The sequence below is a fragment of the Struthio camelus genome, chromosome 8, assembly GCF_040807025.1.
Source record: "Struthio camelus isolate bStrCam1 chromosome 8, bStrCam1.hap1, whole genome shotgun sequence".
Taxonomy (NCBI): Eukaryota; Metazoa; Chordata; class Aves; order Struthioniformes; family Struthionidae; genus Struthio; species Struthio camelus.
The window spans coordinates 15,064,203-15,352,560 of NC_090949.1; the positions used below are offsets into that span (position 1 = coordinate 15,064,203).

Below are 288,358 nucleotides of genomic sequence, written 5' to 3' on the forward strand. Positions count from 1 at the left end.
ATGATGCCTTGGAGACAAAGTAGTTCAGAAAAATCAACCCTGATAGAGACGAACAAAGTGACAGACCCACAGGCAACTCCCAAGTCAGCAGCTCTGCTCCTTGTGAAGTCTGCCAAGAAGCATAACTTGCCTAGGTATTTCCAGCTGCCTGTTCATTATTTCATTATTCTCATTCCTGTCAAAATGCATCTTTCTTGCAACATTGTCATTCACGAAACATCGACTTTAGGCTCCAAAGGCAAACAGGCCAAATTTAGAGCTTTATTAATCTGAAATAAGTCCACTGAAGTCATCAGTCATAACCATTTATATTCCTGGAGAAATTTGGCTCAATATTTAAAAATGCAGGAAACTCTGATCCAATTGGAGACTTTTCAGCTTGGTGCAATTTGCCCTGGGTTTGTGGGAGCTTAGGGGATGGTTTCCAAAAATTAAGATGGCTAGACTGGGGTTCATTTCAGATATTACCTGAGATTTTTATACTAGGTTTTAGCATCAATATTACACACAACACATACACATTACATAGTGTCTGTAACGTGCTCTTAAGTACAGAGGTCATTCCATCTGGCAGGAAGGGGTTCTGTGCAATGCCGAATGGAGCTCCTGAGAGGACAATAGTATTGATTCATGTGACTCAGATACTTTGTCTCTGATCTTGTTGGTCTCCCCTATAGCAAAACACTCCCTGCAATATTAGAGCAGCATAAAGGCATGCCGCAGAAGCTACTGCTCCCTTTCAAAAGCTGTATGTGGAAAGCCTCTCCAACTTGAGGAGGAGGAGGTTCCTGCCATAGTTCCTTTCAGCCATATATTCTGCTGCTTCCTAGTCATCTAATTACTCTTGATGTCAATATGCAGTCTCTCTTCTTGGGCATCAGCAGCACAGGCATTACTGAGTGGTGGAGGGTGGGAACAATCACCAAATAAAAAGGGATATTCAGTGATGCAAGTGAAGCTTTCTCACTCCTTTTTTCCTGTGTTTCTCCACAGGTTTTCTTTAACACCATAATCATTTAGGGTCAAACAGAAGAGTACCTATTTTTTTTTTTGGTCAGTACAACTCTCCTCCAACCCAAAATAATAGTAACATCTTTCAGTTTTAGCTGCATCTTAGGGGCCATATAGACGTCCAGCAAATAAATATTGATTCTACTTTCCATACATAAACAAACGCATACATACAATGATTTAAAAGACGTCAAGGTACATTGCAGTAGTTGGATCTACTTCTGGAGACAAAAAGATATATATATATACACACACACATATATATATATATATATATACACACATACTTCAACTGGGTACATGTAAATACTTATATACTTAAAAACTAAGCACCTGCCCAAAAACTAGAAGGCTCAGAGCCATAGCTGCCTTGCAGTTGCGGGAAGGACAGAAACAGTATTTATATGGTGAAGATAGGTTGGATGTTCTTACCTAGGAGAAAGTAAAAGACAAGATTGCTATATATCACCTGGAATAAATTTTGAGCTTTTCACAGACCTAAAAATAAAAACAGGTGCACAAAATTCTATTGGCATAACAGAGACCAATTTTGAAAAGACTATTGTCTGCAAATGCAATGATCCTTAAAGCTTACCTTGAGGAGGACTTAAGGATTCTTAGCAAAGTAGGAAGGATAGCAAGGTAGATAAATAATCAATTCTTGGAGTGAAATACACACTTTTCTTTCCATTTCTCAATCTCTCTCTCACATCTGATTGTAATAGTAGAGAATTAGAAGACTAAACTATATAATAAATTTTGGAAAATAACTGCTGTCATTATCTGGAATCAATCTGGATATAACAGATTAATCTTTAACATAAGATTGCCTGTAGATGTTATATGCGTACGTAAAGCTTGATTTCTCCAGACATTGAGAATCTATGTAGAATCTATAGTTTTAATCCGGGTAGTACAACCTACCTCTAGGTTTCGGTGCTACCACCTTCAAAGCATTACAGATAATTACAACAAGAGTGGGAGTTTTTTTTATAAGACTTGTAAAATATAATACCTCTATATTAAAGAAAAACAGGCTGTGAATAGTTAGACTACACCCCTGAATTCTGGACTCACTACTACCTAGTGCAGATTCTTATCTCATATAAACTTTACTTATTACTATGATAACTTCTGAATCAGTTGCCTAGTATTTTAGTCTTAAATGTCAGGAACATATAACTCATTAAACAATATAGCAGTGGAAAGATCAATGTAATGGAACTTGAATTTTTTTAATGAGAAGCCAAATGTGGGCTTTCATATTTCCTATTTTACAGTATTTCATGAAATTGATACAAAAAAATTAAGCTGGATTTTAACTCACAGTTTAGCATTTTGTTTCTAAGAATCTCTTATTTCTTTATTCAGTTTACTGTTTTCATCTTCCTTGCCTAGCCCACTCAAGTAGACCTCAACACTTTTTGTTTCAGTCCAGACTGCCTACAAATGAATCTAATTATTTTATAGTTTGGGCAATCTGTCTACCAGATAGCAGCAACTGGACACCAATCGTTGCTTTGAAACTCATAATCATTGCTTTGAAATTCATTAACTTCAATTTTTTCTAATAAAGATGGCAATTTTCATGGTATTGAAATAAAAATAAAAAATAATCCCTTTCTGGAAAAAAGTCAAAATACGGGGCAGTTAAGGTATAAGTTGAGAGCAGTGCGGATGACAGCAGAATTACTGAAGCGCTGTGAGCATTTCTATGATATGCTTTAAAGTGCTAAGATGAGTTTCAACAGAAATTATTTGAATAGCAATCAACATATTGATTATTTGATATAATGAATATTATGCAGACAAAAGCTGAAGCACAATTTCACAGTATCAAGTGGGACAAGGCATATGCAAAAATGTTCTGCTGCTCCTTCATTTACATATTATTTTGGGATTCTGATTCAGTCGCTATTTTCTCCTCAGTTTGTCCTAACTTCAGAAATTAATATTCACATTATATTACAGTAAACAATGTAAGAAAGGGATGTCTTTTACAAAGCACCCATTTATTGTGGATTCAACTGATATTTTCAAGACACTTGCCTTTTCAGCATACATACATACGCACACACAGACAAAATTTAAATACTCTGCCTTTGAGAGAAATTATCAAGTTTCTGGGCCCTGCAGAAACCCATGCCCATGGACAGGAAGCCCAGTTTCAATGCAATCCTTGTTTCATTATTCCCTGTCACATGAAGTACTCAATGCCTTCTGGGAACTGCTGTTAACACGCACAGCCCACCAGTCTCCTGGGACTGGTCCCAAAGACTTTGATAGGGCTTATGTACTGAAGGTTGCCTCACATTTCAAACGGGCATAATCAGCCCTAAACAGGTTTGAAATCTTAAACAACTAAAAGGCACCAAATCAAATGAAAAGGTTTGCCATGTCATAATTTTAAAGCTATTACACATAACTAACTCAACCAATTTCATCAATAAGTTTTCCTTATTTTGTAGGAAATACAGAATTGTCTTTTATGAAGAATAATTACACTGCATAATTATGCATGCCATTCAGTTTTCATCAACTAGTACTATTCTAATATAGGTTTAAAACTATTCTGTGAACAGAGGTGGATGATGGGAAATATTCAAAGAAGTCTGCTACCACTCTCATATTTCAAGGCAGTTAGCATTCAACAATCCAGTGAGTCCTTTGACAGGACATGTTATTGGAAGGAATATTAGTTTAATATAGTTAATATGAGTTTAATATATTACATATTTATAGAAGATAAAGTTCTGATTTTTTGTTTACTAATTTTTCCTTTTTTTATGTGCACATCATGTTTCTGCTGCTGCTCTTCTGGGATGTTGGCAAGTGAGGAGGCAGGCACAAGACTGGGAGCAATATGAGGCAGGAAGTCTACTGGAAATATTACCTTTGTTTTCTTAGGTGCATAACTTAGTGCTCTTTCTTATAGAACAGGATAAACTCTTCTTCTACTCCAAAGTAATTTAACATGTGATTCAGTTGAGAGATATCTGTGCACAGGGAGAAGAAATACAGGGCTGCTAAGACCAGGCATAAATTCATTTGCTGTTAGCTATTTACCTTCTTGGTTGTCTCCCTGTTTTAATTTCCCCCAGTGCAAAGGGTGGTACTGTGAGGGTGTAGCATTAGTGTTGCCTGAAACTAATAAACATGCTACCAGTGTGACACACGCAGACCATTAGTCTGTGCCTGCACTGCCTCCTTGTGTATTACCTAGGCCACCAGTGCTCCTCTCCCACAAGACAATGCCCCAGAACAATGCAGAACAGGGCCTATAAGAGGCCTTTTATACTTAAACACCTGCGTTCTTAATTTGCCACAGGTCACACTTAAAAATGGACTGTGGTAGGTACATGCTGGCCCATTGTTTCAATAATAGAATAATTAAAGCAGAACTGATCACTAAAACACTGCTAATAAGATAAACAGTTGGCGATGAGGGTAATTAAGCCAGTCCAAACTGTCTGTTGTTAGTTCTCCCAGCTCTGTTCCAACTGTTCTGCAGCAAAGGAACGCTCAGGTAAACTGTAAAAAACAATCAATGAAGGCACCAACTAGATAAAAGCAATTGAGAACAAATATTAAAAAGGTGTTGTGTTGCAAAACCACTATAGACTTATACTAATGGTAAGTTTTAATGGACTGTTGAATAGATTCAAAAAAGGCACCAGAAAATAGATTTTTGACAGTTCTGGCACGTAATGGCAAGAACTATAAATAAATAAATAAACAAAAATACAGAAACTGAGAAATTAATCCCTACATCAAATCTGGATGTCTCATTTGTAGTGTCTTTAATGAGGAAAATTCTAGCATCTTTAACAGGTCTTCATTTTTAGATGTTACACTCATAGACAATATAATCTGTTTATTTTTGAATCAAGTATAATTACAGTTACCAAAGGTTATGAGCTGCCTAGATCCCCAGCAGAAATTTATGCAAATGAAAAAGGACTGGTGGCTGGTGTATCCATTACACTGCATTGTGCTATAAAGTAATAGTAAGTGAACCTTAAAAGGGTTCAGAGTTTTGACTCAATTTTGACTAAGAACACACAACCTACAGAAAAAACGAAAAAAATGCATTAGCCCCTGACAACACCAGCTTCTTTCCTCTCCCTTTGAGACACAGAGAATTCACCATGGGGTGGCTTCTTCAGGACTTCTTTTTCTCAACCCCAGCCATAATTGTAAATGTAACCTTAACTGTAATACATGACCACTAACCACAGCAGATATGAAAGTAAGAGACTGACCCATATCTCTATCTCTGTGGCTCACACAAAATCAAATGATAACTCAGGCTCTCCAAACTTCGTCTTCTCAAGCCCCACTGTAATACCTACCTAGGTAATCAGTGCTTACAGAAAACAGAAGATGAAGCACCCTCACAGCACCAGCAAGCCACACAAAGTCTAGGGACAGCAAGACACTTGAATTTTTATTTTCTTAAGCATTAAACATAACCCCAGACCTAAACCTGACTTTCATTGCAGCAAGGCGATGGATTTATACAGACACTTCAAGCCTTTATTTCCAGAGCTGTAACCTTGTCTGTATGGCAACATTTACAATACTTCTGAACTAAGGCAATGGCCTATGAAAACATCAGAGCTGTTCTTATCTCAATGGGTTGTGCAGAATCCAACAATTAGTCAGTATCTTCAAGGCTTCATCTCCCAAACCATAACATCTAACCCCATCCCTAACCTCCAATTATATATGCATATGCATAGTTATCAATAAGAAAATAAGGTCATGAATATACCATCCAACTTCTACTCCTGCAAACAGTGCAGAAACTAGTGATAAGTATGGCCTCCAAAATATCCTTTTTCTACCCTAATCTTACAGCCAACCTTACCCCTAACCTTCGCTACACTAAGGTAACCAAATATAACTACAGTCCTGAAAAAAAGGCATTGTCTAGTGAGAGCAACAAGTTGCCTCTTACTCCCTCATCAATAACCCAGTCTCTTGGAGTCATCTTTTGCACACTGTACCCTTAATGATAAAATATACAACTTAGCAGATGGAAAAGAAAAATAAGAGAAAAATAAGAAAAAAAGAAAATAAGAGATTTGCACTTGATGATAGCAGCCCACTTTCTATTTCTGCATCCCGAAATATGCAGTAATAAACCCAATTCCCTGTGAATTATGTTGTTGAGTCTTAACCTAAACCTAGTCCCTCTTCTCCTTTTGACAGCAACCTTCCTAACTCTTCAGATCTGTTAAAAATCAATGCTGAGGTGGGAGCCTGACATTTTCCTAATCTTAATCTGAAAGATAGGCAGTCGTCACTGAAAGAGAACAAACACCAACAGTTCTGGTCGCATCACTGGTTGCTTTTCTGCCCCTAAGAGAGTGCAATAAATTGGCTTCTAGACAGTAAAGCTAATCTCAACCTTATCCAAGAGACCAGCTGATCCCAGGACCTGAGTCCCTGGCCCATTTTATTTACTAGTATATATTTAGTCTAAAGATTCCCAAACCTCAATCCTGACTCCAGTTCCTGTAGCTGCAACCCTAACTTCTGCCTTATTAATAACTAGAGGATCAATTACCAGAGGAAAAGTCACTGGCTTCTATTCTTATCAGCTGAGTCTTATTAATTTTTATTTCTGGGAACATTGTAGATTGTGCCTCAAGATATGCTCTTGATACTCAGGCTTCCAAAACCCCAGCCTTAACCTGTTTTAAACAGTAACACCACTCTTATTCTTACCCAGGGCAACAAATCCTACAGAGACTGACATAGGAAAAGACAGTACAAGACTTCTAGCAGTATCTGCCCAATTCTCACCTCTGCAGTCTTTGCTGAATTCAATGCTAATGTATAATTTATTCACAGGACCCACACGTGGAACACAAGAAAATATGAATGTCTGGCTTTCCACGGTATTGTTTCTATGCTTATCTGCAGGGGACCCTGTAGAATAGCACATTACTCTGGGATGCAGACATATTACCTTAAAAATCCTAACCCTAGCCTCAAGTATAACAAAAGCTTTGTTGAGATCTAGAGAATGAATTCCACCTGTAACACAGAATATGAATCCTTAGCTTATTTCTACATCTGGTGTAGAAATATCATTTTCTATGGAGGAAGAAAATGACTAAAGGCTTTAACTGCTAACTACTGTAGCACAAAGCTTGCTGTCAAGATCACTGCATTTAAGATAAATGAATTTTCCTCTTGATGCTTTATTTTCCTAAGCCCTAACCCTATGCCTAAAACTAGGCTTATTCTTAGCCTACAGGAAAACATAATGCAAGGCATTGGTTTCTATTAATGCTTGCCTCTTCCTCATCTCCCTGTTCACAGGTTCCCAATGTAACCAAATTGTTCCAAATTGTGACAGGTTACAACACAAATCTGAGCCTTAAATCCACCTCTAATAGTAGTTTTATTTTTAGGAAGGACACCAATTTCTACAGGAAATTGCAACATAGTACATCAGATTATATTAATACCTCCCTGCTATTCATCTCTGGTAGTCTTGCAGAGTCCAGCATTCCTCAGGGTTTAGGAGAATTACAATTCTCAAACCCTAACTGACTTGAACCCTAAACAAACCTTCAGGTGAAGGAGTAACCCCCACTACTGAAGACAATATTAGCCAAGGATTCCTACCAACACTGGCCCTATTATTACCTTTGAGGGGACTTGTAGAAAGGTATCATATTGACAGGTCTTTGCCAAAACCCTCAGCTTAACCCTAACCATCATAATACCTACCTCCTAGACAGTCTACTAGCCCCAATCGCACTGATAAAACTCAAGGCATAGGTTTCTATCAATATTAACACGTTTAATAACTCCAAGGGTTGGTGGGGTCCAGCAACAAAATGGTTTCTTAAGACTTCAGAATCCTCAGGCCTAACCCTAAGCCAAATTTTTGCCCTTTACTTACTGTTAGGAGTGATATAAATGCCTACGAGGAGAGAAATCACCAGGTATCAGTTTCTATCAACCACAGCCATCTCTGGACACTCTGCAAAATCTATCACTGAACTGAATTCAACAACAACAACAACAACAGAAAAGTTCCCAAACCTTGACCAAACCTCATACATAAATTACATATAAATTATGTAGAGGTAGGGGCTAATCACTATAGTATAAAACTATAGTGAGTAATGGCTTTTTTGACCAAGGCCTCTTTCAGTTTCTGGAGGGAATGCCAAGTCCACATCAGAATTCTTGACGCTTTCATTTCCAAACCCTATCCTGTTTTAACCTGATTTATTACTAGGGGATCAATCTTGGCAATAAAATACAATTTAAAGTTTTGGATCTAATCGAACCTGGTTTTCTTCTTACCTCTAAGCTTTTGCAGAATCCACTGCCAATCAGGGATGATGACACTTTAGATTTCATAATCCTAACCCTAAACTCCTCTCATAGCGGGGAGGGCAAAGGGGGTCACGGTGGGGACAAAAGGGGTCCTGCTGGGATTTGTGTCTTTTCTAACCTTATTAATAGCTAAAAAACAATCCTTACAGGAAAAAAGTAACATAAGACTTTAGGTTCAATCACCACCTGCCATAGTTTTCTCTCTCGAATTCTGCAGAATCCTACAGTAAAGATGGATCTTGACACTGTATTCCAAAACCCTGACTTAACCCTATCCTAACCCTAATTTTATATAAATCTCATAGGTGAGTCCTAAAGCTGAAGTCAAACCTTGTACACCTTTACCTGCCCTCCCAGACAGTTCTGTCATTTGAGCCTTTAAATTCCTAATCCCAACCTTAACACTAACTTTATTTATTACCCAGGCCTAAAATTTTTAATCTCTTCTGTTGGTGTTTCTGGTAACTACTCCAATTAATGCACCTTCAGTTTAAAAATGTAGAAATCCAGTCCTCGATATACATATGGCAACTAATATGAATTCAACTTGCAGTCACATCATGGCCCTGCCTTTGGAGTTATAAAATCCAGTAAGAGTGTGTCAACAACGCATAGTGCAGCTCTGTCTAAGCACTTCAGCTTTGCCAGTGTCAACTGAAGATGCTTCTTTACATTCTCAACAGGAAAAATTAGTAATGCTAATGTTGCTATACTGCTTTGGTGCCTGAGGAAACGAGTACTGAACTATGCTGCTTTGTATCAAGTTTCTTTCACCATCACTTGTTCTGCTTAATTCTTAGGCATCTGCAAGAATCAATGGACACTGTGACACTCCCTAGCCCAAAAAGTTTGCTGAGGAACAGAGAAAGCCCTGGCAACACTGTCCAAAACCTTAGACAACAGAACTGGTGGAGCTCGGTGGAGTAGTAAGCTATTACTGTTAACAGCAAATGGTACAATATTAGACTTCCTGAGCACAGAATCACAGAAACAAATATGGTTGTTTACTTTGTCCGTATGCATCCATTTATATATTTCTGTCCTGTAAAAACTACAAAAAAAGTTTAACATTTCACCTAACAGAGGTCATTCCACTAATCTCCATTTGTAAGAGATCTTTTTTTCACAAAGGTTCACTTCAATGAAGCAGTATAACTTACTTTATTTTTTTCCATCAGTATCATACAACAGAATACTCTTTGAAAACATAGATCTGCACCAAAAATGAGATAAGGATGAGATATTCACCCGCCAAATAAAAAGAATTAAAGTCATGGAGAAGACAGTGAGTGATGACCTTTAAGAAAGGCACATACCAAATTTTGCAATGCTCAGTTTTGTGCAGTGAACAGAGCTGGAGTTCACGTTTGAGAAGGCATACAAAGTATTTTAAGACAAGTCTATGTTCCTGAGATACATAGAAAACAACAATAGCACAGAATATGGGCCTCTTAGGAGGTTTAAAAGTATCCTTTTCTTGACAATGCATTACTTGTTCCCAGTGAAATAACCCCTTCACATACAGAGAGAAGTCTCTGCTTTTGGTGACATCAGGGAACCTGCTAGGAGAAACGCAGTATGACTGCAAGATAGTGAAGGAACAACACACTTACAGTTACATTTTTTTAAAGTGCCTATAGGCTGAGGAATGTGAAAGTGCTGCTGTGAGTTTCTTGTAAGCTACATTGGGACAAGAAAACATACTCTTCTCTATAGTTCCTAACCCCTCCCCCTCTCTGCCCCAAAATACAACAATGACCCATCTGTGCACATACAAGAAAGCAATTCCTAATATTTAAACATGGGCTAATCTGCCAACATTGATGTATCAGGGACAGAACATAATGAATGTCACAATGCTTAGTCTTTCTTTTCACTAAAGCTGTCTTGAAGAATAACGAGGAACAAGAAAGCCAATAGAAAGGACAAACCACTGTGAACCACGGTTGATTTTAAAAATAAGAACATAATTCATCTCTCATCAGTTTTTCTCCGAAAACTTTTTCATGTTTCAATCCTCTCTCAGATTTAGAAGTAATATCTTTATCCTGAAATTATACTCAAGTGGTGAAATTTTCTACTAAAAATCCTTAAGAATTATTTTATGACTCTCATAAAGTTTACTTGTCCTCTAAAACATTTCTATTCTTTGAAGTATTTTTATACTAGACCTAGACCGCGATTATTGCATTCTGCGACATGAGCATGGCAATTAAGATGATTACAAATAACTATAACAATCAGTTAAATGAAAATCAATAATCCTGAAACACCAAATTTAAGGTAGATGTTTAATAAAGTTGCTAGTGATGTTCTGCAAGATGTGGATCACCACTTCAGGCATCTAAATTGCATGTAACTTTTGGCTTATAAGAAACTCGGAATCTCATAGTAATTTACTATGTATCTACGTGGCTGAAGGTAGCAGCATCCAGAAATAACTGAGCTAGCTCCAAAAATTGTGGAGCTGGTACTAGAATTAATATAGTTGTACAAACATGGAACTTCACCCGAACTAACATATTCTCCTTTTCATGCCTTACAGTGATCTAAAATTGTAGTCTGGGAGGCCAAATACTCAGCATTTTGCCTTATCTTGTTCTGCTTGGATCTGATGCAAGGCCACAAAAAGCAGAGGGTACCTTTCCACTGACACTTTGGGGCTGAACCACACCCCCTAACATTTAAATAACTATAAAGGCACCGTATTAAATTACTGTTCTCTACGCTGTGACATTAACTACCCGTTCTTTCTCAGCATCTCTCCAAAATGCTTCCTCTTCCTCTCTTGGCAAGACATAGCCCCCTTTTTTTTTCTAAACTATGTTCTCTTTTAGCTATTTTCATTAAGGCTCAAAAAAAAAAAAAGTCAGAGGCAAGCTGTGCGATGAGAGACTGGATGTAGCAAGAATGCTTGTGACAGAAAGATGTGTAATCCATAAACACCAACAGGTAACTTGAAACTTTACACTATGAGAGATTTTCCATCAATAAAGTGTTAAAATAAAAACAACAAACTGTCTTTGGACTGCCTCCTGACATTGAAGGAGAAGGAGGATGAAACACCAAAGGAACTACACTAACTTGTTCCCAGAAGCATCTGGTAAACCTCTGAGGACAACGCAGAGAGGAAGGTAAGCAGCAATAGCACTAGCAATTAATTCCTGGCTCTTAGGTAGCGGTATGTGTTGAGGGTTTAAGGCAGACAACCCTAAGACTAGCTCTGAAGGAATAACCTTGGATCCCCAACAGTGGTATAGACACAGTATTTCGGTGCTCCACAGCCGTGTTGTGGCTAAACTACCTGAACTACCACAATAAGCTGTATGTTTATTAACAACTGCTACCAGTTATTTTCGTAGTAGAAAGACATCAACGAAGCCAAAATTTAAAAATCTAGTACGTACCTAGGCTAAAAAGCGAGCGTAGGTTTCTCTCTCTCGTTTGAGGGAGAAACCGTGGCGCTGAGGACCCGACCCCTCCCGAGGGGCTGCCCCGGCGGCCCGGCTCCGCCGCAGCTCCCCCCCGCAGCACCGGGGCCCCCGGCCCGGGCCCCCCGCCGCCAGCTGCTGCGGAGCGAGGGGGACAGCAGGGCCCGCAGGGAGCCGGGCCAGGTCTTTCGAGGAGGAACTTTGCAACCCTGCTCCCTGACTTCCAGGATGAGGGGAGGAAGGGGGGCGGCGGGTGGGCGAAGCGCCCTGCGGCCCCCCGAGGGTGTGTGAAACCCTCGCGAGTGGGCGCGGAGCGCCGGGGCGGGCAGCGCCTGTCGGGTGCCCCGGCTCCACCTCAGCGCCCCGCGCACGAGGAGCCCCCTCCCCCACCCCCCCCGCGCGCGCTCCGCGCGGCTCCTCTCTCACCACAGGCTTCTCCCCTCCCCCAACACGGCCCCGCTCCCGCTCTCGCGCCCCGCGCCATCCTCCCCGCCCGGCCCCGTTTCGCGCCGCCCGGGCTGAGGGGCGCCGCGGCTGGCACTGCGCATGCTCCGAGCGCCGTGGCGGCCCGGGGGTCGGGGCGCCCCGGCGGCGGCCCCCGCGCTCCTCCAGCGCCGCTGGGGCTCCGTCCCACCCGGCCATCCCGCCCGCTCCCCCCCGCGGCTCCGGGAGGGCTGGTGTCCCCTGCCCGCCGCGGGGGGCTGGCGGCGCGGCCGGTGTGCGGCGGCCGAGGCGGAGGGCGGTGCTGTGGGCGGCCGGCGGCGCCGCGCGATTGGCTTCGGCCCGGCGGCTGGCTTGTCAGTTGGGCTCCCGGGGGTGGCCGCTGGGAGCCTCTCGCCCAGCCCTCTGACGGGATGAAGCCTTTAGGGGGATGCGGAGCTCCTCGCATTTGGATTAAAGCCCCTCATCTGCCTTCAGTCTGAAGGCAGGGCACCCGGGAGGACGGACCGGAGGGGCCTGCGCAAGGCCGGGCAAAGAGGGAGAGGGAGAGACCCCCCTCTCCCCCCCCCCCCAACAATCCCCTTCGGTATTCCACGTATGGCTCTATAGGAGAAATCCTCTCTGGGAATATTGTGGAAGGGACGGAGCTGGTATAAATTGAAGGCGTCCGGGTTTAAATCTCACTTGTGGGCGCCCAGCATGGAGATGCAGAGGTGGTCCACAAGGTGGAAAACGAAAAGGTGGCTCTGGGACTCCGCCGTAACCCTGCTCATCGCTTTCACCCTCCTTGCCCCGGCTGCGGAGGTCAGAGGAGGTAAGAAAGAAAAAGGAGCCGGGCGAGGGCAGTGTCCCGGGAGAAGCCTGTCAGAGCCCCCCTGGGCGAGGGGAGGCCGGAGGGGGAGAAGCGGCGCGGGGCCGGCCCGGGCGCGGGGCGGGGGCGCGAGGTGCCCCGCGGGGGGCGCCTCGTCCGCCGGCTTCGGCTGTGGTTTCAGCGCGGTGGAGGGGAGGCGCGGGCGGGCTGGGGCGGTGGGACAAACACTTGTTGAGCGGCGTGACTGCCCCTCTTCCAGCCCTAAATCCAGCTCTGAAGTCGTAGCGTGCGCCTGCGATTTTTCAGCTCTGCTGAACGTAGTCGTGGAGCTGACCGAGTTCCCCGAGTCTTGGCTCCAACGGAGCGACAGCCCCCTGCCCTCTCCGCGGAGGGGCGAGGGAGGGGAAGGTCGGGGGATGCAGGCTTTCCGCCCCGATTCCCTTCAGTCGGCGGTTATTTCTTTTTTCCCTTTGCGGAGGCTTTCAGTGGGCAAACCATCTTCCAGGGCCAGAGGGCAGGAGAAAGCGCGCGTTGGGGGCCCCGCTGGCAGAGGGCGAGGGGAGCCGCTCCGCCCCGGCGCGCCCCGCAGGTGCTCCGCGAGGGCTCCGGCTGCGCGCACGGCTAGCCGGGCTCCGCGCCGCCGCCGGGGCGGCGCCGCAGCGGGGGGTCCTGCTCGCCCGCCGCTCCCGGGCGCCGCCGCGACTGCCCGCGCGTGTGCGGAGCCGCAGCGCGGGGGAAAGGCTGCCTCCTGCCCGCTCCCGCCGGAGCGCTGGGAGGCCGCTCTGGCTGCAGTTGGGGTTTTTACTTTCCCGTGCTCCTGACATCCGCGAAGGGCGCTTAATTCTCCCAGAAGAAAGGTTTAGTTCTTATGTATTTATTCTTCTTTTCACGAGGTATTTCCGCTGGATTTCCGCTGTCTGAATCACTAGTGGGAGCGCAGTGAAGGGACCAGACTTGCCACACAGCCCTGTGTACCTGGGCACAACTTGGACGGTGTCAGCTCCATCAGGGATTCTGCCCCCTGCTGGCACCATTTTCTGACAGGGGGTCAAATTTCATCCCTGTTGCAATTCCACGGGCTCCAGTGGAGTTGCATCCCGGGTGAATTCACCTCACGGAGCTTCCAGGGCTTGGCTGCCCATTGTTGTGTTGGAACTAAATTTATTTAGGAAGGAATACTGTAGGCAAAGCCATGACAGATTTTTATGCTGCTTTTCGTGTGACCCATCACAGCAGAACTGACTCTATTAACCAGGATTTATGTACAATGTAGATTATCTTTGTGTGGTGAGTTGGATGCAAATGAAAAATTAAGTGAAAATCTAAGCCCAGGCAACCCAGAAGAAATTCAACAGAAGTTAGCTGGTATTTGCCAAAATATTTCAGAAATATTAGGCACACTAATTTGTTTTTAAGTGTTTGAGAACTACATTGAAAATGAAAAAGCTAATATGAAAATCTTTTCCTCTGGTCCTCTGCATAAAGGACTCTTCAGAAGTATAAATCTTCAGGTTTCCCATGTTTGTTGAAGCATTCTGAACACAACTCAGTACTTCAACTTTTCTGAAATACAGTATGCCATTTGCTTAGAACCTACAGGGAACTGTGTGTTTAGGGCTTGATCTGTTATTGAAGTCAATAAGAGTCTTTCCATTGACTACAGAGGGAGTAGAATTTGACCTATTTTCCCTAATGCAGTACAAGGGAGATATTTCTGAGTAGTCTTTTATGCATTCTAGTCTTATTTAAAGTGGTTCAAAGATAAAATAGGACATACTGACTCACATTTGAAAGTAGAAGAGGGAAAATACTGAGAAATAAAATAGCATACTAAAGGGGGTAAAAAAATAAATGAAAATGGTGCAACTTTTGTTTAGGGTAAAATATGAATCGTTGCCCTTATAAGCTCTGTTAAATCCCATGTTCTTTAATTGGGTTTTCATAAATTGCACCTGCATAAAGAAGATTGCGCAATGTATTCATATAAAGTGCTAATTGTATAGTAATCACTTCTTTTTAAGACAATAGAATCTGTTCCATTTAAAGAAACCTCAAAAAATTCCTAAAATTCTTGACTTGTTTTCAAGTTTCTTTTTTTAACATTTAAAAAAAAAGAAAGAAAAGTATGAGGTGTCTTTCCTAGTACCAAGAAAGGGGGTGTGGAGGTTTTCTGATTGGGCTCCTGAGTTGTTTCTTCTTTAGACAGAAAAAGTTATAGAAATTAGAAGCTGAATGGGAAAATTAGTGACTCATATTTGGTCGGCTCAGTGCCCACCAGTTCTTTAGCAGTTCTTCTTAGCGAATATTTTTGCTTTATGACTTGGCAAAAGTAGACAAACTTCAGTATTTTAGAAGACATCCTTTGATTTTTCTTTCCCCTTCCTCACCTTTAATACTAAATCTGTTAGTAGTGTGTTTGGAATGAATAAACTCATTTAGTCAAAATGGCATGGCTTCAACACTATAAATTTTTGCTAATGGCCTGGCATCAATGCACTATTGTGATGCTGATTTAAATTTCATGGGCAAGAAATGAAGAATCAACCTTTTTATTATGTATAAGCTTTTTCAAGCAGATGGAAATCCAGCTCTTACTCTGGGTGCAAAATGATGCTAAGAATCCTGACTAAGAAAGAGGCTATGAAGCTATATATAGAAAATACATTTTGGACCTTCTGTGTAAATGAATCTATGTCTGGACGAGCAGATTTATTTCTAATTTAGCGTGCATACTTTTTACGGTCATCTTAGGAAATACAAAGGTTCCTTGTGCTTCCCCTAAACATACTTGGAAACTAGTGGGAGTTCTAGGTGCAAAAGGAATGCAGATCTGGGCGCAAAATGAGAGTTTTCTTAGTGGCCACACGCTTAACACTGTTACTTGACAGTAATTTTTTATTGAGTTACCCTGGAAAGATGTAGGTCTGTTTCTCAAACTAAAGCTGTTTAATATATCTGACCACTCAACGTTTATAAAAAGGTATTTTAAAATAGAAATGTATATATCTCTTCTCAAAACTGACTCTTAGTGGTGTAAAACTCTTAACTTGTACAGGTGCAGTTTTAAGGTTGTAACAACGTAAAACATTTTCATCATTCCTTTATTTTACAGTAAAATATTTTTGTGCGATAGTTTTAGTTTGACAAAATGCCATTAACCTTCAGATATAGAAGGAATACAAGGGATTCTGAGATAAATATTGACAAAGCGAGCAAAAATGATCAAATCAAGGGGAGTTTTGATTACATTTTGAGTAACTGTTAGTGGTCCCAGCTGAAAAGCTTGTTTGAGTCCCAGGGATCAGCAGGTGAAATGGTCCTGTCTTCTCAGTACAGTGCAAAGGAGAACTGTGTGCATATATCTGCTATATAATTTAGATTCTTTTTTTTTTTTTTTTTAAGGTGTTTCAACCTCAACAGACATCTGGCAAAGAAAAATGACTGATATGTGTTGTAGATTCTCTAGAGCATCATTCTTGATATTTAATTTATAAGGAGATTTGATAAGGATTCTAGAAAGGACTGTTCAGGCTGAATGAAGCTGTTTCTTTTCACTAGCTCTGCAGAAAAGGAGATGAATACTTCCTGACTTTAATTTTAGTATATATCTTAACAAGTGGAACTTGCACAAAAATGTGAAGTGATTTTTTTGGGCTTGAAATCTCTTCTGTCTAGCACCTCTTATTTGAATGTTTTAGGAAAAGAATTTTCTTTGATATAAAACCTGTTCTGGTGCTACAGTGTCTTCTGATTGCTGAAAAATATTGAAAATAGTTGCTGTTACAATTAGTGCCTATGGCAGTTGTAAAATGTAGCGAAAGAGTGGCCATATTCAGTATGGCAATTGTCTCGCCTAAAACTTATTTTGGTCTCCTCCAAATAGGACCCTTAATTCCTACTGGGCTGCAGCATAATAAAAGAGGCATGACATTACTGCTGAAGTGAAGTTATACCTAAAACACATTGGAGCAATTATGTCTCTCCTAGATTTGTTTTGTACAGTGGTGAACAGTAGGGTTTCCATCTGCCAGCAAGATTAAGAAGTTGCTTTTCTTTTCAGAAGAGAAGCAGAGAGCTTTACTGAGAAGAAATCCTCCCAGCATTGGTAAATTTATTGTTGTTCTGACTGTTTGTTGATAATAGGGGAGAATAAATTAAGCAGAGCTTGGGAGCGTTCTAGGAATGTGAAGTCTCATGCAGTGATAAAGATTTGCCTTCTGAATGGACACAGTAGAGGACAGTGGCTTTAAAGGAATTAAGTGAACGCACATGCATATTGTGAGGGCTTATAACTGTACTACCCAGGATTAAATACCAAGTTTACAGACTGTAAATGTAAGGATTAATTGTTGATCTTGTTATTACAATAGTAGCAGAAGCTGGCAGAGCTTAACTTCTTTTCAGCACATTATCACACATAAGGCGTTGTAAAAACCTTTGTAAATTCTAGGCTGGGACTTCAGTGCATGTTAAAGTGTTAATGCGTACAGTGTGTGAAACAGAAGTTGTTTGGCAGAGCTGATATTATGGGAGTAAAGGGTTTGCTATGAAGCTGAATTGAAAGAGGTATTATCAAATATGCTAAAAAACTGAAGACCCCGATCCTGCCATGAATGCTGTCACTGGCAGCTAAACTCTGCATATATAACAAGGATAACTGTATGTTATGAGTCAAATCATGGTCATTTTGTTAACATGTTACTGCAGTCTAAATTTTACTCACTTTACTATATCTACTCACCTGATATATCTAATCAAATATCATAGTGATCTGGCAGATTATCAAGCATTCACAGGGAGAGGAAAAAAACCAAGGTTTTCCAGGCTTGCTATCTGCTAGAGTAGAACTCCTATTCAATCCTATTCAATAGGATACAGAAGAAGGGTTGATTTGCTTGTCTTGCCATCAAAAAGGGCAAGAGGTGCCATACCTTTAACATCAGTGCCGGTATGGTGGAACTTTCACGTTCCATGATTTTAAAAAATCATTTAGGTCTATCCCTATCAAATTAAATAGGGTTACTTTGAATGGCACTATTTGTAAATGTTCTCCTTAGCTGTATTTTGCTTTTCTAAACATAATTCTATGCATATAGCTGAAAAATGTATGAATGTTCCACATCTTAAAAACTCTTTGAAACCTATAAGGCTACATCTGAATAAATACTTTTTAGTTTATCTATAAACCTTTGATTTAAGTGGCCTCAATCTCTTTCATATTTAACTGCTTAGGGCACACCTTGTTTCTTACTGTAGCCATGACCATTTTTAGATTGTGTCTCTTTTTGCTATGGTAATAGAAACATGATACTCCAAGAATTTAATACTTGTTTTGCTGATTTTTCACAGTTGGAAATACTGCCTCCACTGTCTGTCCAAAAAGAACTTTTTTGATGTTTAGCAGAGGCCTCAACATAGTTAGACACTTGTACTGCAGATCTGGTATAATCTGCTTTGATGCAAAATAGGAATAACTCCACAGAAGTTTTGAGACAAAGCTTAAAATACTGTAAGCTGATGGACCAATACAGCTCTACACCAGATGATTAACTGGCCCGATATTTTATAGGTAACAAGTGAAACATTTTATGGAATCAGGATCAGATCTTAAATGCTCGGTTGTAATCAGTGTTGCTGAACAAGTAATAAAAGTATAGAGTAACTAAACTATCTGGTCTGAAAGAAGGCTTTCCTGTATGTAATGAAAAAGTCACTTTTTCTGGCAAAATGTATAAACTGCAATTAAACATCAGACTCAAAATCTAAGCCTGCAAGCTAACCTCATTAAAGATCTGAGCCTGCAGTTGTATATAGGTGAGTTTTCCACTGATCTCAACATGGCATTTAAGTGTATTTTTGGGTTTTTGTTGTTTTTTTTAACTGCCTGTTATAGATGGGTATTAGAGAAAAGATATAATTAGTTGTTGGTGTGTATAAAAATGAGTCCTATGTTCATTGTCTGTCTCTGTTGTCCTTGAAGTACCATTTAGGTATTTAGTAGTTTTGCAGCACTGAAAGTCAATGAAAAATTTCCCAATAAATTGGGAAACAATTTGTGGAAACAAATTGCTGATTCTGAGCATTTTTGCACGAGCTATCTATTAGTGAAATAGGCCATTTAAAGCATTCCTGCATGCATCTGGATAATCTCTAGTTCTCACAGCTATCAAATATGAAGCACTATAATGACACCTTCCTCTCAAAATGTCACCAGCCAAGAGCCCAATTAAACAATCTATCTTAAAGATAACCTTAGGAAAACTTCTTTAACAGCTAAAACAACCTTTCATTTAAAAGTATATCTCTAACTGAACATATATTGCCAAATACATGCTTCTAATCTCATAAATTCGTATTTGCGCACCTAGGAAAAAACAGCTTTTTTTTTTTTTTTTTTTCCAGGAGCACCATGTAATTACTTTGGACAGTTTAATCAAATTCATTTTTATATCTTGAAAATGCTCTGTGCCTCCTGTTTGCAATCCACAAAACAGAGTTCATATTATCCAGTGCTGTAAAGTACTTTGGTTAACATCAATTAAAAGTATTGGCAGCTTCACGATGAGCACTGCAGAACCAGTGCTGAGATGCCTGGTCCCAGAGCGCCATATCCTGTTAAGTGCCCGGGAAACTGTCAGTACAGAGCAGGGAGAGGGGTGGTTCTGAGATTGCCCATCCCAAAAGCCACTGACAAAGTGCTGATCTGCCCAGAGCTGACCAGTAGGAAGCGTTAAGGACAGGGAGCGTTTGAACTTTCTTTGGGCTTAGAGACCTATGGCAGGATTGCAAGGTATCACTGCGTGGGACATAGAGACTAGAACCTGCAGTGAGATGGTAACAAGGTCCGTTCCTTCTAAGAACTGGGAAGCTGAGTTAAGCCTTTTGAACGTAACATTCTCTTCAATTCTTGCTCTTGGGACTTTACTGCTGTAGTAATGCTTAACAGATGAAAATGCCGTATATTAATAAGTATTGATAAGAGTGATACTTATACTTTTTTCCATTTCCAAAAGATAGCCATAGTAACTGCCATTCAATAAATAAAAATGTAAATGGATAAAACCAAGAAAAATATTCCTACCACATTAGAAATGGCACAAATTTCTAGTAATAGATTTATCTATTACTGATATCGGCAATGTATCCTAAATGTCAGAAAACTAGCAGTCTGTAACAAATCCAAATTCTGACACTACTAGTAAATGTTTCCCTATTGATCATTTGTCACAGTTTATTGCTCCTTATGTTCTTGCAAGCTTAGGTTTAGCTAGTAAGCTAAACTGCTTGCTAATTGTTGATAGAGTTAGAAACTAGGCTAGTAATCTCGAAGAAGGAATGCAAGGAGGGGAAGAGTTACCAGGTTTCACAGTAGGAAAACTGCTGAAACAGCTTGACAAATGGTAGCTAGAGTAAACCTATGGAGAAGAACTTAACAAAAACTCTATTTAAGACTGATTTGAAAAGAAAAACTTTCCCCTCTTTTTCTGGACTAACAGCACTGTTCTAAGAGGTCAGCAGCAGAAACTGAAGCTTAGCCACCACCTCATGAGAATTTTTCTTGTTCAGGAAAAATATTTTCAACTCTTATCTCCATTAAGTCTTTGGCCTCCTAATAAGTATTATTTAGAAACCATCATCATAGTAGTTTTTAATTCTGGCCACCTATAGAGTGCATGCAGAGCCCTTTGAATGAGCACTTACAGTTATGAAGATTCAAAATTTTAAGGAAAGTCACTAACTGTAGGCTATTATGCCTTTAATAGGTACCATGGTTTCTAAAAACTGTGGAACAGCCCGTACTTTCTATATAAGTTTCTAAATATATACCTAGCAATCTAACCATAGGTGTCCTTTTTGGAAAATCTTGTATAGAAATATGAAAAGTCCCTTCATCAGTAGCCACGAAATATGCATATTTTAGCCTACCAGGCTAAAAAAGCTTCTACTTTTTAAATGATCTGACACAGTAAAATAGAACTGGCCTAAGCTTTAAAAATACTCTATTTAGAATTAAAGAGGAATGTTTCAACACTCTTAAGTTTTAGTTTTGCAGTATTTCCAATAAAACAGATTTTACTGGCAGAATGGAACATATTTCCGTGGAAAAATATAAAGTAAAATAATAATTATTTAGAAACATTAGTCTTATTCCTAAAAGTCTCAGATAATTCTCTTATATTGGGGCGAATTAAGCTGTTTTCTATTCCAGGGTTGTCCCTCACCAATTGTGGGTTAATGACCCTAACTGTTACTGACCCTAACTGTTACAGAGTATTTCTGTGGTTATCTCTGATGAATTTGCACTTTCACATTAATCAAAAGGGCATTGCTGATGAATAATGGTAACTCAGGAAGAAAATCAATAATGTTTATTGTATTTGAAAAGGGAAAAGTCACAGTTACTAAAGGTATTACAAATAGAGCAAACAGTTGCACATTGAGTTTTCTAAGACATATCAATGTAAAGTAAATGAATACTGGTTCATTTTTTTTCCCTGAGTTTTGTTATTGTTTGTATTTAAAAAATGTCTGCTGGCATGCTGTCTGGGAGCATCTTATAAATAACGTAGCTGAATATAACCCATAAATAGGGAAGGATCATTGTGCCAGAGCTCTCTTACAAAACTTAAGAGATTAAAACCAAGGCATTACCTGACCAAAATCTAAATATCAATAGGATTTCAACTTCTATGCTTTATGCATCTGAACAAAGAGAAAAATATATTTTTTTAGTCTAAATGAGTCATCCTCTGAACAATTTCTGATGGGAAAGAGTTCTGGAGCTAGAAGTTGCCACAACAGTCACCTTACTATCAGTCCTGGAAGATTTCACTTCAAGGCAACAGCTAAGTTCTTTTTTCTAAAAGTACAGGAGCTGATTATTTTCTTAAGTATACAAAAAGGGTATACAAATCTGCAGTAAAAGTATGTCTTGAACAGTTCAGTCCTTAGTCAACCAGCACCTTTAACTGCAGCTAAAATTATTTGATGTACAGCTTGTAGAAAGAAAACAGATGCCAAATTTGGGGTAGCCTACAAAAAGGTTCAGGGCTATCTTAGGTTCTAGATAAAGCTTCTGTGTGGCTTGCAACAAATTCCACATAGAAGAGAAGAAAACTCGAGGTGATGGGACTTCCTAGATAAGAAGGACAATTGTCCATTCTGATCTTCTTGGATATCTCTTGAAAGAATAACCAAATTCACTAAACAGAACTCTCATTTGAATGACTAATATCTTTTCAAGCCACATGTATTGAAGGTCACTGAGGACAACAGTGATAGAATCACTTTAGGTGTTTGACCTCTTAAGATCTGACTAGGTTAGACATGAAATACTAAGTGACATCCACAGTGGAGGGGGATTGCAGCTGCTCTTGGAGTGGACCTGTAAACTGCTTTTCAGTAGAGCTTTACATAGGAAAGGATGCTTAGAAACTTTTTGATAACTGATTGGCCTGTATAGACCAAAAGAGGAATTTTAGAGGAAGCACTGCAAAAGTATACTAAAAATTTATTCTTCAGAAAATAAAATATTTCTAGCAGTGAAGTGTCTAGGTCATCTTCCAGCTATCAATGGAAAAAATGTGGCACTGAATTTTTCAATTGATTTGCGACAGAAACAGACTAAAATTACTGGCAAGATACTGTGAATGGAGACTGATATGTATGCTAAAACAGGAGCTCAAGTGTTTGATATGCTTAAGTGTGAATTGATTGACATACGCACATTAGCTGCCTAGAATGACTGGGGACAGAACTTTTTACTTAATTGTATCAGTGGAGCTCTATTTGTATTGCATTTAATGACCATACCTAACATCTACATTGATGTCATTAACAAAGACTGATTGGAATAAACCTTACCTAGTCGCTATTTTGACTTTGTTTCAATTTGATTCTCTCTCTCTCTCTCTCTCTCTCTCTCTCTCTCTCTCAATAGTACACTGGTACATAAGACTAAGCCTGTCAGGGTTGTTCTTGTGTTTTTAAAGAAAAATTCATTTCAGGTTAAAACCCATAGAGGCTTCCAGCCCAAACACTTGTTTTAAAAACTAATATAAAAATAACCTTGGCTCTTTCAAAATTGCTTCAAAAATAGAATTATTCAAGAAGCTTAATTGTTTAAGGTTATAGGCTAATTTCAGAAACTGATTGTTTAGAAAGAGGTCACTTTGCTGATTTCCATTTTTGTTTTTTTATTTCTGGCTTTACAGTCAGAAAACTGCATATAGTAGTTGGCAGAGTGGCAGAGGTAGATAATATCTGGTAGACCTTGGATAGCTTCAAATATTTTGATTTTACATTGTACCACTTTTGCTATGTTCAGCAAAGTGTGCAAAGGAGTGCTTTCCATATATGGAAAACCTTTTTTTTTTTTTTTTTTTGAATTGTCAGTGCAATTGGTCAGTAGTTAGAAGACTGTAAATCTTGAAAGCTACTATTGTAAATCAAAACCTTTTCATAACTGCGAAGTCATTAAAATAAAGGTAATTAACTTTACCAGGTGATTCTAGCTAAAAAGATAGATACACACACATGCATGCACACACACACACATATATATATGTATATATATATATATATACACACGTATGTATGTATGTTTTATCCTTTTACGTAAAGTAGCTGCTGCTGGTATAGACCAAAAGACATCTCTGCTAACAATAGATTTAAGTACAATTTTGAGCCATCTTTTGTGTTCCATACAGTTAACCTTTGGAGGGTAAATGGGTTTTATTGCAATGCAGAAGTTTAATTTTAACTGTGGCTGCTGAAGCACAAATAAGAAACTTTGTCTGTTATTATCTGTTAAGTTTGCAGTGATCTCTGTTACAGACAGCATACAGATAAACTAAAAAAATATTATTAAACACAGTTTGAATGTAATTATCATCTCCTCTTGCATTTAAATTCTGATGCCATGAACCAGGCCTGGCCATACCAAGACAAATTCTCTTGCTTCTAATACACCTTGTCCCTATTACTTTATCTAGGGTCATCTGGTCACCTACAGGAAGCATTCCCATAGAGAGATGTGGAATGATAAGCATTTATTCTAAAAAGAAACTGGGATTCTTCCCCTGGACAAGGTTGTCTTGATATCCCATGGTGAATAAGTCATCAGCACAGATTGTATATCTAAAGGAGCTCAGTTTCTGCATTGTTCTACAGCTTCTCAGTCCCTCATTCCCTTGATACTGCAGCCTGTGTTGCTATTACCCTGGAACTTCCTCCACAGGCAGTTTCTGCCAAGAGAAAGGGAGAGCCACGTTAGATAACAGAATACAGCTCAGATATATCAGGAAATCAAAGTGCAGGAAGAGATTTCTCTCATCATGTATGATAAGTGATGCTAATTTATGGCATTTTAGCATATCAAAAATTAAGAATCTGCTATTTTGCCACCTGCTACTTAACGCAGAAATAATCACATATGACAATTCACTGCTTGTTAAGTATTATGCAATATAAAGGCAAGATAATTTGATCCGTATGTGTAGTGTCAGTATTAGTATTAATAGTAATGATATATGTCAGATTTTTATTACCACTTACAGGTTATGGAAAGAAGTGAAAACTCAGATATTTTTGGCTGTGAATTTACAATCGAAATGTAGTACAGATATTTACAGAGTTTCTTTTCAATCTATACTTGCATTATGTCATTTAAAAGATATTGTGGGTATTAACCAGCTAAATATAATATGCTACTGTAGCCTTTAAAATAAATATATCATCATATCTATGGGAAGCCTAGGCTTGGAAATGCTAATGAAAATTGTAGATCAATTTCTATATGCATTTTCTTCCTCTTCAAAGAAACAAAAAACACATGAGGTTTCCCTGATGCAATTCACTCCTGATATTCTGTGCTGACCTGAGAATATAAAAGTGTGATTTAGCATTCAGTTCACAGTTACTTAAGTCCACTGACTTGTACATGCTCCTAATTTATTCAGCCAGACCTAGATCAGAATCATATTATTGAGCTCATAATATTTGATATTTTCCTTTAAATTTCCAGCAGAGAGATGCAAGCAGAGGTGTACATTTTAGATGGGGGGGGGCTTCTTACTTAAGATACTTGTGCACAATTTTGATACCATTTAAAGTAGCTAAGAAGATTTTATATATCTCTCACTCTGGTTCTTTTTTTTCCCCCAAGGTTTCTACTTAGTCCATGTGGAAGAAAGCCAAAAACCAAAGGGAAAAAAGGGAAGAAGGTTAAATATGGCTTAAGTGTTACATTTAATAGAAAATACTCTGAACCTGATGTTTTCATTCATACCAGTGTAAATGTGAAAAGTTCACTGAGTGAATGGATTTACTTCAGTCATACCATGCAGACCAGAATTCTGCAGACCAGAATTTGGCTCTATAAGTTTAAATATTAAAAGTTATTTCTGCTCTTGGGCTGTTATACCATTACATTTATCTTGTGCTTTCACTTCTTTATTTTTGAAAATCAGGCACTTACGCCATAGCTAATGAACTAATACTTTGGCATGTTGAAAGTTACTGGGAGACTCATGATCTTACCTTATACAATTCTATTTTTTTAAAAAGTGATATTTAAAGAATAACTTTCCTTAATCTTTCCAGAAATCCCGGTGCTTTTAAATTCTCCTCTTACGGACTATACAGCAGTATCCAGTAGTTCAGTGAAAGTTGTACATGTCTCTTTGAACTCTATTTTTTGAATCAAGGACATACTCTGCTGAGCTATGCGCTAGGATATTTTGGGAGGAGAAATGGTCCCTTGCAGTTAGTTCTCTATTAATGGACAAATGGCACAGTGGAAACTTGCTGTTTAAATGTGGTCTGATACTCAGGAGAAATTCATCTAAAAGTGAAGGATTTGTCCTGACAAACAGGCTTCTTTCAGAAGGTTATCAAATCTTAGCACCAAATCAGAAAGGTGCAAAACTATTACATCATATATCATTAATTTGGAGTCATCTTTGTTTCCCCTAGAAAATTATTCAGGGAATTAGATCAGAGTGTAAAGTCAATTAAGGCAAGCTAAATAATATGCACTGTAAGGAAGCTCTTGTGAGAGGCTCTAGATCTGTCAGTATCTAGGTTGCGTTAACACTGCTCCATATAAATACGAGCTGTAATCCTAACCTGTGGCTGCAGCACTCGTGTTACTTCTGTCTGTTTCTTACCATTCCCAGAAATCCTCTGGGGAAAGAATGTTAGAGAAGAGACAGTCTTAGGAAGAGAGTTGGAAAGAGCTGGATCTCCCAGGGAATGGTGACCATGAGCACTGCAGAGCCTTCAGAAACTAGCAGAGAGGAGCCACAGGCTCAGTTGATGGCTTCCAGCCAAGGCTAGTATTGGGCTAGGTGAGCTCTCTTTCTCCCTCTCCACCATGATCTTCTTAGCAGGCTGGTTTTTTTACTCTGTGAGGGCTTCTCTTCCTCCTTTGTAATTCAAAGTCAAGCAGGATACCTCTAACCAGTTACGATTTAAGCTCTGCTATTTTTCAAGACCTGTCTTGTTTTTTACTGGATTCCTTAGACTAAAGTATGTGTGTGTGCGCTGTGTAGCATATTGACAGCAACTGTATGTAGTGCTTTCTGTAGAAGTATTGTGCGGATTATCTGAATGTGCACAGTGGGGTCGTCAAGGATTTGAGACTAATATCAGCCTGGTCAGAGCTACTGAACTAGGCTGGGGAACTACATAGTTCCATAAAACATGTAAAATCCTCAAATTCATCCAGACAAAATTTCCAGCAGAGAAAAGAGGGTGTGTCTGCAGAAACCCAAATATATGGTAGCCGTATGCATGACTTCCTACAGGAAGACAGTAGGGCAGAAGTGCTTTAGGTAGGAGTAGGGTGGGAGTAACTATGACTCTCTTAATTACTAACTGGGCTTGACTCGGCTGTGTCACTTCCTCATGGTCCCGCCAAATACCCCTACCGGGGGAACCAAGTGCACAGTTGTCCCAGCAGTGGCTGTGGCGACTTTTAGTTGCGCTTGCCCTGTCGAAGTCTCCTTTCGAGCTTCACTAGTAAAGGGGGGGGGGCAATTGGCTGTGAAACCCGCATCTCAGCCCCTCCTTAATGCCATTGCCTAGTGGCGATTATAATAAATCAGGTGTGGTGGCAGTCTGATCGACCGTCTCCGATGTGGCTCTGGTCTGCCTGGGGAACAGGCCATCCACTCGCTTACCGGACGTGACACGGCCCGCTGGCCGCAGGAGCGGGGTCCGGCTTTGCTTGTTTTACCCTGTCGGCTACGTGAGCACTTGACAGCCAGGGGAGACCTATCCAGTGGTTCCCTCCTGAGCCAGCGTCTGCGCTTTCCCGGGCGTTGTTTTAGGGCATGGGCCCTGTGAGGTCCTCTGGCCTCACGTGAGGTAGCAGGACCAAGTGGTGGCAACCTACTGCCTGACCTAGCTCTGTAGATCAGGCTTGCCGATATAAACCTTTAGTTCACTAAAGCAGAGTAAAGTTCTTCACATAGATGGTGAGTCTGCTCAGTCTTCCGGAACCGCTGGACCTCTGTCTATGCTTTACCCTCTTTGTGAGCTGGAGGGATGTTGGGACAATTGGCACGTCTGTGGGGCATGAGATCGGGCAGCTCAAATACCATCGGTTGTATCAAGCCCCTAATTCTGGCACTTCCATCTAGATGCAGATGCTGCCTTTGTTCTCCAAATGACGATCACTGGCTTTGACGTGGGTGGACGGGCCGCCTCCCAAATTTAACTCGGAAAAGGTACCCCATCGTGGGGTTCAAAAAAAAAGGGTCAGGTGTTGTTTTCAGCTGGGAGGTGACAATAACAGCTGTGAGGAGAGTTCCATGCCTGCCACCTCCCAGCTGAAATACATCATTGGTTATATCCTAATCTAGACACTTTGAGACTCAAGACTGGGATAAATAATGGCAAACCCAAGAATGTTGCAAAAACGTATTTGAAAATGAGGCACAAATTCAGTCAGCCAGTTAATTTCACAGGCATGTCTGAATGATACATAGATTTCTATCAAAAGCAAATTTTTGATAAAGAGGCATATTAAAGTTTATACATTCCTGCATGGATTGTCTAAAGAACTTCTTTAGGATGACATCACTTCTTAACTATCAGATAATGTGGTTATCTGAAATATATTACATTAGGGAAGCAATTTCTTTTACTCATTGCCTGTAAGTATTTATTGAATCAGTCTCCTTATTATTAGACATAAACCAACTGCCTCTTTTGCTTAAGTTAGTTCATATACCTTGTCTTTTCTATCTAGAAATCATTGTAAAGTCACTCTAGTATCTTTGCTATTAAGTTCCTTGACTTGCAGTTTGCAGAAACAAGTGTCACTTCCGGACTACTATTATGATTATTTGATAGTTGTGATTTGAAAATTGCTCCACTTTGTTATTGTTCTGTTGACTTGAAGTTTTCTAGCAGCAGAACTAGTGGGGAGCAGTGAATAATCTTGTTCATAGGTGAATACTCTTCCAGTCAGCCAGGCGAGGAGTAGCCATTATTCTAAAAATGAATGAAGAGTAAGAATCTGCTACAAATTATAGAAAAGAGCAAAGGAAAAAGGAATGTAGGAGTGGCTGACTTATACAGCTACTTGGAGTTTGTACTGATATTTCCAGTGACTGTTTCTATATTACTTTACCACTTCGGATTATTGTAGATACTGCAAAAATATCCATCAATTAAGAGAAAACAGTATGGAAAACTCTTCAGGATGGTAGTATTAGTAGAAGCATGTGGAGTAACTATAGTATGAGACATTATATTGCTTACAATACTGCGTTATATCCATTAAAATTATTTAGCCAGTACTTAACAGAAAGGTAGGACTAATGTTTCAGCAATGTGCAAATTTTGAAACTTTACTTTCAAGAGTGTTTAAACAAAATTACTTGAGTCTGTAGGATATGCAGTTTTTGTTTAAGTCATGGAGTTAACTTGGGTTTATATTGTAGCATTCATTCAAAATGTGTTAACTTTTAACAAACCTTGGCCGTTGGGTCTACGTTTGATAACATTTTCTGACTGAAAATGGAAACAAGAAGTTGAATGATGTAAAACCATTTTAAAGAAGGTCAGTTAAGCATTTTTATGAGTATATTTTAAGATTTAAAAAAGGGTAGAACTGTACAAATAGTAAGAAAAAGTAAGATGTTTCAGTCAGTTATTCTAATAAGCTTATCACTTTGCTTATGTTTTCACACTCTTTATTTGCTGTTGGTAAGTATTAAAATAGTTGAATATTCATAAACAATGGATTTTGAGCTTGAGGTCTACGTCTGCTGACTCACATAATGAATAATAACAGAAAATAAATTAGCTATAGTTAATGCCACAGTGCAGTTCAAAAGCGTGAAAAAGGGACACATCTGTCAAACAAATTTCTCAGCTTTAGCAGTGGAAGTCATTTAAAACTTTGTATTTGCAGCTAAAGTGGTTATAAGGTTGCCAACATAAAGACTGCAGCGTAGTCCCAGTGGGGAAATGGTCAGTTAAAATTCTATTTCCATTTAGAAAAATAAATTAGTAGAGCCAAGATTTATAAAGAGTATGAGAATGAACACCCTATTTTTTCCCAGGAAAAAATATGCAGTAGGCAAGCTACATCATGTCACTGTGTCTGTTGAAGTATTTGTCCATTTATACTTCACCCTTTTGCTATGGTGATGATTTATCTATTAAGAGTCTATTTTTACATTTTAAAATAATTTCATATTGATCTCAGAGAAGTGGCAGTTCTGGATTTCTTTGGATCAACAATTGTATGTTGTTAGTTACAGAAACACTACCTTTGAATTTTAACTTGGAATTTTAACTCCGTATCTTCAACAAGAACAAATAAAAAGTCCTGCTTCTGAGATGCAATAACCCCTTACAGTAGTACAGCCTAAAGACTGTTTGGGTAGCAGCTCTTCTGAAAAGGACCTAGGGCTTCTGATGGGCAGCAAGCTAAACATGAATCAGTTGTGTGCCCACACTGGGCTGTATCAAAAGAAGTGTAGCTAGCAGACTAAGGCACATCTCCTTTACTAAGCAGTCATCAGACCTCTCCTGCAATCCCCAATACAAGAAAGTTATTGATAAACTGGAGCAAGTCAAGTGGATGGCTGCCAAGATGGTTGGGGACTGGAGTGGGTGCTCTGTGAGGAGAGGTGGCAGGAAATGGACCTGTATAGCCTAGAGAAGGGAAAGTTGAGGGGGCACCTAAAGGCAGCTTTCCAATGGCTAAGAGGATATCATCAAGAAAACAGAGCAGTGCTCCTCAGAGTTGCACAGTGGGAGGATGCAAGATGACAAGCATCACCTAAAATGGGAGGTTTCAACTGGATACAAGTAAATATTTTGTAGCATTAGGACATCCAAGCATTGGAACAGGTTGCCAGAGAACCTCTGGAATCTCCGTGCTTGGAGGTTTTCAAGAGCAGACTAGACAAAGCCCTATAAACAAACTACATACTATAAACAAAGAATATCACATCTCTTTAAAGACCAAGTGGACTGTCTTTCATTTGCTACAGTCCCAAGTAAAGACCTGAAGAAAGGCTTGATCCAGACAAATACTAAAAGAAAATAGCCATCCCACTATCTCACTTTCTTTAGTTTTCTGTTTGAAGATCATCCCCCTGCAAATCTTGTCAAATCAACCCTCGTCCATCTAACTACATCCCTTTTCTGATGTTAGTGAAGGTGGAAGGGAAGTAATTCCCCAGAGCTGGACCAGTCATTTCACTCCTTGCAGGCAAAACAGGTAAATTTTTCTTTGTCGAACATGATGGGGAAGGGATTAGCCTCTTCTCAGTCACAAAAGAGATAAGGAAGGCAGTCATATGTAATCAGAATATATTTCAATGTTAGTGGACTGATGAGACTGTGGCAGCAGATTATTAGTAGCTGAATGCTTCTGAAGCGTTTGTGTAAGCTTTTTAAATCAGTTCCACTCCTTATAAAAAGAAAGTGTGTTGCAAGTGGCACTAACCAAGATTCCCTGCATTTGGGAAACAGTGATTTTTCAGTTTGTGGTCAAGCTGTTCAAAAATCTGATTGCAACTGTTACACTGGATGGGATGAAATCTTACATATTTGAAAAATGAATAATCCTGTTAATACAATATTCTGGTGTAGGAGTTATCTGCAATAAATCAAAACAGGATGCAGCTACTGTTATGATTACACATATGCTTTTGCAATGAAATTCATTTCCTTTTTAAAGGCAGCATATTGTAGAAATGCAAGATGAGTAATTTTTTGTTGTTGTTATTTTTGTTGCTTTTTCAGCTGAACCAGTTGATGTGCTAAAAGCATTAGAATTTCACAATTCACCAGAAGGAGTATCAAGAACAGCAGGATTTTGCACAAATAGAAGGGATTCAAAAGGATCAGATGTTGCCTACAGAGTTTCAAAAACTGCACAGCTCAGTGCCCCAACAAAGCAGCTGTTCCCAGGTGAGATTATCAGAAAGCTATTACTCTGATAAATTTTCTTATTGCCTATGTTTTCACACTATCTAAAGCACAACATGTAGCCCATCATCAGAACTACAAAGCACTTCTGTTACCCTCAGTTAGGGTTGTTCCTGCATAAGAACATTCTCTCTACTGACTAAATGCAGCAAATTTTAGTACCTTCATTTATGAAGCTCTTCACCAGATTCTGTATCATTGGCAGAACTAGCCTGTAAGTCATTTTACCTGTTTTTTTTCATCACTATCTGAAGGGGAGCTTATTTGGTGACTTTGGTAAGTTTCTTCCTTCAGTTTCAGGAGTAGTCCACTTAAAAGTATTTCTTTTTGGAGCAATGTGCAGTAGTAGAAATTGTGATTGGTCATTGCAAAATCATTCCTATAAAAAAAAAAAATATATATATATATATATGTATTTTGCATGTTCTCTTAACTAATCTACTCACTTTTTTATTTGTGATAGAAAATTGAAGAGAAATTCACTACGGAAATTTATTTATATTAATTTTGTTCAGTTCTTCACTTTTGAACGTATCATCTCAAGTAAGCTGCATATAAATTAAGAGTTGTTCAGCTGAAAATATCATTCACTAAGTGGCATATGACAATCTGCATTGCCATTAGTATGACTATATGTATAATAAATTACTACTTCACCTAAGTAAGGTTAGCAGTATATGGACTGCTCTTTCCTTAAAAAATGCAAAAATGATCCAGTATATTCAAAAACTGCACAATGTAAAAAAAAAAAAAAAAAAAAAATTGGCACCATTACATTGAGTTTTGCAATGTGTTTCATTGCAGCTGAGTGGTATAGCAAATCTTTTAATGAGCATTCAAACACAACTGGACAAAGACTGAGCTGATTTTGAATCACTAACATTTAAAAAGTTTAGAACAGAACAAGCACTTTCTGCTAAACCAAAGCCTGAGAATCTAGACATTCCCTGGGAGGAGCTTGGGTTAACTTGCACTTATTCTTGAATGAAATTTTAGCATCAAGAGAAGCTCTATCAGCTACAGCAAAAATTGCTCATTTGATTCTTGAATGCCAGAACAAATAAGTGCCTGATGTTGTTTGCTGACATCTAAATTTCTATAGCCTTTGACAACCTTAACTTCGGTACACTTCTTTTTATTGCTTTCAGTTTCTGCGTTACAACTGGATTGAGTTTGCTGGATTTCAGCCATCTGTTGCAACTCTCCTGTATGTGGGAGGAACTGAAAAGCATTGCTCACAAACAGTGTAAAAAGAATCCATCACAAAACCTTGATATAGGAAAATGTCATACTACTGTCTACTTCAATAAAAAACCTAGAAACATTTTTTTAGGAGTTGATTATGGTAATTACTTCTTGAATTTTGTGGAAGAGGAATCCTCTCCACACCACAAGAAAAAGAAACTTTTTTCAGAGAATATTCTTAAAGGTATTTCCGTGACTATGTAGTTTTTTCTTAATGCTCTGTAATATTGGAAAGACTACAGAAGGTGTCCAAGACAAGACTGAGTTGTGAGACATCATTTTAGCTAAACAAAACAACAAATTGTAGTGCATCCTATGCTTACTTTAATCCAACTTCCATAACTAATCAGGAAGTATCTTTCAATTACTTAATCTGGTAATTACAGCTGAGTAATCTTTTACTTCCTGTAGCTCAAAGGAAGCTAACAGTAACAGAAGTTTGATGCCTCAACATATCCATCTGTAAAAATAGGTCTAGTAATATTTACTGACTTCCCAAAATATAATGAGCCTTGATTTCATTGGCTGAAAGATGTTATTTAGTTGTAAAGAATCATTCAGATAGGTGCTTAGATTTTTTGTTGTACTATTTGTTTATGCTTTCTCAGTTATGTATTCCAAAAGCATCTGGGAATGACAGGAATGGCAACTCATGCATATAGAAAGATTTTTTTTTTTCTAGTGATTTTATCCCTCTGGTATTGTTCAAATGTAACCATACCATGTCTATTACATTAAGATATAATTGTTTCAGACAAGAAATTTAAAAGTAGTTGAGAAGGCTTTGATAACTATTTCAGACAACTATTCAAGAATTGTACATAGCCATGCATAAAGTATTTTTTAATGTATTTTCTATAAAGATGCTATTCAATTTCTGACTTTTTTAATTAAAATTATGCTTGGAGGAAATGTACATACATTGTATGATTATAAGTACAAGGTAAAACATTTAGGAATATTATGTCAGATACAACACAATATGACTGAACTGAGGTACATTATTCAGTCACCTTTCTTAAAAAGCTCCCTTAGTTGTTGTTTTTGTTTTGTTTTCAGAGGATGTTATCTGATGGAAGAGCACATGCTCAGACTAGATGAATTAGTGTCATCTGATTTAAGCATTTTCAACATATCTTTCAAACTAGCAGTTCAGACAAGGCAAGCATTCAGTGCTTTTCAAAATCATTTGTTTGGCCTTCCTTTTTCACAGTTATCTTATCTCTATCTTTCTTTTTCTCCTTCTGCTGTCATCTATTTACTCTGATATTAGAAGCTATATTGTAGTTTAATTTAATAAATTAAGCCAGCAGTTTTGCTTTATCATTAAAAATCTTGAGCAAAAGTGCATCAGAGTCAATTAAATGCTTTCTATTTATTGTAGTGACCTTTGATCTCTTCAAAATAATATCTCACAAGGCCTAAATTGGTCTACATTACTACGATGTTTCAACTTTATATAACTACAAAGTTATAAAGATGGTAGAAAGCGCTTAAAACAGCGTCATAGCAGGCAATATATTAAATGTAAGACTAAGGACTTTCTATTTTAGAATAGGATAGTATGTCCTTTGAAAAAATGCATTTTGTTTTAATGTATTTCGGTTTCATATTATAATTAACAAGTTAATGCTATCAATAGCTGGTCTTCAGGAGAAACTTCACAGAATCCTTGAAGAGTTTTCCCACAATACCTGTCTTAGAAACAGTCCTAGATTTTCTCCAATGGAAAAAAAAAATTCATAAATCAGATTTAAAACTTGAATTCTTTCATGTGTTTATTCATTTAAAAAAATTATAATATTTTATTAAAACTTACTCTGTTATTTTATTAAAACATTTAAGAACATTTTACCCATGCTCTCGTGCATACAAAATTGCGGTTATACACATTTTAAAAGAATGTATATGCCAACACTACAGTTAGATTCTAATCCCTCTATTTCTAGCATATCAAAGCCCTGCTGAGGCTATGCTTATCCTGTGTATATTCTGTCTTTTAGAATCTCAGTCTTACACTCGTTGTTATTAAGCCTAATCAACTTTCAGTTCAAGTCAAAAGAAAATTTACAATTAGATACAACAGGAGAAGTACTGAGTACTGACATCAGTCTTTTATTTATTGACAAGCTGTATGCATTTTTAATTTTGTTTATTTTTAGTTGTAAAAGTTGAAACAATGATTGATAGTCTTTACTTCAAAGAAAAAGCATCAGGGAACAAGTGAAAATAAAATGCTTTGTTTCTGCCTGGAATTCCCATTAAATAAGGCTATGCATTTTTTTTTTTCCCAATAAGTTTCCAGGATCACTTTGTGAAAAACTTTGAAATATTTTATATATACACATATATAATATATGCGTATATATTGCAAGAGAGAAACTAAAACAAGTGGCCATCAAGGGAGGTCAAGTGACTGAGAACACGTCTACTGTAATAGCAATACTTATTTTGTTGACTGAAATTGTAGAGCACGCTTACTCTACATGCTAAAAAGAAGAATAGAAAAAATAAAGAATTTGAAACTTATGTTTTTTGCATATATTGTATTTCCATGTAAATTCACAATAGTTTTACAAATCCAGTTTTTAACACCTCTTCAGATATATCTTTGGGAAAGTAAAGTGAGACCAGAAAGAAAAAAGGACAGCAAAAATTACCCTATTGTAATTTGTTATGTATTTATTCTGCAGAAGAAAAAAAAAAAGCTGTTTGGATGCAGATCCTCTATAGTTCTAGCAGAATGTAAATGTTTATAGCATTTTTTCGACTTTTCCAAATTTCTAACAGTAAATATCGCTTTTTTTTACAGGTGGAGACTTTCCAGAAGATTTTTCAATATTAATGACAGTAAAACCTAAAAAGGGTATCCAATCCTTCCTTCTTTCTGTCTACAATGAACAAGGAATTCAGCAAGTAGGTGTTGAAGTTGGTAGATCCCCTGTCTTCCTATTTGAAGACCAAAATGGAAAACCTGCCCCAGAAGACTATCCTCTTTTCAGAACAGTCAACATTGCTGATGGCAAGTAAGTGTAAAATAACCAGAGTTTAATATTTAAAAAAAATAATAAAAAATAAAACCACACACACACAAACCACTGTGTATGTGATTATGGTCATTACAAACAGACAACCTAAATGTTAAAATCGATCAGTTACAGAATTTCCAGTCAGGATTGCTGTGCTACAAATCAAGGGATCTTTGCAGCACAATGTAGTTCCATCTTCAACTGGCATATATAGCTGCAAATAAAGCCAGCCAATGTTTCTTATTTGCCATTTCCATAAATCAGAAAAGAGGAAATATTCACAGAAGTTAAAACTACATCAAAACTAAGCATATGAAGATTCTTCCTGAGTGGTATAGGAAGATATTAGAGGAAGATATTAGAGGACTGGAGCACCTCTCCTATGAAGAAAGACTGCAAGAGCTGGGCCTGTTCAATCTGGAGAAGAGAAGATTGAGAGGCAACCTCATCAATGTGTACAAGTATCTGAAGGGGGAGTGTCAAGAGGATGAGGCCAGCCTCTTCTCCGTGGTGCCCAGCAACAGGACAAGAGGCAACGGGCAGAAACTGAACCACAGGAAGTTCCACCTGAACCTGAGAAAAAACTTCTTCACTGGGAGGGTGACAGAGCACTGGCACAGGTTGCCCAGAGAGGTGGTGGAGTCTCCTTCGCTGGAGATATTCAAAAGCCGTCTGGATGTGATCCTGGGCAATATGCTCTAGGTGACCCTTCTTGAGGAGGGAGGTTGGACTAGATGATCTCCAGAGGTCCCTTCCAACCTAAACCATTCTGTGATTCTGTGATATTCTTGTTTTTAAAAGACTCAAGGGATAGCTTTGCTACAATGGTTGCCTTCTCTGTTAGAAGGTGATAAGCAGAGTGAAGGCAAATTAATAGGATAGTGTAGAATCGTTCTTATCTTGAACCAGTCCAGTGAATAAACATGACAGTTCAAGATGTCTATGTAGAAGCAGGTTAGGGGAGAATAAACTGGACATTACTTTGAAGAGCTGCAAGGACATCATATTCTGCCCTCGGTTAAGGGGAATAGTCCCAAACACATACTGTATTTAAATACAGATGTTAGTGCATAAAAAAAATTAACTTCCCTTTATGGACATGCACTCATTCTCAGGGAATGCCATTCTAGTGCTTTTTACATCCATTATTGTTGCTTCTAAGGGAACATTCATCCTTTCAAAGGCTTTTATTTATTGTACTGCAATCCAGGAAGAGCAACCGCAGCCTTCAGAGCTACACAGAATGAAATTTTATTAAAGCAAAAGAGAGTAGCTTGGTAGGAAAGGGCAAATAAATTCAACTATAATGAAATAAAGACTTACATTTATAAATCAATAAAGGATAAAAAAGAAAAATGAATTTGCTTTTTAGCCTATGTGTTACTACAAAATTTAAATTATACCATGAAAGCCGATAAATTGATGCATTTCCCTAGCAGAAGATGTAATAGAACAAAACAACAGACTCTCTTTCACTGGCTTCCTCTAAGTAACAAAGCTTTGACACAGACTTCAGAATTTAACCCAAAATGTTGAGAATCTGATAAAAGTTAAGAAATCAAAATAACTTGGTTAAGTGCAGTTTCCCACAATGAGACTATACCACTTACAAAACAAGGGTAGTCGATCCAGTCCACAGAGTGCGCTATGTTTTCTTGCTTTCAGCCTCTGCATACTTGGCAAAGGTTGACCAGTGATTTTCATCTGACTCAGCTATTCTGTGAAGGATGTAGGTCAGCAGTCTTCATCTCAAAATGAGATACATTTAAAAGAAGTGTAAACCACATAATATGCCTGAGGATGTATGGACAGTTTGCTTTTATAATGATAAAGTTTAACGTGTTCCAGAGAAAACACAGAATTAGTGTTCTGGCTCACTGATACTGTTTAGCAGTCAGATTGCATTAGCTTTGAGGTGTTCTTTTTGATATACAGAAGCTCTTTAACAATGATTCTAGCTGTCTATCTGATTTAACTGCTGTTATTGCCAACAAATGCCATGTAAAATCGTTTAATTCCAGCCTTCCTCTTGTCTGTCACCAATATGATACACTTTCTCTGACACTTCTTGCCCTCAGCTATCAGAGATGTTATGACTTGTTTACTCCATGTTAGATTATAAAGCGTCTTATTCTTGCTTTTCGGTATTTCAGTTGTCATTGCAGATAGCCTCACTAAATTAATGTGATCTATCGTGTAATAAAATGCCATGAAGCACATATTACAGTTTGGCAAATTGTACAAAATTTTATTCCCAAATGTCTTTAAAATCTTGTGTCAGTATTCCCAATCACTCATTCAGCTTTTTGTTGAATTATGTAGACAGAGCTCTTGTTGCAGGAGTATTGGCAAGTATTTCTAAGTGTATGTATTTGCAAAAGCATTGATATTGGAACTGTTGTCTATCTTTGAAAAACCTCTACAGCATGGAAGTTACTCAAATAGGCAAGCAAAAGAATTTGGTAAAAATTTGGTGATTAATCACAGAGCATAAATATTTCACCCAGCTACTCTGGGTGAAATATTTTTGCACAAGTATTTCTTTAAGTAGTTTGGAAAAACAAACACATTCATAAAAATAAAATCTGTTGTCAGATCATTCAGTCTAGTCTAATAAAATGTAACAGTGCATTCACTTCTAATTTGAGTTTAGTAACAATCTGTGAGTAAAGCTCCCAGAGAAGGCCAGCTTGGATCTCCATTTACTATAGGATTCTTGCAATGAGCTTTGAATCAGATTTCTTTGCGCTATGGAACAGAACTTAAATAGTGAATAGCCAAAACATCATTGGTACATATGTGAAAGATGGAAATAAATGTAAACATTTAAATTTTATAATTTCAATATCAGACATTTGACTATTTCCAAACCTGTAATAATCTGCCATATTGTAAGCATGTGACCTGTTTTTGAAATGGAGATTACAGCAGAATTATGTCTCTTTTGATAGGTGGCATCGAGTAGCTATTAGTGTGGAGAAGAAAAGCGTTACCATGATTGTTGACTGTAACAAAAAAACCACAAAACCACTTGAAAGAAGTGACAAAACAATTGTGGACACCAATGGCATCACTGTATTTGGAACCAGGATTCTGGATGAAGAAGTTTTTGAGGTAAAAATCAACATTTAAATGAAGTGCTTAATGCAGATTTTTGGATTCAGGATTGGCTGAAATGAAACAGAAGTACAACAGAGAATTCTCTATTATTGGAAGATGTGCTATATTATTCTGTTCATTAGATTATGTTGTATCTGAAGAGGGTTAGCTTTTATTGTCTTTCTGCCTGATATTGAGATACCTGAGAGAGTTGATCTGGGGGAAGTTGAGTAGTACGATATTGAATCATTTTAGCTCTACCTCTCTTAAGCAGTTATAGCTATTTCTGCATAATAACAATATTTGGGAGAGGGAGAGAAGGACCTGGGAAGTTTTTTTTTTGGGGGGGGGGGAGGGGGTTGTAATGTGAATCTTTTATATTGTTTATCCCGCTTACTAATCTTTCCAGTAACTGAAGCATACTTTGGCAAGAAGGATATATATATGTTTCCATCATTTACTGGCCAAGAAGTAAATATAGGAAGGGTGAATTGCCTCTAAGGAAGCATGTGACTGCCAATCATGAGGCCTTTCTAGGTAGAATCCTTATGCCAACAATTACTTTTACAGACTAATAGTGAAGCTTCTCTAAATCTACGCTCTTAAGGTTCTTTTATCACGTTATTATACAACAGTCAGAACTGTCAAAATTTAAATTAAAAATTGAACAATGAAAGTACAGATCAGTAGTTAACTTATTTCACATACAGAACATCTGGGTTCCATAAATGCCTAGATACTTAATCCTAGCTTTAAGCAGCACATATGTTTGAGAAGTTGCATAGGTATCAAGAGAGGAAATATGAATTCTGAGTGTAGCACTGTGGCATTGATTCCTTGAATTTTCATGGACTTGACAAAACATGAGCCTTCTAAATGGGGAAATGTCTGGCATGGTTTAACAGGTCATCAGTGTGACACACATTTTTGATATTCACAGCGAAGTTTGCCTGTAGTCCCTCAAACAGTTTGCACATCAGAAAGAAACTATTTTCTATCTGAAGATGAATTCCTCCAAAACATGGCTCAGTTGGAGTGGGGCAAGCAGTTTGGGTCTGCACTTGGGATAACCCCTTGCTAATTACATTTGAATTTCTTTTTTGGGTCAGAAACCAAGTCCCACAGTTCTTATAAATGGTAATAAATTTTTTAAGTAAGTACAATACTCATATACATAATTAAAAATAATTCAGCAAAAATGTAATAAAAATAGATAAACTGATATTTTGTTAAGTGTTTTACAGGATTAGATTCTAATGGAAACTAAGGTAACAGGCTCTGACTTGTTCTTACATGGTTTTAGACCATTTTAAAACTTGTTAAGAAGAGAAGTACACAATAGCTAAACTGTGATCTTTGGTTTTCTTTTACTCTGTACAGTTGCTAAATAGTGATAGCTGTCTGAAACTTCACAAGTGTTGAAATGACTGTATATAGTTGTTTGAAAATAAGTACAGTGGTTGATGCCACATACACGAAGGGAAATATCTAGTTTAATCATTTGCATTTACTACTGTGCTTGAGCAGAGTAGAAGCATGCTAGGGACCTCTCATCTCTGAAGCTGTTGGTGATTTTGATATTATATCTGTCCTCTGTATTTTAAACTGTTTTAAATGTTCAGTGAAGTTCAGTGAACTTTTCACTGAAGTCTCCTGTGCTGAGTTGGCAAATTGGTGCTTCAATTCCAGCTCAAACCCACTAAGAAGAAAGATGGCTATGGACTCACGAAAGAAATAGTGCAGCTATCTGTAATGCCAGTTTACAGACTGAATGTAAAACATTCAGCACTGAGAACAGCAACATTTCTGCCATTTGCAGCATCACTGTAGATTTCCACATTCCTTCAGTGATTACATTTTCTTAGCTACCTGATTGTGCCCCTTTTCTCTTGCTTCATTCAGGGGAATCGGTTACATTCTTATAAGGCTTTTCTTGTGATAGCTGGGGCATTAGATTTAGTCTGAAGTCTCTTGCTTAAATTAGAAGCTTACAGTCCCTTCTTTTGGGGTTGGTTTCCACTTTGTCTTTTACTGCAAAGCCACCATGCTTATATTTATACATATGTTCTCAATTATTTGAATCTGTAACTAGAAATGTGTGTGTTGAAAATATGCAATTAGAATGACCTTTAAAATTTAAACAAAGTGCTGTTATCATATATGTTTTTAATAACATGTGTCCTCTGAAGTCTGGCCAAGCGAAGTAAAACATGTTTTTTTTTTTTTTTTGAGTTCATCTTATTTTTACTATTTTTTAAAAAATAGATGGAATTCCTTGTGGTTCATTCACAAGGCTGTACCAATCCTTTAGCTTCTGCTGCCAAAGTTTCTGAAGTTTGGGGCTTTCCTCTGGAAAAGGAAATACATTTTAAAAAATACATTTTAATCAGTTTGACATGACTATTTTGATGTGACTTTGCTGTGCTGATTATCAATAATCTTTGAGTCTGTTTTAACAGAGTCAAGTACCTGAAAATATAGATTTACAGAATCTGGGATCAATCCTGGAATGTTTATTTCCATGAACAGCTCTTTGGATGAAAAAATTTGCTAATTTATTCGCTGTCGTTTTTGTTACCTCAAAATTAGGATTACTGTGAGCAAAACATTTGCAGAACTCAGTTCAACCTCTTGTATCTGGTTGCAGTCTTGCCCAGCACTGCTTCAGTAGTCATATTTTCTTTGTTATACAAGAGGTCAGACTGAGGATCCAACCTTCAAAGCCAAACTTGCTAACAGATCCAAAAATAATGCCCACATTGGATTTATTAAGCAAGGGTGTATCAAAAGTGCATTAAAAACTAAGTCACATATCTGATGTCAGGTTACAATGGTCTTTATATATGTGCAATGTAAAATTATGCTGCATGTACATTCATGATGTCATTTGCTTAAAACTGCAAACATGTCGAGTATCCAGAAGTCAGGTAGCTCACCTCAGTGAAAGGAGGAGAAGGGCTGAATATTGTCCCAATAAAAGAGAACAATAAATGATTACTCAAACTGCTAACTTGGAATATTCAGTAAACATTCTTTGGTAGCTTAGCCTACTGGTGATAAAGTTAAGAGGCATTTTTAAGAGTGATTTAAGACATGCCCCTCTGTTTTAGCTTTAAAAGCAAGAGCAAAAATAATCTTAAGTATATGCCCAAATTTTGTGTTTGTTTTGTATGAAGAAATTGTTATTAGGAGTTGCTTTGCTGCTCATTCCCCAATGAAAGTGCTAACTGATATTTTATATTATCATGATCAATTAATATGGAAATCCATGTGATGTCACAATCAGGATATTGATCTCAAGCCAGGGTTAAGCATCACATGCATGCAAATACTTGAGAAACAAATAGTAAACTGTGCATGCATAATAAAATTATGTTGTCTAGAAATGATATTGACAGAATCACTGAATGGTTCAGGTTGGAAGGGACCTCTGGAGATCTTCTAGGCCAACCCCTGCTCAAGCAGGGTCACCTAGAACATGTTGCACAGGACCTTGTCCAGATGGCTTTTGAATATCTCCAAGGATGGAGACTCTACAACCTCTCTGGGTGGTTTGTTCCAGTGTTCTGTTACCCTCATAGTAAAGAATTTTTTTTTTTAAAGTTCAGATGGAACATAAGGAACTGCTATTGACCAAATTTTGGGGCCCTCATTTACACTGCTAAGCACTTGCTCACTGAAGTGGCTCTGTTGGCATCAATGGGACTAATTTGTAAATGCTTATTTTTCTAAGACTAACACAATATAACTTAAGCTTTCAGATGGATCATTTGAAGTTAATCTCACATATGCTTTCAAATACAATGTGCGCTAAGAGCTGGTTTGTAAGTGCCTGATAGAGAGAAGAGAATTTATACTATAGCATGTAAATATTCAAAAAAAATTAATCAGATGCTGGTACATGGCACCTAGTACAAAAATTTTGAAGTATGTCCATTGAAATATGTCTGTAGTTTAAATATTTGATAAATAGCAGGGATCTTTTTATTCTTTGCCAGCTTTAAGGATTTGTCATTCCTCATTTAGTGCTGTTGGTATGAACAATACAACAGGTATTTTATAACAAGTTATTAACTAACACAGTCTTTATGCAGAGATTTCCATATAGAGACTTTTTCCTTCAAAACTGTTCAGGTTTTAGATTGGTACAATGCTCTTTTAAGCACTGTGCTGTAAATGAGTATAACAAGCTGGATCCTGATGTATGTAAAATTCTTACTTAAAGCCAATGAAAGTTTTAACTGCATACAGTTTACAAGATAAATCCTTGGAGTAATTGTTGTTAATAAAGGGTGGAGATTTTGATACTCGACATTAACCTGATTTCATTAAAAAGCATTTGAACACTTATATGCTCCCTAAGGTTCCTCCAAAAAACCTGAGTGAGCATTTGAAGATGTAGTGAGAACACATTGATATGATAAGAATATGATTTAACCTGCATAATTTAACCATAATCATCCCTGGCATGTTTGTAAGCATGGTAGTTCCAAGTGCTCAAGTGCCAAAAAACCATTCATCTCTGCACATACCCCATGAAGAAGATAGCAGTAGCAGAATGGATAGAGCTTTTACTGTCTGACCAAAATTGCTAAACAACTAAGGTTAGAATAGGGAAGCTAGCCCAAAGTAAAATTTCTGCCCGCATATAGCATGAATGATGAGTCATCAGCACCTTCTGTTTCATACCATCCTATTGAGCTACACATTACTTGCTAATGTAACCATAGCCAATGTGGTTTCCCTGTTACGCATCACCTTTAGTGACCCACCAAAAAAGTGATCTTCAACACAAACAGAATCTAAACCAAAAAATGCAATAGGTTCTAGGCAAAAACAGCAATTAGCAACCTTCTAGCTATTGATTGCCAGAAGTGACCAACTTTTAGCTTAGGAGAAAAAAAAAAAACCAAAACAAAGCAAACCATTTTTCCATTTCAGAGGCAGCTAATAAAAAGCAGCATTTTTTGCAAAAGCTTACTATTTGGCTTGTTTTGTTTTTCTTTCTTTTGATTTTTATCTGAAAGAATGATCATTTGGTCATTGCTATTTTTTTTATAGTATTTCCAAACTTATGCACAATGAACAAAGGTAAACAATTCTATTTTTCTTTTTTCACTTCATTATTTTTTAGAAGAGGGGAGAAAGGAAGATAAGTCAAAGCTCTGATAATTGCCTGGAGTTCCAGTTCATTTTCAAGGAATATTCTCAAGAAGCCAAGTAATGGTCATTCAACTAAACTGTAATTAGATTTGTAGTTAACAATCTGGTTCAAGTAGTGCTGCCTGTTACATCAACTCCATTAAGTTTTACAGATGGGATTTATTATCTCCTCATTTAATATTATGTGTAGCGCACATTTAAGTTTTAAAGAAGGAAGGAGAATAAACAAGATTCAAAAATAAATGAGAATTTAAAGCACTTGCATGTGTTGCATCAAGAAAATAGGTGCTCTTGTCAGGCACAGTTTTATCACTTTTCTGTCAAGGCACTATTTCTGCACAGCATTAAGCAATGTTCACATATTGTGTGTGTGTGTTACATTCGCGTGCTGTGTATATAGGTATTGTAATAATGTCTAACCTCTCACAGCCAGGATCCGCAGCAGACTTTGGTCTTTGTCAGATCTAAGAGCAGCCATGTTTAGAAAGTTAAAAATTATTGTTGGACATACTAACCTATTTCTTAACGAGGCTGGATGTATGCTAGTGTAACTGCTAGTTTTCAAAGAATCAAGAAGACATTGATTTTGATGGAAATTTTGACCTATACCAAATTCTGCTTTCAGAATTTATTACTTTTCCAGTGCTTCAGTCTGGCATGCTCTTAGTATCTTTCTCTTGCTATATTATGCAATAGGCCTGGGTTATGGAATATTATATTAAAGACCTCTGGAACTCTTCATCCCTCAAATCTTTGCAGGAAGATTAAATGAATTCTGCAGCAGGTTTTTCTAAATTCTATAGTAATAATATCCAGGCTGTCTAGACTTCTCTTCTTTGGAGTCTATAGTTTTACTGTCACATAACTAATTAGAGAAAGTTGGCACATAGATACAGTTTTGGGTTTCTGTTGATTTATTGAAGATTCCACCCTGGAATCCTTAGGTTTTAGCCATCAAATGAAAATGGAAGTTACTTATGTTCTTCTCACAAGTTCATATAGTGCCTGGCACTGGTTTTGTTATGCTCTTATCACTGTTTAGGCAGTCATATCAAAAAGCAAATTATCATTAGAAGCACAGAAGCATTTTGGATGTCCAAAATATGAGTTGGAAGAAAAGAGTTTTGCGAAGAGTTTTGCTTCTCTAGCTCTGAGTGTCGTGTAGAACTAGGGAACTAGACTAGAAAAAGCTAGATACTAGAAAAAACAATAGTTTAATCTCCAGTTCCTTCATATAGTGTAATTGCTCTTATAGCCTTGAAAGAATTCGTGCTTTTTCTTTTTTAACACTACTCCAGGTAATATTAGAGAAGATGTCCTTTATCAATGATAGAGACCTTTAGATGAAAAATAGAATATAAATGAACTGTTTAATGGTTGTACTTCTATAATATACCATATTTAGAGAGCATTTGTAAGATTACATAGTTAAAGGGAAAAAGATAATTTGTTTCATTGTTTCAAGAAGAGAGATGATAGCTAAGTCTTTTTATGAAATCACAACTAAGGTAATAAGGAGTCATTTACATTTATTGCATATAATGATAAAATAATTCATTCCTTACATATGACGTCCCCTAATGTACATAACTGAGAAGGTCAGACACCATAGCTGTTGGAGAATTGCCTTATCTCTGATTTCTGCTATAGAATTTAACAAAGGCTCTGAAAAGATGGAGTTAACACCAAATACAGTGATTACTACCATGAGGCTAGTATCAAGAGAAATTTGCTCTGTAAAACTGTAAGAACTTGTCAGTTTACTGTTTTCTTGCAAATTGTGTCTTCATTTCATTTTTCATTATAGACAGTTCAGTATTTTTCTCAGTGTTGCAAAGTGTTTAAGTTCAACAGGTTGTTTTCAGTGCAGATAGCCCACCCTTTTGCATTACTAGTTAGTGAGGTGTGTTTTTTAACAAAAGCTGGAAATACACAGACACACATGTACCCTTTCTGATTCTAGAATGTCACTTTTTTGCCTGTGAGATGTTCACAGAGGAATTTTCAAAGAATGAATTCACCACACACTTCTAAATCTTAGCTGGACCATTTCTTGTTGCAGAACAGTTAATTTGAGAGAATGTCTGTGCAGCTGTTCCAACAGGCAGGAATTCAACAGATTTGAGCATATTCTCCCATCCTGGTAGCTCTGTAGCCTCTTTCTTCATACTTGCTGTGGCATGCCACAAAGATACTCTAAAGAATGTTTCCTCAGATCTAATTAACTCCTTGTAATAGCTTTGAAGGATTTTGCAAAGAGCCTTTCGTTACGTTTTAGAAAAATGCCATAGAAGTAATCGTTCCGTATCTCGTTTGCATCTTAGAATTAATTGATGGGCAGGTTATTTTATAATTCTCAAGCAGCTCATTTCTTATAACCATGAGGCTGATTCAAAGGCTATGATTTTAATTATCATCAGATTCCCAGAATATGTAGGAATTAAAACATCCATAGATTTTAACTATTTCTATTCTGTACTGAGATGGATTATTCAGCTAGGCATCATTTGAACATAGTGAGTTATGTGTTGGCTCTGACATCAACTCTGTTTCAATAAAGTAACTGTTTCAATAAAGTATTTACAATCCAAACTAAGCGTTAAGACTTCAAATTAACCCATTTTAGTCACAAGAGGTGTTTATGCCTAATGTTAGGTATGCTCAAATACCTTGCTAAGTGTTCACCTTCACCTGCATGTGACTAAGGCAGACACCTAGCTCTCAGCTTGCTTATCTTTAATGTTCAAGTAACGTTAAATGTCTGCTAAACACTGTTTAAAATACATTGTATTAAGTGTAATCCGGGACAAAAAATTCTTATAGGGCAGCACATCCTTTCTCTTAATGGCTAAATAGGCTGTCAGCACTTTTCAGAGACAGAAATTAAACATACACATTGTTACAAATATTAAAATGAGAAGCTCCTGGGGGCCATATGAAATGAAATGACATTGCAGGCTCTGTCTGGTACCTCAACACAAGTTGTCTGCTTTCTACTGTCATTACACTTATCTCTGACGTCAAATCCTGGTGGAAGGCTGGCTCAGCAGAGATATCACACATTTGACTTGTAAAATGCACTATATATCACCTGTATGTCTTTTCATGGTATTTGTAGATAACAAACTCTAATCTAGAATTAGACATGGTGTTGAGAACATGCTGATCTCCTGACTCTTGTCCTCGTTCTATTCCAGTCTCTCTTTTTCTTGTAAGTCATGTATACTTTACAGCATTGTATTTCAGTCTCCGAGTTAAGCGGTTACAATGAAAGAATGCATTTGTAAAGACTGAAGTCATTTTGTGAAAAATTCTCAGAGTGTAGATTTGTCCAGTAAACACCCGTGACTATAGGATAACTAAGGCACAATTATGAAATCCACAATAATGTATGTGGAAATTTGTGTGCTGGGATAGTGACCTGATCTGAAATGAAAGCTCTTCGGTGACCAGTGAAACAGCGTTGTCAGTAGATCACATACTCAAGCCATTTAACAAGCAAAGGTAGAAAATTAAAAACAATGATAGTATTGGAAAAAGAAAAACAATAATATTGGGAATATTTTTATAGCAGATGTTGAAGGAGAAAAGAGGAAAATCAATATGTGAGATGCCAAATATTAAATCAATCAGTTTCTCGGTAAACTCCCGCATCAATAGCTAGTAGCTTTGGGTACAACAGGTATACCCTGCAAGACTGAGGGCCTCCCTCTATGTGGACCCATGACAGGCAAACAGGCAGGGCTGGGAAGTATAGTCAATGGATCAGGAGCAGCTTTAAGCAATTTGCAGACGTCTAAGCCAAGTGGTAACAGCACGCTGAGTGCTTCTTGTGAACACGCAGTCCAGCAAAAGCCGGTGCCAAAATTCCATGGCATTAAAAACCAGCACAAAGCAAACTCCAAAATCCTGGCTGTCTTCCCCTGACTGGGTTCTCTTAGCATATCAAACTAAACAGACAGCAGTTTTAGGAGCAGTTCCTGCATTACTCTCCGCAAATGGCACAGTGTGTTCTTGCGGATCTGTGTGGGCATCTCAGGGAGCCGTGTATGTTCATGAACACACAGCAAGGTGTATGAGCTGAAATCCATCATATCCCTTAAGGCAGAACAAAGTGACCTGAGCTCCACAGGTGAGGACAGGGGCTCTTTTGTCTTTCAGTTGCTAATTCTTTCTTACTCCTCTGCTTAGTTGCAACATGGCTGGTGAAAGAGGAAAGACAGACCATTTTGGAAATACTTTGTGCTGGAGGAGGCAGGATGCATAGACAAATGCTGACTGTGAAATCTCTCACAACACTGTGCTGCAGTCTTGAGGGAGTCACATAAGGAATCAAAAGGGGAATTTCTCTGTACCTATAGCACATGTCCAAATAAGGAAGCATTAGTGAGCAGAGGAAAATAAAAGGGACATGGGCAGGGGAACAAACTGCTGCATTAGTAGCACTTCTAGAAGTTTAAAAAATGCATTCTAATCCTAATTTAGTCTGAGACACACATGAGTCTGTGAAGGAAAATGAGTTGAGATCTCAACAGCAAACAGATTTGTAATGTGTAGTCACTGTGCGCTAAAAAACTAAGTATTTTGAATTTTATGTTAAATAAGTTAGTAAATAATTTTTATAGACCTAGAGAAATTGCAGAGGGTTGTTCAATTTTTTAGTTTGAATCTTTCTTGCTTGGTTCTGGGATATTTCTTTTTGAAATGAAAGAACGTTCCAAACTGTTGGTAACTATTTTAAAATATTCCCCAATTTTGTTAGTTTGTTAAAAGCTACTATTCTGACAGGTTCAAAGAAACTTTCGAAATACTAAGGTAATAGTGAATTTTCCTGGTTCTACATTTCCACATCAGTTACGATATTTTCTCTTTAAAGACAAAACTTGGACGGGTATACTAGCAAAGTGATTCCTTTGCCCTCTTCCCTCCCCCCTCTCCTCCCTTTTTTCTTAAAAACAAAATAAAATTACATTAGTAGTATATAAAGGCTTGAAAATTTTAAGTAATAGAAGTGGACCCATCTTTTGGGGGAAGTACAGTCAGAGACTGAACTTAATGGGCTTTGACCTAGAACATGTGCCAACTTTCAGCAACCTTATTTTTATGATAGCGTAAGAAGCTCCTGTATAAATAAAATTAATAGTGGAAATGTTGGCAGGAATTTACCTAAAGCAGCCTAAATGGTACCTCTATGGCACCTCTATGTTAAGAAATACACTAGAAAGCAGACAGCTCTCTGTAGAAAATGTTAAACATACAAGGTTTCTGTAGGGTATCTCAGCAAAGCCATTTTTATTATCCAGAATAGTGGGTATTTTCAGTTTGATGTTGTTTTTACATGTGATATATGGAAATAGAGGTGAAAATAACATTTGTTAACTGTTATAACTTTTATTTCAACATATTATATGTTGTATATTTACATATTGCTCACTTAATTATGTTTGATTCCAGTAACTGTATCTCTGGTACAGGCTTTTTTATTTTTTCTCCCTCTTCTATGGGAGTACAGATGTGATGCAAATTGTCAGAATTATAGCTGATCACTTGCATGCTGAGCTGCATGCTGGTAGTAGGAAGTGCCCTGCATTAAATCTTAGGAATTTAGACTGGTTCCCAGTGAACAAGTAAACAAAGAGTATGAAAATGACAGAGCGGGAGTTATACCTTCCCACCTTCTCCTTTCCAAACCAGACAGCACGTTCAGCCAGAATGTTGCAGCTAGTCCAATTGGTGTTAGTTGGTATTGTGCCATGTGAACAATGGTTAGGGTGTTATTGAGAACACTAACACTATCACTTTCTCTGAACATTCTAGGGAATAGGTGTTGTCCATAACAATACTTAGAAGTTAAATCGCTTTAAAGTTCATTAGCTGCATTTCTCATTTGGGTGCAAGCTGATGAACATGCTTTTGATTCTTGGTCCTCTATAATACATTCTGTTCATCTCAATATATATTTTATAGACATTTTGGGGATGGAGACATGAACATATTCCTGTGGTAATGCAGATGATGTGAAACTTATTAATACCTAGAATTAGTGATTTATAGCTAGACTGAGACAATTCCTCATCAATCTCAGGAATTTCGCTATGACTTATGATACAAAAAACAAGTGTTAATGTGCTTTCTTTGAAAATGACACCTTCATAAAATTTTGACCTCACACTTTCATTTTCTACTCACTTATAGCTGAAGTCTTAACAAACAATGTTCCCGTGCATTTATTTGGCTGTTCAAAAGCCTGTAGCACATTTTCTAAGAAAGCAGTAACAGTTGGCTTTAGCTGTCTTTTCGCTACTGTCATGCTTTCTTCAGATGCTCTAAGTTAGATATCTCTTCTCAGAAATGTACCTGACCAATATGAGAGAGATAGCCATTGGCTATATAAAAATATAGCCAATATGAGAGAGAATGGAACACGGGCATATTAACCAGTCTCAATATGTAGTTGTCATGGGGAGAGGGGAGGGAACACCAGGCAGTGTGACACTGCTAAATTCAATTTATTAAGCGGACCAAGCAAAGGTTAGGAAAGTTCTTACACACCCACACACCCACACCCACACCCACACAGAGCTGCAGTTAACTGAAACCCACTCCAGTTACTGCTCCAGGGGTATTTCTGTGACAGTGGTCCATGCAGAGGACCACAAAGGGACTCACTCCTTGGCCTCGGCACATATAGCAGCCTGTTTCCAGCTCTAGTCATGTATTGCATCGAATCAGGGACAAGACGAAGGTGCTGTGCTGAGTTCAGGGGGAATCTTTTTGAGCACAGGGCCATGTAGGGTGGTGCATGTTTCTCCAGCAGATCACAGTAAGTGTGATTTCACCTAGTAGTTGCATCTACTGCCAAATGAACAGAGCTAATGCTACATAGTGGGCTCAAAGAAAAATCAACCTTGGAATTGGCAATTAATATTCATTTCCAGAGATTCATACGTATCAGCGGTACTGCACAATTTGTAGTAGTGTATTATTGTGTCAAGTACTGGTCATGCTGTCTCAGGCAAGATACCTATATAAAGTATCAAAAAAGACAGAAAAAGTCATCAAAGCCCTGGAAAAAAACCCTTAAATGAAGAAAGATTTAAATGATTATAATTTTTGCCTTAGGATCGAGCATAAATAAGGGAACAAAGTCTATAAAATAATGAATGATCTAGAGAAAATAAAACAGAGGGTGTCTGCTGTGGACTTTCTGGAATTTTCAACCTCTTTATTGGAAGTCATTACTCATAGTATAAATGATAAATATCATGGGAAGATAATGAAACCAAAAGCTTTGATTCAAGATGTATTGTAACTCCCATTTACAGACCTTCTCGTTTTGCTCTCAGCACTTTCTTAGTCCTTGTTGTTTATTTTTGAATGGTACATAATAAGTTACAAGAGATTTTAATTCATTTTTAATTGTTCAGAACAGAGCTTTGCAAAGTTTACCTGAACCAAAACTCATAGAAAAGTTTCATGGGTAAAAAATTAGTTTAATATTTTCAGAAATTTCCATATGAATTCTAGAAATCCCAGAATTTTTACCCTTTTATTTGCCTACTCCTTACTCAGGCAATCTCTAGGTAAAAACTTCAAGATCTGGCCTTTTATAGTGAAATTGTTCTGCATCCTTATAAAAGCATCATTTTCATGCGATGTGACTGCTGAAAATCATTTTGAAGTCAATCTGCATTGAAAATGCCATCTATAAATTAAGTAGATATGTTATTATAAAACCATAAATATTAATGTAATGTCTAATACATGTATTGTGTGCCTATTTTTTTTCTACGTGAAAACTCTGTCCTTCTGATGAACTGCAATAGACAATCTTTGTTTTTGTTGTTTAATGTGCATATGCTTTCTTGCAGGGTGAAATCCAGCAGCTGTTGATTGTAGCTGACCCCAGAGCTGCATATGACTATTGCGAGCATTATAGCCCAGACTGTGATTCCCCAGTGCCCAATGCTGCTCAGGCTCAAGATCCTCAAGTTGATGAGGTGAGTAATCAGCCATGTATTACTAGATTTATTGCACATTAGTGGTTTTGCTCGATACAGGTTACTGAGGGAGCACTTAATTACAGCTAAATGGCATACATTATTCTAGAAATGAAGGAAGAAGTGCAGAAGTGAACTTGCAGAAGTGCATTCCTTTTTGGTACCCACTCATTTGTGACAAGCACTTGAAGGAGCCTGTCACTATTGTATTTAAATTCCAATTATGCTCAACAAAAGTTAAACTATAATTCCTTAAAAAAATTGTAGCAATCTGAGTTCTCTCAGTTGTGCCTATTTGCTGCTTCTTTGTATATTTGTGGTTTTGCTGATGCTGAATACCCGGAAAGATTTGAAAGATACGGGAGGTATGAGTATTTTGCACTTGTAAAGTTCTGCTGCTAGAAATGTCATGTATGCTATAAGTTATATCCAGTGCACAAATGCATGTACGTAATAAATCCTTTCAGCTAGTTCTGCTAGCAGGTAAATGTCAACAGGGACAAGACAGAGTTGGAATTTTTCCCAGAAATACAAAAATGTTAGTATTCACAGAAACAGTTTGTCACTGTAGACAGTTCTCAGAGCCATAAACTGAGTAATTTGCTAAAGGCAACTGAAGAACCTCAGATTAGTCCCCTGCGAGTCAGACTTTGTTAAGTATTGTGCATGTTCCAAATACGTCTATCAAAATTGTCTCATATTTCTGACATTGTAAAGTGGAAAAGCTTTTGCAAAATGTAACTAGTCTTAATTGAACTTGGCTCTGGACAGTCAATATGCACTTGACGGTGTGTGATCTGACTGGCTGTTGTTACTCAAATGCAGAAGAGATCAGCATTAATAACTTGCAGAATCTAAAACGCCTGCTCTGAGGCAATTTTGAGACAGAAAATTTCCTAAATACATGATAATTTTATTTGTTGTTACTATTCTATCTGAATGAAATCTATGTCATCATATGACAAACGTCCACAGGGCCCCAAACTTAATTCAAGCAGACTCCCACATCCATTGTATCAGAAGCTCAGTTCAAGATGTATCCAGTCACGTGCACATAGGCAGAGGCCTTTAGGTAGCATTACAGTGCCTGAAGCCTGGTCTCTTTGTGAGCATCATGTAGACTCTTGTGTCCATGGATCTCCATGCACTGTGTTCCAAAACAGATCAGGGTGAAAGCACATGGTTGATATTCTATGGGAAGAAAATAAAAGACAGCAAAATATTTTTTTTCCCCTTATTAAATTTGAAATTTTGCTGGGGAGCTTTCCTGGACTTTGCTGCTATGTGTTTGACCATTCTAATTTTTTTTTTTTTTTTAATATTTCCTATGTGAAGACTAGGAAAGTTTGAATGGGCTAGAGCTTTTCTATTTTGAAATGAGACCACAGAGGAGTCAATCTAATGAATTGATCTTTATGGGAAAATGTTGATAATCATCTCTTGGTCTCTTTCTTGAACAAGACTATATCTAAAAACTTAAAATATATTAACTAAGTGGATAGTACTGTTACCTCCAAAGTAACATCAACTCCTAAGCAGGCGTTAACATGGCTTAGAGAGTTTGCAAATATTTGCTTGCTCTGGTCACCATTGATAGCAGTGATGGCTCCTGTCCTTCAGTGCTATAAATGTGGACAAGACTTGGAGTCAGTCTGGACAGAAATCAGCTGGAATCAGATTGTAGATTGAAGGCCTACCTCTTGATTAATTCGGAATGAGCATTTGTGCTTTATTAAGAGCAATGACTACTGCTGAATTATAAGACTAATTCAGTGTTTCTAAAGGAAGGAAATGGATAAAATAGGTTCAGGGATTACATTTGCTTCATAATGAATGACTAGCTGAATCTCCCTCTGTCAAATTTTATGTTTATACTATGTCAAAGCTGTTTGATGCTAGCAGCAGTTGAGAGCTAGTACTCTTTTGCAGATGAAAAGAATAAGCCCCTTATAAAACCTGTGTGTGTGCACATGTATAATTATATGTTCATAGTATAGAGTATCCAACTATATATTGCACACACATTGAAAACAGTTGGTCAGCAGCAAACATTATCCTGTCAATTCAGAAAGGGTACTATAAAATCAAACAGTTGTGCACTATTCTCCTTGGATGTCCTGAGTAGAGGTCATTTACAGCATAATGTGATAGCCACTAAAGTCATTAGATATTTTACCTTTAAATTCCTCAGTCATTGTAAAAGTCAGTGCTTTTTAATATGCTTTTCTAAGGCCCTCATTTTACACTTTGATAATCTGAAGATACAGACAGTTTGTAGGAGCACCAACAAAGAGCGGTAGAATAAAAGATCCTAATTTGTAATATAACATTTTAAAGTGAATTTGAAAGGATAAAATAATAATAATACTAAAATGGAAAACTCTCGTTTCTGTTTGTATCCATTATTGGTCTGAGTGGTCGTTGAATCTCTTTGATTTCTGAACTAAAGACACAATTTCCTGGTTGCTATCCATGAGCGTGCATACATAGGTTTATATGAATATTCCCAGTGAAGTCAACGGATCTCTTTCTTTAACGTGTTGCAACATAGTTATCTGAAATAATCACATCAGTAATACTACCGGTGCAATGAATAAGGAGGATGAATATGACATGGATTAACTGACTCACTGAGTTGTCCGGAATGATAGAATCGTCTGCTATAAAGTAAAAAGGCATACTGCCCTTGAAAGCAGGCTACTTCATTATCTTCTGAGATGCAGCCTAACAAATCACACTGATAATCATTTTCAAAGAAATAAGTGAAACAAATCTTAGGTATGGATTGGAAGAAGTTACAGAAGATACCATTGCTGATTTTTTTAGAACTATGTTTTATGATAGATGATTGCAAAATTAATTTAATAAGGTATTACAAGATGAAAATATAATTGCAGCTAGTCTACATGGAAATCAATGTTTCCATACAAGCCTAATTGCATGCTTTGAAGAGATTACAAATTTGATAGTGATAACAGATAGAATTTGTGTACTTAGACTTTTGTGAAGCTTCTGATCTGTCAACATATGATATTTGAATTTAAAAAAAAACATTATATGATAAGAATAAAGTACCTGATAAAAGGATTCAAATCTAGGTGCCTTATTTCAGAAATTACTAATAACAGAGTGCCATCACTGAATGAACTTTTTATTGGAGCTTCTAAAGGGTTGGTGCTACCAATCTAGAAGTAAGCGTAAAATAGATGCTATTCCATTTTGTCTGTGTCACAATATTGTAGACTGGTGAATAATGATAACAGAATATTCCAGATCTGTATGTTAATACAACTAAAACAAGTTACTTATATCCAACAAAAAGAAAGAAATGCAGGCCAGACCTAGGGTGCGGGTTGGGAACATACATGCAATACAGTGTCTCTCGGTAGTAAGTTTGATGAATACTCCAAGCTTGGATGCATGTGCTGACCAAAGCACCTGTTGCATGCTGCTGATTGTGCCCATCCCTGGGCTTCATCTGTTGCTATGCCATCGCAAGCAATTTGAGAGGTACCTAAATGACGAAACTGGGATACTGATCCAGCTTAAAGCTAACATGAAAAGATAACTATTTACCCAGATTGGTTTCCTGATTTGATCTCTCAGGTTTTCCCACAAACTCTTGTGATAAAAAAGGGAAGAGGCAGCGCTGGGCTAAGGGTTAGGCAGGATTGTGGCTTTCATTGTCAGTTTTGGCTTAAGACAGCATCAGCTTAAAAAGTTTTTTGGACAATCACCTCAGAAGACTCTGGATCTCAAAGTGGGGAAATAATTTGTATATGTGAACTCGAAGCAAAGGTGTGGCCAAAAGGGCAGTGCATATCTTGGTAAAGAAAGAAATGTAAAGAAAGAAATAAGAATGCAGATGAGATTTTACTTCCCTGTATGCTGCTGATTAAAACATATCCTGAAACATCACATACAGTCTTGGTGTTTAGTCACTAAAACAATCACAGAAACATAAAGGATTCAGGTAAGAGCTACAGAATTGCTGTGACTTAGGGACTTCTTTGAGTAGTGCGCAGTAAGAAAAAAAGCTTGAAAGCTAGCCCCATTAGCTTATGTCAAGTACCTTCACAAGAAGAAATATTGGCCGCATACAAATGGAGGGCAAAAAGTGCAAAGAAGGAAACTCAAGTAATTTCACATAGGAAAGAAACTACTGAACTTTTTATTAATGAAGGAACAAACTACTAAAGTAGAGTATCTCTAAACAGATATTTTCAAACCCAGATCAATTCCTTTCCAAAGGATGTGTTTTGGCAAATGGCATTTATACTTTAGCTGAGTGCATGTTATTGGACTCAATACAAGCGTAACTGAAAGAAAATTTGGAGTCTGAAAATATATAAGAGTTAGTCAAGGTGATCTGATAGTCTCTCCTGGCTTTACCTCTCTGAGCCTCTGAATTATTGTAGACCAGAACAAGAAACTGATACTGGACTTGGAGGAAAGAGGCAAATTATGTGATTGCAGAGCCTTCTAATGTGTGTTACTAGCACTGACTACAAAACCCAGAGGAAGTGGTTCTTATCCATGAAACAAAGAAGGCATATAGTAAATTAAGTTTGTGAAGTTGCACCTAGGAAGCTAGAGAGGATTTCTGCTGACAACATAAACTTCTGTCATCTCTTGGCGTATTCATAGCCTGGGAATGGAGTTATTCTGAAAAGTTGGATGATTTTTAGACCACTAAAAACATCTGGAAAGAGAAAGTTTTGGCTAAGATGATGAAGGTTTAAAAGCAAGATCCACAAAAGTACTTTATCTGTTTAACTGAATGTAATCCACATCGATCTAGGCAGTGTTTTGCTTCTTCAAAGGGGCAAACTTAATCAAATGTAGAAGAAAATTTAAAATGCACAAGGTTGTAGTTTTGTCAGCATTTCTTTCAACAGCAATTGAACAAGTCCTTTCCTTCTCTGTACTAATCTCCACTTCCAGTTCAACTGTTAGGATTTTTTGTGCATCTGTAGGGGGTAAGGGTTAGTAGTTCATCTGGACTAAATATAACTTATCAACAAAAACATTAGAAAAATGATGGAATGTTTTTGTAGTGATCTCCCATTAAATCAGAGCAGGGAAAGACCTACTCAGTCATGTACTCCATCTTTCTTGATGTTGGACTGTACCCTATAGTATATTTTCTAGAGTGTCGTCAGGTCTAGTTTTCAATGGCCTCAGCTATCAGGCTTTCAGATCTTCTCTTGAAAGGTTCTTCTGCAACCTAATAAATTACACTGTCTGACTCCTGCCAGAGAAATTGCTCCCTAAAGGATCTCTGCCTCATTTATTTTGGACCTTTCCCAAACAAGGGGAATACTTGAAGAAATGAAATATGTGCTTTTAATGAAATGGACTTGGAAGCAAAGATGCAAATGGCACCTATATGTGTTGGCTGGGAAGTTTTCAGGCATCCTTTCAGTTAATTAAGTGTCATTTCTTTCAGTTGTTTCACTATTCAGAAGGTCTACTTTCCTGAAGAATACAGGAAATGAATAGTTTTCATGTTCAGTTTCAATCACAATGAGTACTGCAGTTAGCTAGCTTCGCGGGCTTTACAAATAGCAAGCTTTCTAGCTCTCTTTGTACATATAGAAAGAGCATTTTTCTTTAGGCAATTAACTTAATAAAGACCTTAAAGTGTCTTGTTCTTATTTTCACCTAGGCTGTCTTTGGAAGTTGAAGATTTTGCTTCCATCTCCTTTTATCTCCTTCCTTTCATTACTTTCATGAGCAATACAAAAACTATGTGGTGGACAAGACTGTCTTTTAAGTCTTCGAACTTCTTCTTCTGCCCTAAGAGTGGCATATGCTACCATTTATTTATATTACTTTATCTGATTTTTTAAAAGTTTCATTTTGTTTGGCATCCTTTATTTTATTACATTTTGTAAAGTATTACTGGACCTAGAATGGCTCAAGGTAATCTTTGCTCCTTAGCTAGCTAGATGAATTAGCATAATATTTAGGCAATAAAAAATTGAGATTATAACAGTTTGTTGGCTTAGGATATAGACTGCTATGTGTCATTTTCTCCTGGTTCCTCCTAATTTGGGAAGGTAAAGTAAAGATTTCTAAAATCTACATCTCAGGATGGGGGGAATAGGTTTCTAAGTAATTTCTATATGGATAACAGAAGAATTCATTTTCAGAGTAAGGCTGTCTTCAGAATATTTAAGTCACTCCACAGTTGAAATATGCCTTGCATGCTGCTGATCTCTTGCTTCTGAAATTCATCTGATGAAGAAAACAGTTCATCTCTCTAATTGGAATTGCATGATGATCTGGTAGTGTAATATAATTGCTCTGCTAAAGAGAGCATGAGATCATAGTGGAAAGATTTTGTCCCATCAAGAAACAGCAGGTTTTATTCTTCCTTTCATTTGTAAGAAAACAGTCGTATGCAATATTCATTACAAGGATGGCTATGCTGTAACTATTGGTGGTCTTACAACAGAAGAAAGAAAAAGAACAGAAAATTGCATTATGTTTGAAGTATGCGTTACCTGATGCCAGTTAGCAGAAATGCTTCACTAAATTCTAGCTGTTGTCCAATATGAGGTCCTAACTGAACTGTAAATGTCAGGCATGCCTTCTTTTTCTTATTAATATAAAATTATTGGGAAAGTTAAAAGTTGTATGTGTTTTGCCATTACTATGAACACTTGGGGAATTTCATCTCTGTCATCTCAGAGCTATCTATAGCCATCTCCTTATCTAGCAGAATTAGGGCCTGTGTAAACTATGATAGAGAAAACTCAACTTGAGCAGAATTGAAATAATGCTGCACAGCTGTGGAAGATATATTTTACGTTTGGCAAAGTCCGTAGCCATAGGAGGATCATCAGAATGGTCCACAATCTGAATGCCTCTTTAAATACTATTCCAGCTTCTTGATTCTCTGACTGCATTACTAGCCAATTATATCTTCCTTTGTTATATAGCTAACAAAGAAAATAATTTTCTCTTCACTTACACTCCTCATCTCTGTCATACCTATTTTTATTCCCTGTATATAAACTGGATGTAATAGCCTTGACTAAATAGAGAAAGAAGCAGAAGATACTTTTCTGCATACAGACTCTTTCTCTACTAATTAATTATGAAATTCTAAGTGCTTTTCCCTACATTTTCAAAAGAATCTACTATTTCTCCATCCCTTTATTAGCAGTGCAGCCATGACAGGTTTCTGCGAGTGCCCCATACCTCTCCAGCTAATGATAGAACTAATACTAAGGCCTGAGGTATCATGGATTTTGTAATCAGAAATGATAACATCCGAAATTTGAAGGTGCTCTTGTCAGGATTTGTTGAGGCCCCAAATTGAGTGGCTCATACCTCTGCCTCAGGTCATCTAATAAAGGTGACCTTGTAGCTGTGTAGCTCCAGAAGGAGAAGGGTTTCGTGCCACATATTCACTCTTCGCTGTTAATAGCAGGGTTATGTGTGAGTTGCCAGTGTCACAGCAGGTGACTAAAACCCCACTATTTAACCCGTTAGACCTGCTCCTGGTGTTTGTAAATTTAGTCCTCATTTAACTGAGCAGTCCTTCACCAGTCTTTTAGTCTCATCTTAAAGAAGAGGAGTAGCTTTTATCAAGTTGAGCTGATAAAATCCTACTGTGGAGTAAATCATATCTCTGAAATACATCTTTGCACTAGTCTGGGATGTAGAGATGCATTCCTTATTCTGGAAAGATTGTGCCTTGGGAAATACACTTGTAAGGTATTGCAACCGATTTCTCTCTAGTTGCAACAGAACCTGTGCAGTAGAGAAAACAAATTCCGTCCACTTGCTGGATGGTGTGAAAGACCAGTGTTGATGATCTTTCAGAAGGAAAGGTCTGGAAAGAAGGGCTGCTAAGAATTAGAAAGCTCTGGAAAGACAAGGTTGCTAAGAACAAGATGAGTCTCTGCAGCAAGCTTAAGGCTAGTGCATATCCTCAATTCTCCCCCTTATAGCAGGAGACTACAAACTACTGCAAATCACTACGTGAATATGGTTTCAGCGTGATGGCCACATCTCCTAGCTTGTAGGTTCCAGAATTTCCATAATGCCCTTCTGATACAGTGTTCTGAAAATGGGAAAAAAAACCCAAAAAGGCCGTGGAGAGGATCTTGACTTGCTTGGCAGTGATCTTATTCCAGCATGGAAACTGGTATTCCCCACTTATCGTCCATTCCTGTTCTTTTTGTCCATGTGCCTGCATGTCATTGTAACCCAAATGTACCGCTGTATTTGTGACAATATTTTGCATATATGAAGTTTCATTTTCTTTAATAGAAACAAATAAAGCACAATCCCCAAAAGAGATTTTCCACGTGTTTATGCATGATGAAATAGATCCCTCCACATATTTATGCTGTTTTCTAGTTTCCGTTCATAAATATCTGGCTTTCTAAACTATGCCTCTGGCAGATCTAAGCATAAATATGAATTTATTTATCACTTTCTTTTTTAATACTAACATACCTGCCACAGATGCTTTTCTTTTCCCCCCTTTTTTTTTTCAGTCAACACTTCTGCTTAGCTTGTGGCCTCTGAAGAACTATTTTTAGCCCACTGTTGTAAATTTCTTAGCCACATAGTTGGCACTGTTGAGCACAGCCATTCACCTTTCCTTGAGAGATGCAATAGTACTGAGACTGGAAAATACGTTATAATACTGAGCAACACATAGTTATATTTTAATTATTAATTATCCAAGATGAATGTTGGAATGAATGCCTCCAGTTTCAGAGTAGTTCTGCAGTGCTTGTTAGAAAGGAATCTGTTTGACTGGAAGTTACTAAAAACAAACCCCTAACAGTATATTTAAACTTAAATCCTGCTATTGAAACAGTAATTCTCCCCCAAGTCATCCTCCACCTATCCCTTAAGGTATTGGACAATATTTAATACAGGTAGTGTCTGTTATTTTGGTACCAGTAAAAATTATGTTGTAGAGCGTTTGATTCATTTTGTTTGGCTGAGGAAACATTTAAAAGTGTGTAATTGATTGTCACTGGAAGGCCAGAATGACAGAATATGAAGAGTTATATTCCACTGAAAGCAGATTTTTTTCTTGTATATCAATGTAGACTTGTTGACAGAAGATAAACAAATCAGGTTTTATGCATTTGCACACATTTTTATCATTCCTAAACATATATGACTGTTTCAGTGCTATTCCATTACTATTTAAAGGGCTATTTTTACCCATATGGTTATTTCTTTTCTTTACTTCTTTTACATTGCTGCTTATGGTCTCCTAGAAACTTGCCACAGTTTTCTTTTCTGGTTGTCAGTGGCATACTTCATTAGAAACAAGTTGTATAGATCTGCATCTCCACGAGTGCAGAAGCCGGAAAACATTTTTTTTTACGTGTACGCATCTGTGAAAATATATCGTCACTTCTCATGAGGCCTTTGGACAATACCACTTACAAGAAGTTTCATTGACTTCACTGGGAGGAGGATTGGGTCTTAATTTACCCAACAGGGAGGGAATAATCATGTGTTCTTTGTCAGACTTAAACCTAAAACCCTGATGCTTTTGAACAGCATAAGTAGAATCAACTTGTTTCCGCAAGTCATGCCAGTGGACTGATGGAATCAAAGCACAGTTTAAATTATATAATAGCCAGATGCAAAGGACTGATATAATTCAGAGAGGGGACACTTTCCACTTTAAATGGTAACGTTCTATTATTTAACTTCAGTTTTCTGTTATAAATATGCAATGGAGATGGGATAATTAACAAAAGAGTGTCACTTTCTTTCTACATGTTTAAAGAATGGCTAACCAAGTTGTGTGTGTGCAGAAATAATCAAGAAGGCAATTAAATAAAAGACTTCTGACTTATTAAGAAAAACGGTATCTTCTTTTTAAGGAAAGCTGACTATCAATACAAGAAGTGCATGTAATAAAAAAGCAAGATAACTGGTGATCATGGTAGAAAATGATACATTTTGTTTAAAAAGTTATAATTAGCTAGAGATGTCAGAGGAGTGAAGTAACAGAAACCCATGTTTAGGGATTTGCAAGCGCTTAAGGCCTTTCAGTATCAGTCCCACACTTCCTGAGGAAATTAACTTCTCAGGAATATTTTCAGCACAATAAAATATATTCAAGCATAAGTACAATAATTGTATCGAAAGCCATTGCCAGGTAAAACAGTTAAACTAGTATCATTGGCGATACGGTGGAATGTATTTTTGAATATGGAGATTTATTTTGATCCTATATACAATTTCTATTAAAATGTCAATCTGTTTTTAATGCTAATGATATTTATGATATCTAAGAATCCTCAGAGTTATTTGAAAGTGTAATACACTAATCATCTCAACCATCTCATTAAACAAATAGATATTGCCTTCATTTTATAGACAGTGATGTTAGTTTATACCAGGAAAAAGGATATTTCAGAAGCTGCTATCTCTCATGAGGCACATTAGAACATTTCTTCCTAAATGAGGGAAAGCATCAGATCCTGGACACAACCGTACCTTCATTTAACTCCATGCAGATGTAAAGATAATTGGTAGCAGCCATGAGACTGCTTTAATTTACAGGACCAACAAGTTCTTACAGCTACAAGCAAGAGGGGGGTAGAAAAATAGTTTAAAGCTGCCTTTTCTTTTCAGCTGTGATGAGAAGCACCTGGTGCACCTAATAACTAGACCAGTGTCTTCATGGCAGAGCCAAGATTATAGCTCAGGAGCTCCCGGCTCCCTAGTTCACATGCACAACCTTACACAAGCTAATTCTAAACCTATTTTCTCTTTTAAAAGTTCTGTGGGCCAAATCTTCATCTGATGTTAGTTATAGATACAGAGCTATGGAGCAATTTACAGCAGCTGAGGATCTGACCTTTAAGTGAAATATGCCAATAAAGCTTGGAATTTGCTCAGAACATGTGTACCATGGAACTGCCCTGATGTTGGGAACTCTCCAGCAAACGAGGATAGCCATGGAAATTTCTGAGTTGTGGCCTCTTACCTGAATTATAAGTTATTTACCGTATTTGTGTTAGACATTGGTATCTCTCCAGCTCTTCTAGTCAGCAGAAGACCCACAGGTAAAACGGTATAGGTAGAGAGATGTATTACTTGGACTTAGAGATCAAATAAGTATATGATTTCACAGAGGTCAGTTGGATCACTCAGTAGCCCAAATTATAGCTGACTCTTCTGTGCAGTTCAATAAAAGTGTTTTTTTTTCCTGGCACTAGTACTTGCTTTTTTATTACTTTTGTATTGGGCCATTAAAAAAAAGAAAAAGAAATTGTATTAGGGTTTTTTTTTTTTTGCCAAATGAATAACTATATTGAATTGTCTATGCTACGTTAATTTCCTTAAGCTTTACTATTAAGTAAAGGTTAAGATGCTTTCCACTTTTGCTAATATAGTTTGCTACCACTAATATGGGAATGCCTGATATTTTTCCATTTGCAATGTAGTATACACCAGAAGATTTTATCGAATATGACTATGAGTATGGGGATGCAGATTATAAAGAAACTGACTCTGTAACAGAGGGACCCCCACTATTCGAGGAGACAGTAGCACAAACAGAGGTAACAGTTTGGTCTGTTTGTTGTGTGGTGTCCAGCTGTCCTCTACCATGTGGTTTGTCATTTTGTGCCTTCTGCATGCAAACTTAATGATTTCCTTTCACTCATTTCTTTACTCTATAGCTGTATCATTTACTTTCACTTAGAGATGGAAGGCCTCACAGCTGACAGCATTCATCTCACATTTACTTACCCTCCTTTCATTCATGCTTTATTTCTACGTTTTCTTTTCATTTTATTTATGTTTTCCCATTCCATCTTTCACGACGTTTGCAGAAAAAGAAAGCCAAGGCCAAAAAGAAGAAGAGGACAGTGGCCGCTAGCTCAAAGGACAAACCCCAAAAGGCCACAACAAAAAAATCTGAAAAATTTGCATCCAGGAAGAAGAAAAGTTATCAAGCAGCAACAAAAGGCAAACTAGGGGTAAAGGTAGCAAAGAAATAATCAAGATCTTTCCCAGACAAAGACTGGAAGATCTCTGATCATGAGAAAAAAAATAGACCTAACCCCACTAGATGAATACATGTCTGGCTAATACCATAACTTAATAAAGTGATACCTCCTGAATTTTTCCTACAGTTTTTTTTAATAATAATGTACTTTTTTCTTTAATACTAGGCAAACGTTGTCGATGAATTCCAAGAATATAGCATAGCTGAAACTGACTACGGTTTGCAGACAGAGGCACCCTCCAGAACAACTGAAGCAAATGAGGTAATAATGACTCTGAGGAAAACTATAGGCAAAAATACTTATTGATCAAAATCAGGTGTCAATAATTAACAAAGCACAAACACATTATTAAAGGAAGAATGTCTGTGAAAGTATGCATATTTATAGCAGTGATTGATGTGATTTTGTGCTTTCTCAGTCATTATCAGAACCTAGTATTTTCTCAGGCAGAACTGCTACTGATTCTGTAGAGATCTACTGAATCTTTAGACTGCACAATTCATAATTCTGGAAGTCCTTCAATAATATATGCTATGGGAACGCAGGGTTATTGCATCCAGTGTTGATGTGAATGGAACTATGCCTAGTATAAACTAGATTAAATACTAGACATAGTCTTCCTTCTTTAAGAGGAAGAGAGATCTCTGCAGTACTTCCTGTCGCTCTCAAGACACAGCATAAAAATGAGCCTCACTAAAGGCAAAGAATGGCTGCTACCTACTTCAGTGTGAATTTCTGACAGCTGCTCTTTTGTCTGAAACCAGGCAGAAGGAATTAGGTATCATTCTCCTGCAGGAATAGCTCCACCCCCAACTCAATCATTTTTCCCAAATATGTATTCAACTTAGGTGTATTGAACTCTATTTGAAATATACTGTCCTAAATCGTTGAAAAGTTCTCTCTTTCAAATGCAGTAGTGAATCTGAGCTAAAAGAAAAAGTAACTACCTAGTAACTTAAAAGTGTTAGTTGTTTACAACAGCTAATTCTGGTATTTAGCCAGCTGAATTTTTTGAATTTAGATTTTTTGCTTCATGCAAAATAGCAGCATACTGAAATTGAGTTGGAAGCCATTCTTTCCTTTTAACAGTTCTTCAGCCAACAAAACCAAATTATTTGCTTCTTGCTGAGATTCTATTCAAATGAAACATTGTATTTTGAACTGTTTGAAAAGGATATTATAAATTATGTTAAAAGGCATGTTTTTAGAAATCCACAATGACAAGCCTAAACATTATTTTTAGTAACATTACTACACTTAAAGCCAGTGTTGATTAATATATCTACATATTAATTAATACTAGTTTTAGAAAGATGGTGGCTGATTGTAGGAAATACGTATTTTTCATTTTCCTTTTACATATTCTTTTCAAAATGAAGATATATTGCTTAACAGATGTACAAATCTCGATCTCACCCCTCTAAATATGAAAAGAATCCTGAAATTATGAGATCTTTTAGACTATGTTTTGAATTAGAAAATAATTGTTCAGCACTTCATTTGACTTAAAAAGCATAATGAAAGAGAGGAAAAGAATCCCAATTGTTATATGGTTTTCCTCCTATGCATCTTGGAAGATAAAGGTAAATTAAGAGATATTTTAATTGTTCTAGTGTAAGCTGTTCTTGCGTTAAATCTCATGTTAACCTCTCACAAGCTGATGGGGAGTTACATTTAAATCATTCTGCTTTGCCAATTATAGGTTAATTGTGCAATAGTGTATTTGTTATGAGACAGATCCAAACTGCTAAATTCTCTCCTTAGTGAGAGCAGTACTGCATAAAGACAAAATTTGGCTTAGAATTGGCTCAAATCTGTATTTACTCTAGCTGTAAGGCAAAAGTCATAGTCCTGTAGCTAGTAGAATTAGGCAAATGTTAAACTATTAATTTTAATTGCGATATATTTCAGTATCACGATTAGACCCTTCTATTATTAATGACCCTGGATGTTGATTAGCTTCTCACTACATTTTTTTTAACATTGTACTCGATCACCTTATGTGATCACCTAGTATATCCATCTCATATTGGTAATATCTGAGCTTTGATTTTTTTTCAGAACCATCCTTCCAAGAAAGCTAAGTAACAGCATAATGGAAAACTCTTTTTTTTCTACAGATGGTTTTGTACATCTCAGATACAGCATTCTTTAAAACAGCCTTGGTGCTTGTAAATTGATTGCTTGGTTTAACACTTTGCATAATTGAGGATGAGAGCTGCAAGCAATGCTTAGCTTTCAGAAATGTTCAGATTCATCTTTTATGTGTTTTGCAGGTGGAATTTTGACTCAACCAAAAAATACATAAATTGCTGTGAAAGAAATGAACCCTAACTTTTTGAGTGATATATGAGCTGGAAAATCATTACAAGGGGAAAAGAAGTTGAAACATTTAGCTTGGCATTGTTATTTATTGACACAAGATAGTGAAGATGGCTGGCCCAAATTAAAATGATGCTTGCATATTGTTATTGTAAACAGATCTGAATTCATTCTCTGCTTATTTGGGTGCATGTGCTGATTCATGAATACTCGATGTTAAAAGTGTGAAACCAAGCAGCAAAACTTAGCTATATTTGGCACTGAAGTAATACTAAGCAAGCAACACATATAGAGTGCTAGATATTCAATGTTTTCAGAAAGATAAAGAAGTGTATGAAAGCATTACTTCTTTGTACTACTTGTTTACATACAATGATCTTTTAATTGCTCTGAAAGGCTGGACTGCCATTCCTTCAGACCGTAATTAAAAGATAATATGCTGTAGTTCTGCTGTTCTCTCTTCTTTTTGACAAGTCATCGTGGTTGATCAGCAAATGCTTACAGTGCTTTACTAACAGTAACCCACATGTTCCTCCTATTCCCAAATCTTTGCTACTGATATGAATAGCAAAATCCTGTTGAAGAAGTATTTGCTGAAGAATACATAACTGGAGAGGATTATGATAAAAAAACTGAGGAAACTGAATATGGAAGCAGAGGAGTAAACCTCAGTGAATCTGATCTTCTGGTAGATGGCGATTTAGGCGAATATGATTTTTATGAATATAAAGAATATGAAGAGAAACCAACTGATTCCACTAATGAGGAGTTTGGTCCAGGTGTTCCTGCAGAGACTGATATCACAGAAACAAGCGTAAGTTGGTTGCAGGCATAATGCAGTAGTATTAAATTAATTTTATTTAGCAGTTCTTCTAGGTACAGAGCCTGATCCAGAGCTCGTTGTACATGTTAGAACTATTCTCTCTACTTTTGATAGCCTTTGGATCAAGCCCGTCATCTCGTATTAGAATCCTAAGCTTTCTCATTTTATTAATAGAAATTCTTTATCTGTTCTGTTGAATGGAGTAGGGGAGGGTTGCAGATGGGAGGGAGAAAAGGAGAAAGGAAATTCCAAGAATAAATGATAAGATGAGCACAGTTTTTTAAATATTTCTAAACTAGAGCTAAAGCTGGAAAGAGTATAAATTATAATTATTGGATGCAGATGCAAGAACTGTAAATAATTGTAATATTTTTGTATGATTACCCTAAAAAAATTGAAATGTGTATCTAGAAAGTTATGGCCTCTGCTACCTTCCAGAGGGAAACTCATAAGTGGGAAGGTGAAGGTCTGAACTCGTTCATGAAAATAAGCTTAGACAACGGTGACAGGTTTATGACCTTGCAGGAGTGATGTAACAGCTCTGCATATATAAAGGAAGATAGGATGACATGGTGATTCCTGTGAATCGTGCTCTTTTTCTGTGTTTTATAGCTCTCTCTCTTCTCCCTCTGACTTAATCCTAGGCTGAACAGCAAGGCTTTAGTTTTCCCTTAGTTGTGCCAAGAGCCTCATTTACTAGTTTACCAGACTGTGGAAGCTGCAGAGAAAACTAATACTACTAAGAGTTAATTCCCATTTGGATTTCTAATTGGGAAGGCTCTGAATGTAGTAAGAAAGGAGAATTTTGTCTGCAATATCTGCTCACTCTTATTTTTAACTCACAAACTCAAAATTTCAGTTAGCAGAGGATCAACAGAAGAAACAACAGCAAATGCTGTGAAGTCAGTTCTCTCTGTCAACCTTGAAACTCATACTTCTGTATTGCATTTATAAAATCCTTTCTAAACCCTATCAGGCTGATAGTATTTTTTAATGATCCTTATCTATGCAATGTGATACAGGCATACTTTTCTCCTAGCACAGATGGGGACACTGTGGCACAGTGACACAGAAAAGGTCAGATTATCTGCAAAGCAAAGAGCGCATAAGGCACCATTTGTGCCTGCATTAAACAAATTACTGTGTAGACTGTATTCCCAGGTGTAAATTTCACCTTAAAATGCCTGTCTACTAAACTGAAGGAGTCAGGAAGCTTGAACCAGGCTCTCGGCACAAATCTGTGCCTGCTTTCTTATTACAACTCTCATATGCTGAACCAGTGACATCCTGTCATTTTCCTTTAATATATGCAGGTATTTAGAACAAATGGAGTCCTATCTTTGATAAAAAAGGCGGGCTGAAAGGTACTCAGCGTTATCCTTGTTGTGATTGAACAGAATCTGGCCTTTTTAGACTCCGTAAGGTAATTGTGCAAACGAATGACACAAATATTAGTTTTCATTCCCCTGATAAAAAGCCTGACTACAAAATTTTTAGCAGCAATGGAAATCATGAGATTTCAAGATTTCAGTCAAATAATAATTCAAAAAAGAACTGCTTGGGAGTAGACCTCCATTAAGTTATCTTAATATGGAACAAGATATTGCTCATCAAAAAGGATCAGTATCTGACACCAAACATATATTGATCTTAATGTTATTGAATATAGTGTTTGTTGTTAAAAGCTTTTTTAGTCAATGATGCCAAATCATTGGCTAATAATTAAATTCTGCATTTTAAGGACCTGTTGCTTTTTTCTTACGCCTAAAAAAATCAGGTATATTAATACCTTCATGAGCAGCAGGAGAAACATTTTCCTTAATGCCATATTTTAGACTTATGAGCAGCAAGATTCGTGGAAGGGCATCCTTTCTTAAATGTTGGGCAAAAAAGTGGCTTTGAATCATAAATTAAAACTGCTAAATCACCTGTCTAAACAGGTGTTATTGATGTCTAGCCAAATGGCTATTTATGCTCTGCAATCCTACTGAAGAGGGAAAGAAGCATATAAATATAGGAATGGAGTCTTCATTTTCAGCATTAAAAGATTCTTTCCAAAGGAGTCAGGCTCGTATTTGTTATGTTATTAGTGCTCAGAAATTATTGTTATTCTGTGCTTTGTGCTACTTAAAAAATTTTGATCCAGAGCCTAATTAAAATTTTAACACATTATCAAAAATTTTGAGAATCGTAAAGTCTGACTTTGAGCTCATTCTTACCATACACACTGGAAAGCCCATTGCTGAATGTGGGAAAAACACATGAGCTAGTGCTATTTAATATGGTTAAACTGGCCAGACTCAAAGAATTTCTAACCTTCTAATTCATATTTATGTTTAGAATACAACATTAAAGAAAAGGGAAGAAAAAAATAAAGCTTTATATGCTTGCAAAACATTGCATTCGGGATGTGATATTTTTATATTTGTTTTCTACTTGCCATTTTCCTAATCGTTTAAGCATGATGGAAGATAACATCTGGACCAGAAAAGAATTTGCAGGATATTCCAGTTTCTAAAATTGAAATGTAAGACCCTGAATGGTTACTTCTATGTATATAATTTTTTAGACCATGAAAACAGCCTAGGAAAGTGTTTTACATGGGCATAAATGTGCATGTGCAAAAACAGTATATGTTAATAAAGCGTAAATATACATACACTAGGTACTATTAGACAAACAGAACATACCATTCGTCTGTGATTGCATTTCCATGGCATTGCTTATGTTCATAGGAAATGCTAATATTACTCAGCATGTATGCAGCAATGAGTGTTAAAGTATTAATGATGCTGCAAGTTTAAACATATGACACTGATTACACCCTGCTTTTCAAAATCTGGGCAAGCGCATTTACCATCTTTCTCCACTACTAGCAATTTTAGGACATGAGAATACATTCGATGCTTTTAGGTGAACCTGTGTAAAAATAGTTACTCAGTTCATGCCAGTTCTTGTTGTTATAAAGTAAATACATTATTTTAGAGATTCATTTTAAAAGCAGTGTATTTTTTAAGAGTTCTGTATTACAAGGGATACCAAACATAGGAAAGCTAAACCTAACAAAGCCATATATATTTATACATTAGCTCAAACTACTTCTCTAATGCCTTGCAGTTTATTTAGGTTATATCTTAAGTTACTTAGGTTATAAGGTAATTTAGGCATCCCTTTCTTGTCAAGGGTAATTATGAGTAAAATGCCTAATTCTTACCCAATTATATTACAATACATTGAAGTTTTGATGTCTTGGTAATACTCGTAGGCTTTCAGGAAAGGGGTAATGTTTCCCAAGATGGAGAGTTGATTTCCTCTTTTTACAACCAATTTTTATGAATATAATAAAACATAATTAGCTGTAACTCTTGCTACTTGACTTACATGAATTATCACAGTCATGCTTCTAAGTGACTGCAAAATGCACATGCCATGAGTCTTAACCTTTGTTTTTCCTTTCGAAAGTATTTCATATTGAAATAGTGTAGCATTATCCTCCGAGTCACTTGACCTATTCAAATCACCAGTAGCTTTAGTGTAATTGTGGAATCAGTCTACTGAAGTTAAAAAAATCGTTTCAAATTCTCATCTGATGAGAGCTGAATTTGATTCCTAGTTTGTAGTGGATATGTTACCAATCAAGAGAGCTACTTTTGGAGAGAAAAAAACATCGTTGTTTGAACAGAAATCAATTTCTTTCTTCTTTGTTTGTGATTTAAATCTGTCCATATTCTACCATTAGCATGTATTATTGACCTATTGGTTTAGGCACTTCTGTTGTCTTGATCCTGAGTCCAGAATTTCCCACAGAGCTGATCCTAGAAGAATTTTACAGGTGATGCTAATTCATATAGTTAGGAGGCAAAACTTGACTGTCCATGCAATATTATTTACTGCTTACATTGCCACTTAACTCCTTTCCCATTTAAGGCATGAAGTCATAGACTCTTAGACTGCCTCTTACATGTTGTGGATGTCTAATGAATGAAACTGGAAGCATGAAGAATATTGTCCATATGGAGCCGAAGGATCTTTCTTTCCAGGTTGCTTTAGACTTGTTTATCTCAGGAAGCCATGAAGAATCATTGTTTATTGTTATGTCATAAGCCAAGAATATATTTATTTGAATAAGAAAAAAGAACTTTGTAATTTGCAAACAGAAATTTTAGATTCTAAGTCCAAAGTGCTAATGCAAACCATATGGTAGGCCTTAATGCAAACTATTGCATCTCACTGGAAAACACATTTTATTTCTGCAAGTAGTACAAAATGCAGTGATTTGAAAACTATTCCTGCATTTCTGCATTTTCCATTCCTTATATATTACATATTTTTCATCAATATGGTTTGTGCCTATGATATATTTTTCATAGTACAGATCTATTCCAGCTTTAGCTTTCAGTTACAGGTTGTTGCAGTTCTTTAACATATCAGATCCTTAGGCTTTCTACTTATTTTATTTTTGGGGTTCTTTTTTTCCTGGCCAGGTAACTGGACATGGAGCTTATGGAGAGAAAGGACAAAAGGGAGAACCAGCTGTGATTGAACCTGTAAGTACTGATGTGGGTGATTTTTTCTTAAGTGCTATACAACATGCACAAACAATTGATAGATCATTATCCAACCATGTCATTCATGGTAAGAATATAATACCATATATATGATCATATATATGATGCAAACAATCAAAGGGTAAAAGTGGTAACAGTATTCTATTAAGATTTTTCTTTCTGCTATGCAAAGAACTAACTGTGTGTCCTTTAAAATAAGGAGAATGTTGTTATGCAGAGGGAAACAGCATAGAGCTGCTCTTCATGCAATTTTGCAACTACAGCTTGGACAGACCTACAGAGAGCACTTCAAACTCCGTCACAGGCCATACTAACTACAGGTTTCGGTGTGGGCAGGAAGGTCCCCCTGAGAGGCTAAATAAATGTTTATGTGCTTATATGGCATGATCAAACTGCTGGAAGCAGGATTAAATGCTGGCTTCAGAAGTTAAAACTTGGTGATAAACATAGTAAAGGACCAGTAGCCTACAGAATTTTTCTCATCTTTAATTAGCAGTGTTGTCACTAAGTGGCTTTTACAGTTGGATGAAGTTATATTGTAACATTGTGGATGACTTATAGATTAAAATGTACCTGAATTACAACAAACGTAGATTAAACAAGAATTTGCTGTTTTATAATATCTTGGAGATCTTGAATGTTGATGTGCTTTACTACAGTGGGACTACAATAATGAAAAAGTTGCAAGTTAAGACTGTGACTTCTCAGCCGTGACCTGTGAAGAAGCTCAGGGTGTGTTAGCTCATCAAATGCATGGCTGTTTTAAACTGTTGCGAGATACATTTAGTTTACATCCATACTACAGAAGAGTTATCCACTGCCACTGTCCAACATTGTTGGAGTTCTCTGCAGCTAACTTCCAGCTTTCTTGGCCAGTCTTTCTTCCTATGGAAAGCCAGATGCAAGTGAGGATTATAATCTGGAATTAGTACCTGGAGGACTAGCATCATCACTCAGGCAAAAGAACTAGAATGTGTTATAAGACTGACAGCATAAAAATAGCCAGTTATTCACATCCAGTTCTTTAGCAGTATTAAAAAAAATTGTCACTGTGAATCAAGTACTATGAGAAACTTCCAGCCTACAAGCCTGCCACACTTTTAAAGCCACAGAACAATTCAGATTCCAGTTGTAGTAAATGACCTAGGAAGCTTCCAACAAAATTTCTCATAAAAGGATCCAAAATAGGTTTAAAACAGCATATATGAGCTGAATTTTAAGTGTCTTTATTTTACTAATGATTTTTTTCTTGAAACTGATAGCACGTTCCACAGAATAATTGAACAAAATTCTGTACTATTAGACTATGTGGACAGAGGATCCTCAGAAATGCTAACTTTAATTATTCAGTTAAAAGATATATAGATAAATAAATTCTCTTTTTTTTTGTCTCATTAAGCTTTCTCCAAGAGATAACCACTTTACCACCTTTTTTATCCCCCTCCAGGGAATGCTCATTGAAGGACCACCGGGACCAAGAGGACCTGCTGTAAGTAGATTAATTATACCTACACTTTATTTTCATATGATTTATCCACTGTGCTTTGTATTTATGAGTTAACACAATTAAAATTAGTCTCCTCATAGTCCCCAAAGGTATGTTGTACTTAGTGTTTTAGGATTGGGGTAAAAAGGGTCAGCTCCAGCATTTTCAGTGACAGCATGCTAGAAGCTGAGTGCCCATGAAAGTCAAAGACTTTTGAAGATTGACTATAAATCTTTATAAGAAAAAATATGCCTTATAATAAATGATTTTCTCCAAATATATCTTTAACGTAACTTTCTGGAGAAAAAATAGTTCAAAAACATGCTGCCAGCAGTTGTTCAACATAATAATTTATTATTCATTTTCCATAGGGTCTTACAGGTCCCCCAGGTTTACAAGGTCCTGTTGGCCCTCCAGGTGACCCTGGTGAAAGGGTAAGTCAATATACATATTATCCTAGGTGTTCATGGTAGGTCTTACACTAACTGCTGCTACAAGAGTAAGATCCTGATCTGAAATATATACGCTTAGCTGAAGAGACTTCAGTTGAACTGAGGTTGATCTACTCAGCTGAGAATCTGCACAAATACTTTATTAGAAGTAGGAGCATGTACTGTAAATACAGGAAAAAAGTTAAATTCCTATTTGTCTATATTTTTCTGAACGTTTTGACGTGAATGATTTTAAAATGTAATGAAGTAGTAATAACCATCCATTCTTTCATATTCGTTTGTTGTAGTTTAACTAAACAACTATTTTGAAATTTAAACTGATAAAAAGGGAATTCTAACACATTGTAATGGAATAACTACTGATAATACTCCTTTTTGTTAAACTAACTGCTCATTAAAATTCATCAGAAATTCATCTTTGTCTAAACACATAAAGTTCCTGCCATGGAACAAACTTCATTTTTATACAAAAAAGAACACATTACACAAAGAAATAGTTGTAGAAATTAGTTACCAAACTCATGGGGAAAATAGGGATTTTTGCAGCCAGAGTCTGTTATCAGATTCTATCCTAAAGGAAAACATTGCTCACTTTGAAATGTAGCATATATGGACAGTTGGTTTATTTGTTTGTTTTTTACTTAAACTAACAATTAGTGTATACCAATATAGACTATAGCTCTTGTTGTAATTATTCTGGCTATAGTTTTCAGTTCAGTTAAAAAATTTAGAAAAGTAACGGTCTGAGAAAATTAACACTAAAGAAAAGAACATTGCTTAATTAAAAAATAGAATAAATGAGCATACTGTGTAAGCACAGAACTACAGAATAATTTATTGTAAAATATGCCACCTTTCATAGTTGCCTATGGTGCTTCAGCTTTTGTACTAAATTATTATATCATATTAATCCTAATCATACCTGTAAAACAATTTAGAAATGGATGAAAGTGCTCTTCTGGAGAGGACAGACATAGGCAAAAGTCCTGCTTATACTGTCTGCAGGGATGAATTTCCCTCATAAAATAGTGTCAAGAGAGAAGAAAGCGAAAAACTTATCTAATCTTCAGTTTCACTTGGGAACACAAAGACTCACAGCCGCAGAGTTTATTGATGTAGAATTTCTTGTTAATTGATAATTATGAGGACCACATATATTCATTAGTACATTTCTTCAGCCCTAGCTTACACCAAAAATTTAGCTATTTTTAAACTGTCAGAGAAAAACAGATTTAATAAAAATAGATTTCAAATCATAACTACAGGAGTTATGTAACCTTTGAAAACTAAGCTTGCTCAAAGAGTTTAAAGAGGATCAGCAATATGAGTTTTCTATAACAAATGAAGCAAGCACAGAATAACAGCACAAAACTCAGCTAAGCCTAATTTATTCAGTCATGACTAGAGGCTCCATCATCAGATACTCCTTACTCCATATATATATAATTTATAAGTAAGACAACTGGAGAGAGTAACTCTTTCCCTATTCCTGAAGGTGATCCCAAAACCCACTTCTTTATCTCACTGGTTATGACTAATATTCCCAAAACATTTAAAAGACTATTAAATCTCCAAGTGCATCGTATGGATACTAGTACAAGTGTGCATGGGTGACTCTGTAGATTTATCTTATATAGCCATCTCTCTGTTCTCATCCCTTTTTTTCCCTCATCCCTTTGTTCTCATAGGGTCCACCTGGTCGCCCTGGTCTCCCTGGTGCTGACGGTTTAGCAGGTCCGCCAGGTACCATGTTAATGTTGCCGGTAAGTAGGATTAGGATTATAGGGTAGTCGGTCTCCAAAAAGAGGAAGTATATTTCAAGAAATGTGCAGGTGTATCTCTTTCATCTGATTTTGTCTTTGGAATGAAAAGTGAAACAGAGGTTCTTGTATTGTGTAATCATGTGAAGATCATATGATCCTTTTTCCTCAGATAAAAGATAGGCTTTAGCTTCTGCTTGCTTGCCACATCGGAACGTGTACGTAGTACCTATTACAATCGTAAGTGATTGTAATACAGGTGCTGAAATTCCCCTTATATTTTCAAACTTACAATACATCTTAAACAAGCAGATTAGTGTTGCACAAAGAGCCCCTATTCTTCTTGACATGGAGAATTTTAAGCATGGAATTTTAAAAATTGGACTCCAGTGACTCTTTTGACGGATCAGTGCATCCTTTGGATGGAAATATATGCACATAGTCAGCTCTTCTCCCACTGGAGTCAAAGCAAAACACCATCTGTTTTAGCAGGAGGAGGAACAACCCAAAGCTGTTAAAGCGCCTTGCAACTTTCTCCAGTCCGAGAAGTACTATGTGCATGGAATTCATTATTCCTAAGTGTATGTGAAAGATGTGATGAATACTGCCATCCCAGAGAATTGATACACCAGTCAAAAATGACAGTGCAGTGTTTTTGGTAAGAAACACTCAGTTAAAAGGCTTACAGCTGTTCTGATGGATGTTTAAGGAGCCCTATCTCCCATCAATATCAATGAGAAAAGGAAGATTTTGTAAAGTTTATTTTCTATTTATGAAACATTCAATGAAAGATTATTAAAATAAGCTATGTTTTTGACCTCGTGTTTGCACTAAGGCTCATTTCTATTATCACAGCTGGCTGTATAAGAGAAATATTTATTCACTAATAATTAGTTGATGGAAAAAATGCCACTACTCCTTAGGGGAATTATTCCTAAATCTTCCAACAGTAATCGTTGGGCCAGCAGACAACGGATTTATCTTTTATTGGTTTGCTGCTTTAAGGGTAGCAACTGTTGGCTAATACTTAACCTATCAGTCAATTTGGAAAATCCTACTATCCATATTTTTGGATGTTAATAAGCTAGACTACAAGTGATTTGCTAAGTCAAAACATAAATTTCTGGGGAAGCAGGAAATTGGCTTCAGGTCTCCCGCAGTCCAGGCTAGTAGCTTAACCACCGTCCAGACTTTTTCTCCACATTCAGCATATTAATATCAAAAATTTTCATGAAATCATACTGTTCTTGAGTCAGTGACTCAGGATGATCTTTGCTAACTATATGAGTGATATTGTTCTTCCACTGTCTTTTCTAATCTGCTCTAAATGTATAATGAGAAATTTGGTATCCCCTTGGTCTACTTCCAGCTGAAATGTGGTCATTGCAGTTATCCTAAAAAACATGAGCTGTATAAATATCTCACAGTAGTCAATAAGGATAGATGTTTGGGTATTTAAACTGCCACTTTTATTTTTAGAAGGATTCTAAGCCTTTGGTAATACCTTGGAGATGCCTTTTGAAGGACATGTGGCTCTTCATCACATGTGGGACTTGAATTCATTAGAATGGGTTCATCTTTTCAGTGGATGCATGATAACGTAGGCACCTTTGCTTGGAAAAATATTTTGTAAACGTGGTTGATTCTGTATTAGGCTAATTCTTACAAACCCTGGTCTCCTTTCATATGGTAGCAGGCTTGATAATTCTCTTACTTTCTAATTTACAAAAATTTCATTTGTGGGGGCTTAAAACAATAAGTTTTCCAAAACTTTCTAAAAGCCTCTTCCATTGTAATAATAGTATGGCTGCAGTAGAGAGACATCAATTACCTTGCCAACTCTAGATGCAGGCAAACTGGACAAACTGCTGCAGGCTGTAAAAGATTCATGGCCCTGATATCCAGTGTGCCTATGGCATACCCTTGGAAAGCCATGCTTCTTCTTGCAAGACAATGTCCCTGCAACATTGCAGAGCTTCTCCTAGCAGTTCCATGAGCAACACCAGACCAGGAATACAGGAATGAGTGTTTAAATTTTATGCTTTAATTTATTTTGAAATTGTCAGAAGTGACACAAAACTGTTTCATTTTAGATACCAAATATTTTCAAATAGAAGGCTGCCCTAAGTTGAATTGCATTTTTCTATGGGTAGTTAGAGATGTACTGACAATTTAATTAATGGCACAAATTTATTTTGATATATGTTTTTAGTGGGGTTGTGCAGATAATTAGAGTCCATTTGGATTAAAAGTCACCAAAAAAAAAACCCAAACAAAACAACAAAAATCTGGTGAAATCAACAAAATGTTTGCTGATAAAGGATTAGATTTGTGCTCCAGTTCTAATCTGTTATTCATAACTGAATATTTGTGTTGAATCCAGTGGCCCCAGTGCAGCAGTCTTTTGGTGTTATGGAATGGTGGCATAGTGGAATAAACTAAAGAATGAGACCCAGTATCTTCACGATGGTTTATACAGTTGCAGTGAATAACAAGTATGGTTTTAACTTATTAAATTCTGAATTCCTTTTCTTGTTTTGATACTTGCAGTTCCGCTTTGGTGGAGATGGTGAAAAGGGTCCAACAGTCTCAGCTCAGGAAGCTCAAGCACAAGCTATTCTTCAGCAAGCTAGGGTAAGCACAAGCAGCCTGCAAAAACTGCCAGAAGGCTACAGCTCCAAATGCAGTTCCATTTTATAGCATGCACGATGTGTTGTAAAGAGCTGTAAGCATCATCTTATGGCAGTAGATACCCTCATTAACAACCGAGATACTGGTGACAGTTGTTTGCTAATGGGTTATGAAATTGTATTATTATAGAATTTGCATGCTAGATTGACAGTTTGCTCTTGATTATCTGCTGCTTTACTCTTTTTTTCCCCTCAGATTGCTATGAGAGGGCCACCTGGTCCCATGGGACTCACTGGAAGACCAGGTCCTGTGGTATGTAAACAAATCTACCTTACCTGCAGCTGTGCATTTGTGCTCCTCTTATTTGGAATGACACTGATGTAATGAAGAGTACATAGTTTGTATTCCTATTCAAGAGTACATAGTTTGTATTCTTATTCAAGATCTACAATGTGACCTGAATGCTAGAGCAATTTTAATGTGGATTTTTGCGTATTTGTACAGAGCACACTGGTGGACTTACAAAACTAGTGAATAGCCTCGTATAATTACATATGCCTCTGCAGTCAGTTATTTGTGTCATAATATTCACAAAGTTTCTTGTGATAAATGCAAAACTCTACAGAAGGTGATGTTAAAGCAAGAGTGTGCGGAATGATCTTGCCCCACTATTTAAGCTGCATCTGGAAGGTTTTTAAGATGTGTTGAAATAACCAATTGAAAACCATATAGACTTCTAAAAGAATTATACTTTTTTTACTTCAGACCCGAATTTGACCCATGCTGCTAATACTTAGTGATCTGGAAAATGCAGCTGTCCCTGTACATGCTCAGAAGGTTTATATTTGGTATTGGTCTATACATGGAACACAAACAAAAGTTTTTCTAATAGTATGCAGAATAACTTTTTGATCACAGAAGTTTGCAACTGTATTCTCTAAAAAACACTTTAAAAGGACAATGCCACAGGGAAAGTAGAAAAGTAGATAGGTAGCTCAGCAAGCAAAAAGCACCTTATCAATCTTGTTACTGCAATTTCCTCTTTTAGGAAATGGATAGTTTGCAGACTCAATAATCCACTAACGCTGTAATTTAGTACTTACCATCTTTCAAAAAGTCATTATAAAGCATCCCTACCACAATATAAAATAACAAATGCTGCAGCCAAGATCACAGACTTTATAGAAAACTAATATTTTCTATATTTCTACCAGCTTATTATATTTATCCTTTGATGTAGGCAGTGAAATTCTTTTCTAGAGTTAGTACAGCATCTATATTTGAAATTATGTGACTTTCACTTATTTTGGAAACCAGTATTTAGTCTACTTTGGAGGCACAGCTAGCTTGGCAAATATTTGGCCTCCCTTTAATTTTGATCTGTGTCTGCCATAATTTTTATATACGTCATCATTACAGTGAGGAGCACCTGGAGCACAAAGGTTGGAACAATGTTAGCACTTTTTGTGACATCAGACAAGCATCTAGTTTTAAAACACAAGCAAAAATACAATTGTGCTATTGCAGAATGAAAACCAATTATGGCTGTACAGTGAAGAGAAAAGGACGAAGGCATTTCCTGCATGGTTTATTGTGTGAAGTAAAAGTAACTGGAGCACTGTGTCAGCCACAACAGTAGAATCATACACACAAGACAGCAATATGTGTGGAGGGCATCTGTTTTTCTCCTTGCCTTCACGGTTGTTTTCTTTCACTTATCCCTGTTGTGGAGGTTTGGTTACAGTTTTAAAGTAGTGGAACTGTGGAATGAGAAATACAGTTGCTTTCTCTTCTTTTGCACCTCCTTCCTTCTTTAATGTGATGCTTCATCAACAGCCGCTGTTGAACAGTAACAACAAAGTCTTTCTCTTCCCATCTCCTTTTTAATGTATATCCTTCTTAATGTACAGTACTGTACAGTACATCTGACTTTAACTGTTAGTTTGCAAGTAGGAGAGGCAGATGGACAAACTTGAATGTAGCATCCTATCCATTGTCATGTGCAGAAAATACTGACCAGCTTATTGCCCATCACACTGTACATCATTATAGCAGCACAACACAACTGACAAGTTGCCTTAGCAGCTTGCTTTCTGTTCCCTCCAATGACTACTTTTATTAGCAGGGAAATCCCAGGGAGATATAATATAGTTACATACTGTAGAAGGAATATTTTAGGGAGAATAAGGAATACTCCAGTTCTTATTCTTAGCTGAGCTCTAGCAGCTCAACATGTCTTTCAGGCAGCTTTGGGAGCTACAAAATAGTAAAACTGTAAGTTGCATTCTGGGTTGGCTTGGCAAAGTTTGGCCTCATCTTTATAAGACATCAAAGAACCTTTTCCAGGTGATGCTATGCTCCAAATGGCCAATCTCATGAACTTATCCTTGTTTATCTAGGTGAAACTTACTGGTTTCAGGTAAATTTTAGCTAACCAACCGATCACAAACTCCCTCTCTCCGCAGAAATTGAAATCACTGGGGTTTAGTTGTATTTTTAAACTGGCCTATGCAAGATCGCATCTTTTCTAGAGTAATTCTTCCAACATGAATATTTGCTACCAAGCAGAGAATTTGGCCCATAAACTCCTGATTGATCGTGATTAGGTACATGATACTTATAGAAAATCAGACAACACATTGAGTTTATTTAACAAACTAATGCATTATTTCCAGCAGAATATTTAAATCAAGAGACCTGCAGGGTGACATTCAGTTTATACGGACAAAATAATTACAGAACTTCTGTAAGCAAGGAATCCATTTGTAAAGACTGGTTTAATGCTGGCAGTGAATAGTTTCTTTAACTGAAGTATAACCTGGCCTCATACCCACACTAGTGTATATTTTAGAAGCCTTCATGAATTTCTGTATGCAAAGTTCAACAGATGAATAATATTAATAGTTGTTTTGCTACTATGCCACCAGGAGGCTCTAGAAATCCAGCTCTTTGATCTGGCAGTGTTTTTGACCTGGAGTTACAGAAGCAACTGCTGATTCTTGGTGTGTCAGTTGCTTGTGTGCCCAACTCATTTCAAGAATGGAATACCTGGAGTTTTTAACCTTACTGTGAACTGTATTTTGTTAAATTAGTTTAGTAGCCAGTAAGATACATTAAGAAACATATCAAGTATTAATAACAAAAATCTTGACACAACAGTGTCATACCCCAGTCTAGCTTCCACTGAGTCTGGAGATCTCATGCTTAATTAATATAAAATACCAGAGAAAGATCTGTGTACAGATATTAAATATAATGAGCACATGTATTAAAAGCAGAGTGTATGCTAGAAAAACCCATTCAGACTGTCACTACCTACCAGATCCATTGTTTTCTCCATTGCCAGCACCAGCTCAGGATCTGGTTCTCAGTTTATTTAGGACTTGGTTCAATAACAGCAAAATCAGGGGGAATCTTTCCGCTCCAAGATGCTAGACTGGGTGCTAAAACAAGCCTTGAGACCACTCTTTCCTTTGAATGAAGTCACTGTGGTGAAATAGGAGGAGAATCAAGCCTCCAAGGTCTGCAAGATTTGTTTTGTATTAAATACATGCATTTGGTGATCACCTGTTTCAGAGGTCAGAAATGTAGAAATTCTTTTGTCCATAATAGTAAACTTCAGTATGCTTCTTCCCTGAGACCTGTATTCTTTGTCAGTGTGTTTGAATTTTTTTTGTTTTGTTTTTTCTTTTTTGTGAGAGCACTATTAAGAAAACAAAACTGACTTTGACTAATTCTGCCTCAGATTCCATGTACATTATCTTACCCTGGCTGATAATCTATTTGAGAACTGCTTATGGTTAAAACTTACTCTGAAAGTCTGTATAATTATTTAATGATGGTAAAGAAAATCCGTTACATAGATTTTTCGACTTGTTCAGGGCTAGATCCACAAAGAGCTTGTACACCACACTAGTTGATGGCAAGATTAGATAGGGGATTTTTCATTGATTATAGTGATTTTTGGATCGAGCTCTGCAACTATGGTGTTTTCAGTACAACACAGAAATCAATAAAGGTGAAAAGAGACAAGTTTAATTTCTGTTGACTTCTCTGCAGCAGGTGGACTTCTGTTTGCACCACTTAGGCTCTTCCTGTGCTGATATTTAGCTATCCAATATTAATATAGAACAAAGGGTTATATTTGATCCAGTTGAAATCTATGGGAGTTTTACTTTGGTAATAGAAAGACTTTTTTGGCTCAGGCCTAGTTTCTAGACAATGATACATCAGGATATATCTGCATACTCAAATGATGATTTCAAAACACCAAACAAATATGGGATTGGTTTTTTTTTTTCCTCCCTGCAATTACTGTATAGAAATAGCATATAACTTATAAATTGAAGTTGTGTTGTATTTTTAAACTAACAGAATATTTCTGTTTTTTCATCAAGGGTGGACCTGGAGCAGCAGGTGCTAAAGGTGAAAGTGGTGAGCCAGGTCCCCAGGTACAATAATATTGTATGTTATCTTTGACTTTGTTTACCTTTATGTGCTTTTCAGTATAAGAAAATGCATTCATATCACTTGGTAGAAAACAGTGAATGATGTGCTTTCCGCATGCGATTGAAGAAAAATAGTTTTTACGCATACAGTCCTATTTAAATGAAATAGCTAGACTGTTCATTTTGAAATACAAAAGTAACAATCTGCCTTTACATAACAAAGAGCCGTTGTCACATGTGGAGTGTCATCACTTGAAAACCTGTTTTAATATTGTCACTCAGGTTCTTTTCTCTGTTCAAAATCATACATGCGTGTAACTGCCATGAGAGTCTGCAATCATATGACCTTGGGCTCTGATCTTATCAGATCTCTTAAGGTGAGAAAGATTGAATTTAGTTAGTAATTAAACAGGAAATTTTTAAAAAAGACTTGACTTGCCAGGAAGTAGTCTTTAGGAATCAGTAAATGCATTTCCTCTTGGCTTACAATTATATCAGCTCTTGTGCAGTGATCTCAAAGAGCACTGAAAAACATTGATATATTTCAGCTTAAATCTAGAAGTAGTATGGGTTTCCTAAAGGATACGTGGTGGGAGTCTCTGGAACAATGATTTTGCCAGATCTCAAGTGATATCATGGATTTAATACATTATTAAGTGCCTACCCTAAAAGTCCACAGGGGCATTAGCATAGAATTAGAGGAACACAAATTAAAAAGCACTGTGAATAGCTGTCAATCTTCCAGTTTGCTTACGTACATTCTTAGTATTGTTTCTGTTCCCACCTTGTTAATGTTGAATGCTAGTCCACTGCTACACCCACCTGAAGAAGATGCATTTGAATGGGCGATGAGAATGCTTCCATGGAAACATACTTCCAGCCCATCTTCAGTGACAGTAACATGTCTGAAAAGTGGAATTATGTTTGCAGTGTGCAGTTTGGTCTCCCTCTGGTTAAAACTGCTGAGTAAAGCTTAGACACCATGTGAGCTATTTACTAGCACAAGTCATGTTTGTGTATCAGTTAGGGATCTAAAATAAGTACTCTTCAATTTTCATAAAATAATTATTCTGTGGCTAAATTAATTTTGGCATGACTGGAACAAGGGTTTTCAAACCACAGGGCTGAGATCTTCAAAACCATCAAAAGAACGTGACAAGCTTTTATGTAAAAAAGACCAATTATGCCATATGTAGTGTCATCTCATGAAAGCTAGTGTTAAAAATGGCAGTTAATGCCAATTTGAGTGCTCAAGTTCTATTAAAACTAATGGGATTAGGAATCCAAAATCCTTTTCTTGGAAAAATATTGCGGCTTTACGTAAAAATGTAAAATAAAAATAAAAAAATTTAAAAATTAAATGATGTCCTTGAAGTGAGATGTTTAACTAGCTTTTTGCTAACCTGAATATGTTTAAATTCAGGGTCCTCGTGGTATTCAAGGTGCCCCTGGTCCAAGTGGGAAAGCTGGCAAAAGGGTAGGTAGCAAATAGATCAAGCTTGCACTGGGTAAATAATTGCTATTTAAATATATTTGAATATTAACTCATTCCACTGCATTTTCAAATGCTTGCCCGTTTGGGTTTTTGCAGGGACGCCCTGGTGCTGATGGTTCCAGAGGAATGCCGGGAGAACCCGGTGCAAAGGTAAATAATAATGAGGCCTGAGGTTTAATTTCAGTCTTGGAATGGACTAGACAGATTTTAAATAGGCACCACAGCTCCTGCCAAGCCAACCCAAAGTTCTACTCTCAAGTGGAAATACTGAGGTTTCAGATAGCTGGGTCAGAGGCAAGAGCTGAGAATGAATCATCCATTTAAAATATGCTAATTAATGGTAATGGCTAGTAGTCTGACCTTGAAGTAACTTGATTCTTTGAGCATGATTCCTAGCCCTCTGAGACAGCCTCTAGTTACAGAGTAGTAGCAGCAGTGAAGTCAGTTTTGCAACTGCAAAGTGTGGGTAGAACCAAGCTTTTCATCTAAATGTAGTTTTCCTCTTACAAATAGCAAAATTACGGTGCAAGGGTAAAGGCTGATGTGTCGCATCTTCTCTTGCTCTGATACACAGAAGTAAATTTTCTAAGTTTGATCCATGTGTTTGATCTCCATGTGTTTCATTCAGTAAGAAAAGTGTACATATAAGCACAGGTAGAAATTAGCTTCTAGAGAGAAGGCACAATTTAGTCAGAGTAATACAAAATATAATAGTCATTTACTAAAGTTGTGATTTTTCTTTCCTAGGGTGACAGAGGATTTGATGGTCTTCCTGGCCTCCCTGGTGACAAAGGTAACAGGGTAAGATAAATATGCGTGTTTTTATTCAACAACGTTCTGATACTGTCATGTAAATAGTATACTAGTCATTAAAAATAGCACTAAGGACCATGGAGAAAGTTTAGAGAAAACGTCAGCATTTCACACTACAGAATAATATCTATACTGTCAGGTAATGTAGGCTTCATAAGACATTTTAGTAATATCAATCAATGGACAACAATTCACAGTATCAATTATATTATTGATTTAAATGCATATGCAGAATTCATGTCATGTCTTCTACTTGGCATTGCTCTAATTTTTAATAGTTAAGGAATTTGCCTGTTGGATTTAAACTCATCATTAAAGGAAACAGTAATACAGTAAATTAGCATAAAGTTTCTATAACAGGAGCTTGTCAAATTTTAACTCTACTCATAAGCCTGCTCAAAGAATGCATTTAAGTATTTGAATTGTAATCTGAATTGTTTAATGTGGCTCATTCCGATGACTTTTCATTAAAGACAGATCAGAGTCAGATCAGACAAGTTAAGAAAACTTGGAATAATACTTAAAACAACTTGCATTTGCATCATAACAATCTATAAAATCAGGCTGCATCTTTCCCTGCAAGAAATAAGCACAGGAGGGGCTTTCTGCTTTGAATTATACACTGAATGTAAGTGCTAGTAACAACATGCTCTACTGAATGTAACTCCTTAACTGTTGTCCTGGTAAGTGCAATGTGACCCTACAAGGACAAGTGAATGGAAATGTCAGCAGAACCATTCCCTTCTGCGCTAGAGCCTGATGACCATGGAAGGATTATAGCTTTCACCCTTCAACGGGTTAGCATAAGTTGCTGTGCTTCCCAAGAACTCTCACCAATTTTGGCTACTGGCCAGTAATGTAGTTCTTTGTAATAACATCTGAAGCTACTCTTTTGAGTTCTGTTTGCAGTGGAAAAAAAACTTTTAGTGCCATTTGCAAAATTCTTGATCCTCTTTTATCCTTCCCTTTTCCTCGAAGAGTGTAAAGCAGTCAGCTTTTCACAGAATTGAAATCTGGCTTCATCAGTGGCTGACCAGTAGAGGGTGCTAGACATGAAGCTCTTGTCACTGCTTATCTCGTTCTTCGAAGGCTGAGCAGAAATTGGTTCAGAGCCGGGAGATATATGTCTGCTTTCTAACCTTGAATAGCTGAATTGTCAGTCCATGGGACCTTCCATGACATAATTAAATGAATTTTTTTTATTATTTTTTCCTGCAACTGTTTCACTGGCTTCATATTTCCTGAACAAATAAAAAAAAAAACCCTAAAACAGAAGAATAAATTTTGATTGAAATTTGCAAAATAGTAGTAAAAAATAATGCCGCCTTTTCATCAGCTTTCCCATTCCAGTATTTAAAAATCACTGCACTCTTGTGTTCCAATGGGAGTCTTTTACAAACATACAGTTTATGATCTATAAGGAAACAGCTCAATCAAAGCCAGATCAGATAGCTGGGGCTCTTCAGATTCATCATATACCAGCAGCATATAATGCAAATATTTAGTTCTCTAGTGGCTTGCAGTTAAGAGCACAGGAAGGAAGACAAAAGGAGCATTATTTTCTGTTGTAGTTACATTTCACCTCTAAGAGAATTGATGTTGAAAACCCCTAATCTTAGAGTAGGTGTTTTAGGACTTCTTTTAGGATTGGTCATATCTTAATTGTGAATTTCAAATTGGATACCTCTCTGAAAACAGGCTTTTGTCAAACATGAGTTGTTAGACACCAGTAACTAAATAAGATTCTCTGGCCTCCAGTGTAGGGGAGATCAGACTACAAGGTTTAAAAGTCCTTTAAGCCTTAAAATTTATAACTATGAACTTTTCTTGTGCAGATTTAGTAGAAATGTATACCTTCTCAAGCATAAAATAACCAGGCACTACTAGAAGAAAGAGGTGTAAGAAAAAAAGAAAATCAGACCTTAACAGAACATTTGAAAGAAAGAGTGAGAGAACTGAAAAACTGAGGACACTGATAATAATAAGTAGTTATATGCTAACTGTGTGACAATACCAAGACACTGAACTCAAGCTCCTAATCTGGCTCTACATGTCATATGCTTGCAAGAAAAGAAAGGTAGCCACTTAGGGGATGAATTGTTTCAATATTTGAAGGTTTAAGCCAGTACTGTAATTTTCATATGGGTATTGAGTGGAAGCCAGAACTCAGATTGTATGTGCCATGTCTTATTTTTCAGTAATATCATTTAGAAAGCTACATGCTGTATCAGTAGATCATGTTGTATAGTTTCAAAGCTTAGCAGAATATAGAGGCTGCTGCAGTAATTAATATTAGGGCTATAAAAGTGCAATTCATAGAAATTCATTCTCTCTCATGAAGACCCCAGCTTGTAGAGGACAGAAAGGCAGTGGAATAACATCCTGACATCCCTAATATAAGAGAGCTCTGGCATAACTGAACAGTTACCTAAAATCCCCTAGGAGAGTTTGAAAGAGTGGAACCACTCAAGAGTGACTCCATACATCTCTGCTGGGATCCACAGCAGTGTCAAGCTTCTTGGAGGTGCTGATAAAATTAAGGAAAACAGCATGAATACTTGGTTGTTGTCCAGTGCCAGAAGGAAGTCACAGCCTAAAAGCCCGCTGCCCAGAAAGAGGTCAGTCAGTGGTGTTTGAGCAGCACACTAGTTCTCTTTAAAAATGGAGAAAGAAAAATAAATGCTAAAAATACATCTACTATGGCTCTCCATATATAGACTTTAAAAGCCTCAGCCTCAGAGGGGAAGTGTGGAAGTCTGGCTCCCTTTCAAACCCTCAAAAAATCAGTCCCAAGTCTGTCTGTGGACTGGGGCCACAGCAGGTCATTCTGAAAGGTGGTCATTCCACCCAGCAATTAGTTTATTAACCTCTGACCCATGTTCACATTCCTTATTTTACCGGCAGTAATAGTTTGTGTTGAAGGGGAAGGGACTGCTGATGAGATACAGTAAAATGTGGGTACACATTAACACTGCCTCTTGTAGCGGTAGGTTCTGGGACCAAAAATAGTTAAAGAGTCAAATCTTACAGACACAAATATTTCATTGTTTTGGAAATGTTAATTTGTTTTTATAGTAACGTAATAAAAGATTTTGCTGAGTCCTAGATTTGTATTGTTATGTCAAGACATGTTTTGACACATCAGACTGCAGCTAACACATTTGCTTTCATTTCACTTTCCCATCCCTTATTGTTTCCAGCCACAGTCGTATTACTTTAATGGCTTCCCTTATCCTACAGGGAGACCGTGGCCCGCAGGGACCTCCTGGCTTACCTGGTGAAGACGGATTAAGAGTAAGTTGCTATTTATTTCACATGCACAGTAAAATCTACAGAAAGTCCTCACATAATCAGAATATGGTCACGGCACATGCTCTTTTTCCTAAAACTCCCATTCCTTTTCTACAAAAACAGGGAGAAGATGGAGAAGTTGGACCAAGAGGTCTCCCAGGTGAAGCTGTAAGCAGTGCTTTCTTACTCTTCTGTATCTAGCTAGTGTCCTGTTTTAAACAAAAATCACTTTGAGATTTGTTTTTCTTTCTGTTGAGCTGTTCTGGATTCCAGGTATAAAAATTAGCGTGTGCATGGAGAGTATTGATTATGGCTGAAAAGCAAACAAATGAACAATTTTAAGGGTGAAACACTACTAACAAGATAAGAATTAAGGCAGGGATATATCCAGTCAACACAATTTCCAGAATCATAAAGGATATTTCTTTTCCTATCGACCTGGTGTAAAATCAGGTCATGTAGTTGATTCAGCTTGGTACATGAGAATATTACTAAACCCTTGTTGCTTTGAAAACATTTTACAAGCATCTATTTGTTAGAAAACAAGACCTGTTTTTTCCTCTTTTTTCCCTGCTAGTGTGCTTCATTACATGTTTTTATACTTGTTCCACATACAGAATTTCCACTTCTGTCAGTTGGAATTCTGCAGGTGCTGCCACTGCAGAGCAGAGTTCTGCATTGCAGGCAAGAAATCATGTCCGAGAAAGAGGAATTTTACCCAAAATGTTTGATATACGGCTAGCTACTTTCAAAATAGGAAGAAGATGCTACAGAGTCAGAGCATTAGTGATTTGTATCTATATCATACCTGAGGAGATTGGAGTCCTGCCTCCTTTAGCAAGTGTGTTATGGGTGAGGACACAAATGATGAAAACTAATATTCACTTACATAGTGTAAAGTCAAAGATTAGGTTATAGGGCAAATCTTGCTCATCTTATTCAGGAGCATAGCCCTAGTTCTTCGGTGCAGTTTTTGTAGCAGTAAGAGGAGCAAATCTGATTTTGGCTTGCAGAATACTTTGTATTTATTATAATAAAATTATTAGTAAATTTTAAATATTTATTGTTTCTTTACTCCATAGAAAAGCGTTGTTTCACATGTAGTATAGTCATACAGAGCGTGACAGCACATCTTGCTTTCAATAAAGACCGGCATATACACGTGTGCTGCTATTCAGGTCAGACCTTCAGGCCAAGATGCAGCTGAAGTTTCAGTGGAAGATGCTGTGCCAGTGTTCTGTACAAGCAAACAGAAACAGTTATCACCTTCTACCCTTCTCTAAAGTGACCACATGGCTGACTAAAGCAAAGCTTGCCCTTCCACTAACATCCTGTTTAGACATATGGCAGGCTTCGGGAGAATCTGTTATCAGTGAATCTTTTCCTTTGTCTCTCCGTCTGTCTCTTGCCCTCCCCCCCCCACTGCCTTCCCCTCCTCCCTCCTCTTCCTGTGACATTCCTTGGCCCAGTCCTTGCCCTGGGCCTCTCTTTGTTCCAAAAAATTGTTACAGGTGTTAATAAGTGTTTCTTCTCCACAGGGTCCACGGGGATTACTAGGCCCCAGAGGTACACCTGGTCCCCCTGGACAACCTGTACGTATGTATGAAACATGAGACATTTTATATTTGCAATTTCTAGAAGAAAAAAGTCCACTGAATGTTGCTTGTGTTTATGTTCTTTGTCATAGGGCATTGCAGGTGTTGATGGCCCCTCAGGCCCAAAAGGAAACATGGTGAGTAAGCTGGAAATTAAAAAAGAGAGTGGATTCTAAGAATCCTTTCCAAATTCTTTTATCCTTGCCACTATGCCATCCCTTCCATTTCATTAAAAGTGTTCTATCAAAAAATTCAGATGCCTAATGATCTTATCTTGAAAAGAGAAGTCTTCTATTACTTAGTTTTCAGCCCAAAGGGCTAAACATACTTTCCTTCAAGCTCCTTCAGCCCCATGGACTCCAGCGCTCAGGGCCTACGTGTGGGCTAAATTCATTACTCTCTATTAATGAAAAGGCTATGATATTCATTAGCATGAAAAAAATCACACGAGAGAGAAAGCTGATTTTAGGCTTTAAAGAGGAGGGAACAAAGATGAGTTTGTTCTCTTTTTAGTTCTGACAATGAAGATTTGTAACATAGAAATGCACACCTAATGCCTTGGTGTTTTTTGCATGTAGGGTCCTCAAGGGGAACCAGGACCTCCTGGTCAACAAGGAATCCCGGGCCCACAAGTAAGTGTAAAATAACTCTCAAAAAATATGATCTAACACGCAGGAAATATTTAATGACTGGAAATTAGTACAAAGTTAGCTTTTCACATGCAGAACTGATAAAGCTTGAAGGATTTTATAAATAATGCTACAAAAGTGCCTCATGCGGTGGGAGCAGTTTTCAAGTAAGCTTTCAGAGGGATTTTTCATTCAGGAGAAAAATGACTCATTCAGTGTTCTTGGAATGCAGAAGGAACGGCCACACCTGGAGGAGGGTTCTGAATAGGATCTTGTTACAGACCTACTGCCAGAATAGTGGCTTGTGCAAAAGGTTCACACAAAACTCCTGATCTAACTGGTAATGGGGAAAAAAAGCCACTTATATTTGCAAGTGTGTTTAAACAGATTAATGAGGGACCTTTACTAGGGTGAATGTATGTATATTGTTCTCCCTGATTTCTCACACTGGTTTCTTTTTAATAGGGGCTTCCTGGTCCACAAGGTCCTATTGGACCTCCTGGTGAAAAAGTAGGTTACAGCTTTATTCCGGTATTTCACAGTCAGTTCTGTACAATAACCTTGCTTATGTGCTTGAGGGCTTTGCTATGTTTGAGAAAATAGTACCCTAAGATCTTAAAATTAGCAGACCTTCTTGAAACCATCAGTTAAAGGAATGATCAATGGAGGCTTGCCTTTCCTCTCTTTTACACTTTTTCATAAGCATAATTTCCTCCCTTTTATCTGGATTAATTTTTCTGTTATTAGCTTCAGAATCCAATCCACAGTATTAAACAGTGTGTACTTGTACATAAATTAATTTCACAGCAAGTTGTGAAAATTATTTTATTACATCTCTTTTATAAGTTTTCTATTATCTGTTATCTTTAATTTTTTTAAAAGTCTGATTCCACTTTCATTTGCAAGGATTATATTTTGATACAACTCTGCTGTATAATTGGCCTAACTATAGTTTCAGTTAGGTTTTTGTTCTGATCTGTTTGTACATGTTCTTGTGCTTGGAAACATATTCTATAAATTCCAAAAATGTCGCTGTTGATTTTTAAACTAATTTTACTCTTTCATCGCCTTTTTGCTCGATTCCCTCATTGATTCTTCTTTGATTTCTTTCCCCTTCATTGTTTAATATATGTTTTAGGAGAAACCGAAGGGATTTTAGGAAAGAACGTACGTGCTTTCTACCTGTCTCTGTGCCTAAGCAGTATTATTCTAACAAGATGGGCTACAGCCACAAGATAATGCATTCCATAGTCTTTCACAACGCATACCTTGCCTTTCTGAGAGCTATAGTTCTGTAAGCTGCGCTCTTTGCCTCTTAATCTTTGATTGTATCTTTCATATGGTGTGGCCATTTTTTTTATTCCTGTAATGCTAAATAGTAGTTAAATTTTGTACAGGAGGAGAGTTCTTCCCCACCCTGTATTGTGTACGTGCATGTTCATCAAGTAATTCCTGAAGCCTCTTCTTAGCGTCTTATGGAAAAATATGGGTCCTTTGTATTGGCTAAAGATTGTAAGAGCTGGCCTTGTGCTTATTTATTGTACTGTAGTATCTTTCTGGCTTTAGTTTTGTTATATTCTTGCTTTATCCCTGCTGTCTATATCGAAGGATTTATGTATATTCTATATGCTTAGCTCTCAGAGTGTTGGATATAGGAGGGTTCCTTTTTCTTTCCTTTTTTTTCCCCTCTTTTTTTTATAGCTACTCTACGGCTGGGGTGGTCTCACTAGCTGATTTGAATGAGATTGGAATACTAAAAAAGTTTCAGTTAGTTTGCTGATTTCCTACCTACCTAATTAGCTATGACATTGTTTTGTGGTTGTTCTCACTTTAGCACTCTTTCTTGCTTTTCTATTTAATATTAACATGGATTAAAATATTTTCTTAACAAGCCTATGGTAGGTTACTATGTATGGTGTTCTGTGAGGTTAAAAAGACCGCTAAGAAACGCACCAAAACACAAAAGTTGTGTTTGTAAACACAAACAATAAGTATTCCATGCAAAATTTAGAGACTCTCTTAAATAAACATATGATAGAAGTGAGTTTTACATTTTATAGTATTATAAAAAGAAAGGCAACTTCTGAGCTACAAACCTATCTTCACTAGGTTTATCTCCTAAAGACAAAAACCTCACATCCAACCAAACCCTTACTATTCTCAGCTAACTTTTAGTATGACCCATTTCTGTGGGCTAGAGAGCATCTGACATATCTGTAGATGTAGATTTTTTAGAGTAGCTGAGTTAGTTCAAAATGTGTCAGGTTTCACATATAGAGAATGAATTAAAAATTCTCTAACAGTAAAACCATGCCCTGTGTCTGTAACGGGGGCTGTGCTGGATCACCTCACAGTCCCCAAGTACGACACTTCCCCAAGCATGGAGCAACCCCTCCATCCCACTGAGCACTAGACAGAGTACTACCAAATAGGGTGATTGTGAGGGGAACACTACCAGCTGTTTCGACAGATTTAATACTTTCATCTAAAGCATTATATGGCTTCAGGGCAAAATGGCCTAGGCAGCCTAATCTTCCTATGATGAAGGGACTTGTTCTCCATCCTAGGTGCTAGAGGCATCCCTGTGGGAAAGTAAGTCTGAGATCTCTCATTTCTCCTGCTGGTTAATGCACACTACAAAAACTGAGAAGCATCCTGTGTTACATATACGCTTAGAAATTCCATAATCATTTCTGAGTTTCTCAGAATGCTGTCTCTGATGGGACCTGCTGAGAGGGCTCTGAGATTTAAAAGGCTGGGTCTGTAGTAGGAGAGGAATAGGCCTAAGGAACAAGTGAAAATATTGGCTATTTGGCAGGTTCTGCTGGCCTAGAAACTTCAGCCTGCTAGTTTGCTTGCATGGAGGCTTTGTAGTGTGTGAAGCAGCAATATCCAAATGTTAAAAGAAAGTTTTCTACCTAAACCAGTGTAGAGAGGGATTTCTCTTTTCAGTTTAGTTTTTCCTTGTTGAATTCAGCAACAGTCAAAATTTCTGTCTATTACAGGCTGCTTATATTTACTGTTTACCTCTAAATGTTTAAAGGCAGTTATTGTGGTACACATAAGCAACTCCAATGGAAATTGAGTAACAATATTTAAAATATAAAATACAAATATTTTTCTCCTGCTATTGTAAGCCCCTTTCTTCTCTTTCCTTAATCCAGTATATACTGCAAAATCTATTCACATCAAAGATTTTCTGCATTTAAGCCCGTTTTTATAGAAAAATTTTTAAAATGATGATAATTAAAAAAACATCAAAATTTCAGCTGCTACAACTCAAGATGACACATCATGCTGCTAGCAGATTCTCTTTTAAGGACAACATTATGTGCAATATTCTTCATGATAGCTTACTACACCAAGATTGCTCAGACTTCGCAGCCCACTCATAAAAGCTCTGCACATACAAGTAGGCCAAGGGAGATCAGTGAGTATATTCAGGAAAGAAAACACATGTCTCTGAGATGTAAATGTCCCCAGGCATGTAAAACAATAACAGCCGTAATATCTTTGATATACTTGAGTCAGACTATGCTTGGGTGGCTAACTGGAAAGTGATATTTAAGGCTCAGCTGTGATATGGTACATTCTTATATCTAACTAATGAAGGCTGAAAATGGTAATATCTATAAATTAGACAAAACGGGATCAAACTATTTATGATTTTGTTGCTATTGCAGCTACTGAATGCTATGATAGGATAACGATGACACTAAGGAAGTAGTTAATATATCATTATTCAGCTAATGTTAATTACCATAAGCAATAGCTTGCACATTTTTCTTTCTCGTTTATTGATTTTTTTTTTTAATTGTCAAACTGTTTCTGTAATATACTTCCTGTGGTCAAGATGTGTAATATACACCTCTGGTCAAAGTATCCAGTTTTGCCTGATGTTCATAGTCCTCACAACTCTCTAAAATCAATGCTGCCAGTTTCTTTTGCTGCTTCCATGATTTACACCTACATACAGCTGTTTGGAGTCTAAAGTTCAAAGCACTTTTGTTTTTAATAGCATTTCTAGGTATATAATTTTGATTTGATCTTTAAATTACACAGACACTAAAATATCTTCTTTAACACTTCACTGGGTATGAGCATATTTCTTAACTATAAGGGTGAGCTTTCAAGGTAACTTATCTGAAATTAATGAAACTGTTATATGTCAAAGCTGATAAACTGAGAATGGAATCTAAGATGGAATCTAAACTTAGGAAACATACCACTTCCCCTCCTTCCACTCCCCTATATCACTGTATTACTGTTTTCTTTTCTTTTTATTCCTAGTTAGTGCTGTTTACAGACAAGCTTCATTGAAGTCTTTGTCTGAGATCATTCTTAAAACGTGTCTCTGTTATTGTACTTAGGGACCTCAAGGAAAGCCTGGCCTTCCTGGCCTTCCTGGTTCTGATGGACCTCCTGTAAGTAACCAAATACTTTGTCCATTGAATGTCTAAATACTCTTACCAAATAATGGATACAATGTTGCAAAGAGAAAATGGAGCGTAAAAATATCAGTAGTCCTAGTTGAGAACTGCATTATAAAATTCATGTAAACCCTTTGTATCGTTTAAGCTACTAAAACTTTGAAAGTTACAGTTTTGAAGTAGCTGCTAAGAATGACTTTGCGCTTTAAAAGATGTGGTTCAAGATAATAAAATGCATATGAAACATCTGCAGTGATGAGCAAATAACTGACTGACATACAAAGGCGAGATACTGTTTCACTGTAGTCCTACTATATCACAGTGGAAGAGCAAATCATCTGTTAAAAAAAAAAAAAAAGTCTGCAGTCACCACTTGTTTTCTCAGGAAACAGGATAGGCTAGTTCTTTCTCTGCTTCCTGATCTAAGTTTCATATCACCTGTTTAGGTCTTTTCACTGCCTGTGCTGGGACAGACCTAAGCCAAACCTTATAATTCTGCGATTGCTAAGCAGTTCGGCTTCTGAGGGATACACTCACTCATGTGAACAGAGGATGTAACCATCTGAGTACCATTGCATACAGTTCAGGCGTTAAGCTTACAAGTGGAATTACGGTGCTTTTAATGACATGCGTGCACATGAGTTTTCTTGCATCAAAAACATCGTGTTTTTGTACTACCGTGAACCATCAGACAGACAGTGTCTTCTCAAACTTCTTCCCGTGCCATTTTCTCTTACAATTTTTCTTCTACAGATTATATCTGTGTTTCTTAAATCAATGGAAGCACTCAAGGCTTTCAGCAGGAGTTTTGCTAGGATAGGAACTACAGAACTGACTGCAGGGAGTTTGTTGCATAGATGAATATATTACAAATACAGAATTTTACCCAGGGCTGTCACAATCTCTCTTTTTAGAAATGCACGGGATAGTCCTGCTGAAAACATTTGGTAGCCTATATTAAGCCTATATATGGTAGCCTTGAATCTTTGTCTAAACGTTTGAGCTTTCGCCTTATCCTTCTCTGCATGCTGAGAACAATTTTAATTTCCAAACAAACATCTGCATTCTTTAAAAATCTACATATGTTAAACCTTAAGGGGGAAAAATGCTGTAAGAGATAATCAGGTGTTAGCACAGGTATGAATTCATACTTGATATGCATCCCTTCCCCATATTATCTCCCTAATGCACAAGTAGGTTTGTTCAGAGAAAGGGAAGGGAGGCAAGTTCAGCTAACCTATTTATAACCATAGAATTACAGTGGTAATTGAAGGCAAAGAGCAGTACCATGATATCCATATTAAGAGCATGTAAAAGCTAATGGACTTTTTTTTTCAGCAGATCAGGAAAATTCCTGCTATACTATTTCATTTCACTGCTATATGAGGAAATGTCATTCCTTTTGGAAGGAGAGACATTGTTAAAAATGGAATTAATTTAGCTCTGTGGGACACAGATGTGCTCTTTAATTGCTGCACTTTTTGAGTCATTTAATATAGAGATCTCTAATACTGGGTGGGGATTTAAAATTTTGTGCACAAAAAAGCATGTTCTAGAAGATTAGAATTAAAACACTGACATATGTGCCCTTTAAAAGAAACAACAACAAATATGTTGTAATGTTAGTAAAACAAACTCTTTAAAGCAAAATGAACAATTAGGTATCAAATAATTTTTATTTTAACCATTCTTTTTTTAGCATTACTTAATAAACCATATATTTTAATCTGTTTTCCAAGCTAGCAAATTAAATATAAGCACCAGAGGTTTGTCATATAAGATTAGCAGGCAGTTCAAAATCATATCACGTCTGACAGACTGAAAACATTTTGGTATGTCAGTGACACCAAAACATGAATATTTTTAGTAATAGCCAATGTTATGTTATATGGGACTGTATGTGAGGCAAAACTAGAGGTTTAATATTTTCCTGTAGTAAGACTGATCAACACATACACAATAATCTTCTATTCACCTTTACTTTCATTAAATTGCCTTTAAATTTCACAGCACTTTAGTATAAATTTTATAATAAAGAAAAATAATTGGTTGGTAAATAATCATGTTTTGACTACTGCAGTATTTTTAACCTCAATGATATGGAACAAAAACTAAAACATAAACATATTTTATTTTAAAAGCAAGTAGCACTTTAAAGTAAAGATATGGAAGTAGTGCAGAATGTTAAATAAAACTAGGTCAGTTCCTTTATTGGTTCGTGCAATAAATACCATAGTCTGTTTAAAAATCAAGTTTGAGAGTGTCTTATATTTAAATCCTCTATCTGCTGAAACCTTAACTAAAAAGAAGAGGTGATCAGGGTATTCCTGAAAATATTCACATTAACATAATCCTTGTCTGGCTTTTCCTGTGTTACCTAAAGTAACTCAGTATTGAAAGGAAAATCTTTCCTTGAAATTTTTTTTTTTTACAGTTATTATACAGAAAAAGGGATGTTTAGTGTCATGAAATTCAAGTGTTAAAATAACTGTATTTTTATAATGAAATGTCATTTCCCAAAGTGAGTGTTTTTCAAATCAAATGCACTTCTTTTGAATCAGGGTCATCCTGGTAAAGAAGGTCAGTCTGGAGAGAAAGGTGCATTGGTGAGTTTCAAAACCTTTTCATATATTTACATAGCTTTCAAGAAAACTTTTGCAAGTTTTTCACTTCTGTGATGCATTTGTTCCTCCAAGGACTATTTAGGAAGATAACAGAAAACTCATTACACATTCAAAGGATCTGTGTGCTGACAAGCATATTTATTATATTCTAAGGGGAGGGTAAAAATATAAAATTACCTATTATTCTTTTAAAGTAAAACTAATTGTGGAGTTGTCAGAGTGGAAATCTGTAAATGTAGCGTACATGTCATATAAATAACCTTGCAAATGGTTTGATTTTACAATTCCATGGTATAGGGTACCTGCTAGGACTCTTCAGAACTTCAGTTTTAGAAGAGTTACCAAAGTATGCATATACATTGGACTTTTTTTAGGTCACCCTCAAGTCAGTGACAGGAAAAAGTTTTTTTTGTTGTTGTAATGAAGCACTGACGTTTTTTTAGGTTCTTTAAAGCTTTCTCTAACCTAAATCTAAATACTGACTCTTATTTATCCAGAATAGCACCTTTAATACTGCAACTGAAATCGTTTGGACATTTTGGAAAGTACAGTTCCACAGACATCAGCATATTAATATCTGTCCACAGTGATATCATCTGTAGACACTAGGAAAATTTTATCCTGATTTCCTAAGAAAATAAAGCTTACAAAGAGCACGCGTTTTGAAAGTATATGTAAATGAGCACCTGTATGTCAGTTGTTCCTCATGCGTTTTGAATTCTGTGATCAGTTCAAGCCAAATTCAATAGAACATTTAATTTCTCGGCGATATTAAATGCCTAAAGGTTTGTGAAAAGAGGCAGTTGGAAATGGGAAAAAGACCTTATTCATGCCCCCATTAGGGAAAGATTGTGGCACGTATTCACCTCAGACATCAGAGAATCAACCAAGCAACTCGGTGTCAGACACAAATCTGCACATTGCCGGGCTTACTTGCTGCCACTGCTCACAGAGCACATAGTTTGTTTTTTTTTTTTAAAACAGGCCAGGGAGTGCATAGTATAGAAATTAAACATCTGTAAAATCCTCAGCAAATGGTAAATAACAGCATCCAGATACCAGTCTGTATTGATTAAGCACCATGAGTCTTTTAACTTTTGGAATGTCCTTTTTAAAAGACCGTGATTTTTATTATTAACATTATTCTGGTCTATACTTTTGACTTCTGCCGTCATTGTAATGAACATACAAATTTTCTCCACTAAAGTCACCACTGAAATGGGTACCGACTTGTTCATTTTACATTTCCAAATGACCATTGTTTTAGGTTATTTATATTGTGAGTAGATGTTTCCCAGAAAATCAAATAGAACCAAGTTTGTAATCCTATAAATAGTTCATAGTGAGGCTGAAGGATGTTTTGTGACACTGCAACTTTTCTTAGTGGTAGAAAGCCTGAAAAGTCTATCAACCTAGTGTTATTTTGAAGTCTCACACAAGACTGCTGCATTACAGTGAAAGAACAAGGATTTGACTCAGAAGAGAACTGCTTGTTAAACAACTACTATACAAACAAAGGTTCTTTTCTCCAATGTATTTTAGGGGCCTCCAGGTCCTCAGGGTCCAATTGGCTATCCAGGTCCTCGTGGGGTAAAGGTAAGATTTAATCACTGGATTCTTCCCTCTAGCCCCCTCCTTCTGATTATATACAGTGGGTAATTCTTTTTATTCTTTTCTTTAGGGAGCTGATGGTGTCCGTGGTCTCAAAGGCTCCAAAGGTGAAAAGGTAAATCTATGATTGCATTTACTTTCTTTCTGCTTTTCTGTGTTCCTTTTTTCAGTGCCACCTCTTCTGTCTCCTTCATTGCAGTGTGTTTTCTCCCATAACGGGGGGGGTTGCCTTAACTTAAGGACATACCAAGCCCAATTCATAGATCAATTACCTCCATGGTTGTTAGCACGGATACAAAGTGAATGTAGAATATTCAGTTATCAGAATGCTTTTGGATTCTTTTGGCAGCAGTGTAAATAACTTCTCCCTAAGGTGCTCTGAACAGGAGAATTAAACATCCCCTTTCTTGTTAATAGATACTGCAGTGGGTGCTGAGGAGCTTGTTGCATCATAGAGATTTGTGGTGACAAGTGTTATTTTTATTGTTTTAATAGTGCTATAGGCTAGATTTTGCATTTCTTATGTACCCAAAACTTCCAATAACTTTTTAAGTTCCAGGTATTTGTGACCCAGATCTCTGGCTTTGCCCAAGTGATGCACAGCCCCAATCAAATGCGTATATATAAACACAAATAAAGGTTTTGTTTTTCCCTCATACCATTTCCTCTCTACATAGAGCAAGTCCTCCTAGCAGAGCAAACACCAACTGCTACAATCTCTACTGGCTTCTAATGGTCTGCAATGGCTGAAACTGCAGCCAGTGTTGGCTTGAACTTCTACTTTCCTCAGCACTCAGAATGAGACAGATTACAGACACTCTCACTCGCACCACCTGATCACACAGGAAAATTTGGCCTTATGGCTCTAATGGCTGGTGTGTGTGTATGTGTATATCTATATTTCTAAGGCAGAATGCTCATTCTTGCCAAAAAGCCTTGGTTTCGGCACTAGAGACCTGTCTTTTAGGCTCAGATACAAGAGCTGCTGTACCTTTTCAGGCTTTCCTAAGTCACAGTTTGTCTAGCCCATGTACTCCTTTTAGGGTTATTCATTAAATCTAAGCTAAACACTAAGATTATATTAAAAAACCTGCAGAGATGGGACAGTTCAAAAAAAGCAGCCTTCCCTTGTACCGTACTGAGCAATTAAAATTTAGCTGGGACAAAATACAAGGTTCGCATGCAAATAAGATATATGTATAGATATATATGTAGATATATATCAATAAATGCTGATTGGCATAATCTTCACAGCATTTTTGTGGTCCTACGAGTTGATCTCACAGCTATAGTAAGACACTGAACGCTCGTGAACACCTCAAAATGTCACACCAAGGTATTTCATAGATTGTTCTTCCAGAGCTTTAAAGGTCTGTTTTGCAGAGGTCTTTTTTATCGAAATCATTCTGATACTATTATGCTGGGGAAAGCACTGTAAGAAGACAGGAATAAACAAACTGATCAGTCAAGAAAACTTCTGTAGATCTGAAATGGTTCCAGGGATGTCAGAGGAGATCTGTCTCTGTACTGACCTGTAGATATGAATATAACTCTTCAGCTATTTTATTTTTTGTTCAGAGCAGAAGAGGAAATAGAGCATTCAACTTTTTCTTCCTACATGGAATAAAATCAACCTTTTGTACATCTCAATAGCTGTAACCTCACTGGGAAAGGTGAAAAGAGTTTCATTTCATTTGGCAACCATTTGGTCAGTGGTTGGCACATGGTCAGTCATTGCTGATGTTCTGTAAGGTGCTCTCATATAATTATTACTATTCACAGACATAACTGAGCAGCTTTCACAAATAAAGCTTTTTCATATGTTCTGCACTCTACCTTTTTCACCTCTCTTTAAACTTTAAGAAATGCCATCCTGGAATTTTAATTTATGCAATGTAAAATGCCCTTATAAACCTTATTTCTACCATCTGCAAAACATAGGAAGCCTACTTGTAAAGGATTTCTTTTAGTATATTTTTAAATGAATCATGATGGGCTACCTCATCTTTTTTTTTTTTTTTTTTTAAATGAACAAATACTATTGAAAAAGTAGATTTACTTATGTTTGGATTTTTTTTAATACCAATATCTCATCAGCTACTTTGAGCTGTCTGCCACTGGGAAACGATTCTGCCACCCTTTCTAGGGTTATTAATTGCATGCAGCATGACTACTTCTAAATATTGAACAGAGGAAAAGCAGCTTTAGCCTTGCGAGCGTTCTCGATTGTCTGTCGCTGATCAGGGAGAAGAGAAAGCTTTTGTGGGTCCAGATGCAAACACCACTTTCAAAGTGAGGATGAAATACAAAGCCTTTCTTGTTTTTTTCCAGTAATATCTAGAGCATGCTGTCACTCTTGATCAGCTGGTTGACTGACAGTCAAGTATAACTTAGGTTCCAAATCACCAATATTACTTCAGTGTACAAAAAACTAACAAATAGCATCACAGTGAAACATTTTACTACATGCTCATTCATGACAAGGAGAGCTTTGCTCCCAATATATAGCTAATCATTAAATAAAAATATACCATCCGTAGTCTTTTGTGGTATGGACATCGGCGCCCTAGTTGTATGATAAGTTGGACTGAGAAAAAGTGAACTGAAAGCTGGTATCAGTTATGCTAGAGCAAGTCTTGAACAACTGTACTGCCTCTGGAGATTTCTGTTTGTATCAGTGAACTGACTCATTTAGGGGTAAATAAAACTTAACCAAGTACTGTCTGCTCATACTTCAATATGGAGACCTATTAAAAGGTGCAGACTAAATTAGCTGCCAGTACTTTTTAGAGAGTAAATTTAAAGTAGTTCTCACTAAGAATCACAGTAATGTGCACCTGTTTTGCTGCTCTGCAGCCAATGAGAGTGGTCAGGAGAAGGCAGGACTAAGTGTTGCCAGACATCCAACCACTATATAAACACTAATTTTTCTTTTAGTAGTTACGAACATTAATATTTGTCTTATTTTTCTTTTGTTAAGAGAATACTGCCATTACCAGCCAATTCTTTGGTTCCTTTCAGGATAATATTAAGGCACTAGTCTAAAAGAAAAATTAAGTAAAAGGAAAGTTCTACCACTGAAAATAAAAACACTGAATTATTTGCCCCCAATTTTTTTAATTAATTGGATTGAAGGCCTTATTGAAATGGGGAATAATCAAAAAAAACCCAGGACTTTAAAAGGGGATTCATAATAAAACTTAAGAATTATTTTGTCTCTATCTTTAAACAGCTTTTAAAAAGCTTTAAACAGCTATTATTAGGAACTTTCCAGCTAAGCAATCATTTTATATGGTGCACTGATATACTCTTTGTAAAATAGCCATATTAAAATATCCTGATGTATCAAGTTCTCACTGTAGCTGTGCAAATTATTTTGATCTGTAGTGAATGAATTATTGTTATTGGTAGCACTAAGGTTATCTAGTATTTTTTATTCTATCTGCAGAAGAAAATCTCTCCTATACTAAAAGTCTTGATCTATCCATTTCTGTTTTCTTTAGGGTGAAGATGGTTTTCCAGGATTTAAAGGTGACATGGGCCTTAAAGGTGACCGGGTAAGCGTTTATTGATTGCCCATATATTCTTAAAAAGAATAGCTGTCATTATCTTGAAAGGATCAGTTAAGTGAATGAATACATTTAAACTAAGAATAAAATAAAAGCTAGTACCTATAATTATTTTTGTTCCCAAGCATGCACAGATTTCAGCTAGAGAGCTGATTCTTGCGAATCAGCAATCCCTAGCTGTAAAAAGAAAGAGAATGCCAGTCTCTGATTTCCTTTTCAGTAAGCTTCTTTCTAGAGAACCTCCTTTTCAAGATTCCTAGATGTCCGGTATTTGCCTGAGAAAAATTAGTTTAACCAGAATAAAGATGATTCCATTCCGACCTTAGCATTTTGCAAGTCTCTGCCAAAACGCCCTTTATTTAGACCAAAGAGGGCTGACTTCTTTCCTGAAGAGTGTTGTGCAGGTTCTAGGTAGCTTCTCGCAAGAGGCTGCTGGCCTACGTCTGTCACTTGTATACATGTGTAAATGTGATGATGAGATCCACACAAATACTGAGAAACACACATTTTTCTTATACAGACCCTCAGAATGCCTTCACAAGGGAAAAATAAGAATAGACAGCTTTCAAACCCAGCTCTCTTCAGGAAAGGAAACTGGGCTCTAGAACCTGTAAAAATAGCATTCCGTGGCTAACTTATCTGCATTTGCATTGATTAAGCAGTGGTATTTTCCTAATCTCCATTTATTTCTCCTGAAAACTTAATTTTCAACTAATTGTAGATAGACTCACTGTTAGATGCACACAGTCAATTGTTGCATGATGTATTTTAGGGAGAAGTTGGCCAGCCAGGTCCACGGGGAGAAGATGGCCCAGAAGGTCCAAAAGGTCGAGCAGGTCCGTCTGGGGACCCAGGTGCTGCTGGTCCAGCAGGAGAAAAGGTCAGTAGCCAGACACCAACATAAACACACCACGGCCTCATAATGTAGATGGAGCCCATAATCTTCACTAAAAATAATAAGCCTACAGATCTTGAAGATGCCCCTCTAGCTACCTAACAGTTGTTTTTATGAGACACTACTAAGGCAAACCACTAGAGTTCATATTTAAATAAGAATTGGTAATCATACTTTTATATACTTTTTAAGCATACAAAAAGTCATCATAGCACTGTACGGCAGCGAAGTCCCTATCCTAAACTGCATACCGTGCACACCAGCTAAGAAAAATATGATGCAAAGTAAATAATTGGTCACTAAGAAGGATGAAGATACTGCTGGAGGGTGCATTAATATTCAAAATCATATTCTGGCAAATTGAGAAATAAAGATTGTTTAAAACAGAAAACATATGCTGAATAAAAATCCAAAATGGGATTGGCAAAAGTGAAAGGGACAGTTAAAAGGGAGGACTGATTAAAGTAAGGGGACATGAAATACAGGCGAGAGCAAGCACAAAGATAGGAGAAATACAAATCTCTGTAGAATCCTCATTTCAACAAAAAACACTTGAGATGACTTGAGTTAATATAGAGGGGGAAAGGAGGCTGAGGAATAGTTGTGCAGGCAGCATACTTCACTGGGTCATAGCATCAGAAAAGAAAGTTGATTTCAGCTGTGGCATTTTGGTTAGCTGCGTAGGAATGATAAAATAAGACAAAAAGTAAGATTCAGAAATATCTATGTAATATTTCAAAAAAGTGAGAAGATGCTGTTGAAAATATTTCCATCTAAATTTTTTTGATTAGCTATGGTTTTAATGCTGGCTGTGTCTTGAAAATAATAGGACAGAAAAAGCATTTTACAGTTCTTTCTCAGTTTCTCTATCTGTAAGATAGGAATAATTAGTACTTGCCAAGCAACATCCCATCTAACATCAGGATTAATTATTCAATTTTATCTATATACAGTATTTAAAAGTATACATTGAAGTCTTAACTATGTGTATGGTACTATTAAAAAGAGGTAACAAGGTTCAGAGCCAAGAGTTTTGCCACTGAGAACAAAATGTAATCAGCAAACTTGGGAACAAACTCTCTTTTGTCAGAAGTTACTGCCTTTTGGAAGTATATCATTGCTGGAAGTTCAGAAAGTGGTTAGAGTTACAATTAGAGTCCAGTGTCATTCATAAGCTGTTATGAGAGAACATATCCAAAAGCTCAGTTCATTCATTCCAAAAAAGACTTTTTTTCAGCTGTACTTAACTATTAGGAATTATTTATGAATTAATGTTCCCTGCAATTTTGAAAGCTGTTGAGCTGTTAACAAGGCCATGATTCACATAACCTATAACAAAAAGAAACCTAGGACTATTCTCCTACATCAGTGCAAGTTGAGATTACATCAGAATGCCAGTGAACTCGATTTTAACTAGATCAACAAAACAATCTTTATAACAAGGGATGTATTATTCTCACGTACAACATGTGTGCATTCTTCAGAGAGGATTGTATGTATCATGGTAAAGGTTATTTTCAGTATAGCTGACCTGACAAAAATGTAAGAATATTAGGACTCTTACAAAACAATTTTATTGCTGTCATGATAATTAACTGATCAAGGACATCTGCAAAATAGTCCCTCCTTCTCAAGTCCTCAGAACCTGCATAAAAATCAAAGAAAAAAACTCTAAACATGAACTTGATTTTATAGTCGTTTGCATTTAAATATGAATTTGAGTTATTTTTACTTCTCCTTGTTCAAGTTACACAATGTGAATACAGGTTCATGTTTTCAAACTTTTCTTCTCAATTATGAAATATATGGAAATCTCTGTCTCACAAGTCCAGAATTTGAAGCCTTAAATATTGGAAGATATGTGGAAAAAATTACTGCAGCTGGCAACACTGGTTTGGAATTTTTGATCCAGAGTTTTCCCATTTATTTACTGCTTTTATTGCCCATTAAAAGTCAAACATCTTCTGTGGATATTCGTCCGTGATGCAGTGGGTCAGAGAACAAATCTATGCGGTGGTTCTTGTGATATTTACTTTAGCGCAAAGGCTAACAATCTTCGTTAATTCTTACATCTCTCCACAAGGAAGTGCCTTTTAAGAGCAGATATCAATGTCCCATCCCCTTTGTTATTTACTTTGGCTTTATTTTATGCAGTCATAGTCTTCTGTGCTCGTCAGTACTACTCTTCTGTCAACTGAAAATAAACAGTAGTCTCTTGTTCTCTACATTTGACTGATCCTGTGATAGCAGAACTCTCTTCCCCAAGCAGGGTAGAACTAGATTCAATTAATAATGAAAAGTATGCAAAGTATGATGCAGAAAGAATGAGGAACATATAAGAAAGGAGCTTATCAAAAAACATTTATACCCACACACAAAACCTAGGCAGCTGGGCCTTTCTCAATTAAAAAATCAATGACAAAACTCTCACTGAATTTAGCAGAGTTTGATGCACTGTCATGCTGCGCAGCTTTTAAGTCACTCTAAAGCATGCCACTTGTGTCAGTATGGCACATAACTGGCAACATTATAATTGTTTTTATAAATGTAGTTCTTCTTTAATAAGGTCTCAGCCGGAGACATGTGCTTACGTGAATATGATAATGCACAACCCCTTTATTCATGTGCTATATTTTTTCAATAAACATGTTTATTTTGCCAAATTCTCTTTCCCATACGGGAGGTCTCTCCTCCTTCTTTTCCATCATCTAAGTTTACTGCTAAATACCATGTTATATTTTGCAATCATATCTTCTCCATGGAGATCTTCCCCAAAATGTGATAGCCTGGAACATGGATTGTGTTTAGAATAGTCAGAGTTCCCATCTCTCAAAGACTGAAACTGCTTTCCCCTGCTGTTGAAAGTGACGAGCAATCACTCGTCATCTAAAGGTCTGAAGAGACCAACTCCATGGGGCATATTATTTCATTTCTAGGAATGAGCAATGTCAGTGTTGATCAAACTGTTCATCCTGTTGTCTTTTCTGAACATAGCAAGGCATATTTGTTGATAATCAATTCATATCAAATAGTCAGTGGAGTATGATTTACCGTATTCTCAAACAGTTTAGAAATCTACAAGAAAAAGCTGCTTCTTCGTATGCTTATTCATGAAAGATCTATGGAAGGCAAAGTAGCCATCGTACAGTAAAAGAACTGATTCTCACTAGAACCTGGTAACATCCTGGTTAATTAGAGGATATTAACAGTTTAGTGGCCTTTGCCCCAAAGCAATGCACTGCAGTTTATGGAAAGAAAAAGACACTAAGATATTGGCTTTGCTGAACTCATTCATTGGAATGGGATTTTTTTAGATTTTGAGAACTAAAGTAGTTAACCATTTCTCTGGGGTTTAATAGTTAAAAGGAGAAATAGATTTCATTAAATATTATATTGCATAAAATATCACTCTAAGTTGTGGAAAAAATAGTTTTCTACAGAAGTTTGCTAAACAGCTAAAATGTATGATAAAATATAACTTAATACTGTCATTTTTTTGCAGGGTAAGCTTGGTGTACCAGGATTGCCAGGATATCCAGGAAGACAAGGTCCAAAGGTAAACAATCTTTTGTTCGTGATGCTAGGGAAAGTTAGTCACAATGGCAATTATTCTTTTATTCGTATGTCTGGAGGATCAGGTTATGGGTATCAAAGCACAGGCCATTCTTCACGTTTTCTTTCTTTACAATCATATTCTGAAGTAAAATCTTTAAAAATGTTACGTCCCTAAGGGATGGTTTTTTAAGGAGCACTGTCTTCCCTCTGCTTAGATACACTGCCTTCGAACCTTTGCCAACCTTACATGAATTGTGTTTCTGTGCCAGCATCAGGCAGGCATATGTTACATGATGTTGAAAAAGAAGGATCTGCTGATATATTTGAAAGAGAATGAGCATTAAATTGACCACCAAATGGATGCTGATGAGGATGGGAATTTTCCATATAGTATAATGATTCCATTTGTCTCATTACTGCTTCTTCTAGAAGCAGTATAGAAAGCATAGAAAGAGTAGCCATAATTTTTTGAAACATATTTTCATTTACAGTTTTTGTCATGTATTCCCTTTCTGTTAAGACAAACTTGTGACCCAACTTTTAGTTGATTTATGTGCCTACATCTGTTCTTCTACTATCCTTTATGTTTTGTTTGCAATAGAAAATATGTAACTGTTTCTTGGTCTAAGTGCAGGCTTAAACATTTCTGTTTTTAGAATGGAAAAACACATATTTAAAAGTATCACCCTAATACAGCTTTAGGAAATGGGCATGCTAAATTCATATTAAAAGAAAAAAAAACCTTACTTCAAAGAACTCTCTAAGATTAATAAGAAAGAAAAAATAATAAAAATTCACCATACTACAGACATTTCCCAGTGTAGAGGAGGCCATCAGGGAGACTTTGGATCTTTAGACTGTCTCAAAGGTGAGTCATCTAGAGAAACATTGCAATTAAAAGAATCTCCTACCCTTCTATACAATTGAAAAATCACAGGGCAGTGAAATCCTCAACTTTGCTCTAATTTGGGATTTATTTTTATTTTCAAACTTGAAATTATAATTTTTGGCAAAAATACAACTTCCTAGCTGGTTAAGCAAAGTGTTTTTCTGACTCTAGCCTATATTTTCAGTCAACTGAATGAGCAATCTGAACAATATTTATTCACTGAACTTTCTGTGTATCAAAACCATCTAAGGAAAATATTCATGAAGAATATTCACCTTGAAAACCATCTTTTGCTTCTACCTTTTAACCCAAATGCCTGAGATTCCAGTGTCTCTTTGTCTCCTTTACATCAGAGCTGTCTTTTGAAAAGTCTAAGATCAAAGAGGTTTCACATTATTCAGTTCTAAGAACAAAAGCGATGTAACATTTCAAATAAAAATTGAATGATTCTTCAGCAAACAATTGATCAAGAATTTCATTACATTAAATTTTCATCACATTAAAATTGAAAATAGTTCTCGAGCTGAATTCCTTGTTTGCTCTTCCAATTTATCATTCTAACTTCCAAGAAAGAGTAATGACAACTACAGTACATAAAGTCACTTAAAGGCTTGTTTTGAAATGTGTTCACAGTCCAGTTCAGATTAACACAAGGGAGTGAGAAAAGGAAAACAGCAGAAAAATGTACTTGCTGTGTAAAGGAAATAAGAAGTCTTCTCCTAGAACGGTTGAGAAGGTTCACACTGCTCTTTTCACTGTCAGTTATTTGCTTTTTTTTAACTTTCTTCTAAGAGTTGTTCTTAGAGTACTAACATTCTCTGATGATTTTCACTGTATTTTTTTCTCCAGTCCGATCTGTCTTCATTAACACAGTTGCAAGAAGTGCTCTATAAAGATACTTACAGCCAAATCACACCCATTGATGTCTGATCATTTGAGTCTGTTTTCTTTCCCACTAAAGAACGTGCTTGGGCTTCACAGAATAGAATTTATGCAGATTTTATTCATGTTTTAAGTTATAAATGGTGAAGAATTTCAAAAAGAGAAAAAAATCCCATTCTTTTCCTGCCACCAGTGAATATCAGGCAAGTTTTCATTAGAATTACTGTCAATTGAGTTGTACTGTCCCCAAGCCCGTCCAGTTAATGGATAATTGGAGTGATTTGTGCTGAGTAAGATTTATTAAAAGGCAAACATAAGTTTAAAAAAATAGGAGGAGAAAAAAGAAAAATATATTCATTGAAATTTCAATGAAGACAACAAGAAATTCTCTTAAGTTTTTGGTATTAACATTTTAGAAATTGGTTGTTAAGCCACTAAGATACTAATAGCAAGATGTTCAGATACAGATGCATTATCACAGCAGGTAGTCTATGCAGAGTCTGGCCAGTTGTTTTACTAGCTGGTCAAATCAAACATTTTGATTTTCATCTCCAGTAATTTAAAAGCGTATTTTATCAAGTCTATCACCTCTTTGACCCCAAGTCCCTTGTAACAAATTAACACATTGGCAGCTGACAAGTCTGCTTTCCCTTTGGAGCTGTACACCAGAAGTAAAAAAGAAAACAGTACTATTCAGATTAGAGTGAGCATTAAGCAGAAGGAGGGGGGAGAAAAGGAATAGTACCTGGAAACAGTTGCTATATATAGAATCAAGGTAGATAATCTCCCCATAAATTCTGCTCACTAGACAAGCATGTAGGCACATGTACAAATTGCATTTATCAGTTAAATGAAACTGGCTACTTGTCACCTTAAAGTGAGTAAAGCACACGAAGTTATTTACAACTCAGTAAAGCGATGAATAGAGGACCACTGTTCTAATATGGCAGTTACTTTACAGTTACTTTGCATGGAGTTATTTTATAAAAGAATTATTATCCTATGAGCTAGACAGTAAAGCCTTGTTTTTCTTGTTAGATACAGTTAGAGTTATTTCTAGTGGGCTGTTAATGATCTCTTTCCTCTTGCTAAAAAATACTGCAAATTTAGTGAATACTTTATTATCTAAGAAAATGATAAATAATGTCCATTCTATATGTTGATGTTTTTTGCATTGCATTCAGGACTTGAGGCATTGTGGTAAGTTAATTTATAGCTATTCATCAGAGCTGTCATGCTTGCAAATTAGATGTGATGTACAGTACACATCACTTTGGAGGTGTGCTTCACATGTAAATTAAATGTTGACTATAGTACAGCTTTGTTACTGATATTTTCTGATATTTGTATTGGTTTCTTATGTAGGGGTCAACTGGTTTCCCAGGATTTCCAGGTGCCAATGGAGAGAAAGGTGCAAGGGTATGAGAACTCATGTCTGCCTGATGCTTAATTAACTTTGTGGAACACAGTGCTACAAGGAAGTCACTGAAACCAAAGGATACAAGCTGTTATCAAAAGAACATAAAAAATAGGGCTTTTCCCACTTAAGATGAGCTTCTACAGTTATGTAAAATACTGAGACAGAGGTTTTCATTCTTTAAGGCGTTAACCCAAGTATACAGGAACTCAGGCACTTTCTCACTGGGTATGCTATTCTGTAATTATACATTTGAAAAGAGAAAAGAATTCACCTTTACTGAAGGATCAGATTTGACTGTGTAGCTGAATGAACTGGCAAGGACTATTTTCCTGTATCCCATGAATTATCATGCTACTGTGCAAATTACCCTCAAGGAAACTCAGCTTGTATTTCCTAAGTATTCTGATTACCACAAGCTTTTTTATAGCCTGGGCTTTGAAAATGCAAAATATACCATACAAGAACACATACTATTATAAAATTAATGCAAAATGACAGCTTTTTCTGCTTTATTAACTTGAGGTAGGTGAGGGAAAATCTGTTATGCATATTATTCAAACTGTAAACATGAGATACAGCATGGAAAGAAGGTCACTGTACTGTTGTCTCTAAAGCTCACTTAAATATAGCTGATTATGTTGTTAGAAAGCTGATGAAATTATCAAAACTGAAAGGATAAATCAGAATTTGTAGATGATAGCAGCTCAGTGTAGCATTAAGTCAAACGGAAGTAATGTATATCGTTATTGCACTTAATCCATTTTACTTTGCAACATGAAAACAGAAGCAGAAATTCATATTTTTTAAGATGTAACATATGAAAGCTAATTGCATTTGCAATTTAGATTGTTCTTGTATTATTTTAGCTAAGATAAAGATATGCTATGAGGGACAGCAGCAAGGAATGAAGCACAATGTTCAGGGGAAAATGAGACGTAACTGCTAATCAGGGTATCAAATTAAAAAACAAACGAGGATAACTCATCAAGGAACAGACTTAAAATTATGAAAATATAAAAGCATTGATCCATTATCAGGCCTTCAAATAACTTTCAATTCAGCTAGGGTACTAACTATATAATTAGTACTGTCAAACCGCATGTGCGTTAGGTATTATGCTGAACATCAATAAAACGAGATTAACTGCCTTTTTTTTTTTTTTAATCTGAAACAGTTGTTATTATTAATATTGCCTGAAGGCATATCATTGTGCGTTATGCTTCCACATGCGGTGGTACTGGGAAAGACAGTCATTGTTCATGAACAGTTCACAGGCTGAGTAGCATTTTAAGAATAATATATCATTTTTATTTGGTAAATGAGATAAGATCGATATAAAAACAAAACAAAAACCCTCAAGAAACAACAGGCCTGTGCATTTGAAAGGTTTTCAAATAAACCTTTATACAAAAACACCTCTGCTGATTTTTTGTTGCTGTTGCATTTACCATAGAAATTAGCAAGAACCAGCCAGTAAGTTTCTTGTTCTATCTGAAGAATACACTCCTGAATTTTAAGCTTTCTTGCATTAGAATGCATGGCTATACTAGCCTAAAGCCAAGCCTAAAGAAAACAATCTATAGCATGTGGTTAGGAGATATTTTGGAACAAAAAATTAAAGGCTAGCATTCTGTCAGCTTCTGTATCTCTGTGCAAGTGTGCAGCATCCTTGTAGGTTTTACAGTCCCTATTTCTTTTATGAAAAAGAAAATATTGCCCTTTCTTTTCTCTGTTAACCTCTGGAGCTGTCCAGGAATCTGGACAGGGGAATCTGGAAGCAGTGTCTTCAAGGCTATTACCCTGGAAATGCTGCTAGGTCCTTTAGACTAGTGCAGAGGGATTCTGCTTGTTGTATGGCATCTTCACTGCTATTTTAAGGTAGTTTAAAATGTCCTACTCCCTATGACAGAATCTGACTCTGAGGCAAATATAGTCCGTTTAGCTACAAGTCTCAGAGAACTCAGATAATCAGTTTTATCAAGGACCATGTTTCTGTAAATTAAAATGCAAAGCAGATACTTAAAGATAAAATAGCATTTAAATATAACGGAGTTGCACTCTGCCCTCACTTGAATAGAAAAATTTTATCTCACAAAGCTGTTACCTGCTAAGATGATTTGTATGAACTTTTCTTTACAGGGTTTACATGGCAAACCAGGCCCAAGAGGACAGCGAGGACCAACAGTATGTAATTTGCTTTGCAATTTAGAAGCATTTCTATATTAATTGCCTCCACTATACTATGGAGAATGATGATGACTTGGATTTGTTGTAGCACCCATCAACCGCATCTGTTTGTTAAATTGACAGGGTCCGAGAGGCTCAAGAGGTCCCAGAGGTCCCACTGGGAAACCAGGTCTGAAGGTAATTGTTAGGTAGACTGTATAGTCTGACTGCAGGCTGTTTCTTTTAAAGAAAGTAGAGGTTTCATCTTTGAACATATTACCTTTCCTTTCTAGGGTACTGCAGGCAATGATGGTCCTCCTGGCCCACCAGGTGAAAGGGTATGCCTAAGAGCTATTTGTCTACATGTTGTTATTCTCCACCGTTCAGGATCGTGGTTGGGGGGTTAGAGGGTTGGTTTATTATTTCTCCCACTCATATCTTTGCCCTTCTTTGACTAGAGTAACCAGAACTGACAAAACCTAAATTCCGGTGGTATTGCTTTTCATAAAGTTAGGTAAGGGTGATCTGAAGTATGCTAAAAGCTTCTTCTTCCGTCTGTAGGTAAGATTTTATACAAATGGGGCACAGAGATTACACACACTTTGTATTATATATCCGTGCAAATTAAGGCTAGACTTATCAGCCTGTGCTCTTACGAATGCCCCGTTTACTACAGCTTACTGCTTGTTTATGGGAGGTACAAATAACTCAGCCATCTCTAGGAGCTTCTTTGTTGAAGCAGTTGATTTTTTTTGTTCTGATCAGCTAAGAATTCCCTTCAACCTATTTTCTGCCTGAGAAATCCTATTGCGCTTACTGAAATAAAATTTTCTGCTTGCTATTATGTTATCAATCAGTGCACAAAACCAATATACACTCAGCCCATTACACAGCAGTATATGGAAAAATTAATAGATCAGATTTGTAATAGCAGTACATGAAATCCAGTTCAGATAGTTAAGTGGACATGCCCTCTGCCTAGGTATCTTTGCAAAGCTTTAGATCAAACTTTTCTTTCATAGCCTGTTTTCATGTAAACTGCTACATTTTTTTCATGAAGAGATTATATAAATTCTTTCCCAACACCCACCCCAAGTCCCAGTGATCTCCAGAAGTCTTTCTTCTCAACAGCAAGTACCTTATGCATCTTTCCATATTCAATGATGTCACATTATTACACTATTTCCCTACTGACTGCATGCACAGTTGCTTTTATAATATTGGCAAAACAACAGCAAACTGATTTTGCTGAAATGACTACTACTAAGCAAATTTGAAAAAAGGAGAAAGACCATAAGATTAGACCACGTGTTTTGTTTGAGTTGATTACTGGAGATAAAGATATATATAAAACTAAGAAAAAGGATATAGTATGAGTGTGTTCTAGAAATCTCAAATTTTCACAGTTTTTGTCTCCACAGAAACTGGTTAAGGTTAATTTTGTTTGTTTTATCCCTACCAGTTGCAAACAAAGTATTAATAAGCATCCTTCTGCTATACACACATAAAGGAGTGCACGTGCCTGCTTATCTAAAAGGAAGGGTAAATGCCACATTTTCTGCATACTAAAAGGATGCCTATCCTTTTGGTTGAAAGCCCTTAAAGCTTATGCAAAAAATAATTAATACCAAGTGCACTGAAAACAAAAGCTGTCTAAAGACCTTTCATATTCATCTTTTTAACTCTTTCATTCCTGATGCAGAATATTACTTAAGTGTCCATCAGAATGGTTAGTGGAGCAGGGCAGTGGTTCTTGCAGTAAGAAGGAGGGGTAGAATGGAGCAGAGGGTAAATTGAGGGTGAGCGGACTAGATGGTAGCCAGTACATATGGAAGACAGCACCCTCAGGGGAGGCTGCAGCAAGAGTTAGAGAGTACTTGTATGTGAAAGAAAAGACAATGTACCAAGTGGAAAACAGACAGCAGGAATAAGTGGAAAGTTTGGGTGAAACAGGAATGATGTGGCTGTATGAGAGAGACAGGGGCAGGAAGCTAGGAGTCAAGGGAAGAATGAGTGAACTAAGATGCTGGGTGTAAGAACTAGGCATAGCAAGTATCAGTCCAAGAAAGGAAGTGTAGTTTGCTTTGCACTGAGGAAGAAAACCAGAGGCAAACTTCCAGGAACTGAAAAGCAGAGCTTCATGAAGGAGGATTTTGCTGGCAGCGTCAAGAGGTTATGAAAATGAGAAGCTGTGGGGGGACTGTAAACAATTTGTAACTCAATCCAAGATGAAGGCATCCCTGGAGAGAAATGTATTAGAGCAGAGATGAAGTGTCAAAGAGCACCACATCTCATGTTACATGTGCAATGTTAGTGTAAAGTGTCCATTTGCTTTCCAATAGGGATGAACATCAGCCAAAAAAAAAAAAAAACCTGTCATTTCTATTCAGTTTAGACTATTTCAGGTACCAGACATGCAAATATTAAGTAATCTTTCTTCTATGACTGCTGTTAAAATGAAATTTAATAACAAAACAGAAAATGTAAATTTAGTAACATGCTGTTAGTATTCTAGAGCTTTTTCTCACATAATCCATCAACCCAGTGCTTGAAATCTGTAAGCTATATTGTGATTAAAAAAAAATGCAAATCATCTTTCATTAAAAACCTTAAGATGTGAAGATCAAAGTACAACAGGGATTTATGAGAAAGAAAGTGCCTCTAACAGAAAAACTCTGGGTTCTGCTCTTATAACCCAGCTCCTGAGAAGAACCAATTTCTTTCATATATTTTGTGAAATCACTTTTAATAGTTCTCCTCTATAAAACTCCTCCAACTTTTTGTTGAAGGTTTATGCTTTGTAGTATATCCAGAAACAAATGAGGAAAGGTCATTGGCTCACAGAAACAGCAGAATCGAGAAAAGTAGTATATGGAGTGTATTTGAGTGTTGTGGTGGTTTCAGAAATAACCTAGAAATAGCAAATGCTTTAAACCTTTTTGGGGAGAGAAAATAAATATGATAGTTTAGAAAGATCACAGAAAGACTTGCCCCTTTGCTTAGCACTTCTTAGTTGACTCAGTTTTAATAATACAGTATAATCAAGGCATACCCTGGAATCAGATTCTTGGAAGGACAAATTATCCCAGGCTGGAAACAAAGAATCCTCTCCCTCAGCTCTGGGCACACACTGCGTGGCCTGCTGCAAGAGGCAGCCGCACTCTGGCAGTGAGCCAGGGCTCTAGTAAATGAGGCTTTTGGACCTAAGACAGTCGGTGCTTTCTCAGAGGAGCAAAACGGTGGCATAACTTGGGAGATGTGGCCTCCCACTTCAGGTCTTTGCATTAAACTTCAAACCACCATTTCTGACATATTTTGACAGCTGATGTCTTAGTAAAACCACACATCATATACCAACTACAGCAGGATAAGTCTTGTACTGTATGACTAGGGTACGTGGCTCTGTTGTGGGGCCATGTAGAATAAAGTAAGGTTTCTCAGGTTGCCACTCTTTGGCTTAACACACTAAAAACTAAACAGGAAAAATTCTTTTAATAACTTGACACTGAGTTCTGTTCATCGCATCAGCAACAAATTTTGACAGTTGGCCTTCCATTTTTTTTAATGAGAACCTCAGAAAAGAGTATGTGAAGCTTGTACTTTGTGTAAATATATATGTACACGTATAAATATATAGGTACACGTGTGTGTGTGTGTATATATATATATATACACACACACACACACATGTACATATACATACACAATATACTAACTCACATGATCATCTCTAAATAGTTTTCTAAAAACGTGCTGCCTGAAAATTTTATCTCTCTGCATGTATGTACACACATATGTGTAACAATATAAATAACATTTTCATGCATCAAAATTTTTTTTCAGGTATCCAAACTATTTTTCACAAAAGCAAGAATATGGTTCTTAGTTCCTGTTAACTCTGGAAAGCTTTTTGTATTTGGAAGTAGTCTGTACTGTTGTCAAAATGGCTTGAAATATTATCAAAGTGTAAGAACTGCCAAAGATGAGTGTTGGATTCAAAGTTAACAAAGACCAACAGGCTATGAACGAATTCGCAACCTTTATGCAATGTTCAAAAAAATTTTCTTATTCACAGCTTACTCCTACTTTATTGTGCACAGTTTCAGGGTTTAAACACAGAAATACTCAATACAAGTAGTTTTTCTTTTTTCTTACTACATTCCTATACAGGCAATACTATCTTCAGGAAAATCACCCAACCTCTCTGTATTTGAATTGTTGCTGCTGATATTTATGGCAATGTAAAGTAGGCTTTATATGTATAACCAGATATTTATCTACAGAGTTCATGTATTTTACTACTGAAGCAAACTTTTCAGTCCAATAACATAGTGGCTAGAATAAAACTTTACCTTTTTGGTTGCCTTTAATACTAGGGACCACAAGGGCCTCAGGGACCTGTTGGATTCCCTGGACCAAAAGGACCTCCAGTAAGTATCTTTCTAAATAAATATGTGCAATACAAGAATGTTATTTTTCATACAGTCTTTCTGAAGTTAGTATTTGAAGGTTTATTTAAGGGTTGTTTTGTGTATATATTACAAATAGGCAAACTTCCTCCAAGACTATGACAAGAACTCGCTCAGATATTCAAAATAGTGGCTGAGCCCATCCAACTGGTGCAGCTCATATGACATTCAACATCATATACTGAACTGGAAATGCTCTAGTACATTGGTGCCAAAGATCAGGTGACAGACCGAGTTTAAGCAAGATACTATACCCTCTGTCTAGTGTACATTTCCTTTAAACAGTTGATTCTTTAAAAAAGATGCAGAAGGAGATATTCATTAGTAATAGAACTGCATAGTAGAAGTAGCACATTTGAGGTTTCCATAGAAAAGTATACTGCCTTTTATGTTAAATACATTTATATTGGGACAGATGATGAAATATACAATATTTATTTATCCTTTGAATTAAAAAAAAATTGTAAATGTGGATATGTATCATGTACATTCTCCCATGCCATACATATGTAATTGAAAAATGAAGGTTCAAAATTTTTTTTTTTAAAGAGAACTGTGCTTATTTGGAGACTATTGCAACTTGCTGTCAGTTGTTGCCAAATCCTTCTTAGTTCATAAATGTATTTATATAAAAAGAACTTTGGCTGGGTAGGTCTGTTGTACTAATTAATTCAAGACTTTCGCAGTTCTAGATCCACCTTTGAGCTTTATTTGAAGAAAGGCAGAAAACAGTCCTCCCAAAATTCATGATTTTGTACAAGAAAACCAGACACCACACTAATACAAATTGAAGAAAAGTTATTTATATTGTATTCCATAACTAGATCTTCAAAACTCCTTCTGAGCACATATATTGAGGATGCTAATTCTGTTATTTTCTGTTCTTCAATTTGGAGTAAGTTGTACAGAGCAGACAAGCAAAATCTCTAGAAGAATTATGACATCAAAAGAAATTGATGTTTTGTGATGACCCTGCTAGAAAGAATCCTATTGGAATTACTGAGCTAGGAGTCCTAAGGTCATTTTTATCTACTTCCAGTGAAAGTCTAGTGCAAATTCAGAGTTCACATCTTTCAGCAGCTTAAAAATACAATATAATATATGCACAATGGTTAGTGGAAGGGGCACCAGGAGGGAAATAAGATATAAGTAGTAGTAAGATGTAGAAAAAGAAATTAGAACAAAACTTCTATATTAATGACCTTACATGGAGCTTCACTTTAGTAGGAAACAGAAACATGCTCTGTACTATTGTTATTGGTTTGACATTTTACCTTACCAAACCTCTTTTTTAGTGAACTGCCTCAGAGCATGTACAATACTCAGTGTGCATATAATTCCCATGAGCTTCAATGTGCTATGTTTATTGAGACTGTGATTTTTTCACCCAGGTATTTGGTTTTTTATTTCCAGCACCAAAAACTGCACCTTCACAAATACTCCCCTAATGCTTAATTTTGCATTAACTGACTCATCAAGCAAGGAAAAATGAAGGGGAAATGGAGGATAGGAAATTTACAGAAATTACAGAAATCCATTTTGGATGTGCATGCATACTGCAACCCAACAGTCACTCTCCAGACCATTGTTAATGCACGTCAGTGAGGAAACAAAGAAAACAAAATGTTAAAATCATATGTAGCTGGTATCAGAGCAGTTAAGCTGTACTGAAGACTGACCTGAAAAAATGAAGAGATTAGAGATTCTTATCACTAATAGCACACTTTTTTTCAGAATCAAAGATGGCTGAGAAATACATTGATTTATGTATTTTCTGATTTCAGGGGCCACCTGGAAAAGATGGGTTGCCTGGGCACCCAGGACAGCGGGGTGAAACTGTAAGTAAATGAACTCTACTGTGCTAGTGTTGTAAACCTGCTAAGGTCATGAACATGTGACCAAAGCTAAAGAAATAGAGACAACTTAATTGGAAAAGGGGAGAGGCTGGGACTGCGAGATAATATGACTGTAGCTTTCGTACGGCTTAGTTAGTCATGGGAAGGCTTTATTTTGTTTCAGTGCTATAAGCGTGAGATTATTCTTGACTATGCCCTGTTAGTAAAGCCACGGTGAGCTTAAGTAGGCAATAGAAGTAAGAAAACTCAATACTCAGGTTTCAGCTTTAGTAAAGATTTTTCAGGCAATTACTATATGGTTCTTTTCTCACTGAATGCCATGTAACATGGCTTAATAAAAAGTGCTAGTAATGCTAAGCTGATAGGAAACTTAAAACCAACACCTCGAGAAAGTATGATCAGGAGTAATTCCATCAGCTAAAACAAAGTTAAATTTTGAGACTGTATAATCCTCCTAAAATCACAATGAATAAACTCTAGCAGCATAATGAAAAAAGGTTAACATGTAACATTTTTAGTGCAATTATTTTTTTAAAAAACTACTTGTGTAGTGCCAAACCTTATTAATATTTCATTGAAATCAAATAAAATTCTTGCTTAGTTCTTCAGAACTAGAGAAAGCCACAGATGAATTTAGAGAGAAATGTTGTCAGCATGTAGACTATGTTTTGCGTTCCAACTTGACTAGAAATCTATCTGTAAGATACTGCTGAGGTAACGGATATGCTGGAAAATTGTGCAAGGCTCCTTTCAGATTCATTAAGGAAAGAGTTGAGATGCAGCTGAGGTAGACCTCCTTCTGCTGATTGCTTGGAAGCAGGAGCACAGAGCTTGGAGTGACCCGTCATTCTGAAAAACTACTATCCTCTGCTAGCATTGTAGCATAGTAATGCCATTGTTTTGCTTTTGTGTGTGTGAGAGAAACATTATTGTTTACTACTTTATTCTTTCTCAAAGACTTCAAACCCACAAATTGGCATGCAATTTTTCTTATAGGCAAGTCATTTGATTGAACCAGAATTAACATTAGGTTGGATTGTAGTTACATAAAATAGTCCAAATTGTGTTTTGCTTACCAAAATGAATTTAAAAACTGAAAATGCTTACAGATTTGTTGATAAAATATTCTTTTGGTTGAGGACATTTTATTTGCAAATAGCAAGTAAAAAAATATACTATATTTATCAAAATGAAAAGATTTTGAAGAAAAAATGAGATATTCTATAGCAGGGGTGTAACTGCAATGGCTAACTGATTTAATTGCATGAATAACAGAATAAACATACTCTTTTTATTAGAAGATATTTGTCTGTTGGAAATTAAAGTTATAGTCAGCGTCTGCTGATGAATAATGAATTTTATTTTCAGATAGCCATTTTGGGGATTATTAGCAGTGATGCAAAGTCTAGTCTTATGCACCATGAGAACCAATCTAAACCATTGTTTAGGGTGCAGAAAGCTACAACTGTTTTGTAGTTTGATAGGAAGAATCACGGTTACTATTTTCTCTTTATTCTTATTTGTGTCTTGATTTCATTCATGACTAGAAATGAGAGATGCAAAATACAATAAAACAGTGGACTATTCCACTGTGTTTGGAGCAGGTTCCTCTGGGTTTAATCACTGTTATGGTACTATAATTTTAGATCTTCTTTGGGTTTAGTAGGGTTGCATGATATAAAACTTGAATAACTCAGAAGTAAATACAGCTCTTCATTAGCATTGTTTTGTGCCCTAGGTACCTGGGCTAGACTTACTTTAAAAGTATTTCCCCGCACACACACAGTTGTTCATATATGCATTTTTGTAGAAAAACAGACTTTTTAAAAAGAAAAGTAGATTTTTTCACTTTTTCCATGAACTTTTCTATTCCATATTAAAAAAAGTATAAATCAAAAGACTTTCCATGAGCTCATTGATAAATCAGAGTCTTAGATTTCTGCTTCTTGTTTAGATGTTTAGGTATATTTCCCATTAAAGTTCAATGGTGCATGTGGACATAATAGCGACTAGAGTATTAGACTGAGATATGTTCAGTCTTAACAAGTTAGAGAGCCAGATTCTCGGATTGCACTCCACAGTTTGTCTAAGGAACAATAGCATGTGTTGAGAGCTGCTGAGGTAAATTTTAGAGGAGAAAAAGGTACAGCATTTTCCTCCAGGAAGCCATATTCAACTTTGAAGAACTGCCAATGTTTGCTAAAATTCTAGAAATAGGAACAATAGTATCATGATAAATAATTTGGAATATAAGTGCAGGAATAAAGTAGATACTGAAAACCAGAATACAACTATTATTTCCCCTTAGAAATGATTATCACTTTCAGTGATGTCATCCATAGATTGGCAGGAGGCATCAACTGAGGAGACAGCTAGATTATCTGATATTATGCAAGAATTACAAAACAGAAATATAATAGCTATTCCATACATTAGAATTAATCAAGGACCTTGTTATTTCTTACTGCAATAAACTCAGTTTTAATACATAATTTTTCACAGGAAATATTGAAAAAATGGAGAGTATTAGGTCCTTACATACACATGCGTGATAGACTAGGGTAAATTTTTTAATACTACGTATTTTAGAAGAACTCACAGGATGTCCAGGTCATCTTGAATATTAGCTGATGCAATATCCTTTGTTTATTACTTCTTTTATAAACCTGAATCTGTAGGAATAGATAAGCTAGTGCCAAAAAAAAAAAATGCAGAGTAGTAAAGCCACCATTAACATCAAGAGTTATTGAATATACTGGAAAACATCAATGTGTTCTGCAAGCCTGGGAATAGTAGGTCTTCTCAAGATGCTTTCAGGAAATGAGTTATATTGACCATTTTGTTTTCTTTCCTTACAGTAGACTTCAGAAGTAGTTTTGGCTGAATAAGGGAATGGATACATGAATGATTCTACTTGTAGCAGTTCTAATTTTTAGCCTGGAGAGCAAAGGGGTTCTTTTGTCTTGTTCTTAATGTGGATCATTTCAGAGATCTGAGAGAGAGTGACTAAACAGTTATGGGCAAAACTGACCCGTTATAACATCTGGCTGGCTTCAAGACGGGAATCAGATTGAGGAAGGTAAAGAAGCTTAAACCAGATCTGATGGAACAGGGTTAATTTCAGTGAGATTGTGTCCTGAGGAATACTGAATAGGGCCCAGCATCTGTAACAAATATGGGCCAGATGAAACCTTTGTCTTTACACAGGTAAGCAGAGGAGGAGGCCAGTATGGACTGTTAAGCATGAGGTAGTTTGTGGGACCCTGGATGTGATATAGCAGTGAATGCACTCTCCTAACTTTATGCAGCAACACACTTCTAATGTGTTTGAAAGACAATTTATCATGTTTCGAAGATAAAACCAGTGCTACTATAACGTGAGGCTGTCATTCAGCTTATTAACGAGTTCTGGGCAGAAGTCTGGGGACCCAGATTAGAATATGCAAAATCTATAAAATTTGTCAGTGCTCTGGAAAACCATCCCAAAAACATTTCTGTCTAGTCTCTGCTTCTCATTTTTTGTTATCATCTCAATTTCTTATTAGCATCTTAATTCTCTTTTTTTGGTACTCATGCTTCCCTTTTTACCATCTCTGTATAATATTCATATTTTCGGAATCTCTGTTTCCTTCCATCTTCTTTCTTTCTAATCTCTTCTTAATATTTAGTGCCTCTCCAACTTAATCTGCCATCTGTGTGTTTCTTTAAAAAAATTGTCTGTTTGGCTTTATGATTCATAATATATATATGTAAAATGTATTTTCAGCTGTCTTTTAGCTACATCACTTATACATTCAAACTCACCTAATCAAGTTCACCTAGAGAGATCTGTAAAACCGCCTGGAATTTTTACTGTGGTACCATCTCAGACTGACTGGAACTGATAGAGCTAAGAAAGATTAATCAGTGTTTCACTTTTAAGCATATACAAGAAAAAAGTATATTGCAATTCCTGGAGAGAAGGAACCTGTAACATGGAATTTCCCTTTCTCCGTTTCAGCACAGATACCGGTTTTGCACTTCTGTATCTTGTCCTGGGTAACGTAGTATATTATGGTTGTTTCTCAGGGCTTCCAAGGAAAAACGGGTCCTCCTGGTCCTGGTGGTGTTGTTGGCCCTCAGGTACATTATTCAGTTTCCTACCTAACTTTATAGTACTAATGTTTAATGTTTATGTTATCACTACTGTATAAGGCAGTTGTTTTACACTGCATTAGAAAGATGATATTGATGGATATATTAACTTTGGTAGCATCAATATATGTATAATAGTTTTAGAAAGACGTACTTAGATTCCACAAAATATGCAGACATTGGGGTTACCGTTCCACTTTTTTGTCATCTCTTCTTCATGTGATCATAAAGTTGATAGTTTGCAGAAGTCAAGATTGCAGAATGAGATCTCTAATATGAAATAGTTTAGAAAGAACAGTATATCTGGGGCTTTTTTGTCAGAGGCTAAACTTTGGTCATTTTTAGGTTGTGGAGAGATTCACTATCAAAATTTAATTTGATCTGGTCTTACTTATTTGCAGTAAAATCAATGGATTAGGTATTTGAATTCTGTAGGCTTTTTTAGGTGATTCCAACAGTGAAAATGTTCTGCCAGTGAATCTAAAGAGCTATCTTTCAGCTCTCCTACCTTCCAATTCATATTATTCAGAAAAACAACAGTGTTTCAAGACAGACACAGGCTTGTCCAGTGTCCTTTTTGTAACGGCTTCTCATATGTGCATAAGCATTGTTTTTTAAACCTTCCTTGCTTAAGGAGCAAGGTCAGGATTTCACTCTGTGGAAGCTGTACAGACGTGTCTGCAGGCAGAATGCAATGCAAGATTTATTTTATGGGACAAAGATATTTTGTAAGTCAGCTTTGCCTTGAGGGGAAGGTGAAGAATGTATGCTAACGAATGAACATATTGTTCTGTAACAGACACTCAGAACAGCTGGATATTAAGATTCCTCCTTCTTCCCCCTTCCCCCCGCAAAAGACGTTAAATACCTCAAGATGATGGAGGCCTTTACTTTTGTGCTTAGGGTCCTACTGGTGAAACTGGCCCAATTGGGGAAAGAGGTCATCCAGGTCCTCCTGGTCCACCGGGGGAACAAGGCCTCCCAGGTGCTGCAGGAAAAGAAGGTGCTAAGGTATGATGTGGCTTCAGGGAAGAAATTGGAAGGGGCAGATAATATGAGGACATTTCTAGTAATCCTAGAACATATAGAATAAAATCAGAATATATCAAATAAAATTGTGATTGACACATTTCACCCAGTAAAATTTCAAAGCCTGGAAGATTCCTATTTCAGAGCTGCTTCTGCTCTCTTTGAAACAATAAGAATTCTCTTGAACAAATAATTAGCATTTTTGTAATTAAAAAAAAAAAGCAGTATACATATATCACACTTTTACTGTGGGAATAGATGTGAATATGTCATTACTATGTAAGAGGAAAATTGTACACGGGAATTTAAAAAACATATGTATTACTGGCTACACGGTACAATTTCGCTGATGAAATTTATGTCCTGGCCTACTTTTTGGCCACTGTTGGGACAAAAGAAGAAAAAAAATTGTTTATGTAATTACTGTGTAATTTTATTCAATCATTCATTTTAAATGGACATTCTAATCTTCTTTATGAATGTATCATTCAAAAAATGTTATGGTTTGCTGTTTTTCACTATTTCATGCTATATCTAATACCGTATTTTGTCAAAGCTTATTATAAATTTAAACATATTGATAAACTAGAGTAGTGAACGTCATAAAAGAACTAGTGAGCTCTTTTATGAGAACTAGGCAGGGGCATAATCTTTTTCTGTCATTAATAAAACAGGGTCTGCTATTTCATTTTCACCACTTATTTAATGGCTAACATTAGCATTTCTTAAATTTTGTTTAATCAACTTGTAATATGTTTCAAAGGGTGACCCGGGCCCTCAAGGTATTCCTGGGAAAGATGGACCAGCTGGTCTTCGAGGTTTCCCTGGAGAAAGAGGCCTTCCAGGAGCTCAGGTATGATATAAGCACTGGAGCAGCTGATACAATGTTTATAAAGAGTACAGGAGAATTATTTCATGAAACCTTCTACTGCACTTAAAAATGAATACAATAAGAGAATACAAATCAAGTACCAACAGTATTAAATATCATTGGCTATAGAGCCAAGAAGGAATTTATTCAGTTGCATGTCCTAGGATTTTTACGTTCTTCCTGTTACATACGTTGCAAAAATAACCCTTGAATTTTCCAGTCTAAGAAATAGGCTTTTTTTTTCTGTTTTTTCAGGGTCCAGCTGGTCTGAAAGGAGGGGAAGGCCCACAAGGCCCGCCTGGCCCAGTTGTGAGTAAACATCCTAATTTTATGGTCATATAAATAGTATTACATAGTAACCATTTTTATTCTTTACATGCTGTAATATGTTGATCAAGGTCTGTAAAACAGCAGGAAAATGTATGTCATTCAAAGTGATCAATAATTTTTTCCACTAATTGCCCATATTAATGAGCCTATCATGTAGAGAATGTGAAGGTTATGCATATCTGAAGCTTGCTGCTATCAGTACATATAAAATTGACTTGTTGCTCAATTCTTGCCACTTACGGAAGTTACTGTTGAAACAAAAGAGATTTTTGGTAGTGGAAAATCAACAGACAGTGGATATTGGACTCATGCTATGTTCCCTTTGTACAACTGCAGTTCACTCATATGGCTGACCCAACTAATGGCAAATTTATTGCTGGTGTTCTGCATAGCCTAAGCTAGCTTTTAAAAATGTTATGTGATTACTTTTTAAACTTTTTTCTTGCATCTAATCTTTTAAACCGTGTATCTGGGTAGATGTAAATTTTGATTCATTTTAACTTATTATGAAGCAGATTCTTTTTGCTTAAATTGTGATACCAGAAGGTTTTACGTATAAAGAAAAAAAAAAATGCAAATATTCCGTGCATCTTCTATAATTTCCATATAGTTGGAAAATGTCACACAGTCTATTCCACTCCACAGCTATTATAAATTTTTTTATTTATTTACAATCTGCCACAAAAAATGCTGGAAAACAGTCCTCACAGAATCTATTGTGATTTTTCACCCCAAGTCTGGAGAACTCAACAGACTTAAAGAGAGGAACACATCCTAATCCTACTTTAATGTGCTTTAAAACTGGTATAGTGAATGATGTAGCAGCAGGCATACAATACGATTATTTTTGCCATATTAGCTTCACTATAAAACTGTTTTTCAATGAAAATTTATATATATAGGAAAGGGGAAAAATTGTACAGCAACCTTAAGGACTTTAAGAAAGTAGAATGAGCATCATAAAAAAAGACTCTTATTTCAGAAGAAAATAATATGCAGTTCCAGATTTCTCATTGAAACCCATGAGACTATAGATCATGGAAGAACAGCAGAGTGGCCCATAAACAATACCATGTTATGAATGTGTAAAGAGATGATGCGTTATACAATTACTCAAGAATTGTGAAAAATATCATTACTGAAAACCACCCATTGCTTTGAAGGCTTTATCTTCACTGTACTTCTTGTACGTGCTTAAAAACAGGCCCAATGAAACTGTTATGAATGGGGTTTGCCTGGCTAATTACAACTGTGTAAGATCAATTTGCAAAGCTATGTCTGGGTATGTACTCCAAAAAAACTATTTGTCATGCAGTAATGTTTTTACCCAAGATTTTAGTGTTAAAATATGCTTAAAAGTATGCTTGCCAAGTTTTTGTGTTGTTTTTCCTTTACAATTAAGATAGAGAAAAAAAGCAATGACATGTACTTATTCTTCAAAAAGAATAAGTTATTCTCTCTTGACTAATGTGGGTGGATTTTTTCTAGATGATGCTAGGGTCAACAGTTATTTATATTTAGATTTTGTTTCATGTTTGGACTTTTTGCTATTTATACCTCTCCTGCCTCTTTCACTTTAGCCTCTGGTAATTATCAGTTGAAAGATATTTTAAATAGGATATCAGCTTAAAGTAGCCTACTCTTTGTTACAATTTTTATGCAAAGGAAGTTCTACAAGGATGCACTAAGATTCAGAACATGGTATGCTTATTTCCAAATGTGAAGTGTGCAGATTTTGACAACCATCTAGTCAACTCAGTTCTCTCTTTCATTCAGTGCTATTGAAGTGAGGGAAAAAAGCAGCACAGCTATTTCTGTTAAGAAATAGCAGAAAAGTAATAGAGAAGCTGAAATTCTATATATTTCAACAATAAAGCTCTCCTATAACCCTACAATTCATATTGAGATTAGAATGCATTGAACAAGGGGAAGAAAAATAATACAAAAGTTTTTGCTTTTGGATTATTTCTATATGATTGGAAAAGATCTGCTGTAGCATATTTTTAAGCTTTAATTCTTGATTTCTTAATACTTCGTACTTAAATTCTTAAAATTAATTCTTGAATTCATGATACTTTTAAGCTTTCCTTCTTTAAATCAAAACTTGCATTTTAGATATACAGTTCTTCTTAACACAATACAGTACATGCACATTCTCAAAAGGCACTGAAACAAAGTAAAGTTCCTGAGCTTTCTGGCTCTTTTACCTTATTCCTATTCTCTACACTGACAGCTGTAATTCATAACCACTAATACATTCCACTTAAAAATACCATCAAAATTACTAAAAGAAAAATAAATCAAATCCAATATAAAATTCAAAACACAAATAGATAGCAAAAAACTTGTAACCTGAATATTTCCACACAATTACTACTCATGAACTGGTATTTCCCTTGCTTATTAATTACTTGCAATATAAAATGTCTATTTCTGATCTGCGAGGACCACAATTAAACCACAGCAGCTCACTCTTTTCAAAGTTGTTCACAGCAGACTGTGAGCATCAAGTGGTCCTAAAATATCTTCCAGTCTATTTTTAGCTAATGGAGGGTACATGTAGTAATGAGAAGTGTAATTATAGTGTTTTCATTTGGCATTTATAATAAGAATAGTATTAATGCCACTGGATGATTTTCCTCCAATTCTCTGCCAATACCAATTGCTCCTAACTAGCACATATACTCAATCATAAGCTTTATTTGGCTAGTGCCTACATCTGCAAGCACACCAAGCAAATGACTATTCCAATAGCGTACATGCCAATTACTGTGCTTAGAGGGATTTCAACAAAAGAAAGAGATGCATGAATATGCTCCAGACCAAGGTCTTTTTCATTTTTTTAACAGTTGTCTTTTATCTGCTATCTTCTGTTTGTGTTGTTCCCTTCTCATTCTACATACTACTGCATAGAATGCTGAATGCTGATGAGAGAAAGCTCTTTGGAATGTCAGGCAGTCCTTTTTCGTTAGCTCATTTATGGATAGGATACCCAAATAGGACTCTGAATAAGCCAGCTATAGGCTGCCCAATTAGCAGCTTTGCCAGAATTAGAGCTATCTTCCTCTATGTGATAACATTATTCAGTCATGGTGATGTTCACTTGTTGAGCATTTTGTTAACCATCAGTAAAAAGTGTTGTTACTATTACATAATGCATACAAGGCCTGTAAATTACATATCTCTTCACAGAAAGTGAGATGAAAACAAGGTCGCTAATGAGCTTATAATCTGTGTTAGAGAAATACAAGACAAAAACATCAATTCTCTAGAAAAGTTTAAAAAAGACTCACTCACAAAAAGAAGATTCGAGGATGTGAGTACCACAGAGAGATCACAGGTTGGGAGAGAGTTTAGTAACATAAGGGGATTGTTTCATAGTGAAGCAGCAAAGTGATAAAAAAGATAATAAGGACAGAGAGAGTAAAAGAGAACTTTAGGAAGAGAACGTAGAACTACGGTTCATACTTCTGAAGATCAGAAGAGACTATTATTATCTCATCTGTTCTGCATAGCTTTTCTATTTTTATTAGTCAAGGTATTGAAAAAATCGGTATAAGAAAATGAATCTCTTTAGTTACAACTTTCTCAGATTTCCTACAAAAATAGCAAAAGCTGAGACACAAGCAAGAATTTAGAAATTCAGCACATATATATCCTGGCAGCAGTTCTACTTCTGCTGCACTGATCCCTGCATCACATGATCTTTCACAGCATTTTTGTAGCTAGTTTTAAAAATTAGGCAAGTATTTGAAAGTTTTCACAAAGAAGAACAGACTTAAGGACCTGCCGAAAATGCTTTTCTGAGGTGTGATTATAATTTAATGTGTTCTTCTTTGACCTGAGTCTACACAGACTTTCTCACAGAGAAATAAGAGGATCCTTGATAACAGAATGTGTACTTCCTGTTTATGACTCATGTGAAATGTAAGTGTGACGATGAAAATGCATGCAAAAATACACATGAAAGGTTGGCTGAGTAAAAAGAGCCAGCAGAAATCGCCGCCACTGTTAGTGTCTGCTCTCAGATGTAAGATCTATGAGTTACTTGGATTTTTTTCCCTTCTCTTCTTGCATCCTACTGAAGAGTTGACCTAAAATTGTTTAGCTTATGAGATCTGACAGGATCAGAGACCATGGTGATATGGCTGTAGGCAAGTGATTTTTTCTTGTTGAGTACACTGAGGTTTTAGGAAGTTTAAAAAAAAAAAAAAAACAGGAATAGGACTCAAACTAGGCATCCACACAGACTTTCAAAAAAAACCACCTGGAACGATAAAATCATCTATAATTCCTGCACAAATACCATTTGAACAGTCTTGTAGAATTAGATCTTACTGAAATAATTTGCAAAAAGGTTTGGAGCATTCTGCACTTGCAGCAACCATTCAGCACTCTGTTCTGCAACAGTTATCTAGAGGGAAAAGCACATTATTATGGAAGTAGTACCAGTTACACCAGTGGGGTCAGTCCAAGAAAAGTATGCCATGAATAAGAGTAAGAAACTGTGCCCTCATAGGCTAAAGCACCTTTAAATTCCAATAGTCCAAGAGGTAGCTGACCTAAATCTTGCTTAAACATTTCCCGCAGGTAGCCAAACTCAATCTTGCTTAAATATGGGGTGCAAGTGCCTATTCAAAGCCTACGGCTACAATATCTATTACTTATCCATTCCATGATGTACCACACCAGTTCCAGTATATCAGTTGGAAAACTGAGATTACCAATAACTTTAAAGTGTTATAAACTACCTTATAGCTGTCAAGCTGAAAAGGTAGGGAAAGATATTATTACAACAAACAAGTCTTTAACAGTTCTCAATTGATGTGAAAGATCTAAATGATTTAGAAGGAGAGGACAGCTCTTTCTGCTTTTCAGTTTTCAGTAAGTCTATTCTCAAATCAATTTCTCATTTATAAATTCAGCCTGAATCTTATTTATCTTGCTTTAGGAGTGTTTTTAGTGAGGCATAGAATTAGCAAAACAGATGAGATTTTTATAAGGATCCTATTTTAATACTGGCAGCAAAAAGATTCAGAATGAGAAAGAGGTCATGAAAGTTACTTTTGTTATTTAAGTTATTTAAGGTCATGAAAGTTACCTTTTTCACTGTTCATCGTATTATTAGAGACAGCAGTGCAGTAATAGCAATTTAAATTTAAGAAGTGGAATTAACAATTTAATATTACTACTATATCCAAGCACTCTGCATCTCCCATTCAGCTCCAGAAAAGCAAATAGGTCCTCAGAAATTTGTAAGATAAGGGCCAGTGATTTAGATCCCAAAAGAAGGGTTAAGATGTCTAGCTTTAGGCTCTTCATGTTAAAAAGAAATTGTACCTCCATACGCTGAAAGCATATATTTTCACTGAGAGAACACAAAAAATGAAACATTCTCCTTGCATGCCGAGATTGGAAGGAAATCTACTGTACTCCATGTAGAATTACAAACCATTACAGAGCAGCCTTCTGACCATCACGGCCTTTACCAGTTAGAGTAGCATCCAAGGCCCTCTTGGAGAATAGCAGGGCCATTGTCTCCATGTGGATACCTGCTCTAAAGGCAGCTTCCCCCACTGCTCCTGGAGGAATGGACATGTTGTGCCTCCTTAGGTCAATTTTCCTGTGGAAGAGTAATCTTCCATCAGCTCTGTTACTTAGTAATCAGCAAGGGTGGCTCTGAGAAACTAGAATGAATTACTCGCAAACATACTATTTAGACCAGTTACAGGAATGACAGCTGAAGGCTGTGTCATTTAATTAACCTTGACAGTAGTCATAAAGGACGGCCACTAAAAGAGAGTTGGATCGTTGGGTCTCTTGTAAGGTGTTTTTGGTAATTAAATAGCAGGTTAGAACTAGCTGTTCTTCGTGCAGTGTCAAAAAAGATTGGATAGATGAAAGAAGGAGAGACTGGATTTTTTTTGCTAATTTTATCAGTTAAAAGAAAGAAATTAGAGCATGATGGTTGCTCAGCAGCATCACTACTGAAGGTTCACAGTGCGTCAGTGTGAGACAGATGTTCCTCTTTCCTATTGATATTGAGAAGATTTAGAGAGGATAATTCTGGTGAAGGATGATGTGCTTTTCTGGAAGGAAAACAGAAGTGGAGAGAAGACCTGAAGCACTTGGGAGCAGCAGACACAAAGTGAGATTTGCTCAGTTTGACTGTGACCTTATATGCAGCTCAGCCTAGCCCATTTTGTGAGGGTTTCAATATCTTTTAAACATTTATAAGAGGCCATATGACCACTCCTTTTAAAACATATTTCTTCCAGTTATTGTCTGTATTTCATATTTTAAAATCTTATATTATACTGTCATCTTATTTAAAAAAAAAGGAAAACTGAAACAGTTGCCTTCCACTAAGCAACATGGTGAGTACATAGCATGATATTACAGATGTTTTCCTGACATGATTTATTAGTGACACAAATAGGTGAAGAGAATAGACATTTTAAAAATTAAACTATTCAGTTATTTTTCATAGGACTATTTATGCTTCAGATTAAGTCCACTAAATTAAATTTTTTCTTCTTATTTCTAATGGAAGCATCAGAAAAGATCTATTAACCAATTAACCCAGTCATTGCTTCATATTAATTATGCCAATTTCTTAAAAGTTCTGAATTGTACCTAGATTTAATGAAAGCATAAATAATAAAGTTTTCAACAAAGAATAGACTCTTTTCAATAGACCTGTTCTATATTAAGCTATATCAAAGTCTATATAATACAGAGCCTTCAAGTTTTGAATCATTTAAATTTTCCATGATTTAACTTGGAAGATTATTTCCTTCCAGTAAAAGAGAACATATATTTAAAAATGGAAAATAGTAGTAATTAACTTCTGCAGCTGAGCAGATGTTTAAATCCTGTGGTTATAGATTACAATAAAGGTAATTTTAGCTTTGATAAAAAAAGATTTTAAACCAACAAAATACACAGTCTCTACCATTTTTGGTCCACACAAGCTATTCTCTCTATTTCAGACTTAAGTGCAATTCTGTTAGGGAAATAGTCCTTCGCATTAGACGTGTAAGAATAAGACTAGCGCATTGCTGGAATACAATGGAACAGAATACTCAGTTGCCTTTGTTCCCATGCTGCCCTATTTACTCTGAGAAGTGCCACGAGGAAATAACAAAGATGTACGTCTTGAATCCTCAGGAGGAATCAGGACTTGCAAAGCTGAAATTCCTGTTGGAGTTCTCAGCCCCTGCTGGTGCAAAAAAACCACAAAGAAGCTCCCTCATTTGCCAGTCCCTGCCTCTAGCCAAGGCAGCACATGCATCTGCCTCCCTGCACTTGCTGATTCTTGTGAAGAGATGGGAAGCAGCAGGTTAAACTGCAGTTAACCTCTTTATCAAGATATAGGAGGTTTTTCTCCTGTGCTTCTGCTACCATCACGAACCCATTGAACAAATGTTGGAAGAATGCTTGGCCAGAATCTGCCCACATGATCAAGGAGATATGAGGAATCTGAGTCTAAATGTTAAGGCAAACTCTTTTGCTCCCTGTCATTTTGTTGCTACGGTGCACCACCAACCAGGTGTCCATTTTTAGCTAAAGTTATAGAGAACTTTGGCTATAGATAACTCTTTGGAATTTAAAGCTTGCAGAAAGGTTTTAAAATCACTACTGCACGTTTTGGCTTTTGACTAAAGAATAAACAAATATGGATTGGCCCAAAGTTAACGTTTTGATTCTGAAATTCCATTTATTTGAGTAGAAGTTCTAATCTATACTGTGATGTATGCCCTAGTATGTTTTTAGAAAGGTTTGTCATTATCAGAACACCTCGTTTCCTTGTCTTTTCCTCCTCCATTGTCAATTAAATGTATATGCCGTCTGTGCTCATAGAAAGAGCAGCAAATAAGACAGGAAAAAATCAATCCAACCTAAGTACTCTATGTTTTTAGAGCAATGTAGATTTTTACATACATAGTCATTCTCCATTTAGCTCAATTCAGCACAAATCATACAGGCAGAGCTCAAACTGTGAAAGGCTGCGGTGCTTGGTTCTGTGCCACATATGCATATTTAAAAGAAACATTGGTTTCTTATGGAAGGGCCATAAATCCTGCACAACACCAACAGTGCATCCAGAGAAAGAACCAATAGGGAAGGCAGAAACTTCTAAGTTTTCACTTATGCATGCTTTGGTAGCCTCAGATACAAAAAAAATTCTTTAGACAGCTAAAGGAATACAATAATAAGAACCCTATGATTCATTCAGAAGGGAATGCATCTCAGTATTAGAGTAAAAATGATTCCTCTCTGCAACTGTTTGCTATAAAAATATGTTTTGGAAGCACCATTCCAGTGTTTTTTTCCCATATACAGCACCTGCCTTTCCTCTATCATTTCCAATATTAGATTTCTGATTCTTTCTGTCATTATCTAAAAATATGGGCACCCAAGGCTCCCCTTTATCACACATCAAACTGATCATTATACTTTAATAGAGTTTTACATGGGTGGATTGAAATGCAGAAAAATACTGATCAATGCAGCAATGTGCAGCATAATACCTCACCAAAAATTTCAGTTGTGGTGTGGGTTAGTTCTGTGTTTCTATATAGGGAGTATTTTTTCATCAAGATAGTATGTTACTGTATTATGGAAACACAAAGGAAAAAAATGTCTTGAAAACAGGCTCCTGTTATGAGGAACCCTTCTAAAGCATGAGTGAAAATACAGGAAAGGGTATTTGTGAAAAGAGTAAGTTCAAACTAGTATTGAATAAGTAACTGTTGAGTGTGAACTTCAGGTAACTTCTTTCAGCCTTTGTCTTCACTTGTGCAAATGCTGAACCTACCAAATGGAATCTCACTGAATAAGAACAGGCATCTTTTTTATTGTTAAAAGATACTTATAAAAGTTACATGTAGTTTGCTTCAGTATCTTCAGAAGTTGAGGCTTTAAAATAGGATAGTAAATTATTGGTATGATCCATTTTCTAACCTTTAAAAGTATTGCAAAGTTATAAAATCAATCCTTCACTTAAAGAAAAGTTTCAGAATAATACATGATTTTGAGGAGGGAATCAAAAAGACTTTGAACTGAATCTGTATTTTGTTAAATACAAGAGCAGTCAGGACTTTGACTTTTTCCTTTAAATTTAATGCATTTGCATTAGCAAAGACTAAGGAAGGATTTGCTCTTCACAGTTTGAATAATAGTTGTGAAACCAGTTTAATAGATGCCACTGTTATTAGACGTATTTAGAATTTCATTTAAAAAAAGAAAAAAAAGTAAAAAAAGAATCTTGCATCATAATGGAATGAAGTTGTACCTAAAGAGATCTTTTTGAATCATAAGTGGCTATCAAAAGAGCAAATTATTAGGAAAAAAGAAAAGTATAAATGTTTTGATTCTGAAGTAGGATTTTAGAGCGGGAAGTTCTAATGATGATCTTGACAGACAGCCATTTTACTGACATAGCTTGGCTTCAGTCAGTTGTTGATACAATTTTTTAAATGTCTCCTGTGTTAGTCACATTCTTCAGGACAGTAAAACAGTTCTTAGCATTTGTTTTTAATGTTGCTCCTGCCATTAGCAGTACAATTATCACTGGCACACTGGATACCATTTTTACTTTGATTTCTAACCTGGCCATCGCTGGTCTTGTTGCTAATACTGCACTCAGTACCACGTTCTCCAACTGTTAATCCCATTTTAGGAACATACCATGCCTTGGTCCAGTGTTGTCTTCAGAGTAATGTATCCCTGGAAATATTAATGCCAGGATATTTTCTGGAAGCTTTTCTCCATCAACTTTTATGATGCTACAGCCAACAATGCAAATATAGCAATACCTTGAGGAAAAATCACCTCTGACATCAGTTTTCTTAACTATTTTATAAGTCTTTCTTAAAGGTATGAAATCCCACGATCCTTGATTGGTAGTAGGTTAAATGAACCAACAGGGTATTTTCTACTGTTTAAACAGCCACAGCACGCTATAGAATGACTTCAAATGTTCTTGTCAATACACTGAAACCTTAAAGTGCACAGGAAAACTGTTTTGTGCTAACTGAACACCACTAAGAACTGTCATACAATTGCTTGCTTGTCTAAAATATTTTAAACTACAAATAAAGTTTAATCTGAAACAATGGAACAACACTAACAGAGGAAATTCAGCTTTGAGGGTATCCCTCCATATAGAAGGATGAATGAAAAATGAAGTGTTGACCTGTGTCATGAAAAACACCAACAGTTATCAGGGCTACGTCAGAATTCTCTTATAATTCTTCATTTTCTTCCAGGGTTCACCAGGGGAACGTGGAGCAGCAGGCACTGCTGGCCCAATTGGTCTACCTGGTCGTCCCGGACCGCAGGGTCCTCCAGGCCCTGCAGGGGAGAAGGGTGCTCCTGTAAGTAGTCACAGAGTCATAAAAGACTGTGAAAGTACAGAAGTTTCTATTTATTCCAGAATAGTACTTCTTCCCACTCCAGTATTTGTCTATTGAACTTGTCCTCAGAATACATGCACTGCTTCTTTTATATTTACAGTTAATTAAATAGTAAGTCATTTTCATATTCTCTAGTACCTAAGAAGGATTAAATGCATTATCATCACAGCAGTGAGTAAATATAATCAAAAATATTTTGTCAAAGCAGTCTTTCATTAAAGCTTTATACCCAGCCACTCTGCATTAGAGTACAAGCATGCTTGTCATCACATTCCATTATTAATATAATTTTCTGTGTGCATTCTCTTGTCTTAATGGTTTCCTTTCTGGAGAGATTTCTTTAATTTCTCTTTTTGTCTTTTTTTTAAGCTTTTGATGTATCATAATGCATCCTAATAATCGCATCCTGCTTATTTTCGTTTTGGAATCTGCTCATCAGATTTTCTTTTTCTAATGTTGTTTCTTTGGTATTAGCTGCATATATACTTTAATTTCCTTTTTCTCTTTCTTGAATATGTGGAGAGCATTTTTGACAATATGAAACAACAGATCACATTCGTACTTACAATGTAAAGATTCAGCTCTATATTTATATACAAAGGAGTTTTATAGAGCTTAAAGAAGAATTTCACATAATTTGAATGAAAGGCATGTTCAGTTTTGCAGACATTTGGGTAACATCATTCTTTTCAGTTTTCTTGAATCCAGCTTCTGGTGCCTCAAATTACGTTTTTCTAAAATCAAATCATGATATTGGACTCTACCCTTTAGACAACCAGGAAATCGTAAAGTCGTCATCAGCCAATTCAGGGTGAAAAACGAAAAAAAAGAAAACATTTGCCAGTAATTGTTAATAGCAAAGATATTTGTCACTTGAATTCCCCACAAAAACAGCATCATGTTGAGATCAGGTTTCAGCAAGTTTATGTCTGTATCCCCAGTGGTAATTTGCATCCACTCAGTGCTCCAAGTAAAGGACAAGATGCCTTTGATTTTTAAGATGGAATTAATTTAGCCATATCACCCAGTTGTCACAGAGGCGTGCCTCAGCTTTTATTTTGTTTTTACAGACTTGTATTACAGAGTGTGACCTCTATATTTGTTATGTTTTCTGATGATTCTAAATATTAGCAAAGCAATTGTCTGGAAGTTGTGTGAGATGGAAGTGTAGTAAGGAGCTTAGGAATCAAATTCACTGCTGCATCTAGCTTCTACTTGAATAGAGACCATGGAGCTGTCAGACAGCCAGATGAAGTGTGCTGATATTCTGCTCAGGCTCAGGTACAAGCTAGAACAGATTCAAAACCAACCAGATATCAAGGAGCCATCCACCAGCAAAAGTCCAATATAATGCACAACTCCATTCTTGCCTCTAGCATATCCATTTCTACACCCACTAAGTTATTTCCTTTGGGGACTGCAGCCAAGATAGTTAATGAACTATCCAATGAAATATACATCCATGGGAGATTCTATCACACCAGAAAGAATCTTTTTTTTTTTTCCCCTCTTCTGTGCCCATAAAGTATATAATAAAAATATTTTGAAGGAAGCAAAATGATTAACTGTTCTAGTACAGACATGAAAGACAATTACCGTTCATTGAAATGGATTCTGTGAGAAATAAATAATTGAAGATAGTGTCCAAATTCATCTCTCATATTAACTCTTTTAGAGTCACCGGGGCATGAAGTTCACTTATAATGACAACAAAATGTCAGAGCTTTTTGTTAGGGGAATGCAGTTCATCTTTCTTAGCCTATAGTTTCAGTATAGGCTGAAATGTCTTTCTTTTCCTATGATGAAATTTATCAGATGTTTGTGAACATTTTTGGGTGGTGTGGGATTACATCTATGTATTGATAATGTGAATCCCTGTGCTATAATCTTCATTAGAGTCCTATGTTAACACTGATCACTTTCTTTTCTTCAAAATCAGGGTGAAAAAGGTCCTCAAGGTCCAGCTGGACGTGATGGAGTACAGGGTCCTGTAGGACTTCCTGGTCCTGCTGGTCCAAGTGGTTCTCCTGGAGAAGATGGTGACAAGGTGAATCCTTATAATTGGCATTAGTGCATCTCTGAGGTCTGTGAGTACAGTTCTCTGGCTGTAGCTTTCTTCACAGTAAACATGGCAACTAATCAACTCCTGCCAAAAAAGAACCTTCCTCCCCCCAAAAAACCAATAATATGTCACAAGAAGTCAGAATTTGTGTTCAAGAACCAGTAGACGAACATTACTATTGGCAAAGAAACAAGGATGAAAGTGTCGCAAAATAAATCAACACACGTGATGTCAAAATTGATTTTTGCCAATTTTAGAAACTTGGCTTGCTGAATGAGTAAGATGAGACATTCTCAATACATGTAACATTTTGGAACCGCTGTTGCTAGGCTGAGGGTGTCAGAATAAAACATTCACAGCAGAGACATCCTCTCGACTTCTGACAGAATTTAGGACACAGCACCTTTCAGGATCATGTTGCATGTTCATTTGATTCAGCACTGTTCTGTTAGTTAACATAGTGTAAAGATAAAGACTTTGAGGCTTTTGTTTATAATGAATTACTGTAGTTATGTGACCAACAGAAAGTATTTTCTGTGGTCTAACATAATTTTCTTTTATTACTGTATAAAGAAAACAATTTTTTCCAACATGATTTCTTGGCAATTTGAATCATTTTGAAGCTTTGAAGTATTGTACGTAACAGTGAGAAGCAGTTGTCCAGTCATGTACAGTTAGGTTAGTCTGTAAATCAGAGTACTTTCATTATTAGTTCATATTGAAGGTGACATGAGGAACACAATTTCCTTTACTTAGAGCTCAGTTGCGCTATACTTCAAAGCCAGTTCTTATTGCCCTTTTCAATATAGCAGTCAATATCTGGATTAATATGTCATGTATTGATTGATGCAGAATTGTCTCCTTCAGGCCTTCACACCTGAAGCCACAGTATAAAACAGGCACAACAATCATGTAAAAGGGAACACTTAAAGATAATGTGATATTGACTTCAGCTAAGTGTGAAGCAGACCATTCTAAATGAGAATTTTAACTTTTAACCTTCAATTACAGGGTGAAATTGGTGAACCAGGTCAGAAAGGTAGTAAAGGCGACAAGGGAGAAAACGTGAGTAGCAACATCCTTTGTCCAAGACATGTTTCATAAGTAAAAAGTGTTTGTGCATGAAGTATGCAAGTCGCCTTGCATACATCAATGAACAGGAACAGACACCTGTCAAAAATGTTCTGTTGTTTACTTACTCTATAAGAAATTTCTTCAAAATAATGTTAACAGTTTTAACACAGTATTATAGGTCTGTATTTATAGAGCCATGCATATATTTAGTATTTCTCATATTTCTTGAGCTTAAGGAATCATTACAAAATAGATTGATGAAGCACATTCCTAAACACCCTTTATGTATAATTTCAGTTCATCCATTTTACATTGGAACGGGAAGAGAACACGAGTAGAAATATGTTCTCTTACTGTGTCTAAGGTAACTTGACTGACTGGATTGTGTGATACCCAGCTTTAGCTTATTTTCCATAATGTTAAGATATATGAAGAATCAGTAGAGAAATCTACTGTCATATAGTTTAAAATTTTTAAAGAATATCTAATTATTGGAGAGCAAGCTTAACTAGTTTCAACATTTCAAACTTCAACATTTCAGAACAGCTAAGACCTCAGATTAAAAGGCTTATACGAGTTTTCAACTATTATCACTATGCCCATCAGTGAACTTGCAATTAATTAGACTTCTACTAATTTAGTTTGAGCTGTTTTGAGTCTTCAAATTTTTTTTCTGAAGATCAAGCACTTCCTCTTTTGATTGAGCCCAGAAATATAAGAATAATCTTTTCCCACTGCAAAACCTTAAAGTTAGAAAGGATCAAAATTTTTTTTCTTGTTTGACTGACTTTTTTCCCCAAAAATTCAGAGAAGGTTCATTTTCATTTCTGTTCAAATTCAGGATAGATTTCTGACATTTTATCTGAAGAATTTTCCTTAAGAAATAGGATAAGTGATTACAGGAAGATTTTTCTATATTATCTTTCACCAATATTCACAGTTAGCAAAGCTCAGAATTCAGCATTGGGGCATTCAATCATTGAACATATTTACTCTCCTTGTCTTGAAAACACTGTGCTTATTATGATTAATTATGTATGGAGCATCATAAAAGTAGACTCCTTCCAAGAATTGTCCCAAATTTATGGCTTCCCTATAATCAGATGTGGAGATAAAATGTGCAGAAAATTACAAGGGTTTTTTGTTTATTTTAAAAATATGTAATTTTAAAAGGACACACTTATGTGAAAGACTTACTTTTGCAGTTTCCAGTGCAGAAAAGACATACTTTTCACAATTCTATTTTATTAGATCAAATCATAAGTGCTCTAATAATCTACTTGTTATACTCTGTTAACACAAGGAATGTAATGTTATAGATATGGATGAGAGAGCACTTCTATTATAATCCCCCAATTTTCCAGAAAAAAAAAGTGTAACTAAGTTGCTAAGCAAATTCTGCCTCAGACTGAAAGTGCTTGTGCGTAATCTGAGCTAAATGTTTTGGTTAACTTGGTAAAATGAATTTATCGAATGAAATTATTTTTAAAAGTTAGTTTTAAAAATAAGTATGTCTTCCCAGTTAACTGAAAATAAGTCTTACTCTGTTTGCTTTTGTAGTTGTAAACCTGCTGTGGTATATACATGGATATATTCTTCTCCTCTTTGTCTACCTAAAGAGATCTATTATAGTTCAGGCCCATGTACACAGAAAAATATGGGGTTTAGAGGTGGGTGCAGAGGAAGAATGTGAGGCAGGTCATGGTCCAGTTCCACTTTGGGCTCTGCGTGCACATGCATATCCTTCTGTCCTCTACTTCAACATGCCTCTTTATCAGGGACACTTTTGCATCACAGACATTCAGGAAAATATATATATTTTTTCAGATCATTTTAACATAGCCAGTTATACTGAGCGTTATACTATAACCACAGTTCCTATAGTACTAATACATTTGAAATGTTCCCACAGAAGCGCTTTACAAATAATGTGACTGCAGCGTAATCATTTGAGACTGTATCCTGTACATCCCCAGTCTCAAGGGGTAAGACATTCATGAATGTATCTAGAATGTGTTTCCCTTGAAATACAGGATCCAGTATTCAGGTCTGCTCATTGGAAGGTTTGAGTATTACTGCATTTGAAGTCACATGTGTTGAATCCTGTTTGCCCTCAGCCGCACTCATTCAACCCTGACAGTTTCAGAATGTGTTTATTTGAAAGCTATTTTCCTTTCTGCAAGCTGATATATATTTTGGGGCAGGGAAGAAAGGCCTTGTTGGCCTTCTGAAGAGGAAGCAAGTATGTAGTTCTGAAATCACTGGGATTAAAAGTACTTAGCACCTGGGCACCAACAAAAGCCTTGTTGGGCAATTAGAACCCATTCACAGCAAGGACCTGGAACAAAGAAGAGTTGTTCCCTCTTTAGTCTTTCAGAAGAGCTGGAAACATCTTCCATTCCCATCTGAAACTAACAAGGATTTATGCTTGAGGATTTAGCTATACTGTACTTAAAAAATTCCCAGCCAGAAATACCAGGTTTATCACTCATGTACCACCTATCTGCAGCTTCAGAAACCTCAACTGCTACCACAGCTGCCCTTACTAATGGAAGATTCTCCCCTTTTGACAATTACAGTTGGTTTGTCTCCTTTTGCTCTCTAGAGCAATGGAAAAAGGAGTTTGACCACATGTCTGAACGACTGCTTGCTAATCAATTGCAAAGAACCTTCAAGCAATACTTTAAATGTGTGTTTAAGCAAGACGCCTAGATCTTGTTTTGGGCCCTATAAAATGAACTAGTAAGTAGAAGCATGCTGTAGTGTAGGAGCAGTGGATTCAGATCGGATTTATGTTTCATGCATGCTAATTCCATTTTTCATGGTAGTTCTCCCTGCCTCTAGGAGAGACAGGATTCTTCCTATGAATTCTTTAGTTTAGAGATACATCACCCTAGGAGCTAAAAACTTCTCATCTCTCATTGCCATTATATAAACCATATTTCCACAGAGTGAAAGAATAAAAGGAGATCATTACAAAAGAGAAGATATACTTATCTTGAGATTTCAGACTCTCTGGAAAATAAGGTGTCCTAAAATACACATAGCACTCAAAGAAACAAACAGTCTGCAAGAATTAAGGAATCCCTGTTCCTGATCTCCTCACAAAGGACAGAATAACCTAGCAAGCTCTTTGAATTCAAGCATACTTCTGTACTAAATTAGGATTCCCAGCTTAGAAACTACAGAAAATGTCTTTCTTATTTGAAATCCTAGACTAAAATGCAACTCTTTCAGGTGTAAGGCTTTATACTTTCTTAGTTCCACCCCTTATCAGTCTACTCCTTCCAGCTGGTGCAAAATGCAGTTTTAACCTAGTGCGCCATTTTAACCCCTTCATAAAGCAGTACCCTGCATTCCCATAGTCCCAATATTAGACATTCCATTACATCACATCTACATATCAGACTGCTAAAGTATAAACAGTATAACTTACAAAGTTATAATTCTGTAAGGGGCCTAGAAAAATTAAGTTCCCACTTGAATACATTTATTTTTCACCGTTCTATGTAGAAGAGATTTAGTATCAAGGATACTTCCAGTGCTCAACAATAACTCAGCGTTCAGATGTTACACCTTCTCATGATTTATGGAAGTCAAAATAACAAGCTTGGTATTATCCCAAAAACCTTTTAAAATTCCATGAAAACTGATTCAGATAATAAGCATTCCATCTAAAGATAAATTGTTAGATTGCGCTTTAAAGGTTGGCTCTTTTTCTGCACAAATCTCATTAAAAAGTCTGATATTTTTAATTTGGAAAAAAACTGTTTTCATCTTGATTCATGTTTGCATGGGAATCTATTTTAAATATCCTGAAACATTACAAATGTAAGTGCTTTCAATGAATGTCAGTTTAAAATTTATTATAGACATGCAAATCTGTGTCTTTCAGAGCTAAATAAATAATGCTTGGCTGTATTGAATGTAAAAGACTTGCAAATAATACTACATTTTCTCCAGAGAAGTGTAGAAATGTTTAATAGACCTCAATCATGCAAATATTGTTCGCTCTGTATTTGCTGTTCATCTCATTCCAGATGCCATAATCACTGACTGTTCTTCTTGGATGTTTGTTTGTTGCAGGGTCCTCCAGGTCCACCAGGTCTTCAGGGTCCTGTTGGTGCCCCCGGTATAGCTGTAAGTAGTCCAGTGCTTATTCAGAGTAAACTTCAGTCTTGCCATAACCGCTCTGATATTTAGAAGTTCTTAGAACTGCGTGGTAGTTTCTGCTGCTTACTAAGGAATAGGTTTCATATCACTGTTAGCAGATGTATCATTGTGCCCTTATATTATTCAATTGTTACTGTAAACAAGCCTGCATAGCTGCTATTATATTGCAGATTTACAGCACGGCAGTAATTTGAAGGAATCATTGAAACTGAAATAGTGCAGGTAGTGAATGGGGCCAATCCTTTCAGCCAACCTGTTTGATTGTATGTATGACAGTCAGTAGAAGAATCAACTTGGTACCAGAAGTGTTTAAGAGAGAGTACCTATTTTTAAATCTATCTGCTATCAAGTTGATATTGTTTTAGAAAGCTTTGAATTCTTCTATCATAAAGACAGATAGAACTGTGTACTTCTTGTATTTTACTGATATTTAGGTATTCAACAGCTAGAATATGCAAGCAGATGTGAAAGTTTAGAGCTATTCAGGGAAAATTCTTGAGACATGCAGTATTGTTTGACCTACCTTAAACCAGGGCATGTGTCTGTATTCTATTTTTATAACAGATTTCATTGAATGGAGCTGGTGTGATGCATTTGAAAATACATTAGGGCTAATTCTAAGCCTTCTTGCAGTTGTTTTCCAGTGATTTCAGTGGAACTTTTTCCAATTTGATGAGGCCTGTGATATTTCTGCTCTTTCCAAATAGGGCGGTGATGGGGAACCAGGCCCAAGGGGTCAGCAAGGGATGTTTGGGCAGAAAGGTGATGAAGGTCCTCGAGGTTTCCCTGGTCCTCCAGGCCCTATTGGTTTACAGGTAAGTTCCTTTATTGTTTTACTCTCGCCCTATAAGAAATCTTATTTCTGCATCAGAAACTGAAAAACAGAGTGTTGCCTCCTGTTACATACATCATAACATCAATTAGAAGATTCCATGTTCATAGCTGTCATGCACGAATAACAGATTAATGCTGAAGGAGGTTGGTAGGATGCTCTGAACCTGAATTCCTGTCTACCATAGGCAGGAATTATTGAACTTCACTCAGTAATTCATTTATTCAGTCAGAACGTTTGTACTTGAGCAAAAGCACATCCTTTTGCTAGAGATACACATTTTAAAGAGAAGATTCAATCTGGAGGACTATTTAACATGGTCACTTGTCATATTTTTGCAATAGTTTTTGGAAACATATTGTGTTTCTCAGTGATACCATCACAGACACCACCTGTGTTCTGAAAGATTAGCAGAACACTGTGATATGTATACATGGCTGCCCTCATTAGCAAGTTCCTATGGTTTCATCTTTCTTCCTGTTCAAAACATTATTTTATGAGTCCCAAAAAAAAAAGAAATATAGATTAAAATGTAGGCTTTTCACTGTTTCATCCAGAGAATTATAATCAAAAAATCTTGCTTTTTAAAAATTAGCTTAAGTATAGCAAAAGAAAGAACAAGATGCTTAGGACCTTTGGTTCTTTTTTATGTAGTTAACATTAGCACACAAAGCACTTTGAAACTATTTCTAATCCATACATCATGATCCATACAGTATGAATCATATTTAGTTCCTTTCCTAAATTTAGAAAACTATAGCAAGAGTGAGTGAATATACTAAATAGCATGTGTCCTTTCTGTCTACCACGTGTCAAATAAGTCAGCTGTTTCACTAAGCCGCACCTTAATCTGAATTTATCTTTTTTAAAATTCTACCACATATTGCAGTTCACAAAACTTATAGTGAAGTTTATAAAATACTGCAAAATAGCATGGAAGATAAATGGTTCATTACTGCAGCTATACAAGCCTCTCTCTTATATAGATTCACATAAAATATTTTATTGTGCTTGAAAGAGAAAAGTGATGTATTTTCAGCAAGAATAAATCAGGAAAAAAGTGATTCCCAAATTTTATTATGATTTATTATATTTTTCAGTATTTTAAAGAGAGTTAAATAAAATTATCCTTTCTATTTTTCACAGATTTAGAGTGCTATTTTAATTTAAAATATTTTTTTAAGATTAATATATTCCACCTTCAAATTTTAAGTTTAATAGACAATAATCTACCCAAATATAAAGATCAATTAGATTGAGACTTACACAAATGAATTATTTCAAATGAGGAATTATATTTCTATGATTCCGGTTTTCATTTGAGTATGTTGGTCCATGGACTAAGATCCTGTATATGCTACTGGTATTGAAGTACCAGTGAGAAATCAAGAGCTTCTTTTATTCACTAATGCTATTCTCATGGTAATAATGATCTGTTTGAGACTAACAACTTTATTTTTCTTGCTTCTAATATTCCATGGTAACTATATCCCCCTTGTTTTAACTAAATGCTACTGATGGTACTTGGGCATTAAGTAAAAACTATTTGTATTCATAAAAATGGAAATAGGTAATTCTGAATATTTATTAACTTAATTGTGAAATTCCTTAATATTTGGAATATAATTTCAATAGTATTTTTAAAAAATGCAGAAGTTGCTTACAAAAGAAAGACAAAGTCAAGACAATTTTTAAAACTATAACTTATCTAAGTTATCTCATATGCAATTTATGGCAATTTTACTTAAACTTTGAAGTTTAAAATAAAAAACACCTCAATTACCACTTATTGTCAAGAGGAACTGAAAGGACACACAAATTAGGATATCCAATAATGCATGAAATCCTGATTCAGTGAAATCAATGGGCGATATCTGTGTTAGAGTTGGAGTTCACTGGGAGGCTTTGGAGACCCTTTCAAAGACAGAAATATCAAGTTAAATTCCCAAGTCCAAGTTTAGGATTCTGTTGTACTCACTGTTTGGTACAATTATCTACAAAATTGTAATTTAAAATTCCTCACAGTGAAAGAAAATGTTAAAGTCAAATCAAATGTTATTCATTGAAATATTACAAGGTTACACAAAGCATGGAAAAAGTAAGAAAATGTGAATGAATACACATGAATACTAATCAGCACCTAGCACTGCTTTTAGATTCTTCAAGACTATATTAGAGGCAAATCAAAGTTTCTCCATAAATAAATAAATCTCTGGGAAAGCATGTGTGGAAAACTGCCATCAGCTTTAACATAACCTCATTGTTTAGAACTAAACGTTACCCACTTTCTAAATGGGAGAGTTTTCAAAAGCTGAGCATATTGGTTATAGAATACCACAAGTAACATCAAATTTCCTTTCTGAAACAATCTCTCTGAAATTGCAGAAATTGCAATTCCAGAAGAAAAGTATTAGTAAAAGAATAAAATCAGTTTACATTTCCTTATACGTCAAATATTACTTTTAAGACATATTTCATTAGTTGTATTTTTCACAATGAAAAACAATCTTTTCAGACCTTGATAAATGTGTTATAATGACACTGAATATGATATTGTTCAGGATCGGTAAACTGTCTGCTGTGCAATTTTAGAATTACCTGAATCATTGTGTATTTATTTTTTAAAGTTAAGGTTTAGTTTAGCCAGAATAAAGTAATGTTAGACAGTAATAATGAGACATAGTTTAATTAAAATATTTTGAGAGGCACAATAGAAAATCAATTCTAATTAACACATAACATTGCTAAAACAGACCCTTTGGATCATTATACTGGAACTAAATATCTCATAATAGAGACTAGCATTTTCTTCAGGATTATCAAGTCTTCAGTTCATTTTCACTCTTTGAATAGTTTATAGAACGTTTCAGAGCAGTTAAATATGAGTCTAGGTTGAAATAAATCTAAAGTGTCTGAAAGTAATAAAAACACCTGCTGCTACAAATTGTATCATAAGCCCATACGGAAAGAAATATTCACTGACCTCACTGCTCTGCATGTACTCTAATCAATATATGCAGTTTAGTGAAGATGTTACTGTCAGTTATGGCTTCCATTTTAATAGCATACAGTCTATTAACTTTTAACATAAACAAAGACTAAAATTCAAAAACCACTGTATCATCAGATGAACGAAAGGTAGCTCTTTCATGCTGATTGAAACAACTGCAATGCACTGGAAGGTCAGTAAAGTTTTCACAGCAGTAGACAGCAAGGACAAACATTATTTTTAGAAAAGATATGCCAATGCAATGGCACTCTGCAGCATTCATTACTTCCCTTGAACTCCTTGCTAAAGTACTTATACGGCTTCCAATACCGAGGTACCTTTGTGTGCCACTTCACTGCGCTACATTAATCACGTTTTGTGTACATACATCTGTATCATGGCATCAATTAAATTATCCAAACTTCCACTGGAACCATGACAGTGTTTTTCAAGTCAGCCACCTCAGCCTATCTGTGTATCAGCTTTTTCAAACTTTTCTGCCTCAGCTGAAGGCATCCCAGGACTACATATGTATTTGCTGTAATAAAAAAACTCCTTCTACATGTTTTTTCTTTTAATGCAAATATGTTTTGTTTTTATGTTTCCCACCAAGCTTCACACATAGATGTGATTTATATTGTTTCACACTGGTGTATATCTCATCACTCCAGATACTCTCCTAATACAGTTTTCTTTTATCTTCCACATTTTTTAGGGTCTACCTGGCCCACCAGGTGAAAAGGGTGAAAATGGCGATGTGGGCCCAATGGTAAGAGTTCTTCCTCATCAGCCACTCTAGGGACCATAAATATCATCCATATATTATTATCTTTTTTCTGTAGCTTACAATGTGATAAGGCACTCCTGAATTTGGTGCCTGATTATGAAGCTTTTTGTATATTATCAGCTCTTTCTGGGATTTACTTTGCATCCATCTCCTCATCTCTAAAATGAAGATTTACATATTCTAAGGAGGTACTCTGAAGAGTAGGTAGGAAAGCAGATGCTATGTCTATCTGAGATAGGACAACAGTAAGCATGTTCATGAAAGAAAAAGGAGAGACCCCTGCACCAGAGAGAGTTGAGAGCTGCATCCCTGAAAGAGGAGCTTCAGGGCATTGTGCCATAGCATCAGGGAGCAATAGCACTGGTTCTGTGGAACTGTATTTGCAGGCCATCAATAAGACAAAGACAAAAGATGCTAAATAAGCACTACTTGGCTATGTTTCCTCTATTTCTATGGGTAATATTCTCCAACTGGTTATACTATTTATCTGTCACAAAATGTCTTCCGGGTCCTGGATGAAGTGCAAGCTATCTACAGTATATCAGTAAATACACAACATCTCCAGCACCCTATGCCAAGCCTGGATTCTTTATTATTGCCCATCTGTAGACACAATGTGCCGCTCTGTCACCTGGTTGTAACAGTGACATGGCTTATCACAGACAGATGAGGTAATGCCAGGGTCTTTGGACGGTGGAAGGGGTATGTAGGTAGCCTGCAGGATAAATACAATGCAGGAAGCCTGTCCTTGAGAGTCCTAAGAATCAGATCATTCCCAGTTCAGTTACTGTATAACATAGCCTGGATCCCCACTCACCCTGTGATCTCATGCCTTGGGCAACAATCTGGCCCTACAGTTTGTGTAGCACAGTGAGGATTAAACGTTCTCTACAGTTTGAGTATATTATTTCTCATTGGCCAAAAAGCCCCATAAGACTGATTTTTATGATTGTAAATATACTATATTTTCTCTCTGATACAGGGTCCACCTGGCCCTCCAGGTCCAAGAGGTCCCCAGGGTCCTAATGGAGCTGATGTAAGAATTAAACTATGTTTCACTTATCACATTCCTTTTAAAATTCAGTAATAAGTGTTATATTTGCGATAACTAACACCTTTCATCGTTGTAGGGTCCTCAAGGCCCCCCAGGCTCAATTGGTTCTGTTGGAGGTGTTGGTGAAAAGGTGAGAATGCTGATAATATCCTCCTTAAAACAGAAACTGTTGGAATAGGAATGTGAATATCAATTTTGATTCTTTTTCTGGGCTATAGAGATACATTAGAGTTCCCAAATATCCCTTCATTGACTTAATAATTGTTAACAGCCATCTAGCTATACTAGAGCTAATACTACAGCTAATAGCTGTTTTACAATGGTTGGCCTTTTTATTTCACTTTTTACATCACAAAAACATTTAACAATCAGAGTAAAGAGCCATGGAGGAAAAGAGGAAGTTTTCAGGTGAAGTGGGTAAAGTATGACGATTTCTGTAATTCGTAGTTTGATATCTAGAATAACATCATTGGCTTCAACAGTATTTTTCATTTTATAATGGTGTGCCTTAGCATACCATTTAGCCTTCTATCTGGAATATTAGAAAATATGAGCTATTATCTAATGTATCTGTGGTAAACATATCTTTGAGGGGAATTAGACCTGAAGCATCAGTATGTATCCATTCCTCATACAGGTAGGCATAGCTCCAAATAAATTCAAAAGTTTGAGGATGATTTGTGGTAGCTGAAAACCTGATCCAGAGTGATGCTATATGACATCCGTTCTTTGAACGGATTCCCTTTAAACTCCCAAGCATGTGGCATTGTTCCCCCAGGAACAATCTTAAAGGGGAGTTTGACCTCATAAAGAGCTACGGGATATGGTTTTCTCTCTGGGAAAAGTACCAAAAACACATTTGAATGTATGACCTGGTAAAGATGGCAAAAAATCTTTGTAAAAAGAGAGTCTGTCTGTAAGTGGAAAACAGAAAAAAATGGGCACTGTAGGAAAAAAAAAATTTCCTTTGACCACTAGGGAAAGGAGAAAAAATATTTATATTGAGAACGCTACATCCAGGGTTGCACCATTACAGCTTTCAAAAAATGCTGAGATAAAACTGTGCCCCATTGAAGTCTGTAGGAATTTTGTCTTTGGTTTCCATCAACTCTTTCATTTTTATTGTTTCATGATCAAATTCTATTCTAGTCATTTTGTAAAAACATTGACTTCTATTGCACTCCCTGCTCTTCAGTTTCTCCCTGTGACTCTTCTGTGTGATTTAGAGTCCCCAATTGTGATAGTCAGCCCACCAAATTTAATTCAAGAACATGAAATTCAGACTGTGCATCACTGGTTGTCATTTTTATTTCCTCTTGCTTATTTCCCATATTCTCTGTGTTCACATAGAGATGCTTCCAATCATATTACTTTACAGGCTTTTATTTCGTCTCATTACTTTCCTCCTCCTTCTCAAGTTTTTATACATGCCAAGGTTTTTCCTAGTTAGGACACCTTCCTCCTTAATTTCCGTTCCATTTAATGAGTTCTACAAGCTTAGAAATAAAAAAGAGCTGTTTTGTCAAGAGCAGTTTGGTTTTGTGAGTCATTTTCATTCACATTGTGCTCCTGAAATGGGAGGACAGTTCACACTTTTAAACAAAACATGCCTTTTCCCTTTTCTCTTCTTCCCACATATTTCCCCCCAATGTTTTTGGGGGAAAAAAGACACATCATGCTCTAGATTATACAATGCAATGTTGATTGTAGAGTGTGGAAAAACGTTTTGACATCTTCCCTTTCTCTTTTGTGGAGTGCAATACATTGTTCACTTTCATATTTGCATGGTTGAACTACAAGGAGATATTTTGTCATTAATACTAGGGTTTCAAGGCCCCCTTTTCTTTTGGCAAACCATAAACAATTTTTGTCACATTTAGTGCCATGTATTTTTAACTAACTTGTTGTTTCCTCTGCTGTACCCATAAAGGCCTAGATGATCAAAGACATCTGCAGTACAAATATGCATGTAGCCTTGCGTTATGAATGCCTGTAGCCTCTATGGAATGGTTCAGAAGTCTGGAGACTTACACTCAACCAGAACCATTTTAAACCAGCTTCCGCTCAGAGACTATTCTCTTTGTTCTGCTTAAAATTGAGAAAAAGGGCAAGACCAAAATGTACCAATACATATTAATCTCTAATTGGATGTCAAAGACCTAATATGCAGATATTTAGATAGTCTAAATACACAGTAAATGCTCATAGCTTCTGGAAACTGGGCCTTAGATGTTTACCTCTATTGAATGTAAAATTACTATTCAGAAAAAATGTATACATGTATTGATTGCTTTTTCTGTTTGATTTCACCGTAAAGTTGTAGAATATGAATTTACAACATGGAAAGAAAACAAAGCAAGTAACTGAAACCTCAAACTTGTCTTCCATAAAGCCTGCTAAATAGAAACTCAGTTTTCTAATTTAGGCTAATCTGTGATAAGTGCAATGAGTGATGCAAAATGAATGTGTATAGAAGCTAAGCACTCTTTTTATAGCTTCTCAGAGTTGAAATCTGTTTTACTATAAGAAAAAGTTTGATATTAGAAAACCGCTACACTAATCTAGGTTTATAGTCCTTCCTATTATATTATTCTAAAATAACTGACATAATAGTACACTAGTAAAGAGTCCAACACAGCAAACAAGTGAAATCACATTATGTGCCTGATCACTCATTGATTTGTACTGCAGATGGAAATGAGAGGACTCAAAATCAATTCAATATGCTGGCCCTATGTTTAAGAACACGGCTGATAAGTTTGCACAGATATTTCTGTGTGTACCTATCATTTGTTTACACACCTATTATGATGTAAACATTTAATGAGTGCAGACTCGTCCATAAGGACAACACAGTGCAGGAGATCAGTGGCTATTTTGTATCTCTTTGGTAGTTTTGGGCCTCTAGATCTTTAATTAAAGTTTACGATTGCTAAGATGTTTAGTCAATATGTGGCTGTGGCAATTTTTGCTAGCTAAATATTAGACCTTCTAATGAATTACTTAAAATTTTCATATGACTCACTGTCTCTATCTTTTTTCTTCCTTCTTCACCTCCCCAACATGCTGGTAAACATAATCCCTCCCACGAAATATAACACTCCCTTAGAATTTCTCTTGGGATTAAATTTACCTCTCCACTGAGCCATCATATAGACCTGTGTATAAGACAGTCACATATACGTGTCTATGTGACAAGGGTTTCTCTTCTAGGGTCACAATTTTCTTTTTTTTTGTGAGGATGGCAAAAAGGAGGAAAAAGTGTAACTGAATTCTCTTCACCAGCCTGAGTCAATAGCAAGGCTGTCTCTAATTCTTACAAAATAAATCACTGTGTTCCAGAATAAAACCAAAAGGTGGCAGCCTTCTATCCACTACCTCTTTGTCACTGTACTTTGTATGGACAGTTTTCTAGTACTGGTCTTAAAAAGGAAAGATCTGGCCTGATGACAGAGGAGAAAAAAATTCCAGAGGTTCAATATATCTAATAGATCATAAAATCTATTTCTGCAAAAGAATATATTTCCCATGGAGAAGGTGCATCTGATTCTGAATTAATACCATCCTTACCAAAAAAGGCAAAGAAGGAAGACAAGGACAAACAATAACGTATAAATTGCACAGTTATTTAATGGATACAGATATGCACTCTCTAAATGCATACAATCTTCCTTATGAAAATATTTCTAACTCCCTTAACAGCTGTCTGAAACAAGTATAACCTGTCATAGCATTTAATGTTTGGAATATGAAAATCACTATCAGAAAAAGATAGGATTACATATGAGGAAAAGTCACAGCTTTTTTATAGAGCAATGTATGATTTAGGAGTATTAATGTGAGACCAAACCATAACTAGACTAATCTTCCACAGATGCCATTTAAGGAGAACATCCTGACGTTTTCTAGCCCATCCCCTTCATGGAGTTGCTATGCACAGAGCCCATATGGGCATCTGCCAGTTTAGACGTGTGCTGTAGCGGGGGTCCATAAATCCCAGGAGCACAGAGCTCTCCCGGTGACCCCAAGTACACTTCAAAAGCTCAGAGAAAGCCCATCATTTCCCTTCTTTGCCTGAGATCATAAAATGAAGATGAGACTGCCAATGGGAAGGGGAAAGAGTGGTTTTCAAATCAAATATGAATCATCATAAATTACAATATTCTTTGCCAAAAAGGTAGAAAAAGAACTTAGTCCCTGGGAAGCTTAAGATGGGATTACAGTGGCACAGGTGCTTGTCAGGCAGAACTTTGCACAATCTGCACTCTCTATCACTCATTTAATTACTCCTGCAATAGAATATGTACAGGGCGATTCTCACATTCTTCGGGGAACCTTGTTGAAGGGCTATATTTAATTTTGGTCTATATTCTGGACTCTGTTAGATAGAATGTATATTTATCGATATTCCACCAACTTGAATAACATCAATTTGTTTGCTAATTCCAGACCTCATTCTCTGTAGCTAAATAAATCTAACCTGTCTGATAGCTGTCACGGACAAAAAAAACAATAGTAATGATGCTCCAGATTCAATAAACCCTGTGTAGAGGGAAAGAAAAATAAAGATTATGAATTTTCATGGAAAGTACACTTAAAACATGCTTATTGACCTGAATTATCCAAAAGCCTTTTTTTTTAATAATGAATGCTGCATCACAGAAGCAAATGAATATTAAGTACTAAAAGGGATAGCTACTTTTTAAGATCTCTGCAAATTTAAGTAAGTCTAATAAAACAAACTGCAGTTTCTAAAGGCAAGTTCACCCTTCAGAAGTGCCCTTTCCAAAGGACATTTTAATATTGCTCCCAAAATTCTGTTAATCTGTTAATCACCCGATTCCGGAATTCAGTTGAGTAGTCATATCCTCTCCATTCATCTAAAGTAATATCTATTTTGGGCTAAATTCTGGTTTCAGTAAGATCATCATGCTGCCATTAGCATCTGTGAATAAAAATTCAGTATCTATAGCATAAGAGTTTGTTTAAACTTCATATTTAATGATTTACCCTTTTACTCTCTCTGCATGGAAATGAGAGAGATGCATGTTGTATTAATTGAATTGTCATAGGATGAAGAGGGGCAGGCAGGTTGTACAGGATATGATGGATACACAAGCTTAATTCCAAATCTGTGTTTGAGTTCAGTGAAGAAGATTGGATGAAATTAATTTTCAGCACAGAAGTACTCCTATATTTAGGCATAACAAAATTACTGGCAAGGTTTAGTTGGTTTCAAAAAGGTATATATATTTACCTCGAGTTTTAACTTTGCTCCAGGAGAAAGATCTCACCATTAATAGTTAAATTGAGAAATCCTATGGAATAAAAATATATAATTCTCAACTCAGCACTCCATGACAATCACAAGGCAGGTTCTGTTATCCCTTCATAGATTAGTGTATCTGTGTGTAATAGCAAAACATTTTAGTAGCAGAGTAATTTTCTATAAAGGTTTATTTATCAGTCTACTGAGCTAGAAAATAATCAGTCATAACTAAACTTTAAAATGAACAATTACAAAGACAATCTTTGACATGTACAGTACTGTGTATTGGCACAAAAAAAAGACTAAATTAACTTATATGTTCACTTAATATTGTATAATCTTTGACTTGCACAGATTGTCTCCATATGGTGTTCTCCTCAAAGCCATCTGGTTTACTAAACAATTTCCATCCCCAGTAATACACAGTGTATGCCTCTGTGGCCTGTGGTGGAAGTTTTATTAACTCTTATGCTATTATTTTATCCTTACACTTTTATTTATATAACTATTTATTATAACAGTAGCTATAGAAATAATGTCTTCATTCCATTGAAACTCATTTCCAGTTCATATTCCCTTATTTGTAGGGATTTGCTTCCAGGCAAAAATGTCTGTTCTGGAGAAAAAACATACACAGTCAATATGATTCTTGGTTTTTTTGTGACTAGAAACAAAGATGACAAACAGGAAATTTGCAGTACATGGTATGATAAAGAGGAAGGTTGGTTTTCCAAAGCCCAAAGGGAACATGGGTCTCCCTTTCTCACTGAAAGCTTAGTCTGATAGTTTCTCTCTAAAAGCTCAGATTGCATTTCAGCAAAAATATATGTGAGTAACTCAACCCCATTTAGTAGACTCAATGAAAGATAGTTCCTATAAGCCGATCACATGAATAAGCGTAAGCAGTCTGTCATAACAGAAGTAAATTCATAGCAATAGTCTATTTAATAACTCATCAATTTATCGGCAAACATTTACAGGGTGAACCTGGAGAAGCTGGTAACCCTGGACCTCCTGGAGAATCTGGGACATCTGTGAGTATTTTGTTTTCATCCTACTGTTAATATGGTTAACTAAGGTATCTGGCAGTGCTTATTTCAGAAAACATGTACTCAGATTACTTGTGCACTTGTGTACGTTTTCTTTTAATTTTCATTGAAGGTCATCTACCTTTGAACTGTAATTTGATTTTTTATAATTATAGTCACATCTTCTACTGTAATAATTAGAGGACAAAGCTGAAGACTTCATAACTGTGTATTCACTACTTCTTCCAAGAGTATAATCTGTCATGCATGTTTTTCTTTCTGAAGACAGTCCATTGACGCAAAATAGGTTCAGACTCATACCTGTGTGCAGAAGTTGGCGCTCAGATCTGAGATTCTCAGATATTCCAATCTGGGACTGAGGGCCTAATTTCCCATCCACAACCCAACATTTATTGAGAAGGAATAACATTGCCCAGATCTGAGAAACAGTTTTATCATTGTAATTTTTTTTTTAGCCATCCAATTTCCAGACAACTTTTTTCTGCTTATGTTTTCTACAGGGTCCAAAAGGTGAAAGAGGAGAAAAAGGCGAGGCTGGTCCACCTGGAGCAGCTGGACCACCAGGTGCTAAAGGACCTCCAGGCGATGATGGGCCTAAGGGTAATCCAGTAAGTGAGTTTACTAATTTTAACACATAGCACTATGAAGTGCTGCTGAGTCACTCAAAGCTTTGGTACATATGAAACAGTAGACTAATTTCTACATGTGAGCTAAATTCATTGTATTCTTTGTAAAATAGTTTGTGATGATTGTTACCTTCTTCTCAGTAGATGACGCTTTCCTTGCTTTCTTCACAATTTATCTAGGGCCCGGTTGGTTTTCCTGGAGATCCTGGTCCCCCTGGTGAACCTGGTCCTGCTGTAAGTATACATAAAAAACAGTTTTAGCTCCTAATCTTGGTTTGCACTAAATTCCAGTTACCTCTGCCTCTCCCTTGTCTAGGGATGAGGTCTTGCTTGTAAGAATAGCTTTGGCTATTCATATATTTCTTAAATCTTAAAACAGGTTTAGAAATCTTTAAAAATTTTTGGAAAATTGTGTCCTTAGGAAAATTCGCTGTAGAAAAACAGTGCCCTTCTATTTGCATATGAAATTAAGTTACTTAATTTAGCTTAATCTGATTATTTGCTCATTTTCCTCTGATTTCTGAAGGGTCAAGACGGTGTTGGTGGAGAGAAGGGTGAAGATGGTGATCCTGGTCAACCTGTAAGTTGTTTCCATCATTTTATGTCAGCTGCGTGTTCACTCCTATGCTGAATCAGTGGTTTCTGTAATTTCCTATTCTTAAAAATTGTTTCTAAATAGATTATTTTTTCTATTTTTTTGAAAATATCTATTTATTTTCTCCCAGAGAAAGAAGTGCCCAAACTATAGTCATAATCAGAAGCAAGAGCTCAATTTCTTTCAAAAGTAGAAACAAATGATGTGTTAAGGATTTGTGCCTGAACTGCTGAGAAAGCACTAAAAATAGAGCAGCTCTGAGCATAACAGAGAATGCTCCAGCTATATTTGCTTGATGCAATGAAGCAAAATCTTGGTATTTCTATGGTATTTCATGTCACATTTAAGATTTTTCTAAGCAATAATCATATTAAGCATCAAAGTCCTTATATTTCTGAAGATTACCATATTAAAACTTCGTAAATTTAATTTTGGATTGCAAAAAAACTAGGATCACCTATTTGGAAAGCCCCATTTCCAGCACTGAATGTTCTGATTGTCAGGGAAGTCATTATCATTATCCTGTACAGTACAATTTGAAAAGAAAAAACACTAGTACGTTGGAAGACATGTGTCTCGAAGTTATAAACTGGGATTTATATGCACACTTCAGGAAATTATTATCTGTATGTCTTACTTAGAAGTAAGTACTTTTAGAATGTTAAGTGTTCATGAAGAACAGCCTATCAAACTGTTCAGCAATCCTGCAATATTTACACGAAGAGTATCACAGCCACCCACATGAGACTGTCAGTGCACACAAGATTTTCAAAAGAAATGCCACGTACGTGGCAACTATCTCATAGATGCTAATGAAAATCTATAGCACCAGTAACAATCTGAGCACCTCACATTTGAAAATTTGCAAAGACCATACACAGGAGGAGAAAACTGAGAAAGTTAGAAACTCTTTTTAATAGGGTTAGGCAGTAGGCTAAGACCCTCTGTTATTTCAGTGCAACCACCTTTCTGTCTGAAATGTTTTGTTGCAAACAGGAAGAGAAAAAAGAATGGCTGCATTTTGTACAATAGCACAAGGTGTTAAACCTTTCAATAGATCCCCCAGAATGCCCCAATGAAGGATTTGCTGATTAAGCAGGTATCACTTCTGTGTGTGTATTTATGGTACTTACTTCCTGTCCATTGAAAGGGGACAATGTATTGCTGAAGTTTCTTGCATTTAAGAAAGATGATGACATTATTCCTTGTTGCCACTGAGTTCATCATTTTCCATTGCAGGGTCCACCAGGTCCTTCAGGTGAAGCTGGCCCACCTGGTCCACCTGGAAAGAGAGTAAGTCATTTCTCCTTGTCTCTTGTACATTTCTCTTTTTGAAACGTTATGTTTTAGAGAATTTCAGCTACTTGTTTTCCACGTTGTGACACACATATTATGATGTTTGCAATCTCTATTAAATAATGAGAAATGAAATGAAAAAATACAAACAGCAGAGAAAAGCCATTAACATGGGTGCTGTAAAGCACTTTAATCTGCCTTGATTTTAGCTATTAGAATCTGGCACTTTGAGGAAGAAGGAGATATGTCAAGATATACAGCATCTCCTGGAACACAAAGCAGGAAGGAAAAGAACTCTTAACATATAGATTGCATAATGGTCTTTCTATAGCTTGAAATCAAAAATGGCCGTTGTAGAGCTTGGAGATTACAGTCAAAAGTATATTCAGTGGCATGCTGGTAAAGGACAGATCTTCCATTCAGTAGTTTAGGGGCAGCAACTGCAAGCAGGCTGAGCACAGAGAACAGTGGAAAGGAAGATTCCACGCTCTCACCCCAATCAACAAGTTAGCCCATCTGGCCATTTTGGTTTGCAATGTCAGTAGAATTAAAGATAGCACTTTTGTAGCAACTCCTTGGTGAGAGTTAAGAAGAATTTCTGTATTCAGCACAATGCATGCTATTCTGTTTTCAGTTTGCAATGTTCTTTTCAGCTACTTTGCTTTGAAAGCTGGCACAAAGTATTGCACTGGTGAGAACAGAGTTTACTTCTGGAAGACATGATCACCTACGTGCTCCTAAAGGAAAGAACAAATAGGAATCTGAAAGATCTCATGCTACCTCTGAGACTGCTCTATACACACGTTTATAAAATCAACACAAATGTTATACCTTTCCTGGCTACCATTACTTTCATAAAATTCACCTATTTTGTGACATTGAAGTAAAGTTGGGGTAGTCGGGAAGCATTAGCAGTAGCATAAGTCAGAACTGCACTTAGCTGATGAGCAATCAGGAGAGCTATACATCCATCAGCATGAAGGCTCCTGTTTGCCAACACCAGGAAGAATAAGAAGACATAGGGAAGAATGTGGCCTATAAGTGTGCCTTTTCTCTTCATCCAAGTGAATTCAATGTCTGCTAGGGTAAGAAGCTAGCTACCATTTTTGCTAGTTTGCTAACAGAAGCAGAATTTTTTTCTCTCTCTACTGGTTGAAAGAATGAGAACAGTTCAGCTGAATCAGTTCTGCAAACTAATTTCAGCTCAGGCTTCTTGTTGTTATGTCAAAAAGAGGTAGCATCCTTCCTGATAGTCCTGAAAGCTCTGTCCTTTGTACAGTAACATTTACATTGTATTTTACCTAGCCAGCTAAAAAGTTATTTATCTGTATGGCCATACTGGAATCCACATTCATATACCCAATTAGGTAAAATCTGCCAGGAGACAAAAGTAGGGCCATCTATTTCAAATGAGATATTATGCACCTGGTATTGTCAGTCATGCTGACATGCGAAGAACTGCGAGTAAACGAAAGCACTGCAGACATCAAAAATGCATAAAGGCTGATGTTATAAGATAATACAAGACATCATGCATCGGTGTAGGCTTGCTGGTAGGGTGCAGGAAGAATATGTCTGCTTTGGTGTCTTTAACCTCTGAAATAAAATAATTTCAATCTAGTTTCTGTGAAAACTCACGCCATCCACTCCACAAACAAAATTAGGAAGCAGACATTTCTGTAACTGACGAAGCCATTCCATTATTCCTGAAGTCTTTGAAGCTTCACAGGCTTTACAAATACAGCTCATCAAAATCAGTAAATAATGTTTTACTTCTAGAACTGCATGATGCATCAACCTTTAAGTCTGCTTCAGAGAGCAATTAGATGCAGTTTTTACACTTAAAAAAAGAAAAGCTGAGAGCTATTTAACAAAATGTGTTAAATTGGTCTATTTAATAGGCTTGAGTGAACTGACATGCTTAATTAGATTTATCTATTTTACACAATAATCTATTTGCTACACCAACTTGCAACACATTTATAATACTGCAAAGGTTTATGGTAGTATTAGCAATCTTATCACTAGAACTGGAATACAGCTTGACTGAATATTAGCAATTAATATGTTTGTTCTGCATCAGATTGCAGCTTCCTGCTTTATTACATGGAAAGGCAGTAACTTATTCCTAGCAGATGAGACATAGTGTACCTGATCATACTTAGATGAAAAAACACTGTGGAAATACAAATATCATCCATAGTGTGTGGTTCAGCACGTTTCCAATTTAATGATAGTGAAAGGAAAAAAAGAAAAAGCTGTGTATAAATATTGCCAAGTGATCCCATTCCTGAATTTTGGAGAAAACGCTTTGTAGCATCAGATTCTACATCACATGAGTATGCGAAAGCTTCAAGATTGTAGAGAGTAAGTGTTGTATTGATGTTATATTTGAAAGAAACAGTGAAGGATTGAATACTTCATATCTTTGCTGGCATAATGAAGAAAATATATGTTCTTCATTAATTTTAGTCAATTTTGTGGTAGAATCATTTTCAACAAGAAGCCCTGGCAAGTGTCCTCTCAGTTGGATTAGAAGGACATGCGTTTTCAATACTAATGCTGTTGTCTATAGATGTGCAGAGCTCTGACAAAACTACTAAATAGCAACGTTCCACCTCATTTTTTGCATTTCTGTCTCTAAAATGACAAGCTGAAAGAGCTCAGGATTCATACTGTTAATTCTAGTCCCTTGAACTCCTATTCCACACACTGTCCTTCATTAATTTTCATTCTCCCTTTCCCCTGTATTTATTCAATCAATGCCTCTTCCACCAATCAATGCTTTACTACTTTCTTACTACTTTCTCATTCAAAGTTTGTTTCATTCACATTGTTCTATGGTCTTTCCTTTTTCTTTTTTGTATTTCAGTCACTACAGTAGCTGAGCATTTTGCTCTTCTCATTTTCTAGACCAGTTCTGTTCCCTAAGCCCCTTCTAGCCTTCTCCCTTTATTTGAAACACATTCTTATGCACTTAAACTGCATCTTTGTGTTACTGCTTCCCTATCCCTGTAATTACTTCTTGCCAGTGCTATCAGTCCCTCCGTATCAATGCCTGCGTTGGTCCCCCTTCCCTCGGAATCAATTACTGTCAATCGTTATCTGGACAATTTAATGGTATTAAACTGTTTAATCCAAAAGAACTGGCATTTCTTGCTAGAAAATGAAACCTTATGAAAGTTTTGCTTATCCATAAACCCTTGGTAACTTGGAATTGAATTGAACTCAGTTTCACTGCCCAGTTGTATGAAATTATGTTTGTTACCAGGTTTCTGAGTTATGAGAAATATGTGTCTAATATTGCTGGTTCCAGAGAGGTTCCCCAGGGTTCCCTGGGAAGCAGCCTCTAACGGACGACATGGACATGAATAAAGTTTTCCCATTTAATCTGAGATATTTCAGCTACAGATGCATAATTACAGTAAAATTCAAGTATCAAGGGAAGGCCAAGAATAAGCTGTTTTCCCTGGTCAGTGATGGGTAATACCACTAACAGGATTACTATTAGTTGGTGAGATAAGCAGATATCAAAACTGTTTTACTGTGGTGCTCTAAAGGTTTTGACAATAAGTACTAGAGCTTTGAACTAGCGCTGGGACCTAGAAGGGGTCTTATAGACAAGCAGTATGGTGAATTTCTTTTAAGAAATACCACTTGGGAAGTACATGGCAGAATGATGAGCTTGCTCCACATTCCTGCTTTGAAGAGGTAAAACTCCCTAGCTTGCAAATGACCAGTTAGCTCGAGTCCAGATCAAAAGAAAAGGTTAAAGTCTGTGGTTGACACAAGAGTAGATCATTAGCGCACCCAAAAATGTGTGCCCTAATTAATATATTATTTTCAGACCTAACAATTGCTCTTCCAAAAAATATTTCCACAGATGCCTTTCAGAAAAAGCTATTGCAGTAGATGCATTTGCTTTTATAAGGCAGAAATCAGCCCATCTTCCAAACTGAGTCCTACATCCAGATGAATGACTAGGTTAAATATATATATTTCTGTGCCAAAAATATAATCTAGGAAGGGCACACACTGTGTTATAACCATTTATAAAGTCTGTAAAAGTGATTACATATGTTCTTGAAATAAATTAATTGTAATTCAATCATAATTAATATTTTACAGATTCTGACTTTTGAAATGATCTTTGCATGTACCAAATCAGATAAATGAATGCTCAGAAGGCTTTGTAAATCTAAATGGTTATGGTGTAAGTAATCATAGTAATTGTGCATGCAAATCTAGCATGGATTTGTGCACATATTGTTTAGAAAATTAGAGCTATCAAATTCAGCACAGGAAACATTTAGCTGAACTGATTTTGTCATTAACAAATGGAGATCCAGATTCTCTAGCTCACCACAAGAGAAGATCAGTGCCCTAAAGTAACAACTGATTTTAAATTATGTATTCATTGGATAAGACTTCCTAGAACTAATTTAGTATTGACTAAACTCTGCTTTTGAAATCAGTGATAAAATTCCTATTATCTCTAATGACAGTGGAATTCAAAAATAGTAATCTTTTATGAAAAGCATCTTGCCAATAAAGTAGAAAGGCTTTGCTCAATATTTCATATATTCAATGACATGTATGTATATCTTGCTTTACTTGGATAATCAAGAAAATAATTTTTCTTCTAGATGAATTATAACTTGGTTTGTAACTTTTAATAAAAGATGAAAATAACAGTAAAAATGCAGGAATAACTGTTAAAAGTATTTGGGAAATACCTATCTCCCTTGGTGTAAACAAGAAAAAAAATCTTACACTTGATAGCCCCCAAAAAAGGATGTAGTTCTAAAATTAAAGGAATGTACTCTGAAGCATTTACTTCTCTTTCTTAGGCAGAAATAGTCTGTTAATGGAATATTGATTGCAGAATGTGAATAAGAGTAGCGCAGAAGTAAAAACATGCCATAATTATTATTGAAGTCAGAGAGAAAATGTTATCAATTACCTTATACATATATATATAATATGTATATATGTGTGTATATATGTGTGTGTCTGTGTATATATATTCTTTCATAACTTTGTAATAGGTTGAAGTTAATTTCTTCAATAGGTTGAAGCACAGAGTAGATGGGACAACTTGAGTCATTAAACTGCATTTTAGCGCTAAGGTTAGCATTCTAACTATCAATGCTAATAGTTTTGTATCATCTTTTTGAAAGATACTCAGCAGCAGTTAAATACAATGTTTCCAAACATTATATTTTCTAGTAAGTGATAAAAACCTAATGCTGCAAATGAAAGAATTTTTAAAGTAAACATATTATTTAAACCAATCTGTTATGGCTACTTGCAAAAATTTTTCAACTTTCTTACTATTCCTGATTCAACATAGCTTATAAGCTTACTAGGAAACATAAGCGTTTGTTTAAATTGGCAGATTTCAGTGCCCAGTGCCTGATCAAGACCTCAGAGGCTGTACACAATGGCTACGAGTTAATGAGCTGTCATATTTACTTTACATATATTAAAAAAAAAAAATCCAGCACAATCAAACTTTTAGTAGAGGTAGCTCAGAACACATCACTGACTTGACTTCTCAGCTATCCAGGACACAACTCCACCCTTACCAGTGCTGTTTGATTTGAGAATGGCCACTTTTTCTCAGGACATCTTCCTCTCGGTATAGATTTTCCACTATCCTTTGACAAGGTCTCCACTGATTAAATCAGCCTAGATCATCTGGAAGACTTGAGGCATTACATGTATGTATATGATATACCAAGCTGAACAGATGGACAGTATACTACTTAATGGCTTATACACAGCATTGGGAATAAGACCCCCTTTTTAATCCTTTTACTAATATATGTTTTTAAACACTCCTAATGTTGCTGTCTGAATTTTTCTGTCTGCAAAAGCTGAATAATGAAACTTGCCTACTTCACAGAAAGATGTACTTCTGAAGCGTTCTTAAATGTTCTAAAAAAACTGCCTCATAAGGTTAAGTTTATTTTTGAAGCAGTCTTAGAAAACCAAGGAGTTTACAAACTGCTATGGGCTTGTCAGTGAGAGTTCTGAGCTGTACAGTTTTCCTGTTGCTTAGTATGGGTCAACAGCATACTGTATGATCATAGACTGCATTTCTAAATAGGTAAAAAGTTTTTCAGTTTCTCCTTACAATGTAGGAGATAAGTGAATAGTTAATGAAACTGAGCTACATTGCTCTGAAAGCTGAAAGCAGATAAATTGCTGGCACACTGAAAAGTGGAACACCTAAAAAGGCTTCAACAGGTCAATGTTTCCTGATCCAAAGCCTGCTTGTCTAGAAATGTAGATACAAAGACTGAACCACTCTACTGTTAACACGTTATTCTTTTTCTGAAACTTATTCTTTGCACTTAGCCTTTGCACTTCTTCTTTTTTACCATAAAGTACTGTATAACCTCTTGCATAGTTTGAATTCATTGATTTTTATTTGACAAATATTAAAAACATAAGGAGGAAAAGACATCATCAAACATTCCCTTTTTTAAAATTCTTAAAACAAGTAACATATACAATCAATACAAATCAACACAAATAATCCTTTTTGCTTATCATCTTCTTAGCCTTTCAGCTTGGTAGGCCCTTCAGCTGTGTCTTTTGCTGTTTGGCATGTTTTCTTATTAGTGTCAATTAGATGTCTAGATCCCATTCACCTTACACTGTGTATATCGCTCTAAAACTGTAAGAATTTAAAGAAAGTGCAAATTTAAAGAAAGAAGTGCAAGACTTTTAGCTATATTCTTGTTCTAAACTGGAGTGCATACTGCCTGCTTGCAATAAAAGAATAGATGTCAATACTGCACCCTCCTAAATCTGAAACTCAGAAGTTTGGTTAGTTCCCTTCAGTTACAATGCTAAATAATTAGGAAAAACATGAAACATTTTTTGAAGGAGATATTTCATTTTGGCTACAACATCGTGCTGCCTCAGCAGGGTGCTCACAGCACTTGTAAATTGCACTGATTTCCTGTCTTTCCTTGATTAAAAATACACAAAACATCTAATAAGATGGCAAACTATGGCCCTATCCTAACAAACTGATGAAATGTGGTAATGATTTTCTTTGTCGAAAATCATGTTTTAAGTCAGATGACAGACAGCTGTAAACAACACTTTAAATTATTTTAAGGAAATCCTTCAATACAGAAGAACAGACAAAAATGTCTGAAATCTGTTCATGTAACAAAAATTGAAGACAAATTTACTTCTGCAGGGTTTTGGGGTTTTTTTTGTTTTGGTTTGGGTTTTTTTGTCTTCTCAGTTCTGTGTAAAATCTAACAGGCAATACATCCAAACAGAAGTGAAACAATTGTAAAAATCACCATGGTAGGTGGGAGGAAAACCCAGTATCAATTTCAAGGTATTGTTATTGAGATCTTTTATGTCAGTTAAAATTTGCTAGACACTCCAACAACTCAAGTGTAGGAAGGTAAGATAAATAACAATTAGCAGTCTTTCTCTGTAGAAGTACCATCTGTGCCATGCCAGCAATCAGAGCCTGTTAGAAAAAGCTGTTCATTAAGCTGCTTTGCGCTGGGTGCAGCGTTGGCACTGTTTGGTAATGAACGCACCCCTTTTGTTTAGCAATCATGACTCATTGTATTTGTAATTTAGCGATCACAGTGTTTTTAGCTCTGCTAATTCATGTTGCAGCTGCATTTCTTGATTATGCAGAGACCATATTTCTCAAATACAAACTACCACACTGAACCCTTTCCAGTTTCTTAGGTAGGGCAGCATACAACCTATGTGGGAACTTGAGTAAAAGGAATTTTCAAGCAGTAAAGACAATGGGTATGTAGATTAATACATGTTAGAAAAAAGTACTGTTTCTAAAATGTTCCTGAGTGTATTTATACACCTGCTAATCATTTTTCTTCTTATCACTGCAAACAGTAATCCATTCAACCAGTTACAAGCTTAACAAAGGGAATATATGCATCAGAGCTTGCTGTTGAGAACAGCAGTGATGCAAACTGTTCTTGTTTTAAAGAGTTATTAATTGGCCCATGCTGCCCAGGACTTTTTAGCTTCTCTGCATTTTTAGTGTGTAAAGCTAAGCATCTTACCACTTACAGCTCTTAAAAATCCCAAAGAGAACAATGTGCTGATACGCACAACAAATGGCCAGAGTCCACTGTGGGTAATTCAGTTCGGTTTGCATTATCTTTAATGGAAAAGCTTTACTACCTCTGTTGGCCAAAAGGTTCGTACAATACTGCAGATGTTCAGTTCCACCCTGGAGAAAGCTTAATTTCAGAAGCAAATGAATGATCTTAATATACTTTTATCTAAATACTTACACCATGAATGTAAATCTCCAGGAATTCAATTAAAATCAGTGGAGTTGCTCCAGGTATGTGCCAATAGTAGTGGACAGCCAAATATATCAGGCTGTAAAAAGTCTAGGCTACATTCGGCTGTAGTATAAAAAGTTGCTATTAGGTCAAATTGAGAGCTAAAGCCCTGAGCTCACAAAGCATACAGGTGGATGCTGGACTGGAAGAATAGTTCACATCTGTAAAATTAAGAATGTGGTTTAGTGCTTTAGTTTTAGGGGCCTGCATTTTTTTGTCTGTTGGTATGAAGAGAAGGGCAGCAAGTAAATGTAAGTCGTTAAATTTTTCTTGCTGTTGGTCCTTAGAATATTTTTTGTCATTTCTGCATTACAAACTGCATGTTGTATTAATGAACAGATGAGTCTTACAGATGAGTCTTAGAGAGCAAGTTTTATAGATTCAAAAAAATCCCCTTGTATTTGATCATGGTCATTTTTCTTTGCTTTTGCTTTAAACTGCTCATTGGTTAGGAAGAAATAGCTGTTTCTAATAAAGACATTTCCTAGGCTAAAAATCAACCTTGTATGAAAACAGTTGGTCCTTTATCCTGAGTGTGTCTTTTCCAAACTAAATATATCTACGGGGTACCATTTTCAGAACACTAAATTCTAGATACTACTTCTGTTCATAATTGAAGCTATGAGCATAAATTCCCTGAACTGAAAATCAACCCTTTATATTGTGGAGGAGAAAAATGTCTTTTTTTTTCCATTGAAACCTTAAGAAAATAAAAAAAGGGTGACAGTACCGATAGGTAGTCACAGAGCTGCTGGATTACTGCAACTTCTATTTGTGAACTTCGAACCTTATCCCATCTCAGCATCCTCCTGCAGTACTGTGTCATGTCTTCTTAGACAGAGTTTGTAGAGCAGTAGCAGGAAACTAGCTACCAGGAGCTAGATGCAGTTAGTGTCTTTATTTCATTCCTTATAACCTTTAGTCATGTGATTTTTTTGTTTCCTTTCATACTTACTAGATAACAGTAAGGCATGTATCAACTTTTGGCTGTCCAAATGTAATTGAAAGGTTTACTAAGTCCATCCCTGACTTAGAGAATAAATATGTACATTCCATTCTGTGCAAGCTATAATGGCAGAGCCTTTTGGAATCAGTGGATAAACTTGAGTGAACAGAGACAGGCCACTGCAGGGAAGTTTAAAACTAGGTATTAGATGTTGCATATTTTTTCAGATATTCTACAAGCCCAAGAAATTTTATAAAGGGAAAAAGAGTTGATATGACTGAATGGAATTTTTATCCTCTTAATAAACTGTCAAGAAATAAAAGTAATTTTCTTTTGTTAGCATTTACTACTTATTAATGCAGTGGAAATTTTTAAGAGATTTCAGATTTCTTTCATTTTTGTGATTTTTTAGTAAACTGAGATTATGAGCTGGCTCTCCATCTTTTACAGGGACCTCCTGGAGCCACTGGTGCTGAAGGCAGACAAGGTGAAAAAGGTGCAAAGGTAATTCATTCAGGACCTTCTTTTAGGAGCATGGAAATGTAAACTATATACAAATAAATAAATTGTTCATCATGCACTGAGAGTGTGAAACTCATCAAAGTAATCACAGATAAACTGTAAAATCCAAATTAATAGTCAGAATTAGTACAGAAGTCATGAAATTCATTTTCTTAGTATTATGACACAGTAAGCCTGATTCATTTCTGTAGACAAGGGAGTAAGCAGTATAAAGAGATCTTGCATCAGGGCTGTTAATGGCAGTACATGATAGAGTGAATGGTGGACTCTCACCAGCGGAAACACAACTTATCTCACCACTGCAGAAAAGCAGGATGAGCATGGTTTGCTGGCACCACATAATTTTGGTCAGAAGATAGTCCTGTGGAGAACCCTGTTTTGGACTAGCTTTTGAAAAACAGAGTGAGGAAACTCTTTTGCTCTCTGCAGCTTGTACCTACAGTGCCCAACTGAATCAACTCCCTCCTTTCTGACCTGTTGTTTACATTCTTTCTAGGGTGAACCTGGTGCAGAAGGCGCTCCTGGAAAAACAGGTCCAGTTGGTCCTCAGGGACCTGCAGGAAAGCCTGGCCCAGAGGGTCTCCGAGGCATTCCTGGCCCTGTGGTGAGTAAACTGAGTATAAAATAATAATGTAAATGTTGTATTTCTTGTATATCCTCTATATCCTCAAACTTAATCATATGTTTTCTCTAGGGAGAACAAGGTCTACCTGGAGCACCAGGTCAGGATGGCCCTCCTGGACCTCTGGTAAGCACCCTTCCTTCCAGTGCCAAAGGACAAAAAACATATTTTAAAATATACCATCAACATGTCTGTGCATATGATAGGGAAAAATATGTACAAGTCAGTTATTAGCACAGTCACTGTTCTTCTGTCCTGTTAGAATGTGATATCCTTCATTCCACTACTTTACTTCCATAGGCAGCTGTGCTGAATGCTGCTGAATTACAGCAGGTTAAAAAGTGGAATAAGGCAGTGGAAAACCAAGTCCTTGAAATCCCCCGAGCAGAACTAAAAATCAAATAAATAAAACTGACTATCAAAAATCTACTTCTGATCCCCACATCAGCAAAGTTTAATACATTAAATCATTTTGTTTCCATAGCAGTGGTAAATTTGGTACATCCACTGATGTTAATGACTGCCATGTAGGAGAGCCCTATTCCTATGGTAAAAGTTCAGACTGTATCTATTTCTTAGAGAAAAGAAAAAAATCAGATCAGAAGTAGGCCTAGAAAAGAAATCACACCTAAGAAGAAAACATGCTAGTTTTGTAAAAATGAAGGGCAGCATCATTATCTGTTGTTCATTTTGTCAGTCCCAGGAAATATAATCCATGTTCAAAGTGTTTAAAAGGGCCTGAATGAGCAAAGCTTCCAGTTCCTAAGGCATCAGCAAGAGCAGATACCACAGTTCTGTGGGAGTTTTAGAATCTCAGTCCTAACTGATGTCTGAAAAAGACAACAGGCCATAATACCAGCTTCAGTTACCAATGCAAGCTGAACAGCACTACATGTGTCATTGTCCATTCTCTTTTTCTTTTTGCTCGTAAGCTGTTATATTAACATTCTTTACATTAACATCCCTCTATAATGTAGCAAAAGTCACTGGGTGCTGTGACTATGGGACTGATAAAATATTTGTCACTGCTAATAGAGAATCGAGTAGGAGGATATCAAGTAAAATAATTACCATCTGCATTAACTGCTGCTATATTAAAAAAAAAATTAATGCAGGTCCAATTTTAAGTGCATTGTTGGGTAAAATCTATGCACTTTTGCCATCTGCAGTCATCTTGTATGAGAAATTGTTCTGCCATTTCAGCCAGAATTGAGTTTATACAGTTTCTGTTTTATTAGTTGAGAGCAAACTGCTAGTCCTCAAAAATGCATTGAGATTCTGGTAGTGATCTGGTTATCCTGTAAGGCAAGTTATTAGTATCTTTGTAAATTAACTTTACACACTAGCCTAATTGCTGTAAAATTGGAAAAAAATATATGTTTGTTAGGTTGCTGCCTTGAACATTATATGACTAACTAGCCAAGTAAATTTTGCTATGCATTAATACTAAGATCAAAGCAAGCCAAGCTCAGAGATGACATAACATATTAGCAAATGCTATAACTGCTTCTATTTACACTTGCTATTTTTAGCGCATTTTTCTAACAAGCTGAAAAAACAGCATTGTGAGCACTAACTACACAATGCTGATGTTTTTACTCAGCATTATATGCAGAAATTTAAATCTGCACTATATAGCCAGTAGGGTAATTATTCACTTCTCAAGCAAAGGTGATCCGGTATAGTGAGGAGATCTCACTATCTAGTGAAGAGATCTCTTGCTCTCCAAACTCACTCAGTAGAATTCACCTCTGACAGCTGAGTGACGCATTGGTAGTAAAAATCTTTGAAATAACATATGGACTGTTATAGTATGATGACAAAAAAAAAACCCAAGTGTTACACTTTCAAGGTATCTTACAGTTTGCAAACAACATTATCACATGCCAAGTAAAAATTGTTATTATTTTGTCTGGAAGATTAACTATTCCCAAATGAACAATCAGGTTACCTTAGGAAACTAGGGCAATAAGGGACTATCCTGTACTTCAGAAATGATGTGATTCTTAATACGTAAAAGGAAGGTTGTGAGTGTCAAGCGTGAAAGGAATCCTCTCTTCCCTTTCCTGTACGGACTTAAGAGGATAGAGAATAAGGTCCTTAGGTAGCCTTAACACTCAAGTAGTTTTTGCACTTCAGCTATACACCTGAATCCCAAAACCTCTCCAAAGAGGATTGCTACCATTCCAGTAAAAAGCCAGAGTCTGAACATCAGCTATAAGATTTCCAGATTAGGCTTTTCCAGAACATAAAAATAAAAGTGGAGAAAATGGGGAATTTCTATGACCCACACAACTGAAAATATTTTGCCAGTGAACACTGTGATCTGGCACACAATATCTAACATCCACTCCTGTGTATATAAAGGTGGTATTACAATAATATCTACACAAAATCTCCTTGTTCTCTGGTCTTTAAGTAACAATAATGAGCAGATAATGTGCTGAGGAACCATTATACTATAGCTCTTAGTTGCCCTTCATTTTAATATTCTAATTTTGTCTAAGTCTCATGGGCAACAGGTTGTTTGTAAGGGAGAGGCTGGGAAACATTGAATGATAAAGTGCAAGGAATAGGAATAGTGTTAAGCCCATTATAAAAAACTCTTCTCTCCAAAGAGTTTATGATTTCAGTAAACAAGGCAAAAGGTGGCGCTACCACTGCAACGGTTTAAGTAATGTGCCCAGACTGACTAATAAAATGCATGGTGGGCCAACTGGGGACCTGCTGAAACCTAATCTCCTGGGTTACAATACCAAGCTGACATCTAAAAGCCAATAAAAATTATTCAGCAATAATAATCACCCCTTTCCTACATAGCAGTTACTATAAACCTCAAAAGATCATCAAAAGATCTCTTCCAACATTTAAGAAATTAAATATTTAATACAAACCTAAAGCTAAGTATATTAATGAATTTTACACTCCCAAGTGCAGAGGCTGCCTGTTGACTAGTCAGCTCACCTGGAACATTTTTAGATGTATTACAGCAACTTAAACTTTATTTTTAAGTAAGCAAAATTTTATGTAAAAGGGGCTGAGGTTAGACTTCCCTCCTTCCCTTTCTTCCCTCCCCGGTAGACTGCTATCAGAAGAATAAGAAAGCAGATTTGCAGTGGAGCACAACACACTGCAGGTGAAAATGCCTGATTCTATATTCCTGAAGCTTCTGTATTCCAGTAAAATTTTCACTTTTTATTCATGAATTATGTATTTGCCTAGGCTTTGGATCTAATGATATCCCAAAGTAGAGATGGAAAGGATATGCACTGAATAATATTTTGAACATGAAGTGTTATGGCACTTTTGAATCTGTGCCAGGTTGAAAAGCTCACTTATTACTGGTATCCATATCATAACTTCACAGATGTCCACTGCCAGCAGGAGACTAATACTGATGAGATACTGACTTAGTCTAGCAGCTCTGCTCCTAATGCCTACACATTCAGTGTGAGATTAATGGCCTCTGAGAGTTGAATGCCTTTTCTGTTTTTGCATATGCACTGATAACCTGAATTTTTCCCCTCATTCTGCACAAATTACAGAAAACCAGCATTGCCATTTTTACGAACCTCAGAAGGTTCTTAGATCCCCAAAATGTTCTTCCAAAATTATATATCAGGATTACAATTTAAAAAAAAAAGCTGGAGAGAAAAAAAAGCCTAAATTTTTAAAAGCGTCATAAAAATTCCTCTTTTTTCTGTGCCATTTCTCCAGCTATACTTTTGACTATTGGAAGAATAGTATCCTTAATGGATTGACCTTATGACTGCAATAAAGATAATAAAAGCACTGTTAAGGAAGATAAGATTGTTTCAAGTTCTTCCATTTTATAAGAACAAGATTATTCAGTGGTTGTTGAAAGCTGGTATTTGCAAGGGATTTGTGGAAAGTGAAACTTATCTATGTGAATGTTCTTACTCCTTGCAGGGGTTTCCCAGGTAGCAAGATTGCAATCGAGTTTCCCATAGGTTCTCTAAGTATCAATTTACATTGGAACCTCCTGAAAAATAAGTGCTTTGGTTTGTTCCCCTGCCCTCAACCCCAAAAGTGTGTAAGGGCTTGTGGAATGGTTCTGCTGACCCTACGCTGGCTGTTTGCAGCTCCCTCTCCTACCCTGGCAAATTTTTGTTTCCCACTTCCTTCAGCTACAGAAGTCTAGCTGCACAGAGCATCAGCCAGTGGCTCAGGCACCAGGCCATCTTGGCCTTTGGCAGCCACTGTTTTACATAATTTGCATCTTTGGCGTCCAGGCCCAGAATGCCAGAATAATGACACTGCAGAACAGCATAAGGCAGCTTCTGTTTCATTTGGTCACATCCAACCAATCTTTGCACTGTCAAGCTCAATTCAATGCCTTGATAGTTAGAAAAAAAGTACTTTTTCCACTGTACAGTCTTCAGACTAATGAACAGTCAGGTTTGACCTATCTAAACTGAAAATTACAGAGGGTATCTGATATGCAGAACAGAAGATAGGATGCTAAGAGTTTTTCAGGCAGTGAGAAAGGTCATTTTAGGACCATCTATCTTATCTTGGGAGGGCATCTTATCTTGGGAGGGCATCCAGACAGCACTAATTCAAATAATAATGAATTTAACTACCTACTAATGAGACTATGGACATTAAAACCTCTTTAGTCTTATGTCATCACTGTTATGGGCTGTGTTTAAATAACCCTATTCTAGGTAGTTTCCAACTCCCACGGGTTTGACTTATTTTTTGAAACAGGAGTAATAGTTGAAGCAAAGCAGGACATACAGTTTTTTCTTACAATCATTCCACCATAGAGAGAGGTCTCAGAATATTAAATGATATTAGATTTTGCAATGTCATGGAAGAAAGCAGCAAATATGGTCCTGGATTGAACTGCTATTAGAGACAGGAAAATATTAAGGCCCTTTAGGCAAGTCAAGGCTAAGACTTCTAAAGTACTAATTACAACTCTGAACATCATATTCAAAAAGATGAATTCAAACTACATGTCAGACAGAAATTCTAAACATTGGAAAGCCCTGCCAAAGTATATTGTTCTGTGAACATTTTGCTCACTTCCATCCTCATAGCATACTCCTGCAAGTGCACTCCATAGATCTGAATCTACTTGCATGATTGTGGAAATACCTGAACCCTGCTTTGGCATATTTGTGGAAGAGCTTACAGTCTATAAAATGTTAGCAGTTTATTAAGAATTTAATTGCACATTTTTAGTTTAATTGCACATTTACCTTCTCAGTGCCACTTAAAGCCTCTAACTGCGTAAATCTGATGTGAATAAAACCATTGATGTCTACTGGATTACAGACATGCATAATGACTATTTGCAGAACTAAATGCCACAGAGCAGGTCCTACATTTTCCCGTGGTTTCTTGCAGATTGTGAATTACAGCTGAATAACATTGCACTTCATATTTGTATTCTGCCTTTCTTGTTTGCCGTTAATCAGCCTGTCAAGAGCTGATGGAAGCAGCATTAGTATTGTTTAGGCACCAACTATGGACAAAACTTACAATAAAGAGCATGTCTTACCCTATTTTATAAAGTAACATATGTATTTACTGTGCTGCACAAAAGATGGCTTGTAATCACGAATTAAAAATTGTAAACTACTCATATGATGTAGACCATGTAAGTGCCTAAAAAAATTATCAGCTTAACAACACCTCTGTAAGGCAGGGATATCATGCCTATTTAACAGTTGAGGAGTGAAGATCCAGAGAGACAAAGTTACAGTTCCTAAAAGAATTTAGGATTGCCCAGATAAGCATAGCACAACCTAAGTATAATCTGTCTAATAACTAAGCTCATTTTTAAAAGTGATGTAGGCTCATAGGCTTGTATGTGTCACTGGACCTAACACACTTAGATCACATTAAGTAACCTTGCAATTCTGAGTGGAAAAGATCTGAATATTTTAGAAAATATGTATTTAAATGCATTATTAATCATCATACAAGTATTTCAGGTGGCAAGCAAGGAAACCATAATCCCAAGATAGTGCCTTAAGTAGTGAACCAAAATATGAAGTAGTTCTCCAACAAAAAACAATATTGAGAAGCAGTTTTGATAAGCAACTCATTTACATTCTGCAAAAATCTTACTGAGCTTTAGTAAACTGGAAGAAAATAAATTAAGAGAACATTTTCCACCATTTGATGAAAGAATGGGCTAAAATAAGCAATTGAAGAATATGCATGCTGCTGTCTTATAACTGGATAGGTACAATAATTACAGTGGAAGTAATATTTGAAAGCACACAATGTAACCACAAGCAAAGTTAAGCTAATCAACAAAAATTAATTTGTTTGTTTATATATCCCATGCTTCACTGGATGCTTTCAGTGCTGTTAAAGAATTTTAATTGACCCTTCTTCATAGATTTCTAATCATAAAGCCCTTTATAGTTTTCTAATTGTAAAGTAAATTAAATTACTTTAATAATTTTTTAAATAATTTTTTAAACACACGCCAGTGTTATCTTGGGCCCTACCTCACATGCCATCAGTCAGAACTATCAACCACTGAATAACTGTACTTTAACTTGCACTGTCTTTAATATTTCAGGAAAACCTCATCTCTGCAATACATTAAAACTTGTTTTAACATTGTTTCCCTTTAATTATTTAGGGTCCACCTGGCTTGCCTGGTTTGAAAGGAGATCCAGGTTCCAAAGGAGAGAAGGTATGTGAGAATATCTCCCTTTTTAATTGTTGTTTGTGCCTTTATAATTTTCACTCAGTCTAAAAGTCTGTATAAAATCACCAGTAAGAAACACTGGGGTTTTCATATCAGAAAGCAACGCAACTTATGGTACCTATCAATGAGCTCCCCAGAGGCTTAATATTAACTGTGAGGTTTTAAGCTATATCTGATATCCTAGAGGCATGCAGAAAGAAAAGGATTATTGTCTGTGTAGTAATCTATGGACCATGAAAGTGATTTTTCTTGCAATGAAAACCCCAAAGACATTGATGTAAAGAGAGCCTTTTGTTTTATAAAAACAAAATAAGTGAAAATAAAAAGTATTAAAGATTTTTACTTTTAAACAGCAAAACAGCTGTAATACTTTCTTTTGTAGTAATAATTGAAAGATCTGAGATGGGATTTTCTAATGGAGCCCCAAAATTTATTGATTGTTTGGGTAACAGAGAAGAACTGTAAAGAGAGAGGGATATGAAAATGATTATATCTTGTGAATTACAGTCTTTGTTTATATGCTTGGATCAGCTGTTTAACAGCTATGCTAAGCTGTTAAGCTATAGAAGCAAATGTGCAACTCTATAATATACTTACAGTATATCCGTTTGAAAGTTGGTATGAAATCTGTACCCACATGTATTGTTATTTCTCTATTGGTTTCAGTAAGAACTATGTTGCCCTTAAATCTCTTTCACTGAATAAACAGTCACGAGATTGCAAGCAATCTCTGTGTCCAAAAACTACCTAACAACAAATGAGTATCTTTACAGAATAATGTGCTTTCAGGTTAATTGGTGGACTAGCAATAGCAATGACTTTTGAAAGCCCTAATTTGTGTGTTTGCATAGCACATCTATTTTACATATATTGAGCTTTAAGTATATTTTCTTCTATCTTGTTTAGGGACATCCTGGTTTGATTGGGCTGATTGGACCTCCAGGAGAACAGGGTGAAAAGGGCGACAGGGGTCTTCCTGGCCCACAGGGATCTCCTGGAGCCAAGGGTGATGCAGTGAGTAAAACATACATCTGTTCATAATTCAAGTTCTTCGCAAGCGAAGAGTGTGTATTCCAGTCTTTCTTGTGAAAGATGTATAAAGTCACTAGAAACAATAACAGTCAGCCTCCTGCTAGAGGTCAAAACTTTCCTAGGCATTGTACAAACAGTGTCAAAGTTAAACAGCTTAAAACCAGATCACAGAGTGTTTCAGAAGATGAAGGAAAGCATAGTAAGAGACAAGGTAAAACTACTAACACCAATCGCTTCACGTGTGTTAACGGTACTAACCCAGGTAGCTTCTTTTCTCCTACTTATTAAGCGATGTTTTTAGACTCTGTGTAAAAAGTGAGGCTTCTGAATAGATCTGAAGGGGCACAGGGTCATGAGGTCATGACTATAAATGCTGGAAAGTGAGAACAACTACATGCAACTCAAACTGTCAGATAATATTTTAAATTTAAAGACTATTTACAGCCTTCCCCAATGAAGGACCTAAGTCAAAACTTATCAGAGTTGGACACTTAGTAGGACTACCTTTGCATTATACATTTTTTTATCCAGGCCTAGTCATGCAGTATGCAGAATACTTTAGTTCTGTGCTTATTCTTTCTTAGGGAATTTCCGGTCCTGCTGGTCCACTCGGACCCCCTGGTCCTCCTGGTTTACCTGTAAGTAATTTCATCCCATCATCCTGTTCAAAACACTCCAATCTTGTGTGCGGTATACACCAACTACATGTATGTGTTCTTGCCCTTAGGGTCCCCAAGGTCCCAAAGGTTCCAAAGGATCCAGTGTGAGTAATTGTCCTCCATATTTTTGTTATTTTACTTAACTTCTGTGGATGTTATTTTTTTAGCATTGTGTTATGTGCATTTTACATGGTCAACACAGCATTTCTTTCATTGCTTTATAGGGCCCTGCTGGTCAAAAGGGTGACAGTGGTTTACCTGGTCCACCTGGTCCTCCAGTAAGTAATAACTTTAACTTGACAAAACATGAACACTGCACTGACAGGATGATCCTGTCTTCACAGGGGTAGCAAAGAGCATTTGTGAACTTGCATATATGAAAAAAAGTTGTGATTGTTTGACATTTCATTTGTCAGGAAACATGGACCCACCAGACATAGAAATACATTGTCTGCTCTGAAAAAAATACATTAGAAATAAAAAGCAAAATAAAAATTTGCAATAATGTTTAATGTGTCACATTGAAGCAATGCAAATGGAATGATTTTGTTTTCTGACTGTGAATACCCTTCTGCTTCTACTATTTCTTTTTCATATCATAACAATCTAAAATGAAAACAGTCAAAATATGAATGAAGCGTTTCAATTTCTTGAAATGAATTATTGCTTTATAGACCCTAAGTGGAGTTTTAAAGTTTTATCATAGGAAACATCCATAGTTTTTATTTGTTATAGGGTACACCTCTGCTTCAGAGAACTGCCAGGGATAAAAAGGCAATCACAATTTGGTACTGCACACTTAGGTGAGGGCAGCATACTCTTCCCCAAACGGCAACGTAGTGGGAAGAGCTTAGAGCAGAGCATTAGTTCAGCCTCCTACAATTCGTTCTGCAACTAAATCAAAGCAAGTCCACATAAATTAGAAGAAAGTAAGTGAAATAAAGAAGTAAAGAGTTTGAAGAAAGCCTATTCAAAGTACCTCCGAGCCATGTTCTCTGTTCTTCCTCTGTGCATTTATGCAGCTGGAAAACAAACAGAAAAGGTAACAGATATGTTGTTTTCCACTCAGGGACCTCCAGGTGAGGTAATCCAACCACTGCCAATCCAGTCACCCAAAAAGACAAGAAGATCTCCTGATTACATGTTATCCGATGCTGGTGATAATATTCTGGATTATTCTGATGGCATGGAGGAGATCTTTGGTTCACTGAACTCACTGAAGCAAGACATTGAACATATGAAGTATCCAATGGGCACACAGAACAACCCAGCCCGAACTTGCAAAGATCTGCAACTCTGCCACCCAGACTTCCCAGACGGTACGTTAATGTTGCATGACAAAGGCAAACAAGCCTGAGGTCATGATCTGCTAAGATACTTTGGCAAAGTCAACAATTATTGGTAGATGTTTAATACAGTTGCTCAATAAATAGTCTCATTAAATCTAGTCTTACAGGTATAAAAACGTGCTATTTATAAAATGTGTATATAGAGCTTCTCTGTTGGTAAAAGCTAAATTCTTTAAATATGTAATGTGATATGGTTTTAGATTTAAAACTTTTAAAAGTGCTAAGAAAAAATCAGCGGTTGTTTAGAAACGTGAGCCTTGCCTTTCCAGAACTGTCCAAACAGGAAAAGGATGAAAGACTGATGCTATTTAGATCAAAGGAAGTATAATGACAAATGTCAACATGATGGGATAGCTTATAGCTACTTTAAATCTAAAGAAAAATGATATTTTAGTATTTGTATATTTTGGCTTAGTATAAAAAAATAGCATTGGTATTATATATAAGACTTCCTATTGAATATGACTAACAAAAAATTCACTATTATTTTACACTTAGAAACTATAATTTGGTCTAGCAAATGACCACTGTTTGGTAAATTTTAGCAAATAGACATGCAAGTTTGTCTGATCCTGTTTAATGCTCGTAAGTACTAGCTTAATAAAATGCAAAGCAGTATGAACTAGACACAGTATTCTGAAGAAATATCTTCATTTAATTATTCTTTATTTTTTTTTCTTTTTTCTAACTGAGTTTACTCCTCTGGAAAACTAAATGAAAGCCACCCTTCACAGAGTTCTCATGTTCCATATTTTCTTCAATTGCAGTGAATATTTTCCCTAGTTCAAAGCAATATTTTTCTGTTTTTAAATGGGAGGAAAAATAGATGTTGACAGTTTAGTAATACTTTACTGCTTTCACTCGAGACAGATAAAAACAGATGGTTGCCTTGAGGAGCAGTTAAATAGTGTATGTGCTATATGAAAAGTACCTATTTTACAATTCGGTACCTCTATAATAAGGAATGCTTCTTATAGAACATTTGACTTCTTCATTTACCAGTATTTGCTTATTTTTTGGAGCTTTCTTCATATCGCAGCGAACTTAATTTTGTTAAAATAAAAATAATTGCATTCATTAAAATACAAAATTCTCAAAGGGAAAGACTTATAGGTAGAAGGTCTGTTTTCAATAAATACAGCCTAGATCAATAGAATTTTATAATACCATAAACGCTTTGTCTAAGCCTTTTATTCAGAGGACAGAACTGGTGGAAGGTTTTATAATGCCTCTTCAAAACTCACACCATTTACTTGAAACTGAATTAGAACAGTAGTGTCAGAAAATCATTTGGTGTCCGACTGTGAAACTAGCAGGAGTTAAGGACCCGCATCACAGAAATCATCATTATAATTAGAATAGTGGATTCCAAAACTCATTGATTTTGATGGCCCTTAGATTGACGGCAGCTCTCTTTCATCCCGAGCCTTAATTCACCCTAGCATTTTAGAGCCTGAATTCTCAAACACATCAATCCCATCTCTGGTAGGACTGGTGAAACTATGGGAAGCATATGGAAGTTTAACTGTCTTTCCCACTGTGTCACCTAACTGAGAATTACCTAAGGTGTTTTTATCATCTAAAATAGCCTGGAGTTTCTCCAGTGTTGCAGCTTCACAACCCAATGGTAAAAAACAGCTGTGCTTGAGGTATATGTCTCTCAAGGGAAGCTTTAGGTGCTTGTGACAGCTATGTTCTCACCACACGCTGTGCCACAGTCTTTCCATGTAGGTAGGCATGAAAATGACTCCAGGTTTATCTCTCTGCTCTAGGCCATGGCTTGCTTCTGCCTCTGCTCAGTTTCTGAATGCCATCACCATAGTTAGAAATTATCCTTCTAGCTAAAATATTGAAATGGCTGAATAGTTGAGACCTGCAATGTATGCTTCACACATTTCCTTCCTCCTCTAAGCTGAGGTCTCTGCAGCATAATTCAATCCCTGTGATTCTACCCTGCAGTTCCTCCAAAGTCTTAGCAATATTCTGCAACATAGTCATGGTTTGAAATAAAATCAGACAAAAATAAATATCATGAATTAAAAATAAGAGTTTGATCCTGGTCTTATATTTTATCAACAACAACAACAAAAAACACAAGACAGAAAAAATGTTTTTTCCTCGTCATTAAAATAACTCTTTGCTTCAAACTCTGGAGGATCAATATGTAGCAGTAAAACCTGGATCTTCCAAATGCCATTTCCATCATCTAAGGCAAATCTTTTCTCATTTTTTTAGGGGAATATTGGATTGATCCTAACCAGGGCTGTTCTGGAGACTCCTTCAAAGTGTACTGCAATTTCACAGCCGGTGGGGAAACTTGCATCTATCCAGATAAGAAATCTGAAGGAGTAAGTACCAATCTGTGTATTCCATTGGCTGTTGCCTATACTGTTGCAATGTTGAACTAAACAGGATAGTTAAACTGTCACATTTTCATTTATCTGTCTTTCTTACAAGCTAATTATTACATTTAAATTTGCATAAATCTGAATGAAGCAGTAAAACGATACACACAGTCAACAAATAGCATTTTTACTCATTTGCTTAGATCAGGTTTTTATGCACCTGCTTACTAACCTTTCAGTGCATTTCAGGATGCAACACAGCTGTGCAGTCAGGCTTTAGACTGCAAAATCAGGTGACTGACATTGAAAAGATAAACTCTTAAAATGTTTTTCTTATCAGTTCACTTGCACCTATTCAGTTGTACCTATGCATAGTACAGGTAAAACACTACATATTAGCAGTGTCCTCACTCATTGCTATAAATTACCTTTAAGGGGCACATGGTGAAGAGGAAGGCTTTCTAAAAGCTTGTCTAAGCAAGAGAGATCTATCAGCGTCAACATCAGTGAAAACTCTAATTTAGACACTCTTCACAGGAACCATTTATACCAGCGATTTGCCTGAACGTTAAGAGATGACAACAGCATCTCCCTTAAATAGAATTATCTCTCTTTATACACTATCATCTCGTATTATATTTAAAGTCACTAATCTGAAGGCATTCTATCCAAGAAAAACATCCTATTTTAGAGCTTTAGAGAGGCTGAAATCTCAGAAAGAATGACTGTTTGCCATCTGATGTGAAGTTTGTCCCAGGTAGTTTAAAACTTTCATCGCTGTTATATGCTTTAAATATTTACAGACTCTGGTGTTTTACCACACAGGTTAGAATTTCATCATGGCCAAAGGAGAATCCAGGATCTTGGTTTAGTGAATTTAAGAGAGGCAAACTGGTAAGCACAACATGCAGTAATTCACAAATCAAATTCATGTTATCAGTGATCAACAGATCCCAAGGAATTTTAATCAGATGATAAAAAAAAAAAAAGACTCTTCAGCCCCAGCCCTTTTGTCCTAAATATGAGAGCAGCCACATGGCCTTTTGCCCACTGGACAGCAGGAGCTGCTCTGTATTGTGCCATTATACTGCAAATGCACAACGATGCCTATGGTCATCTGCACAACTGATGGCTAGGATCTGGCTTCTGGTGGAGTATGCAACACCGCTGAACCTTAGTAAAGCAACTGGAGTACAGATCCCCTGCCCCATTGTGGGTAACGAGATACAGTGAGTATGCAAAACTGAGACTGCAGGCTGGCATAACATTATAATTAACCAAAACCAAGTTCTCAAAGATGTTGCTGTTTTACACTATATGGTAGGGTTAATTCTCTGTCTCTCCCATTAGAATGAAGCTAAAAGATATAGTTCTTCATCTTAAATATATTGCTACAACATGAAAATCTGTTTACTGAGTCATAGCTTTACTGAACTTAAAAATCCAATAAAATGGTATGTGTTGGTTGATTTTATGTTAAGGCCTGTTATGTGGTTCTTTTGTCACCAATAATTTGTAGTTTTGCATTTTAGAAAAGGAAATAGCTAAATGTTCATATGACTTTTTATATTTTCCAGCTTTCTTATTTGGATGTTGAAGGCAATTCCATTAATATGGTCCAAATGACATTCCTGAAACTACTGAGTGCCTCTGCCAGACAAAATTTCACTTACAATTGTCATCAGTCAGTAGCTTGGCATGATGCATCATCTGACAGCTATGACAAAGCACTGAGATTCTTAGGATCAAATGATGAAGAGATGTCCTATGACAACAATCCTTACATTAAAGCTCTTCACGATGGCTGTGCAGTAAGTAGAGATTCAGAATATTCTTTACTAAACTAACCTCTCAATTAAAAGTACAAATCAAACTAATTCATTCTTTTCCCAGCTTTCTTCTGAGAAAAGCTTTTTAAAGACTTCATTTTTAATACGCTGCCTTTTAGTAGATTTTAACTACAGTAGATAGTCCCTCACTTAATTTTCATATATGTACCTAAAATATTTACCATAAGCCAAGTAACAGAAATGGAACTAACCTGGCATTGATACAGGCTGTGAGCACCAATGTGCTGAAACTACACTTTTTCCTAGTATGCACAGAGTATAAGAGAAGAACAGAAGCAAACAAACATCATCAGAAGAGGCAGCCCATCAGCAGAATATATTTATACTCAAAATCAAGGCATACACAGACAGATTACTTAGTGAATTCAGTAAAAACATGTATTAACTGAGGCACATGTATATACCAAATGTGGTGAATTGACTGCATAGTTTTATATGTGACACTGTATTTCCTTTTCTCAGTTTTAGTAACCAAAGCTAGCTGAAGTCCATGGATTGTACCTTTCATACTTCTCTCTCAACCCTGCTAACGTCACTGTGCAAACATGTAACAGCTCTCTGACCGCCTCTCTAATAGGATCTTTGCAGGCATAGCAAATCTTATCTCTCTTCAGAAGCAGAATGGTCTGCACTGAACACTGAAACAAAAATATCAAAGGAACAAGTGACAGCTAAAGCCCCATTAGGTGTTCTGGTATTTTCTGGTTCTTGAGCATTTTGAAGCCAGTTCCTGAGAAATCAGTGACGGAGAATTAGAGACCTGAAGCCAGCTCTGAGACAGAGAGACAGCTAGGCTAGATGCAGAGACTTCTCACCTCAGTAATGGGATTCTAATACATGCCTGCTTCATGTCAGTCCTTCTGTATGTCCTGTATCTTTATTTAGCTTTCATTACCCACAGTAGGTGAGTATAGACCTCCAAAGAGATGGTAGAAGTGATTTCGGGTGTAGTACCATCACTAAGCTGAGAACGCTCAGATCGACAACTTCCATGCTCATCTAAACTCCAAGACCCTAGCATAGCTGAGAGGGATCTCAGCAAGACATAGCACACCATCTGAACCAAATGCATTCCTAATAATTAACATGACTTGGCTGGGTGACATCCAAAAGAGATGGACACCCTCTATTAGGAAGAAAGGGTGTGGCTAATATTTTATAATCTTCAAACTCGGTTTTTAAGTGCAACAGTTAGCAGTCCTTTCAGACTATTTCCTTTTATTTCCAAGCAGCTGCTGTTATATCTTGTGAGAAGGTTACAGTTTTTCTTCTTATAAGCAGATCTTGCTTCTATCTCTCAGAATTAATTAGTGATTTCTTCACAAAGAAGTCTGCTATGACGGTATTATAATTTTTCATTAAACAACACATATCTAAACTCAGAATTCCCTAGGGAACATTAAATGTCTTAGATAATTCTGTGGGCTTACTTTAGCAAATCAAAAAGCTATGGGCTGAGCTCCTTCTAAAATCCAAAATGTCCAGTAAAATAAAATAAAATCCTAATAAAATATAAATGTCAATATGTGACACCTACTTTCATGCTTTACAGCTTGTAATGTCTGGCACATGAAGGGCAATCATTTATAAATTCTACATTCAGAGGTATCCTATGAAGATATGTAGCACATGCTTACTGCTCTGATATAATTGTGATTTGTTTTTCTTCTTTTTTAACAGTCAAGAAAGGGCTATGCAAAGACGGTGATTGAAATCAACACACCTAAAATAGACCAAGTGCCTATTGTTGATGTGATGATCAATGACTTTGGTGATCAGAACCAGAAGTTTGGATTTGAGGTCGGTCCTGTCTGTTTCCTTGGTTAAGCTTAGGACAAAGATCAGATCAACAAAAACATTGCACACTGGTGCTACCAACCCACTTCATGCCACATGCAAGTTTTGAATAAGGATGGCATAGAAAATATGTCTTGCTGTGTATGTATGTCTTATCTAGAAAGTAATTGTTGCCCTTGTAGGGCCAGAATCACATGACTTAAACGTATTTGGCAAAGATGCTGTGGCAGAGACAGACAACATAGAGCTTACTTTATGAACATCCCCCCCTTTGAATTCCTTTGGTGCTGTAAAAAAAATGAACGATATGGTGCTCCTTCCATTACAACAAAAAGGTGTTAAGAAAGTGTGTTTAATAAACTGTAATTATTCTATGTACAGTACTATACTGTTATTTCTCTGTCCATTTCCAAAACTTGCATGTGTCTCTGAATTGCATCTGGCTCTTATTTTATAATTACAAAACTACATTGTCAATACTGTGTATGTATTCTGAAAAATAAAGCTGTAATTGCCAGTGAATCCAATTACACTTTCTGATTAATAATAAAATCCCTTTGTATATATTGATGTTGAAGAGCTGTGTTATTTGAAGCCACCAACAAAATTTCAGGTGGCAAAACTGGAAGATATTGAGCAGCACACGCAAAACAATCCTTTTCTGCTGATATTACTCAGTGATGATGAATTGCAAGAATGAAAGCACCCCCAGAGGTGCGGTGTTCCATGGTGCTATACCTCAGACTTCTTATTTTCTTCTCAGATTCCAGGATTACGTAAGATACCTGTATATACCTAAAATAAGTAAGTTTATATTTTTGGGGTGGTGAAAATATGCAAAAAAAAAACCAAACACAACTTCTGTGTAAGAGATCTGTTAAAATCTATGTGAATTAAGTGGTTAGCCACTGGTTAGCCATAGCTTTCCTTTTTTTTTTTTGTATCTCATCTGAATTTGTTTCCATTGTGCTTCTTTCATCTGCATAAATATTAAAACTGGATTCTAAACAATTATTTATGGATTTTTGCAGTGTTTAAATTTTATGTGGGCAATGATGGATACTTGCTTCCTGAACGGGATACTAAAGTTCCACAGAATGGTCCTATACAATATTTGCCCATCCCATTAATATGAATTTTTTTTCTTGTTATTTCAACTGAAGGCCAGGGATGCAATATGTCTAGGTCATGTGATTCTACCTAGTTGCTAAGCAACATATGAGGGGACTGCTTCTTACAGAGCTATTTTTGACCCAAAGTGTTAAAATTTGCTATTCAAATCTCACAAAAAGGATGGTTTGGCCTTCCCTCTGAACATTTCATTCAGGTAGCTGGAAGTAGAGATTACATTTTAACTTTACAACAGAAATCCTTTTGTAATTATTTTTCATAATATATGTAAGATTTGAAAATAAATGTTTGTTTCTATGTCTTATAAATTGTTAAATTAAATAGAACTAGCTTCTGCTGGCTCATTTCCAACTGGTATTTTCTCATGCACGATTATACATGTAAAAGTGAGATTTCAAAAGTCAACTTCTTGCTGTTCATAATTTCTTTTATTTTTGAACCAAAGTTTGTAACTGTCACCTCAAAGAGGAAAAATACAAATTTTATTAATAAAATCAAGTCTTGTCTACCTGGATTGGTCATTCTGTTTTTCTGAAGTCCAAAACTCTCACCCACTGTCAGTAGTGTAACATCATTCTGCTTCCAGACCATCCTAACACAAAAAAAACCCCACTCTTACTACATGTTCTGGGAAACACTGGGCAACAGCACTGGGATGAGAAATGTTAATAGCAAAGGTGATGATCCTGTCATTGACAGTATGCAGCAGGGGCTGACCTATATAATTTCTTTTTTAGTTTATAAAGATTTGTAACTGCACATAGTGCAATGAAACACAAGGTAAGAACTTGAACTGGTTTATGCGGCCATCTTACAAACTACAATGTTGGAGTGCTTCATAATCTATGATGTGCTTATCCTCACAGGATCCCATAAGGTAGGCAAGCAACCTTATTTATTCATGGGAAACTGAAGACAAGAACTAAGAGCAAGACCTAGAAAGTATTGAACGCAAAATCTGCAGAACCTTTGGGTGCTTTAGGCCAATCTGAGGTAAAAAAATAAAGGTAGTTATGATTCAGCTGAGTCAGGATTAGGTTGCAGCACTCTGGCATTTCTAAGATTGCAATGGTGAATGTAAGAAAAAAAAGCAATGCAGATCCTTTCTGAAATTGGTCCTAGGTGTCTTGTCAAGGTTCATGTTGAGAGCATCCCAAAGGAAGAATGGAACCTGAGTCTTCCACACCTGTCAGGCAGGTACCTTAGTATTTATTCTTTTCATAAAAGCAACTCACGACTGCTAATTATTCTAACTCCTTTTTATCCATTCACTATTTTCAATGTGCTGTTCTTGTTTTTTCAAAATTTCTGATTAAAGTGGAAAAATTGCTGTTATATATTTTTAGACTCTAACCACAAATTATGCTACTTATTTTGCCCCTACAGAAGTCTCTCATATTTGCATTGCTTAACGAGAAAAAAGCACTCTTCACAACAGAAAGAAATTTCATATCAAAACAGACATTTAATACATTTTAAAACATTTTAATAGACATTAGTCTATTAAATGAACTTCAGTCTTTATAATTAATAAAGGCTGCTAGACATAAAAACATAAAACCTAGGATTCATCATACACTATTAAAAAAAAAAAAACTTCTAGGACTGTGTAAGCTAAATTCCTTACTTAACCAAGTCTATAATAAAACATGGATAAATGTATGTTCCACTACAAATTAAAACTCTGTGTAATCACAAGGAGATTGAAATTGCTGTGTGACTTCTCAATTTTACATCTGTAAGCTGGTAAAACTGAACTTGGATGTTCTTTGATCCTGAGATTTCATACTACCTCGAAGCACAATGGGCAGTTTTTCTTTAAAGCTTGTTTCGATCCTCTCTCTAAACAGAGAGAAGCTGTAGTGGAGATGGTATGAGGTTTCTTTAGTGCAAACAGGTATGTTGCTGTACTGATTGCATGGAAATGAGGTAAGAACACACTCAGCAACCTCAAGCCCAGAGAGAATGCTACAGATTGAGGCAGTGTAGTGTCAAGGTTAACGTGGTCACATGACAGAGACTTATATGACAAGCCACAACTATGGCGGTATAAACTGCCTTGTGTATTGATACATGGCTTGCTCTCCTCTCGCTCTCACTCTCCTTTTCTCTTTCTAATCCTGGGGACTGGGGAATATCAACTCCTTTGACTTGTTTAGGACTAGCTGCTTTGCCCATTTCCCAGCACAGGACCAGGCTACCTATTGTCGCAGGTTACCTGCTCACCATATTGCAGGATCCACCAGCCACCCGCCTTATTTTAAAATTGAGGGGTATCCAGAAATGAGTGTTTTCCAGACCCATCCACTTCTAAGTAACACCACTTTCTAAGCTGACAGCGCTTCCTATCTTTTTCCGTATCATATTGTAAATGTTGTAGATGGCATTAATATAAAATTAGGGCCCTGAAAAGTGCTCTTTACCATAACATTGTAACTTCTTTGAAATATGAAATGCAGATGTAAAAAAGAAAGAGATGGTCAAATCTGGAAGATGTCATTAATAAAAGTGAATTTCATCCCACCTTATTAACACTCAGGAAGCCACATAACTAATCAAAGACATTTCTGGCATGAAATATCCTCTGTAATATCATCTTCAGTCAATTCTATTCACAATGGAAGCAAAATACTAAAAGCTCTGGAAAAGTTTAAATTTCCTTGCCATGGTGTTTCCTTTCAACATATGTTAAAGACAAAATTTCAGGCTCTTTTAAATACACAACGGAACTACATCCTCATCATTGGCACATCTCTTGGAAAACTTCATAAAATGTAAACAAGGGGTTTTTTTGTTTTAAGTGGGCATTCATTATTGCTAACATAACAGCCACCTTGCGATATCAAAAACTAAAATCTCCTTCAAAAATAAGCACATTTATTTGCTTAAGTTTATTTGCCTTGGTAATAGCTTTATTAATTATATAATGGTGTTCCATGTGCACATGACTGGTACAAGATGTCATAAAAACAACTAGTTTTCTATTACAAGCACACTCATTTTTCTGTGAATTAGCATCTTCTGTTGTACCCAAGGCACCAAAAGTAACTTGAAAATGATAAAGACAGGATATTGAATGTCATGTCCAGTGTATTTATATAGCAAGGTGTCTTATGTTCCTTTTCTATGTATATAGATTATTAAAGAGGCTCATTGTTGATTCAGTAAAAAGCACTGCCAAAATTACTGCAAAGGCACAGACTGTTCTGAAGCTTTTTCTTCATTTTGTTTTCAGTAAGGACATTGAAGATTACTGAATATGGCTGCAAACACAGAAATGCAGTTGGGCTCCTCTAGCTGAAACAGGGCTAGCTTTGTTCTCATCCATGCGAATGCAGGCTCTGTTCTCATGACAGAGAATGGAGCCGAAGCCCATGATGCTACTGTAGATATGGCCATATTTTATCCTGGTTCTCTCAAGACCTTTGCAAGAGGTTGACTTGGTCTCAGCTTCTCAAGGATGGAGACGTGATCTCCAAAAAAACACAGCTAACTTCAGTAAGACAGGTGAGAGTTTTTAAGAATTCAACACCAGAACTGGGATCTAAGCATCTTCTCTGTTTCCTGATACAGTCTAAGAAAATTAGCATCAAAAAGACATTGTAGATAAATCGTGCTGGAGCATAACAAAACCTAACTAGCACAGTGATTAAAATGTACATGGAAATTAAAATTCAGTTCATCATGAATGCCATTCATGATGCCATTACATCATACACTGCTAAATCATAACATATATAAATAGAAAATGTCCCAGCACTCAAGGGCCAGTCAGTGGGTTACCATAAAATCCACAAATAAGAAGTAAATGTATCTGGTTTTTTTCTTCCCTCTTTTGATAGCTCCATGTCATCCTTCATTTATTCATGCCCAGTTGCTTTTCTGTTCAATCCATAATGTGCTGTCCAGGAAAAACATTTATGCTGTTACCAGATTTCCTTTCATCATCCTCTGGTGATTTGCATTTCAGTGGAAAATGCTGACCATTTGTGTGCCTTTCAATGTCTAGTACATATTTCATGAGCTATTACAATCTAAAATATTTACTAACCAGAGATAGTTTTCAGCTTTCTGATTATCAGCCATTATATTGCCACGTAACTAACATTATTGCTTTTCTCATACTCAGCTGGTATTTTCAGAGCAACACAAGAAGCAAGAATAATCACTCAACCTCCTTCATGATTTTAAACAAAAAACATCTGTCACAAACAGTGCCAATAAGCCCTCAACAGATAATAAGAAAATGGGAAATTAATCACTTCCCAAACTATACTGTAAACAGAATAGTTGATGGAGCATCTATCATCATTTATCCCTCTACATACATTAAAGAAGACTGGATATACGTGCTTGTCAGAATTCTTCTTTAACAGCTTGTGAAGCAAACTGTTTTCTGATTCTGTGTTCTGACCTCCATGTTACGCCTTAAATGGAGGTAAGTAAAATTCTTAGCAAGAAGAAAGACAAATTCACTCTTCTCTAGCTGAAAAAGCTCTTTAATCTGTATCTTTTGCTATGCTTTCACTGTAGTAAGGAAGAAATGGGTAATTAAAAGAATTTTTCTGTGTCTGCAGGGCTTGGACAACAAGGCTGCCAAGAGCCCCCAAGATCATCTTAAGAGCCAAGAATGAACACAGAAGCCTCTTGGTCAGTCCTCACCTCCCTCTGAAATACATCACAGACAGAGATCTTGAAAATGAACACAATACACAACGTGCTACAATAATGATAGGCCATAGCGTTGTGTGGCCCCCAGAGGCTCAGCCTGCAAGATCTAGTAGTTCCCAGGTATAAGTAAAATATGTAAACACAGCTACAGCAGAGCCATACAACTGAGTTTTTAAATGGAAAATTATGAGGTAAATGTTGAGATTTTCAACAGAACTCAGGTTCAGAGACAACATTCCAATACAATTATTATTTCTGAAACTGAGATAGAAATTTGTTCTTTGTTAGCGTACTTAGGAGTCTTGCATAGAAAGGCTGTTCTAAAGCCCAGTGAAGTCAACTGGAGTATTATCACTGACTCCAATGACTTTTGGATCAGCCACTAAAAGTATCACCTAGAGTCTTTTGAGGATGAGCATTAATATAGGTGAAGTATTTTATGTAAATGAGAAGTGGAAAGATTTAGAATGAAGAAGTTACTTTTATTGACACAAAAGCTTCTTTTTTGTCAAATACTAACAATAAAATGAGGCAAGGTTTTATAGTCTATCCGTACAGTCTCTTGAGCCTATGCCTTTTTTTGCATTAGAATGTCATCTCAATGGCAGTTCAGGTAAGAGAGTAGCTCTGCTTTGTGGTCCCGTTGCCCAAGTTGGCTCAGAAGATAACACAGTAAGATGTGAAGGCGCAGTTTCTGAAGAATGCATAAATTTATAATCTTTATAACATGCAGTATTCCGTAACTTTCTAATTTTGATGTATCGTGATCACTTATCCCTTTGTTATCCCTCAGAAGGATTCTAGAAATACCCACTTTGCTCCAGGCATGCAGACTTGCTCAATGCACAGATATTAAGATCAAAGCAACTGTTATGGTCACAGATGGTCAAAAATGGAATTTTAGTTTGTGAAAAATTTCTACTACATTCCCATTGCTGAACAGGGCAAATCATGTTTCACCCTCTGTAGGTTTTTTGTTTGTTTCTTTCTTTTTAAATTGTGATGTTTCCATTTGAAAATTGCAGCCTTTTTTTCCAGTTTTGCTCTGGAAGGAGAAAGTCTACCAGTAGCCACACTGAGTTTGTTTCTCCATGCCTTGGGGGACAGGAGACGAACAGAACACTGACAGTTGAATAAGGGCATCCGTATGAAAAGCATAATGAAACAAATTAAAAATAGTTCTCAGTGTGCAACAGAAAAGAGAAGAGTGTACGGAAAAAAGAAGTAAGAAACTAGTGGGGAAATATGTGGGGAAAAGGTGATGGGAGCAGGACTTGGCTCCCTCCTCTCCCCAGACCAGGACAGCAGGGTGAGAAATCTTCATGGCCCTCTCTGGAAGCATCGTATGTGTTTTTTGGTATAAAGCAGAGCTCAAGGTTTGGTCCTGCAGTCATTATGAAGAGGGAGCCACTAGCCTCCTACGTAGCTGGTAGCACAACACACTTCTACTAACAGCACCTAAAAAGAGTAGCAGACACTGCAGGCCTCTGTAAGAAACATGGTGCCACCAATACCTGCAGCACTGGCTGAAGCCCCTGGGCTCTGTCCCTAGCTCTCTCTTCCTTCCTTTTCCAAGCACGTGCTGTCTTAAACAGATGTTCCTCAAGGTGCTTCCTCTACAGGAGCTATAGAAGACAGCAGCAACATGGAGCAGCCACATTTTATAGTGGCACTGAGAAGTAGAGAACACCATTGCAAAGGAGGATAAGAGGCATAACTTTTAAGGTCAGGTATTTGAAGGAGGGAGAAAGAAGAATGGAGAGGCTGGGAAATCTATGCAGAGCCCCACTAACAAGCTCAGAAAACATGAAGCCCATTGGCCATCCACACATCCAGATTAGGAACTGTAGATTGAAATAAGGCAGTGACACAGGCTGCCTAAGTTTGCGGCTTTTTCCTACCAGAGAGGCATATGAGTCAGGTAGAGCTATAATCCTCAGAACTGTCGCTGCAATAGGTGTCAGATGAAAACAGTAGGAAGTTCAGTTCACATTCATGGCACTGTGATATTTGCATATTAAAGTTGGTCTATTTCATTTTATAAAAGAAGTTAACCACAAAACAAAGCCGTAATCTCTTGAGAAACAACATTTGGTGTTGCATCTTTTCATGATGATTTTGCTGGAGAAAGCAAAAACGAAAAACAAAAACCAAAAAAGCAAAAAAAGGAAGTACTAATGAGCTGATGATACCTTAAAAAATTTCCTATTTAAATGATCTTGACTATTTTGAGGCATTAAGCAGTTCTGTATGCACAAATTCATTTCTCATGTTTTGTATAATCTTTTTGATGACGGTATGCACAAGTGTACCATGTAGAAACAGCAGCTAGCTAGTGTGATTACTCATAAAATTTAATGAATAGGTCAGAATTACCTACTATAGAAGTAAGATAAGAGCAAAGTCACAAATTTGAAAGCCACACTAAGGGGTGAAACAGACGCAAGCGCAGTTAGTTAATGCCCTCCTAATATGTGCAATAAATACTTCATACAGATACACAGCAAATTTGGATGCACAGTACACAAGTGAAACTCAGCTGTGATGGTGTAGGAAATGATATGTTTAACTCTGATGAGACACATAACTCGGAGGAAGCAAGACCACCAATGTATTTTAGGGTGCTCTCGCTCTTCTGATGCTGGAGTGTTTTCCCTGCGTTAAGTGGAGATAGCTTTCACCTGCTAGTGTTCAGCCCTTTTCTATTTAAATACAGTGGAGAAAGCCTGAGCTTGAAGCATGTTTCCAGAGCTCTGTAAATAAGTGTAGGCTAACTCCCACATGTGCAGGGCAGTGCTGTAACATGGCAAAAAGCAGAAGGGAGCCTGTGAAGATCATGCACATGACCAGAGAAGATTGAAAAGCAAGAGAAAGATAGCCAAAAACAGCTGAGGCGGTATGTACACAGCAGCCTCCTGCTTGGGTCACAGGCAGACACACGTGGAGGGGTTTTTTGAGCAAAACCTCCCCTTCCACAGGGAGGGTGTTTGATCTGAAAGGGCTCGTTTTGGGTCAAGCAACGGTTTTCTTCGGCCTCCGCCTTGTGGGGGGGCTGCCGCCGTGAGGGGCCGGCGGCACGCCACAGCCGGCCTGGCCGCGCCCCGCCCGGCCCGGCCGCCATTCCCCGCCGGCAGCGGGTGGCTCCGCCCGGGGCTGCGCACAGCTCTTCAGTGAGCTCCCCGTGAAACGGGCAGAGCAGGACGGCCGGGCCGGGCCGAGCCACGCCGTCCTGCCCTGCCCGGACCTGTCCTGTGCGCAGCCACGGGCAGAGGGGGCTGCCTGGCGCCTGGCCCGGCCGTTGGTGGCGGGTGCGGCGGTGGTGTCCGGCCTTCACAGGGCAGCGGCAAGCTCACCTCAAGCGCGACTGTTTTCAAAGGTTGTTAAGTAACTCTTGAGCATGCGTGTGTGCATAAAAGAGACATGCCCACTCTTGCCAAAAATTTCCTGCTGTTTCCTCATATTGCTTTTTCTCAGTTCTCTTTCCCCTGAAACCTGGCCATTAAGCAAGTAGCAGTCTCAGGGTGAGATTTTTATGCCTGTTTAGGTGAGACAGGTAATTCAAGTGTAGTTATGACCTCTGCAGAGGCCTAAGAAGGTGAAAGATCAAAATACAAACCTTGCCTTTGCCTCCTTCACACACATGAAGGCAGTGCAGGACTCCCTGTCCTGGGCATACAAAGGTCAGTGACACTTCCCACTTGTATGGGTTTTCTCTCCGGTTATGCCATGGAAATGCTGCCCATCGGTTAGCACTGATGGGTGGATTATTCTCTGAAGTGCCGGACATGTGAAACCGCAGGCAAGAAACCTTTTTAAAGGATAACATGACGAAAGGGGTCGTTTGTTTTCTTTAGGTAGGTGTTTCCATCATAGAGGAGGCTGCACACTGCAAATCCCCAATAGCTGTGTGACTTCTGACAGAAGGTACGCAAATACTAACAGTATTTAAGCATCTGTTTATGAACTAACTCAAGATTTGCGCCATTTGTTTTGAAACACTGTTGAAAGAGTTAAGTTACACTGAAAATTCTTCTATGGAGCCATAAATCATATTAAGTGGCTTTGTGGTGGAGGTGGTAGCTCTTCTTTCATGTATCTCTTCCTCTGAACATCTTTGATGAAAACTGAGCCACATTTAGGGCTTTGTGGTAGAAGCTGGGAGCTTCCTTCAGTAAACTGATTCCTAAATTAATTAGTTACAACTCATCACCCATCCTAATGTTCCCCTAATCCTTCCCCTGTTCCCTTGATCTGTCAGGTTAAATTTATCTTTCTGACTGTATACCCATTAAACATTGTAAAAGAGAAGCACAAGCTTCACTACTGAAAAAGGAGAAGTATATAGAGCAGTAACTGTCCACAGGTCTGCTTCTGCACTTGCTAAAATCAAATAATGTTTCACCACAACTTTTAAGAAAAAAAAAAAGCTGAAAATCGTGTTGCCCACAGTCCATCCCCTTTAAGGGCCATGACAAAGATTCTTCTAACCACGCCACAGTTTTACAACACTTCTGTGTAACGTATACAACCAATTGAGAGCCTTGCACTAGTCCTACGCATAGAGGAGCGGCAAACGGATGGTTGTGCTCTGCCCTGCACTGCTGGCCAGGACTCTGTTTGCCTCCAGGTCCCGTTAGCTCAGTGTATACCTGGCCAGAGCGTTTGCAGTTTGCAATTGCAATAATACCTGTCTAGCATTTAGGTGAACTTAATAGCTAAGAAGAAGGTAAAGATAGCTACCAGATTGCAGTAAAAAAGGTCTAAAACTGAAGACTGATCTCCTAATTTTTTTAGTTGATTCTGCGGATAGAACCCCATGGATATTTATTCAAGTATGCAATGAATATGTACTTTTAGAACAAGCTACCGTTCTTCCTTTTATTCTGTTTATTGCAACAGTAAGCTAGGTTGCATGAGAACCTGAGATCAAAACTAGTCAAAGACAAAGCTGATATGTGTACTGGATTTTCCAAGTTAAGAAATCTCACCTAAATCTCAGCTCAATCTGCTAGGATTCCAAAATGTATTTCAAAATCACTGCAACTGTTCCACAACACATTCAGAAGTGTTCACCTAAAGCCTAATGCAAGTACGGGTATGGGGAAGGGTCACAGGCGCAGCTCCAGCTTTGGTGCTGCATGTGGAGTGGGTACTTCCCCCTGCCCGTGACCCTGTGCTCTGAGTGCAGTCAGATCCAGGGAGTTTCAGAGCTGTCCTGGGAATATGTCAAATGCAGCGTGGAGCAAGGCCAAGGACAAGATGGGGTGAGTCAGTCTGTGAGCATGGGACTTGATTTGCTGCCTTATCTGCTGCTGCAGGTTTTGTGAGTGTGGTCAGGCAGCTGTTAGACTTTTTTTTTGAGGGTCCACTTTGTTTTGAAGCCATGAAGTTGGGTTTTGCACTTCATGGATTCCTGTGAATATTAGGAATCCTAGACTCCTGAAACAATCAGATCAGTTAATTAAAAAATTGTTGCTGTGCTGCCTTCATAAGTCAGAGTATTGCAGTATTGCACTTGTGCTCCATGACTTCAAATAGGCTTTTAGCAGCTGTTTTCTTGAAGTCCTTTCCATTAAAATACTAACCCTTCTCGCACATCCATTGCCTGATTCAGAGGTTAAGACTTCTCCCATTAGCATTACCTTTAGAAATATGTTTGGTAAGTCCCTTGGATAGTCTAATGATATGGTCCAGTTGCTGTGAAGCGCACAGGCACTTTACAAATCCTACTGAAAAATCGATACCAATCCTTCAGTGCTTTCAAAGGATGTGGGATCAGGGCCATAATAATAGTGATTGTATCTAGCAAATGATTGTTCAGTGATCATTCTGCAGTGGCCTGGATGTCCCAATTCCCCTCAATAACTTGCAGAATTGAAACTTGCTGGGTAATGTATAATCATCCCTAGCAGAAGGGCCAGCAGCTGGGCTTATTAGCTAGTAAGTACCTACTTATTTACTCCATTGCTTCCTCATTACTGGTCTAAGATTGATAAGAAAGTCTCCTAAAGAAAGTAAATTCCCAGATAGGAGGTCAGCATTTCAGACATGTTCAGTACACAAAGGAATACTATGAGCAACGAGAATCAGTTAGCAGCTCCTCGTTTTGCTTGTTTTATTTAGGGATTCGAAAGGGGACTGAGGAGAATGAGTTTTCGAAGACTGGGGTCCTAGGGGAAAAGTCATTCCAAATCATAAACAGTAAAGCAGCATTGGGTAGTTACGATCTCTGATATTTATTCTCTGGGTAAAGCAGCCTGCTTGCTTGGAATCAATAGCAGGAACAGGGATATTTAGCAAACTTTGAAGTTGTGTGGCAGTTACTTTCTGAATCAGATTCTGAATATAATATGTTATATGGACCATTTTTAAATGCATTCACAGTAATATGGGATGAATAAATACAATTCAAATATTAAAATATACTTGAAATCTCTTTTTTAAAAAAACTCACACTTCCTTTTCCTGTAACACAAAGCAGTACTGATTGTGTAAATGAGATTTCCTGCTTTCAAATCTACATCAGAGAGAAATGATCTGAATGTATAACCAGCTGTCTTCTTTAAGAAACGTGTGCACACCCTTTGAATTACACATCCCTGTCTAGCTGTTACTGATTTTCTTTTGCATCAGGTTATCAAGAAGTTGCAGTATATAAGTAGTTAACCACACACTGAAACATAGCAGTTTATTAGTTCTGATTAAAGGCAACAAGAATTCTTATGCATATTTCCTCATTTGTGGCCAAAACTTTGCTACTAGACTTATGTAAATAAGGTCAATAAAAATCAAAACATGACTATACAGAATTGTTGAATGTATTTTTCAAAAATTGTTGCTACAAAAAATTGTTTTTCATGAATTGTTGTCTGTCAGAGAATCAAACTTGTAAAGGTTTCCAGAATGTCTGCTTTTCTGATTAGGATTATGAATGACTTTACAGCCAAAACAAAATACCAGTTGTACTAGTTTTTCTAAGGAAATTTGAACTATGCCATCTTACTCTTCTTATTTTTTGCATAGAGCTTAGAAATGGGAGTGGGAGACACCTGGAAAATAATCCAAAGAAAGGTAACTGTAGAGATGGCTAAAAATGAAGATGGGCAAGTCCAAAATCTCATGGCCTCTGAAGAGGCTCCTGGGACTCAATTTTGGGGCTTTTTGTGCAGAGATTTCCCTCAGCCTTAGCAGATCCAGTTTGGCATGCAGGAACCTTTCTCCTCTTCTGTATCTGTCCAGGCATTTAGTCTGTCCTCCTATTTGGTAGCAAAGGGGACATACTGAGGATCTGGGCAAAGGGTGCTAGTGGGGAAGAGTTTCTTGACATAACTTCTTAACAATGTGCAAGTATTGTAATGACAATTTATGTCATTACATTGCAGGCCTATGCTGAAGAGTGGACAGAGAGCAGCCCGCATCTCTGCGTTTCATCAGAGGTTTTCTTCCTCATCCTAGGGCTGGAGCTGACACACTGCCAGCTCCAGGCATGCAGAAACAGCACGTGCTAGAGCAGTGAAAGCCTTGTGGGAGTAATAATCATGAGCTCTTTTTGCACTGCCTCTGAAGTTTGTCCATGTTGTGCAGCACAGTGACAACTGTGAAGTGAAGTCCTCAGTGGCCCAGAGCTTGTCATGCTCATTTGCTAGTCACAGTCTGAGCACAGTGTTCACACGTTAGCACATTCTGTATCTGTGGTCTTTGTTCTGTCAGAGCGTTAGATGCAGCTGCGTTCTGCTAGGATTAAGACTCCATATATATCTTTCTCTCTCTGTGATGGAAGCTAACATAATGTTACATTTTCCAAGTAAATCTTTTTTTTAAAGCTTTGGTTGCATCATATTCATCACCTGTAGATGCAGAATCTAATCCCCATCTAATCTTTGACAGTAATAACAAGAGTAGTTAAGTCTTTCTCAGAGTTGGAATTTTTAATTTGTGTATTGTGCACACCTGTGCAGGTTTTCCCTGTAATGCTTGTTGTACATTGGAATTGTTATAACTGGTAGAAAGTTCCCCATCTTAAAAAAAACACTTGTGTGTCTTAGCTACTGATGCTCTGTTTCCTCTGGAATTTTAATGTCTGCTAATGTTGAGCTTTCCTTCAGTCTCAGTGGATGTTATCCTGCCATAGAAAGTATAGCTTAAATGCAGCGTGATGTTACACAATATCCAGAAAAAACTTCATCTCCCTGAAACAAATTGAAACTAGTTAGAATTGCTTCAGCATTTCATCACAGGAAGTGTTCCTAATCTTGCTATATTTCTCCTTGTTCTCCTCTGGATTTTTTTTTTAATTAGTCTACATCCCTTATTTAAAAAAAAAAAGTGGTGTCAGAACTTGACAGCTGAGACCTCACCTGTACCGAACAGAGAGGAATAATTACCTCCAAGGATTTGTATATGACAATCTTTCTTGCAACAGCGTTAGATTCACTTTGTGACTCATTGTAAGCTCCGCTCCCGTTCTGTCCTGCTGCTACACGGATGGTGAGATCATCTACGTTCCACATCTAATTTCTTCTGCAAGTAGGACTTTTATGCTTATTAGTGAGTTCTGTTTTACTGCCTTAAGACCAAATCCACCACTGCCTAGATGATTTTGAACTCTAGGAGCTTTCTGTCGTCTTCTTCCATCTCAATGGAAGTTACATACCGTAAGTCTCGTGCTAAGCAGTGGTTTTTTTTAAACAACGTAGAAGATAACATTAAGAATTTGCCTAGAAAATCTAAGCCCTCACCCCAGCATCCTGCCCTTTTGAGAATGAGCTGTTGAAAACCTTTCCAAATATGATCCTTCATCCACTTGGGCACCCACTTATGGCAGTTTTCTACAGTCCCCAGTTTCCGTGGCTCTCTTGTGAGAATGTGATAGTGAACAGTGTCAAAAGCCTCAGCACAGTCAAGGCATAGTTTCAGCCGCTGCTTTGTCCTTATCCGTTAAGGTAGCTGCACTGTCAAAGTAAAAGATCAGATTTGTCAAGAGCAAGTTACGTGAAGTCAGTGCTGCCTCTTTCTTGTCATCTTACTATTTTCTGTGTGCTCGTAACATATCAAAAAAATTAACCTGTTCTTTTCCTGTTCCAGTCAGCTTTTCCCTTGTTAAATAAAATGAATGACCAGTCCCTCATAATTACCCTTTATGAAGAGTGACTGGAAAAAATGGATTGAATATGGGAGCCTGTTATCTACTATTCTTCCTTTCTCCTTCCAGCATCAGATTTATATTTTCTCATGTCTTCCTCTTTCTTGCCTTTCTAATAGGTTTATTACAAATATCTCATTGCCCTTAAGTTCCAAGTTAATTAGATGTAATTACCTTTGTGACTTCACACTTCCTGAGTTTATTGCCAAATGTGTATGCCATTTCTGTCTGCTCCTTTTCAAGCATGTTTCTATTTTTTTATATAGTGTCTTTTATTTTCAGATCAGGCAAGAACTCCTAGTTCAGTACTATGGCTTTGTTAGTGCATTTATCTCTTCCTAATGTGTTACGTCTTTGCTTATAACATAGCACATGGAAGCTGCTTAGGACTGATAGGGTCTAATAACTGCTAATCACAGATAACACCAATTCTAGCAAGGTGTATACAGTTTAGTAGGTTTTGTTACTGTAACAATCTTAAAAGCTAATGTCTGTGACTAGATACAAGTTGATGTTCTTTAATGCTATTTATTTTAAACAGTTGACAGTCTCAGGATCTGAATAATGTTTCATGTTTGTTTCCAAACTAGCAGAAGGTTCCAATCATGGATGCAAGGGTTTAACACTTCTCACATTTGCACTAAATTACTTTGTACATAATACAAAAAAAACATTTAAAATGAATAGCAGGTACAGTCAATGAATATGTGCCACAGAAAGGAGCTGGTGGTTCTGGTGGGTTTTTTTTGTTTTTGTTTTTTTTGTATGCTCCATGGTTATGTCAATCCATGGCCAACACATGCAATTCACAGCAGTGTCCTGTGTTCCCATGGAATTCTTGGAACATGTGTCCCAAACTTCATAAGAAAGAATGTTTTTGTGATACAGAGCAGACATCCTTGATAATTTTTTCACATTTATCAAGACTTTTCAGTAAAAAGAAATCAGAACACCCTACCTGGTTTTTTTTGTTTGTTTTTTAATGCTGCTTTGAATTTGAAGTATTCCTGTTTCAACAGTCTCTCAGGTACTGAAATTTATTTGCTAGTAGTGTTCCTTTCAAATGGCTGTCTTATTAAATTTTAAAAATTATGTGGAAATACTAGACTACCATATGAACATAACTGCTCCATTAACACAAGAAGATTTTTTTTTCCCTTTGTGCATAACATAAGCATTTATACAAACATTATTGCTACTGGATACTGTGCCATCTAGCAGCTGACATTTTAAGTTGCACAATGCATAAAGATTAGACTAGAGAAAAATCTCATTGTGATTTCAGACTGTTTCACTGAAAACAGTTATCTGAACTATCCACTATCTGTGACATCTATTCTCATATGAAATTCTCATAGCTTTGGTTTTTTATTTCAGAATTTTTAAGGAACAAGTGTTTTGCCCAAATATGTTCTCTGCAATAAGCATATGTTAGTGAAATAAATGAGACTGTCTACCCATAGGTAAAATGAGGTTTTATAGGCGTGAGTGCTACTAGGATTAATCAGACTCAGGGAGCCCTTTACCGTGTAGTTCATAGTGATAAGATAACAATATGGTACCTTACACAAGCTACTGGCTGAATCACCTCAGCTACATACCTCAACTGTATGTTAGTGAAATCATTTTATCCTCATAAGTTGATTTTAGGCCATTAAGACAGTCTTTTTGCTTTGCAGTATATAGTCATTATGTTCCCCTCTGGTGATTTGTCTTCACTCAAGGCAGTGTTCAGCCACCTCTGGTGCTTATTACTCTTAACAAGAACGTGGACTACCTTAATATAGTGTCAAATGAAATCAGAGTCATGTGGATGACTGGAGAAACTGCATCAGTATGTGCAAGGTTATCATGTAGATGAGAAATATAAATGAGGGATGAAAGGCAGTTTAAATGAATACTCAGATGGAAAACGGATGTGTTACTTCAGACAAAGAATTTCTGAAGTAGCTGCATAGGAATTGTGACAGAAAAATCTGTACTTTCACAAAAAACACTTCCTTCAGTTGTAATTCTTGTTAAAAGATGGAAAATCAGAAGAAATCAGGGTTGTTAAACTATCAGAAATATCTGATATTTTCACTAAAAGTGTTTCTGTTATGATGAAATCCTTATGCTTGTCTTGTAAGCAAAAGATATAACATATTGAGTTAACTGCATTGAGTGTCCTAAAAGCTTGAGTGTTAAAGCTGTTCCTTTGGCAGAGAGACTAATAGGCCTAAAAGCCTTCCAGTTCATTTTAACACCACCTTTTTTTTCCTCATTAATACTGGTGCTGAAATTCAGTGATTATTGTAGGAATTGGTCGTATTTACAAAACCTTGCCAGTTTTCCTCTTTACAAAACACATCTGGATCACTTTTGAATATCTAGTACGTGTTAAAGACGTTCAGTTCTTGGATAGGTGCAACAGACTTTCAGCACAAAAGCCACTGGAAGCGCTTTTGCAATCTCTAGCTACTGTGGCCAAGAAGGAAAAATTTTCATGAAGATATTGTCTCATAAGTACCATCTGCTGGCTTTATCCTCTGAAGCAGCTTGTGCTAGTCATTGAGGAGTCAGGATCCTGGACTAGATGTATCCCAGCATTAATATAGTATTACAAGGTCCATATATTGAAGGTTGAAATCATCCCCAGTACAGATTGTGCTTGACGTTTCCACTGATTGTTTTGACATTACAGAACAGTTCAGAAAAGCTTTATATACATATATATATATATATACACACACATGCACATATATATGTATATTTATATATGGCCAACTTTGGAACTGGGAAAGCAGCCAACCACCAACTTGGAGAGCTTCTCAACTGTCTTCCCCAACCCCTCATCTGAAGAACTATATTCATAAGTTCAGTACTCATACTTGCTGTTTTGAGCCCAAGCTGGGACTAGGTATCTCTAACCTAGTCAGATAAAATTGCTAACTGCTAAACTTATCTGCTGCTTCTATGTGTATCTGCATGTACCTGCCTTTTTAGGTTGTCTGACTAATGAATGTTACTGATAGCTCACTGCAGGTTTGGCACTGGGGCTACATCCGTTGAGTACATTGGCCTATTCTGTTCCATGAGAAGGGAGGAAAAGCATCACCCTGACCTGGTCAGTGAGCTTTCTATTTCACTGCCCATCTCAAATCGGGGAGAAGTTAACATAGGACAGCATTCTCTGATTCTGTCAGTATTTACACTTAATGCAAAAACAGGACTGGCTCCTAAAACTAATGGTGTAAGGTCTCTAACATTATGAAACTTTATTTCAATTTAAAAAACATTTATTTTAAAATCTCAAACAGAATTTTAATTGGGAATTTGAACAGCCTTATTGTTCTTCCCAGATTAGGTTACACATACATTCTCATCATTATAGTCATCATTTTATAGATGCGTGGAAAAGGACTTGTGACTGACTGTCATTATCAGTCCTCAGCCTGGCAGACTAGATCAGTCTATTATCCAGGCCTATATTACTCATTCTGTTTCAACAGTCAGATAGAATTTGTCTGTTATGATAAAGAACTCTCAGATAACCACAGAAAATAAGATACTTGCAACTAGCTTCCCATATACCTGTTCTCAAAATTCTCATTGCTTCTTTAGTGAAATGTAAGTTTCAGAGCTGCTTACATGAATAAGACTATCTTTATTTTTCACAGGCAGACTATAGTATTCGTAGTAAAGTGACATTTATTAGATGGAGAGCTGATTTGTTTTAATGCATGTAATTCAATCATGTGAATAGTTAATTAATAGGTTTTTATACCTTTCACATATAGAAATCAGGTGTTTACAATCTTTCTCATTCAGTTCAGTCTTGTCATTCATTACAGATTAATGACCATTGTGTTCTCTGTGTGGGAGAAGCAGGGCTGCAGATTATAGAAGGCCTTAGCTTCAATAAAAATGTAAGCCAGAAACAGAAACTTCTGGATATGGACTCTGAAACTGAACTACAAAACAAATGCTAAGTGGTTTACCACTGCTCAGTGAAGCCCATTTTGGATCTAGTGATGTGTTTTAAAAAAAATGTTATCTGGAAGTTTCTCTTAGCTTGTTTTTATGCATATAGAACAATTGAGAAATTGTGTGTGTTTTTTAAAAAAAAAAAAAAAAAAAGTTGAGGTTCTAATTTCAATGACCTCCATAACCTCATGAGAGCTACTCTGCATTTAAAATCATGTCATTTATTAAGTGGTATGAAGATAAGTAAGGAGTGTGTTTCCGAAGTCATTTGGATGCCTTAACGCTTCTTGCATTCGTTGTCATGAAATAAATCAGCCAGATATGCTCCTTTGCTAAAGTACATGAGAAAGTTCTGAAAAAGAACATATGCTGTGAGGATAGGACTCCTTAGGACACCAGAAATTAGTTACTATAAGAGTGCTGTGTTGAAGACATGCAGTTAGGATTAGTTAATGCACTGTACTTCAAATAATTTCAATTATCTTATTCTAAATATGAAATGAGAAATAGATATTCAGGCCAATTTGAAAGTTATTTTTGAAAACTAATTATCTTTTGCATGAAAACACAAAATGCAAGATTTCTTTGTGAATGATCCTTGCATATAGGGAAGGAAAAGCTTATTTTCAGCATATAAAAGGAGCTTGGAAAGCTGTTCCTTAAGAAGCTTGTGGTCTATATATAAGAGAAGAATAATGAGGAATAACTCATATATTCCTTCCTTGATTATACTGCAAGATTCACTGGAGGAGAAGAGAGAAAAAAAACTAGAGGATTTTGTCAGCTTTTTAATAACAGGTTAACAACTGAAATGTAAGCAGTGAGAGCCTTTCTTTTTTTTCTTTAAATCACAAGCTTAACGTGAACATGTTACTAGAAATACAACTTGAAAATAGTTACTTTGACATTAGGAAAAACCTTTTCATTAGGAAAGTAATGCAGCTGAGGGACAGATTGCCCAGAGAGGCCATGGAACCTCTGTCCATGATGTTCTAGGCTTGGCAAGACAAAAGCTGGGGCTGACCTGACTGAGTGCTGGTCCTAGTCCTGCCTCGAGCAGGGGGCTGGAGCAGATGTCTTCCAAGCAATAGTTCTGTGAATCAGTAACTTCCTACTGTAATCACTGAAGTTACCCAAGAATTACTTCCAAAAAAAAATTATAGGGCCTTAGTAAAAAAGTTAAATATAGTAAAAACCCCCAAACTATAGAAAAAAACATATGGAAATGCTAATGCAAAAAAATTTCCTAAATTTTATGTATGCAACCCTCAAACTCTACAATTTCAATATTTCCTTTTCTTTGGTTTCATTTAGTATGTACAATTCAGGGACTGACACTTTTCCTTGTGAGTCACCCTAGCAGAAGTCAGGTATTTTTATTTTATCACAGCCAAAATTCTGTGCAAAGCTTGAGTATTTAGTAAAGCTGCCACATCAACTCTCGTCTGCATTTGAAAATAAGAATGCAATTTCATAATCTCTATGGTAATACTATATTTCTTTAAGGATAATTATTATCACTTTAAGCTACTTTTCTCCATTTTGAGATTTTCTTCCCTGAAATGTCACCCTCAAGTCTTGAACATATAACAGGAAAGTTTCTTGTATTTCCCATATTCTAGCACCCTTTGTATTAAGACATTCAACTCAGCTCTTTAGCCTGATATGGTTTGTAACTGCTTGGATAGGCTACCTGTTCTGCAGGTAAGATTTTAAAAGTTGTTAAATTCTTCTGTAATAGTTACACTGGGCTAATGTTAGATTTCATTCCCATCAGACCAAGAGACTAGTACCTTTCTCTGTTAGCCTGAGAGTGCACCTTAATGTAGACGAGCTCAAGAGAGAACCTATCAGAAAACCCTCCCTCATAAGCACATAGGCAACCAGCTCATAAACATGTTCTACCTCTTTAATGAATAAATAGAGCATGAATCCACTGCAGCTTCAGCTACAGCAATTCCAAGGGTGTTGGTTTAGGCGTGAGAGGAAGGATCGACTCAGGCTACCACTGTTCATAGTTTTAAAATTTGGAGGTCTGTGGTTGAACTTGTGTGTTGGCCAATATGGAAGTCATCACATATGCAGTAATAATCCTGTTCTTGCACAGGGATTTTCTCATATTGTTGTACTGGACTGTCAAAGAAAATGATGCTTGAATTGTGGTGATTTTACTATGAAACAAGAAAACAGGAGCTATATTAAGCAAATTCAAATCTCAGCAGCTATATTCAATCTCTATGTAAGCATATATATGAAATACAAGACCATCTGTTCCACATGTCAATAGGTAATACGGACACCTCGTCTGTTATTCCCTCCCCCTTTCCTTTAAATTCTTCCCCCTACATATACCACTGCCTACGTGTTTTTAATTTGTGATTTCCAAATTGCTGCTTTGCTGCTCATCTTATCAACATATAATAGCTCTGTTGGCTAGCAGTACAGACCTCATATCTGGGGACTGGTTACTTACTATCTTGTAGCTTGCAGTTATTAATACCTCTTATTCTTGCAGAATACTGCTACTTCAGAATATCCTCATCACTGAAAAAGTTTTATCCAGGTCTATTTAAAGCACTTGATCTTACATTTCTTCACTCTGCAGTGGGTCGAAATCTCAAAAGTTAAAATTAGAGGCGTGCTGCTAAGTCTAGCCTTACCATTCTAATGCTCCCATTCTGGTCTTGAAGTTTCCATCTAATTTAGAAATTTCTTTTATTTTCAAAAGTAGCAATTTGTGAAATACTTATATTTTTCCCTCCAAAAAGAAGGAAGATACATTTCTATTCTCTTATTTGGAATGCCACGAGGCTCCCGCTTTCTGGTGCAGAGAGGAAAGTGCACAGAATGAGTATTCTCCTCTGAGAACAAAACCTAAGGAACAACTGACACAATATTTGTGAGCTTGGAGGGATCTGTCTTGTCAAACTTTGACTCTCTAGTGATTATCTCACAGTTGTTCAATAATGATGCTGTGGTTGCTGTATAAATGCCTGAAGTCCTCTGGGTACATAAGCTAAGAAACAATGCAGAGCTGCTCGACTGAGCCTTTCTAATTGTTCATATACCAGCAGCTTAGGAAGTCTTGCAGATGGGCTTATCATAATACTTTGGCATTTTTGTATAACAGTTGCCTCTTCAAACTAAGCAAGCCCTGGAGAAAAATAAAGCAGTGGTGAATACAGTTGCAATGTTAATTAATAGACACTAAGTGTGAATGTTTTAGCAAGAATTTAAAAAAAAAAAAAAAAACCCACACATTGACGTATCAGACAGGAAATATTTTGAAGTCAGGAAGTTTTATTTCCCTGATAATTTGATTCTTTGCATTAGAATAAATTGAGCTGATAAGCCAGGCAGTAAACTGAAGTTGAGGGTTTTGTGTGTGCAGCTAGTCATTGTTGCTTTGACGGTAATGTTTACTCCAGCTGCTCTTTCAGGGAACTGCAGAATTTGGCCAGCTCTCTATAGTGTTGCTAGTGATTTCTAGTCTCTAAAATGTTACAATAACAAGTATTAATAGCAGTCTTCTAGGAGAGAGAGATCTCCTAATTAGACAGCTAGAGTTAATAATTAAAGATGTACTGGTTTTTATGCTGCTCTCCTGTGTGTAAACAGGAGATATTGTCAGAAATGGATATGCTTTGTTATATTCTCCTACTCTGAAGAATGCTAAGCCATCTGTATATAACGACTGGATAGAGAAACTCATTTGAGCTGCTCTGTGGGGAAAAAAAACAGTTAAAATCAGAGATGAATGAAGACAACCAGTTCCACTATAATATTTGACTCTGGAGGCATCTGATGTTGTCTTCAATTAACTAGCAGTGCTAATCTGTAATGTTTAAGTTAATCCTGTCTCAGAGGTGAGGTCTGGAGGTAGATATGGAGACCTTATTACTCCGCTAGGATTGATTTTTATTACTAATATTACCTTTCTTTCTCCATCTTGTGCTGTCCTTAAGGTTAGTCTCTACCTAAGATAAATATCACATAGAAAGAAAATAATAGAATTGGTTTGGTTTGTCTTTAAGTAGTTAATTACTTCTTCAGTCTGCACTCTGTTTCCCTTCTCAATTTTCTGGACCAAGAGAATGAATTCATATTACCAAAGGAATCTTTTGCTGTCTGTATTTCTCTGTACCTCAACTTCTATTTGCTTTGGGACAGTTTTGGTGCTAGAATATCCTCATAAATAAGTAATACCAACTGTGTAACTCTATGTTGCCTTTGATCTCAAAGAAACTCAAAAGGTCCCACAATGCAATACAGTTATCAAACTCTGGAGATCATTTCACCAATTCATTTCACTTCACCACTGCAGCCATCTCTCATTTGTAAGATATCAGCTGTTTGACAGTGTACTTACGAGATAACAAATAACATTTCCTAAGAAACAATCTTTTAGTCTTTCACTGGAGAGGATAGGTCAAAAATTACTTTTATCTTTTTTAAACTTTAATTCATATTTCTTGTAGGTATACTGTAAATCATGTAGCACAAAATAAAGAGAATCCAGCTGAAGATTTCGTGGGCTTAAGATAGCTAATCGAACTGAAATTTGGCTAATCAAACTGAAATTTGGCTGAGACGCTAGAATGTATAGCTCAAGTATCAGTAAATATATAATGGGATCTTTAATGACTGAAGACAGCAAGGATTTGGAGTTGTCACTTCAAAGTGTATTTTTACTTAGCAGCATGCCAGAAACACATTTTAGTAAGACACAGGAGTTTGATTCACGTGTGTAAGGATTCCATCAGAGAAGACAGTGCAGGTCAGCACAATCTTCCAACAATCCTGGATTCGATGCTCTGCCTTAATACTTTGGGCTTCATGTTGGCAAAGGCTGAGAGCAGCCTACCCAAATGTGGTCCCAATAGGAGTATATTCCAGACTTTGAGGAGTCTGACAATATATCTTGACACATTAGAGTTCTGAGCTTGATAAGGGACACTTCTTACCTAAGAAAAGGAGGAGACACTGGCTAAAATATTTTATCCAAAAGAACTAGTTCATTTCCTAGTCCTGCCACAATTTTCTGCTCAATCTTGGACAAAAAATTGATTTCTTTGCTGTGTTTTTCCATGTGTAGAGTCCTTGTCCCTCCTCCTTCTTGCTTTAAAGAAGCAAAGACAAGATCTTTCTTGGACTAGGCCCATATCTTACTCTTGCTGTGTGCATGCCTAACCCAAAGAGATAACATTATTGGTTGATGCTCTTCAGATGCTATTCCTACACTGGTAATTAATAAAATTATTTTAGATTTTTCAGCATTTTTGTAAAAAGCTAAGGCTGCCATTACCTCTCAGCAACCTTATTTTTTTCCCCACCATTGTGTCCCTGGTTTTGGAAATTTATATAAAGATCATGCAGAATAGAATAATTCACCTTTTCATTTTAACTGCTTGTTCTCTTTCAGCATGATTCATATGTATCAACTGTTTTACATTCCCATGATTAGATATTTAGACTTAGCATGATTACTTTTCTGAGAAACCCAGAAACCATGGTGCTGGGGACTCGAACCTTTGTTGTGACACATGGGTTCTGACAGGAGACCCCAGCAAGATGAACTCATTCAAGCAAACAGCATGCACAGAGGAGCATAAAAAGTATAATACGCCTAGATGGGGCAATACTGTAGCCCCAAGTCCTGAGTAGCAGCTGCCATTCTGATTGGAGTGCTCGTTTAAAAACTGCCAGCTTTTATGTAATAATCCAGAAATGGCTGGCTGTATGAACATACTAGTCCAGAAACTGCCAAGTGTTAAGGACACAATGCCCAGACCACCATCAGTACTTTGAAATCCCTATAATCCAAGCAGATCTGTTTTGGATGGTATTTCACTTGATGCCTGTTATCCCATGGGCCCATGTCATGTCCATTGCTGTGTGGGTGCAGGTGGCTCTAATGGCATTGCAGGTGTGAAACACAATTTTCCCCACTTGTAGCTAATCACTCAGAATAAAAGGGTTATAAATATAGAATCCCAGATCATAGAGTCTCGAGACATGTAGATAAATGATAGTACGCAAGTTTCCCTGCCCTGAAGCACAAATGGACTGTACCAATGACAACACTGCTCTGCATGGGAATTGTTACTGTCCTTGGAAACAGTCTCCTGCTGAGGTTTCCCACACCCCAAGTCAAGACTGTTCTAAGGAGTACAATGTAAAATGCAGTTAAATCTTTATCTGCTACATACGAGTACATGTAAAAAATATGTGCCTTTGATAAGGAGAATTTGCCTAGCACAGCCAGCATAATGTGGGATAACATTGGAGAGAGTGAGCATTTTCATGGAAGTGTACTTCTGTGTTTTTTATTTACTTTAATGTAACTGTGTTTAAAGGCAGGGTGACATTTTTGAAGGATTTTTTTTCCCTTTTCAGCCACCTCTGGAATATAATATTGATATTTTATCACCTTCAGAGGTGAAAATCTTTTCATCCTCATTCTTGAAAAATCAGAAAAGATGCTGCTTTAAAGAAGCAATGAGGACATCAATATTTTTTTACTTTCTAATGATACCAGATTTTCATATACTTGCAGATGCCTTTTATATATAAGAAATACTCAAACAGTTCAGAAATGGGAATAAGATGCTCATTGTTACTAGAAGTGTGACAAACTAGTGACAGAGAATCACTGAAAGATGTATGACAGCATTGGTTATGTCTCTGAAAGTCAGTTCAGCTATCATCTTATTTTAGGCAGTCACAAGAGCGCAACTGACTTTGATCTAAGAAGTTGTCATGAAAGAGGTCTGAAAGCTTGACAAAATACAGAGAAATCAAATTTTGAAACCTAGCCAAACTTCTTCAGCTTAATTTTTTGACATAAAGAACTAGAAAAGATAATTTATCTTAATCCTACTAGATACGATTGGATTCTTCTCCTTATTTGTTGTGCTGCTGAGTTTGTAAACATGAATATTTTGCTCACTGTACTGTTGCTCAGTTCTTTCTAGTTAACAGATAAAATGGGCTTAGGACCTCCACCTTTGCAATATCACTTTTCCTCATTTACAAACATTGCATTTACAAAATATTTGATTCATTATGATGCTGTACCCATTCCATTATTCCCTTCATGCATTGTTTTCCATGTAAGAAGTTGCATGGTATCCTGTATATATTTGAGACAGAATATAAGAAAATATTTAAAAGCACTGATGTTGCCTTGCCTAAGTTGTTTTTGAATATAGAATCAGATATTTTCAAAAAAGTTGGGGCAATTAGTGCTTAATTCCTACCATCTTTCAGGAGTGATCATTACTATATTTCTATTTGTGCTGGTAAACCTCTCCACCTCCCAGTACCATTTACATTTAGATGTGTTCAGGTACCTAACTTCTGCTGAAAGTCAGCAGACTTGCAAAAAAAGTGTGGCACTTGTCTATTTTATGGACAATACCTTGGAAAATGTGGTCCAAAAGGCTAAACTCACTTCTAGGACTGACTGTAAGTTACAGACTTCCCAAAATACATCACATCCAGGGGTAGACAGTCATATCTGTGTGGTGCTGCAGCAAGGTCAACTGAGGAATGGTGAGTTCACCTAGCAGGGAATGGGGTGAAATCGCTGGGAATTGCTACATTGTTGCATGTTTTCTTTATGCTGTTGCTTAATTACTGTGATGTTGTGGTGCCAATGTTTCCAAGTCATTTACATATCTGAAAATGTAACCTGAGATCTCCTATCCATTGCTCAACTCCTAAGTTTTCTTTATTCCACAACCTCAATTCAATTATTACTAAACAAGTTTACAAAATCTGCAGTTGTTTTGAGATCATTAGATTTCTCATTCTGCTTCATGCCCCCTCAAAGAAGGGTTTTTAAAGAGTCTCCTTACATATAACATTTTGCAATTTCTTAGGCATGTTGGGTTATAGACGTTACCTGATTTCAGTTACTGATAATAGCCTTGAAGGAGCTCAGTAATCGTGGTCAATGCTTATACTTCATAAATCTTTGGGGTTTTTTTTCCCTCTTTTGAAGAAGATTTTAAAACTTTATTCATTTGCAAAAAAAATAGTATTATTTTTTGCAGCTTGCTAGATTTTTTTGTGAGAGGATCATACTTATGCTTAAGGTTACTTACTAACATTTTAAAAAGCGTAGTACTGTTTGGTAATGTTATTATTTTTCAATCTTTGCAGCTTTTTAATATTCTACCCTGCTCTTATGAGATGCTTTGCACCTTTTAGATGCTTTATTTTGTAATTTCTAACAGTTCTTATAATCCTTTCCAGCCACATCAGATTTCATTCTTATTTTTACTGAAATAACTGATTTTCCCCCCTATTTCTTAAATAATCATCTCTAACATTCCATAGTAAACAGCAAGTGGTTCTAATCTCTCTCTTTCCATTCTTTATGCTTTCAAAGTTTATCTTTTAAAAGCTCAATATTTTTGGTGCTATGCTATATATTTCATAATAGCCTCAGGTAATTTTCAGATCTGATTATCACAAGATAACAGACGTTCAGTATTTCTCTCTCAATTATCGTACTTATGGCTTATGTCATAGAACTAATTCTGAGATCCTCTTTGATCTGTCTCTTTGCTCCCAACATTGTGGGGACACAGTGCTACGTTACTGCAAGATATAATCATGCAATAGTTAGTAATTGCTCATAGGAACATCATTAGAATGTTTGAGCCTCAAAGAGAAGTTTGTAACAGCTGGTTTTCCCACACGTTCCACAACCCCTGAAGTCCAGAGGACTACTCAAGTGCTTAATGCTATGCATGTCCTTAAGAACTCCAAAGCTAAGACTTTGCGGAAAGAGAAGGTCTTTTACACTTTCCACCTTTGCCAATCAGCCACACCTAGCAAAAAGGTGGAACAGTCTCCAGTTATCATGTGTGCCTTTCAAAGAGATTTATTTCCCCTCTCAATTTTTCATTTTTTTGTATTCATGGGGGTTTGCAAAAGACAACCCATACTTTGGATTCTGATGTCCTCCACAGAAACGGAAAGTTATCATTTTACAAAATTAGGCCTCAATCCCAGCACAGGATACTTACTGTTCCAAAATCTTGTGGAATGTATTATAAACCAGATTCATTGTTTTATTTCTCACCTATTGCTTCATTTCATGTAGTACTTCACTAGGCTTTAAGTCAGCATTTTCCTCTTCCTTCTCTTTGTAGTTTGGGAAACTGGGGTAAAGTTAATCAAGAAAATGCTCAGCTACCATGATCATTTTTATCAAGGTTTATGTAGATGCTTTGCAAGTCCTGCTGTTGTTATGAATTATTTCTTCTGCGTTGCCTCTTACTGAAGTATTGTAATTACTTCAGTGTACAAACCAGCTATTAGATTAATACACCAGAGCAAGGCTACAGCAACTGTTACTGAATGAATAATTTTAGGACTTGGTTTAGTATTATATATTAGTTGGCTGCCATGGAATTCAGTTAGCTGTTAAATCATTGTTACTGAGACCATAGTCTATTAAATATGTTTCTCCCCCTCTAAGAAATGAATTTGTGTACCAAAGAATTGAACTATATTATTTTGTGGAAGCTCTTTTATGCTGGCAAAAAACTAATCATTAATTGAAACTAAAAGTTTACAGATGCCTACAGAAGTCTGTCCTTCCCAGATAGTCTATTCAAGCACACATTTTCTTGGAAAACTACTGTTTTCTTATCTATCCAACTGCTGTATATATAACATCTAAAATCTGCGGTAGGACTAGTGCAAAACTTCATTTTCTTCTTCTCTCCTTACAGTCAGTAATAAGGATGACAGTATTCAAAGCACAGAAGAACTAGAAACTGGTTTACTTGGCAAAAGTATGCCTGTGAATCAGTTCTCAACATGTCTTTTCTAGACACTGCACTTTAAGTGCTGTTTTCTCTTACTTCCAGAGCAATGGCCTCCCACATCTCCTACCATAGCATGTATTCTTCTCCTCCATCTTAATTTGAACAGGATTTCTGTTTATTCCTGTTATAAAATTACTAATTTCCTATTTCTGGGTTTAGAAGTGCCTTTTGCGACAATCATGTAGACAACATGCTGGGCCTAATGATTCTGATGTCTTCATTTTCATGTTAGATTTCATTTCTCAGTTTCTGGAATAAACTGGCTGTGTAAACTGCTCTGAAGAAGCTCTGGAAAGGTAGCTGAACCTTTCACTCATCACTAATTCACCGTAGGAAGCTGTTAAATAACTGCATGAATTGTGTTATTTATATAAGTAACTGGAAATGATAATATTTAGTTCAGATCTAAATGAACCTGTGCATTCCTAATTTATAATTAGAAAACATTCTGTATTCTTTCAGCCTTCAAAGACATTTGTCTTTCATTTTAGTCTGTCATATTTTTGCATATCATCTTTTTCATTGAGCTGTTCCTTTATTTTTCATTGCTTTGAATCCAATAGCCTGTTGTTTATCTGCAACAAGCAAACATAACTGTTTTGCATACTAATCCTGACAAAATCTGCTAGTACTTCTTTTCACTGATTATTAGACATGCAGTACAATAGCTGTCACCAATTTTTTCTACATTACTAGATTCAATGCTCCATGTCTTCTGTTAGAAAGTGTGATTTTATTATTGTTTGCCCTCAGTCAGCTGTTCTATGCTACTTTTCTTTCTCATCTGAAGAGTCTTTATCTCATTCCTATTCTTTTCATTCATTCACCCTCTGTAGCTATTGCTAGGCTTTATTAATCATGTTTTGTTAGTAGAATTTCAAAGATTTCATCTTTGAGAAAGGAGGGACTTATATCCTTAGTTCCTCATCTATTTTTTAGTCTATGCAAGTTAAAAATAGACCTTTCAAATTAACTGGAAAGATGGCACAAAAAATGGCACTTCCAGAAGAAGCAAAATAATATGTTAAAATAAAAGTACAACTATGAAAAATCCCAGGAAAAGAAGCAGTACATAACATGATGTGCCTAGACCCACAAATAGGTTTGTTATACACTCCCCTAAATTGTTAATTTTCTGTAGCATTTAGATGCCCTACTCATGGGGTGCAGTTACATCCCAGTAGGTCCTGTTGCGTGCTGGTTTCAAAACAAGATTCAAATCTGCCTAAGCGTAATTCCTTCACCAGAAAAACGAATAAGAAATTCTATTCTCCCCTCTTGATCTATACAAACTACTAATAATACAGAATTAGGATGATGCTTATACAGAAAACAGCAGATTAAAATGCAGAGGAGAGGTAAGCCTAATTAAAGAGCAAGAACTACTCCACCCCACTTCTACAAAACCTGCTTTCATAAGAAAAACAATTCCTTCTATCACTTTACTCTTATACTGAACTCAACTGGGGAAACTAATTAGTTCTCCACAGCTGACCTAGCTGTGTTAGCCTGAAAACCCAAGAGCAGACAGCCGTGGGTATTTTCTTGTCAGAAAGAGGTTTTCAACTTCCAAAGACAGTCGATACACCCATAGCGTGAAAGGCAAAAACGTAATAGAGGCAAAGTTCATCTTTGATCAAATTACCCTTTAACCTGGTCAAACTAAGCCCATAGAAACCTCACCTTTATCCTGAGTGAAGTGAAAGGTTCACCACTAAATCCCATTTTTCACTCATCACAAGCCACTTGAGTTCACAGACCTAGGAGGACTTAACACACTCACACATGGGTCCAGGAGATGCTCAATTTGAATCCTCTCAAAAACAAAACAAAACTCAGGATATGCTCCTTCTTCTCTTTTCCCTTTCATTTTCAACTCCTTTCCACTTTTCCTGACCCAGGCTGAGCAGTCTCATTCTTTCTCACATCTGACAGTGATACCTCCTGAGACTCAAGCGGTTAACTGGAAGATGTGCTATTTCTAACATAGTGGACATCTCTTTCTTCCCTTTGTCATTAATTTCATGTTGGACATAGTCTTCTAGCTCTTCTCACAGGGAAAAGTTGTGGTGAAGCTGTAGAGAGAATTCCAGGAGGTGACCTAGCAGGGATCCAATACACCACTGATGAGCAAGCCCTCTCCAGCCCTTCCCCAGCCCTCTGGGCCACTGGGGAAGCCCCGTGGACCTCCTAGTCTGGTCCTTTGCAAGAAGGAAGTCACTCTGACATGCATTTCTAAGCAAGTCTGTTGCTTAGGTTGAAAATACTGCCTTCTTTTTCCCTTGCAAGGTTATGGTTTTTGAATAGCTGTGATTCTAGCAAAGATAGAATCTAAGTCTAGCAGTTAGAATAATTTTTTTGTTGAGAGTCCAGAGATACAGAGCTGGGCAGTTAAATTGACTGACTAACTCAATCTATTTTTTTTCCCAGAGAGTGCAGATTTCAGATCCTCTACAGCTTGTTTGCAGTCTTCCATCTTGTGGTTCAACGGTAGTTTGTATGTGATTTGGAGTTTCTTGTAACTTGTGTTTCACTGCATTTCTCCTAAGGTCCCTGCAATCTCCGATTAGCAGTAATTAAATTATGCTGAATCCTTGTGTCCTCAGGGAAAGACCAGTCACGAGACAGTTTTCATTGCTACCCTTCTTCATGACTTATGTTATACGCAAGAAACTAAGGACTTTGTTTTCATCCGTTAGAGAGAAACCACAGAATTTCCATTTATGTCAGTGGTAGAAGATCAAGATTTGAGGCCTTGCACTCAAGTTCAGCTGCCTACTGGAATCCACATCTAATATACATGTTGAGCTAGGTGCTAAACTTTTGGGTTCTTTTACCTGAGAAAGGAACAGTATTCCTAAACTAGAGCCACACCTTATCTTGTGGCTACACGTTAAATACAGAGGAAAGGGCAGGGAGCTCCTGTAGCTTGGAGCTAGGTGCCTATATCCAGATGTCTGCTGTAAAAAAAAACTGAGAAGGAATGCCACCTAAGTGTGATCAGTGGATTGACTCAGGTGGACTCTCATGTTCCATCCTGCAAGTACTTAATTCAAAACAGACTTGAGCCACATTCCAAGAAGTCCCAGTATGAACTGGAGAGCAAATTTAGGCATCCCTGGGTTTAGGAACAGATAAGTGGTGGCTTTGCACCTGGTTACACACAAATACCAGTTTTACATGCCCAGAGAAACATATAGGGGCATTTCAGCAACTATGAGTTTTGGGCCTTGATGTTTCTGGGGCTAAGAGTTTTGTTACACCAAACCAATTGCCTATTGCCCACTTTCGCTTACAACCTGCCAGAACTTCCTACTTTTAGAAGCTGTGTGTGCCAGCTCAAGAGAGATTGAGCCATTTCTTTCCATTTCAGACTCCCTACCAAAGACAGGTTTTTCAGGGGTAAAGTTGATCTCTCTCATAATAAACTTAGAGATGTACATGAATAATTAATTATTCTGACATACCTTTAATTACTGGATATTCATTTTTTTATTAACTAGTATTGCTAAAAAATTATGTAATGAATGTATGCACCATTAACAAGACAGAAAACCTGCCCTTTATGTCTATTTGGAAGCACGTCAGCGGGTCACAAAACATTATCTTTTCCCATTCAACCTTGACCGAAGTTAGAACTTGGTAGTTGTCATGGCAATAAGAGCATTCAAGTGGTAGAAAAGAGAAACTAGCCAGGTTCCTTTTGAAATTACTCTGATAGGGTATGTTCCTAGGAAGATTTATATACCAGGCAAAGATTGATAGTACTTAGTTTTGTTGTAGCTGAATGTTTTGAAAAATCCATCAGTATGATAAATGTGAGTTTCTTAGTATCAGGTATAGTTTTATCTAGCTTTCTGTTTGCCAGAACACACCAGTGGTTGAATAACTAAATGTCTTTTTTTTTTAAGTCAGACTAGTGAAACAAATAACAAGGAAACCAAATATGATTTGTTTTCCCTTTTGAGAGCATAGTAAAAATTAGACACCAAAATGAAAATAGTACTCTGCGGCCAGTTTTGCAGGAGGTGTTTTGCACTGCTCTGTATGCAGTGCAAACTTGCCTTTAAAAGCGAAACAAAATACTGTTGTTACTTCAGAAAGTTCTAGAGGCATTTAATAAAGCCAGTTGTGCACCTTGAAAGTATGGATAGTTTGTGTCACTAGGTATGTAACTGTCCTTCTGTTATTGTCAGTGCATTTAATTTAAGATTAATTTAATTGTCTGTGATGAGACTGCAGTAGCCATTTTTATGGCTTAGAAGATATACACTAAGGTCTGTTCTTGAAATTTTACTCTTGTTTTGGTTTTCATTTTCACTAATCTAAAACAGTTAAAAGAAAATGGATATTTTGTGTGAGAACGCGCAGACAAGAAATGTAGCTCTCCTCAGTGAAGACTTCCTCTGGCAGATCTGATTCCACAGCTCCCTGTAAATAAAACCACAGTAACATAGACCTTCCAGAAAACAACCCCCCTGGCAAGATCAGCTACATCTAAACAATTCCTGACTGATACTTTCCATGTGTACTCTTTAACTATTCCTATTGATGGAGAGTATACAGCCTTCCTAGGAAAGACATTCCAGTGCTTAACAATCCTTATAGTTGGGAAGGGGATTCTTTTCCTAAAGTCAAACCTAAATCTCTCTTGCTGTAGTTGAAGCCCTTTATTTAGTCCCTTATACACATTGAATATGAAGATTAATATATTCTCTTCGTCTTTGCAGCAATATTTTCTTTTACATGTGAAAACTGTTACTCTCCCTCTTCTCAAGGTGCATCAACTGAACCAAACCAGTCAATTTATTCCAGCTAATTTGTTTATCCTACCCATCAGCTCACCTTGATAAATCCCATGTTCTTTGCCTGCCCCAGCTGTGAAGGAAAGTACATGAAGTCAGTTTTGGCCAAAAGGAGAGGGCCACCCTAAATGTGATTTCCAACAATATTTTACACTGCAAGTGGGATAGGGTAAGAGGAATCTCATGGCTTTCATGACTCAGTGTACAGGAAATAATTATGTTGGTTTCAGTAGGGCAGCCATAAATTAACTTTTCTAAACAAAAACAACATAAGGCTGTTTTAATCTTTCCTCAGAGATCTTGTTTTCTAATCTTCTACTCATTCTTACTTCCCTTTTCCAAACTCAGAAAGGTTCCTATCTGTCTTGCAATCTGGTGTGCATGCCTAATTGTAGTACTGAAACCTGAGTTTATACTCAACAAAGTGTTATGCTATATGATACCCTGTATAGCTGGCTGCTTTCTTTTTACAACAGAACGATAGATTCTGCAAGACTACTTTCAAACCAGGCATACTCCACCTTCTACTTGTGCAGTTGATTATCTCTACCTTAAAAAGCATGGTACTTTGTAATTGTCTTCATTGAATTGCCACCTTTTTTTTCTTTTTTTCCTTTTTGTCAAGATCATTCTCCATTTTAATCTTGTCTTCCACTTTCCTTGCAGCCCCTCCCAGTTTGAAGTCAAGCAGTGAATGCTCTGTAGAGTGCTCAGCAGTTACACACCCCACACAGCACTGAATTCTACATGTTTGGCACAGCAGGGTTTGCAGACTTGTCTTGCTGCTATTAGATGTGGTCCTTCCTAGCTGTATAATGGAACAGGTAGACTGAAAAGCCAAAGAATTTAATAACCATGAAAATAACTCTACCTTCTAATTCCAAGGGGAGGTAGGCTGGGTCACATTTGAAAATAGGCTGCTTATGTGGGAATATAATTATGTGCATTTTTACCTTGAAAGAGGGTATTTAAATATCTGACCCTCAATGAGAGAGCCCAGTAGTAACGTGCTGTCGAATTTTCTGCCCCACCCTGGTTTTAATGTGGTTGCTGTTATTTCCAGTGTCATTAGGATACTCAGACAACAAAACTAATAGTTTTGATGAACATGGTATTATTGTCAGTTTTCAAGTTGTGAAGCTAGTTTCTGCCAAAAAAGACCTTGCCTAAATGTAGAAGAGACAAAAATATATCATAACAACACCATTGAATAAAGGGCTAGCAGGTATTACGAACAGAAGCACTGAGCACCATAACATTTGTGTTCACTGATATACTGCCAGGAGAATTTCACACTATTTTGGAGAAAAAGTTTCAGAACCTGGGAGTGACTTTTAATGCAAGGAGAACTGAAAATAGAAGCTGTTGCAGTTAGGAGATCACTGTTTCTTCCACAGCCTCTTACGTAGGCAGAGAGAGACAGATTGCATCCCAAAGGCTGCTGAATACGTCTGCCCTGTTTATCTGATGTTACTGCTTCTCCAGGCAGTACTACCTTGCACTAGTATTTTGACTATATTTTAATGTAATTTTAATGGGTAGTCTGATATTAGCCTAGAAATACTATTGTATTTGTATAACTGGAAATTTTGTTTTGTTGTTCTAACAATTTTGCATCAGAATTTTGGATATGGGGGAAAGGGATACCAAACACAAAGCAACATAACTATAATGATTTCAGGGACATGGGGAAGAGAGGTAAAGCCACAGGGAAGAATCCTAAGACAAGTGTTGAAAATGACAAAAAAGGTTAGTCTGTACCAAGTCATCCCCCTAACTCACCCTCTAGGGAAGAAATCTTTACTAATGATAAATATTTTTGTGTATTTTGAAGAGAGTGATTTTGAAGTGCTGGAGGAAAATAATGGAAGGTGATCTCCATTCCCTGTCTGTAGTGGCTCAAAGCCAAATCTGATGTTCTGTGTAAAGGCTGAAATGAAGACATTGCGACTGAAGTTAAAGGGCAGATATAGGAATATCTTTGTGTATTTTACCACCCTTGATTCACATTTGTCTTCCTTTTCCTTGGGATAGAATTGAGCCGTTATGGAAGTCTACAGCCATAGGAAACCATTTCATTTGCTGGAGTCCTGTTATTTCAGCTCAGAGAACAGGCAATTTGAAGCTCTGGGACTGTCATCAAACTTGAGCCATTTACAATTAATGCATAGTTTCAGTTAGTGAAATGAAATGAAATTCTGACTTCCCTGATCCATAGAAACTTATACACACGCTCCTTAGTTTGTAGATATAAAGAATAAGCTGGGCTAAAAAACTCCCTATCATATAATACATACTAAACTATTACATTTGGCAAGTAACTTGCCATTGCAATTTAGGCATCCAAACGCAGCATTAATATGGAGAGTTTCAGTCTGTTGTATTTCATATTTTTAATCAGTTGTGTTTACTACCTTAAAGCTATATTAGTGTGCATTAGTAGATAAATATCTACACCTCTGTGGCCACATAAAGCAACTAAGACACCTTTGTGATATGTTTTCTGTGGCAATAATATGTGCTAAACTTAGTATCATATATGAATTATAAAACATTAGTATTTTATTGGTATTAGTGAATCAGTAATATTTCATGTAGTTTGGGCCAGCAATGGGAAAGACACAACCTCCTTCTGGTCGTTGTTTGTCATAGCATTCTCATTTCCTTTCTTGGTCATTGTTCTTATAGCACCTACTTATTGGCACTGACGGGATAATTTGAGCTACTTTATTTAACTATAAGCAATAATGAATATACCTAGTAAGCCTAATAGTATATGTCGAACACTTACAACCACATTTATATTTGAATATTTATTTTCATCTCTCTAGTGACTGGCATTGAAAACATACTGTTTTTTAACAATGTTGTGCTTTTTATGCAGAAGAATATAGAACTTGGTCTCAAAACTCCAGTTCCTCTCTACATTCCTTTACATTTCCTCAACATAAGTTCGTTTTTTCACTTTACTTTTCACAGTGATAAGTCCTCAGCATAGGCAAGCTCATTTCTCTCTCACTGCAGGAACATATTAATGAGTATTACACTTCATTTGGCTTAAAATATAATAACTAATACTCACACTAAGTATTTTTTAGTCATGCAGTTTATGCTGTCAACTGAAATGCCTTTTTCCTAAGGGCTCATTAGATATCTGAGACAAATGATGAATTGTTGAGTATTAACATATTTTCTGCAACGCTGAAAAATGTGTAGGTTATTGTTTTCATGCTAAGCAGGTAATCTATGAATATATCATTTGAAGTATTCACTATCCTCATTTACTATTTCATGGATCTAATCTACATGCATTTCCTTGCAAATGGCTGACCTGCTCACAATAAGATCAGCAAGGCTACAAGATTTATTGTTGGCCTGTTCTAAAAGAGCCTGATTTAGAGAAGAAGCTACAGCAGTGACTGAAGACTTAATTAGAACAATTGTGCAAGTTACCTCACATTTTTCATGACCGCTAGGACAAAATATTCTCCTTGAAAAATCCTCAGATGCCTTTTCTTATTTTTCAAAAAGAGCATGATCAATAATGACACATCCTCTTGACCAGATGCCATAATGTTCTCAGGTGAGAGTCATGAATTCAGCAAATACATTTGATGCACAACATATGCAAAGTCTGCCAACTATTCAAAGCCTTCTCCATTTGTCAGAATATATATTTCATTGACTGGAATTACTGGAAGAAGTGGCCAAGCAACTATAGGTGGTATATACGTATACATGCACTGTCACCATGCTGCCACATATCACTTTCTCTAGGACTACATCTGTTCATAGTTACAGCAAGTGAGTTAACACCTTTGTCTTTAACTTGCCTTTTTTCTAATTGTCCTTTTCCAGATTAACCTGATGCAAATAGCAAACTTGTAACAATTAACAAGTTGATTTACTTTAATTTTTTAAGTGTTTACCAAAGTTGTCTGTCAGAGTTAAGTTAATCAGATATTTTATGCATATATTTATATGCTTATCTTTAAAATGTATATCATAGCTTACGGCCACTAAGCCTGTAGTATCACTATGTAAGAGGCGAGGGCTACAGGGAGTGGTGTATGCTTGATTATAACTACTAACACAGATTAAAATAGCACATGAATTTTCAGATCCACTTCTGGAAGATTTGAAGGGGAGCGCTCACTGAGAAGGCAACAATTTAGGTCAGCTGGCTCTTGCAAAAGAGAGAACTGACTCATTCATTAGGAAGAAATATGCATGTGGGTTTTGTTTTTTATTATTTCTGTGAGCTAAAGATATGTCCACTTCAAAAATACTAATTTAACATAGGTTTTCTTAGCAAATCTCATAAAACTAGTGATCCATAAAGATGACATATTTTCAACACATTGAGGTTTAGTATCTAAGCATACTAAGAATAAAGAGCTTTATGAAGGCAGAATTTGTGTCAAATGACTGTCCTAAGATATGGAGAAAATCAGACCAAGTTGTTAAATGATCTTTAATGGCCTTAGCATTTATGAATTTTTTAAAGGCTAATAAATGAATTATTTTAAACTTTATGGGTCATTATCAGTACCCAGCAATTCCACTGGCATGAATAATTTTGGGAGCCAGCATCCTATTTAGTCCTTAAAAGGGGAGAGTATGGGATGTCTTGAATGGAACTAAGATAACACATTCTGCCTATGTTGAAATATTTACTATTTGCTGAGTCAAAATCCTATGTCATAATAGAAAAAGGTATTTTTCTTAGTTTCCATCTTCTTTCACCACTCCCTTCATAACCTCCAATTCTTTTGTACTAAATCGGCCTCAGGTCTAGGGTAGTCAGTCGCTGGCTTGTGAACCAAATACTGTTCTCGCAGGCTCATTCTGCTTTGTGCTGTACATACTGTCAATACTGTTAAGTGTACTAGAATTGTTTGGCATGTGGAGACAATTTGACCTCTTCTTCTCTGCTTCTGCTGCCCCCTCTTTCTTACCATTCACTGTTTAAGGTTTATAACTGATTGTCTCTATGTAACAATTTATATGAAAAATACAGTCATCTTCCAGGAACATATTATGCTCTTTTAAGACAGTATAATGAGAAAAACATACAATTTTGTCCACAATTTAGGAAAACAAAATATTCTCTCACAAAAATTACCAGAATCTGTCTTGTTATTGCTGCAGTGATAACTCTTGCTCATATTCTAGTGTTCTCACAAACACAAGCCTGCCACCTTGTTTTCTTTCGCTAGGTGATGACAGCGGCTATCACATGCATCCAAAGATTCATGTGTACACTTCTGTCTCCTCAGTTCATAGAAAATTCTTCCTCTGTTCTACAGCATTGCCCCCACTTCTTGCAAATAAAGCTGTCTGCAGTTTTTAGTCAATAAAGTTGATACAGAGAACAAACATGTTAAACTATCCTTCATATTAAACACTACCCCATATGTGCTGAAATGAAAACCATGTAGTAAACAGGCGCTAAGTAAACCTTGGTTTTGTGCTTTCAACATGGGATTTGCAGTTTTTATAGACTTAATAGTTCTAGTAGGAATTAATTCTGTTTGACTAGTATGAACATATTTCTTTATTGCAACTAGACAAAGATAGTATGAGAGAGGATTTTTCACTGCCTTAAATGTCAGCGCAGGGGCCAACTCCTGGTGAATGTCAAAAGAAGATAGGTGTCCAAATGCCATTTTGTGCTGCTGAAAACAATATTTTACATGGAAAAATTGCTGTCTCTTTTAAATGGAAAATCGCTTTTTCTTTATCTAGACATGTATGTCTGTATGTGTGTGAGCATAGATATGTAGATACTACATTAAATTCAGAATCTTTCTTAATATGTTAAGAGACAATACTAAGGTACAGAAAGTAAGTTGAGTTCTTAATAGCGAATAACATGAGTTAAGTCCCTCTGGCCACTGGGTGTCAATGTTGACGCATATTACATCAAGGAAGAAGAATTTAATAGGCAACAGAAAACAAATCTTTCCAAGTAGATAGTATAAATAGATTGTATGGGTTGACTGGGAAAACTTCCTTATTCCTTTCCTCGTACAGAAATGTTCACTTACAGTAACTAAGCAGATACAAATATTCCCATTTTTTTCCATTGCTCATTCAATATGTTTGGGATACGATTCCATTATGGAAGTTTATTTACTAAATTTCACTATGCTTCAGCTGTGTTGAATTCACTGCTTGATTACAAAGACAGAAGCTTTTTTTTAAAGGCAAAATCTAGTGACTGATTGGAAGAAGAACTTGAAGAATTTGAAAAATCAACATATTTTACTGATATTTCTGTATAGATTTTGCTACGTTCTTTAACATTCAGGGCCTGATGTCTTCAAAATGAGCTAGCTAGGCTTACTGATTTCCAGGACAGCAAGGAATCTTTGCTCACTGTGGTGTACATTGCTATACTGGATTAAATATGTTTGTTAGCCCATATTTCTGTAGTCGTCAAACTGTTGGTGGCTATTTGTAACTATTCTGCTATAGTCTTCAGAAATAAGTTTGCAAGAAGTGAATCAATATATTACCAAGGACTTACGTCCTTTTTTTAACACTTGAATGTCTGATGTTCACTGTTGTCTTTAAATACTGAGGCATTTCCTTTCCAACACATTTTAAAATGCGTGAGTACCAAAACTTACAAATAGGATTTTAAAAACTCGCTTTATCATGACTTCTGCAGCTCCCTCCCCCCCCCCCACCAAATTCACAAGAGAAAACATTTTTCCTTTTAAGTAAGCAGTTATAATAAAAAAGATCTTCTGATAAAGCATAATAGCATTTTGATAAAATTATACTTTTTTAATTGCTGAAGGGCCAGATGACAAACCAGCAAGAAAGAAGTTGTAAGTCTGTCTGTCTTCTGATTTTTCTCTTTTCTATCCTTTTTCTTTATTGTGGTAGTTACCTACTGTAGTAACTGTATTTAAATTCTGTCTGGGTCATGCCTGTGCAGATTCATGGCTACTTCTCATATAATTATATTGTTCCAGGAGGGAAATTGTAATTTAATTTTAATAAGCTAAGCACACAGTTTGACTTGGAACACAAATTGGACATTCCCACCTGCCAATTATAAATAGCCACCTGTAGATTATCAATAATGAGAATGATCTGGTAAGAAAGCTCTTTTTGGCTTCCCTCAAGAAATTACTTTTCTTTTCAGTTATCAAAGATCTCACAGTAGAAACTTTAGCTTGGAGACATGATGACTGAAAGCAACAGTCCATTGCTAGTATCAAAGATTAGGAGCAAGTGAGCATTCTCATCCTCCTCCCCACCAATATCAGTATACCAGGAAACTGGCAATTCAGCAGAATCTCTGAATATCAGTCATAGATTATATGTTAATTGGAAGGAATGTTTAAGCTTATTTTTTGTGTATGCATTTATACCATCTGAGTATAGGGAAACACAGAATTGTGACCTTTGGAGCCTCAGGTATATTATCATAAGTTTTAGGAAAGAAGAATTTAAATTACAGCATTGCAGTGCCAATACTCGAGAAGAGGGAGTCAATACATCCCTTGTTACCATCCATTTTTCCCAAATATGCCTCCAGAACCAGCAGAAGAATGACGTTCCACACAATTGCAAAAGAAGGCTGTCGGAAGTGCATCTTGCACAAATGCCTCCAGCAACAGTCAGAATCTGAGATTGGTTTAGAGGGGAAACTGGTAATTGGCTTACAGAAAAGGAAGAGGGAAGGAGAGAGAGAGAAAGAGCAAGCCTAATCATTTGAACGCTTATATGGTAACTTGCGCTGTTGCAGGAATTATAACAGTAAATACTAGTTTGTATTGTGCTATGCCACATTACAGGTCAGGCAGGTAGGATAAGATTATGTAGGAAGAAATCATTTTTCACAACTGGTGGAATGACTGCTCAGTGCTAGGTTTCTAGAAACCATTTCCCACAATGCAATAGAAATCATCAAAGTGTTTCTATTTATTCTTCCTTGTTCATGTTGTACAGTAGTGTCTGTATTACATAAATATAATTTTACAGAAGTCTGAAAGAAACATCAAGTATTTTGTAAATGCCATCTTTTAATAAATAATGCAGTTTCAAAAATGAGCATCAAATAATTATATCCTGCAAGTATTGTCTTCCAGGATAGTGTTTATTTTCAGAGATAGTCCTACTGGAGATTAATATAATCTTTACATTCAGTAAGACACAGGACATGATTAAAGTGGTATACAAATACTTGTTCTAACTTCCATGACATAATTGGAGAAATAGAGTTTACATTAGGAAAAAGCACATGATAGTGAAGAGTCTGTAAAATATATGATTTCCCATCCTATAGGATAGGGCTTGCAGCTTTTATGCTTTGTAGTGCAGCAATACATAGTCAATTATGAGAAATTATTTAGTAGATGATGGAAGTGGTCAGTTCTTGCTTCAAACAGGCCAAGAGTATGACAAAGCAACTTAAGTTCTTGCAAGGCACACAAATGAATATACACATGCTTAATTAAAAAGATCACAAGGGGAAACATTTGTCAAACAGCATTTACAAGCAGATAAACTCAGTTTATTGGATACCCAATTAACTAGTATCCAGTTAACCTAGACGGAGGAGGATGAAGATAAGAAAAAGTTGCCACAGGAAAAGCAATGGGACTTGAATTGTATTTGGGCAATTATTCTCCACATCTGTTTGTATGTGCATTGAGAGACTAATCATTCTGGGATCTTTTGATATTTCATGGAAAGAGAAAAAGCATTTGTCCATAACCATTTAAAATCAGGTATACGTGGAGTCTTGGCCAATTCTTACCCAATGGAGTACCTCAGTTAAGCTTCTGATGTTAGGTAGGATGAATCTGGGCTGCTTATCCAACATATATGATATTTGCTTTATGGTACAATTATTATCTGATTATTATTCTTATATGAAGATGTCCCTTCTGAGTGTTTTGAGCTCTCTAGTTGCTGAATACTGTGTGAAAACATACTATGTATGTCACTCAGAGTAAGATTATATCAGTATTTTTCCCACTAAGGAGTATCTTGCGTAACACAGTGACATAAGGAAACTTTAGCTAAATCTGGAGCTATTTAATTTGCCCTTAAATAAAGTAATAGTAGAAAAATGCCCAGAGTAGTTAAGGCAAAATTGCTGTGCAATCTGTAATTTTGGAATTTGCTAATTTTAGTTGTGCATTTTTCCTCATTATTTTTGCATTTAATTAAACTATCAGTCCACCATTTTATTAAAAAGCAAACAAAAATTAGTATCATCTTTGAAATTTCCTGAAAAATAATTTATTCTCCAAGTTAGTACCTGATCTTTAAGAGCCTGTGATTTAGTTTACAGGAGAAACCTGTTCCATGAGAACACATTCAAAGTGAGATACCATTACTGGAGTTGTCTTGAATCAAAACATCTCCTGTCAAATAATTCTTAAGCACAGTTTACTAGACCAAAGGGTATTTTCTTGAGGTTTATGGTGAGTTTTGTTTTTAAAAAAAAAAAAAATCATTTAAGAGACGACTTAGTGCATTTAGTATTCCATTCCACAACAGGAAAGTATAAAGTAGCTAATTTAGGTGTTAGAAGGCTGATTCATAAAACAAAAATGAAGTTGGCTACAGATCTGGGAGTTTGGTGTTTTTATGCAGGTAGGAAGTCTTTCCTAAAGGAAAAAAAAATACTTAAACTAAGTTAAATAGTAAAAAAACACTGCATAATCCGAAGGGATTTCTTCTGAACATTCTGCCTTTATTATCAGTTTTTCAGGATACTGGCTTGTTTGAAGTTGCTTGTTGCATTGCAGTAAAGGTGATTATTTTCAGCTCTGTTAGTCACCTTATTTCTCTTATTTATTCCTCATATTGTTCTGGCATAATTTAGTTAAAGCTAGTTCTTATGTGAATTAATTTAGCTCAGACTCTCCCCAGTGCTGCCTCTAAATAACTTACACAGAATTGGAGTCATCCTATAATAGAAGGATATACTGGCAGATACTGACCTCCACTCCTTTCAGTGATTAAAATTAATTAGTTTTTCAATCTATGACAGTTATAGTAGCTGGGACTGTACATGCTAGGATAGAATCAGAAGTAATAAATACTTAGAACCACACTGTGTCCTTTTCACCCTCCAACTACTCACTATAGCAGAGGTCCTTTGAGAAGGTCTTTCTGGCTCCAAAATTAATAGTGTCCAAAATTATGGACTGGAAATTTTGATGTAATTTATGTCAGAAGACATGCCTCATGATGAGGACCCATCCTTGATAAGTCAAGGAAGGAACCTCCAATAGAAAATGGCACCTGGGAAACTTGCTTCCATTATAAAAATTAATCCTTGTGCGTGCTTTGAAATTCTTGGGTATTCTCCTACCTTGCCCTTAGAAAACTGCATAGCCGTAACTGGGCCACACTTAAACCACAGTTCAGAAAATGGAATATATCAGCACATCAGAGTCAGGTATCCTCCGAGTTAGGGAGTTTTCAGGGCAGTCAGAATACAGTTGTTTGAGTCAAAACTAATGTATGCTAGACTTTGATGTATGCTAGGCTCTGGTTTGAGACTCTGATCTTACTGCATGATAAATGTTTGCTCATTACAAAAACATTCTATTATGTGCCATAAGTATGAGATTTTGCTCAAAAGAGATTTAAGGCTGTAAATATCCACTGATTGCACTGATAATCCCAAAAGCTAGTCAAAAGAAAGAGCACTGGGGGCCTGATCCAAAAGCTAATGAAGTGAATTGGAATAGACATACTGAACAGTGAATCCTCATGTAAGTCTTGTAAAGAAGCAGAGATACATACAGATTTGGACAAGTACTTTCAAACATGCACTGGCTGTAAAATTGGACATCTCAGTCTGTGGGTAGGTGCCTATTCAGTCAATTCCATTCTGAATCCCCATCAGTTCCTAATGATCCCACTGAAATTAATGTCAAACTTGTGGATGCACAGTGCCTTTCAAAGTCAGGTCATCCAGTTGAGAAGCTAAAATATGGATCTGAGTCCCTAAAAGTAGACCGCCATATTTGCAAACATTTTGAAACAAATGCTTTCTGACTCCTACCCTTGTGTACTCATCAACAAACAAGGAGAGAGTTGGTGTAATAGAACTTTCTTCTGCTTTGGATAAAATGAATTATTACAGGGCACCAAGTGTGAGTGGTTAGTGCTTGATTGCAGTGTTTGATTGTTCAGATATGTTTGAAACACTAGCAGATGGAGAGATCTGTAACCGCTTGATATTTCTAGTCATTTCCCATATGTAGTTCTCCTCTGAGACTGCTTCTGGCTTCAAAACCATTTTGCTGGGCAATGTAGGATTGTCTCTTCTCAACATCCTTTACCATCTTGGCTGAAGTACACGTGCTATAACTGCCCAATGAAAATATTCACGTGCTTTTTCAATTCCATTACTCATAATTCTTGGTACCAATGAAGACATGGATACAGTTGATTTCCTACAAAAAGAGAGCGCTCTCTGGTTTCTGGATAACGTTTTCTTCCTAGGTATCCATAGTTATAACTAATCTGAGCAACTTCTGGTCAGAATCCTGGCTACACTCTTGCTCCCCTGCCAAAGTGAGATGCAGACACAGACCAACCCCTCTCTTCCACATGCATCCTGGACTCCACAGAAAGAAATCTGGGTACACAAGCAGAATAAGATGTGTTGCACCCTCTTCATATGTCTGACACCTAGAAAACCAGGCCCCAAGACCCTGAGATGTGGCACAGAAAACACCTGCAGTTCAGCTGACAAGAAACAACTTACGCTAATCTATTTCCAGAGTCTTAATTAAAGTAAGCCTGCTTAGAATATACACCAAGTCACACAGCCAAATATTCGTCACTCATACTTTGATTTTGATATTTAAAAAGTTGCAGTGTTACAATTTCAAATCACAAATAGTTATTAGTGTCTTTCTTTGCTTCTTTTATATACTGTCATCACTTAGATAGGTCCGTTCATTTTATTGAAAGTTTAAAGGGTTACAGATATTGCTGATACTGCTTTTCTTCTTTCTGCACTATGGAAAATTTGCCTGTGTCCTTCAGATTGTCCATCTAAACCATTCAGGTATATTTGTCCAGGTGGTTTTATGTTGTAGAAAATAGAATCTTTGTGAATTCATTAGCTTTTAGACAACAACCATGAAAATATCAAGATATTAATTTATCCCAACATGCCCAGTGATTTAAATGCCCCACTTGCTTAAATGTTGCTGATGTATTACATTTCACTGAAAGTTTCTCTTTAAACCCACACTCTAAAGAGTATTATATTGTTAATGCAGTAAGGAATGATTTCTCTTGATCTGAAATACTCAAATCATTATTGAAACAGTAAATGTGAAGCATTGTAGATATCCTTACATTAAAAAAAAATGCATCAAGTACAAAAGTAACAGAGCAAAGAGCAGTGCTCAGCAAATTATTGCTAAGGCTTTGCTAGGTCTCCAAGTCAAATTGCTTGTTTTATGAAGAGCACAGAAATGCCTCGTGCAAATCCTTATTATCAATCAACTCTCTCGTTTTTCAGGAGCAAAATTATAGTTGTGTCATCATGACTCAGTGGAAATTGGTTTTCTCTAACATTTCTTTCAGTCCCTTGAAATAAATCCTTGGGAAAACTTCCAAGGACAATGTTTCTGTTATGCAAAAGGAGTTCATCAGTTCTTAGTTTTCTTCTTTTTATAATCCTGTGGAGCTAGTGCCTAGCAGAGATTCTGCAGGATCTTAAATATACAGTATTAAGCTATTAATCCATATACAGATATACAGCTCAACACTTTCATGTTCCCTAAGTGATTAGATCTGTAAAAAAGACAAACAACTTCAAAAATTTATTTTTCTCTACTTTTCTATAGTCTTTTTTCTTTGTAGGAATTGGATATTTTTGCTGGCTGTGCGTAGTCTCAGATGTCTCTGTGTGTAAGAATGCGGTACCTACTTAATCAGGCTGTCTCTATTTCAGCAGGAGCTGTTGCCAAAAAGACCACAGGTCTGGACTTCATTAGTCTTTTTTTTTTAAGGGCATAGTTACTGTAATTTAGATTCTTCATTGACTCTCAGCAGAAGAAAATAATTGACTTTAAAGACTACAGCTTACTGCTCCTGTCTCTACTTCATGATGTGGAGCTGTGGCAATTTATTCAAGGATCTGTGTGAATGGGCATCTATGGAGAGGCAGGCAAGATTTGAAAGACAGCTCATAATATAGACTGCAAGGATGAGATTCAGGTCACCTACCTTTAAATTTTGATAAGGTATGAATCTAGGCTCTTGCTTTAGTTGATGCAAGAATCTCAGTCAATCCAATCAGTGGAGTTTAGAAGGTGATTTATCACCCTCTTAAAAAAAAAAAAAAAAAAAAGGTACTTCTGGTTAGCATGGTAACTCTCTTGACTCTGCTGACTGAACTGATCTTCACTGACTGTTACGGGAATCTAGGCATGTAGCTCAGATCCAAGTTTCAACATTTTAGGCACCAAAATTAAGGCAAGGTAACTCCCATAAAGACAGAATGAATCCTATCTGAGATGCCAAAAGCCAATATTTATACCCAATATTTATAAAGCAATATTTATTCCTAGTAGTGCTATTTTGTTTTGCTTAGCAGCCTACCGATCCTAATCACAATTACCCCTCCATAAATATGCCAAATCTGGCATTCAACTACTTCAGTGATGATATCTTCAGCATTTAAGTATGCTACAAACCTCAGTGTGAAGTACACTTTGCATCCACTGCAGTATTTCTCATACACAGTCGCTCTTCCATGCCATGCTTCCACTATGAAGTTTAGTGTAGTAAGAACAAGAAATTCTGTCCAACTTCTTATGCGTTACCTCACATTTCAGCAGTAGCATAATCCATTGAATGGGATTCACCTTATTAGGTGAATCCAGACAAATCATTCCATGTCCAGGACTCTCTACTTTATTTCTTTTTATGGCTACATAGACTGCAAACTCTATTTTATAGTGCTTTACATAGCAATTAGAACAATGGCTCCTTTTCTAATACAAAGCCTCAAGTACTATAATAATAAAGTATTAATTTGCTCTGCTCTCTTCAGGCAAGTGCAGAAGTCTGTACATCTTTAAGGATTTTCTCTTAAATCTCAGATATTCTGCTGCATTATATAACAAATGGCTGATAAACAATTTCATCTGACTTTCCTCTGCATCTTACACTTTTCTTTTGGATTAAACAATCTTTTCTTGATTGTACTTTCTTTAATCCAAATGCTTCAAAAATATTGAAACAGAAGGGAAGATTATACATCATAAAACACAATGCCACTTTACTTCATACTATGAAAACAGAACTTTCTTAAGATAAAACTGGCTTTTCTTGTATGTAAAGGGACTACATTAAAAAACACCAATTGTTAGAATATTGACTCTTAGTAAAAAAGATTAAAACCCATTTTATTGCAGTCAAGTCAGAAGCAGTAAAGATGTACAGTCCTGCTCTTATTGGGAAGAAATCTTGTAATTGTCCTTTTTTCAGTTAAGAACACTAATTTAGTAATTGTTTTACAGGTTCACAATACAAGTCTGTGCATTCTGAAAAAAGTTACTTTTTTCCAGTTTGTTACATTAAATTACTTTCTCTTTTAAGAGACATATCATAAGGGATTGACTTTAGGCTTGAATGCATTTCAGGGCAGCTATTCACCTGTCTTTGAATAAGCACTCCTATTCTAAATCTTTTCTGTAAATATTTTACAACTTAGAAACTGAGGCTACAGTTGAGAGAAATCTTAAAGCATATTCCTACAATTTCTATTTTGACACATAAATGAGTGAGTAGAGAAACCTGCAACTACTAGTGGCTCTAATGTGGCTGAGATGAAAATTTCAATTAAGAAATTTATTCATGGCCAAATGGCATTATTGGCATTATATTAATAGTGGTAAGTACTCACTATTAATTATTAACCCGATTAATCCCCCATCTTGCTTTATAGAAGAGTAAAGGCGGTTTTAAATGAGTTTATGTAAAGAAGTGTATACAGTCACCTGTGGCATTAAATAGAAAGAGCTATGCAGGTTCCTGTCTGCCTTGCAGTCTCCTGTACAATAAGAACAGCTGACAGTTTTTATAAAACCAAGTAGTTTGCTTTTTTCTGGAACTGGCTACTCTGGTTCCCAGCTCAGGTCTGCAGGTCAACATGTTTCTGGTGCCAGCTGTCTTTGTACTAGGTCTATGCATTGCTTGGCATTTACGTTTTTATGAAGAACGAAGGCTAATGCTCTAACCTTCAGACTCAGGCTCAGAATTACAAACTGCTCTTCCCTTTCTGATCATGTGGGAATTTCAGGGCATGCAGCCAATTTGAAAAGATAATTTAAAGTGTATTTTTTGTATGATGATGTCAGCATAAACTGTGCCTTATTTTTGTGTTATTGAATCATATTATTTGAAGACCGAGCCACGTTGCCCATTCAGTTTGTTCAAAGTTTGTTGAAAGCTAAGATAACAAGTACCCAAACAAGTTCCTTCAGCAAACAAAATTTCAGAAAGAAACCAGCACTTTTGCTCTCTGGAGTTAACACCCATCATGAAAAGAATGAAAGCCAAAAACCTAGGAAACACCAAGCTTTTGATCAACTTTCCCACAAGGTCCAAGGATATTCTCCTATTATAAATGCTTGTCACACATTGTACTTTCTCATTTCCGGGCTGAAGTTCTTTGTGGCCAGGTTATAAGCCTTCTGTTCTTGTGCCAAACTTATCCTCAAGCTCTTCGTGTTTACTCAGTGTTAAGCTTTGATAAAAAGCACCCACATTTCTGGAAATGTATTAACTCTATCCATTCTTGCTTTTATCACAGCTACCTTTGTGACAGATTATTCCACTACCTTTACTATTCTACATCTTCCTCTTCTTCTACTGTTGTAATATTATCAATTTAAGTTAAAGTGTGTTTCATTCCCCATTATCTGAGACCTAAGAGCAAGTGTGTGGTCACTTTCTACAGTTTAATTGAAGCATTGAGCTGAATTAGTGTGACCACTAACCCACTAATAGCTTAATCTGAGCCTTGAGATATCAGGTAATTATTTTGAAAATATAGCTTCCAATCAAATTCTTTAGCTTCATTTAATGTTAAAAGGACAGCTATCTTACCCTTCTATATAAAAAGTTTGAATTCTAATTGTATTAATCTGGTATCTGGCATGACTGGCATCTGTGTTAATCTGGCATGACTAGTATCATGCTCATGTCACAGTGCAATATTAACATGAACTCACTGCTATATGGATTATTCTTACTTTTCTTTCATTTGGTAACTGTTTAGTTAATCTTACTTTGGCAAGAAGCACTAAAAGTAGTTTGCACTTAATACTAGTGCTTACTTAGGTTTATTTTTATTTATTCAAATTTATTAAAATCTATAAAAGGGTACGCTGAGTTATAGTGATTTCAATGAGAAATATAGGCCAGAGCCCTTGGTGAAGTACAGCTTGCTCAATTAGGGCCTATTTGCTCTCCTCTGAATTAACCTTAGGGTTCTTACAAAAGCTTACACTGCAGCCATCTGTATTGTTACCTATTCTTGTGAAAAAAAATAGAACGTTTACTCTCCAGGGCTGCTGATGATGTACTTTTGATAGGCACAGCAATTTGAAGGGATTTTAATGATACAGAAAAAATATTTAACAAGGGAAATTATTTATGTTTGGTTTTCCCACCCAAATGGAAAAGGAAGTCATAATGATTTAAATGATGAACCTTTCCAGGAAGTGATCAACTCATTTCCTTGGACTTGATGAAAACCGAAACTTGCAGGAACCCTTGGTGAGATAAAATCTTACAAATAAATATCTCAATTAATATCCTGAGACATCTGTTCTACAGATGCCTTCTTGTCCTTTAATAAATATGTAGCCACTTGTTTTCCATTCATAGTGTATAGTCATTATGTTGTTTAGTCATAATTAATAAGGCTCACAAATAGATGTTAGGAATTAAGCTCAGATCTTGGAATGTAGTGCAAGTGATGTGTGTGCATGTACAAGCTTTCATTTCAAAGTACCTCAAATCCAAGCTTCTCGTAATGCCTAAAAGTGTCTAGTAAACACAATTTATTTTTTTCGGTACAGAGTTATATATGCTCTGTAAGACTGTGAAACCGCTAAAAATAAAGCAAGCTATATTTAAAATGGAAACAAAATTCTCAGTTCTGTTTTTAGAGGGGCAAGAAACATTTTTTCAGAACTATCAACAATGATTTCCAGTTCACCAGAATAAACTGAGTAAACATAAAAGAGATTAGTGAGAGAAAAGCAAATGCTAATTTTAACTGAGGACTGAAAGAATGATTATGAGGTTTGAACTTTGACTTTCTTGTTTTCCCCTTCTGATGATATTTTAAACCTTATTTGCTAAATTATGATGCCCAGATAAAAATGTAATTGCATACATAATTTATGTGTGATTTTTCATTGCTGGAAGCTTATTTCAGGGAGATATATGGAGCTTACTGTATCTTTTAAAGGAACATTGCAGCACAGTGTAGTTTTTGGAAGATTCTTTGTTGACAATGTGTTGTTTTGGTTGCTGTTTATCCTAGTAAAAGCTACCTTATTTCAAGTTCTCTCTTCTTAAACATATCATTACTTCATCTAAAAAGCAAAAGCAATGTAAAAATGTTTGGTTTTGTATCTTATAGTAATTTATTCTTTAAATTCAGTAATTTTTAACTGCTGCAAATATCTTTGCATTGCATTCAAATTTTCTCCAATCCTTTTCCCTTATGTGCTTCAATACAAAGACAGAAAAGTAATTTGAAATTATCAGTTTTGGCTGAAGGTGCTTTTTGCAATTAAAAATAAGTTTCAACTCAGGAAATATGGTTGTAAAAATAAATACATAAATCCCTCCTGTGGTTGTCCACAAACCTTTTTGTCCTACATGAGAGTACCATAATTGCCAGCATTTTACATCTTCAAAGGTAATACTCCAACTTGTTTCATGATGAACGTCAGCAGATTTTCATTCTACATCTACTTACGTCAGTACAGCAGTAACAATGAGCCTCACTTCGAGCAATGCTGAGAAGAGAGGGGTACTTCAGAGATTTCCCTAGAGCAAGAGCTCTGTGTTGTTCTTTGTCCAGTGGAGAGGTCTTCCCTCACCTATTCCTGCTGCCTGTCCTGGCTATTTACCCAGCTTAAAGCCATTAATCAGTCATTCCATTCTGCTGGATGTAAAACCTACAATCAGCGCACCTATTGTATTTACCTTCAATTTTAATGCCTTCTTTTCCCATACTCTTCCTGAGTATCTCATCTTACATTTCAAATGGGCTTACTTTCCCTGTCTTCAAATCTTACTTAGTTTCTTAGGCCTTTCCAATGTATTCTTTGACAGTAGTAGATTCTTTGATGCATTGGTATCAATGATCACAGTCATTCTGAACTTGCTTTTCCTTGTTTTTATAACCTGTTCTTTTGTTACAAGCTTAAAGTCAGCTCTTTTCCACAGATTGTTGGAATCATACAAAATATTCTTCCCTAACAGATTTTTTTTACCCAAAATATTATTAAATAGCCTAAAGAACTAAAGATTTAAAACTGAGATTAAGCTGTTGTTCTCCACTGTGACAAAGGATGCTCTAATTTGAACAAAAAAAATCACTCCTTAAGATGTTTTGAGCATACTAGACCCATGCAAAAGATTCAGTAGAACCATTCAAAGACCAGGGCCAGCATGGCATCTGCTCTGAGTATCCACGTAAGGAATGCAGACTACAGAGAAAAAAAATTATAGGTTTTGTAGATGGCTTCTGCTGCTGCCCAGAACCAAAGGTTTCAGATTCATAGCAATGCAGGAAGAAGGTAGCATGGGCCTGAGGGACCCCCTGTTAGCTGGATGGGATCCTAAGGAGGAAGGCATCCTCACTGGGGAGAAAGTGATGCCCTCGTATCAAATTAGAAAATGGTGGCTCTGACTGTGCTTTTATAATGCAGGTTGTACAAACTGCTGCTGTCCAGAAACTCTTATCTTTGAGCAAGTTTGAGTCACAAATCTCCTTCAAATCACATGATCTCTCAAACATATGGCATATCTAAACTGCGGGATTGCTTGTACTCTGTGAAATGCAGCTATGTTAAACCAATAACACAAAAATATGCAAAACAGGACAACGGAATTAATGGTTGTTGAAAGTACATAAAACTGAAGAATAGAAATGGCAGCAATTCCATTCTGTAACTCTGGCTGATATCCTGTGTTTTGGCATCTTGTTGGCATTTAAGTAATTACTGACTCTAAGGCAGTGCAAAATGCATCCACTGTTCAGAATTTTAGCCATCTACTTTAGATCATAATATATTATAATTTGCAAGTACAGAGCCACTAGAACAAATGATCTTGTTGAAATATCACCTTCCTACTCAACTGCTCTACTCTCTGCTCTGTATTCCAAGTGTCACCTCTTTACTTTAATGGCAAAACAATACATTCTCATCACTTTGTATTGCATTAGCCTTGAAGAGGGTATAAGAAAGTGAGCTGGTTCTCTTTCCTCTCAAGGATCATTGGCAGGACTCTGAACAATGGGCAGGTGCTAAGAGTAAATAAGAACAGCTCCAGTGATGTTGGTAAAGACTAATGATTTATATCCACTGAGGATCTGGCCTAGGTTACCAATTAGAGTCATTTCTGTCCTACACTGTAGTTATGCCACCCCACTGCAATATGAATTTGTACAGGTGGAGTTTAGGGTCTAATTGGGCTTGCAGAATATTTATTGCTGGTGGTGATGCATGAAAAAGAAAGGATTTTGCTTGGCTTTCACTGCTTTCTGAGCTTTCACTTGGACTCTGAATGCTTATTTTCTAACCTGAACCCTTGTAGTAGAATTTTCAAGAGTCTTCCACTGAAACAATGAACTTCAGTCCTTAAAACCTCAATAGCCCCAGTTTTGGAGAGTACAGAGGTAATGCAGGCTACCTCCTTGTCTGAAACAGATCTTGCAGGATCCTTGACATAAGGCATTTGTGGTATAGTCTTGCTATAAATTTTTCCTTTAGGAAAGCAAAGCTAGAGTTGAACTTCAAGGTTCAACTCAGTTACCTAAACACAGGTAGTTAGTGCCATTTGCAATGCTGCAGAGCATCCTGACTGGTGTCCAGCTGCTGATTCAGAAAGGAAAAGGTTTCTCAAAGTTCCTGTATGAAATCTGCCAGAAATTCTCAGTGGTTTTCTCAGATACCCTAGAGCAGCCCTGCAGTATGGAGGCAGCCTTATCACACAAACAGCCTCGGATGAGGAGACACAACGTTCACATACTGCTGGAGAGAGAAGGGATATAGGAGAGAGCACGGAATTTTGAACTTCTGAAAATAACTTCAATTACGTACTTTGAAAAGTATAAACCTGTCAGTTTAGGGCTGTGCTTACCAGGAAAAATTAACAAAACATTACATAGACTTTGAATAAATGTCTCTTACCCTACATGCATTTAAGATAGAGCCTTCCATTCATTTTTAAATAGATTTGTAAGCAGGTATCTCAAAACAGTCTTAAGAAACTCAAATTGCTTTACATTTCCGGAGACAAAGCGTTCCAATAAGAAGTCCCCTGACTAATATTAAAACTAGCAAAGACTAAAAAGCTATTTTCTAGCTGGAATGTATAGACCCACTTGAATTGCATGAATTGCCAGGGAAAGCAAACATAGCTGTGCACCTTGAATAAGCACAGTGAATAGCTGTTACCCCATTATCTGTGTTCAATATCAACTCATAGTGAAACAAGTGAAGTGGAAGGCTGCTAGGATTATCAGAAATAGAGAGTGTATCTGGCAAAGAGGCCAGAGAGTTTGTTCAGTCTATCAAAAGCAAGGCCAAAAGAACCCTGGATATCTGCTGGAATGCTCAGCAGGTAGGAGAAAGACAGATATGTGAGCTAAAAGAAAATCATGGCATAATAACAAATGTTTGTTAACTGGCCATCAATAAATTTAGCCTAAAAATTTAAAGATATGTAAACATGGATGTTCTAGAGGGGCATCCAAAAGGAGTAGTGAAGAAAAAAAGCTTCACTCTTTTTAAAATTCAGGATTTTATTTTATATATGTATTCAGGATTTTATTTTATATATGTATATCTATAGATATAGAGATACACACACTGTTTTATATATTTTTTTTACATATAAAGGATTATTTGATGTTTTATCTGTAGAAGCAGGGGACTGCCTTAGATACACAGAAAATCCCGTAAGCTTAATGCTCCTAGCTCATGAGAAATGATAAAAACAAAGATACAGAGTTTTTACAGCAAAATAATTAGGTGGAGAATAAAAAGCACAGGCATCAAGTCCAATGGACAGAGTAATTTTTTTTTCTGCATTATGTGGACTACAGATAGATTAAAAATAGAACTTTTTACAGTTTAAAAACATTAAATAAGAGTATATTTGTATTTAAAAATAATGGCAGAAATATCAGCTGACTCAAAATGAATACTTTAGTACAGAACTAACTCCAGAAAATAACCTAATTTAAATGTGCAATGACTTGAACTCCCAATGATTCATGACTCTAGGAGGAAAACATCTTGCTGTGTTATTGCCAGTATGCTTCAACAGATACTGCTGAAACAATTATCATTCTAAAAGGAAAATTGAAAGTTCTCACTCTAGCCACCCATTTGAAGGCTAGACATAAGCAAAAACAACACATGAAAAAAGATACAAAAACACCTGCAGTCTTCATCATATTTGTATGCAGTCTTGGATTCCTCTTTTATCAACTGGACTCTTTATTCATTTTTCATTGCTCTCATGGATATAATTATGATGAGTTTAACCAGGCAGAAAATAGCATAATCTAGTAGCGTAGGGTCTCAAATTTAAGTCAGAGCATGACAAAGTTTCTCCTGACTCTGTTGTGTGATGTTAGGCAAATTACTTCATTCATTTGTCCTCTGAAATACCCAAATGCAAGATGGAGATGAGAGCGTATAGATGCGAGCTGTGAGATCAACAGATATAAAGCACTTCCTAAGAGCAAAGTGGTTTTACTTGCCTGTGTTCATGGTTTCTGTGTTCTGTTTCTGTACTGACATTGCAAAGACTATTAGCAACAGGAAGCTTCACCCAGCAGTAAACATGTGTGGTGTACAGGACTGTGATTGTACTGACTTTATTTGCTGACTACTGGCAGCAATAAGGCTAGACTACAGCGAACTTCGGAGTGGTAACTGAAGTGTTCCCATGCCATTAATGACCCAGAAGGGCAGCTCTGCCTTCCCTGTCTTTCAAGACTGTTACCTAGTATGTAAAATGATCCTTTGCGGAGAGCCAGTCAGTTAAGACCTGCATTCTTCCTTTATGTCTCCCTTTCTGCTTCATTCTTACACAGAATGTTTTCTGAATATACGTTTTCCTCCTACCTCTTTTTCTTATTTATTTTGCATCATTACTGTCACTTTATTTTTGCTATTGTTAACTCAGGATTTGTAAGCCAACAGCTGGAATTACTTTCAGATTGTTTGGCACAGCTCTGACCAGGAGCGCTTAGGACTGTAATTTGGAAAGGGAGATGCCTTGAAAACTAAACAGTGGAAACACTGCAGATACATAAAATTCACTTACAAAGCTACTATCAGAAAAAAAAAATACCTGAAACACACCATTGATTGCCCTGACTTTAAATGGTTCAAATACTGAAATACAGTTTGTCTATAGACATTTAAAAAGTGAGTGAATGTATGTTGGCCATCTTAGGTACAAATTGTATGAGCTCAGAAAAAAAATTTGGTTGAATAAGTGTTTGGAAACTGATCCTACAATTCCTAAGGCATGTTTTGAAAATATGAGTTTAATCTAAGTTAAAATATTTCCGTTCATAAAATATGAACGTAAGTTCATATATTTGCCCATATATAAAACATACAACACTTGCTGGTTGGGCAGTACCCACCATAACATTTGCTTTTAGTGAGCCTAGAGGAGAACCAAAGATTTTCTGATTTCTCCATGCTTGTGCTATTAGCAAATTGCTGTGAAGTCCAGAGACTGTCATATATAGCTCCAGTTTTCATCTGTGTTGATGAAAGTATGAGGAAGCATTCTGTAGTGAGGGATTTACAGATTTCAGCTCTGTTTATGACTTAGATCACTAACTTAGATCATCCAATTAGTGGAATTTCTATTTCTTGAACTGCCTTTTTTCTAAAAGTTTCAGTCAATTTTGCTTGTAAATATTTTGGATATATATAAACTGGTGTTATCCCATGCATTTTATAACCTTGTAAATACCTTGGTTCCCAGGAAGGTACTAGTCTACCTGAAAACAATGTTAGTTTCTCACAAAGTGCCTGAGCTTGCCCTCTGCGTAGTATATTTTTGTCACAGTGTTAACACATTTCACTTCTGAAAGAAGAGCAGGAAAACAAAATAAAATTTCTTCAAGGGAGATAGGAGCCATCTGCCTCTGTTCCTAAGACCACCAGGGGGAAATCAGCACTTTTTTCTTAAAGAATGACAGACTGTGCTGTCACGCACACCATAGTTTAAGACGTGTCAGTGTTTCTGAGTCATACAGCGTTCTAATAATTTGACTGAGTGGATGTTTCCTGGCCTCTATTGATTAAGAAATGAATTTCAAAGGATCTTTCAAAACTAGAACACCTGGAAGTTTTAGCTAATCAGATAGGAAACAATTTTTTGATGGGCAGCACATGTTAAGGCAGTGTATTCACATAACTATAGAGAGAAACAATATTATAGAGAGAAGTATTGCTAATTCCTACAGCTGGAAAGGAATGGAATTTTACATTTTCAAAGAAAATCTGCATTCTCTACATATTTTTAAAAAACAAAAATAACTATAACAAAATGAAATAAAAAATGAGAATGAGACAAAATATTTCATCTGAATAAAAAAATAAAAGGCTTCCATTTAGTTGATACTTTTTTCAATTTCTAATAAAATAGGAAATTGATGAACCACAGTCAGCGAGGAGAGTGCCTGGTGCCTCCCAAAAGTGCTGCGAGAGCGAAAGGTAACGAGGCCAGGCCAGATCCGGAGGAATCAGGGCCTCTCGATAGGCATCGCTATCGATACCTATCGATAGCGTTGCCTATCGAGAGGTGTGGGATTGGAGAGGCATCGATGCCGCGGCCCATCGAGAGCTCTCCGTGTCGGTGGGGGCCGATGGCTCGCCCTCAGCAAAGCCCGCCCGAGAGCAAGAGCTGTGGATGCCAGGCGAGAGGGGGACGAGCGCAGAGCTGTGCAGAGGCATCGATGGCTCGACATTGCCTTGCCTGGCACGATGCGTGCCTCTCGATGCTCACGGCAGCCTGCCGATCTCGAGAACGGTCAATAGTGATAGTGGCCGGTGCGTACCAAAGGCACAAGCGGTCCAGGAAGGAGAGAACTGTACCTGCCCGTCACCCACGAGAATTCGGGACGCCTAAGAGGAGGGATTGTTTTGGACGCTGAGCCGTGAGTGTCGATAGCTATCGACATCCATCCGCCGCGGTAGGTAAGGAACCGGAGAGCCCCCGATCGCTGTCCCCATGGAGAGGAATGGATGGGTGTTGGCGAGGATCGAGAGCTCTGGAGGTTGTGGCCTCGGCAACGGTCTGGGAAAAGATGCTCCTCGAGGCCTCGCCTAACCGAGCACGGTCAGCGGTGAGAGTGCCTGGTGCCTCCCAAAAGTGCTGTGTAGAGCGAAAGGTAGCGAGGCCAGGCCAGATCCGGAGGAATCGAGAGGTGTGGGATTGGAGAGGCATCGATGCCGCGGCCCATCGAGAGCTCTCCGTGTCGGTGGGGGCCGATGGCTCGCCCTCAGCAAAGCCCGCCCGAGAGCAAGAGCTGTGGATGCCAGGCGAGAGGGGGACGAGCGCAGAGCTGTGCAGAGGCATCGATGGCTCGACATTGCCTTGCCTGGCACGATGCGTGCCTCTCGATGCTCACGGCAGCCTGCCGATCTCGAGAACGGTCAATGGTGATAGTGGCCGGTGCGTACCAAGGGCACAAGCGGTCCAGGAAGGAGAGAACTGTACCTGCCCGTCGCCCACGAGAATTCGGGACGCCTAAGAGGAGGGATTGTTTTGGACGCTGAGCCGTGAGTGTCGATAGCTATCGACATCCATCCGCCGCGGTAGGTAGGGAACCGGAGAGCCCCCGATCGCTGTCCCCATGGAGAGGAATGGATGGGTGTTGGTGAGGATCGAGAGCTCTGGAGGTTGTGGCCTCGGCAACGGTCTGGGAAAAGATGCTCCTCGAGGCCTCGCCTAACCGAGCACGGTCAGCGGTGAGAGTGCCTGGTGCCTCCCAAAAGTGCTGCGAGAGCGAAAGGTAGCGAGGCCAGGCCAGATCCGGAGGAATCGGGGCCTCTCGATAGGCATCGCTATCGATACCTATCGATAGCGATGCCTATCGAGAGGTGTGGGATTGGAGAGGCATCGATGCCGCGGCCCATCGAGAGCTCTCCGTGTCGGTGGAGGCCGATGGCTCGCCCTCAGCAAAGCCCGCCCGAGAGCAAGAGCTGTGGATGCCAGGCGAGAGGGGGACGAGCGCAGAGCTGTGCAGAGGCATCGATGGCTCGACATTGCCTTGCCTGGCACGATGCGTGCCTCTCGATGCTCACGGCAGCCTGCCGATCTCGACAACGGTCAATGGTGATAGTGGCCGGTGCGTACCAAGGGCACAAGCGGTCCAGGAAGGAGAGAACTGTACCTGCCCGTCGCCCACGAGAATTCGGGACACCTAAGAGGAGGGATTGTTTTGGACGCTGAGCCGTGAGTGTCGATAGCTATCGACATCCATCCGCCGCGGTAGGTAAGGAACCGGAGAGCCCCCGATCGCTGTCCCCATGGAGAGGAATGGATGGGTGTTGGCGAGGATCGAGAGCTCTGGAGGTTGTGGCCTCGGCAACGGTCTGGGAAAAGATGCTCCTCGAGGCCTCGCCTAACCGAGCACGGTCAGCGGTGAGAGTGCCTGGTGCCTCCCAAAAGTGCTGCGAGAGCGAAAGGTAGCGAGGCCAGGCCAGATCCGGAGGAATCGGGGCCTCTCGATAGGCATCGCTATCGATACCTATCGATAGCGATGCCTATCGAGAGGTGTGGGATTGGAGAGGCATCGATGCCGCACCCGATCGAGAGCTCTCCGTGTCGGTGGGGGCCGATGGCTCGCCCTCAGCAAAGCCCGCCCGAGAGCAAGAGCTGTGGATGCCAGGCGAGAGGGGGACGAGCGCAGAGCTGTGCAGAGGCATCGATGGCTCGACATTGCCTTGCCTGGCACGATGCGTGCCTCTCGATGCTCACGGCAGCCTGCCGATCTCGAGAACGGTCAATGGTGATAGTGGCCGGTGCGTACCAAGGGCACAAGCGGTCCAGGAAGGAGAGAACTGTACCTGCCCGTCGCCCACGAGAATTCGGGACGCCTAAGAGGAGGGAATGTTTTGGACGCTGAGCCGTGAGTGTCGATAGCTATCGACATCCATCCGCCGCGGTAGTTAAGGAACCGGAGAGCCCCCGATCGCTGTCCCCATGGAGAGGAATGGATGGGTGTTGGCGAGGATCGAGAGCTCTGGAGGTTGTGGCCTCGGCAACCGTCTGGAAAAAGATGCTCCTCGAGGCCTCGCCTAACCGAGCACGGTCAGCGGTGAGAGTGCCTGGTGCCTCCCAAAAGTGCTGCGAGAGCGAAAGGTAGCGAGGCCAGGCCAGATCCGGAGGAATCGGGGCCTCTCGATAGGCATCGCTATCGATACCTATCGATAGCGATGCCTATCGAGAGGTGTGGGATTGGAGAGGCATCGATGCCGCGGCCCATCGAGAGCTCTCCGTGTCGGTGGAGGCCGATGGCTTGCTCTCAGCAAAGCCCGCCCGAGAGCAAGAGCTGTGGATGCCAGGCGAGAGGGGGACGAGCGCAGAGCTGTGCAGAGGCATCGATGGCTCGACATTGCCTTGCCTGGCACGATGCGTGCCTCTCGATGCTCACGGCAGCCTGCCGATCTCGAGAACGGTCAATGGTGATAGTGGCCGGTGCGTACCAAGGGCACAAGCGGTCCAGGAAGGAGAGAACTGTACCTGCCCGTCGCCCACGAGAATTCGGGACGCCTAAGAGGAGGGATTGTTTTGGACGCTGAGCCGTGAGTGTCGATAGCTATCGACATCCATCCGCCGCGGTAGTTAAGGAACCGGAGAGCCCCCGATCGCTGTCCCCATGGAGAGGAATGGATGGGTGTTGGCGAGGATCGAGAGCTCTGGAGGTTGTGGCCTCGGCAACCGTCTGGGAAAAGACGCTCCTCGAGGCCTCGCCTAACCGAGCACGGTCAGCGGTGAGAGTGCCTGGTGCCTCCCAAAAGTGCTGTGTAGAGCGAAAGGTAGCGAGGCCAGGCCAGATCCGGAGGAATCGGGGCCTCTCGATAGGCATCGCTATCGATAGCTATCGATAGCGATGCCTATCGAGAGGTGTGGGATTGGAGAGGCATCGATGCCGCGGCCCATCGAGAGCTCTCCGTGTCGGTGGGGGCCGATGGCTCGCCCTCAGCAAAGCCCGCCCGAGAGCAAGAGCTGTGGATGCCAGGCGAGAGGGGGACGAGCGCAGAGCTGTGCAGAGGCATCGATGGCTCGACATTGCCTTGCCTGGCACGATGCGTGCCTCTCGATGCTCACGGCAGCCTGCCGATCTCGAGAACGGTCAATGGTGATAGTGGCCGGTGCGTACCAAGGGCACAAGCGGTCCAGGAAGGAGAGAACTGTACCTGCCCGTCGCCCACGAGAATTCGGGACGCCTAAGAGGAGGGATTGTTTTGGACGCTGAGCCGTGAGTGTCGATAGCTATCGACATCCATCCGCCGCGGTAGGTAAGGAACCGGAGAGCCCCCGATCGCTGTCCCCATGGAGAGGAATGGATGGGTGTTGGTGAGGATCGAGAGCTCTGGAGGTTGTGGCCTCGGCAACCGTCTGGAAAAAGATGCTCCTCTAGGCCTCGCCTAACCGAGCACGGTCAGCGGTGAGAGTGCCTGGTGCCTCCCAAAAGTGCTGCGAGAGCGAAAGGTAGCGAGGCCAGGCCAGATCCGGAGGAATCGGGGCCTCTCGATAGGCATCGCTATCGATACCTATCGATAGCGATGCCTATCGAGAGGTGTGGGATTGGAGAGGCATCGATGCCGCGGCCCATCGAGAGCTCTCCGTGTCGGTGGAGGCCGATGGCTCGCCCTCAGCAAAGCCCGCCCGAGAGCAAGAGCTGTGGATGCCAGGCGAGAGGGGGACGAGCGCAGAGCTGTGCAGAGGCATCGATGGCTCGACATTGCCTTGCCTGGCACGATGCGTGCCTCTCAATGCTCACGGCAGCCTGCCGATCTCGACAACGGTCAATGGTGATAGTGGCCGGTGCGTACCAAGGGCACAAGCGGTCCAGGAAGGAGAGAACTGTACCTGCCCGTCGCCCACGAGAATTCGGGACGCCTAAGAGGAGGGATTGTTTTGGATGCTGAGCCGTGAGTGTCGATAGCTATCGACATCCATCCGCCGCGGTAGTTAAGGAACCGGAGAGCCCCCGATCGCTGTCCCCATGGAGAGGAATGGATGGGTGTTGGCGAGGATCGAGAGCTCTGGAGGTTGTGGCCTCGGCAACGGTCTGGGAAAAGATGCTCCTCGAGGCCTCGCCTAACCGAGCACGGTCAGCGGTGAGAGTGCCTGGTGCCTCCCAAAAGTGCTGCGAGAGCGAAAGGTAGCGAGGCCAGGCCAGATCCGGAGGAATCGGGGCCTCTCGATAGGCATCGCTATCGATACCTATCGATAGCGATGCCTATCGAGAGGTGTGGGATTGGAGAGGCATCGATGCCGCGGCCCATCGAGAGCTCTCCGTGTCGGTGGGGGCCGATGGCTCGCCCTCAGCAAAGCCCGCCCAAGAGCAAGAGCTGTGGATGCCAGGCGAGAGGGGGACGAGCGCAGAGCTGTGCAGAGGCATCGATGGCTCGACATTGCCTTGCCTGGCACGATGCGTGCCTCTCGATGCTCACGGCAGCCTGCCGATCTCGAGAACGGTCAATGGTGATAGTGGCCGGTGCGTACCAAGGGCACAAGCGGTCCAGGAAGGAGAGAACTGTACCTGCCCGTCGCCCACGAGAATTCGGGACGCCTAAGAGGAGGGATTGTTTTGGACGCTGAGCCGTGAGTGTCGATAGCTATCGACATCCATCCGCCGCGGTAGTTAAGGAACCGGAGAGCCCCCGATCGCTGTCCCCATGGAGAGGAATGGATGGGTGTTGGTGAGGATCGAGAGCTCTGGAGGTTGTGGCCTCGGCAACGGTCTGGGAAAAGATGCTCCTCGAGGCCTCGCCTAACCGAGCACGGTCAGCGGTGAGAGTGCCTGGTGCCTCCCAAAAGTGCTGTGTAGAGCGAAAGGTAGCGAGGCCAGGCCAGATCCGGAGGAATCGGGGCCTCTCGATAGGCATCGCTATCGATACCTATCGATAGCGATGCCTATCGAGAGGTGTGGGATTGGAGAGGCATCGATGCCGCGGCCCATCGAGAGCTCTCCGTGTCGGTGGAGGCCGATGGCTCGCCCTCAGCAAAGCCCGCCCGAGAGCAAGAGCTGTGGATGCCAGGCGAGAGGGGGACGAGTGCAGAGCTGTGCAGAGGCATCGATGGCTCGACATTGCCTTGCCTGGCACGATGCGTGCCTCTCAATGCTCACGGCAGCCTGCCGATCTCGAGAACGGTCAATGGTGATAGTGGCCGGTGTGTACCAAGGGCACAAGCGGTCCAGGAAGGAGAGAACTGTACCTGCCCGTCGCCCACGAGAATTCGGGACACCTAAGAGGAGGGATTGTTTTGGACGCTGAGCCGTGAGTGTCGATAGCTATCGACATCCATCCGCCGCGGTAGGTAGGGAACCGGAGAGCCCCCGATCGCTGTCCCCATGGAGAGGAATGGATGGGTGTTGGCGAGGATCGAGAGCTCTGGAGGTTGTGGCCTCGGCAACGGTCTGGGAAAAGATGCTCCTCGAGGCCTCGCCTAACCGAGCACGGTCAGCGGTGAGAGTGCCTGGTGCCTCCCAAAAGTGCTGCGAGAGCGAAAGGTAGCGAGGCCAGGCCAGATCCGGAGGAATCGGGGCCTCTCAATAGGCATCGCTATCGATACCTATCGATAGCGATGCCTATCGAGAGGTGTGGGATTGGAGAGGCATCGATGCCGCGGCCCATCGAGAGCTCTCCGTGTCGGTGGAGGCCGATGGCTCGCCCTCAGCAAAGCCCGCCCGAGAGCAAGAGCTGTGGATGCCAGGCGAGAGGGGGACGAGCGCAGAGCTGTGCAGAGGCATCGATGGCTCGACATTGCCTTGCCTGGCACGATGCGTGCCTCTCGATGCTCACGGCAGCCTGCCGATCTCGAGAACGGTCAATGGTGATAGTGGCCGGTGCGTACCAAGGGCACAAGCGGTCCAGGAAGGAGAGAACTGTACCTGCCCGTCGCCCACGAGAATTCGGGACGCCTAAGAGGAGGGATTGTTTTGGACGCTGAGCCGTGAGTGTCGATAGCTATCGACATCCATCCGCCGCGGTAGGTAGGGAACCGGAGAGCCCCCGATCGCTGTCCCCATGGAGAGGAATGGATGGGTGTTGGCGAGGATCGAGAGCTCTGGAGGTTGTGGCCTCGGCAACGGTCTGGAAAAAGATGCTCCTCGAGGCCTCGCCTAACCGAGCACGGTCAGCGGTGAGAGTGCCTGGTGCCTCCCAAAAGTGCTGTGTAGAGCGAAAGGTAGCGAGGCCAGGCCAGATCCGGAGGAATCGGGGCCTCTCGATAGGCATCGCTATCGATACCTATCGATAGCGATGCCTATCGAGAGGTGTGGGATTGGAGAGGCATCGATGCCGCGGCCCATCGAGAGCTCTCCGTGTCGGTGGGGGCCGATGGCTCGCCCTCAGCAAAGCCCGCCCGAGAGCAAGAGCTGTGGATGCCAGGCGAGAGGGGGACGAGCGCAGAGCTGTGCAGAGGCATCGATGGCTCGACATTGCCTTGCCTGGCACGATGCGTGCCTCTCGATGCTCACGGCAGCCTGCCGATCTCGAGAACGGTCAATGGTGATAGTGGCCGGTGCGTACCAAGGGCACAAGCGGTCCAGGAAGGAGAGAACTGTACCTGCCCGTCGCCCACGAGAATTCGGGACGCCTAAGAGGAGGGATTGTTTTGGACGCTGAGCCGTGAGTGTCGATAGCTATCGACATCCATCCGCCGCGGTAGGTAAGGAACCGGAGAGCCCCCGATCGCTGTCCCCATGGAGAGGAATGGATGGGTGTTGGTGAGGATCGAGAGCTCTGGAGGTTGTGGCCTCGGCAACCGTCTGGAAAAAGATGCTCCTCGAGGCCTCGCCTAACCGAGCACGGTCAGCGGTGAGAGTGCCTGGTGCCTCCCAAAAGTGCTGCGAGAGCGAAAGGTAGCGAGGCCAGGCCAGATCCGGAGGAATCGGGGCCTCTCGATAGGCATCGCTATCGATACCTATCGATAGCGATGCCTATCGAGAGGTGTGGGATTGGAGAGGCATCGATGCCGCGGCCCATCGAGAGCTCTCCGTGTCGGTGGAGGCCGATGGCTCGCCCTCAGCAAAGCCCGCCCGAGAGCAAGAGCTGTGGATGCCAGGCGAGAGGGGGACGAGCGCAGAGCTGTGCAGAGGCATCGATGGCTCGACATTGCCTTGCCTGGCACGATGCGTGCCTCTCGATGCTCACGGCAGCCTGCCGATCTCGACAACGGTCAATGGTGATAGTGGCCGGTGCGTACCAAGGGCACAAGCGGTCCAGGAAGGAGAGAACTGTACCTGCCCATCGCCCACGAGAATTCGGGACGCCTAAGAGGAGGGATTGTTTTGGATGCTGAGCCGTGAGTGTCGATAGCTATCGACATCCATCCGCCGCGGTAGTTAAGGAACCGGAGAGCCCCCGATCGCTGTCCCCATGGAGAGGAATGGATGGGTGTTGGCGAGGATCGAGAGCTCTGGAGGTTGTGGCCTCGGCAACGGTCTGGGAAAAGATGCTCCTCGAGGCCTCGCCTAACCGAGCACGGTCAGCGGTGAGAGTGCCTGGTGCCTCCCAAAAGTGCTGCGAGAGCGAAAGGTAGCGAGGCCAGGCCAGATCCGGAGGAATCGGGGCCTCTCGATAGGCATCGCTATCGATACCTATCGATAGCGATGCCTATCGAGAGGTGTGGGATTGGAGAGGCATCGATGCCGCGGCCCATCGAGAGCTCTCCGTGTCGGTGGGGGCCGATGGCTCGCCCTCAGCAAAGCCCGCCCAAGAGCAAGAGCTGTGGATGCCAGGCGAGAGGGGGACGAGCGCAGAGCTGTGCAGAGGCATCGATGGCTCGACATTGCCTTGCCTGGCACGATGCGTGCCTCTCGATGCTCACGGCAGCCTGCCGATCTCGAGAACGGTCAATGGTGATAGTGGCCGGTGCGTACCAAGGGCACAAGCGGTCCAGGAAGGAGAGAACTGTACCTGCCCGTCGCCCACGAGAATTCGGGACGCCTAAGAGGAGGGATTGTTTTGGACGCTGAGCCGTGAGTGTCGATAGCTATCGACATCCATCCGCCGCGGTAGTTAAGGAACCGGAGAGCCCCCGATCGCTGTCCCCATGGAGAGGAATGGATGGGTGTTGGTGAGGATCGAGAGCTCTGGAGGTTGTGGCCTCGGCAACGGTCTGGGAAAAGATGCTCCTCGAGGCCTCGCCTAACCGAGCACGGTCAGCGGTGAGAGTGCCTGGTGCCTCCCAAAAGTGCTGTGTAGAGCGAAAGGTAGCGAGGCCAGGCCAGATCCGGAGGAATCGGGGCCTCTCGATAGGCATCGCTATCGATACCTATCGATAGCGATGCCTATCGAGAGGTGTGGGATTGGAGAGGCATCGATGCCGCGGCCCATCGAGAGCTCTCCGTGTCGGTGGGGGCCGATGGCTCGCCCTCAGCAAAGCCCGCCCGAGAGCAAGAGCTGTGGATGCCAGGCGAGAGGGGGACGAGTGCAGAGCTGTGCAGAGGCATCGATGGCTCGACATTGCCTTGCCTGGCACGATGCGTGCCTCTCAATGCTCACGGCAGCCTGCCGATCTCGAGAACGGTCAATGGTGATAGTGGCCGGTGTGTACCAAGGGCACAAGCGGTCCAGGAAGGAGAGAACTGTACCTGCCCGTCGCCCACGAGAATTCGGGACACCTAAGAGGAGGGATTGTTTTGGACGCTGAGCCGTGAGTGTCGATAGCTATCGACATCCATCCGCCGCGGTAGGTAGGGAACCGGAGAGCCCCCGATCGCTGTCCCCATGGAGAGGAATGGATGGGTGTTGGCGAGGATCGAGAGCTCTGGAGGTTGTGGCCTCGGCAACGGTCTGGGAAAAGATGCTCCTCGAGGCCTCGCCTAACCGAGCACGGTCAGCGGTGAGAGTGCCTGGTGCCTCCCAAAAGTGCTGCGAGAGCGAAAGGTAGCGAGGCCAGGCCAGATCCGGAGGAATCGGGGCCTCTCAATAGGCATCGCTATCGATACCTATCGATAGCGATGCCTATCGAGAGGTGTGGGATTGGAGAGGCATCGATGCCGCGGCCCATCGAGAGCTCTCCGTGTCGGTGGAGGCCGATGGCTCGCCCTCAGCAAAGCCCGCCCGAGAGCAAGAGCTGTGGATGCCAGGCGAGAGGGGGACGAGCGCAGAGCTGTGCAGAGGCATCGATGGCTCGACATTGCCTTGCCTGGCACGATGCGTGCCTCTCGATGCTCACGGCAGCCTGCCGATCTCGACAACGGTCAATGGTGATAGTGGCCGGTGCGTACCAAGGGCACAAGCGGTCCAGGAAGGAGAGAACTGTACCTGCCCGTCGCCCACGAGAATTCGGGACACCTAAGAGGAGGGATTGTTTTGGACGCTGAGCCGTGAGTGTCGATAGCTATCGACATCCATCCGCCGCGGTAGGTAAGGAACCGGAGAGCCCCCGATCGCTGTCCCCATGGAGAGGAATGGATGGGTGTTGGCGAGGATCGAGAGCTCTGGAGGTTGTGGCCTCGGCAACGGTCTGGGAAAAGATGCTCCTCGAGGCCTCGCCTAACCGAGCACGGTCAGCGGTGAGAGTGCCTGGTGCCTCCCAAAAGTGCTGCGAGAGCGAAAGGTAGCGAGGCCAGGCCAGATCCGGAGGAATCGGGGCCTCTCGATAGGCATCGCTATCGATACCTATCGATAGCGATGCCTATCGAGAGGTGTGGGATTGGAGAGGCATCGATGCCGCGGCCCATCGAGAGCTCTCCGTGTCGGTGGGGGCCGATGGCTCGCCCTCAGCAAAGCCCGCCCGAGAGCAAGAGCTGTGGATGCCAGGCGAGAGGGGGACGAGCGCAGAGCTGTGCAGAGGCATCGATGGCTCGACATTGCCTTGCCTGGCACGATGCGTGCCTCTCGATGCTCACGGCAGCCTGCCGATCTCGAGAACGGTCAATGGTGATAGTGGCCGGTGCGTACCAAGGGCACAAGCGGTCCAGGAAGGAGAGAACTGTACCTGCCCGTCGCCCACGAGAATTCGGGACGCCTAAGAGGAGGGATTGTTTTGGACGCTGAGCCGTGAGTGTCGATAGCTATCGACATCCATCCGCCGCGGTAGTTAAGGAACCGGAGAGCCCCCGATCGCTGTCCCCATGGAGAGGAATGGATGGGTGTTGGTGAGGATCGAGAGCTCTGGAGGTTGTGGCCTCGGCAACCGTCTGGGAAAAGACGCTCCTCGAGGCCTCGCCTAACCGAGCACGGTCAGCGGTGAGAGTGCCTGGTGCCTCCCAAAAGTGCTGTGTAGAGCGAAAGGTAGCGAGGCCAGGCCAGATCCGGAGGAATCGGGGCCTCTCGATAGGCATCGCTATCGATACCTATCGATAGCGATGCCTATCGAGAGGTGTGGGATTGGAGAGGCATCGATGCCGCGGCCCATCGAGAGCTCTCCGTGTCGGTGGGGGCCGATGGCTCGCCCTCAGCAAAGCCCGCCCGAGAGCAAGAGCTGTGGATGCCAGGCGAGAGGGGGACGAGTGCAGAGCTGTGCAGAGGCATCGATGGCTCGACATTGCCTTGCCTGGCACGATGCGTGCCTCTCAATGCTCACGGCAGCCTGCCGATCTCGAGAACGGTCAATGGTGATAGTGGCCGGTGTGTACCAAGGGCACAAGCGGTCCAGGAAGGAGAGAACTGTACCTGCCCGTCGCCCACGAGAATTCGGGACACCTAAGAGGAGGGATTGTTTTGGACGCTGAGCCGTGAGTGTCGATAGCTATCGACATCCATCCGCCGCGGTAGGTAGGGAACCGGAGAGCCCCCGATCGCTGTCCCCATGGAGAGGAATGGATGGGTGTTGGCGAGGATCGAGAGCTCTGGAGGTTGTGGCCTCGGCAACGGTCTGGGAAAAGATGCTCCTCGAGGCCTCGCCTAACCGAGCACGGTCAGCGGTGAGAGTGCCTGGTGCCTCCCAAAAGTGCTGCGAGAGCGAAAGGTAGCGAGGCCAGGCCAGATCCGGAGGAATCGGGGCCTCTCAATAGGCATCGCTATCGATACCTATCGATAGCGATGCCTATCGAGAGGTGTGGGATTGGAGAGGCATCGATGCCGCGGCCCATCGAGAGCTCTCCGTGTCGGTGGAGGCCGATGGCTCGCCCTCAGCAAAGCCCGCCCGAGAGCAAGAGCTGTGGATGCCAGGCGAGAGGGGGACGAGCGCAGAGCTGTGCAGAGGCATCGATGGCTCGACATTGCCTTGCCTGGCACGATGCGTGCCTCTCGATGCTCACGGCAGCCTGCCGATCTCGAGAACGGTCAATGGTGATAGTGGCCGGTGCGTACCAAGGGCACAAGCGGTCCAGGAAGGAGAGAACTGTACCTGCCCGTCGCCCACGAGAATTCGGGACGCCTAAGAGGAGGGATTGTTTTGGACGCTGAGCCGTGAGTGTCGATAGCTATCGACATCCATCCGCCGCGGTAGGTAGGGAACCGGAGAGCCCCCGATCGCTGTCCCCATGGAGAGGAATGGATGGGTGTTGGCGAGGATCGAGAGCTCTGGAGGTTGTGGCCTCGGCAACGGTCTGGAAAAAGATGCTCCTCGAGGCCTCGCCTAACCGAGCACGGTCAGCGGTGAGAGTGCCTGGTGCCTCCCAAAAGTGCTGTGTAGAGCGAAAGGTAGCGAGGCCAGGCCAGATCCGGAGGAATCGGGGCCTCTCGATAGGCATCGCTATCGATACCTATCGATAGCGATGCCTATCGAGAGGTGTGGGATTGGAGAGGCATCGATGCCGCGGCCCATCGAGAGCTCTCCGTGTCGGTGGGGGCCGATGGCTCGCCCTCAGCAAAGCCCGCCCGAGAGCAAGAGCTGTGGATGCCAGGCGAGAGGGGGACGAGCGCAGAGCTGTGCAGAGGCATCGATGGCTCGACATTGCCTTGCCTGGCACGATGCGTGCCTCTCGATGCTCACGGCAGCCTGCCGATCTCGAGAACGGTCAATGGTGATAGTGGCCGGTGCGTACCAAGGGCACAAGCGGTCCAGGAAGGAGAGAACTGTACCTGCCCGTCGCCCACGAGAATTCGGGACGCCTAAGAGGAGGGATTGTTTTGGACGCTGAGCCGTGAGTGTCGATAGCTATCGACATCCATCCGCCGCGGTAGGTAAGGAACCGGAGAGCCCCCGATCGCTGTCCCCATGGAGAGGAATGGATGGGTGTTGGTGAGGATCGAGAGCTCTGGAGGTTGTGGCCTCGGCAACCGTCTGGAAAAAGATGCTCCTCGAGGCCTCGCCTAACCGAGCACGGTCAGCGGTGAGAGTGCCTGGTGCCTCCCAAAAGTGCTGCGAGAGCGAAAGGTAGCGAGGCCAGGCCAGATCCGGAGGAATCGGGGCCTCTCGATAGGCATCGCTATCGATACCTATCGATAGCGATGCCTATCGAGAGGTGTGGGATTGGAGAGGCATCGATGCCGCGGCCCATCGAGAGCTCTCCGTGTCGGTGGAGGCCGATGGCTCGCCCTCAGCAAAGCCCGCCCGAGAGCAAGAGCTGTGGATGCCAGGCGAGAGGGGGACGAGCGCAGAGCTGTGCAGAGGCATCGATGGCTCGACATTGCCTTGCCTGGCACGATGCGTGCCTCTCGATGCTCACGGCAGCCTGCCGATCTCGACAACGGTCAATGGTGATAGTGGCCGGTGCGTACCAAGGGCACAAGCGGTCCAGGAAGGAGAGAACTGTACCTGCCCATCGCCCACGAGAATTCGGGACGCCTAAGAGGAGGGATTGTTTTGGATGCTGAGCCGTGAGTGTCGATAGCTATCGACATCCATCCGCCGCGGTAGTTAAGGAACCGGAGAGCCCCCGATCGCTGTCCCCATGGAGAGGAATGGATGGGTGTTGGCGAGGATCGAGAGCTCTGGAGGTTGTGGCCTCGGCAACGGTCTGGGAAAAGATGCTCCTCGAGGCCTCGCCTAACCGAGCACGGTCAGCGGTGAGAGTGCCTGGTGCCTCCCAAAAGTGCTGCGAGAGCGAAAGGTAGCGAGGCCAGGCCAGATCCGGAGGAATCGGGGCCTCTCGATAGGCATCGCTATCGATACCTATCGATAGCGATGCCTATCGAGAGGTGTGGGATTGGAGAGGCATCGATGCCGCGGCCCATCGAGAGCTCTCCGTGTCGGTGGGGGCCGATGGCTCGCCCTCAGCAAAGCCCGCCCGAGAGCAAGAGCTGTGGATGCCAGGCGAGAGGGGGACGAGTGCAGAGCTGTGCAGAGGCATCGATGGCTCGACATTGCCTTGCCTGGCACGATGCGTGCCTCTCAATGCTCACGGCAGCCTGCCGATCTCGAGAACGGTCAATGGTGATAGTGGCCGGTGTGTACCAAGGGCACAAGCGGTCCAGGAAGGAGAGAACTGTACCTGCCCGTCGCCCACGAGAATTCGGGACACCTAAGAGGAGGGATTGTTTTGGACGCTGAGCCGTGAGTGTCGATAGCTATCGACATCCATCCGCCGCGGTAGGTAGGGAACCGGAGAGCCCCCGATCGCTGTCCCCATGGAGAGGAATGGATGGGTGTTGGCGAGGATCGAGAGCTCTGGAGGTTGTGGCCTCGGCAACGGTCTGGGAAAAGATGCTCCTCGAGGCCTCGCCTAACCGAGCACGGTCAGCGGTGAGAGTGCCTGGTGCCTCCCAAAAGTGCTGCGAGAGCGAAAGGTAGCGAGGCCAGGCCAGATCCGGAGGAATCGGGGCCTCTCAATAGGCATCGCTATCGATACCTATCGATAGCGATGCCTATCGAGAGGTGTGGGATTGGAGAGGCATCGATGCCGCGGCCCATCGAGAGCTCTCCGTGTCGGTGGAGGCCGATGGCTCGCCCTCAGCAAAGCCCGCCCGAGAGCAAGAGCTGTGGATGCCAGGCGAGAGGGGGACGAGCGCAGAGCTGTGCAGAGGCATCGATGGCTCGACATTGCCTTGCCTGGCACGATGCGTGCCTCTCGATGCTCACGGCAGCCTGCCGATCTCGAGAACGGTCAATGGTGATAGTGGCCGGTGCGTACCAAGGGCACAAGCGGTCCAGGAAGGAGAGAACTGTACCTGCCCGTCGCCCACGAGAATTCGGGACGCCTAAGAGGAGGGATTGTTTTGGACGCTGAGCCGTGAGTGTCGATAGCTATCGACATCCATCCGCCGCGGTAGGTAGGGAACCGGAGAGCCCCCGATCGCTGTCCCCATGGAGAGGAATGGATGGGTGTTGGCGAGGATCGAGAGCTCTGGAGGTTGTGGCCTCGGCAACGGTCTGGAAAAAGATGCTCCTCGAGGCCTCGCCTAACCGAGCACGGTCAGCGGTGAGAGTGCCTGGTGCCTCCCAAAAGTGCTGTGTAGAGCGAAAGGTAGCGAGGCCAGGCCAGATCCGGAGGAATCGGGGCCTCTCGATAGGCATCGCTATCGATACCTATCGATAGCGATGCCTATCGAGAGGTGTGGGATTGGAGAGGCATCGATGCCGCGGCCCATCGAGAGCTCTCCGTGTCGGTGGGGGCCGATGGCTCGCCCTCAGCAAAGCCCGCCCGAGAGCAAGAGCTGTGGATGCCAGGCGAGAGGGGGACGAGCGCAGAGCTGTGCAGAGGCATCGATGGCTCGACATTGCCTTGCCTGGCACGATGCGTGCCTCTCGATGCTCACGGCAGCCTGCCGATCTCGAGAACGGTCAATGGTGATAGTGGCCGGTGCGTACCAAGGGCACAAGCGGTCCAGGAAGGAGAGAACTGTACCTGCCCGTCGCCCACGAGAATTCGGGACGCCTAAGAGGAGGGATTGTTTTGGACGCTGAGCCGTGAGTGTCGATAGCTATCGACATCCATCCGCCGCGGTAGGTAAGGAACCGGAGAGCCCCCGATCGCTGTCCCCATGGAGAGGAATGGATGGGTGTTGGTGAGGATCGAGAGCTCTGGAGGTTGTGGCCTCGGCAACCGTCTGGAAAAAGATGCTCCTCGAGGCCTCGCCTAACCGAGCACGGTCAGCGGTGAGAGTGCCTGGTGCCTCCCAAAAGTGCTGCGAGAGCGAAAGGTAGCGAGGCCAGGCCAGATCCGGAGGAATCGGGGCCTCTCGATAGGCATCGCTATCGATACCTATCGATAGCGATGCCTATCGAGAGGTGTGGGATTGGAGAGGCATCGATGCCGCGGCCCATCGAGAGCTCTCCGTGTCGGTGGAGGCCGATGGCTCGCCCTCAGCAAAGCCCGCCCGAGAGCAAGAGCTGTGGATGCCAGGCGAGAGGGGGACGAGCGCAGAGCTGTGCAGAGGCATCGATGGCTCGACATTGCCTTGCCTGGCACGATGCGTGCCTCTCGATGCTCACGGCAGCCTGCCGATCTCGACAACGGTCAATGGTGATAGTGGCCGGTGCGTACCAAGGGCACAAGCGGTCCAGGAAGGAGAGAACTGTACCTGCCCATCGCCCACGAGAATTCGGGACGCCTAAGAGGAGGGATTGTTTTGGATGCTGAGCCGTGAGTGTCGATAGCTATCGACATCCATCCGCCGCGGTAGTTAAGGAACCGGAGAGCCCCCGATCGCTGTCCCCATGGAGAGGAATGGATGGGTGTTGGCGAGGATCGAGAGCTCTGGAGGTTGTGGCCTCGGCAACGGTCTGGGAAAAGATGCTCCTCGAGGCCTCGCCTAACCGAGCACGGTCAGCGGTGAGAGTGCCTGGTGCCTCCCAAAAGTGCTGCGAGAGCGAAAGGTAGCGAGGCCAGGCCAGATCCGGAGGAATCGGGGCCTCTCGATAGGCATCGCTATCGATACCTATCGATAGCGATGCCTATCGAGAGGTGTGGGATTGGAGAGGCATCGATGCCGCGGCCCATCGAGAGCTCTCCGTGTCGGTGGGGGCCGATGGCTCGCCCTCAGCAAAGCCCGCCCAAGAGCAAGAGCTGTGGATGCCAGGCGAGAGGGGGACGAGCGCAGAGCTGTGCAGAGGCATCGATGGCTCGACATTGCCTTGCCTGGCACGATGCGTGCCTCTCGATGCTCACGGCAGCCTGCCGATCTCGAGAACGGTCAATGGTGATAGTGGCCGGTGCGTACCAAGGGCACAAGCGGTCCAGGAAGGAGAGAACTGTACCTGCCCGTCGCCCACGAGAATTCGGGACGCCTAAGAGGAGGGATTGTTTTGGACGCTGAGCCGTGAGTGTCGATAGCTATCGACATCCATCCGCCGCGGTAGTTAAGGAACCGGAGAGCCCCCGATCGCTGTCCCCATGGAGAGGAATGGATGGGTGTTGGTGAGGATCGAGAGCTCTGGAGGTTGTGGCCTCGGCAACGGTCTGGGAAAAGATGCTCCTCGAGGCCTCGCCTAACCGAGCACGGTCAGCGGTGAGAGTGCCTGGTGCCTCCCAAAAGTGCTGTGTAGAGCGAAAGGTAGCGAGGCCAGGCCAGATCCGGAGGAATCGGGGCCTCTCGATAGGCATCGCTATCGATACCTATCGATAGCGATGCCTATCGAGAGGTGTGGGATTGGAGAGGCATCGATGCCGCGGCCCATCGAGAGCTCTCCGTGTCGGTGGGGGCCGATGGCTCGCCCTCAGCAAAGCCCGCCCGAGAGCAAGAGCTGTGGATGCCAGGCGAGAGGGGGACGAGTGCAGAGCTGTGCAGAGGCATCGATGGCTCGACATTGCCTTGCCTGGCACGATGCGTGCCTCTCAATGCTCACGGCAGCCTGCCGATCTCGAGAACGGTCAATGGTGATAGTGGCCGGTGTGTACCAAGGGCACAAGCGGTCCAGGAAGGAGAGAACTGTACCTGCCCGTCGCCCACGAGAATTCGGGACACCTAAGAGGAGGGATTGTTTTGGACGCTGAGCCGTGAGTGTCGATAGCTATCGACATCCATCCGCCGCGGTAGGTAGGGAACCGGAGAGCCCCCGATCGCTGTCCCCATGGAGAGGAATGGATGGGTGTTGGCGAGGATCGAGAGCTCTGGAGGTTGTGGCCTCGGCAACGGTCTGGGAAAAGATGCTCCTCGAGGCCTCGCCTAACCGAGCACGGTCAGCGGTGAGAGTGCCTGGTGCCTCCCAAAAGTGCTGCGAGAGCGAAAGGTAGCGAGGCCAGGCCAGATCCGGAGGAATCGGGGCCTCTCAATAGGCATCGCTATCGATACCTATCGATAGCGATGCCTATCGAGAGGTGTGGGATTGGAGAGGCATCGATGCCGCGGCCCATCGAGAGCTCTCCGTGTCGGTGGAGGCCGATGGCTCGCCCTCAGCAAAGCCCGCCCGAGAGCAAGAGCTGTGGATGCCAGGCGAGAGGGGGACGAGCGCAGAGCTGTGCAGAGGCATCGATGGCTCGACATTGCCTTGCCTGGCACGATGCGTGCCTCTCGATGCTCACGGCAGCCTGCCGATCTCGACAACGGTCAATGGTGATAGTGGCCGGTGCGTACCAAGGGCACAAGCGGTCCAGGAAGGAGAGAACTGTACCTGCCCGTCGCCCACGAGAATTCGGGACACCTAAGAGGAGGGATTGTTTTGGACGCTGAGCCGTGAGTGTCGATAGCTATCGACATCCATCCGCCGCGGTAGGTAAGGAACCGGAGAGCCCCCGATCGCTGTCCCCATGGAGAGGAATGGATGGGTGTTGGCGAGGATCGAGAGCTCTGGAGGTTGTGGCCTCGGCAACGGTCTGGGAAAAGATGCTCCTCGAGGCCTCGCCTAACCGAGCACGGTCAGCGGTGAGAGTGCCTGGTGCCTCCCAAAAGTGCTGCGAGAGCGAAAGGTAGCGAGGCCAGGCCAGATCCGGAGGAATCGGGGCCTCTCGATAGGCATCGCTATCGATACCTATCGATAGCGATGCCTATCGAGAGGTGTGGGATTGGAGAGGCATCGATGCCGCGGCCCATCGAGAGCTCTCCGTGTCGGTGGGGGCCGATGGCTCGCCCTCAGCAAAGCCCGCCCGAGAGCAAGAGCTGTGGATGCCAGGCGAGAGGGGGACGAGCGCAGAGCTGTGCAGAGGCATCGATGGCTCGACATTGCCTTGCCTGGCACGATGCGTGCCTCTCGATGCTCACGGCAGCCTGCCGATCTCGAGAACGGTCAATGGTGATAGTGGCCGGTGCGTACCAAGGGCACAAGCGGTCCAGGAAGGAGAGAACTGTACCTGCCCGTCGCCCACGAGAATTCGGGACGCCTAAGAGGAGGGATTGTTTTGGACGCTGAGCCGTGAGTGTCGATAGCTATCGACATCCATCCGCCGCGGTAGTTAAGGAACCGGAGAGCCCCCGATCGCTGTCCCCATGGAGAGGAATGGATGGGTGTTGGCGAGGATCGAGAGCTCTGGAGGTTGTGGCCTCGGCAACCGTCTGGGAAAAGACGCTCCTCGAGGCCTCGCCTAACCGAGCACGGTCAGCGGTGAGAGTGCCTGGTGCCTCCCAAAAGTGCTGTGTAGAGCGAAAGGTAGCGAGGCCAGGCCAGATCCGGAGGAATCGGGGCCTCTCGATAGGCATCGCTATCGATACCTATCGATAGCGATGCCTATCGAGAGGTGTGGGATTGGAGAGGCATCGATGCCGCGGCCCATCGAGAGCTCTCCGTGTCGGTGGGGGCCGATGGCTCGCCCTCAGCAAAGCCCGCCCGAGAGCAAGAGCTGTGGATGCCAGGCGAGAGGGGGACGAGCGCAGAGCTGTGCAGAGGCATCGATGGCTCGACATTGCCTTGCCTGGCACGATGCGTGCCTCTCGATGCTCACGGCAGCCTGCCGATCTCGAGAACGGTCAATGGTGATAGTGGCCGGTGCGTACCAAGGGCACAAGCGGTCCAGGAAGGAGAGAACTGTACCTGCCCGTCGCCCACGAGAATTCGGGACGCCTAAGAGGAGGGATTGTTTTGGACGCTGAGCCGTGAGTGTCGATAGCTATCGACATCCATCCGCCGCGGTAGGTAAGGAACCGGAGAGCCCCCGATCGCTGTCCCCATGGAGAGGAATGGATGGGTGTTGGTGAGGATCGAGAGCTCTGGAGGTTGTGGCCTCGGCAACCGTCTGGAAAAAGATGCTCCTCGAGGCCTCGCCTAACCGAGCACGGTCAGCGGTGAGAGTGCCTGGTGCCTCCCAAAAGTGCTGCGAGAGCGAAAGGTAGCGAGGCCAGGCCAGATCCGGAGGAATCGGGGCCTCTCGATAGGCATCGCTATCGATACCTATCGATAGCGATGCCTATCGAGAGGTGTGGGATTGGAGAGGCATCGATGCCGCGGCCCATCGAGAGCTCTCCGTGTCGGTGGAGGCCGATGGCTCGCCCTCAGCAAAGCCCGCCCGAGAGCAAGAGCTGTGGATGCCAGGCGAGAGGGGGACGAGCGCAGAGCTGTGCAGAGGCATCGATGGCTCGACATTGCCTTGCCTGGCACGATGCGTGCCTCTCGATGCTCACGGCAGCCTGCCGATCTCGACAACGGTCAATGGTGATAGTGGCCGGTGCGTACCAAGGGCACAAGCGGTCCAGGAAGGAGAGAACTGTACCTGCCCGTCGCCCACGAGAATTCGGGACGCCTAAGAGGAGGGATTGTTTTGGATGCTGAGCCGTGAGTGTCGATAGCTATCGACATCCATCCGCCGCGGTAGTTAAGGAACCGGAGAGCCCCCGATCGCTGTCCCCATGGAGAGGAATGGATGGGTGTTGGCGAGGATCGAGAGCTCTGGAGGTTGTGGCCTCGGCAACGGTCTGGGAAAAGATGCTCCTCGAGGCCTCGCCTAACCGAGCACGGTCAGCGGTGAGAGTGCCTGGTGCCTCCCAAAAGTGCTGCGAGAGCGAAAGGTAGCGAGGCCAGGCCAGATCCGGAGGAATCGGGGCCTCTCGATAGGCATCGCTATCGATACCTATCGATAGCGATGCCTATCGAGAGGTGTGGGATTGGAGAGGCATCGATGCCGCGGCCCATCGAGAGCTCTCCGTGTCGGTGGGGGCCGATGGCTCGCCCTCAGCAAAGCCCGCCCAAGAGCAAGAGCTGTGGATGCCAGGCGAGAGGGGGACGAGCGCAGAGCTGTGCAGAGGCATCGATGGCTCGACATTGCCTTGCCTGGCACGATGCGTGCCTCTCGATGCTCACGGCAGCCTGCCGATCTCGAGAACGGTCAATGGTGATAGTGGCCGGTGCGTACCAAGGGCACAAGCGGTCCAGGAAGGAGAGAACTGTACCTGCCCGTCGCCCACGAGAATTCGGGACGCCTAAGAGGAGGGATTGTTTTGGACGCTGAGCCGTGAGTGTCGATAGCTATCGACATCCATCCGCCGCGGTAGTTAAGGAACCGGAGAGCCCCCGATCGCTGTCCCCATGGAGAGGAATGGATGGGTGTTGGTGAGGATCGAGAGCTCTGGAGGTTGTGGCCTCGGCAACGGTCTGGGAAAAGATGCTCCTCGAGGCCTCGCCTAACCGAGCACGGTCAGCGGTGAGAGTGCCTGGTGCCTCCCAAAAGTGCTGTGTAGAGCGAAAGGTAGCGAGGCCAGGCCAGATCCGGAGGAATCGGGGCCTCTCGATAGGCATCGCTATCGATACCTATCGATAGCGATGCCTATCGAGAGGTGTGGGATTGGAGAGGCATCGATGCCGCGGCCCATCGAGAGCTCTCCGTGTCGGTGGAGGCCGATGGCTCGCCCTCAGCAAAGCCCGCCCGAGAGCAAGAGCTGTGGATGCCAGGCGAGAGGGGGACGAGTGCAGAGCTGTGCAGAGGCATCGATGGCTCGACATTGCCTTGCCTGGCACGATGCGTGCCTCTCAATGCTCACGGCAGCCTGCCGATCTCGAGAACGGTCAATGGTGATAGTGGCCGGTGTGTACCAAGGGCACAAGCGGTCCAGGAAGGAGAGAACTGTACCTGCCCGTCGCCCACGAGAATTCGGGACACCTAAGAGGAGGGATTGTTTTGGACGCTGAGCCGTGAGTGTCGATAGCTATCGACATCCATCCGCCGCGGTAGGTAGGGAACCGGAGAGCCCCCGATCGCTGTCCCCATGGAGAGGAATGGATGGGTGTTGGCGAGGATCGAGAGCTCTGGAGGTTGTGGCCTCGGCAACGGTCTGGGAAAAGATGCTCCTCGAGGCCTCGCCTAACCGAGCACGGTCAGCGGTGAGAGTGCCTGGTGCCTCCCAAAAGTGCTGCGAGAGCGAAAGGTAGCGAGGCCAGGCCAGATCCGGAGGAATCGGGGCCTCTCAATAGGCATCGCTATCGATACCTATCGATAGCGATGCCTATCGAGAGGTGTGGGATTGGAGAGGCATCGATGCCGCGGCCCATCGAGAGCTCTCCGTGTCGGTGGAGGCCGATGGCTCGCCCTCAGCAAAGCCCGCCCGAGAGCAAGAGCTGTGGATGCCAGGCGAGAGGGGGACGAGCGCAGAGCTGTGCAGAGGCATCGATGGCTCGACATTGCCTTGCCTGGCACGATGCGTGCCTCTCGATGCTCACGGCAGCCTGCCGATCTCGACAACGGTCAATGGTGATAGTGGCCGGTGCGTACCAAGGGCACAAGCGGTCCAGGAAGGAGAGAACTGTACCTGCCCGTCGCCCACGAGAATTCGGGACACCTAAGAGGAGGGATTGTTTTGGACGCTGAGCCGTGAGTGTCGATAGCTATCGACATCCATCCGCCGCGGTAGGTAAGGAACCGGAGAGCCCCCGATCGCTGTCCCCATGGAGAGGAATGGATGGGTGTTGGCGAGGATCGAGAGCTCTGGAGGTTGTGGCCTCGGCAACGGTCTGGGAAAAGATGCTCCTCGAGGCCTCGCCTAACCGAGCACGGTCAGCGGTGAGAGTGCCTGGTGCCTCCCAAAAGTGCTGCGAGAGCGAAAGGTAGCGAGGCCAGGCCAGATCCGGAGGAATCGGGGCCTCTCGATAGGCATCGCTATCGATACCTATCGATAGCGATGCCTATCGAGAGGTGTGGGATTGGAGAGGCATCGATGCCGCGGCCCATCGAGAGCTCTCCGTGTCGGTGGGGGCCGATGGCTCGCCCTCAGCAAAGCCCGCCCGAGAGCAAGAGCTGTGGATGCCAGGCGAGAGGGGGACGAGCGCAGAGCTGTGCAGAGGCATCGATGGCTCGACATTGCCTTGCCTGGCACGATGCGTGCCTCTCGATGCTCACGGCAGCCTGCCGATCTCGAGAACGGTCAATGGTGATAGTGGCCGGTGCGTACCAAGGGCACAAGCGGTCCAGGAAGGAGAGAACTGTACCTGCCCGTCGCCCATGAGAATTCGGGACGCCTAAGAGGAGGGATTGTTTTGGACGCTGAGCCGTGAGTGTCGATAGCTATCGACATCCATCCGCCGCGGTAGTTAAGGAACCGGAGAGCCCCCGATCGCTGTCCCCATGGAGAGGAATGGATGGGTGTTGGCGAGGATCGAGAGCTCTGGAGGTTGTGGCCTCGGCAACCGTCTGGGAAAAGACGCTCCTCGAGGCCTCGCCTAACCGAGCACGGTCAGCGGTGAGAGTGCCTGGTGCCTCCCAAAAGTGCTGTGTAGAGCGAAAGGTAGCGAGGCCAGGCCAGATCCGGAGGAATCGGGGCCTCTCGATAGGCATCGCTATCGATACCTATCGATAGCGATGCCTATCGAGAGGTGTGGGATTGGAGAGGCATCGATGCCGCGGCCCATCGAGAGCTCTCCGTGTCGGTGGGGGCCGATGGCTCGCCCTCAGCAAAGCCCGCCCGAGAGCAAGAGCTGTGGATGCCAGGCGAGAGGGGGACGAGCGCAGAGCTGTGCAGAGGCATCGATGGCTCGACATTGCCTTGCCTGGCACGATGCGTGCCTCTCGATGCTCACGGCAGCCTGCCGATCTCGAGAACGGTCAATGGTGATAGTGGCCGGTGCGTACCAAGGGCACAAGCGGTCCAGGAAGGAGAGAACTGTACCTGCCCGTCGCCCACGAGAATTCGGGACGCCTAAGAGGAGGGATTGTTTTGGACGCTGAGCCGTGAGTGTCGATAGCTATCGACATCCATCCGCCGCGGTAGGTAAGGAACCGGAGAGCCCCCGATCGCTGTCCCCATGGAGAGGAATGGATGGGTGTTGGTGAGGATCGAGAGCTCTGGAGGTTGTGGCCTCGGCAACGGTCTGGGAAAAGATGCTCCTCGAGGCCTCGCCTAACCGAGCACGGTCAGCGGTGAGAGTGCCTGGTGCCTCCCAAAAGTGCTGCGAGAGCGAAAGGTAGCGAGGCCAGGCCAGATCCGGAGGAATCGGGGCCTCTCGATAGGCATCGCTATCGATACCTATCGATAGCGATGCCTATCGAGAGGTGTGGGATTGGAGAGGCATCGATGCCGCGGCCCATCGAGAGCTCTCCGTGTCGGTGGAGGCCGATGGCTCGCCCTCAGCAAAGCCCGCCCGAGAGCAAGAGCTGTGGATGCCAGGCGAGAGGGGGACGAGCGCAGAGCTGTGCAGAGGCATCGATGGCTCGACATTGCCTTGCCTGGCACGATGCGTGCCTCTCGATGCTCACGGCAGCCTGCCGATCTCGACAACGGTCAATGGTGATAGTGGCCGGTGCGTACCAAGGGCACAAGCGGTCCAGGAAGGAGAGAACTGTACCTGCCCGTCGCCCACGAGAATTCGGGACGCCTAAGAGGAGGGATTGTTTTGGATGCTGAGCCGTGAGTGTCGATAGCTATCGACATCCATCCGCCGCGGTAGTTAAGGAACCGGAGAGCCCCCGATCGCTGTCCCCATGGAGAGGAATGGATGGGTGTTGGCGAGGATCGAGAGCTCTGGAGGTTGTGGCCTCGGCAACGGTCTGGGAAAAGATGCTCCTCGAGGCCTCGCCTAACCGAGCACGGTCAGGGGTGAGAGTGCCTGGTGCCTCCCAAAAGTGCTGCGAGAGCAAAAGGTAGCGAGGCCAGGCCAGATCCGGAGGAATCGGGGCCTCTCGATAGGCATCGCTATCGATACCTATCGATAGCGATGCCTATCGAGAGGTGTGGGATTGGAGAGGCATCGATGCCGCGGCCCATCGAGAGCTCTCCGTGTCGGTGGGGGCCGATGGCTCGCCCTCAGCAAAGCCCGCCCAAGAGCAAGAGCTGTGGATGCCAGGCGAGAGGGGGACGAGCGCAGAGCTGTGCAGAGGCATCGATGGCTCGACATTGCCTTGCCTGGCACGATGCGTGCCTCTCGATGCTCACGGCAGCCTGCCGATCTCGACAACGGTCAATGGTGATAGTGGCCGGTGCGTACCAAGGGCACAAGCGGTCCAGGAAGGAGAGAACTGTACCTGCCCGTCGCCCACGAGAATTCGGGACGCCTAAGAGGAGGGATTGTTTTGGACGCTGAGCCGTGAGTGTCGATAGCTATCGATATCCATCCGCCGCGGTAGGTAAGGAACCGGAGAGCCCCCGATCGCTGTCCCCATGGAGAGGAATGGATGGGTGTTGGTGAGGATCGAGAGCTCTGGAGGTTGTGGCCTCGGCAACGGTCTGGGAAAAGATGCTCCTCGAGGCCTCGCCTAACCGAGCACGGTCAGCGGTGAGAGTGCCTGGTGCCTCCCAAAAGTGCTGTGTAGAGCGAAAGGTAGCGAGGCCAGGCCAGATCCGGAGGAATCGGGGCCTCTCGATAGGCATCGCTATCGATACCTATCGATAGCGATGCCTATCGAGAGGTGTGGGATTGGAGAGGCATCGATGCCGCGGCCCATCGAGAGCTCTCCGTGTCGGTGGAGGCCGATGGCTCGCCCTCAGCAAAGCCCGCCCGAGAGCAAGAGCTGTGGATGCCAGGCGAGAGGGGGACGAGTGCAGAGCTGTGCAGAGGCATCGATGGCTCGACATTGCCTTGCCTGGCACGATGCGTGCCTCTCAATGCTCACGGCAGCCTGCCGATCTCGAGAACGGTCAATGGTGATAGTGGCCGGTGCGTACCAAGGGCACAAGCGGTCCAGGAAGGAGAGAACTGTACCTGCCCGTCGCCCACGAGAATTCGGGACGCCTAAGAGGAGGGATTGTTTTGGACGCTGAGCCGTGAGTGTCGATAGCTATCGACATCCATCCGCCGCGGTAGGTAGGGAACCGGAGAGCCCCCGATCGCTGTCCCCATGGAGAGGAATGGATGGGTGTTGGCGAGGATCGAGAGCTCTGGAGGTTGTGGCCTCGGCAACGGTCTGGGAAAAGATGCTCCTCGAGGCCTCGCCTAACCGAGCACGGTCAGCGGTGAGAGTGCCTGGTGCCTCCCAAAAGTGCTGCGAGAGCGAAAGGTAGCGAGGCCAGGCCAGATCCGGAGGAATCGGGGCCTCTCGATAGGCATCGCTATCGATACCTATCGATAGCGATGCCTATCGAGAGGTGTGGGATTGGAGAGGCATCGATGCCGCGGCCCATCGAGAGCTCTCCGTGTCGGTGGGGGCCGATGGCTCGCCCTCAGCAAAGCCCGCCCGAGAGCAAGAGCTGTGGATGCCAGGCGAGAGGGGGACGAGCGCAGAGCTGTGCAGAGGCATCGATGGCTCGACATTGCCTTGCCTGGCACGATGCGTGCCTCTCGATGCTCACGGCAGCCTGCCGATCTCGAGAACGGTCAATGGTGATAGTGGCCGGTGCGTACCAAGGGCACAAGCGGTCCAGGAAGGAGAGAACTGTACCTGCCCGTCGCCCACGAGAATTCGGGACGCCTAAGAGGAGGGATTGTTTTGGACGCTGAGCCGTGAGTGTCGATAGCTATCGACATCCATCCGCCGCGGTAGGTAAGGAACCGGAGAGCCCCCGATCGCTGTCCCCATGGAGAGGAATGGATGGGTGTTGGTGAGGATCGAGAGCTCTGGAGGTTGTGGCCTCGGCAACGGTCTGGGAAAAGATGCTCCTCGAGGCCTCGCCTAACCGAGCACGGTCAGCGGTGAGAGTGCCTGGTGCCTCCCAAAAGTGCTGCGAGAGCGAAAGGTAGCGAGGCCAGGCCAGATCCGGAGGAATCGGGGCCTCTCGATAGGCATCGCTATCGATACCTATCGATAGCGATGCCTATCGAGAGGTGTGGGATTGGAGAGGCATCGATGCCGCGGCCCATCGAGAGCTCTCCGTGTCGGTGGAGGCCGATGGCTCGCCCTCAGCAAAGCCCGCCCGAGAGCAAGAGCTGTGGATGCCAGGCGAGAGGGGGACGAGCGCAGAGCTGTGCAGAGGCATCGATGGCTCGACATTGCCTTGCCTGGCACGATGCGTGCCTCTCGATGCTCACGGCAGCCTGCCGATCTCGACAACGGTCAATGGTGATAGTGGCCGGTGCGTACCAAGGGCACAAGCGGTCCAGGAAGGAGAGAACTGTACCTGCCCGTCGCCCACGAGAATTCGGGACGCCTAAGAGGAGGGATTGTTTTGGATGCTGAGCCGTGAGTGTCGATAGCTATCGACATCCATCCGCCGCGGTAGTTAAGGAACCGGAGAGCCCCCGATCGCTGTCCCCATGGAGAGGAATGGATGGGTGTTGGCGAGGATCGAGAGCTCTGGAGGTTGTGGCCTCGGCAACGGTCTGGGAAAAGATGCTCCTCGAGGCCTCGCCTAACCGAGCACGGTCAGGGGTGAGAGTGCCTGGTGCCTCCCAAAAGTGCTGCGAGAGCAAAAGGTAGCGAGGCCAGGCCAGATCCGGAGGAATCGGGGCCTCTCGATAGGCATCGCTATCGATACCTATCGATAGCGATGCCTATCGAGAGGTGTGGGATTGGAGAGGCATCGATGCCGCGGCCCATCGAGAGCTCTCCGTGTCGGTGGGGGCCGATGGCTCGCCCTCAGCAAAGCCCGCCCAAGAGCAAGAGCTGTGGATGCCAGGCGAGAGGGGGACGAGCGCAGAGCTGTGCAGAGGCATCGATGGCTCGACATTGCCTTGCCTGGCACGATGCGTGCCTCTCGATGCTCACGGCAGCCTGCCGATCTCGACAACGGTCAATGGTGATAGTGGCCGGTGCGTACCAAGGGCACAAGCGGTCCAGGAAGGAGAGAACTGTACCTGCCCGTCGCCCACGAGAATTCGGGACGCCTAAGAGGAGGGATTGTTTTGGACGCTGAGCCGTGAGTGTCGATAGCTATCGATATCCATCCGCCGCGGTAGGTAAGGAACCGGAGAGCCCCCGATCGCTGTCCCCATGGAGAGGAATGGATGGGTGTTGGTGAGGATCGAGAGCTCTGGAGGTTGTGGCCTCGGCAACGGTCTGGGAAAAGATGCTCCTCGAGGCCTCGCCTAACCGAGCACGGTCAGCGGTGAGAGTGCCTGGTGCCTCCCAAAAGTGCTGTGTAGAGCGAAAGGTAGCGAGGCCAGGCCAGATCCGGAGGAATCGGGGCCTCTCGATAGGCATCGCTATCGATACCTATCGATAGCGATGCCTATCGAGAGGTGTGGGATTGGAGAGGCATCGATGCCGCGGCCCATCGAGAGCTCTCCGTGTCGGTGGAGGCCGATGGCTCGCCCTCAGCAAAGCCCGCCCGAGAGCAAGAGCTGTGGATGCCAGGCGAGAGGGGGACGAGTGCAGAGCTGTGCAGAGGCATCGATGGCTCGACATTGCCTTGCCTGGCACGATGCGTGCCTCTCAATGCTCACGGCAGCCTGCCGATCTCGAGAACGGTCAATGGTGATAGTGGCCGGTGCGTACCAAGGGCACAAGCGGTCCAGGAAGGAGAGAACTGTACCTGCCCGTCGCCCACGAGAATTCGGGACGCCTAAGAGGAGGGATTGTTTTGGACGCTGAGCCGTGAGTGTCGATAGCTATCGACATCCATCCGCCGCGGTAGGTAGGGAACCGGAGAGCCCCCGATCGCTGTCCCCATGGAGAGGAATGGATGGGTGTTGGCGAGGATCGAGAGCTCTGGAGGTTGTGGCCTCGGCAACGGTCTGGGAAAAGATGCTCCTCGAGGCCTCGCCTAACCGAGCACGGTCAGCGGTGAGAGTGCCTGGTGCCTCCCAAAAGTGCTGCGAGAGCGAAAGGTAGCGAGGCCAGGCCAGATCCGGAGGAATCGGGGCCTCTCAATAGGCATCGCTATCGATACCTATCGATAGCGATGCCTATCGAGAGGTGTGGGATTGGAGAGGCATCGATGCCGCGGCCCATCGAGAGCTCTCCGTGTCGGTGGAGGCCGATGGCTCGCCCTCAGCAAAGCCCGCCCGAGAGCAAGAGCTGTGGATGCCAGGCGAGAGGGGGACGAGCGCAGAGCTGTGCAGAGGCATCGATGGCTCGACATTGCCTTGCCTGGCACGATGCGTGCCTCTCGATGCTCACGGCAGCCTGCCGATCTCGACAACGGTCAATGGTGATAGTGGCCGGTGCGTACCAAGGGCACAAGCGGTCCAGGAAGGAGAGAACTGTACCTGCCCGTCGCCCACGAGAATTCGGGACACCTAAGAGGAGGGATTGTTTTGGACGCTGAGCCGTGAGTGTCGATAGCTATCGACATCCATCCGCCGCGGTAGGTAAGGAACCGGAGAGCCCCCGATCGCTGTCCCCATGGAGAGGAATGGATGGGTGTTGGCGAGGATCGAGAGCTCTGGAGGTTGTGGCCTCGGCAACGGTCTGGGAAAAGATGCTCCTCAAGGCCTCGCCTAACCGAGCACGGTCAGCGGTGAGAGTGCCTGGTGCCTCCCAAAAGTGCTGCGAGAGCGAAAGGTAGCGAGGCCAGGCCAGATCCGGAGGAATCGGGGCCTCTCGATAGGCATCGCTATCGATACCTATCGATAGCGATGCCTATCGAGAGGTGTGGGATTGGAGAGGCATCGATGCCGCGGCCCATCGAGAGCTCTCCGTGTCGGTGGGGGCCGATGGCTCGCCCTCAGCAAAGCCCGCCCGAGAGCAAGAGCTGTGGATGCCAGGCGAGAGGGGGACGAGCGCAGAGCTGTGCAGAGGCATCGATGGCTCGACATTGCCTTGCCTGGCACGATGCGTGCCTCTCGATGCTCACGGCAGCCTGCCGATCTCGACAACGGTCAATGGTGATAGTGGCCGGTGCGTACCAAGGGCACAAGCGGTCCAGGAAGGAGAGAACTGTACCTGCCCGTCGCCCACGAGAATTCGGGACGCCTAAGAGGAGGGATTGTTTTGGACGCTGAGCCGTGAGTGTCGATAGCTATCGACATCCATCCGCCGCGGTAGGTAAGGAACCGGAGAGCCCCCGATCGCTGTCCCCATGGAGAGGAATGGATGGGTGTTGGTGAGGATCGAGAGCTCTGGAGGTTGTGGCCTCGGCAACGGTCTGGGAAAAGATGCTCCTCGAGGCCTCGCCTAACCGAGCACGGTCAGCGGTGAGAGTGCCTGGTGCCTCCCAAAAGTGCTGTGTAGAGCGAAAGGTAGCGAGGCCAGGCCAGATCCGGAGGAATCGGGGCCTCTCGATAGGCATCGCTATCGATACCTATCGATAGCGATGCCTATCGAGAGGTGTGGGATTGGAGAGGCATCGATGCCGCGGCCCATCGAGAGCTCTCCGTGTCAGTGGAGGCCGATGGCTCGCCCTCAGCAAAGCCCGCCCGAGAGCAAGAGCTGTGGATGCCAGGCGAGAGGGGGACGAGTGCAGAGCTGTGCAGAGGCATCGATGGCTCGACATTGCCTTGCCTGGCACGATGCGTGCCTCTCGATGCTCACGGCAGCCTGCCGATCTCGAGAACGGTCAATGGTGATAGTGGCCGGTGCGTACCAAGGGCACAAGCGGTCCAGGAAGGAGAGAACTGTACCTGCCCGTCGCCCACGAGAATTCGGGACACCTAAGAGGAGGGATTGTTTTGGACGCTGAGCCGTGAGTGTCGATAGCTATCGACATCCATCCGCCACGGTAGGTAAGGAACCGGAGAGCCCCCGATCGCTGTCCCCATGGAGAGGAATGGATGGGTGTTGGCGAGGATCGAGAGCTCTGGAGGTTGTGGCCTCGGCAACGGTCTGGGAAAAGACGCTCCTCGAGGCCTCGCCTAACCGAGCACGGTCAGCGGTGAGAGTGCCTGGTGCCTCCCAAAAGTGCTGTGTAGAGCGAAAGGTAGCGAGGCCAGGCCAGATCCGGAGGAATCGGGGCCTCTCGATAGGCATCGCTATCGATACCTATCGATAGCGATGCCTATCGAGAGGTGTGGGATTGGAGAGGCATCGATGCCGCGGCCCATCGAGAGCTCTCCGTGTCGGTGGAGGCCGATGGCTCGCCCTCAGCAAAGCCCGCCCGAGAGCAAGAGCTGTGGATGCCAGGCGAGAGGGGGACGAGTGCAGAGCTGTGCAGAGGCATCGATGGCTCGACATTGCCTTGCCTGGCACGATGCGTGCCTCTCGATGCTCACGGCAGCCTGCCGATCTCGAGAACGGTCAATGGTGATAGTGGCCGGTGCGTACCAAGGGCACAAGCGGTCCAGGAAGGAGAGAACTGTACCTGCCCGTCGCCCACGAGAATTCGGGACGCCTAAGAGGAGGGATTGTTTTGGACGCTGAGCCGTGAGTGTCGATAGCTATCGACATCCATCCGCCGCGGTAGGTAAGGAACCGGAGAGCCCCCGATCGCTGTCCCCATGGAGAGGAATGGATGGGTGTTGGCGAGGATCGAGAGCTCTGGAGGTTGTGGCCTCGGCAACGGTCTGGGAAAAGATGCTCCTCGAGGCCTCGCCTAACCGAGCACGGTCAGCGGTGAGAGTGCCTGGTGCCTCCCAAAAGTGCTGTGTAGAGCGAAAGGTAGCGAGGCCAGGCCAGATCCGGAGGAATCGGGGCCTCTCGATAGGCATCGCTATCGATACCTATCGATAGTGATGCCTATCGAGAGGTGTGGGATTGGAGAGGCATCGATGCCGCGGCCCATCGAGAGCTCTCCGTGTCGGTGGGGGCCGATGGCTCGCCCTCAGCAAAGCCCGCCCGAGAGCAAGAGCTGTGGATGCCAGGCGAGAGGGGGACGAGCGCAGAGCTGTGCAGAGGCATCGATGGCTCGACATTGCCTTGCCTGGCACGATGCGTGCCTCTCGATGCTCACGGCAGCCTGCCGATCTCGAGAACGGTCAATGGTGATAGTGGCCGGTGCGTACCAAGGGCACAAGCGGTCCAGGAAGGAGAGAACTGTACCTGCCCGTCGCCCACGAGAATTCGGGACGCCTAAGAGGAGGGATTGTTTTGGACGCTGAGCCGTGAGTGTCGATAGCTATCGACATCCATCCGCCGCGGTAGGTAGGGAACCGGAGAGCCCCCGATCGCTGTCCCCATGGAGAGGAATGGATGGGTGTTGGCGAGGATCGAGAGCTCTGGAGGTTGTGGCCTCGGCAACGGTCTGGGAAAAGATGCTCCTCGAGGCCTCGCCTAACCGAGCACGGTCAGCGGTGAGAGTGCCTGGTGCCTCCCAAAAGTGCTGCGAGAGCGAAAGGTAGCGAGGCCAGGCCAGATCCGGAGGAATCGGGGCCTCTCGATAGGCATCGCTATCGATACCTATCGATAGCGATGCCTATCGAGAGGTGTGGGATTGGAGAGGCATCGATGCCGCGCCCCATCGAGAGCTCTCCGTGTCGGTGGGGGCCGATGGCTCGCCCTCAGCAAAGCCCGCCCGAGAGCAAGAGCTGTGGATGCCAGGCGAGAGGGGGACGAGCGCAGAGCTGTGCAGAGGCATCGATGGCTCGACATTGCCTTGCCTGGCACGATGCGTGCCTCTCGATGCTCACGGCAGCCTGCCGATCTCGACAACGGTCAATGGTGATAGTGGCCAGTGCGTACCAAGGGCACAAGTGGTCCAGGAAGGAGAGAACTGTACCTGCCCGTCGCCCACGAGAATTCGGGACGCCTAAGAGGAGGGATTGTTTTGGACGCTGAGCCGTGAGTGTCGATAGCTATCGACATCCATCCGCCGCGGTAGTTAAGGAACCGGAGAGCCCCCGATCGCTGTCCCCATGGAGAGGAATGGATGGGTGTTGGTGAGGATCGAGAGCTCTGGAGGTTGTGGCCTCGGCAACGGTCTGGGAAAAGATGCTCCTCGAGGCCTCGCCTAACCGAGCACGGTCAGCGGTGAGAGTGCCTGGTGCCTCCCAAAAGTGCTGTGTAGAGCGAAAGGTAGCGAGGCCAGGCCAGATCCGGAGGAATCGGGGCCTCTCGATAGGCATCGCTATCGATACCTATCGATAGTGATGCCTATCGAGAGGTGTGGGATTGGAGAGGCATCGATGCCGCGGCCCATCGAGAGCTCTCCGTGTCGGTGGGGGCCGATGGCTCGCCCTCAGCAAAGCCCGCCCGAGAGCAAGAGCTGTGGATGCCAGGCGAGAGGGGGACGAGCGCAGAGCTGTGCAGAGGCATCGATGGCTCGACATTGCCTTGCCTGGCACGATGCGTGCCTCTCGATGCTCACGGCAGCCTGCCGATCTCGACAACGGTCAATGGTGATAGTGGCCGGTGCGTACCAAGGGCACAAGCGGTCCAGGAAGGAGAGAACTGTACCTGCCCGTCGCCCACGAGAATTCGGGACGCCTAAGAGGAGGGATTGTTTTGGACGCTGAGCCGTGAGTGTCGATAGCTATCGACATCCATCCGCCGCGGTAGGTAGGGAACCGGAGAGCCCCCGATCGCTGTCCCCATGGAGAGGAATGGATGGGTGTTGGCGAGGATCGAGAGCTCTGGAGGTTGTGGCCTCGGCAACGGTCTGGGAAAAGATGCTCCTCGAGGCCTCGCCTAACCGAGCACGGTCAGCGGTGAGAGTGCCTGGTGCCTCCCAAAAGTGCTGCGAGAGCGAAAGGTAGCGAGGCCAGGCCAGATCCGGAGGAATCGGGGCCTCTCGATAGGCATCGCTATCGATACCTATCGATAGCGATGCCTATCGAGAGGTGTGGGATTGGAGAGGCATCGATGCCGCGGCCCATCGAGAGCTCTCTGTGTCGGTGGGGGCCGATGGCTCGCCCTCAGCAAAGCCCGCCCGAGAGCAAGAGCTGTGGATGCCAGGCGAGAGGGGGACGAGCGCAGAGCTGTGCAGAGGCATCGATGGCTCGACATTGCCTTGCCTGGCACGATGCGTGCCTCTCGATGCTCACGGCAGCCTGCCGATCTCGACAACGGTCAATGGTGATAGTGGCCGGTGTGTACCAAGGGCACAAGCGGTCCAGGAAGGAGAGAACTGTACCTGCCCGTCGCCCACGAGAATTCAGGACGCCTAAGAGGAGGGATTGTTTTGGACGCTGAGCCGTGAGTGTCGATAGCTATCGACATCCATCCGCCGCGGTAGGTAAGGAACCGGAGAGCCCCCGATCGCTGTCCCCATGGAGAGGAATGGATGGGTGTTGGCGAGGATCGAGAGCTCTGGAGGTTGTGGCCTCGGCAACCGTCTGGGAAAAGATGCTCCTCGAGGCCTCGCCTAACCGAGCACGGTCAGCGGTGAGAGTGCCTGGTGCCTCCCAAAAGTGCTGTGTAGAGCGAAAGGTAGCGAGGCCAGGCCAGATCCGGAGGAATCGGGGCCTCTCGATAGGCATCGCTATCGATACCTATCGATAGCGATGCCTATCGAGAGGTGTGGGATTGGAGAGGCATCGATGCCGCGGCCCATCGAGAGCTCTCCGTGTCGGTGGGGGCCGATGGCTCGCCCTCAGCAAAGCCCGCCCGAGAGCAAGAGCTGTGGATGCCAGGCGAGAGGGGGACGAGCGCAGAGCTGTGCAGAGGCATCGATGGCTCGACATTGCCTTGCCTGGCACGATGCGTGCCTCTCGATGCTCACGGCAGCCTGCCGATCTCGACAACGGTCAATGGTGATAGTGGCCGGTGTGTACCAAGGGCACAAGCGGTCCAGGAAGGAGAGAACTGTACCTGCCCGTCGCCCACGAGAATTCGGGACGCCTAAGAGGAGGGATTGTTTTGGACGCTGAGCCGTGAGTGTCGATAGCTATCGACATCCATCCGCCGCGGTAGGTAAGGAACCGGAGAGCCCCCGATCGCTGTCCCCATGGAGAGGAATGGATGGGTGTTGGCGAGGATCGAGAGCTCTGGAGGTTGTGGCCTCAGCAACGGTCTGGGAAAAGATGCTCCTCGAGGCCTCGCCTAACCGAGCACGGTCAGCGGTGAGAGTGCCTGGTGCCTCCCAAAAGTGCTGTGTAGAGCGAAAGGTAGCGAGGCCAGGCCAGATCCGGAGGAATCGGGGCCTCTCGATAGGCATCGCTATCGATACCTATCGATAGCGATGCCTATCGAGAGGTGTGGGATTGGAGAGGCATCGATGCCGCGCCCCATCGAGAGCTCTCCGTGTCGGTGGAGGCCGATGGCTCGCCCTCAGCAAAGCCCGCCCGAGAGCAAGAGCTGTGGATGCCAGGCGAGAGGGGGACGAGCGCAGAGCTGTGCAGAGGCATCGATGGCTCGACATTGCCTTGCCTGGCACGATGCGTGCCTCTCGATGCTCACGGCAGCCTGCCGATCTCGACAACGGTCAATGGTGATAGTGGCCGGTGCGTACCAAGGGCACAAGCGGTCCAGGAAGGAGAGAACTGTACCTGCCCGTCGCCCACGAGAATTCGGGACGCCTAAGAGGAGGGATTGTTTTGGACGCTGAGCCGTGAGTGTCGATAGCTATCGACATCCATCCGCCGCGGTAGGTAAGGAACCGGAGAGCCCCCGATCGCTGTCCCCATGGAGAGGAATGGATGGGTGTTGGCGAGGATCGAGAGCTCTGGAGGTTGTGGCCTCGGCAACGGTCTGGAAAAAGATGCTCCTCGAGGCCTCGCCTAACCGAGCACGGTCAGCGGTGAGAGTGCCTGGTGCCTCCCAAAAGTGCTGCGAGAGCGAAAGGTAGCGAGGCCAGGCCAGATCCGGAGGAATCGGGGCCTCTCGATAGGCATCGCTATCGATACCTATCGATAGCGATGCCTATCGAGAGGTGTGGGATTGGAGAGGCATCGATGCCGCGGCCCATCGAGAGCTCTCCGTGTCGGTGGGGGCCGATGGCTCGCCCTCAGCAAAGCCCGCCCGAGAGCAAGAGCTGTGGATGCCAGGCGAGAGGGGGACGAGCGCAGAGCTGTGCAGAGGCATCGATGGCTCGACATTGCCTTGCCTGGCACGATGCGTGCCTCTCGATGCTCACGGCAGCCTGCCGATCTCGACAACGGTCAATGGTGATAGTGGCCGGTGCGTACCAAGGGCACAAGCGGTCCAGGAAGGAGAGAACTGTACCTGCCTGTCGCCCACGAGAATTCGGGACGCCTAAGAGGAGGGATTGTTTTGGACGCTGAGCCGTGAGTGTCGATAGCTATCGACATCCATCCGCCGCGGTAGGTAAGGAACCGGAGAGCCCCCGATCGCTGTCCCCATGGAGAGGAATGGATGGGTGTTGGCGAGGATCGAGAGCTCTGGAGGTTGTGGCCTCGGCAACGGTCTGGGAAAAGATGCTCCTCGAGGCCTCGCCTAACCGAGCACGGTCAGGGGTGAGAGTGCCTGGTGCCTCCCAAAAGTGCTGTGTAGAGCGAAAGGTAGCGAGGCCAGGCCAGATCCGGAGGAATCGGGGCCTCTCGATAGGCATCGCTATCGATACCTATCGATAGCGATGCCTATCGAGAGGTGTGGGATTGGAGAGGCATTGATGCCGCGGCCCATCGAGAGCTCTCCGTGTCGGTGGAGGCCGATGGCTCGCCCTCAGCAAAGCCCGCCCGAGAGCAAGAGCTGTGGATGCCAGGCGAGAGGGGGACGAGTGCAGAGCTGTGCAGAGGCATCGATGGCTCGACATTGCCTTGCCTGGCACGATGCGTGCCTCTCGATGCTCACGGCAGCCTGCCGATCTCGACAACGGTCAATGGTGATAGTGGCCGGTGTGTACCAAGGGCACAAGCGGTCCAGGAAGGAGAGAACTGTACCTGCCCGTCGCCCACGAGAATTCGGGACGCCTAAGAGGAGGGATTGTTTTGGACGCTGAGCCGTGAGTGTCGATAGCTATCGACATCCATCCGCCGCGGTAGGTAAGGAACCGGAGAGCCCCCGATCGCTGTCCCCATGGAGAGGAATGGATGGGTGTTGGTGAGGATCGAGAGCTCTGGAGGTTGTGGCCTCGGCAACGGTCTGGGAAAAGATGCTCCTCGAGGCCTCGCCTAACCGAGCACGGTCAGCGGTGAGAGTGCCTGGTGCCTCCCAAAAGTGCTGCGAGAGCGAAAGGTAGCGAGGCCAGGCCAGATCCGGAGGAATCGGGGCCTCTCGATAGGCATCGCTATCGATACCTATCGATAGCGATGCCTATCGAGAGGTGTGGGATTGGAGAGGCATCGATGCCGCGGCCCATCGAGAGCTCTCCGTGTCGGTGGGGGCCGATGGCTCGCCCTCAGCAAAGCCCGCCCGAGAGCAAGAGCTGTGGATGCCAGGCGAGAGGGGGACGAGCGCAGAGCTGTGCAGAGGCATCGATGGCTCGACATTGCCTTGCCTGGCACGATGCGTGCCTCTCGATGCTCACGGCAGCCTGCCGATCTCGACAACGGTCAATGGTGATAGTGGCCGGTGTGTACCAAGGGCACAAGCGGTCCAGGAAGGAGAGAACTGTACCTGCCCGTCGCCCACGAGAATTCAGGACGCCTAAGAGGAGGGATTGTTTTGGACGCTGAGCCGTGAGTGTCGATAGCTATCGACATCCATCCGCCGCGGTAGGTAAGGAACCGGAGAGCCCCCGATCGCTGTCCCCATGGAGAGGAATGGATGGGTGTTGGCGAGGATCGAGAGCTCTGGAGGTTGTGGCCTCGGCAACCGTCTGGGAAAAGATGCTCCTCGAGGCCTCGCCTAACCGAGCACGGTCAGCGGTGAGAGTGCCTGGTGCCTCCCAAAAGTGCTGTGTAGAGCGAAAGGTAGCGAGGCCAGGCCAGATCCGGAGGAATCGGGGCCTCTCGATAGGCATCGCTATCGATACCTATCGATAGCGATGCCTATCGAGAGGTGTGGGATTGGAGAGGCATCGATGCCGCGGCCCATCGAGAGCTCTCCGTGTCGGTGGGGGCCGATGGCTCGCCCTCAGCAAAGCCCGCCCGAGAGCAAGAGCTGTGGATGCCAGGCGAGAGGGGGACGAGCGCAGAGCTGTGCAGAGGCATCGATGGCTCGACATTGCCTTGCCTGGCACGATGCGTGCCTCTCGATGCTCACGGCAGCCTGCCGATCTCGACAACGGTCAATGGTGATAGTGGCCGGTGTGTACCAAGGGCACAAGCGGTCCAGGAAGGAGAGAACTGTACCTGCCCGTCGCCCACGAGAATTCGGGACGCCTAAGAGGAGGGATTGTTTTGGACGCTGAGCCGTGAGTGTCGATAGCTATCGACATCCATCCGCCGCGGTAGGTAAGGAACCGGAGAGCCCCCGATCGCTGTCCCCATGGAGAGGAATGGATGGGTGTTGGCGAGGATCGAGAGCTCTGGAGGTTGTGGCCTCAGCAACGGTCTGGGAAAAGATGCTCCTCGAGGCCTCGCCTAACCGAGCACGGTCAGCGGTGAGAGTGCCTGGTGCCTCCCAAAAGTGCTGTGTAGAGCGAAAGGTAGCGAGGCCAGGCCAGATCCGGAGGAATCGGGGCCTCTCGATAGGCATCGCTATCGATACCTATCGATAGCGATGCCTATCGAGAGGTGTGGGATTGGAGAGGCATCGATGCCGCGCCCCATCGAGAGCTCTCCGTGTCGGTGGAGGCCGATGGCTCGCCCTCAGCAAAGCCCGCCCGAGAGCAAGAGCTGTGGATGCCAGGCGAGAGGGGGACGAGCGCAGAGCTGTGCAGAGGCATCGATGGCTCGACATTGCCTTGCCTGGCACGATGCGTGCCTCTCGATGCTCACGGCAGCCTGCCGATCTCGACAACGGTCAATGGTGATAGTGGCCGGTGCGTACCAAGGGCACAAGCGGTCCAGGAAGGAGAGAACTGTACCTGCCCGTCGCCCACGAGAATTCGGGACGCCTAAGAGGAGGGATTGTTTTGGACGCTGAGCCGTGAGTGTCGATAGCTATCGACATCCATCCGCCGCGGTAGGTAAGGAACCGGAGAGCCCCCGATCGCTGTCCCCATGGAGAGGAATGGATGGGTGTTGGCGAGGATCGAGAGCTCTGGAGGTTGTGGCCTCGGCAACGGTCTGGAAAAAGATGCTCCTCGAGGCCTCGCCTAACCGAGCACGGTCAGCGGTGAGAGTGCCTGGTGCCTCCCAAAAGTGCTGCGAGAGCGAAAGGTAGCGAGGCCAGGCCAGATCCGGAGGAATCGGGGCCTCTCGATAGGCATCGCTATCGATACCTATCGATAGCGATGCCTATCGAGAGGTGTGGGATTGGAGAGGCATCGATGCCGCGGCCCATCGAGAGCTCTCCGTGTCGGTGGGGGCCGATGGCTCGCCCTCAGCAAACCCCGCCCGAGAGCAAGAGCTGTGGATGCCAGGCGAGAGGGGGACGAGCGCAGAGCTGTGCAGAGGCATCGATGGCTCGACATTGCCTTGCCTGGCACGATGCGTGCCTCTCGATGCTCACGGCAGCCTGCCGATCTCGACAACGGTCAATGGTGATAGTGGCCGGTGCGTACCAAGGGCACAAGCGGTCCAGGAAGGAGAGAACTGTACCTGCCTGTCGCCCACGAGAATTCGGGACGCCTAAGAGGAGGGATTGTTTTGGACGCTGAGCCGTGAGTGTCGATAGCTATCGACATCCATCCGCCGCGGTAGGTAAGGAACCGGAGAGCCCCCGATCGCTGTCCCCATGGAGAGGAATGGATGGGTGTTGGCGAGGATCGAGAGCTCTGGAGGTTGTGGCCTCGGCAACGGTCTGGGAAAAGATGCTCCTCGAGGCCTCGCCTAACCGAGCACGGTCAGGGGTGAGAGTGCCTGGTGCCTCCCAAAAGTGCTGTGTAGAGCGAAAGGTAGCGAGGCCAGGCCAGATCCGGAGGAATCGGGGCCTCTCGATAGGCATCGCTATCGATACCTATCGATAGCGATGCCTATCGAGAGGTGTGGGATTGGAGAGGCATTGATGCCGCGGCCCATCGAGAGCTCTCCGTGTCGGTGGGGGCCGATGGCTCGCCCTCAGCAAAGCCCGCCCGAGAGCAAGAGCTGTGGATGCCAGGCGAGAGGGGGACGAGTGCAGAGCTGTGCAGAGGCATCGATGGCTCGACATTGCCTTGCCTGGCACGATGCGTGCCTCTCGATGCTCACGGCAGCCTGCCGATCTCGACAACGGTCAATGGTGATAGTGGCCGGTGTGTACCAAGGGCACAAGCGGTCCAGGAAGGAGAGAACTGTACCTGCCCGTCGCCCACGAGAATTCGGGACGCCTAAGAGGAGGGATTGTTTTGGACGCTGAGCCGTGAGTGTCGATAGCTATCGACATCCATCCGCCGCGGTAGGTAAGGAACCGGAGAGCCCCCGATCGCTGTCCCCATGGAGAGGAATGGATGGGTGTTGGTGAGGATCGAGAGCTCTGGAGGTTGTGGCCTCGGCAACGGTCTGGGAAAAGATGCTCCTCGAGGCCTCGCCTAACCGAGCACGGTCAGCGGTGAGAGTGCCTGGTGCCTCCCAAAAGTGCTGCGAGAGCGAAAGGTAGCGAGGCCAGGCCAGATCCGGAGGAATCGGGGCCTCTCAATAGGCATCGCTATCGATACCTATCGATAGCGATGCCTATCGAGAGGTGTGGGATTGGAGAGGCATCGATGCCGCGGCCCATCGAGAGCTCTCCGTGTCGGTGGAGGCCGATGGCTCGCCCTCAGCAAAGCCCGCCCGAGAGCAAGAGCTGTGGATGCCAGGCGAGAGGGGGACGAGCGCAGAGCTGTGCAGAGGCATCGATGGCTCGACATTGCCTTGCCTGGCACGATGCGTGCCTCTCGATGCTCACGGCAGCCTGCCGATCTCGACAACGGTCAATGGTGATAGTGGCCGGTGCGTACCAAGGGCACAAGCGGTCCAGGAAGGAGAGAACTGTACCTGCCCGTCGCCCACGAGAATTCGGGACACCTAAGAGGAGGGATTGTTTTGGACGCTGAGCCGTGAGTGTCGATAGCTATCGACATCCATCCGCCGCGGTAGGTAAGGAACCGGAGAGCCCCCGATCGCTGTCCCCATGGAGAGGAATGGATGGGTGTTGGCGAGGATCGAGAGCTCTGGAGGTTGTGGCCTCGGCAACGGTCTGGGAAAAGATGCTCCTCGAGGCCTCGCCTAACCGAGCACGGTCAGCGGTGAGAGTGCCTGGTGCCTCCCAAAAGTGCTGCGAGAGCGAAAGGTAGCGAGGCCAGGCCAGATCCGGAGGAATCGGGGCCTCTCGATAGGCATCGCTATCGATACCTATCGATAGCGATGCCTATCGAGAGGTGTGGGATTGGAGAGGCATCGATGCCGCGGCCCATCGAGAGCTCTCTGTGTCGGTGGGGGCCGATGGCTTGCCCTCAGCAAAGCCCGCCCGAGAGCAAGAGCTGTGGATGCCAGGCGAGAGGGGGACGAGCGCAGAGCTGTGCAGAGGCATCGATGGCTCGACATTGCCTTGCCTGGCACGATGCGTGCCTCTCGATGCTCACGGCAGCCTGCCGATCTCGACAACGGTCAATGGTGATAGTGGCCGGTGCGTACCAAGGGCACAAGCGGTCCAGGAAGGAGAGAACTGTACCTGCCCGTCGCCCACGAGAATTCGGGACGCCTAAGAGGAGGGATTGTTTTGGACGCTGAGCCGTGAGTGTCGATAGCTATCGACATCCATCCGCCGCGGTAGTTAAGGAACCGGAGAGCCCCCGATCGCTGTCCCCATGGAGAGGAATGGATGGGTGTTGGTGAGGATCGAGAGCTCTGGAGGTTGTGGCCTCGGCAACCGTCTGGGAAAAGACGCTCCTCGAGGCCTCGCCTAACCGAGCACGGTCAGCGGTGAGAGTGCCTGGTGCCTCCCAAAAGTGCTGTGTAGAGCGAAAGGTAGCGAGGCCAGGCCAGATCCGGAGGAATCGGGGCCTCTCGATAGGCATCGCTATCGATACCTATCGATAGCGATGCCTATCGAGAGGTGTGGGATTGGAGAGGCATCGATGCCGCGGCCCATCGAGAGCTCTCCGTGTCGGTGGAGGCCGATGGCTCGCCCTCAGCAAAGCCCGCCCGAGAGCAAGAGCTGTGGATGCCAGGCGAGAGGGGGACGAGTGCAGAGCTGTGCAGAGGCATCGATGGCTCGACATTGCCTTGCCTGGCACGATGCGTGCCTCTCGATGCTCACGGCAGCCTGCCGATCTCGAGAACGGTCAATGGTGATAGTGGCCGGTGCGTACCAAGGGCACAAGCGGTCCAGGAAGGAGAGAACTGTACCTGCCCGTCGCCCACGAGAATTCGGGACGCCTAAGAGGAGGGATTGTTTTGGACGCTGAGCCGTGAGTGTCGATAGCTATCGACATCCATCCGCCGCGGTAGGTAAGGAACCGGAGAGCCCCCCATCGCTGTCCCCATGGAGAGGAATGGATGGGTGTTGGCGAGGATCGAGAGCTCTGGAGGTTGTGGCCTCGGCAACGGTCTGGGAAAAGATGCTCCTCGAGGCCTCGCCTAACCGAGCACGGTCAGCGGTGAGAGTGCCTGGTGCCTCCCAAAAGTGCTGTGTAGAGCGAAAGGTAGCGAGGCCAGGCCAGATCCGGAGGAATCGGGGCCTCTCGATAGGCATCGCTATCGATACCTATCGATAGCGATGCCTATCGAGAGGTGTGGGATTGGAGAGGCATTGATGCCGCGGCCCATCGAGAGCTCTCCGTGTCGGTGGAGGCCGATGGCTCGCCCTCAGCAAAGCCCGCCCGAGAGCAAGAGCTGTGGATGCCAGGCGAGAGGGGGACGAGTGCAGAGCTGTGCAGAGGCATCGATGGCTCGACATTGCCTTGCCTGGCACGATGCGTGCCTCTCGATGCTCACGGCAGCCTGCCGATCTCGACAACGGTCAATGGTGATAGTGGCCGGTGTGTACCAAGGGCACAAGCGGTCCAGGAAGGAGAGAACTGTACCTGCCCGTCGCCCACGAGAATTCGGGACGCCTAAGAGGAGGGATTGTTTTGGACGCTGAGCCGTGAGTGTCGATAGCTATCGACATCCATCCGCCGCGGTAGGTAAGGAACCGGAGAGCCCCCGATCGCTGTCCCCATGGAGAGGAATGGATGGGTGTTGGTGAGGATCGAGAGCTCTGGAGGTTGTGGCCTCGGCAACCGTCTGGAAAAAGATGCTCCTCGAGGCCTCGCCTAACCGAGCACGGTCAGCGGTGAGAGTGCCTGGTGCCTCCCAAAAGTGCTGCGAGAGCGAAAGGTAGCGAGGCCAGGCCAGATCCGGAGGAATCGGGGCCTCTCAATAGGCATCGCTATCGATACCTATCGATAGCGATGCCTATCGAGAGGTGTGGGATTGGAGAGGCATCGATGCCGCGGCCCATCGAGAGCTCTCCGTGTCGGTGGAGGCCGATGGCTCGCCCTCAGCAAAGCCCGCCCGAGAGCAAGAGCTGTGGATGCCAGGCGAGAGGGGGACGAGCGCAGAGCTGTGCAGAGGCATCGATGGCTCGACATTGCCTTGCCTGGCACGATGCGTGCCTCTCGATGCTCACGGCAGCCTGCCGATCTCGACAACGGTCAATGGTGATAGTGGCCGGTGCGTACCAAGGGCACAAGCGGTCCAGGAAGGAGAGAACTGTACCTGCCCGTCGCCCACGAGAATTCGGGACACCTAAGAGGAGGGATTGTTTTGGACGCTGAGCCGTGAGTGTCGATAGCTATCGACATCCATCCGCCGCGGTAGGTAAGGAACCGGAGAGCCCCCGATCGCTGTCCCCATGGAGAGGAATGGATGGGTGTTGGCGAGGATCGAGAGCTCTGGAGGTTGTGGCCTCGGCAACGGTCTGGGAAAAGATGCTCCTCGAGGCCTCGCCTAACCGAGCACGGTCAGCGGTGAGAGTGCCTGGTGCCTCCCAAAAGTGCTGCGAGAGCGAAAGGTAGCGAGGCCAGGCCAGATCCGGAGGAATCGGGGCCTCTCGATAGGCATCGCTATCGATACCTATCGATAGCGATGCCTATCGAGAGGTGTGGGATTGGAGAGGCATCGATGCCGCGGCCCATCGAGAGCTCTCTGTGTCGGTGGGGGCCGATGGCTTGCCCTCAGCAAAGCCCGCCCGAGAGCAAGAGCTGTGGATGCCAGGCGAGAGGGGGACGAGCGCAGAGCTGTGCAGAGGCATCGATGGCTCGACATTGCCTTGCCTGGCACGATGCGTGCCTCTCGATGCTCACGGCAGCCTGCCGATCTCGACAACGGTCAATGGTGATAGTGGCCGGTGCGTACCAAGGGCACAAGCGGTCCAGGAAGGAGAGAACTGTACCTGCCCGTCGCCCACGAGAATTCGGGACGCCTAAGAGGAGGGATTGTTTTGGACGCTGAGCCGTGAGTGTCGATAGCTATCGACATCCATCCGCCGCGGTAGTTAAGGAACCGGAGAGCCCCCGATCGCTGTCCCCATGGAGAGGAATGGATGGGTGTTGGTGAGGATCGAGAGCTCTGGAGGTTGTGGCCTCGGCAACCGTCTGGGAAAAGACGCTCCTCGAGGCCTCGCCTAACCGAGCACGGTCAGGGGTGAGAGTGCCTGGTGCCTCCCAAAAGTGCTGTGTAGAGCGAAAGGTAGCGAGGCCAGGCCAGATCCGGAGGAATCGGGGCCTCTCGATAGGCATCGCTATCGATACCTATCGATAGCGATGCCTATCGAGAGGTGTGGGATTGGAGAGGCATCGATGCCGCGGCCCATCGAGAGCTCTCCGTGTCGGTGGAGGCCGATGGCTCGCCCTCAGCAAAGCCCGCCCGAGAGCAAGAGCTGTGGATGCCAGGCGAGAGGGGGACGAGCGCAGAGCTGTGCAGAGGCATCGATGGCTCGACATTGCCTTGCCTGGCACGATGCGTGCCTCCCGATGCTCACGGCAGCCTGCCGATCTCGAGAACGGTCAATGGTGATAGTGGCCGGTGCGTACCAAGGGCACAAGCGGTCCAGGAAGGAGAGAACTGTACCTGCCCGTCGCCCACGAGAATTCGGGACGCCTAAGAGGAGGGATTGTTTTGGACGCTGAGCCGTGAGTGTCGATAGCTATCGACATCCATCCGCCGCGGTAGGTAGGGAACCGGAGAGCCCCCGATCGCTGTCCCCATGGAGAGGAATGGATGGGTGTTGGCGAGGATCGAGAGCTCTGGAGGTTGTGGCCTCGGCAACCGTCTGGGAAAAGACGCTCCTCGAGGCCTCGCCTAACCGAGCACGGTCAGCGGTGAGAGTGCCTGGTGCCTCCCAAAAGTGCTGTGTAGAGCGAAAGGTAGCGAGGCCAGGCCAGATCCGGAGGAATCGGGGCCTCTCGATAGGCATCGCTATCGATACCTATCGATAGCGATGCCTATCGAGAGGTGTGGGATTGGAGAGGCATCGATGCCGCGCCCCATCGAGAGCTCTCCGTGTCGGTGGGGGCCGATGGCTTGCCCTCAGCAAAGCCCGCCCGAGAGCAAGAGCTGTGGATGCCAGGCGAGAGGGGGACGAGCGCAGAGCTGTGCAGAGGCATCGATGGCTCGACATTGCCTTGCCTGGCACGATGCGTGCCTCTCGATGCTCACGGCAGCCTGCCGATCTCGACAACGGTCAATGGTGATAGTGGCCGGTGCGTACCAAGGGCACAAGCGGTCCAGGAAGGAGAGAACTGTACCTGCCCGTCGCCCACGAGAATTCGGGACGCCTAAGAGGAGGGATTGTTTTGGACGCTGAGCCGTGAGTGTCGATAGCTATCGACATCCATCCGCCGCGGTAGGTAAGGAACCGGAGAGCCCCCGATCGCTGTCCCCATGGAGAGGAATGGATGGGTGTTGGCGAGGATCGAGAGCTCTGGAGGTTGTGGCCTCGGCAACGGTCTGGGAAAAGATGCTCCTCGAGGCCTCGCCTAACCGAGCACGGTCAGCGGTGAGAGTGCCTGGTGCCTCCCAAAAGTGCTGCGAGAGCGAAAGGTAGCGAGGCCAGGCCAGATCCGGAGGAATCGGGGCCTCTCGATAGGCATCGCTATCGATACCTATCGATAGCGATGCCTATCGAGAGGTGTGGGATTGGAGAGGCATCGATGCCGCGGCCCATCGAGAGCTCTCCGTGTCGGTGGGGGCCGATGGCTCGCCCTCAGCAAAGCCCGCCCGAGAGCAAGAGCTGTGGATGCCAGGCGAGAGGGGGACGAGCGCAGAGCTGTGCAGAGGCATCGATGGCTCGACATTGCCTTGCCTGGCACGATGCGTGCCTCTCGATGCTCACGGCAACCTGCCGATCTCGAGAACGGTCAATGGTGATAGTGGCCGGTGCGTACCAAGGGCACAAGCGGTCCAGGAAGGAGAGAACTGTACCTGCCCGTCGCCCACGAGAATTCGGGACGCCTAAGAGGAGGGATTGTTTTGGACGCTGAGCCGTGAGTGTCGATAGCTATCGACATCCATCCGCCGCGGTAGGTAAGGAACCGGAGAGCCCCCGATCGCTGTCCCCATGGAGAGGAATGGATGGGTGTTGGCGAGGATCGAGAGCTCTGGAGGTTGTGGCCTCGGCAACGGTCTGGGAAAAGATGCTCCTCGAGGCCTCGCCTAACCGAGCACGGTCAGCGGTGAGAGTGCCTGGTGCCTCCCAAAAGTGCTGTGTAGAGCGAAAGGTAGCGAGGCCAGGCCAGATCCGGAGGAATCGGGGCCTCTCGATAGGCATCGCTATCGATACCTATCGATAGCGATGCCTATCGAGAGGTGTGGGATTGGAGAGGCATCGATGCCGCGGCCCATCGAGAGCTCTCCGTGTCGGTGGGGGCCGATGGCTCGCCCTCAGCAAAGCCCGCCCGAGAGCAAGAGCTGTGGATGCCAGGCGAGAGGGGGACGAGCGCAGAGCTGTGCAGAGGCATCGATGGCTCGACATTGCCTCGCCTGGCACGATGCGTGCCTCTCGATGCTCACGGCAGCCTGCCGATCTCGAGAACGGTCAATGGTGATAGTGGCCGGTGCGTACCAAGGGCACAAGCGGTCCAGGAAGGAGAGAACTGTACCTGCCCGTCGCCCACGAGAATTCGGGACGCCTAAGAGGAGGGATTGTTTTGGACGCTGAGCCGTGAGTGTCGATAGCTATCGACATCCATCCGCCGCGGTAGGTAAGGAACCGGAGAGCCCCCGATCGCTGTCCCCATGGAGAGGAATGGATGGGTGTTGGCGAGGATCGAGAGCTCTGGAGGTTGTGGCCTCGGCAACCGTCTGGAAAAAGATGCTCCTCGAGGCCTCGCCTAACCGAGCACGGTCAGTGGTGAGAGTGCCTGGTGCCTCCCAAAAGTGCTGTGTAGAGCGAAAGGTAGCGAGGCCAGGCCAGATCCGGAGGAATCGGGGCCTCTCGATAGGCATCGCTATCGATACCTATCGATAGCGATGCCTATCGAGAGGTGTGGGATTGGAGAGGCATCGATGCCGCGGCCCATCGAGAGCTCTCCGTGTCGGTGGGGGCCGATGGCTCGCCCTCAGCAAAGCCCGCCCGAGAGCAAGAGCTGTGGATGCCAGGCGAGAGGGGGACGAGCGCAGAGCTGTGCAGAGGCATCGATGGCTCGACATTGCCTTGCCTGGCACGATGCGTGCCTCTCGATGCTCACGGCAGCCTGCCGATCTCGAGAACGGTCAATGGTGATAGTGGCCGGTGCGTACCAAGGGCACAAGCGGTCCAGGAAGGAGAGAACTGTACCTGCCCGTCGCCCACGAGAATTCGGGACGCCTAAGAGGAGGGATTGTTTTGGACGCTGAGCCGTGAGTGTCGATAGCTATCGACATCCATCCGCCGCGGTAGGTAAGGAACCGGAGAGCCCCCGATCGCTGTCCCCATGGAGAGGAATGGATGGGTGTTGGCGAGGATCGAGAGCTCTGGAGGTTGTGGCCTCGGCAACGGTCTGGGAAAAGATGCTCCTCGAGGCCTCGCCTAACCGAGCACGGTCAGTGGTGAGAGTGC

General features: G+C 40.7%; 1 protein-coding gene across 4 annotated transcripts; it reads left to right on the forward strand.

Moving 5' to 3' along the window:
• The first annotated feature begins 12,567 nt into the window (after positions 1-12,567).
• On the forward strand, positions 12,568-185,164 carry COL11A1 (collagen type XI alpha 1 chain). 4 transcript variants are annotated; one of them, XM_068952231.1, is made up of 68 exons: positions 12,656-13,062; positions 31,333-31,500; positions 35,576-35,789; positions 38,744-38,906; positions 51,926-52,054; positions 63,502-63,618; positions 63,892-64,044; positions 64,234-64,329; positions 66,959-67,204; positions 71,698-71,760; positions 73,229-73,270; positions 73,639-73,701; positions 75,408-75,482; positions 78,030-78,113; positions 78,366-78,422; positions 82,508-82,561; positions 83,982-84,035; positions 84,150-84,203; positions 84,801-84,854; positions 88,107-88,160; positions 88,281-88,325; positions 89,696-89,749; positions 89,845-89,889; positions 90,331-90,384; positions 90,847-90,891; positions 94,752-94,805; positions 97,373-97,417; positions 98,978-99,031; positions 99,117-99,161; positions 102,550-102,603; positions 103,388-103,495; positions 107,013-107,066; positions 110,202-110,255; positions 112,396-112,440; positions 112,567-112,620; positions 112,716-112,760; positions 116,799-116,852; positions 118,676-118,729; positions 122,816-122,869; positions 123,785-123,892; positions 124,674-124,763; positions 125,037-125,090; positions 135,386-135,493; positions 137,472-137,579; positions 138,606-138,659; positions 142,755-142,808; positions 143,549-143,656; positions 147,378-147,431; positions 148,432-148,485; positions 148,580-148,633; positions 154,753-154,806; positions 155,322-155,429; positions 155,628-155,681; positions 155,974-156,027; positions 157,282-157,335; positions 167,098-167,151; positions 167,666-167,773; positions 167,864-167,917; positions 174,420-174,473; positions 175,395-175,502; positions 176,105-176,158; positions 176,248-176,283; positions 176,404-176,457; positions 177,249-177,498; positions 179,764-179,876; positions 180,699-180,767; positions 181,451-181,684; positions 183,404-185,164. In XM_068952231.1, exons 1-68 carry the CDS (start codon positions 12,948-12,950, stop codon positions 183,548-183,550), a joined length of 5,577 nt encoding a protein of 1,858 aa, XP_068808332.1. In that variant the 5' UTR covers positions 12,656-12,947; the 3' UTR covers positions 183,551-185,164. The 4 variants fall into 4 exon arrangements, with proteins under 4 accessions (XP_068808334.1, XP_068808332.1, XP_068808333.1 ...); XM_068952232.1 differs by having other exon boundaries at positions 63,892-64,038; XM_068952233.1 differs by lacking the exon at positions 63,892-64,044 and having other exon boundaries at positions 12,568-13,062.
• The last annotated feature ends 103,194 nt before the right edge of the window (positions 185,165-288,358 follow it).

What these genes read in the sequence shown, in the direction of transcription:
- COL11A1 (XM_068952231.1), top strand. Translation starts at nt 12,948, where the DNA reads ATGGAGATGCAGAGGTGGTCCACAAGGTGGAAAACGAAAAGGTGGCTC. An exon ending in GTGGTGAGCCAGGTCCCCAG is followed by an intron (nt 82,562 to 83,981) that starts GTACAATAATAT and finishes GTTTAAATTCAG; the next exon opens with GGTCCTCGTGGTATTCAAGG. An exon ending in GAGGCCTTCCAGGAGCTCAG is followed by an intron (nt 124,764 to 125,036) that starts GTATGATATAAG and finishes CTGTTTTTTCAG; the next exon opens with GGTCCAGCTGGTCTGAAAGG.